Source organism: Arctopsyche grandis, chromosome 11 (genome assembly GCF_051622035.1).
Source record: "Arctopsyche grandis isolate Sample6627 chromosome 11, ASM5162203v2, whole genome shotgun sequence".
NCBI classification, from domain to species: domain Eukaryota; kingdom Metazoa; phylum Arthropoda; class Insecta; order Trichoptera; family Hydropsychidae; genus Arctopsyche; species Arctopsyche grandis.
The window spans coordinates 11,511,481-11,749,249 of record NC_135365.1 but is presented as its reverse complement, the minus strand read 5'-3'; the positions used below and the strand labels follow the sequence as shown (position 1 = coordinate 11,749,249).

Genomic DNA, 237,769 nt, shown 5'->3' with positions numbered 1-237,769 from the left:
TATCGCCGCCATAAAGCAAGCGCACCTAACATACACCAGCCAACTTTCGGTACAGGAGAGAGAGGTGGTGAAGAAAATAACTGCTACGTTTACAGATATAGATCCTCGATAAATATTCCGCATGAAATGAAAAGAAATTTCACAAACTGTTCCCGGAAAAAATATTCGACGATTTTTTTCCCCGCCCCCTCCTTCTATCATACTGCCGCCATTTTAACCCCTACCCTGCTCGTTTGCGTTTCGGCTGCACACGCTGAAAAGTTTGACGAGATCATCCCTTACTTACACAGCTAAAGTTTCAGCATGAGGTATAATATAATGTGGTTTAATACAAAAAAAAATAATTTTTCGATTTACTACTGAAGAATGTCTCAGTTTTTACCAGTTGATGGTTTATGATAACTTTTTAATCAAGAATCAAATATTTCCATCATATTTTACCATTAAAAGACCCTTCCGAATGTTTTTTTATTATCAAAGAAAGACTTTGATCATATTTTAACACGGAAGAGATATTACTTAATGAAGATGATTGCAGATCAAAAACGACCTCACATTAAACTTTTATTGGTTAAATTTCAGCGAAATAAGTTTTTATAACTACGAACATGCACACATATTATAATGAGACCATAATAAATAATGGAATGAAAAAAAATGAGTTGTAATTTATTTTATATCAAAATGTATGCTTAAATATAGGAGATGCAAATTTTGTTATTCTTTCCTGCATAAATTTCGATATATGTACATATGAACATAATCACTTACCGATTCAATTGGAATATCATTACACAAGATTAAGATCAGAGCTCCAAATGTTATCATTGTCGTTTTCGTTGTTTTTTGATGGTGTTTCCTCCAAAAAAAGTCGCAATATATAATCCAATATCGTTTCTAATATATGTAACACTTCGCAACACATTTTGTAGTGTCAAATATGGTTCGACTGAACTAAAATTGTAAATATCGAATTCTTATGTACAGAATCAAACAATATTGTCACAAATATTTAACAAATCATAACACAATGCATTAACGGCTGTACACTTATGAGTGTATTTATTTAAAAAAAAAATGGGATTAAATATGTATCTGTCTGTTTTGTTCTAGGTTGTCTGTCATTAGAGCGGTTCCCAAATTTTTAATGCAAAAAATTGTACGTGCACCACATACGAAATTGACTTACTGAATATTCAGCGAAAATTATCAGGTATGTAAAATTATATATGATTTGCAAAAAAAATTTAAAGCGGATTAGTTTTAATTGCACACATTGTACCTAATTGACCATGAGGGTAATCTAACATCTATTTAATTGTACCTACATATATAATACTTTTATAATAGCTAGACTTTTTTGCTACATATATAGGTATGTTTATATGCAAGTGAATAAGGACATGAAAGTAGATGTAATTTATTTAGTATGTACATATGTATCCATTTATTTCTATTTCATTTAAAATGTATTAATTTATATGTATTGCATTAGTTCATGCTCGATTTTCATACATTTATTGGCGCGATTTGGCGTAAAGATTTATTGGCGCTAAACGGGCACGAACTTATGCAGTAATCCTATAATATATATGATTATTTTTAAAAATATATTTTAAATTATACTTTTGATAGATTTTTTTACCGTTCCAAAAACAATTAAGTTCTCCATATACTTATAACGAAATGCTAAAATTCGACATATACATACTCTGGGCGTATCTTATTCAAATTAGCCAGCAGCATGGCTCGGTGGTTGGGCTTTTGCCTAGTACCGAGAGATGCCTGGTTTGATCCCGTGAGTTGATCTCGATTGAAAACAATTTATTCTGAGTATATTTGTAATGCTGCTGGTCAGACTTGGATATTTGTGACTCCTTATTTAGACTTATGTCTCGTTAATTATAATAGACTTATGTCTCGTTAATTTCGTGTTTTCGATGTCTCGTAATTCAGTGACTTCAGTGGTAAAAATGCTGCATTGTTTGTAATTAATTGGCCAGGAAGGCACATTGGGGTTTACCTGTTAGGCCTTTCTGGTATATATATAATATATAATAATAATAATAATAATATTATATTAAGAATCATTTTTATGTTTAATTTTATGTAGCTTGCTTATCTTTTAAATTCCCATAATCTTATTTGGAATGTTCACATGGTCATACGTGGGAATATCAAAAACCATACAAATTGGGATGAGAGAAGCATTGACAACATCGTATCGACTATATAAACCGTATCCGCAGTACGACGTTCGGTTATTATAAGAATTCATACAGTCAGAATATCAGATCAAGTCAGTCAGTACTCTGTCCACCACTGAATTTAAATACTTCGCGTCTCTCAAGTTCATCGTTCCAATATCCAATTTCAAGATCAAAGTATCGTTTGAATATATGTACATGCAAATACTATAGTGAAAGTTAAAATGTGTATAATTAAAAAGTGTAATACGTATATGTAGGTATAAGGATTCAATATTACGTCGATGTCTTTTATTTATAATAACTTCTGTTCTTAATAAAATTTAATTTAATAAATATTGATTGGGATGTTGACTGAATCTTAAACATCCCAATCGACTTTAAAAAAAAAGGTAAACTACTGGAATGTGACAATATTTATTTATTTAAAGAGATTATTTACCATGATGTATTAAGATGATTTTCAACTTACAATTTATATATATTTTTCCATGAATTTATTACCTTCTTATACGTCATCATGGAATTTGAATATTCAACGATTTTTGTTTTTGGATTGTTTAATAATTATTAACTACAAGTATTATTCATGTACATATATAATGTATAATCAAAACAGTTAGGTGATTTCCGACTAAGTCAAGAGTCCCGATCTTTCCGTTTTAACCCTTTAACGCTTTCTTTACGACATCCTGCTTCCATTTTATGGGACACACCGACATCGCCGAACGGATACGCAAATTTGGTGCGATGCGCTGCGCTGGTCAAACAAAAGCCCACCGTTTTAAATTACATCAACAATTAATCGGCGAACAATTAAAGGTGAAGTAGGAGGCGACCGATCACCTGCCGGCCTTAAATTAAAACGCGATTTTAACACATGCAACTGTTGCCGGCTACCTTCCTCCACCCATCTCGAAACTGGTTCCTCTTTGTTGCCGTCCTCCTCCAATTTGCATATAAAGCTGTTGATTCGGCCGTAAACTCGCCGATGACTCCGATGAGGGATAGTTTCCTCGGTGCCGATCGTAAATTGTTTGGGCAGTCGGTGGGTGCGCGCCTCGAAGGTTTACAACCACTGCCGCAAACGATTGGATGACTGTCGTTAGGATAATTTGCGTGAATATCAATGGACTTTGTATAATATAGAACACTGATAGACCGATACATAAGGTAACAACGCACTCAAATATTTGGCACGGGACGTGCTCGTGGTTTCAAGCTGTGATGGGCGTATCTTTATGTAGGTGTTAATTCGCACAGTCTTATTATTTTGAGAAGTTTATTCTACATGTGTTAAAATATGGGAATTATCATTATCGATCAGTCAAACCTATGTCAATACAATTATAAAATATCACCAAAAACACTACTGGGGATGAGTTTTGCAAAGGATTGCGACGGTGTGGATCAGGCGTGCTAGATTTTTTATGTGCAAAAATTGAAAAAAAGCACTGTGTCTGTAAGTGGATTCGACTTGTGTTGTAAAAAGTATTTGATTTTGAAAAAGTCTTTCGTTTTTTTTCCTTTTTTAATTTTCTTAAATATTTCATGGAAAATTGGAACCATATGTCGCCTACAGAAATCGTTTAAATCAAAATATTAGTCAAAATATAAAAAGCATTGTGGAGATCAAAATATTTTTGACTTTTTTATATAATTTTGCATTCAATATGCAATGTCTACCAATCTGAAAATCGTTCAGATTTGCAACTTAACCTAACTTAATCTACCTCAATTTTTCAAATGTTTAAGATCATACATAAAGTTGTTGATTTTGCTCAAGTATGTACAATATACATATGTGCTTATATGTTAAAAATATTTATGATTAATTTCTCACTCATAATGAAATTTATAAATGAATTATTTTTGTATAAAATTTTCTTAGATAGACTTTGTTAAAAAACAAAAATTAGATGAATTAATTATCCTTATATACATATATACGTACATACATTACCAGTATGATTGTATTATACATACATACATATACATGTATAAAAATATGAGATTTAAACATACACGATATTTTATTATGATAGTTGAAAAATTACTAGTTTTTCCCAATGGAACTAATTTTTTGAATATTTTTCGACATCATAGTGTGACTAATTAGTTATTATCAGGTATGTTAGGTCAAATGATACATATGTCTGTATTTTTAGTTCAGCATCTTGTTCCTTTACTGCAGCTGATGACCGATACGTCATCGAAATTGAGGGGACGGTCATAATGTAATAAATTTCAACATAATCAATTGTGACACTGTAAATGCATCAAAGGGCACTTTCTACGACACGATGCATGAGTCCGTGTATACATGCATACACTTATGTATACAATAATAAATTAAATTGTACATACGCTATCTTCCGGTCAATTTATCCACTCAATTCCAATTTTGCACGTGATAAATTACGATATAATATCAAACAATATGTAGGTATGTATGATATAATATAAATTGCGCTTACACACGGGAAATAAAAATGCGTGCGGCTCGTCAGAGCCAATTGGCCAATTACGGCGACATTTATAGAGTCATTAAGGTGCAAAAAAAAAGTATATTTATTTTTTGTACGAGAATAATCCTCCGGTCGGGAAGAGGGCGAGGTTCGAGTCCGCAGCTGGCTTACCCTCTCTGGCCATAGCCAGGGCTGAAATTTTTGGTCACTCATAATTTATCACATTTTTTTGATAGCTTTTGAGCAGTAGAATGCCGTCTTTTTTTTGGGCCAATTCCTCTTTTGCTTCTTAGATGTCGAATTTAACCTAAAATTGACACTGTTTTTATCGTAAGAAGATATTACTAGTAAAAGTTTTTGTATCGTGACGGAGTATTTTATGTTTTGATTCGCAGAAATAATATTTTGCAAAAAATAATTCAAAAGAAATATATGTATAATTTTTTTACAAAAAAAAACGCATTGGTGAAATAAAAATACTGTCTTCAAAAATCTGTTGAAGTCAGTATTTTTATTTCACATTTTATTTTTATTGCGATTCCAAATTAAACAATCCCACAACCAGATCAGTATATTTTAGATTAAACAAATCCAAACCAATAGAAATCCGATTGAAGAGCTTGATGCCCCTGGCAACAGGCGATGAAACCATAAAATTGGTACGTACCCCAGTTGAGGAGAATAAATTGCAGTATCTAAGCTGGGAACATTGAAACTCAATTCAGCAAGAATTTGAGGATTGCTCACCAAACCAATCAGTAATTTATAAAAATGTACCATATATAAATGTATAATATAATCATAAATTTGAAATTAAATTCAAATAATGGTGAAAAATTTGGTAGGAACCGTTTCAACAATGAATTCAGATAAAATAGTACTCTCTGATAGGAAACTATTGACCTTCAGTCACATATATCCAAGGTCTGGCCAACAGCACTGGGTCAGGGCTCGAACCAGTAACTCCTCAGTTGTTTGCATTATATGCTAACCACTATGTATGTATGTTGCTCATTATATTTGAAATATAATAGTTACGAATATAATGAAGACGTTTTTTTAAATGCATATAATAAATGATTATAAATTTACAGATCGAATATAATACGGTCTTTTGTCATTAAAATGTACATAATAACGATGATGAATTTTTGACTGATAATTAAAATTAAATTATTACTTCAATGACTTGTGAAATATCTCCGCAATGATTGAGCAAAATGAAGGGACTCAATTTTATACTGGATATTTGAGCCCAGCTCTGACTGCGACATATGTATGTACTTTGTAATGAAGACGAAATTTTTCAGATGTCTTGTCGGTGAATGTCGATAGTGTCGATCGTCGCGAGATAAACTACCTACCAGTTCGCGTACAGCGTAATTTTTCCCCGACTCGATTAACGTTTTTGCACGGTGCCGGTGGGTGTTCCCCGACACGCACTCTTCAAATAATATTAACGTCGTTATTAATCATCGCCGGCAGCGAGGGGTTCGGTGGGGGCGAAGGGGTTGAGGACGCGTCTTAATTAAAGTCATATAACGATACGATTTTAAATGTTAAATTGAGTGTACGAGGCTGGCATTTGCATGAAGGGCGCAATGCAATATTAATACCTGCATAAGCACGTGTGTGTATGAAGCAATTTTTTTCGCATTAGATTCGTGCGAAAGTTCCTTTTGAATAATGACTTATTTATAACGGATTTGATCGTATTGCTGCATATAAACAAGGTCTCTGTTGTGGTCAAACTACCGGATAACAAAAATATGTACATATTAAATACGTATAAAAGTGCTTAATTTATTTACTTAAAAATACTTAAGATGAGCCCAAGTGGTTTTTAAATCTTTACAAACACAAAAAAGACAATAAAATAACAGTGACAAAAAAAATAATAGGAAAAAAATAAATATAAATACAAAAATATTTTGGGAATATGTGATCTTCATATATTTAGATGAAATTTGATAGAATCATTTAATAACAGTAGCAACACAGCTCAGTGTTAAGCGTATAGTGCTAACAATTGAAGGGTCACGGGTTCGAGCCTCGATCCAGTGTTGCTGGCCAGACCTTGGATATATGTGACTGCAGTTCAATCGTTTTCTATGAGAGTTTGCCAATTAATCCAATTTCATTGTTGAAATGATTCCTAACAAATTGGCCAATTAATCTGATTTCATTGTTGAAATGGTTCCTACCAAATTGGCCACCTAAATTGGCCACCAATTAAATTTCAAAATTTATAATAGTATTATAAATTTATATTTATATATTATGGTTGAACCTCCTCCTCACACAGTTCTTTATCGAATGGCTCCTATTCCAAGAGCTATCAGACTTCTTAATGAAATCGTTACTGCTGAGCCTGATGTGATATTTTGCACCTCAATGAACGTAGATTATCGGAGACTATTTTAACCAATTTGTTTGGTAGCCTTCGCTCATCATTATTTTCATAATTGAATGTGATGTATGAGTGGATTTTGATCTTCGCTCTTCCATTTGCTAACTGTAGATGCAAGACATTCCCTACTATGTTTTTTTATTATTTGATATTTTTACTTTATCTGATACTATTATAATGCTATTGTATATGTATACATGTATTTTTGTTTGTGTATATTTATTTTTCTCATCTATCTGTATTTTTTCGACTATTGTGGCACATTAGGGACTGTGCCACAATAGTCGAAATGGTGGTCACATTGTAATGTCACAATGGTCTAAACTTAAACTTAAATAAATATAGTACATATGTACATATATAAAAAGTTTGCTGTAGTTGTCACCTTAGGACAATCCCGTAAGGACATCTTGATAAAAATAAATAATAGTATGTCGACGACAGTATTTTTAAGATGTAAAATATCCCCAAAATACACATACAAATATGCTTACACACAAACACAAATTTTTTCTAGATCATAAAATCGTAATCAGTGATCGATTCTGAGTTCGAATCAGTCAAAATCTTGAGTTCAAATTTTCCCATGATCATAAAACTTAATCTATTGTTACTGCGTAAATAGATGAAGTAAAAACATACAATGACACGACACAACAACTAGCATTTTATTGCAAGCGCGAATAAAGAATTGCAGATGAACGGTTTGAATAAAAAATAATAATTTATTATAATATTCAGTACAAGAGCTGATTACGGAGTAACTTAAATTCTAACAGTGGTGAGATGATATACTCTTATTTAAAACAATGAATGTGTTGAAGACACGTGTTGTACAATTTCGGTTAGTCAGTGCTTGGGTATGCCACAAATCAATGGTACTACTTATTAAATTAGGTGTGTCTTATCTCTACTGGTTAGTCGTTTTATTGTTAATATTAATTACTCATCACGTGACAATGAAGGATGGTGTCATACAAGTGACGAATTTTTTGATATTTGAATATAATGGTGGAGGGTTGTCCCCAGCCCTTAACTCGCGCAACGACCATGGAACCAGTGTATACACTGTCCATTTGATTTGGCCGATACTGTATAAAAATCCATACGATGAATATGCTTCTGATAAGGTTAGCTTTGCTTCTAACTTGAAAGCTGTAGAAAATTTTGAAGGTAGCGTGTATGGTAGGGTCATAATATGCAAACGCAAACTAATCATAGTAAGTGGTGACGTAAAAATATGTATTATTTTCATATGAGTAATGGAAAATTTTCCATGAAGAGGGTTTTATTTGGCCGTATGTATGGATATATGTAGTATATAATGATGGGGATATTTTTGCCCGTTTTTCCCATAAATATCGCGTTGCAATCGCGTTAACCGCAACGATCGAGGCGGGCTCTATGGGGTTATTGATGGCGTTTCGGCGAAACGCGTCGAACATTGACAGTTTTATTGGCGCGCAAGTGCGGTGGCACTCGTACCCCCCGGGACGCCGTTGCATTTATTTCAATAATCCGTCAATGGTTATTCAATTTGGGCGAAAACGATGAGAATTTCGCAGGTCGATTGTTATGGACCGTCGGGTACTTGCGGGGCAACGGTGGCACTCTGCGAGATTCGATTTACGAATTCCTACACTGCGCTCGTGTTGAGTAATTTATTTTATTTTTCTATGTAATCAAACTTCTAATTTTAAATGTAGGATGTATCCAGCGAAGGATTCAGAATATTTTTTTAAGGAGGGAGGGGCGATATTTTGAAAAAATAAATTAATAAATACAATACAAACTTTTCACATGATGGGCCAAATGTTGTGGTATGTACATACATAGATGTTGAGGGGTCAATAACTTTTTTTTACACGGCTTTTATATTTTTCACTTCGCTAATAGTTCAGGCAATATTCCTAGGTTTGAAACCTGAGGTAGTGGTAGTGGATTGTTACGGTATGGTCCGCCACGTCGTTCGCTTGAACGGACTCGCCGTCTCAATTCTGTTTGCTTTGCGATTCTGACGAATTTTTATGTATAGGCGTTCCTACGAAGACAAAACATTTTTTTATAAGGCTATTTTTAGTTTCACTTCGCCTATGGGTCTGACACTATTCCTACATTCTTCCGATAAGCTTGAAACTTTGCCATTTTGGGCTTTTTGGTCACCGATAGAAAAAAAAATCACTTCCGATAGTTCGATGGTGAAAAATAATCGTAATAAACACGTTTTAGAAAGTAAAAAATTTTGAGATATTGACATTTAGTAGTCAGTAACATATTTGACTTTCCGCCACCTACTTGTTTTGTCAGATTATAATTGTTTAAACGCCTACAACTTTATCTTATAAAATTTGCATTATAGGCTCTCATTATTTCTCATACATATTCATTTATATTTATATATATTTACTTCACTCATAGGTATAAATTAGCTTATTCACTCATGAATAAACTAATTACATACAAATAATATCGAACGTATGGAGATTAGGGATCGTAATATTTTGCAAACTTTTCCGAATCGCTAAACGGTAAATGGTTTTTCTTACTACTGGTGTACCGGTATTTACCGGTAAATGAAAATAGTTTTTTTTCTGTATTAGATAACTGTATGTGGTTACTTTTTCTAAAAACGTTAACCTAGATTGAATCGTAAACAATTAAAAATAGATCTCGGGTGAATAATGTCATATAAATATGCATTAAAGTAAATTCATAATAATAAATAAATTGTATTTTTTTATAACCAATGATATTTATTTATTTAAAGTTTGGACCATTTGAAAGTTTTGATTAAAAGGTTTTTTAATTAGTTTTTTCTGACTTATAAAGCATATTGAATGTACTTGAAGTATCATAGTGAAGACACTAAGATAATTACTTCAATATGTTGTGAGGGGAAGAGAGAATAGCAATAATAATACACATAAATAGGTGGTAGACATAAAATCATTAAATTCTGATAATCATAGTCAGTTAAAATCTCATTAACAGTTATGAACCTGAATGTTGTGGAAATGACTTAATTGATCATCCGAAAATTAAGAGTATATATAAGAATATATATATATATATATATATATATATATATATATATATATATATATATATATATATATATATATATATATATATATATATATATATGTGTGTACATATATATCTACATACATATATATTTTATTACTATTTATTTCTTTACTAATTCAGCTGTGCTGAAACTTCCTGTCAAATCAGCAGAGGCAAGATAATCCAAACAATCAAATAGAAAAAGCCACATCGTTTCTATTATTCCATAGCTATTACGTGTAGTATCCACTCTCACTATCAATATCGAGCTCAGAATCAATTGCACAAATCAAATTATGCCGACGCATCCCAGTGCATCGAAGCAGAGAAAGCCTTGGGTTGGGGTGGTCCCTTAAATTAAATATTTATCGGTGAAACATGTCGAAACGATGGTAATAACATGATTATTGGAGGTCGTTTGTAGCCGACAGTGAGATGGCAAATCGTAAATCGCAACCGAGTGGGGTGACCCCCCCAACGATGGGGTGACCGCTGGACCGCACATAATGATGGAACCATCTGTTTGATTGGACAACTCGACGCGACAGTTCGCAAAAGTGACAATCGATACCTACCGGTTTAGCGGGATTGTCACTGTGCCAGTGTATTTTGCTGTTTATGTACATTTAATAATAAAAGTTAATCCTATGTCTATCAGTCATAGATGTTAATCGTCAACTTGTGCCATTTAGGGAGTCGTTTGATGTGATTTAAATATGCCAAGACCACCGTGTTGTGTGAGTTTTGAGATTAACATTGGACATAACTAGGATTGAATCACGTCTGGCTACTTGAATTAATTGATGTGAAGTTGTCAATATTGCCAACAAGACAATTTGAATATGTCATTAGAATTGGTTACCTTTGCTTATATATGTAGTTATATTCGAATTATTAAATATTCATCTCCTTTCACAAAAATGGATAGCAGAAGAATAAAATAACCTGAAAAAGAGGTTGCAGGATACTGCATACATGCAAAACGAGTAAAATGTATGTCCCTTAATCATCATCATCATCATTTACAGCCACTCACCATCCACAGCCTGATGAAGGCTTCTTCAATACACTCCTATCCGTCTCCGTTTTGGGCAACTTTCATCCATCTCATCCAACACATTTTTAAAATTTCATCCACCCATCTCCCCCTGTGGCCTTCCTTGCATTCTCTGTGGCCTTCCTTGCACTAATATAAATAAATAGATACATTTCTAACCATTATCATCTGTGGACTATTTTCTCGGCTGCCATTTAAGAACTTCTTTCGTCCATCTATCGTTCGTTCTTCTAGCTACCTGACCACAATATAAACATACATATATGGTTATATTCAATACATGAACATATGATACTTTAAATAAAATAAAATAAAATGATATAAAAGTAGCCGAGCACTAAATGCTAGATTGAAACTGATGATTAATGATAAACAAATATTGTAAGAAACTATGTAGCTTTACTTAGAAATGGAATTACAAGTAATTGGTCCTGTTTGACAACAAAAATAAAATAAAATGGATACTGATATTGAACGATGACTAAATTGTGAACAATTGGACATGTAAAATACTAAATTTTCATGTCGTTAATAATACAATAAATTGAAGCTACCTGATACTGAAGCTACATATGTTCATACAAACATTCAATAATAATAAATAGGGTAAGCCAGAATTTCTTACTCTCACTATAGTAAAAAAAAAATGTAGCCTGACAATGCAAACTGAAACCTGTTAAAAATTGCGTCAAAATTTCATCAATTTCATCAACTGATTTGAATATTATTTGTATGCATTTTTTTTCTTACGTGACTAAACCAAATTATTATCTTAATTTGGGTCACGGTTCGAAAAGGTTAAATTTAAAGATTAAACTTAATCTTCCAAAAGCATATATTTCGGCATTGTCTCATCTAAAACACATCGATTTTACACCAGCAGTGTTCTAATTACTATACGTCGCGTAGTAAAAAAAACTAAATACAGTATAAAATATATGGGTATTGTAAGAAGTGTCGTTTATCCATGGTCTATCGTCCGGGAGCCTAATTGCCACCGGTCCACTCTATCATTCGATGACGATAAATCAGCATAGCTCGCGAACGGTATAATCGCGATTTTGCGCAAGGTCTTTAATTACGGCTAATTATGTGAAACGCTGCCGACGCCGATTTATTGCCGAGCGAGACTCGGTTGCACCGCAATGTTCGTTGTGGGTTCTAAAACACAAATACATCTATCTCTACATGTGTATATACTGTACAGGTATTACCCACCAAATTATACAACTGTGCTAATAGCCGCTCGAAATCATAGTGTTAAACTAGATCCGGCGTATTTTAGTTCTCATTTAGGAGTCGGTAAATCGTAAATGAGAATTGGGTCCTAGCAAAACAATAAATGTGTTTTTATTTCATCTCACTTTACTTCAGCTCAGTCTGCTCATCCAGAAATTTTTCTGCAGACTTATGTATTATGTATCTCTAGGATGTACTTAATTTGTCTGTCGTCGCGTTCTCCCAAATAACAGCAACTTATCTGCCAAAATATTAGGACTTTGTTTAAACAAATAGAAAAGCAATGTCTGATATTTGTTCGTCAATATGATTCTATGTAAAATCACAATTGACAACATTTTTATTGTTCAATACAATCTTATAAACGATGTCTATTGATATGCCTCTTCGTTGACAGATTCGAGTCTCTCACAAGGCCCAATTCTTTAAAATACCATGTATGTGGAAGAGAAATATTGCTTTGATCTCAAATTCAGGACGATGCCAATCAAAACACCACAAAAAAAGGCGAACTCAGTAATGACCAGTTTGTCGAAGATATGGAGGAACAGTTCTATAATGATGAAAATCCATCTGGTACGATCTCTTGTGATCCCCATTGCATTGTTCCTACATATTTAAATATGTATGTATATATAGTCAAGATATGGACGCCGAAGAAGAGAGAATGGGAGATGTTAGATGCCTTTAAAGTGTGGTGCTAGAATTGGATTGGACCCCAAGACGCATGAACTTCTACATCCTCAAAGAGCTGGCAGTTGCAGAGAGAATTTCCACAACATAAAAAGGATTCTTTCCAACTTTGGCGATATTGTCAGGAAGAATGTGAAGAATCTTGAAAAGCTGATAGTCACTGGAACACTAAAGGGAAAGCGAAAGAGAGGAAGGTCTCCAATGAGATGGTCAAATCAAAGAACTGGCGGGATTTAACTTGGCACAGGACTGGGATAAGTAGAGGCAGATCGTCCACCAGATGACAAGAAATGACCACGACGCTCAGCATTGAGCAAAACGAGAAAGAATATGCCTCTTCTATGTAGAACATATCCTGGTCTAGCTATAGACATTACTAGAGAAGTCTCCCTAAAAATTGCAACATTTCAATCAAAATCCCTGCATACAAGTCCAAAAATTTACACCCGTCTTCTTCAGGAGATTATCCTATTTGTAATATCCTCATTTTTTTAACTTTCCGAGTTCTTCTGGATTTGTTTGACTCACTATTTTTACATTCTGCTTAGAAGTCTTCTTTCATTCATTCATACATCGTACCCGGTTTTAATTGAGACTTCACAATAACAAAAAGGGTGCTGTAAGGTCTAAAACCTTACGGCACCCTCCAGCTACTTACGGATCTCCAACCTTTCATCACTGGTCTATTCTAACCTAGTTGAGATATATAAATTTTTTCCTATCTCCACGTTTCTGTGTCATTTTACCAATCATCGAAAGTTCCACCACTTCTCTAAGAAATAGCATTAAGGCTTCTTGCACTCTTGATTTGATGTATCTATTTGTTTAATAGCTTTGGGTCATTGTTAGCATATTCAAACCATTGGATTATTTCAAGACTCTCTTAACACGTAAGTATACAATTTTATACATAGGTCACAAGATCCGATCTTGTAGTTTATTTGAACGAATTCTATGCAATAACTTTCAATATTTCAAAAGAATTCCCCGTACATAAAAAAATGAGTCGTACATATTTTTTCAGTACATTCTTCTACATGGCAATAAAGAAAAAGGGGAAAATTATAAGCTTTGAACCGTTTACTTTGCACACGTTGCTTTCCGAAGTGCTAATTTACATCGCGAGCGCACATTGGCTAGCATGTGTCTCAATTTACACCTAACTTTCATTAAATTGTAACGTTTCTGTGGTGGTCTCCACTGTTATGAATGATGCTTTGACATGCAAAGACAAACACACATGCGAGAGACCTTTATTGCCGTAAAAATTACACCGCTAGAATAATAATTTTCGTCGTATATAAAAGCTCATGCACACGCTGCATTAGAATTAGATGTAATATTTTAAATTTTAAATTTACGCGATGATGATAAAAGGCAATTTATTGGCGCGAATGAGGGACGACCTTGTGACGGGATTTCGCATCGTGCTCTTTAAAGACAGGGTACGGTGATGAGATACGACGTCGTAAATATCACCGGTTTATATTTTTAAATTAATTGTGCGCGTAAAGTGTGGATAAAGCGTATAAATTAATCAAAATAATTAATTTTTCGCATCAATAACTCGCGCTGGGGTGCGTTAGTACCTACGGCTCGATGTAATTTTATTCTAATAATATAATGCAGTGTGGAACGCATGCAACGTGTTTGTACATTTGTGAATCCTCAATTTCTTCTAATAAAAAAGTACATAAAAAATATATTTTTCTTTTAAAAACTCTTATACAGACAGATAGAGTGGTACCTGCACGGCACGTGTTTTTAATAACCTCTTATTTTTAGATAGTTATACACATTAAAAAAAAAACAGCAGCACAACTAATCTATGCAATCGCGATCCTTGGCAAAACTTACCCCTTCTTGTGTTTTCAGTGATATTTTATCCTTGTATTGATTGAAGTTTGACAGTGATCTATCTTTCCACGGTGGTCAAATCGTCATTCTTGGCTCTAAATTGTAAGGGATCCAGAATTGGCTCTATTGCTTCTCTTGAATTTTCGGAAGGCGAAACCATACAAAGTCGTAAATCGATATAGATATCGAACACTAGGGTTGCCACCTGAGACCTAAGAATCAATTACTATTGTCCCACAAAGCAAGAGACAAAAAAAGAGGTTGACAATAGTGAAACATTTTTTGTGGGCAAAGGAAACTTGTCCGCCGGTCTCTGCATATGAGTCATTATATTTGAAAGTGGCGGAAGTCCAATTTTCAGTTCCAAAAATAGTATTTCTGTTTGATTCACAAATTGTTATCACTTCTTTTAATTCCATATGTTCAGAATCTCGGAAAAGCAGAATAAACGAATTGCAGGCCACCAGTATTTTTAAATGTTGCTAAACGCAAAACATTATATTTGATATATAATTTCGAAACAGACTTTGTATGTAAATATATGTTTATAAGTAACTTTGGTTGGGAGTCGTAAACAAGTCAAAAATTTCTAAGACGACGGTCGATTTTTTTTTTCGATTCAAATAAATTTAATAAAAAAACAAATGAATATTTACTATTAGATTCGCCATGTTTAAGCTGTTTATATTACAAATACTGAGTGAAGCCGGGTTAAACAACTAGTAATTAATATTTTGCGAAATATTTCTCAAAAAGAAGAAAAGTGGACTTATGCCACTTTCTGGTATTATAATGGCTCCGGTGGTATTATAATTAGAGGTAGGATAGGCAAGGTGCCGCTCATTGTTCCATTGTTGTAAATCCTTTGTAAAAAAGGTTCGGCAAACCTTTAACAATGCATTTGCAACATTTGAACAATACGCGGCACCCTGTGGATCCGGGCTTTAATTATAATGGTATTATAGCCGGCGGACAAGTTTCCTTTGCCCACAAAAAATGTTTCACTATTGTCAACCTTTTTTTGGTCCCTTGCTTTGTAGGACAATAGTAATTGCCAATATAGAACCATTTTTTGTGGGCAAAGGAAACTTGTCCGCCGTCTCTGTTCATATGTTCCCTCACTTTAGTCACACTTCTCACCAATTTGTTTCATTTTTTTCTTTTCGTTACATGAAATATATGTTGTACATAATATATGTATTTTAAATCAATGGATCTTATACAAATTAAAAGATTGTTCAGGAACAGAGGATGTTTTAGTTCAATTCACCATTTATCCCTCCGAAAAAGTTTGCGAATGTCGATACATATGTACATATGCTTGAAATAAATATTGTATTATTATATTTATATTTTTGGTAAAGCCACGTAGACTGAAGGAGATTCAGGTCAGATGCCAATCGTGGCTGGCGAAAAAAGTACAACATAATTAAATTCGAATCGATATCAAATAAGGGTCTCCACTCAAGCGATCAACGTCGACGACAAAGGTGAAACTAGCGCGATACAAAATCAAATTTCGAGATATAAAAGAACGGCCATTACTGACACAAATAAAAACCGTGTGATCGATCATAGCTTCACACACACGCCATTAAAAGAAGAAAAAAAAAATCGAAATCACATAGTTTTTTCCACTCGCCATTGCCACACGGCGAGTCTTAGAAGATGGATCACCGCGAGAGGAGTCTTTGTGGTCCGAAGTGGTTCCAACGAAAAGATGAAGAGAGGAAGAAAAAAAAGAAAGACGTGATCTCGCACACAAACACACACACTGCGGCCACCGACGAACCACCGAATTAATAAATCATGATAGGTTCAGATTAAATAAAAACATCACGGGCGATTTGTATGGCGGTTAAATGGGGGTAAAGGCGGCTTCAAATAAAACGCACGAGATTGAACGTTTGACAGATTGTGTTATATCTATCTACGGTTACTCTTTTGCACGATTGGACATATGTACCTATCTAACGTGTTACAGCCATCATCTGGCAGATTTTGCGAATGTTATTATTTATTGCAGATACTTTTGATGTGTCAAGTTTTGTCATTTTCTGATTTACTGTTCAATGTCCTTTCTTTTTACCAAATCATCATCATCATTTACAGCCATTCACTAACCACTGTTAGATGCAGGCCTCTACAACAAGCTTCCATTCGTATCTGTTTAGCGAAATTTTCACCCGTCTTACCCCATACCTTTTTCTAATTTCATTTACCTATCATCCTTCCGCCATTTTTTTCGTCCATTCTCTAGTTAAATGAGCATTCATTAGCTATTCATTGTCATTTAAATGCAATTTCATAGCTATTCATTGCCATTTCAATATCTTTCTACTTAATATAACCACTTCCAAGATGATTTGTTACGATTAAAGTAATTTTTTTGAAGTAAAACTTAGTATAGTGAACTGTTTTGATGTGACGTCACGCATCACACGAATTTGCAACTTTCTGTAACAATGCATGAAACTAAAGTGGGACGATTGGAAAGAAACTTCCACTAACTCTTCCCCTTGAGAATCATCTCATAAGTCATAAGCTTGTGTCTTGACTTATGGGATGATTCTTACCTCAGTTGTATGTATGTAGTTTTCGTAAAGAAGATTTTCTTCTGAATTGTGTACTAAATACTATTTTAAAACATACAATCAACTTTTTCGTCGACAAAGATGACACTACAGAGCTATCTAATCAATCAGATTGCTCCAGAAGGAGAAAATTTTCATATAAGGTTATCATATGACCATTTTCTTTCCAAACAACGATAGGATTTCATTGCAAAATTGCGATTCATTGTGTAAGTTTATGGCAAAAAAAAGACCCAATGAGTAGCGTCGCATTTTCACGATAAACATTTGCATTCAATGTTTAAATGTGGTTTCTATAGAGAAAGGTCTATTTTTATACATTTTCAGTTTAAAACCAGTGATCGAACGAGACGAAGTCCGTGTAAATTTTTAAAATGTCAGAGAAAAGAGTGAATGTATCAAGACAGAACGAGGCCATTGAAAGACATAATTGAAGCTGAAATTTCTTCTGCATCAATCTTATACATACGTACAAATGATGTGATACTAAAATATTATACAAACTAAGAAGTAAAGAAAATCAAGTACGCCACTTTGAGATTCTCGTGCCTACGCTCAAATGTGGCAAACATCCCCAACCCCCATTCCAAGCCATACACGGGATCTGATTGCGAATTCGCCAGACGGTCTTTTTGCTGTCGGTTAAATTTTCTTATTTTTCGGGCATTGGCGTTTAGGACGTTTCGTTAATTGAGCGATATCGTGCTGTAGCCGCGGGTTTGGACACGCGGCTCAGATGCGTATCTCGCGACCGCCAACATTCGCCACTTTCGGTCACAACTCGACCGCACATACACACCACATACGCAACTGACATTCCAGATCGTCCGGCTCGATACCGAGGGTCCAAGTCCAGTGCCCGTGGGTACCTCAAAGTCCATTAAAGCCGCTGCTTGACGTTTCGCTGTAAGCCGAAACCCCCTCCCGTTGCGAGATCTCGGCGAGATTTGCTCGCCTTTGTGGGATATCTGCTCGAGAAGTTACGCTATGGGTTTTATCGGGTTTGCGTGTGTGGGTGGGTCGTTTGTAATAATTTCTGTAATAATGGGTTGTTGCGATATGAATCCGGTAAGTACTCTGCTAAGGTTTGCCTGCCTTTCGTTAGTGTCGATTTTGCTCTTTCGGTTCGTCTAATGACAATGCTCACCCTTGTTTTATAATGGTCGTGTAATTATTTTTACTGTCAGTACGATGTTAATTTGATGTGTTTGGGTTTTGGTCGTATTTTAAGTTTATTGAGGTTGTTCGGTTAATAATCTACTTCCGGAAACACAGAAGAAGAGACTAAATTATATTATTTATACTAAACATTTATACATCTTGATAAAAAATTGTGCTTCCGTATCTGTCCAGAAATCAACTAAATTACGGAGAGTTTTGATAAATTTGAATATCATTCGTTATTATAATATTCGGTGGGTCAAAAAATCATCAGTGATATGTTTTTTGTTGCTGATATTTTTAGAATCGACTGGCTAGAAAAGTTTTAGTAATATCGCAGTTATACCATCATTTTGATATTGGTTTGATTTACTGTTTATAGCCAATAGTTATATGAGCCGTTATGGCTGAAAGTGGCGGAAGTCCATGTTCCGTTCCGAAAACACTATTTCTGTTTAACTCAATTCATAAATTGCTATCACTTCTTTTAATTTGATATGTCCAGAAACTTGGAAAAGCAGAATAAACATATTGCAGGCCACCAGTATTTTTAAATATTGTTAAACGCAAAACATCATATTTAATGTTTTGCGAAATATTTCTCGAAATGAAGAAATGTGGACTTATGTTTCAAATATAACGGCTGATATGTACATACGTATATGTAGATAGGGTTGATCTAAAATTAGTTGTGTGAAAACAGTAGGCATTTAGTTAGCACCTAAGGTAAAAACACACTCAAAAGTGTGGCACGGAACACGTAGATGGACTCCAGCTGTGATCTTATTATATGTATTTTAAGAAATTATTACATTTCTTCAAATATGGGAATTGTCATTATCTTGAATTGCCATTATTACTGTCAAACCTATGTCAATATAAGGATGAAACATCACCGACAACACTCTGGGAGAGTTTCTTAAGAATCGCGAAGGTATAGATAAGGCATGCTAGCGTTTAATTTTTGCATGTGAAAAACTACTTCTCAAAAAAACACGTGACGTGTACCACTGTATTATTAAAAAAAAACAATTGAGCATCTTGAATCTTAGGAATTTCAGAATCTAGAATTTGTTCCAATCCTAATTTGGTATAAATGGGTCTTTGATATAATATATAGGATTTCACTTCATCCCCAGTGATTATACTCTGCCTTTTGACAACATTGAAAGGTCAACTTTTTACAAGGCTTTTATTTAACAGTATGTTATACATTTGAAATTGTGTTTGGAACCATTTCTAGCAGCTATTGTAGTACTGGAAATTATGGAGAAATCGAATAAATCTTTCATCGTTATCGAAGGATCGAACGTGTGTGCATTTCGCTCGTTTTTAGTGATTAATATACATATGAAGTTAAGGTTAATCTGAAATAGTCAATTTTCCTTCACAGTTTAGTTAGTCAGAACAATTTATCGTTGCAGATAACAAATTTGATCGGGTATTTATTAACGACATTCTAAGCTGTCAACTGTTTTAATATATTTTTTTAATTCTGTGTTTTCACAGCTGTGAATTCTCGACAAATTTTGTGTAAAGTGATTAACTGAAATTCAAATTTAGGTCAACAAAACTGGGTGGGGGGGGGGGGGTGATCGTCATGTAATATGGCAGAACATTCACAAAGTCGAATGTTTGTATTTCAACACGACATTTGGAAACCATCGACTGGACAAATAAATGGCCGGTAGTCCGTTGGCATTCTTTGGAGGTCTCGACATCCGTCTTGACACATTGCTGACCACTGGTCCACGATCGGGCACCGGATAAAAGAGTACCTCTCTCGTTCGTACGGTTGTGTATTTTTCTGTTCTTTTTATTCCCCCGAGCTCGTCTCCTTTGACCGCTCCGTTTTCTTCTCTTGTCCGCGTGTTAATATTATTGTAATCGGTTCAGCATTATCGATCCGGAGACGGTAAGTGGTCCGGATTTAAATCCTCTGGATCGTAATCCGACAAGCAACAACCACACGGACAAAACGAACCACACAAACGGACCCAGAAGACGCACAATAGCCGTTTGACGTTTCGAACGCAACCGCAAGCAACTCACTAAAGACGATCCAAAAGTTGTGGCCTACTTGTCAGTACGCGTACGTACCAATTAAGGCCGAATCGCATTTATTATCCTTATAGAAAAATCGACATATACGTACTTATATGCAGGAATTGTTTCCCTCATTTCATTTATAAGATCTTCAATTTATCTATATATGAAATTCAATATAGATAATATGACAACTTTAAGCATTCCAACATATAAATGTGTGTAAAGATTAAAGGAAATGACGTGCGGACTAAAGTTCAGTTTGCCACCCCTTGAAATATGCCTACGGGATGTCACAGCTTTCAACTTAGGATCATCAAATTAAATACACTCATGGTACCCTAACTTAAACTGCAAACGGTTTTTGGATGGGCTCAGAGCCAGTACTAACACGAAAACACCCAAGTAACGCTGGGCAAGTGTGTTCGCTTTGCAATTCAACAGTTTTTGATGTACAAGAACCACCAAATATACATATGTACATAGTACAACCTAACTTAGATCGTATACGGGTTTTGTAATGGGTCAGAGCCTTTAGTATGTTTATTTTTAAAAGCTTTCATTAAGTCTGGCATATATCTGCTATTCGTCTCTTTTTCGGATGAGTCACTACTCATTTTCGATCGTCAAATCTATCTGAAATTATTATATTTCGTTTATATTTTAGCTCAGAATTAGTGCCAATTCAAAACAAATGTCGTCAGACGAAAAAATCGAAAGCGAGCTAATAATAGGCTAGTAAAAAGTGTTGAAACATATTCAAAAAGTGTTCTCGATCTTACAAGTCAGCCTTGATGTCATAAAAGTTTCCTGCGAAGTTTGGTTTTTACAAGCTTTTTATTAGTTTCACTAGCTGAGTGTCCGTGGTGTAATATTTGTGAGCTGATTTTGAACCACTTTAAATCTTCCAACCGCTTTGATATTCTACCGACATACGGAGATGTGCTTTAATTAAAGCAATCAAATTTCAAAAAAGTAATCATAAAATAAAATCAACAGAATCAAATGTCAGATCGACATGATGACAGCTGGAGATCAGATGCACCTGCTTGCTGCCTCCACTTTACTTCACAAGTTACATAATTGAACAGTTATAATCAATTATCGACGTTGGGATGTCTATTGTTATTTTAAACTTTGCTCATATCATTCAGAACATTTTGAGCCATAGATTTTTTAATTTCATTTTTAAATTTTCTTAGTAAAAACTGCCCAACTTAAAAGTGGTATATTAATTAATTTTTTTTTTGTTTTTCTAATGTTTATTCAATGAAATAAAAACAAATACAATCATCTCTGCCAACAGAAAAAAATATTAGAGGTACAATAAATTTTCAAGTAGGAAAAAACTGATATTTAAAATCAAAACTAAATTTAACTTAAGCAGGTCAAACCTTTTTAAAAACATGCCTGCTTATTGCTGTATATTTTAAGGTATCACTCATGCAGATGTATTGCCAATTATCAGAATTAGGGTGTAAAAACCAAATTGAGGGACCGCGCCGAACAAAGGTGGCCACTCCAATTTTAAACAAAAATTTTGTTAAAATTACTTATTGTTTATGTTCAAATGCAAAATTTTTAATATATGCTTGAGTCCTCTGTCTCATTTCTGTAGTAGTAATTTTTAGTTTCATCTCTTCCTTCATGGTTTGAAAAGATTTTTATATTTATCTAATTAGTTGTTATTTTGTAATTTTTTTTCGTGTAAATGAGCTCCTTAGCCCGTACTCGGATGGAAAATTGTAATGGGTTCAAATCAGGTGACCACGCAAGCCATAATCAACGTTTGCCGATCAAACTATCCGGAAAACAATTATTGTAGTATTATTCCACTAAACTTCAGTGCTTCAAACTATGATTTTGCGCATTAGGGATTCCTGTAATGCCACAATGCTCCAAACTTAATATATAAATATAAATTGTATGTGTATGGTAGAAAATCATATCACAAATTTATCTTTGAACATCGATTATATATAATATATGTACATATATGATTTTGTTCACAATCAGACGAACATTCGTTCCGACCAAACAAGTCCGAATACAATCATACATATCATAAGTACGCCCTCGAGAAACATTTATGCACACAGTCATTATTTAACAATAATAAATAAGCGACTGACACGTCGTTTACACCGGTCGATTCGGTTACATACAACGAAAGAGCGAATTCCAGTAGCGTCGCGCTGTCCAACAGGGGAATTAGCGTAAAAGCGGTCGCGATTAAAGTAAAGTGCGCTCCGTGCGAAAACGGGCAAAAAAGGCACGCGTAAAAAATATTATAATGCGTATGTAAAATGAAAAGGGGAAAAAATAAATAACCGCGACGACGAAACGAAACCGCGCCGGCAGCTGTCCGACCGCCTTCGAAGCCTGCGGTGATGGATCGGCCTTCCTCCCGCTTGCCACTTGCCACTTTGCCACTACTTTGCCACTTGCCGATTGCCGCTTGCCACCGAAGGCGGTCTACGTCTACTGTGATTTGCGGCAAATCTAAAGACCAGTTTCTACAATATACACAGGAAGGCTTGAAGTGTCATTTTTGAATCATTGCAATAGTAGTTGACGCAAACGTACATATGTATGAAGGCAACAACTCTTTGATGAGAAAAATGTTGCTTTAAGCAATGAATGGTATAGATTTTTGATAGTATGTATATTATTTTCATAAAATTGTAACATACGTACATACAATTCGTAACATCTCCCATTTCATAATAACGTCAAAACAAATTAAATAAAATCTTAATCTTAAAAATGGTAATTTCATTTGAACGGTACAAGCCTGTTGGTTTGATCATGAACTGGTCAACGTATAATATTTTTATAAAAATCATTACAATCATTTTAAGCCTTAGGGCCGGGCCGCACCGTGCAACTTTGTCGGCCGACTAGTTGCGCGACACGAAAAAATGTATGGAAATGTGTGGAACATACAAGTTGACGGGTGTGGCATGTCTCATCTACCTGCATGCATTGGTCTGGTCGCCCTCAACCAAGTCGCTCGCAAGTCGCACGGTGCGACCCGGCCCTTACAGGTAGACCTCAATGCGCCTTCCTGGCTAGTTACAAACAATGCAGCATTTTTACAAACCTCTTCTTGCTTCAGAAACGATATGGTCGTGTGACAAAGTTTGGGTTCTTATCCGATCGTTTTCAAACTTTGCCATTGTGCTCGGTTTGGTCATCAATATAAGAGAAAATGACGTCCGCCATTACGATGGTGTGAAATAATCGTAATAGACACGTTTGAAAATACTCTGTCATATTTCTTCTTGGCGTCTATCAAGTTCGTTTTAGCCTCCTCTTACTTTATATCCCTTTTCGCCGCCATCTCGCTATGTCAGATTTTAATTGTTTAAACGCCTATAACATTTTCTTTTTTCACTCTATATTTTATAATTATTAGATTAAGTCGCTGAATTACGAGACACTGACACCTCGAAATTAACAAGACATCTATGACTTTTAACTTGTACATAAATTATACTCAAATAGTGGTGACATAGTAGGTAGGGTAGGTATTTAGCCAATTTAATCGAGGAACCGTTTCAACAATAAAATGAGAAAAAATGGCAAACGCTGATAGGAAACGATCGACCTGTAGTCACAAATATCCAAGTCTGACCAGCAGCATTACAGATATACTCAGAATAAATTCCTTTCAATCGGGGTCAACTCGCGGGGTTGAACCCAGCGCCTCTCGGTGTCAGGCAAAAACCCAACCACCAAGCCATGCTGCTGGCTAATTTGAATGGTATAGAATGGTTTATTGTTTAAATTTAACTTAAAATGCTCGTTTAATGTGCAATAATGAAGTTTTTTTGGCAAGTTTGATTTTTTAATGCTATTTTATTGTTCATACTTCTTACATACATACATAGGTCTATTTATTCTGATGTGCGCTAGTTGTAATGTAATATATTTGAAAGTTGAGTTATGACAGTTCTGATGGTTTTACGAATGCTTTAGAATTCAATAATGCATTAATATTTGATAACTATTACGAATTATGGTAATGAGCAAAGGTCGGCGGCCAGGATGCTTTTTGCAGAACCATTTTTTGTGCGTAATCTCTGTATATGAGTATCGTATTAGAATAATTTTAAGAATGTATTCAAATTAAAAAAATCTAAGTTTCCTTTACCTGGTACTAACTAGTCAAAATATTATATATTACAACTGAAAATACACTTCAACTATAACGGCAGTTGGTACCAGGTTAGATGGAATATTTTCCAACTAGTATATATATATTACAACTGGAAGATACACTTCAACCGTAACATAAGTATATACATACATACATACTAAATGATAATCATTCCAATCCTCTTATAAAGCCAAAGATAATTATACATATATAGGTACACATATACGTGTATATATTTATGTATGTAGACAATATAATTCATGGATAATTTTTGACTTCATCTTCAACTTCAAACTAAAACTACATATGTTGAATTAATTTATGTACATATTATATTGAAACATATATGTATTATATATACATCATAATACATTATATGCAACGTTCACAATATATTTCATGCAACTTAAGTTTAATTTTTATTAATTATAAAATATGTTCACTTACATCTTAAGTCTGTTATAATAGTTACTGATCTACTGATCATTTTTTATTTTACAATTTATTTATTTTTTGTCATTATTTATAATATAATCTTATTTCAAGGTAAATGTACAGTATAATAGAAAAAAAATCTCAAAAACTATATGTAAAATCTCCAAATAATAATTTTCCGATTACTTATGATCGTTCACGTTTATATTGAAAATCGATTAAAACACAATTTGACATTCAAACCGATTAACGTGCGTTGAAGTCTAACTATCGTACTGCGATCCAATGCAATTACAATTTACTCATGCAATTACTTTCCTCGGAAAATCGATCATAATCGTCATAATCCTTTAGTTTTGTGCGTGTGTGTCCTTGCGGTCGTCGAATTTGTGGTTTCCTTCCGATGAAAATTGTCTACACATGTCGCCTTCGTCGTTTTAAAACATGCAATTATTGAATTGCATAATCACGCAAGTGCACTTACGCCACAACATATGTGTGACGTACGACTCGAGTGTGTGTTCAATTTTGTTTTACTTTTACTTTATCTCAAAGTGGCTCATTTGATTTAAAGAGTTGCCTCTTCAAATTGAGACCAACGATTCACCATCTGTCAGTTAAGTATATTGCAAGAATAATTGCAATAGTCACTCATTATCGTTTACAAATGAAAATAGTTGATTCGTATGGAATCGTCTGAAAAAGTTGTATTGCGGTTACATGTTGAAAAAATTGAATAAATCTTTCGACCGTGTCTCTAATCAAAATTATAAATCTTTCAGCTCGCATATTCAGTATTCAGCCGACAAATAAACTTGACGACTTTTTTACAACTGCAATTCAATTAAAGAACAGTTTGTGAAAATAATAATTTTAATAATAGGATGGGATATTAAGTTACGCTGAGTGAACAAATTGCTATACGAGAGATGCATTATAACATACTAGCCGTTCTAGTGTGATAAAATATCGAAAGTGGTACATGCTGTGTCGTAGTTTTATTGGATTATTTGTAGCGATAGTATGCACATTTGGAATTGTCTTTAAATATGCATACGCTACCGTAACATCATCAATCATCGCACTGGGGAAATGAGTTTTATGAGGGCATACAATGCAACCGAACGTCTTCATTTCAACAATATAAGACCGCAAAAATGAAAAAAAAATCTTCATCAGTCGATTGAATTTCGATCGGTGTTCTATATGTGTGTATAATGTATTGATCTACGACTAGATTACTGTTTAATGTTTGTAATCTTTGAAAAGTTAGTCTTTCAATGCTAAAATTCACATATTCAAAGTATCTGATGATTTTCTAATGACTGCGTGAACTGTTTCAGTGCGTTGATATATTTTTGAACTACGCTTTCGTCAATCATTTGTGGCCGATGATACAATTTCAAATTGGCAAAATATATTCGCGCAGTCGTGAATCATAATGTATCAGCGGCCAGTACGCGTTGTGCACCCAAAATGATACAAATATGAGTCACCGGCCGCATAGTGTTAAGTTGATGCCATATAAAAAATGGCATGTTTACTAGACAGATATGTAGTTTTGCAACTCGTGGTTAGTTCAAACTAAGCAGCTTTCACAATTATAATTTAATAGACCAGTAAATAATATGAGTAATTTGTAGGAAACTCGATCTGTATTATAAATATTGTTTATATGTATCCGTGTCTATCGGCGTGAAAGGATCATTTAGGGTCAGTAGATTGATGTGTGGTTACAAGTCGAAAAAAAAGCCACATTAATGAACGAGCAGGTGTAAATAGTTAGCAAGAGTGATTGCTGATTTACCACTGCCATATGCGAATTAATGATTAAGCTTTTAAGTAATTCTACTCATTAGTGCTGAATCGTTTATTTATACAAGGACTTACTTATAAAAACCTCATTGAGCTTATGCAGGTTCGTTTAATTTATGCTTTGATTTTTTAATGGAAAATTCTAGTGGTTTTATTTGTCGATATTAAATAGCCTATGGACATACATACATCTACAAAGTGGTGTGCCGTCATTGGACTAAAGGGACTAGGCAAGTGCCCTAAAATTTAAACATTTCAACAATTCAATTACTATTCTTAGTTTGACACTATTCCTACCTTTTTAATTATCAACACTTTTGTCATGATGATTTGACCCATCAAAATTTAAACGTTTTGTTTTAAAAATTCAACACTTTTTACTTATGGGGCCAACAGATGAACCAATTTGTCTTGTCATTTTACGATCATTTTACTGCGCCAAACGTTAATCTCAGTATGATTATTCTTTTCGGAGAACTTTCGGAGTCTTTTGAAGTATGATACCTTTCAATAAACAACATGTTTACAACTGACTTATTAAATCTTAAGCATCTGGTCCAATATTTTAATGACAATTTGAATCTTTATAGCACTTACTGCTTACTAATTTTTATTATATATACATCATACCCGTTATCATTTCATTCCTTCCAAATACCATTTATTATTGTATATTGCGTACTGTAATGTTCGTCAAAAACAGATGAGAAAAAGCAATACATGAATGTACCAATTTAAAACGATAACATAGGCTAAGATTATACCCAATTAACGTTTGCGATCAAAAACTCGTTTCATTCACTCGGTCATTTTCGCACAAAAAACTACATATCCTCCGATCGACAGATGCCGATGCACTTTTCGGCCGTCAAATTTAATGCAACTGCACTCGCCTCACAAAATTCACCCGAAAAACACGTTAAAGATAAACGATAAATAAAAACAACAGACACTCACACCGGTCATTACATATTTGTACGGGTGTAATGTTACGATAGTTGAAAAATTTTATTTCACTATAATTGCCTTGCATATGTATAGACGCGCGCATATTTCGACCATTAGACACAGATAATTAAATGTTTTAATTGATGCGCAACACCTTGAGTAGTTAGCGGGGCAAAACTAGATGTCCTGACCGTCGAAAAGGCGCACTTTTCCTATAAAAACCCTATTATTATTTATTATACGAGCCGGCTCGTAATAAATTCTAGAAACGCCTAAATGGCGTGCGCTATAAAAGGCCAACATGACTTTTACATTGAACGCCTAATAAATATATAACGCACACATTTTCCTTCGTTTGTGTACGTATAATACATACACACACATTTATAAAATATACCGTAAGTGTATATAATAATAATATAATATTAACGTTGACTAAATGGCCGGCCAATGAATAGCAGTTTTTTACGATTGAGTTAACACAAGTCGGGCAGGTCGCACACACACATGGTGCCGTCAAAACATCTCAATTCTCATTCACGTAAATATAAGCATGTTTATATACCTATGTGTAGTAAATATAGAGTATACTTATGCGATATAGATAGATAGATAGATAATATTAAGTATATCTGTAACATCGCACGTATCCATTTAAATTTTTCAGTGCGTGCGATGACGAATCACTAATTCGAGACTTTGATGGCTCTTTAGCCAAGTCGGTTCTTTTTTTATATATATATTATTATTAATAATTTAGTGTGTTTCGACGAAAAAGCGCACGTCACGTCAATTAAGAGAATATTTATTAATTACGATTCTTTTTTGATACACTAAAAGCTCGTTAACTGAACCCTACTTTATATTGAAGCAATCGTCTGCGTATTTGTTGCCGGATGGTTATGCCAATATTTCTTTTGTTAAATGGGGAGTTAGGTTTCTGCCTGATTTTTAGGAAACATATTAAACTTTCTAACTGATGATTTTTAAAAACAAATCGAATACATTTGTACAAATATTAGCCAGCAGCCAGCAGCGTGGCTCGGTCGTTAAGCTTCTGCTTAACACTGAGAGGCGCCGAGTTCGATCCCTTGAGCTGACCTCGATTGAAAAGAATTTTTCTGAGTATATCTGTAATGCTGCTGGTCAGACCAGGATTTGTGACTCCTGGTTGATCGTTTCCTATCAGAGTTTGCCAATTTTCTCTGATTTCATTGTTGAAACGATTCCCGATTAAAAATTGGCTAAAAATCCTTCCTACCCACTATGTCACCACTATTTGAGTATGATTAATGTAAATATTACAATAAAAATGTATGTACAATTCATAGATGTCTCGTTAATTGTCGAGTGTAAGTCAGTGTCTCGTAATTTAGCGACTTATATAATAAAAAAATGCTGTATTGTTTGTAATTTGGCCAGGAAGGCGCATTGGGGTTTACCTGTAATGCCTTCCTGGTATGAAATAAAAAATAAAAAAAAATAAAAAAAATCATATATGATATAGATTATTTTTAATAAATTACCGGGTCTGTGGAGTCAAGCAGAGTCGGAGTTGGAGTCGAAGTTGTAAATAAAAAATCAACCGACTTTTTCTATTTTTTTTAATTAATAGTATTACGGTATGTGTCAACTAGAATCTCCAATTTTATTGAAGTAAATCCACTAATAAATTAAAATTTAGTAATTTCTATAGAAAAAAATCATGAATTTAAATTACCTTATAAATAAAATCGTTGAATTGCACGTATTTTTAAGTGCTGTGACCAAAACTGACTGCTTTTTTTTACTCTAATTTTTCTCATTGATTTATTTGTGTGTAAAACTCATACACATATACTATTAATGTTTTTTTTTATACCTAATAATAATTTAATAAATTGGGTTACATGTCGAATTTTAGTGATTTTTTAAATTCTTTAATTTTTTATGTTTTATTACTAATAATTTTATTTGTCGGCAAAAAAGTTGGTCTTACTAAAATAGTTCAAATTAGAGTCCGAGTTTGGAGTCAGAGTTGGTGTTGAATGTCGGTGAATTTTGAACCGACTCCATAGCCTTGTAAATTACTTACATAATTAAATATTTTAATGATTTTGCACTCATTGTCATACTAATAGTATGTTCATACACAAATATGTATGTATATTTTTTATTATATATTTGCAAATTAATTAAACTGATTACAAAAAAAAGCTTACATTGACGCCTCAAAACTCAAAACTATTGCTCAATTTTTATAATTAAATGTTCCTTGGGTGCAGCCAGGTGTTTTGTTTTAGTTTGATATATTTGCATGTACCTACCATTATATTTATCTATACATAAAGATAGGTTCTTACAAAAATATATTATTTATCATGAACGTATTACATATTATGTAATTTTCTATATCGTTTCTTATAAGGATGTATTAATTACACATTTGTACAATATTTTCGAATTCTTTGTATTTGTATGATTAGAATGATTGTTTTCCACATTATTGATTTAGCATATTGATAACTGGCTATTCTACCATAATAAATATGAAAAAAATAGCGTAAAAAGAAGTTATAAAACATTGTCATTTAAAAATGAAAACCAACCTTTACGGGTGGTTTATGTCGTTGGGTCGTTTTCGGCTCGCGCGTCCGGTGGCATTTTCCCACTTCAAAAATACAATATATATTAAAATTTGATCTGGAAAGGGTGACCCAGTAGTTCAAATCTCAATTCGAATTAGTAACAACAAACCGTGAAATTTAAGCTGCCCATAAATCAATGGCACCCTTGTTTTTTCGAACGACCCTCCTTCGATCGTAAAAAAGCACACCGCCACTTCTCCAACTTGTATTTGCCGACTGAACTCCCACACAGATCGACAAAATATTTTATTTATATACAAGTTTTCATATTAATATTCGCAACTATAAATCAATACTCATATTACAAATTATAAATCGATATACAGCAATAATAAAATTTGATCAATAAAAATATAAATTATATAAATAGTATCTATTTATAATTGAATGCATGACATAATATTTTTTTAAATATATATTTATATACATATTTTTTTTAATACAAATCGACAGTTTGAGATGTGACGATTCGAGGGCAGTGTCCCTCAATTGCCGATCGCGCATATACATACATAAATCCGCATGGAGAGAGAGAGAGCTGGGGGGTCCACAGAAATCTCAATTTAGATATTTAGATGAGTGAGCTACCGGTGTGGCCGATACTCTGTGAATTTATTGCCATGGGATATCAATTTTCCGCTAAATATTCCAGCCATAACAGCCCCAGAGAGGGTGGACTCAAGGGGTGGGTGAGGAGGGTAGGACAATACAAAATGGGGGACCGTTTGTTGGCCCCTAACTAGGACGCACCCCAGTATCGTTTAGAAACGATCCTTAAACACATCAAAGGAAGATAGATACGGTGAAACTACTGTTATTAGTACCATGCGAGTCCGGATCAGATGATAGTTTTAGATTATGATAAATTAGTGGGTATAAAAAATGCCTACGGGCGCTTTTCCGATAGTGTATTTTTAATGGTTTTATTTACACAGTGAGTAAGTCATGAGTACATATATATGGGAAGGATAGGTCGCAGTGAATTAAATTGAAGAATCTTAAATTTTGCATCATCATCATCATTTACAGCCATTCACCATTCATTGGTGTATGAAGAATTCTCCAACACGCTTCCATTCGTTTGTTTTGTGCAACTCTCATCCATCCCACTCCACATTTTTTTTCTAATTTCATCCACCTAACTTCCTTGCGGCCTTCCTTTCACTCTTTTACATTCTCTCGTGTATCATTTCAGCACTTATTTCGTCCATTCTTCTACGTAGCTGTCCATTGCCATTTCAATCTCTTCACTCTCTCCACTGCATCAACTACCCTTGTCATGTTTCTCACCCACATATTGCATTTCTTATCTCTACTCGTTATGACGAGCATTCACCATTACATACTTCTTTGAGTGCATGTCCAAGTTTCACATCCATACGTCATCACTGGCAAAATACATTGATCAATGATATTTTTCTTCGGGCAAAGTGGCATTTTTTTTATTTAAAACCAGCGTTCATTCGCCAAAATCAACTCCATCCTAATTTCACATGTCTCTTCATTTCCTTTTCTATATTTTTCATATGATAATTTAAATGTTTTTTTTTTCTGATATATGTATTTAGAATATAATGAAATTTTGGTAGAGTAATAAATTTATGAAAAAAGTCCACAATGATTAAATTAACTAAATCTTCGATCATGTAAAATATCGTAATACAAAACAAATTTTTGAAGTGTTTTTGTAGAACATTGCTAGAATTGAGGAAGCATAAAAAGTTTTGAACTTCGAATGCAACTATGACTCCTTCGTCGCTTTAAATGATTTTTAATGACAGAAAACTATATTTTTTCATAAAAGTTTGTACTTTAAGGCCACAAAGGTAGCCAAATTATGATACGATTCCCATATTTGAAGAAAGTAAACGTTTTACATTTCTTCAAATATGGGAATCACCGATATCGATCACTGTCAAACCTATGTCAATACAAGGATAAAACATCACCGAAAACACTCCAGGAGGTGAGTTTTGGATAGGATCGCGATGTTATAGATTAGGCGTGCTAGTGGTTTTTTGCATATGTAAAACTATCTAAAAAAAATACGTGCCGTGTATTTTCTACTCCGTGTGTCTGCACCTTAACAAATAAAATTTGAAACTTCTATTGATGTTGACAAAACTGATACAAGATAATGATCAAAAATGGAAATTTGTAAAACAGCCACTCTTATCCTTTACCCGCAAAAAAATTAAAGCTAGGACATACGTACGTAGTTCTAAATTTAATTCCTAGGCAATTTCTACTTGTAATAACAACCATATGAGCCATTTTAATTGAACGTGGCATAAGTCCACTTTTCTACATTTGGAGAAATATCTCGCAAAACATGTTTGTATATAATATATACATATGAGCCGTTGTATGTGGCGTAAGTCCAATTTTCTTCATTTCAAGAAATATCTCGCAAAATATTTATTATTTTAAAATACTGGTGACCTGTAATACGTTCATTCTGCTTTTCCAAAATTCAGACATATCGCATTAAAAGAAGTGATAACAAATTGTGAATTAATTAAAACAGAAATAGTATTTTTGGAACTGAAAATTGGACTTCCGCCTCTTTCGGATATTACGGCTCATATGTATGTACGTATATCTACATATTTTATCCCATCACAATGCCCTTGTTCGCTTTTGGCATTGAAATTAGCACAGAAAAAACCCCCACACAAGGCAACATAAACTACACTTACATAAATATATTTGTGATTAATTTTATCCGATCCTTACTTAACCAACTCATCCTGCCGTTCCCTCGAAAAGACGTTATATCGAGGATTCGCCGCGTAATATTCATACAATACGGCTTCCTCAATAAATAATTGATATGATCAAGGAGTACTCGAGCCCACGATTCCCTCGCATTTATACATCATATTATTTTATATAATATATACGTACATACATATATCTCAAGAGTATGAAGAGCTCGCGTTTTATTGCACGATCATTATTCATTTCCGCTAAATATTTTCAAAAGTTTATTGAGTCATAAAATTGAATTGCCATTTAATGACTTATTACAACCGGTAAGTGGTGAGCCAAAGGAATCTCCTTGTAAGGGTGATACTATAAGCACCTGTCATCGTCACTGCAAAAATTGAATTTGTTCATCATCATCATCATCATTAACATCGTCGTCCTCGCGAAATTATAACGATATATGGCGATATGATATGAGTGCCATTTTTATTTTTATTTTTATTGTTATCATGATATCATATACAAGTATTCATGCATATGTACATACGTGTAGTTTGTCGAGACGCCTCGTCTCGACTTTACCTTTTACGACCGACTATAAAAATCAATCAATGCGATCACACCTGCCCCCGCTGTACGATAATAATAGTAAAATGGGTATATTAGCATATGCAAATTGGTAGAAGTGCGAAAATGGTCGTAGATATTACTGTTAGATCTTACGCTCGATCGCTTGTAAATATTGTTTTAAATTAGCATTATAAATTAAAGCGTGTTAGCTAGATAAAGCGTAGACTATTTTTTTTGTATTTTATTGCCGTACGCTTCAGTTGATTTTTAAGTGTGAAATATTTAAGGCTTACATATGTTTGGATAGTCGTAAACGAAAATCTAACACTTTCTTCGGAATAATTCATGGGTGCGGCAGAGAAATCGGACATTTTCAAATTCAAGTAATTATAATTAATTTTCTTAATGTATGTACTTTTATTAATATATTAGTAACTAGTAAAAATATTCCATATTATATTTCTTCTGGTAACATACATAGGTATATATATATGTAAACCATAAAGAGGTAATTTAACTCATATGTACATACATTCATATATGTATGTATAACGCTACTTTCGATTATTTTACAGCTGTATACATTTTACATATGTATATAACATAGAAGTTAATAGTTAATCTATTTAAGCAGAGTATTTAAATTCACCAGGAAGAGCCTTCTAGTCTTGTAAAAATTGTATGAATCATCAAGGTTCATTTGTAAAGAATTTGTATTAAAAAACTCCAAATATCAGTTACATTTCAAAATTCATTAAAAAAATGCATTCAATTCATTTTTTTATAATAAATTAAATAATATGCTAATAACTACTATCCAATGATATTAATTTTAAAATAAAAGTAGCATTTTTACTGTATTATTTTAATTTGAAAAAATATTCGGCTTTTACTGCCTCACCTGCACATGTCTTCAACTATTTTAATTTCTTTCATATTTAGAATTGTAATATTATAAAAAAAAGATAATTAACATATGTTAATTTAATGTTAAATATATGTAATACAGTATCTTTAATTATTGTTTTACTACTTTTCAATGTTTTAAGTATCACATATTACAGCATAAAACCGCATACATACACGTGTAACCTTTAGCGTCCATTTAAAATTGCACTATATTCTTTGAATAACATTGTCGCTTTTACATCAATCGCGAGAAAATTTGACTTGATTCTTGATTACGGTTTTTAGAAAATGTGTGTATTTTAGATTAAATCGAACACCGATTATCCTATCACGCAAGAGCTTCAAATCGGTTAATAAAATTACAATATTATATTTTTATTTCAAAAAATTTAACCGACCGGAAGTGATACCCTCCCTTTTACAAATATGATATAACCTCTTTTTAATTTTTCATTTGATTTTTTCGTTTCAAATCATTGGATGGATTGAGCTAAAACTTTGTACGTACATATGTATAATGGTTTGTACTATCCAGCACTGCATGTCAACAGCTCGGTACAACACTGCACGTAAAAGACTACTTCTATTCATAATATACAGCACCACCCGTTTTCAGCACGTTCATACTTGTTTTGGACAAGTTCAACGTAAATTCGGCTTACATATACATATGTACATTACAGAGCGCGCCGATACGTCGCAATATTGCATGCATCGTATCGTCGAGTCAAAATTTCTACAAAATGATGTTTCCGAAAATATTCAAATGCACATGGCAACACTTTCTTTGGTACTGGTGCATTTGCCACTATGCCGTCATGTGTGAATATTTCCACAGTGGCCGGACAATACCGATTTTGCTTTATATGTACATACGTTTCAGTGACATGTACTGCTGAATAGTATGAATATATCGTGTCAGCTACTGCTACTTCGAATACGTCACATGTACATTATAGAACATATAACATGAATGTGTCCATATATTATACATAGAATGTACTAAGGAATATTTTACTTGCTGATTTATAGTTGAAATTGCCGGCTTGAGTTGTACTGGTATAAACGAACCTTACCACATATTTATTGATTTATTTAATTACATACACATTGATATTACAGAATACTCTAATCTAATGCGTCAGTGTGACCAGATATATAAACATAATATAAATACTATATATATATATAAGAAAATTAGCGAGACATCTATGTTATTTCTTTATTTATTTTTATTACATTTTATACCAGGAAGGCCTTACAGGTAAAACCCAATGCACCTTCCTGGCCAATTACAAACAATACAGCATTTTTAATTTACAAGTCGCTGAATTACGAGACACTGTAAACTCGCAAATTAACGAGACATCTATGAATTGTACATAAATTTTATTGTACATTAATCATGTTTAAATAGTGGTGACTTAGTAGGTAGGAAGTATTTTTAGCCAATTTTTAATCGGGAACCGTTTCAACAATGAAATCAGAGAAAATTGGAAAACTCTGATAGGAATTGATCGACCTGGAGTCACAAATATCCAGGTCTGACCAGCAGCACTACAGATATACTCATAAAAATTATTTTCAATCGAGGTCAGCTCATGGGGTCGAACCCGGCGCCTCTCGACGCTAAGCAAAAGCTTAACGACTGAGCTATGTTGCTGGTTAATATAGATAGCAAAATTTTGAAATCATATTCAAAAAGGTGACATAATGGGTAGGATGTTTTTGCCAATTTGGTGGAGGAACTGCTTCACAATTAAATCAGATAAATTGGCAAACTCTACTATTGGAAAGGAAACAATCGACTTGGAGTCATAAATATCCAAGTCTGACCAGCAGCATTATAGATTATACTCTTTTCAAATAAATTCTTTTCAATCGCAGTCAGCTCATGGGATTCGAACCTGGCAACCTCTCGGTACTTAGTATCAACACAACCACCGAGCCATATTGCTGGCTAACGTATAATGAATAAGAAAATTGTCTTACAATATATGTATGTTAATATTATATTATATGTATAACACACCGTCTGGAATTCTCGTAGGCATAAAATCCGTATCATAATCGAGGGTTAAACGCGATTAATTACGTCTCGTATCGGTCGATCGATCGTCGAGCGTCAAGCGTTTTATTGGTTGGCATAAACGCGAAAAACGCTTTTACACCTGGACTCGGCGATATCTTCAATATTATCTCAGGGACGGACTTTATTGCCCGATTGTTCTCGAAATGATCGTATCGACGATCCTCAAACGTATTTACTCAAGAAGCCGACGCGGGCTAAATATGAAATAAAAACAATTAAAAGAAGAAGAAAAAAAAACATAGCGGGAAGGGGATCTGCATCACCTGCTTCGACGAACCTGACACAATGTTAGAAGTTTGCCGGACAGCGCGAAAAATATCCACAATTGCACTTTGCTCGTGCACTCAGATGCACGTGTGATAGTATTGTAGGCAATTTTCTTGTAAATACGTTTCGTTTTAGTGTTAAAAAAGAGTTCACAGCGCAACGCATTATCTTAATGGGTGATTTCCTGTGGCCGGTCGTGTAATTCGCGCGTCGCATAAATCATCGACACATACTCACTCATTATCACATTATAACAACTAAATAAGAATGCGGCATTTTCGATCGGTTTTGTGCCATGTTTTGCCGTAATTTATTGAGTTTTTATAATTTAAAGCCTTGACGCCGCACCGCTGACGGATGTGATCGATTTTGACTGAATTTGCATGTGTGTGTGTGAATAATATGAATTTAACTTTTTTAACGCGCTTTTCCTGCCGCTAAATGCTAATTTTGAATTTTTGATAATATACAACTAATCGTTGTGATTTCCAATTGTACGTATATACGGCCGAAAATTACTGAACGTGTCTCAAATTTAAATTAAGCACTCAAAATTTTAATGTATTTGTATCAGTTGTCAATACGTCAAATGAATTTCCAATATAGGGCGCTTTGGTTGCTTATATTTATGTATGTATGTACATATGTAGGTATTAAAAATGTAGGCACATGTAAATTACGTCAAAATATAATAGATTTCATATGTATACACATCTATGATCTTATAAAGATTAAAAAAAAATGGTGATGAATATTTTTACATACATTAAGACATCGTTAAATATTAAAAGGAATATGAAATCGAAAAATTAGAAAAGAAATATGACATTTATGGATATTTAATATTCAAAGTCATTAGTCAAAATGTTTAATTATCACATTATATTGTATGTATGTATGTAATGACAGATCATTTTTGTAAATTTTTCCATTTATTATATATGTACCTATATACATAGGTATAAAGAGACAAGATAATTAAGCTTCAAAATATGACCCTTTAGAATGTTCCGTAATACAAAGAATTCTTCTTAGCATCACGTCAATATAATCAAAACAATTTGAGACTTGAGTATACAATAGATATTCGTATCTCTAATGTTCTAACTTTCCATCTTCATTAATCTCTTAGTGAAGCTGTATTGGTCATTTTCTATTATATGACCTAGAATCTTGACCTTAAGGAATACTTTCTAAGAAAATTGTATCAACTCGAAGGAATTTACATGATGAATTGGGATTGTCTGTATAGTTGAAGGGATTGACTGAAATTTTCATGGTTTTATTACCCAAAAATAGACTTTCATAAAAGATGCAGCTAGAGACGGCATCCTGACATAAACGCGCCAACATCAGCGCGCAGTGAGGTACCCCGACAAAGGCGCGCCGAAATAAGCGCGCAAAACAAAACTACAAAATAATTTAATAATAATTTATTAGATTTCGCAGGACTGCTTATCGACAAAAATATACTAGGACTGTCGGTTTTAGTTTTAGTAAGAGGGATTTAGACGCCGGAATTAGTATGTAAACATTGCAAACTCGTAGGTAAAGATACCATTATACATACATACATCTACGAGTACTATAGAATAAAATAAAATACTTACGAATCGATTTTAATGTTGACTAAATTTTTATAATCTTGGTTTTTTCTCTTCGAACGACCGTTTGTATTTGGTTTTTTTTTCACATAATTAGTATATTTTACTTTCAAAATATATTTTTAAATAAAATACTTGGGAATAAATGCTCATTTACTTCATTAAATATTGCGCGTTTATGTTGAGACACCGGCGGAGACATTTATGTATGTATATGTACATTAGTATATGTTACAGTTCAAGTATACATTTTATTCCTTCATGAACATACTAGTTTGTTCATACACGAACCAAACTGTCCAGTTATATTGTACACAATAGAACAAATTGACAAACAAACTACGTAATTTGTTTATGCACAAACTATTATACATATGTACATACATACATAATTAAGGATTCCCAATCGTTTGTCCCATTTAATATATAATTTCGAAAGAGACTTTGTATGTATATATATAGGTTTTGGTTCGTAGAATCCGTGACGTTCAATTTAATAAAAAAACAAATGAATATCCAAATAAATTTAAATAAAATAAAACTATTCAAATAAATTTAATAAAATGTTTACTATTAGACTAGCCATTTTTAAGCGATTCATATTACAAATACCACTAGTCCTCTATTTATTATATGTATTCTTACCCTGAGTTGCAATAATTTTAAAATGAGCGGAAACGGGAATTATATCAACGTTGCAATGTGGTTTCCATAAGATTTCCCTTAAAACATCTCAAAGGTTTTGACAGCTAAAAGTTTCATGCGACACCTGGTGAGTCTATTTGAAAACAGCTTTTGACATTTCGCACTTAAATTAAAACCAAAATATTTCCTAACAAACTAATATGTTCACGAACGAACCGGAGTGAACTGTAATAGAGTTAAATAGAGCACGAATAAGAATCGGTGACAAATTTAAATAAGAGTTAGATCGTTACGACAGTAAGCTGTCTAATAAATTATTATATAATTACATATACATGTTTATAAACACACTCGAAAGTGACGTAATATCATGCACTTTGCTATGCATATTTACATTATTTCTATTTCGTTGATACGAGTCATGTATCTTATATCGGTACGGGTGTGTTTAACCGCTAATGCTCTTCGATAAGTGCTGTTATTATCCGGCGTGGCTTTTTCACACGTTTTCTTTTTAATTTTGTATTTAATTTTATTTTTCGTGCGAGTCGGGTCTCTCTCGGCCTCTTAGCAGATCAGCAATCAGCGGCACAAAATGACCGAAACGATACAAAGATGAAACGGTGCCGGCGGACTAATAGCCAATAAATAAGCGGAGCGCCCGCGCCCCCGGGGGCTCCGGCCCACGACGACACTCCCAATACACGCGCGTACAACGAGCTCGTTGTATCGAAACCTACCGAAATGAGGCTCGGGACGTTGCCAATGCACGACTTTCTCCACGTATCAAGCTATATCTGCGTGTGCAGATAAACGATAAGGATGGATGTGGAAAATTTGGTGATTAGACGTCGGAATATGTAATGCCAATCTTGATTTGACAGGTGTGAATAATGTGGTTAGACAAATGCAATGTTGCTTTATCGAATGCCATTTGTGTTACCACTCTTTAGGTAGGATGATTCATAATTCACATTATTTTTTTGAGCATACACGATGCAACAGGTTTCAAATGATGCACGTGGCTTAGATCAAACGGCTTTTATTATACGTCTAACCATCAGGCCTGCCAAAGGGCAAGTGTCTCATCTACAGTTAGACAAAAGCACTGTGCACCATGCACCCTCGCTAAACACGCAGTCATCACCAGACATCGGCGTTGGCTTGATGGTCGTTAAATAGCAACAAACCTCTCCATTGTCGTACAAATTAAAAGAAATTAGCCAGGCCTGCCAAAGGGCAAGTGCCTCATACACAGTGAGCCAAAAACTCTGTCCAAACACACTATGCACCATGCACGCTCGCTAACCACATACTCATCACCAGACTTTGGCGTTGGTTTGGTGCTTTAAATAATAATAGACCTCTCCATTGCCGTACAAAGCAAGATAGCAAAAAATATGGTTGACAACAGTAATTGGTAAACAGCGAACCATTTTTTTAAATAAAGCATCGTCCGAGCGCCGATCTTTACTCATCACTAAAGATCGTCGTTGGGAGGATACTTTTGATAAAAACTGGTTCACTCTTGGGAATCAATAGACCATTTCTGATGGAGTGGTCTATTATTAGTTAACGAGCAACAAGCCAACGCCTAAGTCTACTCTTCACATTCAAAAATATTTCTAATATACATGTACAAAAACTTCATTATAATTCTCTTAATTGTAACTTATGTACATATGTATGCACATACGTAGTAACAATAGATGAAGTTCTATGATCATGCGAAAATTACGACCTCAAGATTTTGACCGCTTCAAACTCTGAATCGATCCTCTGATCATTTTTAATTTTATAATTAACTATATTATTATTTAAAAAATTTCATTTATATGTATACTCTATTCCTGTTATGTGTTAATTTATTCAAAAAACTAATTTATCTTTCAGAATGTCTTGATGTAAAGAGATCATTTGAATTAGCTTAAAAGTTTTGAATTATGCTAACATTGTTCTCCAGTAAAAAACTCATTCCAATAAATTACGATTCATAGTATTTTTTAACCCTCAGACTTTCATTGATAAACATTAATGTGTGATAGTAAGTAAGACAGTCACGATATATGGTAATTACCAAATTGGGAATGAAAGTTGTGAATTTATTTTCAACGAGTCAAATTCATCCAAAGGATTGAACTTCACCTGCACTTTTCTTGTGTTTATAAACGGATATACATATGTATATACTTACATATGATACATGTATGTAAGTAAATAGCTAGCTCAGTGGTTAGCTTGAAATGTTTTCAATTGTGTCGTCACGGGTTCAATCCCTGGCTTTGTGTTGCTGACCAAAGCTTGGATAAGAGATTCCAAGGTCGATCGTTTCCTATCAGAGTTTTCCAATTTATCTGATTTCATTGAAATGGTTTCAATAAATTGGCAATTCGAGTTTACAGCATCTTAAATTTGCCGATTTATAAAATGCTGAAAATTTGTACATAGATTTTTCTATGATTGTTATTCAATGTTTGTAATTTGCCTTGAATCATACTTACTAATTTTTTTTTAAGTAAAATTTTTGACAATGGATTTCGTGTAAAAAAATAAATAAATAGGTGTATACTTGTATAAATAAATAAAAATATCAAATTAAAATCAAAATTTTAATCTAGAAAATAGTTTGGTGACACCAAGGGCTAATAATACTGGGTTGACATAATGCGAATAGCTTTAACAAAGTAACTTGTTAAAAAACGACTGGATCACCTGTTGCCACGTTGCGAGTAAAATCCAAGTTATTTGTCCATGCTACATACTTGGTCCAAGCTACTCAAATCGGGTCAACCCGGTAAAATATTAAAAAGTAAGTAAATAGCCTAAAACTCAAATGAATATTCCAGACATTCTGACTTATTTTTAGTTCCACATATAAACACTGTCCTTATATGTTCTGGCTTGAATCATCCTGTGTGTATGTAGGCACATATTTTTTTAAATTCACAAGAAAACAGTTAATGACTACGCGTTGGCCAACCTTACCGGTAAATTATTTATTATATTGTTATTCATTATGACGTTTTATTTTAGCACCGAAAGTTCATTAGCGAACGCGCGAACCAAATCGATTCGATCCGGTCCGTGCGAACCGGTTATTGAATAAGTTAATTGTTCTCTGCGTAATCAATTCCATTCAAGTCCGAAGAAGATACAGAAATTGAAAAATTCCAATCTGTCGATACTACTCTTACTCAAATGTACATTTGAAAATATTTACAAACATATTTGGATTAAGTCAGATTATGTCTACATATTTATATCGTATGTATGGGGGTTGCGACTAATGAGCCGCTTACGAGATGATTACGCGATCTCTTTACGAGCGGTCCGATCGATCACAGGCCTTGTCAAACCGAGGTCCGCGAGCACCCCTGGGCGGAGGCAGAGTGGGCGGGGTCGATTGTATCGTCTGCCATTAGGCGCCCATACAAATGTCTCTGCTTATCTGAGCTTGAACATCTTCTCGGCTCGAGAAACTCGCTTATTGCCTATATGGAAAAGTACATAGATATGGTGTGTACAAATCTAGTGCGAAAATTCTACAAGAAAATTTAGTCGATGTATAAGAAATTTTTTACTAAATCATTTATTTATATTCCAAGACTCTTAGAATACAATTTTGATCTAAATACATTTGCATAGTGTGCAGAGGTTTTACTATTTGTTAGCATTTGTGTGCCGATTGATATTTAAATTACATCTGAATGTCTTTATTTTCATCTCAAATGGAAATACATTTAAGAATGTAACGAATTCGTTCCAAAACAAAGTCATCACGATGACAGTTTGATTTTAGGGTTGTAATTTCACAATCATATTATAAATTTAAGCCACCGATCCTTAAATGGTCACTGAAGGTATTCAAAAACGTCCAAATCTATTTTGATCGTTTTCATATATCATTTATTGAATAATTGATAGCATCTTAATTTAAAATATTTATATCTGATTGTAAATAAATTTGTATTATATTCCAATGGATATTTTCATATTTTGTGTCAAGTCATATGTACATATAATGGCAAATTTTGAGCATTAGAAAGGGTGACTAAATATCTACACAGACCGATTCATAATTGCCTTAAATTATTTCAAATTGCCCATAGATTCATAGATTAGTTTATTGATTCAATTTAATGTGTATAATAGTGTAAATTATTTTGACCTTCAAACCAAATATTGATACAATTTAATAAGTATAAACACAGATGTTCAAATAAAGCGAAAGGGTTTGCATAGCCTTCGAAGACTACCATATGTCGTACAGATATTGATTACATAATATGGGGGTAGCTTTTAAGCCTTTTAAGGACATAAAAAACTTGGCACAACTATTCATAATACAATGACGTATTCTAGTATACTTCTTATTCAAAGTACGACGACTTTACATATATTTTAGGAAACAATAGTGAGCTAGAACGGTGACAGGTGGGTTTGCGTAACGGTTCGTCCTCGTTAGCCGTTGTTAATCAGCCCGGTCGCTTTACGAACAATTAACCCTTACACGATTCGGCTTTCAAGTACGCGCAATTACTGAATAGTGTTTGTTTGCTCTCAATTAGTTGTACCAGCTAACCTGCATAGCTACCAGCTGACGGAATTTTGTCACGGATGTGAAAAAATTGAGGATTGGCGAACAGAAGCTAAGAATGCTTTAAAAATGTATGGGTTGAGTGGATGGAATGTCCATTTGTCTCGAACCAATACAGAATTTAAATCATTAAATTAAACTACCATTAGGTTTGACACGCACATTTGAATCTAGCCGGAAAGTAGTGGCCCAACATTGACTTTTTTTGCAATGTCAAGACTGATGCATCTTTTTAATTGATAAAGTTGAAGTAAGTCTTATTTGTTGATCTCACATTGATTACGTAAAAATTATTTGAAAAGTGGTTGCCTCCAACTATGTTTATTTGAAGGATATGCTTAGTAAAATAATGAAAATTAAACTATTTTACAGACTAAAGATGAAAGAAATATAAAGTACTCACAGAAGTGAAGTATCTACATATGTAGTACATATATAGAAGTCGAAGTTCTCGGTTAAATTATTTTATTTTATTTTATTTTTATTTTACATATATACCAGGAAGGCCTTACAGGTAAATCCCAATGCGCCTTCCTGGCCAATTACAAATACAAATGCAGCATTTTTTTTTTATTATAAGTCGTTGAATTGCGAGACACTGAAATACTCGCAAATTAACGAGACATCTATGAATTGTACATAAATTTTTATTGTACATCCATCAAATTTCAAATAGTGGTGACACAGTAGGTAGGAAGGATTTTTAGCCAATTTTTTTTTCCGGGAACCGTTTCAACAATGAAATCAGAGAAAATTGGCAAACTCTGATAGGAAACGATCAACCTGGAGTCACAAATCCAGGTCTGACCAACAGCATACTCTGAAAAATTCATTTTCATTCAGGGATAGAACCCGGTACCTTCTTGACGGTAAGCAGAAGCTTAACGTCCGAGCTATGCTGCTGGCTAAAAATTAAAAATTACAATCAAAGAGTAGCTCAAAGAATCACGTAAAAATAATATCAAATTAAAATTAGAGCTCAGAAAAAAAAAAATTTGACTGAATTAATCATCACTTTCACCAAAACGTCGATTATTTTGATTGACGTCGGTATTATTTTGCGGAGACTTGAACGCGCGTCTAAGAAATTGTAAGCACGAAACCCGCCATCGGATACCCTCAACAACGATTACCATCATTTTTCTCTAACGAATGAGAAATGGCCGACTGTTGTTAATTGGCCTCGGCTTTCTATTAATCGAACCGACCGATAATGAACGGTGTTTTAATGGTACAAAGATTCGATCGGAGTGAGAGAAGGGCGCGTCTCGCGTCACGACCCGTCGTCTTTCACGCGCTAGATTTATTCGCGCCACGCCGAAAGGGTTGGACTCGGATGGGGTATTTGTATGTATTATATATGGGTATGTGCGGAAGAGGTCCTCGATATCTGATGGCGATGGTAAGATTGTGAGGGTCGGTTGTGGCTCGTCGTGAGGTCAGTCTTTTTGTATTTGTGGGGTCAGGCTGCCCACCCCTCCTCCTAACGAATTCGACGAGATCGATTGGCGAATTTCGCGGTAGATCTAAATGATCCATATAAATCCTCAGATTAACGATCTTAGATCTCGCATCTATCGTAGGCGTGTTTCGTTCGGCGTCGATTAACGATCGAAAAGTTCAAATTCGCTTTCTAAAGTTCATTTCTCGCTAATTGTATGTGACTGTTGAGTGTGTTGTGCCGACTATACATATAAATGTCCGACTCCGCCCAGGTGGCAGTTTTAATTAGATTTTTGAAAAACTGAGCTATGCTGTCAAATAGTCAAGAGTAGAATGAAATCTTCAATACTCTTAAAATTAATTTATACTGATATAAAAAATAAAGAAAATAATGAAAGATTATATCCATCAAGACATGAATATTGCGTAAAAATTATGCAAAAATATATGAAACTTCATTGAAAGTCTTAAATACTGTAATAGTAAGAACACACTCAAAAGTGCGGCACGGCATACCTAGATAGACTCCAGCTGTGAATGGGCGTGTCTTCATGTCATTATTAATTTATACGATCTTATTATTTCGACAAGTTTCTCCTACATTTCTTCAAATATGAGAATCATCGTTTTCGATTACTGTCAAACCCATGTCAATAGAAAGATAACATATCGCAACGATACAGATTTTGCGTTCCGGAGTAGGTCAAGCGTTTTATTTATGCATTTGAAAAACTATATATGACCGCATTTGAAATGTATTTAAATTATGCATTTGAAAAACTATTTAAAATATATGACAGTGAAAAAAGTAACTGTGTAACTGGTTAGCCTGTGAGGTGTGAAGGGGCGGTAGAAAGCCATTTTTGTATAGCTAGCTGGCATTGCTTTAATCTGACTCAAGATTTCGATTTAATTTTGAATGACTTCGTTAATGATTTTACTCTATCTTCCTGACTTCAATGGCAGCTAACCCCTATATATCGGTAAAATATCAAAGCGACCTGAAGAGTGGAAGAGGTTCAATAAGAGATGACAATTTTTTGACGGACTGGAATGTCAATGTACTAGCAGAGTGAAGCTAATAAAAAAATTGCAAAAACACGCACCTCTTATCTCTCTGTGTGTAACTTTTTAGACCATGGACGACTTTTGAAAAATGATTGGAGTCCGGGATTAAAATTTTTTGGAAAAAAGTTTCTATCTTTTTTTTCTACTTCCATCTACTCGTGCAATGCCAGGCAATTCAAATAGTACCTTTTCGATGAAGATTTTAAGATTAACCATCCCAATTTTGCAAAATTGAAAGCTCCTTTGGTACTAAAATATTCTGTAATAGTGTTGAAAGAGAAGTGAAGGGAAATAATGTGATCAGGAGAAAAGTTGATCTCATAGATCTTCGAATGTGGTTGATATTGAAATATCAGTATTTGGAAAAAAAGTAGTTTAATAATACACATTATCCACAGAATTGCATCTACACTAAGTATATACCGTTGCACTCGTTATTGACTAGTGACACGTTTAGTGCACTTTAAAGCACACGTACTACTGTTATTAGCGGGCGCACTGAAAGCTAATGGATTTTTTCGTCTCCCTCGCATGCGTGGTGTTACCGTAGATTGAGACGTCATCTCCGTTGAAGGATCTGTCCGGTCAGTCGTCCTGTCTCCAGTCCAGGATGTTGTCCGTTCCGCACTAGTGGCAATTTGCGTGTCGATATTTTTTACCGCGACTCGAGTACCGAGTAAGTGAAGCAAGTGAAGCACGAACATGAAGCGGGGTGTTATTAGCGTGTATCTTCGCTGACCTGCCCCAAACGCACCTGACGTGATGCTGACGAGGATGGACGGACGGACAGACGGACAGGACGAAAGCAATTGGCTAGGGATCACAGACGTACCGATTTCTAAACGGGACAGTCTCAATTCAAAATATTTTGGACTGAGAATGACTAATGATGGAATAAGTTAACGGTTCAGAAATAGTCTCATGTACCAAAAAAAGTGTCAGGGATTTGCCAGGATGATGTATGGATGCAAAGCTTAGACATTGAACATTGAAAATTTATGTCTGAAGCAGCAAATGAACTATGGTAAGAAATGTGACAAGGATAGTCGAAGAGAGTGAAGTAATTGAAATGGCAATGGGTGGGTCACGTGGCTATAATAACGGACGCAAGATTGACGAAAGAAGTGCACGAATAGTACTCGAAATAATGCAAAAGGTTGCAAGGAATGCTACACGACAAATGAGTATATGAATTAAGAAAAATATGTGGGACGAGATGGATGAAGGTGCAGATACAAAAAGTGGTACACAGCACGTGTTTTTTTAGATAGTTTTATAAAATGCTAGCACGCCTAATCTATTCCGTCACAATCCTTGGCAAAACTCACTCCTGGGGTGTTTTCAGTGATGTTTAATCTTTGTATTGACAAAGGTTTGATAGTGATTGATGATTCCCATATTTGAAAAAAATTAGGACAAACTTGTTGAAATAGTAAAATTATATGAAGAAACACCTATCACATCTGGAGTCTACCTGGCGTGCCGTGCCATTATTTTAAATGTGTTCTTACCACGAAAGTTGCTCAAAAAAAAAAAAAAAATGGAACCGATTAGAGAGAACTATATCTATTATTATACTATTTATTATTATTGAGTTAATCTTGAGAATGTGAAATTTTGAAAACGAAATTCCTGTTATATAGTTATAAAATACCTGAAATATTATTATAAAATAAATCATTTACGTATGAATAGCTAAATAATATTATTATATATAATTAAATAGCATTTCATTACATAGAATAACTAGAATAGTACCCAATAGAATACAATAGGGTATAAGGAAGACAGCAGGAAAGATGAGTAGACGAAATTAGGAAAATGTGTGGGTGAGATGGATGTGAGTTGCGCAAAACAGAGACGGGTGGAAGCGTGTTGAAGAAGCCTTCATCCAGCAGAGGATGGTGAATGGCTGTAAATACTGATAATAATGATGATATAAATAAAAAAGATTCCGATTAATTGAACTAAGAGGGGGCCACTCAAATAAATCAATTTTTTTATACAATTCTTGAAGTACATACTTTGAATAATTGAAACAGTTCCTTAAGTGTTTTTATTTTCAATCAACAATAAATAAGTAATGCTTTTAGATTTGGTTGAAGAATTTGCTTAGTTAAAAGTTTTTTGTGCCTATCATATACATTATTATAGTGAGTGTCTTATACAATAGTAATAGCCAATTCCTAAGCTTCAAAAGTGTCTGTTTGATATTTATTTATTTAATTTATTATTTATAATAATAATAACAACAAAATGACCAGTGTGACCTGACAGGTTGCCCCAAAGCGTCACACTAGTTTTACAAAACAAAATAAAGAAAATAACAAAATAAAAACAATAAAAATTCCAATCATTCATCTCATTCAAATAGTCTCGTGTTGAATCTCAAGAACCTAACCAGCTCATCAACATGACAATTGAACAGGTCCAAATGCTCATCAATCACATTAATTAAGGAACCGGATAGCCTTTACAAGAGACGAGTTATTGAAAGCAGACGTTTTCGCAGGAATAGGTTGGAAAAGTAAATGATGACTCAAAACTCTACCGCATTCAGGCGCCGAAAATTATGTACGCTCATAGTATTTGTACTGTTTTTGTAATGGCAGGCGCTCGAATGTCTTTTTCTATTACACGAATATTTGCAGAATCATATTCATCAGCAGAATGTGTTCCCATAGTAGGTTTTCCATACCCTTATAAAATGCTGTGTCCCGTTATTTTAAATTTCAATAATGGAACCCCTACTATTAACGTGCCCGGCTCGTTTTATCTCGTCGTATCGCAAAGAGCGTTGTGCGGGTCGCGATCTCCTCTTCCCAAAGTTTAAACTCAACCGTACATACATATACTAAGGTGGTGTTTATCGATCGATCGGCGGAAAGTTTTAGAAGCCCTGGGTCCTATTGAAGTGTCACGGGGTCTCTCACGCGACTATCGGGATGCGACCTCGCCCCGAGGGTCAAGTGCCAGGACCTGCCCCAACGAGGACCCGCCGAGACCGTTCACATCCGTTTCCTGTGACGTCACTTCCGTGACAGCCTGGAGAGCGTAGACAAGTTAAACGGCCCGATTTAGATAATGGTTTCCGCCGAGTGTGCATCTACGATCTACCAACAATGAAATTGCGCTCGTCGTCTCGCCAATTTGATCGAATCGCGCAAAACGGTCGATTTGCCCGGTCGAGACACTTATCGAATCGGACAGGTTAAAATTTCCCGTGCCAGCGTAGTACTATAGACTTGAGTGAATAAAATTAAATAAATGATTAAGTGTTGTTAGACCAATTTTGTAATAGAATGGCGATAGCATAACTATGTACTGTAAAACAAATAGATATATAAACTGGGTATTGAAATGGAAAGTTGTATTTACATAAATACAATCGCCTTTCAAAAGTAATTGAATGTAGATTGTTTAGCTTAAGTTGTCTGGAATTATATGTACCAATCATAGTTGCAATTCACTTGTACATAAGTGCTTGATATTTATAAGTAGTGGTCACAAAAACTTGGATTGATGAAAAAGGTTGCGGAAAATCAAACTGAATCAACATATAACTTCGATATACAATTAACAAAGTATTCAAGCGATTCAATCTGTAAGACGATTGAATATAGCTTTTTTTACTCAATATTTGGTGGAAACTTAATATAAATGTTCAAGGTTATAGAAAATATAGCTATTATTTTGTGCAATCTTAAAAAGGAAAGGAATTAGATTACCTAATGATGAAGCTCTACTATAAAGATATACATACGTATTTACTTTTCTAGGTGCCTTTTTCCTTCAGAAGCTGGCAGAAATCTGTTTGATATCAGTTTAGTGAAATCTGCCTGAAGTGTTGTTCAAATACTGGAGATATTAATAAACAAAATTCATAAGACATCGATTTTTTATTTATTTATTTACTGACTTGGGGGAGACAGCAAACCCAACATACTCAAGGGGTTCGACTTATACATTTGTATGTATATAAATTAAATGAAAAGAAAACATTCGAGATAACAATAATAAAATAAAATAATAATAAGAGAGATAAAAGTAAACAAGTAAAAGAAATAACGAAATAAAATTTAATGCAAAGAGATAAAAAAATAGAACAGTAAAATGATAACTAAAAAAACGAAAATATAGAAAGAAATGAAGATGTAGGAAAAGAAGAAATATAGAATTTTTTATAAATCGAAATTTTTTTCAAATATCAAACTTGATCCCATTGGTTAAAAAAATCATGTTTATATATTCATGATCATAAATTTATATAATAACTATTACAAAATCTTTTTCATCCCATTCTATAATTTATTATTTTAAATTTTATTATTATTTTTATCTCTATTGTACCACTTCATGGAACTTTTAATGAGCTATATATGTATTTATGTACATGTGTATGTACGTACATATATAAGTACATTTTTTGAAACTATTAAGCAATTAATATTTTTTATGGTACGCCAATATGAAAAACTGTTTTTCTATCATTGACATAACCACAACCTGCGACTAATACGTTGATATGTTTGTATTAGATTTCACAAAATACCTACCCCTGAATAAAGCCGTGTCAGTGAAGTGAATTACTAGCATTTTGCCGCCAACAAAAGGAAAATGACACGGGGACGTTCGTTGGCGTTTTCAATTAGCGGTCACGTCAACTGGGGCTCACAGCGCTCGTCACGGGGACTCAGAACCACCCCTTTCTACCCCCTGTTAATGGACGGCTCTCCACCCCTGACTGGGTGGAGGATAAGAGGAGGTGGGGTTGGATATCGCTAACGGGATGGCATCGGAACCAACGATTGACAGGCCTTGCTTGTCACATCGCCTTCGAACAATTATGTCGAATATGAGATACAAGAACCACATGCGGCCTATAATAAGCTTATGATTGCTTATAACAAACAATAAAAATATTTTGTGAATTTTTTAAATATAGAAATATTTAGCTTGGAAATAGATACAAAACCTGATTTCGAATTCCTCGTGGAAATAAAAATATCGTTATCGTTATATAAAGATACTTTTATGTCAACGTTATCACTATGCTTATGTATTTTTACTTTATCTATGTTTTTTTTTTTGTAAACTTGAATTAAGAAAGTTTTCGTTTATTAGTCATTTATACTCCTCGCATAACTTTGACTTACTAAACTTTAAATTTTGGTGATATAGAACTATCTGTCTTTCAGCTCGTGATAATTTTCAATGATATTTACATTTGTTAAATCAAAGTTTACATATGTATATAGTATATCATACTTTCATATCATAACTTTGACGCAATAATGTGGACTGGTTGTAAGTCTTCTGCTTAGCTAATTTTCATTAGAATAAAGCACAGATTCTCAACTCGACCCCAAATGCAAAAAAAAGTCTGGAGCCCAAATGCACAAAGGCTTTTTTATTTTTAACTGAATAAATAAACTAAAAAAACTTGACTAATTTAATTTTCATTTTAAATCCGTGTATCATAATAATCTTCTTATAACATCTATTCATCTGTATTAATTTTTATATAATACTTCATATATGAGCCATTATATTTGAAATTCCCTTCGTATTTGAAAATGGCGGAAGTCCAATTTTCAGTTCCAAAAACAATATTTCAGCTTAACTTAATTTACAAATTGTTATCACTACATTTTATTCGATATATCCAGAATCTAGAAGAAGCAGAATAAACTTATTACCAGCCACCAGTATTTTAAAATATTGTAAAACGCAGACCATTATATTTAATTTTTTGCGAAATATTTCTTGAAATGAAGAAAAGTGGACTTACGCCACCTATGTACAAATACAACCGCTCATATGTACATCTATGTAATATATAATTTTGAAAGAGACTTTGTAATTATGTATGTAATATTGGTTGGTAGCATCGAAAACAAATAAAAGTTTCTATGACGACGATTCCATTTTTTTCCGTTTCAAATCAATTTAATTAAAAGACAAATGAATATTTAATATTAAATTCACCATGTTTAAGCTGTTTATATTACAAATATTGAGAGAAGCCGGGTAAAACAACTAGTATATTATATACAAACATCAAAAATATATTTTTCAAATGTATTGAAGTCGTGATGTCACCTGACTCATATTAAAAGGGACTACCCGAAATAGCTGGGAGCCTGTGGTGTAAAGTGTCATTCTAGCGCTATTCATCGATACATCGATACTTGACCATCTAATGTTATATATGTACATTCGTGAGTGATATTTAAATTACAAAGAACCAACAGGGCAATATCGATTATATGATAGATATGCACGTAGTAAAGGTAGGTACATCTTGTCTGCACTGTCCGGTGCATATGCACATATTATGCATCGAGCAAGGTGGGTTTGGGTGAGGGGTGGTGAGTTGGCCGCACATGCGCCCCTCGGGGTCACCATTCAATTAGCTGGGATGGGCGGCCAACACGGGGGCGTTTATCTAATCAATAATTGGCCCCGCACGGCCCTGGAGACAACGACGGCGACTTGTCATTGCGTCGGGTATCAGCGGTGCACAATCGGCGGTTTGCGTGTACAAATGGTAAACATATGTATGTACATGTGTGCATTGTTGTGTATGCATTCTGTTTTTACTGGAATATGAGCAGTTGAAGATATATTCCGCTAGACCCAGGACCGTGACGAGTTTGTCAAGGTGGATACCATTGGAGAGATTGAGCATAGGACTGAGATAAAAAAAGAAGATAGTCAGTGTACAAATAGTATTGGATATACATTGTATAATATATACAAGTATGTACGTGGTAGACATAATTAAATTGCCGTAACTCCTGCCCGCAAAATTATTTATCGGATGGCTCCTATTTCAAAAGCTATCTGATTTATTGATGAAATCGTGGCTGCCGTTACCTGAATGTGATGCCCACCTTAGTGAGCATAGGTTATTAGGAAATTATTTTAACGTCTGGTAACCTGCGCTCATAATTATTTTCATAATTGATGTGATGTATAAGTGGAATTTTAAGCGTTTCTCTTCCATTTCGGCCTGACATAATATATTTGTCTGTGCCTGCGCTCATCATTATTTTCATAATTGGTTGTGATGTATGAGTGGAATTTTGATCTTCTGTCTTCGATTTCGGTCTCGGGGGGATGTTTTGTATTTACGGCTGGTTCTTATATGTACATATTTATGCTGACCGGATAGACATTTCCTACTATGTATTGTGTTTATTTGATTTTTTTATTGTGTATTTTATTTTTAATTATTTTTTCCTTATATTAATTTTTATGTATTATTTTTTATCATGTTTTCCTGCTTTTGCTTTTTGTTTTTTTTTTTTTTACATATTTAGGCTATTGTGGCGCATTAAATTCGAACTGTGGGTCAAATGGTTCAAATCTTTAAATAAAAAATAATACAAAATAAGTGTTCCATCAAAATTTGACAAATTTAGTCAAACTTTATATTGTTATTGACAAATTTAGTCAAACATCAGATATTGCAAATTGTGCAATTTTCAAACATAAATAAAATACAATAGAGACATATGTGGATAATTAACAATTTTCTTGATACATACATTACGAGAAATACATTATGTAGATATTTAGGTATCCATCACAACAATTAAACCAGAAAAATCGAACAATTCAACCAGGAGTCGATCGTTTCCTACTAGAGTTTGCCAATTTATCTGATTTAATTGTTGAAATGGTTCCACCAAATTGGCAACCTATCCTATTTCTCGTAATTCGAGTTTATAGCATCTTGAATTTTTTAATAGAAGTTTAAATTCAACCTTGATAATTTTTTTTTATTTTTTGTATCAGATTTGGAATATAGAAACGGAAAGAAGGAAAGTAACATGAATAAGAAAATATGTATGTATGTACATAGGTACGCGTTTTGAGATCTTTGAGATCTTGTTTTGAGAAGCATGTGCAATTATTGAGATCTCTTTAATTCAGTTTGATGATCTATAAACCTGTTTAAAGACTTCATATACTCAAGAATAACTTTTTGCTATGATATTAAGAGATTTCCAATTACAAACTAGATATATTAAACCATTGATGCTCTTTAATGATCTTTATTAACCTACTAGAAGGCTGTGGCACGTTTTAGAGATGAGTAAAAGAAGTTTTAGATGATGTTCAAAATATCTTCAAAATACCTAGAATGTTTTATAAAAGCCAAATATTAAAATATATTTAGAATCTAAATGTGAAATCAGGGAGATATATAATTCAATAGAAAGTTTTCTTAGGGAAATTTTACAAGAACATACACTCTAAAATTATTTACAGTCGAATGGCTTACGTTGTATACAAACAAAGCATTTTCAATAAGCTTGTTCGCTTTAATATAATATAACTATTCAATAATATAAAATTTCTATAGATGCAATGATATAAAACGACGATTACTGTTCTGCATTGTAAAACATGAATAAAAACACTCGTTCGTTTGACGGCCATATTGGATTCTATTCAAAACACTCGTATGACATTTATCGCACCTATAATAAAACGTTCAGTGTCCGTTTCTCATTCATTTGAGAGAGAATCGATCGGTTTTAACACAAAACACGAAATCGTCTACAAAACTTGCACCTCGCACCATTTTGAATAGACCTCATCAAGTTAAGAGTATGTACGACCATAACGCGTTGAATGACAAAACGCGCAGCCTTTTGTCCACGGAGGGAGAAAGGATTTAGCACAATTCAGCAATGTTATTCGTCGAAGTCGGATGCTGAGGTGTTGTGAGCGAGCCGTCACTAACGGGTTGCATTGCCGACGATGCACAATGCAAGTCGTTGCTAATTGACAGGTTTACTAGAGTCGGGTGAAGGGTCAATGTGACCCTTTGCGCATCTTATCGCACATGGGGGAGTATTGTGTAGAGTAGGTGACGCAGCCGGTGGCTCGCGTTCGTATGTACTATGTATAGGTACATATGTACATATGTATGTCTCGCTGGCTGAAGATCTCCTTCGCTATTGCGGTTATTTATTTATATTTCGGTGCGTTTTAAATTTATTCATTGTTAACAAACGAGTCAAACACGACGAAACCACATGTTGCATATATGAATGCATCGAGCCTGCGGCTTACCGTACAAAAAAGCCATTATCAATTTACGCTCATTATATGTATTTATTTACGTTTAAATTATTTTGTCACTATTGTTAGTGCACTTCCGTTTACATCTACATTATTATTTTTAATTATTTTGTATGCTCAAGCTTACGTTTATAATTTGAATGTTTTGTAAAATACTTCTTAATTAAATGATAAGCAAAACGAAGGAATGTATGTATGTATGTATGTGTATTGTTTATGTTTTTTGCATCGAAAAGTATGGAGCTTTTAAAAAATCTTCTGTGACGTCATAAATGGACAGTATGACGTCACCAGTAATTATAAATGTATTTATCTATTAATTCCTTTCCAATACATACGTCATAGCTATAGGCAGGATTTTGTTAGGGGGGAATGTTGTTAGGCGCTGAAACACAGAAGCATCCCCCCCCCCCAAGCTTTTTTTTAAAAGAAAAATTTTATAAGCTATTTTGGTTAATAAATTCGCGGAAAATCAGGATCAGTGTACATATGTATGTATGTATATGCAACAGTCGAAGTAAGGTTTCAGTTGTAATATATTCCAACTGGCATTTTAGGTCATTCATATTCGAACACAATTCAATACAAACAACCACCAGCGCGGACTAATTGTTAGCATATATGCTTTCGAACATAGTGGTCACGGGTTCGATTCCCACTGGTTGCCGCTGACCAGACCTTGATTTGTACCTCCAGGTCGATCGTTTCTTATCAAATTTATTTCATTTTCATAGAAATGGTTCCAAGAAATTGGCAACCTTTACCTATTTCTCGCAATTTTTGAGTTTTCAGTATCTCAAAATTTGACGTAAATTAATGTAAAAAATGCTCCGAAAATGTAAGTTTATCAAAAATTTGTCAAAAAATGTATCTATAGATGCTTTATTAAAATTATTCTAAAAATTGTATATCGATGTTTGTAATTGTCTAGAAACGCGCATTGAGGTTTACCTCTTAGGCCTTCTGTGATATATATATATGTATGAAAAAATGCAAAAAAAAATACAAAACTAGCAAATTAACACTCTACAAGTGCAAATACACTGTCAACAATGTGCACCAGTTGTAATATAATAGTTGAGTTTTGACAGCTGTGATGTTTTACGAATGCTTTATAAATCAATAGTGCGTTAATATTTACTAGGTATTACGAATAAAGGTAATAAGTACAGTATTGCGATAAATCTAAGAATGTGTTCAAAACAAAAATGTGACTTTCCAACTCAATTTATTAGTCGAGTGACGTTTTCACGAAAACCTAATCTCTCCATCTTACCTGGTATCAACTTATAGTTGAACTGTATTTTCAGTTGTAGTATATTTTGACCAGTTGGAATGTAATTCGCCATATGAATCAACTTACGTAACTTAGACGAAATATGTATATTCCGACTAGTCAAAATATATTACAACTGAAAATAAACTTCAACTATAACACTAGTTGGTACCAGGTTAGATGGAATATATTCCAACTAGTCAAAATATATTACAACTGGAAGGGGTCTACGTGACGAGACAGAATGTTAAATTACAGAAAACACAAATATCGGAAGGCAAAGATCGAAAATCGAAAGATCTTAAGTCGAAAGATCAAAAAAAAAAACAACAGGAACAAGAGGAACAGGCTTTTTCTCCCGTATTCTGCGCGCGGACATTAATACGGGAGGAAAAGCCTGTTCTTCTTGTTCCTGTTGTATCCTGCTCGCGCAAATTAAGTGAGTATGTACCGTTTACCATGCACCATTTTTTTTGATCTTTCGACTTAAGATCTTTCGATTTTCGATCTTTGCCTTCCGATATTTGCGTTTTCTGCAATTTAACATTCTGTCTCGTCACGGAGACCGACCAAAAATATGTACATAATTATACATATGTATGCATGTACATATGTAGTATGTAGACAATATAACTCATGGATATTTTTTTGTAATCTTCTACTTCAAACTACAACTACATTGAATTAATGTATGTATTATATATTAATAATAAATACCGTTCAGATTACACACAATGCCGATAGCATGCCCACGCTAAATACATCAAAACCGAAAATAAATAAATGAAACGCGTAATATGCAAGAACATGTTTATCACCTACGTACAATGAAAGTGAATACCCACACCATTCACCCGACTGCACGTATTTGCATAAGAGCTCGTTCGTGCGATCTTAAATTGCAAGCAAACAAGAGCTCTAAATAGCCCGTATACATCTTTCGGAAGGGGGTTCGAGGGGTTGTGCCCAGGTTGGGTGGGTCGGTGGAATTGAAAAATCAATATGCCCTTACGTGGAGCAGGCACTGAAAGTAAAACAAATTGCATGAAATCAATTTGAAACGGAAACACTACACACCTGCCGCGGAAAACAAGGCCGTACCTTACCCACTTACGCTCTCGTGTAAGGGGTGATTTATTTTTAACAGATGTACCGTGGAAAACTTCTCAGGTGGTTTTCCGGGAGTTTCAAATGTTTCCTATACTGTTGACATCGAATGTGTGAAATGTATGAATATTCCTCATACTAAATTATTTGCAGAAGTTTGCTATCCAATCATGGCGATCACCTTTTCACTTCCATGCAAATCTGTTCTAAACCCTTTTTCCTATTTCGTCCACTCATCTCAGCTTTGCACCCTTTTACACTATTTTGGGTAGGTACCATTCGAAGACTTTTCTTTGTTCCATTCTTCTAGTTGCATCATCTGATTGTTATCATTTCAAGCTCTTCACTCGTTCCACTACAATTTTCTTTTAACTTTATGACATAGTGCCATGACAGGTCACCCTAAAATCAACCCTTTAGCTAGATGTGTACATATGCAAACACATTATACAATGTATCAATTACAAGCCACAAGCGTATGTATGCCTGCATCAATCAACAAATTTTGGCATAGCCGAATTTGCGAGACTTAATATGAATGGATGTCCTTATTATAAATTCCAAAAATACTGACATTTGTCACTAGCAGTATTACCGAAATTGGTTTATTTAAGCAATTGGTGCAATCAAATTTTATTAATTACATTATTTGATTATGTGCAGACTAATCTTCGATTAATCGTTATTTTAAACAGTTACTTTCTTGATTCTTCTCATTGTTAACAATCACTTAAAAATAATTATATTATTTATATTCGGAAATAGTAGTCTATTTTGTAATACCGGTAGTACCGAAGGTCTAATTATGACTAAAAACCAGTAGTACCAGTATTGTTAACATTATAGCACGTGTCCTATTATACTTTTCACGCGCGAGGTTTATTTCAGCTTGTCATAAGAATTAGAGTCTTAATACTTTTTTAAGTGTATAAGATAGAAGTAGTGTGGTATTATATTTTATTAATAAAATAATTATATGTATTACTAGTGCGAATCGTAACATATTTGTCGTCGCCATATCAGTCGACTTCAATAGATCCAGTTGTTGTATAGTAATGTTTTTTTGTAAAATCAATTATTTTAATTATGAAAATTTTATTAATTGGTTTATCTTTTTCGTACTCCTCAACACCATCTTTTGTATTTGAAAACCATAAAAAAATGATCTTCATGATACAATTACAATGTACTTGCTCAATATATATTTATTTTTTGTAAATTTGTAGAACAATAAGACATGATATAGTTAATCTTTTAAAAAAGTAGAAGTATTTAATACTGTATTCTTCAATGAAAGTTTCATATATTTTATAAACCACTAGCTGAACCCGGCATGCGTTGCAATGCCACAATAAGGCATGCAATTTCCGTTCCCGTTACCGTCCCCGTTGCTTTCCCGTCCTCGTTCCCGTTCCCGTTCTCGTTCTCGTTCCCATTCCCGTTGCGTTCCCGTTCCCGTTTCAAGTGATGGTTTGAGCGTGTCGTCATAAACCAACTAGTAACGTGGTTACCAAAGAACACCTTTCCTTGACTACACAATGGCGCTTCATACTTTCGCGTCGGTAAAATCATTATTACAAATATTATTGTTAAGAGGTTTTTTCCCGTTTTTTTATTCACAGTAATCTTCTCGGAAATTCATACAACAAATCCTGAAAAATCCATCGTAATCGGTTGAGTGGCTTAGGAGCCTATACGAGACTGACAGACAGACAAATTATATGCATATATATGTATATATATATATATATATATATATATATATATATATATATATATATATATATATATATATATATATATATAGATACTATAGGTATATTTACTGTCGCAATAATGTTTTAAATTAAAACCCCACCGTGTCTGTTAAATTCATTTTTTTTATTATTTTACAAACAAATAACCTTCCGAAATGTTTATTGCTTTTCAATCCAATGCAATCTCGTACAGCAATAAAGATCGTCCTGATTTATCGCACTGCGTAGGTTGATTATATTTCGCAATTTCATTAAAAACTTCAGGGCTTAAAATTTTCTTTTCATTATAATAAAATATATAATTTTAATGTAAATAAAACACTTTGTAGAATGTTCGACATCTATTTCCATTTATTTATTTTGCACATGTTAATAATATAAACCATTACAATACAAATACTTCTTTTTTTGTCAATATCTATTATACATCGCTAATTTATGATTTACTTTTAAATATTATATTTAGGTATATTTACACGCTACATACATACATCCATACTCGTTCAAGTTGTGTTTTGTTTTTTTTTTTTAATTCATCGATCAATTTTTTACAATCTATTACACTTAACATGTATACAGATAATGAATAAATATTATGCATACATATCATAGGTACATTCTAATATTATTATCGTTTGACACGTTTATACATCTAGGACACTTTTGCACACACCACAACATTATCGTCGTACTTTCGTGCAATCTATTCATATTTATATTCATTACATAAAACAAAATCAATTGTTCGTTCAGCTATAATTTGATTTTCATTCTGATAATACTGAAAATAAATTTCACATCTAAGTTTTGTTCGTCAATAATATAATTTGAAACCAAACAAATGAATGGCTTAAACAAATCGTGAACTTTTTGTTTTATAATTAAAACAATACATATATTATTATAGATCATAAATCTATAATACCTCTACAATTTTCTGTATACATACTATTATATAAAATAATTTATTCTTGAAATTATATATTTTATATGAAAGTGCGACAGCTAAAACTATTTGTTTTTCTAATATAATAACATATACAATTTAATATTGTACAATTTAGTTCTTCTTAAAATCAAATAGGAAGTTGCATTTAAAAACAATATTAAGTACGTTGATTTACAAAATCGACACATTCATGCATAATATAACCACCGGAAAATAACAAAAATTTGATTAAGTCCATTGTAATAAAATAATATAATCACAGACACAAAATATTTCGAGTTCATTATTTTTTAAACATTGTCTTTTAGATACATTACAAAATGTACCTACTAATCACTTCGAACATGTCCATGCGAACTTTTTTCGCATTTTAATCTTTGGCTTTTTCAATTTGTATTAAAATTTTAGTTTATTTACACACTTTTTTAATGAAGGGATCCACTCGGAGGTGAACGTCTTGGTGGCGGTGGGTATGGAGTGTAACGGGGCATCGGAAATGGGGGTAGTTTATGAAACCACATATCAGCTGATGTAGGCGGGGGCGGAGGCGCTGGGGGCGCCAGAGCGGGCGAAGGGGGCCTCAGCCATGGAGGCCACGCAGCCGCAGGGGGCATAGGCCCATAAAGACCCAAAGGTCTCCACAAACGCGCTTTCTCTGCAAGAGCCGCTGCCACCAGGTTGTTATTCTCAGCGTCCTGAAGACACTCAGGATACAGTCTGAGAGGTGCCCTTAAAAGCTGTTGTTCCATCAGCATCAATTCCATAGGATCCCTGCAAATAAAAAAAAATCAATCAAAAATCTGTCTTGAGGGTGTGAGGGGCTGAGCCCTCGGGGGCGCGGCTTTGTCTTCAGTTCGGGGACCGCAAATGAGCGCTCGGGGGGCCCCAGATCTCGATATTTCATCTGTTCGTCCGGTAATGGAATACGCCGCTAGGGTCGGTTCGGTAATTACGTGTTAATACCGGATAATAATACAATAAAGGACCGCCCGTGCCCGAATTAAAGCCCCGCACTCTAATTTATGTTTGTCTAGGTGGCCTCGTGAAGATGAACCGTATAATGACTTGTCGCGTTACATTTATATCAATCAATAAAGCTGAAAGTTGATGTGATTGTAGGTATCGTTGTGTATAATAAATTAACTTTTCGAGCAAAAACGGACACGTTCGTTAACATTCCTCAGCGTCAATCATCTTCGCAGAATATAATGAATGTACATTGAAAAAGACGACTTAAATTTTGCATTAATTATTGCTGAAATCTAAGGCGGCTCTTCTCATGTCCGTTGAGTAAAAAAAAATCATGTATTTTTTCACATGTAAATTAAGTATAAAATATGGATATTTGAAAGCAACGTACACACACATATGAGCAGTTATAGTTGAAGTGGCATAAGTCCACTTTATTTCAAGAAATATTTCGAAAAACATGAAATATAATGTTTTGCGTTTAACAATATTTAAAAATACTGGTGGCCTGTAATACGTTTAGTCTGCTTTTTCGAGATTCTGGACATATCGAATTAAAAGAAGTGTTAACAATTTGTGAATTAAGTCAAAGCAGAAATAGGGCGAAAACACACTGAGTGGGACGTGTTTTTTTTAAATACTTTGAAATATGCGAATAAAACGCAGCACCCCTAGCCCATATACATATATGGTACAAGTCCCAAAAATCACCCCCTGGAGTATTTTCGGTATTTTATAATACTTTCTTGACAGTGGTCGATAACGGTGAATCCCATTATTGAAGAAATGTAGGAGAAACTTGTCGGTTGCATATGGATTAGCATACACGTGCGACCTCCCAAACATATACTTTCTGCACGTGCAAGTACACCCGAATTCGGTTTGGGGAATACCCATTGTTTACGGTCACAGCGGGAAGCTGAAGCAAAAAAAGAAGGACGTGAGGTCCCATACAACTCAGTGTGTTTTAGGAACTGAAAATTGGACTTCCGCCACTTGGTTGGTTTTTAAAAACCAACATATACCAGTAAATTTTATCGATGTGCAGTCCTATAAAACCAAAAAGAGCTTTTATTTTATTTTATTTTGTAGTTTTATTCTGCGCGCCTTTGACGGAATTGTTCTGCGCGGCATTATTATACGCAGTTTTTATCGGCGCGGAAATGTCAACATGGATTTGTCTGGTCACCGATATAACTATGTATATGGGATAAATGGAACATATTTAGACTACTTCGTCAAAATAGTATATATTGCAATTGATATATGTATTTTTGACTGTAACATATAACACTTTGACTGTAACATATATATATGTACATACATGATAGCATAATTTATTCAATGCAATTTATATAATATACATAGTTCCTTTACGAGTATTAAAACATGAAATAAAAAAAAATTCTGTGATCCAAAATAAATCCAATATGTATGTAGCTCATAATATTATATATGACTCAAAACATTTAATAGATACCAGTGTAATTAATCTATATTACGAAATATACATACATATATGAACAATTCTATCAATAATCTGTACCTAATACCCTATCAAGAAATATCAAGACTATTATCTTACACTAAAATATTGTAAACACTATTAAGCCTAACAGCTTCCTTTGGATCATAGTCATAACGCTTGACCCGAAACTTTGATATTTGAGCCACGTTATGGCAGTCTAATTAATCTCAATTACGGCAAAGATTTGAGCAATTTCATCGATAACGGACTTCAAATAGGCTTTTTTACAATATTTTTTTTTGTTTCGATCGCCATTTAATATGCGATTACGGCAATTTGCAATGGCTTCAAACGATCGCGCCACGAAAAATTCAATTTATCGAATTGCCCGTTTAATTGAGAGAGACACGTCTCGGCATCAATCAAAATTACGAAACGGTCTCTCCTTGCCATAGATTTTCGCGTCGATTTAATATAATAGCCTCGCGTAATGGCCGCGTATCGATAACGGGAGCGGATTTAATAATAATGAGAGGACAAAAAAATTTTTTTTCGATTATTATTATATTTCTCAGAATCGATTCGGCAAAATGGCCGATTAATAGACGCACCGGCGGATTACAAGGCGGCCAGTGCTAAGTATCGATCGGGGGGCGGCCACCGCGCGAGATTAAGCGACAATAATGTATGGATGATAAAATCGGGCCTTCGAGCCGGGTCTGCGAGGCGTCGGCAACCGCTGGTGATGATGCCGGGGAGCCGATTTGGAAAAAATTGTATAAGTGTATAAATAAAAAATAATAAAAAAAAAAAACAAACGCGCGCCGCCCTGTAATTTGCCGCTAGAAGGTGTTGCTGTTGATGGTGTGATGACCGTAATGCGGGCCTGCGTTCACCGTGGACAGGGGACGTCAACCTTTCACATAATGTGCTCAATTATATTTTTTCCCGATGGAATCATACCGGCAATCACGTGTGGCAATCGTTGAAATAGTCAATTTTCGATATGTGTATCTAAATAAGAACAAATCTCACGCAGAATGTTTTGATTTGAAAAAATAACAATTTCCGTTTGATATAATGGTATATTATTTTATTTTTTTGAAAAATTGGGAATGTATGTATGTATGTATATAATTCAATACAAAAAAAAACATGAAAACAGTAATTTAATTTATGGTAAATTTTAGTATCTGGCAATCCGATAAAAGCTCTCATATAGTAATATTTCAACTTTATTATACATATGTATATCACGACAGAAATTGGCATTCGTTTAGAATTACTTTACTAATACGCAATCTTTAATATATTTTCATAAGAATATTGATACAAGATATCTTTATGAGAGAAAAATACTTAATAATATCAAATGAATTGCGTTGTGTACAAAGGACATGGTTCAAGAAATATTGAAAATAACATATATTATATTTTTAATTACTATTACACATATAACTATTGTTTATTTAATTTTTGTATTATTTATATGAACGATAGGGATCGCAGTGTCCTTCCTACCTTTTATCGGAATAAAATTTATTATTATTATTATTAATAATAATTAGAGAAAAATCATTCTTTTAATGTCTAGAAATGTTTTTGTTCTTATAATCAATACGTGTACTTGTCATTTATTTTTATTTAATACAAATTTTAGCACACGTTGAAATACATATGTAAATATTTCCAATGAATTTAGTTCGAAATTGATCGGATTGCCAGAGTGAAAAATTTACTATCCACAATGGACCTAGTAGAAAGCTTTTGCCATAGCAATTGAACGTTAAATACAAAATTTCATTGGTTTTAAAGAATGTCATTTATATGTAAAGTTTGATAATATGTAGTAAAATAAAAGTATATTGTTGCTGCTTTTGTTTATTGTTACCAAATTTAATATTTTTGATTTTATACTGTAAAAAACAGTGAAAAAAAAATGCATCAAAATATAGGAAATATAATTTTAGGATGCAAATAATACGTAAGATACGTACGTTGATGAAATTTTTTATAATATAAAATGCATTGACTACAATTCAATTATAATTTAAACAAATGTGCAATTATGAGCTATGGACGTGCACATTCGCTCTATTGTCACGGATATTCCATTAGATCCGTCTTGTTGAAGCGTGTGGAATCTATTGTCGTTTTGGGTATCACTTTTGATCCTCAGCTCACCTTTCACAACCATATCAAAAAAGTCGCTGACGTTTCTTTTCGTCGACTTGGATTTGTTTTGAGATATGCAAGATTATTCTCCAATCCTTTGTCTTCTCGCTTGCTTTTCAATTCGCTTGTGAGAAGTAAGCTAGAGTATAATGCGATTGTGTGGAATCCGCATGAAGCAAATTACTCTCTGATGATTGAGAAAGTGCAAAAAGCATTTCTTCGTTTCCTATATAGGAAAGAATATGGGTATTACCCATATCTCTACCCCACTCCTTTCCTTTTGGGCATGCTTGGGTATAATTCCCTTAAACTTCGGAGAAACTTCTCATTAATTCGTTTCGTTCTCCTGCTCTTACGTGGTAATACGTCATGCCCGTTGTTGCTGGAGCAGTTGGGACTTTATGTCCCTAATCACTATGTGCGTGGTAGACATCATCATTTGCTGGCTGTACCTCCTGCCCGCACAGTCCTTTTTCGAATGGCTCCTATTCCAAGAGCTATCCGACTTCTTAATGAAATCGTTGCTGCCGAGATATTTTCCACCTTAGTGAGCGTAAATTGTCGGAAATTACTCTAACCCATTTATCTGGTAGTCTGCACTCATCATTGTTTTCATGATTGATTGTGATTTATGAGTGAAATTTTGATTAACTCTCTTCCATTTGGGCCTTACAGGGATGTTTTGTATTTGTAGTTGTTTCTTACATATTTATTGAAACTGGCTGTAGGTGCAAGGCATTCCTTATGCTATATTTTATTTGATATTTTTACTTTATCTGTTATTATTTAATGCTATTTTTTATGTTTATGTATGGATGTATTTATGTTTAATTGTTATTTTGTTTTTTTTCTTTTTTGTGTTATATTTTTTGACCATTGTGGCGCTTTAGGAATTCCTGTTATGCCACAATGGTCTGTTTAAAATAAATAAATAAGTATTATAGATACATAATCAAGTTATAAATCGTATAAGAAAAAAAATATAATCAAGCGTTTCCTTTTGAATAAAAATATAATAATTCATTTATGCATATCAATTAAAAATCAGTTCGATGCACTTTCACCGCACGTTAATTATTGTATGAGCACACGTTGAAACGTTTACGTTTATCTAAATCGTTTCGAGTTCGTGGTAAATAAATATTATCGGGCACATCTCGGAGACCCGAAATCAAAATGAAATTAATATGAAATGATAATACAAAGAGAGAAAAAAATGATTCTTAATTGAGTGCTGCGAGCTCGGGTTCCGGGGTCGGCCACTCCTGATGGGCGTGCTCAGCGGCATCATCACACAAAACACGTCTCGCATATTTTCTCACAGGTGAAGCCAGCCCTGTGCTGGACGACAGGGCCATACTAGACCCACAGCGAAGCTTACTAATATTCCCAATACGATATAACGCATATCGGATGAACAAATGCTACTTGTAGCACTATTTATGTACATATGCAGTTCACATATGTACATATTATACAAAATAATAGTGCAAGACTTTATTGAATAAGTGTAGTAGGTACCTACTTAAGACATATCTGGACTTTATAAACATACTCAAAATAAATAATGTATCAAATAAGGGGCTCCATATGTAACATTTTATTACACTGTAACGTCATTGAAATCAACAGGACAAATTCGATTTAAATGTAATAAACAGTAGGGTATTTTAAAACAATTTAACAGACTGGAATATTGTTTCATATTGTTGAACAACAAATTTTCAACTACATACATATAAATTTGGTAAAGTGAAATATTAGAGAAATAAGCTCATAGTATAATATTACGGAAAAAAAATATTTTTGACTTTTAAAATTCGCTAAATAATTAATTATACGTATTTAAAACCAATAAAAAATCACAATCAATAGACAAAACATCCGACTATTGGTGACAATACTCATTTTTGACATAGCAATACTAGATTCTGAATTAAAGACTGCAAAAGCAAAAATCTCCCATTTTTAAAATCGCTCACATCTCTCAAACGAGAGCAAGCCAAAAAAATAATTTTCATATTCTAATTCAATGGAACAAAATAAGTAAAGATTGAAGTTTTCGTTACTTTTTTTGTTGTTGTACATACATATTTATATCCTATACATTTAAATCATATTTTAATATACGCGATAATACATAGACAAGTTACATATGTAGTCGAAGACACTAGGAACTGCTTGAACCGGATTAATTTTTCCGATTTCACTTAACGAGCGCTCGTTATAAGAAGGATTACGTCTTAACAAAAAATAAATAAATAAAGAAAAAAACTGCGCGTGCGCAACGAGCGCGATAGATGTTGCAAATTAAAATCGGATTAAGGCGCAATCGAAGAAAGTCGCGTTAATTAGCCGCGTTACGGTCGTCCTTTAATTAAAAACTCCGAGCGTTGATTGCCCACGGCAGGTAACTTATTAGGGGCACAGGTGTTAATTTAGTAAACGCGTAATTAGCCCTAAATTAGCTCGGCCAAATGACTTTGGTTGAGCATTGTCTGTGTGTGTCGGCCGTAAATCATCGACGATGCGAAACTCAATACGCCCAGTGCGGACCCCGCTATCGATGATTGTCGACAGGGTCCATGTTTATAATTTTCCCTGTTGATTATTACCTGGAGATTAATCTCGACACTGTGTGAAACGATTTTCCGGAGGGTATAAGGCATATAATTTTCATATTTGATACTATTTCGCAATAACTTCATGAAAAACTGTGCGAATGCTTCGAAAAGCAAGATTTTTACTTTATGGAAATACTATAATGTAGATTTTGTATAGATTGTGCAAAAAATCAACCTCGAGATTTTGACTCAGAATTGGTCGTTGATGGTTTTTTTTGTGTGTGTTTTGGAGATAATTCTAACACCATTAATAATATAAAACTGAAACTGTAACTGGAATGTTCGTTGTTTAGATGCTATTTTTTTTTCAAAATTTACGGTTCATCGAATGTAGTACCTTTCCATAGAGCCCTATTTTTTTTTTTAATTTAGTGAATTTCATTTTTTTCCGTGTTGTTTTTGATCCTTTTTAAATCTTCGAATACATCACATCCGAATTTTAACATATTTTACATATTAATTTCTTCTTAAAATGTCTGATGTCTTTTCTAATAATGATTTTAGAATATATTTCTTAAAACAAAACTCAAAAATGCAACCAAGACAATCAAATGATTTCTCAAAACAGCGATTAAAGAAAAATCGAATATTCTTTATGAATATTTGTACATATTATTTTTAAATTACATGTTTTCTTTCTTATTCTTTGTATAAGAAAGAAAACATGTAATGAAACAAATAAGTATGGCTCTCTATAATATGTCCGATAGGAATTCTCCACTTCTTTGCAAACATTGGTACAGAATGTACGTACATAATATAGGTATAGTCTGAAAAGTCGTGGTTTCAAGTCTTAAATAAAACGAGATGGTCAAATATCCGGTATGCGTTTGAAATTGTAAATGATGACGAATATTATAAATAATAATAGAATTCCCTTATAATCAGGTCAAATTTATGACAAATTTAACGATTTGCCGTAATTTCGAAGAGCAAATCTCCACTGGATTTTCATCGCCTTTATCGAGAGTACATAATATAAAACAGGAAGAATTCAATAAAACTTAAGTGGATATTAAATTACATTCTCAAATTACTATAGTCAAAGAGTGCATAGATTTACATTTTAATATGCACCATGATAATATGTATATAAACCATAGAAATATTTTAACCGGAAATATGATGAATTTCAAATACGGGTATTCGATCCTTTTACCCCTTTACATTCTCTCGGTTACCATTCTAGCACTTTTTTGTCCATTCTTCTAGCTATGAGACTCGCCCATTGCCATTTCAATCTCTTCACTCCTTCCAGTATATCCACTATCCTCGTTATGCCGAGCATACAGCGTTTCATACTTATTTGAGTGCATTGGACTTTATGTACCATCTTAGTGTTCAATGTCCAAGTTTCACATCCATAAATAAATAAATATAAATTAAATTTGCAAATTAAACTAAACCAATCAATTTAAGAGCCTCGCGGTACACGGTACATGTTTTTATTGTTTAGATAATTTTGCAAAAAAAGCAAAAAAAAAAACGATAGCACGCCTAATCTATGCCATCTTGATCCTTGGTAAAGTCACCACTGGAGTGTTTTTGGTGATATTATTAATATAGATTTGTCAGTGATCTATAACGGTGATTTCTATATTTAAAAGGAATGTAGGAAAAACTTATCGAAGAAATAAAATCTTACGAATTAACATGACATAAAGATACGCCCATCACAGCTGGAAACCAAGAGTACGTCCCACGCCACACTTTTCAGTATGTTCTTACCATTATAATTCAATAATTGTGTACGCTACATATACATATATGACAAATGAACGTATTAGATTTGGACCAATTTTCATGTATTCAATTTTAAAATCTAAAAATCGTCATATATACATAAGTATGTATGTATCTATATATGAAGAGCATATCACATGTCAATGATGGTGGACTTCATCATTCCACGCCGTTGCCGACCATATATCAGTCAAGAGGTGAAAAAACGGAAAAGGGCATTTAAGGAGCCGTAAATAAGCCTGAGGGCGGGGGCGCCGCCCTGTCATTAGCGCGCCGCCACCCGGGCCCCCGTCGCCCCCAACCTGTACCCCATCGCGAACCACAGCTTTCCAAACGTTCTCACGGCGAGGCAATTTATCGACCGTTTTGCGATCATTCTCTCGTTTCGCCAAAAACGAAGCCGACGAAACGCTCGCATAATGACTCGTTAGCCCCTCTGGACTGTGATATTTTTTTATTCCGGCAAAATGTTTTTAATCGTCGAAATATTATTACACCATTAATGCGACGTAATTGTGTACAATTTTTTTTACCCACATTACAATTACAATAATGTAATGGTAATATTATAGATTGACTACTTGAGCATTTCAATAGCGCTCGACATGTGTTCGCCTCTAGGCGTGTACGATTAGTGTTTATTGTGATTGAAAAAGCGTGTTTTTTCTTCTTCTTTTTGCATATAATTATATGAATTTCTTCGACGCACTCAACATCTGAAAATTTACTATTATACATTTTCGTGCTTGTTGCGTTTGTTGGACTGTTGGGCTCAAATTATAGTTATAATGCTAACTAAATTATGTAAGCATTCCTAAACGATATAATCGTTGCTTTACTTTACATACTGAATCAAATAAAAACCCTTAAATATTAAAATTAGCAATGGGGAATCGTTACATAATCATTGCTCGAATTCAATACACCTTGAAAAGAGCATAATTTGCGTTTGGAACTATTAGTGTATTATCATATTTTTTATCTATTTTATATTGAAAATTTAATCTAACATGTACATATATATTTTATATAACAGTAGAATATATTTTCAACAATAATAATTTATTGATAAGACAAATACTTATATCCAATTATTTTCAACAACTGTTGCGCAAAAGTACATGTATATCTTATTTCACGGATGTTTCTGATAAAGAGAAAAATAATAATTTGAATTGATCATATAAGATTCTGACCAACAGAAATCACTTATATCAAAGGTTCATAACTAGAATAAAGCTAGGGATCGGGGCAATTGTAAATAACAATAGACCCTTCCATCAGTGTTCAAAGCAAAAAAAAGAATTTTTTAAAAAATTAAAATGAATCTTAAGTCTATTTATTAGTATTACGCACTGCAGCAAATTTCTGTATAATTTGACTACATGTGATAAGTAGACATAGGATAGGAATTGGGGCAGAGGGTTTTGTTATTGTTGAATTCATAAAAAAACCATTTTTACAAGCTATTGGAACTTTAAAACCATTTTTACAAGTTATTTGCAGTTACCCCAAAAAACATCCGATGTCTATTCATAGCTAAGGATCTGATGGTAATTAGGGCATGAATGAAGAAATGGTTACTTCAGAGGCCGAATTGTGCAATTATTTTATATTTTTCAAGGAATTCTTATAATTTACAATATTTTAGCTACTTTTTATGACAATTTTGAATTTAATTATTATTATCAAATCAATGGATATCAAATATTAACGTTAAATAGTTTCTATGAACGGAGAGGACCGAAATTCTCCCTTTGAATAATAAAAAAAAAATAATGCCTGTGCCGAGGACATGTTTAGGTTAATAGTGGAAGAAGAGACCGTTGTTTGTTATATTCCCGCTAACTTTTAGATATATTTAATTTAGGAATGTAACCAAATAACCAATACGTCTATAAAAAAATCTAAATCTGAGGTCTATTAATAACAAAGCCTTTCGACTGTCATTTTGAGTTTGCCCACGTGAAGACTATTGAAATTTAATATATATTCAATAAACCACTTCAATTCAATTCGAGCTTTGTATCTACATTTTTCAAACTTGCCTTTATAAATATTGATCATAAAATGTAATATTACTATGTGTTTATTACAACACTTTAAGTCATCGATCAAATCTTATATATGCATTTCATATATGTATTATGTATGTACATACATATATAAAATCCATAAATGACGGTCGCTGTAAATAAACGTTTCATCTTAAATTTTATGTTTGTGTGGAACAGGGTTGTGTGAATCGTTTGCGTAAAATTGTACCCAGTTATATCATTAAATTTAATAATAATAATTGATACATTTGCGCAAAACAGAAGTCGTCCACGCAATTTGAATAAGTTGACATATGTACGTACATACGACATTTACAATGTTGGGTAAGTAGCATAAAACGCGTATCCCTTTGAACGGTTCTGACTTTTTGAAAAATATGTAAGTAAGCATAAAAAAATGTCCATCCACCTCGACAAAGGAGTTGAATTCACCTGTTTTGTGCGAAACGAACCAATAAACGACGATAATGAATACGAAATGGCAATATTAATAAGCAGTTATCGGTTCGGCGAAGGAAAAAGCGCTCGTAATGGGTGGCTCGAGGGCAGTTTCTGCGCGAAAGAAAAATGAAATAAAATTGCAAAAGGGAGGTACAAGAGGGTTCGTCTTCGACAGACGGACGTCGTAGGACCTCAGGGCTTGGGACCTTCAGGCTGCAATTTAATTCTTTCGGATCATTTCATGAAACGAAACTGTCACCGCTCAAGCAACAACCCGTGATGGTTCATGTTTGATAATTATTTATGGCAATTATATAATTGCCTTCAAGCAATAATGACAGATCTGATGTATAAAGCGTATCATACGCTTGCGAATTCATTAATATGTTTAATTGAACAAACTACAAAAACTTGACATTCATATGAATCAATTCGTGAACGACGTTGCTTAATTGGAATTAAATTTTTCAATCACTTCCGGCCAAATGTTGTTTGCTAATAGTATAATATTCAGAAAAAATTGCTTCTTAAAGGTGGCCTAGAGATTAATTTGCAGACAAATCTCTCGTAGAGTCTCTGGCAATGACATTTTCCGTAGTTAGAAAGAAACGCGACGACAGACAAATCTTTTGACTTCCTTTCTGATTTTCTTTCGTAAAATATGGATATAAACAAATACTACATATGTACATATATCGTTACATGTTATACCAACAATATAAGAAAAATCATAAAACTCGTTAAATAATTGTAATAATGTCCGGTCCATTATTTAATACGCATTTGAGCCATTGAAAAATGGTGACAAACACAACTAGGATCATCCAGATTTTATTGAACAAAAGCTTTATCTGTTGGTTGATTAATTATCTATGAGAAATCACTACAGATTATACAAAGACATACAGATTATTAGAGAAAAATCTGCCGATTTTTATATAGTAAAATCTATCCTTTAATAAACAGGGCTTTTAAGTGTATGGTAAAAATGTACCCGTTTTGAATCAAAATTAATCTTTCTTCTTTTACCGACGACTTACTTATGAAGGAATAATTTAATATAAAAGAATTACACACACATATATCTCAAGATTCAGATTGATCGGTTAGCAAAGCACCGATTTAATAGTCGATCATTATATTATCAGGTTTCATCGACACCGATACAAGGTGAATCGCTTTTCTCGGCCGAACATTTATACTCGACTTTTTTTTTTTACATGCTGAAGGCGATTTTACGACCGATGCATAACTATTGCCAAAGAACGTATATATATATATATAATAATATAAAACACTAAAAATAATAAAAACATAAATTAAAAATCAACAGTCATCTTGGGTGCGCTATGTGCATGATGCATTTTAACAATCTACATGTGTATACATAAATACATACATACATACAACCTAAATAGGAAAAACCTCGTATGGACCGCGAACCGTTCAATCGAAATTCCTGCCCCTTCGCAATTATCTCACAAACCCTTGGGCAACTTGGATGGGTCGATCGAAATAGCGCTTAAATTTGACTAAACGCCTCAAATTTGACGTCTAATATGTTATTATCGATTCAAGGCGGCCGTGTTTGCAGTGCTGTAACATTTTCTAATGTGTAATATTTATATATTATTACTTTTTTCATTAATCCATTATTTTATGCTAATCATATTCAACACGTACTAATTTAGAACGTTTAATACAACTCACATTACAACCAGTTTTTAGGCGCAGGTAATCACAGCTCACATTAGTACATTAGCATTACAAGCATCATACATACACACAAATACACATTTTGATCAATGATCTACGACAAACATACATATATATGTACAATATAATTTTAGACTTAATTCATCGAATAAAATCTATATAATATTTTAATATAAATTTTAAGATGATATTGTACTTTGAATTGACTTCAAGTGTGCATGTTATACAGTAGTGTCGTTCATTTCAACCAAATCACATACATACATTTAAATACAAACACATACTGATTTAAATACAAACACATATGATGACGCTTGATGGTTTTTTCATCGGTTTTAATCTAAATCTACGACCGGGCTATTTTTAGGGGTGATAAATGAACAAGTTAACATTCAAGCTGTTAATCCGCTTTTAATACTCAACAACACACTATTAAGCTTGAAATTATCATTTTTCTGAAATATTTTAACACCAAATTAATTCTAAAGCACATTACTGAAATGCGAAAACTAATTCATAAAGGCATTTAACATTAAAAACCTCAAACAAAAGGTTTACAGAAGCCTAATAGATGACAACACTGTGTGTCAACTGTTACTATACAAAAATTGTACAATTTGAATACTGAATATAATTCCAATCAATATGTTTAGTACCGAAAATTATAGCACAAACTCCCTTCATTATGTGGGATGCATTTCGGCAAAAATATTATGTATAATTTACGCAAAGATCTCAAATTACCGATGGGCTCCAAATTGAGCAAAATTCGCTTCGGATGTACGTGAGCGTGAAAATTACCGATTATTCGGCCGCATTCCAATGCATTGATTTAAATGCAACCGACCAATCCATGAATAGCACCTGGAAACAGGTGAAATGATAATTTTCCGACGGGTTAACCGGTAGCGGGTACAAAAGTCGCCCCCGGGGACGTTGGAATTGTACCCCACCGAGTGAAGGTACTAAGTACTAATGAAATAACACACTATAAACGAAACACTACAGTAAATTTACCGAACGCTCGAAATATTGTATTGTTAGCTTTTTTATTCAATTTTGTGAGGTTGAAATGTTTAGAATCGTTGATGTTGCGTCGTGTCGACGCGCAACAAGTTGACGCGTCCAATGCATAGTTCAAGGTCTTCGAATTGATTGATTGTTTGAAAATCTGTTTTATTTGTGTAGATTACCTTCACCTTTTCCTTTTGAAGCGTGTTTTGGCGATATTGTATAATTTACATACTTCTGCAATCTAGAGAATAATGCATATACAACGCAATGTAATATTTATATGAGAAAAACTCGTTTGAAATATTATCATCGTATGATATACATATGTATGAAATTTGAACATACTCGTATTACAAAACGTATTTGCTTATATTATGTAAAATATTAAATAAATAAATAAGACTTTATTGAGTGATATGGGTTCTGAAGTATCCATGATTTTGCCGAATCTTCAAAGGGTTGAGTATTTGTAGAATATATTTCATGATTATTCTATTATTCTATTTTCATACTTTTATATCTCTCAAGATTGTAAAAAGTTATTATCGAATATTTATTATATCATCTAAAGTCCTCTTTTACTAAATCAACCGTGACTTAAGCAAATAGTTTTCCTTTAAGAGCAAATATTACCATATTAAATGAAACACTCATGGTAAGAACACACAAAAATGTGGTATAAATGACGCGTCGCTGGTATAGGCGTGTCTTCATGTCAACGTTATTCGTACGAACTTATTACTTCGACAAGCGAAATTTCTTCAAATATAAGAATTACCGTTATCAATACAAGGATAAAATGTCACCTAAAACACTCCAGGGGGTGGGTTTTGTCAAGGATCGCGACGATATAAATTATGCGATCTAATCTTTTTTTTTATGTGCAAAACAAATCTTTCAAAAACGGCACGTTTATAAGATTTGTAAATAGATTTTTAAGCTTTTCTATCATGCTGTATACATCAATATTAAAATAAGATAATACTATAAATATTTACTAGAAAAGTAATGTATAAAATAGAAAATGATCGCTGTATTATAATCTATTAATATATAACTAAGATGTATTGTAATTTTTATACAGAGGAAACCATATTTAATATGATTAAAATAATCCACCGTAATTCATCAATACATACATGTATTAAATCCATTCATACAAAAATGGAAGATTTTCTTCGCACCCACCTTTTTCCAAGCAGATAAATCAAGATTATGTCATTGAAGCAATTATGAATTAAATAAACAAATTAACTACAAATAAATCAGAATCAAATGCATTCAAAACGAATAAATTATTTTAAAAAATCATTATGTAGAAATAAAAAAACCTATACAAATAAAACTAAAATAATCAACTCAAAACATAATACATATGTATTTACATACATTAAAGTACACAAATATACATACTATCAATTAAATAATTCTCAACCGAGAGGTGTTTCAAAGACTCGTCAACGACGCATAGTAGTGAAAATTCAGACCCAAAAGTGATTTAAAGCCGAACCTGGTGGGGCTTTAGCCCTAAGGCCCGGACCCTTCTGAAGTCGCCCTAATGCGTCAAGATTACAGGGCCAGCGGGCCGACACAACAACGCCCGATAATCGTTTTCACACATTTTACTCTCGACGAAATCTTCACACAGGGACGTAGGTGGAGGATATAAACCGACCCGCAATTAAGCCCCGCAGACAAATTGAAACTAAAAAAAAACCACACACACACACACACACCTACCCGTAAATAGGTATGCGAGATATCGAACCATTTACAGTCTACAAGAGACACGTGGAAATGGCTCGTAAAACAAAATGAGAAAAAAAAGATATTCGTACGCGTGGATTAATTACAAATGTGCTCGATCGCGATAAGATCTGATCCGTAAGTGAAAAATTGGTTCACGTTGCGTCATTTCAATCAATCCGTTGCACCTTGCGTACATATAGAGTATATATAGAGTACTCGATTATAATTTAACTGTTTTAAATTGTTGAGGTAGACCGTGTCCACTTATGAAAAATTGATATTGTACCGATTTGTAAGTAGTGGCCGTTCAATTTTGATTGATTACGTTTTTACGCAGAGGTGCGCAATTCAAAACATTAATCAGTTGATATTATCTTACGATACAATTAGACGAATCGATTATAAACGATGTATTAGTTGTGGTCATTATTTATTAGGACGGTCTTTTGTAATATGATATTTAAGACACGAATTCGGGGATTTTTAGTGTGAGAGTAAATATATGGATACTATTCAAGGGCAATCATTAACCATCTACTGCTGGATGAAGGCCTCTCCAACACGCTTCCATTCGTCTCTGTTTTACGCAACTATTATCCATCTCACCAAGCACATTTTTCTAACTACATCTCACCGTCTTCCTTGCGGTCTGGCTTTCACCCTTTTACATTCTCTCGAGTACTATTCCGGCACTTCTTTTGTCCACCGTTCTTCTAGCTACGTGACCTGTTCATTTCACTCTCTCCACTATATCTTTATCTTTACAATTTGGAGACGAGAAAAACGAGAGGTGATCTAATTGAAGTCTATAAAATTATAAATTCAGACTACTACTTTTGTCATACTTCTCACCCGCGCACTCCGTTTTAGATCTCTCTTCGTTATTCCGAGCATACGAAAAGATTCAATTAATTTATTTTCATACAGTAGAATATACAAATTCATTTATGTACATATTTTCTCATATCAAAGCTTTTAGATATTTATTTACATACAAAATTTCTTATAATAAACAACGAGTTTAAACTTCAATCAACGATCAAAAATAATCATCAGCATCCAAGTAGCGCGAAAGTGCGTCAAAAGAGAAATTCTCCATCGTCTTTTCATAAAAAAGAGAACACCACTACTCTACATAAACGCACTTATGCAAATCGGGTCAATTCGAACGGTCGTAATGAGGGGTTTTCAACGTGAAATACCACCATGAGTCAATTAACACTGAGAGCGCGTGTAGTGTAAATAAATAAATACCTACGACTTGTTTAAATTCCGCGAATAATAATATCGTACAAAACTGTGTAATGTGCAAATTATGTGGGGAATTTCCTTTTTTTTTTTAAATAAAATCCTCACCTGTCAAAGTCTGTGAGTCTCGACGAGTCCCTGAAGCCCTTGGCGAAGGGATTGCTGTCGATCTTCAATTTGGTAATTAGTTGGTTCTGGTATGCTGTGACGGCCGTGAAAACCGTCTCTGGAAAAATGTAAGTTCTGTATTGTTCCGCTTCCAGGTCGTGGATTGGTCCAGGGGCGTGCTCCCGCCATTTGACCAAGTGTATCCGAGGTTGGTATCGATGCATCGAATTCAGTACGATCTGGAAATTAAAATAATAATAGAATAAAAAAAATATCATAAAAAACAGCGACATACATAAAACGTTAAACATAAAAGCATTTCCGAAATATTACATATATATTAGTACGTCATATCCGGAATAGGAATGGGTTGATATAAAATAGCAATTAATTGTAAGCATATGCTGAAGTAACCCTTCTTAGATCATAATGGTTTTATTCTAGTCGTACTTGTATAATTGTATTTTGCTATACCTAATGATATACCTTCGAATGATTTCAACGATAACGAGATATAATTTGAATACTTGAAGATCAGTATCGTGTAATGTGTTTGAAAAACTTTTAAGTAACATGTATAATAATTTGTAATATACAGACTGTTGTTTTTTTACCATTTTGATAATGCCGAACGATAAAGTTATATTATATCATTTGTATCAAAATATTATAATACTAACCGTCGCGTCTTATTTATAAATTGATATGATATAATAAATAAAAAGGGTGTGAATGCTTTTAGGTTATTGAATAAAAATGAACCTATACAAGTACTTACGCAAATATTAAATAAAGAGAAGAGACAAAATGGAATACGTGGATGAAAAGTGTGACAAGACTAGTTAATATAGTGGAGAGAGTTAAGAGATTAAAATTGCAATGGTTGGGTCATTTTAATCTTATAAACTAGAACTAAAATAGTTTGAAATTTGTTTGATTAAGGTGTTAATAATAAAGTACGGCGATGAAGTGGATACGAAGAGATTTTTTAATTTGTAATAGATGTAAAATGTAAATCGATGAAAAAACTTAAACTAAACTTTAAATAATTATATGGATCAATAATATGACAAGTATGTATTATATTTAACGTGTGAAGCTGCGAGTGGGTGGCAAAAAAAGTCTTCACGATAAGCCAGCTGTCATCACGTTGATCTGACAGATGATTCTGATGAAATGTTAACGATTTCATTAATTTACTTACTTACTTTAATTTTTTTATTTCAATCGAACATGTACACTCGCCTTTAAAGATCGCTCCAAAGCGACGAATGTACTAATACAGATACAATACAAGCATTTTATACAATGCAAATTCATACAAACATTACCACAGTGACATCTATGGAGAAATTTTGCAGCATCTCATTGTATAGAAATTAGCGAACCTCGAGACGCTGAAAAACTTGAGATTGGAAAGAAAATGCCAATTTACAGGAAAATTTCAATGAAAATCAGAAAAAGTGGCAAACTCTGATAGGAAACGATCAAACCAAGGTCTGGCCAACAGCTACTAGTGGGAATCAAACCGTGACCACTCTGCTTGAAAGCATAATATTCTAACCATTAGTCCACGCTGCTGGTTATACAATCAACAACCACAGAGACATCTATGGTGAAATTTGCAGCACTTATCAGTGAAAAATAGCTCGAATTTTTACAAGATTGGACAGGAGATATCAATGTATAGGAACCGTTTCAATTAAAATCAGAAAAAGTGGCAAACTCTGATAGGAAACGATCAATCTGGAGTCACAAACCAAGGTCTGGCCAACAGATACTAATGGGAATCGAACCGTGGCCACTCTGTTCGAAAGCATAATATGCTAACCACTAGTTCACGCTGCGGGTTAATGACAACTAATGCAAGTGTATCGGTAAAAAATCAAAGGGATCGGAAAAGTGGAAGTGGTTCAAATTTTGCGTGAAACTAAGAAAAACCATACTGAAATTTGTAACTATACTATGCAGGACGATATATACATAACCAATGAATATGATCAACCAATAATGAATTTTCCACGAATTAAAGCAAGTATTGTATATCAATCAAACAAACAATAATTTACATCTCAATCAATATTACTTAGAACTCATATAAAATTCAATTCAAAGCCATCACCACACAATTGCCTACAAACGAACTCGTAACATTCAACAAAATTGACACCTATCATAGACACAATACAATAGAACATACACACACCCATCAAACATAAATAAAAACAGTAAGCTACGAAACGACCATACATCGTTAGTCCGTCGGGTGCGATTACGATTATGATGATGGAGTTAAACTTTACACGTACGTCATCGCGCGTGAAATACGACGAAGCTGTCCCATTTTCGAGTCGCGGCCATTTAATGGCTGGTACAAAACGTTCACTAATTTGGTTAAAACATGACTGGGGGAAAACTCGAGGGGTGGGATTTTCATCCCCGTTCACCCCCCGCCCCCGCGGCCACGACCCCACCTTTCATGCTAATTACGTGCTGCATTCTTTACGCACAATCACACTCTTTTTTGTTTTCGTGGAAAATTTAGTGAGAGCGTATTTTTAACAAGCCCGATTTTCCCGACACGCGATCCGCGCACCAGCTAAAGCGTCCAATTTTCACGATTTTCCAGCAACGTCGAGACGCACGTAACTCATATAACTACACACATATAAACTACTATTTTGAAACTTTAAAATGACGTGTGTAATTTAAACTTTTGACATAGGGAAATGTGTGATAAAGGACTAATTTCTAAATCAATAGGTCCATCTTGGGTATATAAACACTAACATACATATACATACATATATTGCTACGAATTTTGTTTCTTAGATTTTCACAGTTAGATTATAATGTCATCGTCATTTTCATTTGCAGTCATTCATCATCCAATGCTGGATGAAAGCCTTTCCAACAGGCTTTTTTTCATCGCTGTTTTGCGCAAATTTCATCCATCTCATCCACAGATTTTTCTCATTTCGTCCACTCACCTTCCTCGAGGCCTTCCTTTCACCATTTTACAATATCTCGGGTACCATTACAGCACTTCCTTTGTTCATCATTTTTCCATTCTACTAGCTACATGGCCGTCTAAATCTCTTCAACCTCTCATCCACATCCATTGTCATACTTCTCACCCACATATTCCGTTTCTCATCTCTCTTCATTATACCAAACGATATAAATATATACAAAACATATACATAATATTCAGTTCATTTTCAACTACATACTATCATCTTTAAGTCTAGCTACCAAATAAATTGCTATATGTTGGCCTTTTCTAATCCATTGAAAGGTATAGGATTGGTTCTTGGCAGATGTTGATTAATATTAATTTTACTATCATTGAAACTCTTTTCATTATTTTACTATCATTGAAATTAAATTGTTTTTTCTTTAGCACTTGCCGCATTGTGATGGATAGCGAGTGACCAGGACATTATTTTATTTTATTTCTCCAAATATACTGAATGTATATTTGTATGTATTTCTCAAAACCTCTATGATTCGAATGTCATTATGAAAAAAAACATGAACAGAAATAATTATTTTCATTATTATTATATGTTTACTTTCATAATTATTATATGCCTCACAAGAATTGATATTTCGAAGTGAAATATAAATAAATATCAGAGCATAAAATTCAAAAGGTATGTATTTCGTATAAGTCCATTGTATATCTTCTACCCATATTATTTATAGTCTTAAATTTACGAGATCTGCAAATTTATGAAAAATTTTCATTAGAGTTTGCATGATTGTTTAGTATGAATTGTGACGTAGTACGAGCGGCATTGTCGTAAAAAATAGCGTCAAAGCAAAGTTTTATGTGTGACATATGGCGGCTAATTAGTTCACTTCAAAAGGCCGAGAACAAAGTATTCGAATTACGCAGGAAAAATTAGGGTATGCGTTAATTAAGGAAATCCCTCGTGGGTTATAATGCACATGAGACACGCACAAACCCAGCATTCGTGCATGCATATGTATGTATTATATAAAACATACATAGTTGCTGACATACGTTGGATAATCTAATTGAAGAATGTATTCATAGGATATTTGCATGTACATACATGTGTAAGCGCATTCCACTGTCACGCAGATAAAATTGACACAAATGTAATATACATATATATGTATGTACGATAAAATATTACACTGAAAGCGTAAATATAAAAAAAAATACTGTGAAAGATAGATTTTGATTTAAAGAGGAACATTCAAGTAAATTAAAATAAAAAAAAACTCTTCTTATTTTGATGCATCTTCTAATGAAGATTTCTAACCATCATTGTCTTAATCAATTGATCTGAAAATCTCAGGAGGTGATATTCCAGAATTAATGCAACATATATTCTTCTGGAGGACAAAGATACAGAGACATTGTTGCCCGAATTCAATTGATTTAGAAGTTAAAGAATTAGCTGCTTCTGTGTGATATCCATAAATTTTACCCGCAATTACCATATTGATTTATTTATTTATCAGAATATATCGACTTGTTTCAAACCAAATCGATTTTGATCAATTATATATAATTGTGAAACTTGTTGTTTATTTTTTGTTTGTGTTACATTTTCATTATATTTTCTTTATAATCAATTTCCTATGTAATTTTTTGCATTATTTAATTATCATACAAATGTACAAACATTTCACCATCAAGATGAATTGGAAAAATTTATCACGACTCAAATGTTTAAAATACTTAACACTAAACAAATAGATACATATAAAGAAAATCATGGAATAACTTATTATATATTAACTCTCTATATCCTGCAGGTATAAACACAATTTAATTTATAATAGATAATTGTCATTAAAAAGCTTTTAATTTTAATAGTATATATTTTGAAATGTACATATTATGAACATTCATAAGAATTTTAAAAAGGTTTTTGAGTTTTTTTTCCTATTATATGAAAATAAGATAATACTATGAATAGTAAGAAGAAAAATGGTGTGTAAAATAGACAATATTCACTGGATCCGTAGCTATCTATCAGAATAGATCTAAAATGTATTGTGAACATATATGAACAGTAAAAAAAACAATATGTATATATTATTATTGTATATGAAAAATTACACATAGAAAATCATAAATACGAAGCACAGCGCTCGAGCACGTTTACGAGCAGTCACGCATTTTCACCAATCCTACGCACATTTTCCCGATACAACAACCCCCTTACAGCTACACACCATAAATTGTAGAGTCTGTTTTCGGATAGACGCGGGTCCGTTTATAAATTTGAAAAGCTTTTTATGTGACACGCGGTAAGCGTGCCCTCAGGATTTATCAACACATCGCCGCGGCGCGCACACTGATTGCGTGCGGAAGTCCCCCATCGGCCAGGGGGAGGCCTCAACCCGCCCCCGTGGACCCCTCGAAAGGGTGATTTTCGGAGTAGGGTTGTTGGGCGGACGCATGCGCGTGTCTACGGCGTCGAAATGTTGAAATCACGTGATAAATCGTCAAGATTTCCGGCCGTTTGCGGAAGGTTTCCACGGTTCGGTTGCGGCCCGCTCGCTCGCCACAAACGATCATTTTTCACTATAACCCACACTCTCCTCCACTACCCACATAGGTAAGTAATATTGTAGCATTTCAGAGTCGTATGAAATGTTTGCGTATCAGAAATAGCGTTTTTTGACCCCGAGACTGGGACAAATCGACTTATGAATACGTCCTTTGACATCATCATCTCATTGCTGGTGACGTATGTTTGCATTGTTAAAATGTGAATTTTTCTATATACACACATACATACATACATTGCGTATTTTCAATATAAGGTAGCTGAATGTCAGTGATCTAGTCACTTTTTACAAGTTTTACTCTTTTAATTCAGTGACATTCCTGCCCGTCAAAAATTTGTGATCTTTTGAATCAATTCCACTCTTCAGGTCGCTTTGATATCTTACCGACATACAGGGGTTATTTAACATTGAAGTATGTCAATGAATCCGACATGAAGCTTGAGGAATCTTGTGTCAGATTGAAGCGATGACAGCTACCTATCCAAACACGTCTTTCTACAACCACTTCGCAATTCACAGACTAAACAGTTAAACTGTTCAATCTTTTTTCAATATCATTTACTCTCATCTCATATAAACTTAATATTACAATCTTTTTTTACTATCTCACATACCTTTTCAATTCACTAATAGATTAAATAAAGTAGTAATATATGATATTCGTTGCCTAACTATTGAAGTGTTTTGGAATCATAACCGTAGCTTGGCACTGATAGTGTTGGAGAGAGATGTTCTGGAGCGTCCACACTCATTGGAAAACCAATGAAGATCACGATCCTTAGGAATGAGGATATCGACAAGAATATATTTAAGAACAAGTTTTTTTTTTCTGCCAGGCAACCCTACAGTGAGATAAGCAGAGTGAGATTACTAAATGTACTGCGCATTGAAGAATTAGACTGCTCTAAATTAAGTGACAAAACACAAAATTCCAGAACTCTAAAAAGCATAAAATAAAATAAATATAATTATAATAATTAAAAACAAGCTTTTTAAAAAAGGTTGTACAAATTGTAAATGTGAATTTTGAAGCTATTAGCTATCAGCTTTTATATAAGATTGATTCAAATATCATATTTGTAGGCAAACTTACGATGCAGTAAGTAAAATTACGATGCATTAAGTAATTTATAGTGAAATATAGAATTTTATATATGTATGTATTTGAAAAATATGTACTAAAAAGAATTAGACACTTCCATCCGTTCTAAATTAAAGCACACTTCCATTCAAAATGTACATAATTTTCTCGTAATGCTAATCTTTGTGTATCATCTCAAAATCTTATTTTATATTACACATATTAAGTATATGATGGAAAGATTGTAAACCGCTGAATTGCATTCAGAGTGAACCTGTCAGTCATTTTTTTTTACCTGTTTAAATTTTATGTGTTAACGGTTTGCTATCGACAAATTTGATCTTAATTTATCTCGTGTTATAACCGCTATAAAGTAAACAAAAACGTATATATATATATATATATATATATATATATATATATATATATATATATATATATATATATATATATATATATATATATATATATATATATATATATATATATATATATATATAATATATTATTTTCAATAATAAGTCTTCGACTTCAAATATTTAATCAGCATAACAAAATCTAAATAGCGATGTTAAATTATTATTATATTATAAATTGTTTATTTAAACGAAACACAATAAAATATAATTTAATATTACAGTTTCAAAAATTCGATAATACCTCTAGGTACGTATTATAAACAAGCGTAATATATTTTTATTATTATATACTTCTTGCTAAATATACGACCTATGAATGTTTAATTTAATATTGAGAAATGTTAACGCGTGATAAATAACATTAAAACGCCAGCGCACAATGGCAATATAAATTTGAATATATAATATTTAATGAAATTTTTAACGCTTAAAATTCATCAACCGATATTATTTAGTGTCATTTTAACGGCACAAATACGGTTTTGCGACGATTTTGCGAAAAAGCTACCTAAAAAATCGGCCGAAGCGAAAGATTATGCTAATGAAGACGCAAATGTGTGCATAATGTATTCGGTACGAAAAGTTGCGTGCGACTGACTGGAGAATGACGATTAATCATTGACGGGTTAATAAACGACCCGAATGATCCTCGCATTTGCACCGGGGTCGTTTCAGACCGGGCACGCCTCTCGGCGAATGAATATTTGATGTCGGCGCGCAAAGGGTCAAGACGCTTGTTTGTGCGCCGAGAAAATCAACCCTTGAGAGACCCCTATGGCTTTCCACACCCCTCAATATAATATTCCATGCATAAAATTAAATTTTCATTTCATTAATAGTACGGAACATTTATTTGATTAATTATTAACAGTTTCAGATCGAAATCAAATGGTGGGTTTGTTTCAATAGAAAGAAACGGTGTTGTATTTAGTAATTATTTATGTACACACATATACATACATATGTACGTATATGTATATATCCGAGTTGACTATTTATTTAATATTTTATGATTTGCGATATACATATGTACTTATTTTATTTGCGATATATGTAGTAAGGCAGGGATGGTTAAATTCATGTCACTATAAATATACTTATTATCGTACCAGAGCATAATAATCAAATACTGCAATTAAAGTATCTTTACAATGTGTATATGTATATATTTGTATGCAATGTATAAATATCGATATTTATATATTTGTCAGCGTTGAAAAAACTTGATATTAAGTATAAAATATTTGGTGGTTACCAATTAAAACTGTAGATTTGCACAATAGAAAATTTGTACAAACTTTTTCATATAGTAAGAAAATAATTTCAAATTAAGGTTGTAAAATTTAATTAAATCAAAACTATAATCAATGGACAATAAATTGTAATAAAACCTATCATACTTTGAATAAAATAATAACCATAAAATAAACGAAAAAAATGACCTTGAGTGATATAAATAAAAAATCGATTAAATTTTCCATATTTTATGACGAAATCTCCAATAAAATACCACAAAACACTTTATTAAATGAATTAATACTCATGGCATATGCATTACATTCAACAAACACTCCTTAACGCGTTTCATCTGCTCAACAAAACGCCAAAAAAACTAACTAAACCCGGCATGCGTTACAATGCCACAATAACGCATACTATTCCCGTTCCCGTTCCCATTTTGATAAGTAAATATTTCAGTTTTAAATTAATACCTAATAATCAAATAAAATTACAGTAATGCTAATTTGGCGGAAAAACGCAGGCGGCGAGGCAAACACATTTGAAATGAATCAATTGTTTGTTTATTTTTACCCTAACAACTTGAAATTATTGCGTTGCAATGCTACTCATTCCTGTTTTCTCGTTCCCGTTCCCGTTTTTAGGCGATTTTTTACATAAACCATCGCGGGCATACTCATGTAAGTTTCATCGCAATCGCTTGAATGGTATAGGAACGCATACGTGACAGACAGACAAACGTTGATTTTTATATTTACATATATAGATAATGGAAATGTAAGAAGCCGTCATATTTTCTTACAATTTTACTATTTTTCTTTTTCCTTTTTAATTTTTTTTTCAATTTATTAAAAAATTAAATTAATAAAAATTTAAACTGTACATATTATATATAAAAAATTACATAAGTTTAAATAAAAAAGTACATAAATAAACTGTACATATATTATATAAATTCATTCCTCACGATAAATACGTATGTACTCAACTATTATAATTTAAAAAGCATGTCTAAATCAAACACAAAAAAACGATACACCGTAATCGACACTCCCGAGCTCTCACACCCCGATCAAAGTCCACAATATGCCTCGGCTCTTAACAATCGACGGCAATCAGAGGGTTAAAGGCCGTGTTTTATTAACGACGTCGCGTCTGGGGAGAGCACGATCGGCGCCGGCGTCGATTTGTCACCAAACAAACGGCGCGGCGCCTCCGCCGCAAACAAGACGACAACGAGGGCTCACAAGGAGGGCAGGCAGGCACCCCTCAAATTACACGACGGGAATTAAATCCAGAGACGACGGGGTGGGTGGGGTGGTAGGTGGATAGCTCACCACCCCGTCTCCCTGCAACAAAAAACGCGGACCGTCATTGGGCCGCCCTGCCGCCACCCTCTATCCCCCTTAATACCCACTTCAACCCCCTGGTCGTCCCCCGGTTAGCTGGGGCGTTGCCAGGCAACGGTCGGGCCGCGAGCAAGATGGCCGCCGACGACGACAAGCGTCGCGACGCCTCGCACACCGACAGATTCGCCGGCTCCGCAACCTCCGATAACAGCGTCTTCCACACCCCACTAACCTATCTGCAAGTATATAATATGTCTCGTGTGATATATGTATGTACATACTATATAGCGCATCTGGCAAAAGTGGATTCATTCTATACAAAGGGTTGCTGAATTGTTTTCTAGTACGCTGTTAATTACATTAACTAACTTTGGGAAATTGTATTCTACAAATGTGATGGCTTTTACTAGAATTTAAATTCAAAAAGGAAATGTGAAAACGTTACCTATAGTATAATATAATACATTTTAATTGAACTATTTATTTGAATCCATTATTTACGTACATATGTATATATGTAGACTAAGTTTATGTACTGTATGAAATTTAATAATCATCATCATTATTTACACTTTACAAACACTCGCCATCCACTGCTGGGTGACGACCTATCCAACATGTTTCTGTTCATCTCTGTTTTGGGCAACTCTCATCCCGGTGCGGTGCAAGCGCTTGACAGTCACCAAACAGACTGAACGACAGATAAACTGGATGGCAGCTTTAAACGCAATTCTCGTCTTCTCGAATGATAGATTGCACATCAGATGACGAGTAACCTTTCGATGTGCACAGATGCAATTACTGAAATTGAGTTGGATCTTTCTGGCGAGTTTAATAGGGCAAGATTCGATAAGTTCCGAATCTTGCCTTATTAAACTCGCCAGAAAGATCCAACTCAATTTTAATAATTACCATTTTAATAATTGCATCTGTGCACATTGAAAGGTTACTCGTCATCTGATGTGCAATCAATCATTCGAGAAGACGAGAATTGCGTTTAAAGCTGCCATCCAGTTTATCTGTCGTTCAGTCTGTCTGGTGATTGTCGAGCGCTTATTCTAGCACTTCTTTAGCCCATCTTTCGTCTATTCTTCTAGCTACGTGACTCACTCATTGCCATTTCAATATCTTCCCTCTACTATTCTTTTCATACCGGTACGCAACAACTGGGTGACAAATCCTACTGGGTGACAAGGCCTTCCCATTGTGTGTTTTAATTTTTAGTCCTACTAGGTGTCATATGTCAAATCTTCATTTTAACTTTCAAAAATATATATATACAAATAATAATTTGTTTGTGGCCCGGAGTTTTTAGCAACATATATTTTTTATGTATATTTTCAATTTGAATGTCCCCCCTTATGACCATATCCTGGATTCGTTTGTGAGTTCTACTGGACGAGGTGACAGCTGGACTTCTTCTCACATATACATATATTCCATTTCCTGTATCTCTGCATTAGGCTGAGCATACTTCTTTGAATTCATTTAATATTTTGTATCCATACATCATGATTAACAAAATACAATGATTAAAAATCTTTTCCTTTAGACAAAGTGGCATTTTGAATTTCAAAACAGTATTCATTAACACAAATGCACTCTTCCTTAATTTCGTTTCGGTGACAATTTCTCAATCATTACCACGAAAATCGCAAACACGAAATATTGGGCAGTGGAAAATCCCACCCACCAAGAGCTACGTACGCTAACTATTCCGCTAACGTGAATTCACAAGCCGTTTTTCTGATTTTCATGGCAACCATTGTTATATGAGAGATGGTCATATGTGAAATTGTCTGTTTAGTCTCTTTGTTTCCTCTTTTTTGCTACCGAACATGTCACTGATTTGGCTTATTATAAATATAGTAAGTTTGGCTTATTATAAATTTAGTTATAAATATTATATAACTACAAACTACTTCTACTATCTTAAAAAAACAATTATGAACAATATTAAACAACTGAATGAGTAATATTGATTACACGACGGTGAATCTAATTTTTACTCATATTTGCATCATAAACGCTTAAATCCAAGAAGGAAGTTTGAAATTAATAAAAATATCATCTTACAAACTTTAATAAAATTTTTGAATGGTGCATCTTCAAACCAAAATATCGATTTTATACAAAATTTCCTGTCAAAAGTCTTTAATTGGAACTGAATAAAGAGTATACATTTCTGCAAACATATACATATATTGTATATGTTTTTATATATAAATGTATATAAAAACAGCTATCTATGTCTCGTTAAGACACACAAGAGTAATTTAAGAGTTGTTGCACACATAATGTGTTTTGATTGAATCACAAAAATTACTCTCGAGAGCGTATTACAAATGAGTAATTAGACTGCATGCTAAACAGTTAACTTGTGACGTTAATTGGTGTTTTTTTTCCCTCTGCGTATTATATTTCTCCATTTGTAATCATCAACGAGAATCGAGCCACCGTTTTTAAATTATTTAGAATTTACAAATTACAGTCATTACTCACGATACAAAACAGCCGAAATTAATTTACACTCGCATATCTATCTATGATTCACAACAGATTCAACCATTGTACAAATAAGCCATATACATATGTATGTAATATACAGGAGTGTAATAATTAAACAATATTAATCAAAATCGTATCGATTTCTCTGATGTGTATTATTGAAAATGTATGAAACGGAGTTTCGACACAGAGTTAACACGTTAGCGTCGGGTGCGCTAATTACGGCATTACGATTAACAACCCAGATTGTGAACATCGAAAGGCAAGCTCGTATCATCACGCAATTATACAATTACGGACGCTTGCTCGCAAATTAACGTCTCGGCTTGAGAAGCGCTGGAGTGGTGGAGAGAGCTGACGAAATAAAAGCCGCGATGTGCCGGCGAGATTATCATGTTGCACAACCTGGGCCAGGGGCTCTAAACTTTTTGCAATTATGTATATCTATCTATACATTAAATATTTAACACGAAAACATATCCATTGATATTCATTTGAAAATTTATTTTATTTTGTGGTCATCTTCTGTGCATTTTTAACATTCTTTGATGCGTTACTGTATTATGTATGTATGTATGTACGTTCACGTTACGTCAACTTAACGATATGAAGATTGAATGACGGCACGTTAAATTATTACCGCAATAAATATTCATAAAAAGATAATCGTATGCATACGTCTGTAATAAACCAGTGGTTTTCAAAAAAAAAAATGCCGCGATTAAAATTTAACATTGATAATATCTAATTAAGAAGTAAGATACCGTCATAAATAAATTCGTCATATTTTTCTTGAAAATTTAATAGGTCGTCGGAAAAATCATGATTTTTTCAATGTCTCATTTATTTATATAAAGATCAAAGATTAATCAATGATACATTGCCCGTTTTGTTCTATAGCCTTTTTACATAATTCAGTGAGCTTATTTGTGCGTATCTTTATCGCCGAATAACTGAACGAGGTGCTGATTTACAGCTTCATCTGAATCGAACGATATACCACGCATGTTTTTATTATATTATTATATAGCATAGTCATCATAAACTTAACGCAAAATTTCATAAGCTTGGCACGCGTTCTTGCCTTTCCGAGGAAATAAAAATGAAAATTACGGCAAAAATATAGGTCTTCTTTTTTCAACTCGTAAAATCTCCAAAACTGACCCAAATCAATGAATTTTTGTCCAGAATGAATCTAGAATAGTCAGCTGTCAAATTAAATAACAAAAATATTGATGTGAATGACAAAAGTCCTTACAATAATGAACTTGCGCAATCTATTGTAAAAATCCTTCATGACTAGTCAACCCAAAAGTCGTATTTTTCACTGTCTACGTACATATATTTTATATTTAAAACTATTGAATGAGTAAATTGGGAAGGTTAATTAAAAATAAAAAAATATTAAAGAAATATAATACATATGTATGTTGTTTTATATAAACTAAAAATTTGCAACTCACTCCGAGTTGATGTAAAAAAAAACAGTTAATTCATTTCAATGAAGTTTCAGAAATTTATTTACATGAGGTTCGAAACAACTTTTTTATAAATAAAAAACAACGTTCAAAATACTCGAAATCCGAGAATCATCAAAATTTTCAACATTTCAGAGCCACTGTTTTATATGGGGTCAAATAGGATGCACGCGCGCGCGTATTATTTACATTCGTCAAGATTCATGTTTATTGCTCGCATATAAAACACATACGGGAAAAATGCGGACATCGCAATGCCTACCTATATATGTATATAAAATAGACATGACAAAAGGATGAGCCCGCAATAAAAATACGTAATAGCCAAGACAGAGACGTATTCATGGATCGATCAATCGTACATATGTCGGCTGTCAACCAGGTATGTATGTATGTATGTACATATACATATATGAAGATAGGGATAGATGCCCAGATCTTGATTTTGATTTGAAATGGAATGTCCCTTCTGAAGATCCTTCAAGGGCACTAGATCATCTGACTTCAGAGAACTTTTTTCTAGTGCAGAATTATGTATAGAACTAGGAATGGCCTTGACCTTTGAGATATGTACATACAATCAATCATATACCTTCATGATGTAAATTGGGATACAATGAAATCATCTTTGAACCACATTTATAATTTTGTCACAAGTGAAAATTTCTTACTGATAGCCTATCATTATGTTGCTTTTGTGATTCAGTAATTATATCATCATAAACATCATCTACAGCCATTCGCCATTCACTGCTGGATAAAAGCCTCTTAAACATGCTTCTATTCGTCTCTGTTTTGAACCACTCTCATCCATCTCATTCCACACATTTTTCTAATTTCATCTATCCACCTTCCTTTTACCCTTTTACAATCTCTCGGGTACCATTCGAGCACTTCTTTCATCCAACTTTCGTCTATTATAATGGACCCACCTCACCTATTTCAATCTCCTCACTCTCTCCACTATATAAACTATCATTGTCATACTTCTCACACACGTATTCGGTTACTTATCTCTCTTCACTATAACGAGCATACGGCGGCCCACACTCCTTTGAGTTTGGGCCAAAATCCAAATTATTACAGCATTGGTTATTTAATTGAAAAAAATATTTACAATTATAAGTTTATGCTTTTCTATCTCAACATATTTATAATGATTGTATCGATGTAGATTTCGTGCAAAAATTTCCATTCAAATGCATGTCAATTTAAATTGCGCAACCATTCGTGATATATTTTTTCATTCATATATTATGTATATACATATGTGTACATCCCTGTTTTATTCAATGTATCGATTACAAAAATCTTTATTAACGTCGCGTCGTAAATTGAGCGTGAATTATCCCCTTAAAAGAGAACACGATATATTTTTCTACCGGAGAATTGATGCCGTTGACGCGCGACCGTTAACACGCTGACGGCCGATCGATCGAGCGTGCGCGCAGCTTGATGGACCTACCGATGAGAAAAAAAATCGCTCCTGACGCACGGCTAATCAGCGGGGATTGGTTTGGGTGGTCTCGAGACGAACAGGTGGGGCCAAGAGCGGGCTTGTCAGTGAAAATACTGACGTCTACCTTGAACGTAGATTGTTAACGCTATTGTGTTTCGAGTTTGTGTTGAAAAAATGAGAATAAAATAAATCTGGCATGGACACGATTTTTATGTCTGTTATAGCTGCCTGCAGAATTGCGAAAACGGTTTATGTAAATAAAAAATAATATCAATGTTGCTACAGGATGATTCGAAGCTGCATTATAACGTAATGTGAACATCCAATTGTATATACGTAGGTATAAAAAAACGTCAACGTCTTCAAAAAATTTACGTCTATTACGATTATTTTTCACTATCGTAATGGCGGAGTTGATTTAAATATCTATCGTTAACCAAACCGCGCAAAATGGCAAAGTTTTGAAAGCGATCGAAATAATGTAGGAATTTCAAATGGATCATTAGCGAAGTGAAATATAAAAGAGCCTTGTAAAAGGAACCAACTTTCATATGTATATATATTTTGACATTTTTTTTATTATAAATTTGATTTAACTGTACCTACTTACTAATGTGGTGTTGGTTACCGATACGAAATTTTTCAAAAACTTATAAGAAAAAGTTAATATGATAACTAGTTTCTTATCAGTTAAGGTCATCTTATAGATAAATTGTTAAATTTGGATCATAATATATCATTTTTTCGCGAAACATAAGCTTAATTCCACACATTCGAAACACCCTACGTAATATCACTCAGAATCAAGTATCGTAAGATCAGATGATCAAGTATACATATTTATAGATTACATTTTTTACGTATTTATACATCGCCAACTTATTTCAATCTACATCCACACATGACGTACAAGACATGGCAAATCATTCGGCATCGTTCGTTACACATGCGACGGCACGCGGGAGCCTTTGAGAAAAAGATGATGATTTAAATCGAGCACGCACTTTCGTACCCACACACACACACACACACACACACACACACACACACATACATAGATATGTACATACATACACACAGGCACGCACGTTGTTAAGCGAGGTAAATGTCGACATTAATCTGGCGTGGCGGGACACCGGTGTGCCGGGGTGAGAGGTGGCACAGAACAGAACCTGTTGACAAATTTCTTGTCGCCGCCGGAGTTATGGCCGCGGCCATTAATCGCGCCTTTTCCCGAAAACCCGGCAGCCGAACGCATTTATTAAACAAAACGCATTTTTAAGCCTAATTTACGCGCTCCGTTCCAGATAAGAAAGTTTGCGTGCGCGGAGAAAAGCTACCCGCTACCCCCGAATGTGCGCGCGCGCGTCCGGAGTGTGACGTGTTAACTGGCAAACTCTTCATTCTAAAAATACACTACAATCACATTTACTATTATAATTAAAGATGGTGTTTTCACAATTTACTATAGATAATGCATATACTAACGTATACATGCATATTATGTACATATATGTACTATTATATATGTAATATATACTTCTATATCAACTTCTTATATTACATATGTATGAACTTACAAATTTCACATCCTAATCATATTTATAGAATCATTAGTTATTAATTTCTAACTTTGCCAAACAATTTTGCTATTTAAGTCCATACAAAAGTCACGAAAATCCGTCTATATGCAGCCGAGACGTGGACATTGAAGGCAGCAGATTTGACGCTTTTTAGATGTGGTGCTAAAGGTGGATGTTAAGAATTCCATGTGTCCATGAAATCAAGATTAAAGACAGAGACTGTCCATGTTCTGTTTGAGACGCATTTTCCCGTTCTTCAGTCACATAGCACGAAGAGAAGAAGATAGTCTGGAAAATCTGGTTGTGGTTGATGATGTGGAGGGAAAAAGAAAAAGAGATAGATCGAATATGACGAACATAAATACGATGAACACTTATCTAGACTGACATTGACGTTTTAACATTCCGTAAAACAACCAGAGCCAGATTCAAATGAAGTATAAAAACTTAAATTAGTCTCATCTGAAACGATGACATTTTATATGAAGCAATATCTTATTCAAAATACAATTAAAATAAAAACCGCTACAGTGCATATACATAATGTCAAAATATAGATATCGAGTTATTAAATATATACATGTTTATTCACGATATATGGATAATAAGGATTTTAACACCTTCTCTATGGTCTGAAATATTTTTTACGATTATTAATAAGAAAGTTAAACCTCATTCTTTATCGAGTTCAATACATTGTTGGCATTTTATTTATTCCGCTTCGATTCGAGTTTTCAATGTATGTACGTACAAGAGGACTTTAGAAATAAAACATGACAAACACTTTACGTCTGGAACATCATCGATGCATGATTTTAATTAACCCAGCATTTCTTGCATAGCTACGCGAAACACACACAGCCTCTAATGGACCGATAACCACCAAGTGCCACACGGAGAACGTTATTCACCACTATCGATCGATCAATCTAGACGAGCAAAATGTTGCAGGATACCATTTCCATTGTAGAGAAGCGAAACGGGATTCCTCCTTGGTTTCGACACGTTTGTAATACCAGTCAACAGTTGGGACAGGCGAACAACTAACGAGATGTAGAAATCACGCGCTTAGGAGCCTTTTGTTTTCCAGCCAGTCATTCGATCGGTTGACGAAGACAACACGACCGATGATCAAGCTCTTTGTACCCGAGACACTTTACACGTAGAGATGTAACACGGCTAAATGTGCACATAAGCGAGTTGTGAGGAATTCGCCGTTATGGGGGAATGACATGGGTGAACGTCGCGTCGCGTGCGTGTATCGATTAGCTCAAAACACAGGTAAGTATAGTGCGTTCAGTGTTACCTGGATAAATCTAAGCATCCGAATGTTGCACTTGTACTTAGAAGACTCTTATCAATAATCATGTTTTGTATTATATAATAATACAAATTTTAAAAGTATAACGTTTAAGTATGTATATTGAATTTCAGTAGTCTTTGCAGTATACAGAGTACATATATACCTATTGGTCGGAAAGCTTCACTGTGAACGCAAACTTCCAAGTCATAACATCTCAGCTGACCTATTTAATTCTGACAAAACATCTCAGCTAACCTTGTGTTTATCTCAGCTAACATATGTACATATGTACATTGCGCATATGTACATATATAGATATCTTTGTGTTTCAGATTTCGAATGATTCAACCTATTCCTGTTTCTTTGAGGATCTACGAGTATGTATGCATGTATGTAAAATGCCAACATTAATTATTTATCATTCTTATCTGTAGCCTTCAATGACTACTTATGTACTTACAAAATTTTATCTAATTAGGTTTTCAATACGATTTCAATCAAAATTGATACCAAATGATTTAACTCGATTTTTTCATTGTTTATATACATACATATATATTTTCTAATTTCTTTCATTTTTTTCACCACAGAAAACTATGACAAATAAAAAATTATATTTTCCAATTAATTTACTATGAAATACATTCTAATATTTATAATAAAGTAAAGCGATCGTGTCAAGTTTTTTATTAACTTGATCTCAAATTGGTTATTTTGGTTATATGTACATCAAATCTAATTTGTTTTTTCGCATATTATAAAAGATTAAATTTATATTTTATATGTACATACTACATACGTATATATACATATATAATCTTAGACAAAAAGAACATATTGTAATATAATTGTTTTAAAGATGAAAGTGCATGCTGTTCCAATGATAAGACATAATGATAAGACAATCAATCATTAATTTAATAGTATTATATCATAGATATAACTAAGGAAATAAGCTTATAAAATTATATGTACATTTACATATATCGTTTATATCCTTTAAATCTGAATAAATTCTAATAATTGTTAACTTATTAAAGACAATAATAAATTATAACATTAAGTAAAGTACATTATACATACGGTTTTAACACCTTTTCAAAAGGAACATTCACACTTTCATTGAACTACTCTTGTATTACAATTAATTATCAACAATACAAATATAATTAAATATTATTTATGTAAATGAAATACTACTCTTATCTTATCTTACTTAAATATCACTCTTGCAAAATATCACAACACAAGTTCAATTAAAAATTGAGGACAGTTATGCAGGTCTTTCTCGTATAAACTTCGTCTGAATTGAGGAGCAAAGACAAACGACGACGACGTATCTAACGAATCTCAAATCGACAAAATTTATGCGTTCGTGTTCTTTTGGCCGTTTTTACTCCGAGTGATAAAAAACGAGGTAATTAAAAAGGCAGCGCACGTACACATATCGAACACGGGTCAAAAGAAAATAAATACAAAAAATCACAACGAACTCGGCGACGACAGAATGCCACCGCGTCGTTTAAGGGTCAAACGGCCGCTACGATAAATTATGTTAATGTTTTTAGATGCTGGGCATCATTAGTCACCTTGTAATACGGCAAGATCGATATTACGAGACGCGCGTCTCGCTTAACGTAATTAATTTCCCCGGGAAAATTTGTCACTTTACATTTATAGTTCGGATAAATCTTGCATATTGACAGGTGTAGCACTTTTATCTACACATTGGGGTTTAAAATTGTAGATAAAACAGTCACTTGACTGGTTTTAAATGCACCTTATCGTCGAGATCGAATCAAATGCATTGCATTGAGTGTTCGCTCGTTCGATTGCATGTCCGAAGTGTTAATGTTTAAATCGACTTTACTCTCTCTGTGTGTATGTATGTAGGTACTTGCGCGGATGTGAGATAATTGCGATGAGCACGGAAAATTTTTAATGCCTACATTGTGTGTTCAATATCATCATCGACGTCATTGCGGTAAGCGCTTCCTGTATTAAGCGAGACTTTCGCGATTGTTGTGTGGATTTGTAGAATTGAATTCGCCGAAGACAATGTGAAGCGGGTGGGAGAAATCGAGATTAGATGATGTGATTTTAATTAATTTGATAAAATATTATTGCGTCGTTTATACTTCTCATCCTTATTTCTTAATGATGTTTAATTCAGATTTTTGCCGTGTGGAATTAAAATGATATAGCGGTTTAATCAGCGTCATCTTTATGAACATATCTAAGTACATACATACATATGTACATATATAGGATAGGCAAATTATATTAAATCAAATTTATATATTTAAATATAAATATAGAAGTAATTAAATGGATATGCTAATGTTTGATTACACTGAGCTACAAAAATCACGTATTTTACTTGCGTAATCAATCTTTACTAAGTTTTATCCACTAAATTCGAATATGACAATGATTTTTGCTGGTGTTTTCGGGTTTTTGAGATATGAGCTTTTGCAGTCTTTAACTTAAAATTTCTGTGCAAAAATGAGTACATATTAAAATCAATAGTCAGATTTTTTTTTATATCGATTATATTTTTTTATTGCTTTAAAATACGTATACTTAATGATCTAACGAATTTTGAAAGTCAAATGTTTAAATAAAGTATATTTTTGACTTTTAAAATTTTCTAGATGATTAATTATAAATATTTTGAAGCGATAAAAAATCATAATGAATTAAAAAAACAGCTGACTATTGATTTCAATATTTATTTTTAGCACAGTAATAGTAGGTTTTGAGTTAAAGATTGCAAAAGCCAAAAATCTGTAAAAATTGCGCATTTTCTAAACGCTCAAACCAACAAAAACCATTGTCATATTCCAATTCAGTGGATCAAATGTAGTTAAGATTAATGTCTCCGCTCTGGTATTTGTTTTTTGTTGCTTAGTGTTATTTATTATTTGATTGTGTTTCGTACTCAAATTCAATTCCACAAATAGTAGGTATATGTCTTTATAAAAAAGTCTTCATACACACGAGTCTTCTCTATATAATAACACTTTAAAATAAAATATATCAAAATATAATATGAATATATTATACAAATTAAGCTGATATTTCATAGTTAGAAAATATATTATATACAACTGTTTTTAAATTTTATTTATTCCAAATTTTTTTATTTGAAAACTATAATTTGATACTATTGCTATTGGTAAATTTTCAACAATTTTGTTTTGAATTTTATATTCTTATTAAATTAAAATTAAAATATAATAAATTAATTTAAGCTTTATTATATCTTAAGAATTTTTAATGAAATATATTACTTTTAATAAAAAGGTACGAATTGTAATGGGCCTGTCTGTAGAAACTCAAAAAGCTCCAATAAAACTATAGCATACTATATTATTCAATAAATAAATAAAAATAAGCAGAAAATTCATCTTTAAATTTCATATAGTATATAATATAATTTATAGTGAAAAATAAATATATTTACTGCACCGAACATCCTCAATAATTTCAAGCCATCGCCGATCAAACTCCATCAAGACGGCCTAAATAAGACCTCAAACCCATCTCGTTAAGCCATAATACACGCATACAAACACGAAAAAATGAATCAAAAGTGCATCCACAAAACGGCATCCCTTTTTTTACGATACATCCTCAGCCTCACAACAACAATGGACGAATAAAGCTGTCTTCTTGATAGCGGCACGCGGCGTATTTAACAATGCCAATATCGAATCTCGAGGGAGTGCCACTGGACCGCGTGATATATTGCGAATCTCTTCATTGTTAAGTGGCGATTTGCACCTTGGCCTACGTATGTATGTATGTATATATTGTGTATTATTATACGTACGTAAGAGCGAGCCACTTATTTACAAGCAGTGGAATGTACCTTAGGTGTGGTCAAAGAGTTGCCACCGAAGCAACGGTAGGTACATATGTATAATAGGTATCTTAAAAGTATCGAATAACCCGCGTTATGTGCACAATGGCAATTACAGGTGAAATTTATAAATGCCGAGATGCTGGACACTCATCATATTTCCCCACAGATGTGATGCCACCCGTGCACTCTATCTCACTCTCGGGACATTCGAGATACGTCTTAATATAATGTGTATTAAGTTTTGAAAAATGTGCATGCAAATTTTCATTGCATAAATGCACGCATCGTGCATGAAGGGGTATTAAATTGTCGCTAGCTTCAAAGGAAACCCAAGCCTCTTGTGTGAATATTAAATTTTGAAACACTCGTATTTTAAATATAATGGTGTTTTGTTTATGTGATATATGTATATATGTAATTGTATTTAAAAGTAGGTATTAAAATTGCCAAAAAATTTTCATGCAAATTTGATTTTAAATTTACTAAAAATGACACCGTTTTATCGGGTCTTATATCTACATATCTACATATGTATGTACTTTGAATTGCAATGAAAACGAAAGGAAATAGTATATGAGCCGTTATATTTGAAAATGGTCTTAGTCCACTTTTCTTCATTTCGAGAAATATTTTGCAAAACATTAAATATAATGTTTTAGAGTTTAACAATTTTTTTGGTTTGTCAAAGGGTATGGAATTATTTTTCCCGGGCCCGGGATTCCTCTCGGCGGCCCTGTATGTACATATTTAAGTACTAATTTTTTAAGCAAAAGCTACATATATTATAATCGTATAATACTTTCATACATGAGTTTTAACAAATGAGATCGAAATTTATATACATGGGTACGTATGACTGTAATCAAAATTTATTGCACTTGTGTATTTAACAGATTTTTTTTGTATTTATAATGTACATTTCATTAGTTTCAAAATATATTCATTTCATTAGACAAAATGATAAAACCAAAACATGTCTTATAATCAGGGTTGGCAAAAGGGAAAATTCTAATGGCCTGTGCTACTTGAAGAGCTCTAATTCTGGAGAACATAATCAAAAAAAATTCTCGACAGTAAAAAATCACGGTAACGTCTAATATTAAAAATATAATAGTATTAAATATTAAAAATATGACACAATTTTAAACGAAAAATGTCGCTATCGCGAAAAACTTATATGGAAAAATAAAAAATCTACAAGCAATGTTTTTTGTCGTGAAGCCCGGAATTGTTATTTTCTGAGACCCAGTTTCATTCTCGACATGCTTTTAAAACTTCAGATACTATAATTTAATAATTTAATCTTCGATGGTGACTACTTCCGAGTTTTTACACAATTATGAAACCCATTAAAATTTCAATATTTAACACGACATACAAATTAAGCACATTCAAAACTGCATTTTAAAACGGCAATTAAAAAATAATATGATATAAGAAAACATATCGTCACATATTTGTAAATACGCTATTTCAATTTATACCTACGTTAAAATAAAATATAAAAAATATTATAATAAAAAAAATGCAAATGAATATTCATGAAGCGAATTTTAGACTTTCATCTAAAACTATTAAATTATAACACTTCCTCTAGAAACAAACTCGACGAAATCATAGCGTGCACAGTACTATGTCAACAGTTAAAATCGCGTGGTGAACTTCTTTTTAAATTTTTCATTTGCCACCTCACCTAAAAACAAACACCTACATCTAAATATATAAAATTGAATGTCTGTGTGTGTGTATGTCTCGAATAGGCTCCTAAACCACTGAACCGATTACGATGGAACTTTCCGGATTTGTTGTATGCATGTCCGGGAAGATTACTGTGAAAAAAAAACCTCTTAATAATAATATTCGTAATTACGATTTTACTGACGCGAAAGTAAAGCTATCCCGCCTTCAACGCATCACGCCGCTAGTTTGACAATAATCGCGCCACGCCTACCTCGCACTCGAATGTACTGACCATTCAGGGCTGCACCACTAACACAAATATATATAATTGAATGTCTGTGGAACGGGAACGGGAATTACACGCGTTATTGTGGCATTGCAACGCATGCCGGATTCAGCTAGTACCTCATAAAATTTGTATTAAATCTAATATTTAATACATGTATTATTAGAATTGCTCATAAATAGCTTACATTTAATAACGACACCCCTGACCGGCCCCTTGACGGCCGCTAGCGTCGATGCTTTTTTTCGTCATTGTAAACGAGCGTTAACACTTCACAAGACACACTCCATTTTTTGGCGAAAAGGAACCCGACCCCGTGTGCGAGCATGTGTTTATAACACATCAAGACGAAAAATATGAAAAATGGTGGTTGGGCACGCGAGACCGCCGACCGAACGAACGGCTTTACACACATACGAGCGTATGTATATTATAGATGGCCACGTTCAAACAGACCCTCGGGCTCGTTTCCAAACTAATTATTATAAACAATTTGTAGAAGTGTTAAAATGCTATAATGAGAGATATAAATGCCGTGCGAGGTATCGGAGGTGAATTTTAAACTGCATATGGGTGTAGTAAAAAAATGCTACCCTGCGGTTTCGGTTTAGAAGTCATTGAATATGCTTGGATCGGTCGTTTTTCGGAACCCTGAAGGGTTAACGAATTATGCTCGCAAGATTTGCAAAATTGGAATCACATAATTGAACAATGTTATTAAGCACTTAAACTCATCAATTCTAATAGCTCGAAATTGCACATTTTGCTCAAAACCTTCTCGAAATGTGTAAGAAATTATTCTGTTTTCTTAAACACTGTAATGTACAGCTGTTTCATCAAATATTTAAATGGATTATGAATAGAAATATTCATCAAATTAAAAAAAAAGTTTTTTATAAAGAAAAACCTCATGATATATGTATGTATAACCAATTTTAAAGAATAACCATTAGATATGTATGTACATTATTTCACAGTTCAAAAATATTGAAGGATTAAATGAATTAATGTATTTTATATAAATCTTTTTACTAATTGTAAAAAAAGGTTTAGGGCTTTTTTGATAATTATGCTGTATAATAATATCATTAAAATAAGAAAATTCTATATATGTATGTATGTATGTACATATGTACAAGAAAAATAAGGTGTAAAATAGATAATGATCTCTGGATCAGTTGCTATTGAAATATTGAAAAAAACTTCATAAGATATACGCCAACATAATCTATGAACAAAAATCATTTGAAAATAAAATAAATATGATTATTTTATAATATATATTAAGATACCAACATATTACTAAATTATCACGAGCAATCGATAGTACGTATTTAGATAATTTCAATTCTATAAATCTCACTAGGCAGATATTTCAATTCGTTTCTTATCGTAAACGTTTTATACTAAAAATCTACTTATTACTAGACTTAGGCATTGGCGTGGTGCTTTTTAAATAACAAGAGACCTCCATTAATGTACATAGCAAGATATTAAAAAACATGTTTGACAATAGTAATTGACTAGTTAACCATTTTTTTGCAAAAAGCATCGTCCAAAAGCCAATCTTTTCTCATAAAAGCATATTATCCAAGAGTTACACATAGTTGCGCCAAACTTTCAAACCTCAATATACTCGTACATTTATGGGATAAGGAAAGCAATTAGACTCATGTTTACAAGATTTTTATTAGTTTCACTCGATTAGTTAGGTGAAATTTTATCGATATACGAGGATAAACAACGCTAGAGGAATTTAATCACTAGTGAAATCATTAAAAATTACATCGGAATCATCTGTCAGATCGGTGTGATGACAGCTAGCTAACTATACGCGCCTTTACTACGCAACTCACACATTTAAAAATTGACATGTAACATGAACTTATCATGAAAAATAGCATTGTTATAGTATTTAGAATATGGTTGACACATACCTGTCCATTTTTATCCATTTCATTGTTGGTCAACTTGACTTTTTCAAACGAGACGACTTGTTTCCTGAGCTGGTCTCCGGTGAACGGCGAATCAGGATGAGGGTATAGTCTGGCTGGAGCCGGTGGATCAGCCTTTCCAGCCACCAGCCACGAAGACCGATGATACGCGTACCGGTACCGTTTTCCATCAACCGGTACGATGTCCAAAAGTACGGCATATCTTCCCGAACCGGTCACGCCCGTAAAGGACACCCTCAGCGTCGGGAACATGCGTCTGCAACAATAAAAATCAAATTTTTAAACAAAAACTGCATCTGTTTCTCACATTTAGAGGCTCCTTTTCGAGACCAACCACCTGTTCGATTTCGGGGGGGTTCGCAATAAAAATGACTCGAAGGGATGGACGGGAAGAGAAGGCGTTAACCTCCGAGCACGTGATCAATCATTATCATGGCAGCGGCAACGGTAGAATAGAGCAAGAACAACAAAATTATATAGCAAATCAAACAGAATTTGATGCATCGGGTTTTAATGCACCCCCTGAAGGGCTCCTCGACCCGAGCGATAAGGATCTGTGTTAATAATATATTTAAAAAAAAAAGAAAAGGAACCAAGTAGGCAGCCGTTCGGTTATTTATTTTGCTTTGTTAATACATCTATCATAAAGCGAACTGCAGGTGGTTGTTGCTGAGACACAAATTGGAAAATATTGGACGATCCGGACCACCAAATTTCCCCTTCAGAAATGACACAATTAAGACTGTCAGGAAAGCCGTATTATTCGTATTTTATATGCAAGTGTTTCCGACCGTGTAATGATGCGTGCATACGCACATATCATAAGAAACGAAAACAATGTGTGAGTATTTAAACAATAAATTGCAGTAATGTCTAATAAATTCAAGACATAAAATGAATTTAAGCGACGCGCAAAATTATGTATTTCCGGTTTGAAAAATTTACGAGACAATACTGTAATCGTAAATCATACACAAAACAAAGAAAAACAAAAAAAAATCAGCCATCAGATAAAATTACGCATTTTGCGTTGCAAAATTATAATATTTCGACTTGACAAATTGATATAAGGTGTGTGCATATCTAGCAAAGGGGTTATTAAAAAATAACCGTTGAAATTTATTAGACGAAAATCTTTGGTTACTTTAATATGATGGATATTTCTGAAATTAGGCTTTTAAACATTTAGATAAGTGCTTGCAATTTTTTTATTATATGCATTTCTTTGTTGTTAATTTCAAAATACAGATATCTACAAGCATGTATGTACGCATACAGTATACATATTTGTAATAATAAATCCTGAAATACATTAAAAAAATATATATACATACATACGTAATTAAAATACACATCTACTCACAGACAAATATATCATAATATTATAATTATAGGTTTGTACCTCTCCAAATCAACTTTTTAAGCGGTCAAAAAGTTGCATATTTATTTAAAACAGTAAAGTAGAAACTTCCCATGGTATACCAAAGAACAACCGAAGTAATCATCAATCATCATAGACTGCAAATTTTAACCAAAATATTATATAGACACGGATCTTCTTTCAATGATTTGTCCATTTTAGTGTTCGAATTCACAAATTCGGTCAGTAAATTGATGATCGATAAGTTATATTATCGATCAGGGACATCAATTCAGCTTTTTCCAGGGGGAGGCCAGTGGGTATGTGGTTGTTTTTTTTCATACATATAGAAATAAATCTAATTGGCTTCTTGCATTTTCTAGTGGCTAAACTTTAAGTAGCGAAAAATCGATTTGATTAAGATTCATAATATTTCATCAAATGTCATATGTACATATTTCATCAAATGTACACGTTCCTGGCTTGGCGAAATCTAGAGGGGCGAATGCCCTCAATGCCTCCCCCCCCAAATGACTCCTGTTATCAACGACTGATTGTTTGACTACTTCTTATCGAAAATTACTAAAAGCAAACAGTTTCCTGGCCGTTTACTATATAATTTATATTGTAATTACCGAATATTTGTAAAAGTAACTGACCGTTAAATTTTTAAACTTAAAAATCATATCAAATATTCTAAAGTACCACCCGTATATTATATAATAATGTGACAGGATTCAGGCAGGTAGATTTTGTTGTATTATGTATAGCATTTATATTTAAAAATTTTCCTAGAATTCACCTATTTTAAAAGAATAATCTAAAAATGTATGCAAATTTTTACTTATCATAATTCCAAGTTAAATTCAATTATAGATACAATCATAGTTCTAAATTTACATTGCGAGAGCGTGTCCAAATATTTTGCAATGATTTTTTTTATGGTTAACAATTAACACACGCAATTCCAACGACAAAGGGTTAGGCGTGTTCGGGCGTACTTTCGCAAAGATCAAAAGACTCTATTAAATTCATACCAAACGAGTAAAAACCATGAACATACCGTAAAGTCCTACATACAATCTAATAACAAATTAAATAATCAACAATGAACAAAAATAAAAGTAACAATTAAATAAAATAAACGTCACTTTTATTGGGTACGTTTGAACGCCCACTCTGACCCACACCACGTATGTATGATATGTCGTCATTTTTTAATTAATTTTTGACACATGCGAACAACATAAATGAGGTAGCACAATGGCTCCAGTATCGTGTTTAGCATAATTGTGTCATAAATTTTGAGTTTGAATAAAAAAGTGACACTATCGGTTGCCGTTGACCTTCCGAACGGGACACACCTAGATTTCGTTCGATAGAAATTTCGTCTTTTGAATTATGCCCCATCCGCGATACGTATAATATGATATTCGAATATGAAACGTAACGTTCCAAGTGTTAGTTAACCTTTCACCGACCATCTTCACTTGTCGTTTTGCCAACATTATGCAAATATATTTCGCGCAATAAACGCGCATAATAACGAGTCGACGTTGCGTTGTTAAATATTTCAAGTCCGACTGACACCAGTTTACAAGCAAAATATTATTATTCACATATCTTATTACGCATGTAAATTCAAAATACACCTAATGCAAAATATTCCGCGTTCATATGTCGAGGTGTAACAATAGATACCGGTTTTATTTTTTTTCAATGTGAAATATTATGACGTTGGCCGATATTTGATATGATCAAATACATTCGAAGATAGCTATCAGTGGGTATTTATCATAAGTTATACGAATTTACTGCACGATGCTAATTCAATATATGATATTTAAACTATGTATGTATGTATACCTACTTCTATAGAGCTTACATGCTTAGAATTATAGTGATTTTGTTATGCCGGTGTGTTTGTGTAAACAATATTTGTATCAGAGTTCTAAAAAATAGCGTAGATAAATGATATACCATTCAAAAGGGTCAAAACCAAATAAGTTTTTGAAAATATTTAATAACAAAAAAATAAATTTAGCACCGTTTCCTATTGTGTTATTAACGTATAATTACAAGATTTCAACAACCCGGATTATCTTGAGAACCGTAAAACTTGGTACAAAGGCAAGTGTGGCTAGATTGTAACTATTTTTACAGTTGAAGTGTATCTTCCAATTTTAATACAACCCGGTACCAATTACCGTTATAGTTAAAGTGTATTTTCAGTTGTAATATATTTTGATTAATTGGAATATATTCCATCTAACCCATGTATGTTGATCATATGGAAAATTAGATTTCAACTAGTCAAAACATGTTTCAAATGAAAATACAGTTCTACTATACAGGTATGTCGTAGAGGTTTAGGCTTTCGTGAAAACGTCACTCGACTAGTAAATTGAGTTGGAAAGTCACAATTTGTTTTGAATAGATTCCTAGAGTTATCGTAATACGATACTCATTACCTTTATTCGTAATATTAATACCTAACAAATATTAACTCATTATTGAATTCTAAAACATTCGTAAAAAAAATATCAGAGCTGTCAAAACTCAACTGTTATATTACAACTGGCGGACATTGTTGAAAGTGTATTTGCGCTTGTAGAGTTAAAATTTACTAGTTGAATTGCATTGAATATGAATGACCTAAAACAGTTAGTTGGAATGTAAACCTAAAACAGTTAGCGTCGACACTGAATAGAAAAAGTGATTTTTCTTATTCGCGGCACATATTCATATGTATATTGCAACTATTAAGCAGCTTGTAAAAACAGTCAATTTTATATTATACACATATTGATATATCAAAGTTAAATTTTACAAAAACATTCCCTATGATCCTGTGCACTATCCTATATACTTTGAACATATGTAGAATGACTTGAACATTTAAAGGACTTTATGCAAATGCGTATTATGTGCTTCAACGCCTCGGAACACATTGTAAATTCAACCACACTACACACATACGCGGTCGTACATGTAAACGAGTGCAAAATCGATTTGCGCAAATTACAATAATTAACCGTTTGCATATGGACCATAATTTTTTTTTACCGACTAACATTGTCGCTGAGGTCGCCGCTTAATTGGCTTCGACATCTCAATTAAACAGTATTTAAGCGAACAACCTTACATACAGGCGGGGCCAATAAAAGCGACGGTCTTCGAAAAGACATATGTAGGCACATACACTCACACACACACATCCTATCCGAGTATCGGGGTTTCGAATTGCTTAATAAAATCGTTTAACGGATATCGGGCCATAAACCAGTTAGTTGGTCGGGGAGCGTGCGCTCAAACAACCGTGAAAAAAGTTTACATACTACATACATACATATTACATAAGCCGGTGGTTGGTAGTAAAAGTGGTTGTTGTTTAGGTGTTCGCTCTACCTGCCAGCGTAATTAAGTATCGATTAGTCCGTGGGGCAACCGGCTAACTGACTGACTACTTACAAATGTAGGAAAGGCGGCCGCCTTTTTAGATTTGGACCCTCAGATAACGGTGTCGGACCTAGGTCGGGGTGAGCTTTATAACTAGGATAAAAAAATTCGGTAACCCGACACAAAAAACCCAGATGAAGATATGCGGTGGTTGCGTAAATAGGGAATCAAACGTCAGCTCTGTTGTTATTATTGAGCTATAAATTGTACAAATAGTATTTAAAACCATCCTACATACATACATATGTATGGTCATTTGTAACGGAAATCTATTAAATAGTATTATAATTTATGCATGTAAGTTCACTGGGTGCAAATACGACAATTAAATTTGCAAGTTGTTGTTGAAATGGATTCCGCAAACAATGCAACTTGTCAGACGGTTGTATCGTAGCTCAACTCTGATGCGTTTAATTGGGATTTCATATGAGAACTAGATCATGAAAACGTGATCAGTAATCGATTCTGAGTTCGAATCAGTCAAAATCTCGAGTTTGAATTTTCGCATGATCACAAAACTTCATCTATTGTTACTACGTACATAGAGATAATGTTAAAACTACGTACCATTTACAAATTGAGCATAATAAATTATGTTTAAAATCCCAAAAAGACCCACTATTTAGTTTGTCATTACGATTAACCAATGCGATTGTAGCTACGACAAACTGCCCAACTGATTAGACGACAGATCATTGTATGTATCTATCGACCTTTTAATGTATTCCAAAAACATCCAAATTTGATTTGATTAGATATGAAATACAACGTACATTGTATAAGATTTCCAATCTGATATGTGTGGGTCGTAAAAGCCATGAAATGTGTTAAAGTATAAATTAATATATTAAATTGATGTTGAAACTTTGCCTTCGGTTGTTTTATTTTTATTCAAAAGTTTGCAGATAAAAAGTACATAAATATGTAAGGTCGAATTAAAATAATTTTGCTCCTATAAATAAATAATTAAGAACATCTGATTAAAAATTTGCATCGTAATTGAACCATCTGCTTTTTAATACACTACAATCAAATTCAAGCACTCTAACTTTGACCAGCACATGTAAGTTAACACATCGTTCTTTTTTATTACCCATGATACTTGTACTTTCCAAATGGATCGAAGAAATATTATTATGATTCTACTAACGACCGCGATCATCAACCACCAAGTAGCTATGTATTTATTATTATTATAGTTTATTTATTGTGCCGTCATCATTCGTCGAACTCGTTATTGGCATCGTCTTCCCATTGAGCAGCCAGCTCATTCAGCTCACTAACCAGCCACTCAACCCGGGCGCAGTCTTTCATCATTCAAGAAGAGCAAGTTACAACAATGACGGAGGCCAAAATAAAATAAAAAAGGCATATAGAGAAGTCCGATCATGACGAACGGGAAAAAATTAGAGATACACGAGATACGGTAGTCGGGTAGTGCTTATGCGGTAAGTCGAGCGAACGCGATCAGACTAATCTTGAGACGAATCTGTTAAAATGTTGTAAGGCTGCTTTTCGATTTTGGATGTGCACTTGATGTAATAATGACGGGACCGTGTGCAGCAGAGCGATCATGTGAAATCCAGAGACGTGCGAGTGCTAAGGGGCTGCCGAATCAGGGCGGACAGATATGTACGTACAAAAGTCAAGGTTTGGTTCAACTTTATTCCAAGCATCAAAAAAATAAGGTCAACATCTCGACTGAAAGCTTAAACATTGATCAGTTTTATCTCTTAAAGACTAAACGAACATTCACGTGGAGATTTATCTGCAAACAATTCTCTCGAAGAAAAAATCTATTTTCAAATCCAATTTTGGGATCATGTGTGACAAATACTTTCAACTTCCTCGTTTTATACGTATACTATTAACATATATAATGAGTGCTCGAATATTATCCGAGAGAATGTAAAAGGGTGAAAGGAAGGCTGCAAGGAAAATAGATGAATGAAATTTGAAAAATGTGTGGGATGAGATGGATGAGAGTTGCCCAAAACAGAGACGAGTGGAAGCGTTTTGAAGAGGCTTTTATTTAGCAATAAATGACGAATGGTTGTAATGATGATGATGATATATGTAAAAAAGTGAAATCCATTGATAAAAAAGTATCGATCCGATTCATTGTTTAATACGGCGACGAATGTAACTAGAATGACCCCAACGATTATATAATGTTGTGAATTAAAATCCAACATGTTGTTAGGCAAGTTGTTGGTCACTGATAAACCACTTGAGCAAATTGCTTAAGACTTATCTGTCGCTGGATTTCCATGTGAATGTTCATCTTTAGTATCATTGCATTTTCTACAGATTCAAGTGAAGATTGGGCCTAATTGGCAATGAGTTTTATATATGAAATAGGAACAATTGTATGTAGTCTCGATCTTAATCAGGGCTCGAATCATCGTGTTTTGAAGATATAGACACCGATATTAAATCACGGTCGATCGAAGTCAACGATGCACTTCATGCATTATGCATGAGCATTCGCTTCAATTAAATAAATTAATATCGGCGACTGTTATTGCGTTATAATGGTTGATGATTGCGCGCTACTCGAGTGGAGCCGACACGAGCGGCGAAACCTGTTCTTTTGCTGATGTTGGGTACTGATGTTGCTGCTGTTGAAGCAGCGACTTGTCTACATATTACCAATTAAGAGGCGATGATAGCCTCTCGGTGATTTCGAATTTAATTTCACGAATTATTCAATTTGAATACATCGGTGCAACACAAAGTCGGCGCCGCTGGCTGTTCGTTCTGTCGTGAAACTGATTATAGTGCATTTGAAAAACGATTTTTCAATATTTCACTAATGTAAAACGCGCTTGTATATTTGTATAGTAATTGAATATATTTATTTACAGTTAAATAGATAATAAAAACAAATAAAAAGGAAAGCCAAAAGGTTCATTTATACTATGACAGCACAGACTGCCAATTGACTGTAAACAGCAGTAAGAAAAATATTCTTTAATACATTCTATATGAATATATTCATATGTACGTGGCGTATCGTGGCGAAACAGCAGTAACCGACACGATCTATTCACACTATACAGCAGTACATGTCACCGAAACGTATCAAGCCAGTTTTCTTAGGAAATATTCACACATGTGACGTCATAGTGGCGAACGCGCCTAAACTAACGAAATTCCTGCATGCGCATATTAATATTTTCTGAAATGTCATATTGCGACAGCATAGAGTCGAAAATACGATGCAAGTAATATTGTCGCGCTCTGTAATGTATATGTAGGCCGATTTTACCTTGTAGTCTCGTGCTGAAAACGGTCGGTGCTGTATAGTATGAATATTAGTGGTCTTTTCCGTGACGTGCAGTGCTGAATTATATAAACGGACTATATTTAAAAGGCAGTTTTCTTTGGTTTTCAGTATACAAGTGATCATCATAAATAATAAAAGGTGAGTATTTATATTAAATGGTCAATATTAATGATAAATGGTAAGTTTTATTTTGACAAATGGCCAGTATTACTTTTTGGTTGGTATCAACACAAGTTTGGTACGATCTTGATAGACAATTCCATCCAACAGGTATTGCTATTTGATCCGGTAAATGTACGTCAGATTTTTATACTGTCCATTTGTTATTTATACTGACATTTGATGATATAATACTGACCATTTTGTTAATAAAAAACTGATTTATATACTTATCGAAATTTATTAAAATACTGGCCATTTAATTTGTTGCCGTTTTTTTATGTTCTTCAAATCAAGTTTCTAGTCGCAAAGTGAGAATAAACTCTATAATTTGAAAGGTTTTCTCGAGTAATAATGAAATTATATATATATATAAAATAAGCATTCTATCATTCATTGCCTATTGTTTACCGTAATAGAGATATAAAACATACAACTTTAACAATGTCAAATTTCATAAATTACAAAATCCATCAATTTCAAACATAAAAATAAAACCATTCATTCGCATACATTACATTGTTTATTTTATATGCAAAGTGATATCCTTTTACGATGATTAGTTCTCGACTTATCCCGGATACACCCGACACAAACATTCCAAAAGTATCCAAGCACAATACATACATATGTACATATATGAAGTAAACTAATGTATTTTCCAGGAGCACAATGCGAATTCTTCGCCGACTAAACGCGACGCGTGGAATTCGAAAGATTCTCAGAATCGCCATTCGAGAGGCACTCAATCATCATCTGGCAAGCGAATTTCAATTATGAAAGTCTTTACCGAAATTCTGCGTGTCGAAAACGTGTTCATACGATTCTAGTTAGCACGAAACGCATAAATCTGCTGCTCCCCTCGCGTCATTTGCGCTCTTTCACGCCAAAAGTTAAACACACGTGTGCACACGTATAATATAATACACTTAAGGTTTGCCACACACGTCGTCGGACACGCCCAAATTAGTGGCAAATTAGCCCACGGACCCAAACTCGCATAATTGTCGAAGTCGCACTCTTCGGGGTCGCAAGTGTGTATGTATGTAAATAAGTGCACGTGGCGAAACGCGACGTGTGTATTTTCAGGCGGTCGTAAAACGTGTACTGAAACCGTGGCGAAAGAATTAATTCAGTAACTGAAAGTGCATATGTTGAACGTACACTCATCCTTCTAGAGGAAAAGTGAATTAAGCCCAAACAAAAAACTAAATTTTATTCACTTTCATATTGTCAATTTTCGAATTTGAATTCAACTTGCTAATACTGTGGGAATTACATGAACTTAAAAACACACTATATAAATACCTTAATCATAATCTACATACACACAAGGTAAGAAACTGATTATATATACCAGGTAATTTTCAATGAAAAGGAAGGCAGGGAGTTTTCAAGGGCGCAGACACACTGAATCGTACGGCACAATTCCAGTCATTGTCATTGTTAATTCGCACTCATGTCATTGTTAATTCATACGATCTTATTATTTCGACAAGTTTCTCCCACATTTCTTCAAATATGAAATCACCGTTATCGATCACAATCAAACCTAAGTCGGTATGTGTCAATACAAGAATAAAATATCACCGAAAACACTCCAAGTGGTAAAGTTTGCGAAGGGACGCGACGATACAGATTTGAAGTACCGGAGTAGGCCTGGCCCTTTAATTTAACATGTGAAAAACTATCTAAAAACTTAATTCAATTTATTGGTGAATTGAAAACGTGTGTGAAAAAGTATAAAAGCTTGTAATATTAAGTATACATGCGAGCAAATGAGAGTGAAAAAAGTAACTGTTACAACTTATAACTGTTTAACTGTTTAGCCTATGAGCTGTGAAGGGGCGGTAGAAAGCCATGCTTGGATAACTAGTTGTCATCGCTTCAATCTGACGCAAGATTCCTTCAGAAAACACTCCAGAGGGCGAGTTTTGGCCTGGATTGCCATATCATATATCAGAAGTGCTAGCATTTTTTTTACATGTACAAAACTATCTAAAAAAACGTACCACGCGCCTCTCAGTGTGTTTTCGCCCTTATGTGTATCTACACCCTTATTTTCGTGGAAAGTTTTGGTGTTGTAAAAAGAGAAGAGAAAAGATGCAATGGGAGCATCCTACTTTAGTTTTGTACAATATTTCAGTCGCATGAAGCAATCGTGAGTAAAAAAAATTCAATTTTAAAAATAAGTCAATGAATTTCAGAATCATTAAGTTTAAGACGGTTAAAAAGCAGGCTTGATATAATCACATGATCGTTGCCTAGAGAAGAATTTGAGCCCTGAAACTACTAACCCAGCTGGGTCATCTCGACGACCTTAATTAGTAATATAAGTTCTGAAAAAATCGAATTATGTAAGTGACTTAGGGAATTACATAACTATGTAAAATAAAAACTACTCATATGTCTATCTTTCACCAAATTAACTTAAGATGTAATAAATAAAATTCAATTGATTCCGTTAAATTGGCATACAAATAAAATATGATGTTGTCAATCTGACCTCTACGATCGTATGTATTATCGTAGTGGGAAATTTTACAGACTCACTTGGGTTCATTTATAGCTATTTGATCAGTGAGTGTAACACTTGAAAATCAAACATGAAATTCGTCGAAGTCATTATACTATAAATTAATATTACAAATCGTCTAAGCTCGCATCGATTCGGTGAGAGAAGAGACCCCACTTGAACGTTCTCGCAAAATAATAAACAGACTGACAGCTTTCGATAAGAGCAATTATACACGTGCTCGAACATCTTGGCAAACGTCACAATGTAATTTCCAGACTCCAGGCCCACGAGTCAAGTCCCATTTTCCGATCGAATTAAAATCGAATATGCGTGAATCACGCACGATAAGATAAAGAATGTTACACGTGAAAAAAATCCGACTATTTAATCCTTTGAGTGCCGCTTGCATAACTTTCTAAATTTAACGAGCTGATTTCATACTACATACAATAGATGGGACCCCCTCGATCGTGTGCGCGATAAATGACAGATGACAGGAACTTTCAAAAACGCAACCCGCTTATTATGGTCAGGTTTTTTTTCCAGCGGCATCGTCGCCTAATTACAACCCTGATTTTATCGTCAAATTTAAAATGGCGACAGTCAGGTGAATATGTGGCAAAACCGCACAGCCCATCGTTTATTGTTATCCCGGACGATAAAAGGACATGAAAATTGGAATACATACATCTATGTATGTATATATGATAATATTATATTAAATTTGGGAAAGGAAGCCTTTTGTATTCCTGTTATTACCGACACCTTTTATTCGTACCTTTGTTCAAGTCTTTTGTATTGAACTCGGCTATGACATTTTTTACATATTTTATGTATACAATGAATGTAAGTCTTTATAAATTGAGTTTTTATATTACAAATAATAAGAAAATTGCTCGAAACCTCACTTAGCATATCATTCTGTGCCCCACTTACGGTCGTACGTATCTCAAATTAAAATATAAGTACATATACACTGCAATATGTCTTATGTACATGTAATATAAAGACATTCTTGTCTTGATAAAATTGCACAGAAAAATTTGCAAATTATTAGTTATTAACAGTAGAATAATGAAAATAATTACGTTCTTAATTGCTAAGAATTTAATACTGGTGTTTGAGATTCAATCATACAAGTATGACTCTTCAAAAATATTCCATACTAATCAGTCCTTAAGTTCGTATATACATGTCCAAGTTCGGAGTCAAAATTCTCCACGATAGCAACTCGGAATCTTCTTTCAACGTTCCGACCCATTATAAAGAACAGACCCAAAAATATAATAAAAAATATTACACACACCTAACAGCTTCCGTTATTCATTGAGGTCCATCGCGGCGGTCGATCATAATAACTCGGCCATTATCGCCTGTCCACACGCTCCATTAGCCGCTCAGCCACGATATTAAATTGCAACGCAAGATAGTCAGTTTCTAGGAACGATCGCTTTGCTGCACTGCATTCAAAGCGTTTCCGCATGCAAAAAAATGCACGTGCATATCGGAAAATTCTCACCAGAAGTCATAAGTAATATAACTCGACGACGGTGATTAAAATCCGAAACGGTCTCAATTTCCTGGAACGTGCATATTTCGCGCGACACGTGTTGAATAACTGTCTATGTTTATCATTAAAAATTTTATTATTTGTTTTTCGCTCTGGATGGTTTCGAGAGCGGTTAGCGTTTCGATTATGCCATATTTTGCGATTTTGCGGAAGCTGTGCATTGAATAGGACGTTCGTATCCGATTCGTATAATGGCGAATAGTTGATATGATTGCGATGTTGTTATACATACATGCGATGTTAATCTATTATGTACTCGCGTTTAATCCAATAAGAATTTTAAATAAAAGTATATTTATTCCTATTAGAATCTATCAAAATTCTATTGAGTCATTCAGGGCCGATATTATGGCAGTTTGATATTAACCAACCAATCACACGCCGTTGCGAATTTAAACGAAAAAAAATTTTGGTAACAAATTAAATTTCGACGGTAGGATACTGTCAATTACGGGAATATAGCTTTGAAATTAATTGAAATCAATAAAAAGTGTATAATTTTATATTCAAAATGAAAAAACACGAGAAGCGCAATAATTGAGCTCCTTCGTTATAAATTGCCTATTAATTTTGCTTGCTACTTTTTAATACAATATTTATTGCTTTAGATTTAAAAAAATAAATAATTAGTATTATGTGCCTACTATAATCAAGTCAATTTTTATATCAGAAGTAGGTAACCTTTTCTTAATGGATCTACATAATAATTTGTTTTAAACATTAATGTACGTTGCGGGTATTAAAATTGGAAATTAAATGTATGTTTCTCGAGAGCAAAATTGGTCATAATAAAAAAAGTGCAAATTTGTTACCTAGTGTAATTAAATTAGTAAAGAATATATATTCAAACCAGACAGTATGAAATTTATTATCAATTAGTTATTTATAAAACACCTTCGATCAATCTGTTTTGTCAGTGAACTTGGAAATAGCACGCTAAAATTTTACACAAAGTCCAATTCATTCAAAGGAGTATGGAATCCTGCATGCTCGTCATAAAGAGGAGATATAGGAAACGGAGTACGTAAGTGAGAAGTTTGACAAGAGTGGTAGATATAGTGGAGAGTGAAGATGTTGAAATGTCAATAAGTGAGACAGATAGTTAGTAGAATAGACGAAAGGTGGACAAAATAAGTGCTGGAATGATAGCCAAAATATTGTAAAATGTTGAAAGGTAGGACTATGCCTGGGAAGAAATCAGAAAATGTATGCAGTGATATGAACGAACAAAACAGAGACGTATGGAAGCGAGTCAAAGAGGCTTTTATCCAGCAGTGGATGGTGAATGGCTGTAAATGATGATGTTTTGATTCTATATCTTACATGCATATGTATATGTAAATATAAAAATAAATATATTTTTTTAACTAAAATTTAACTTCATTATAGAACATCTATGTGTATACATTTAAATATACATAATTACGTGAAATATTTTTAACGACAAATTAAAAAAAACATTGACTTAACTTAAAGTTCATCATTTGAATATTCCAACTCAAATAATAATAACAAAACTAATTTCACACAAATTACAACTTACAGTTGGACCTTCGGGCACACCAGATGCACATAACACTTAATCCACGCATAAATAAAATGCATTCTACAAAAATACACACGTACATAGAAAATACACCCCGCTGAGTACATATAGATGCTTATCGCACAATTTATACAAATAGACGGTCCGACAAAATTAACAATTTCATAATGAGAAAATACACACACTGTCGTCTATTGATTATTTTAACCCATTGCGATACACTACTAATCGCGCCAATAATAATATTAAATAGGTTCATACACAGACATACACACACATACACACATAGTAATAACTCGATGATTCGAATCGGTCGCAGCGGGTCGGAGAATTTGCATATAAATGCCCCCGGCCAGAGGTCGCCATAATCGCGCGTTTTAATGTCGATCGGTAAATATTTTTAAAGGTAGTTGTCGACACATAGCCGGACGCAGTTATGTCCCTCTCGGTGAGGATTAGAGGTCCTCCTGCTGGGCAGCTGCCAAATGAGAGGCACCTGGCAACTCGCTGTATTAATCATACCGATTTTAATTGCCCTAAGGCCCTAAGCTGACAATGCATGATGATGACCTTCGCGAATTTCAAGCCATACGATCGAAAAACATCGTGGATTCGTACAATTCAACCAAATTCAATCAATGATCACTTTCAAGTGTGTACCTAATTTATACATAATCAATAAAATATGGTGACTATATATGTAGTAGAGACTTCACAGTTCAAGTTCAGCTATAGGTTATAATTATAAATGTACATTAATCATATTCAATATGAATTAAATCATAAAGATCATAACTAGTGCTGTAAATAGGCAGGTGCAACAAATTCAGTACATACATACATATATGTAAGTACAGGCACAAGGCCCAGGACGATGAGGGGTCAAAATTAACCACTTCTACTCTTCCTCTTCCGAGTGCGTTGATATTTTACCGACATTCGGAGGTTAGCTCTCATTGGAGTAAGCAAATGTCTCCGATATAACACTTAAATTTAATCATTAACGAAATCATCAAAATTTCACCATAATAGACTGTCAGATCAATGTGATGACAGTTGGTAATAGTGAAAACATTCATGCCACCCATTCGCAACTTGGAATTTTAGGCAGTTGAACAGCTATAACTAGAAAGTGATTGGAGCAATCCGCTTTTGGAGCGTTATGGCTATTATTTAATTAAGTAGAAATAATCATGGCTTTTCTAAAAAAAATGACAATAGTAAACCACATTTTATGCGAAAAGCAAGCATCAAACGCCGATTTTAGACATAATAATTAGTTTCTCATTCACATACATATGAGCCGATATATTTGAATTTTCTTCATTTCGAGAAATATCTCATAAAACATTAAATATAATGTTTTGCGTTTAGCAATATTTAAAAATACTGTAATAAGTTTATTTTGTTTTCCTGAGATTCTGGACATATCGAATTAAAATAAGTGTTGACAATTTGTGAACTAAGTCAAACTGAAATAGTGTTTTTAGAACTGAAAATTAGACTTCCGTCACTTTTTTAATTTAAATTTAACGGCTCATACATATATTCATATACATTTTTAGATGATATACATACATGGATGATAATGCTAAATACGGGTAAGATTTTCATATCAAATTTGTATGAAAACATATTGTATGAAGACTCGAACCGATTGGGCTTCTATCACGACTTATCAGCAGAATTCCCGAAGCCATCGACGCTTCCGGCTTTATATGTTTGCACCATTGATTCAATAATTTAAACGGCTATATCTACACAAGTATTTCTGTATGTAGATTCAATATATAAGCTCAATTTAGAACTCCCTAATTTGTTATAACGACTGAACGACGAACGTACAATTCAAATCACCCCAAATTCAGCACGGATAGATTCGATGCGAAAACACTTGCATTTGCATATTTGAAATTCACTCTTTCACCTTGCACGAGTAATTGTCGTACACTCGACGGAGCCCCATGCCATGGCGTGTTATTCGCCAGTATTCCAGAGTCGTTTTATTGCAATGTTAACACCTTCGCGTCCTCGTCGCCTTCGTCGTCGATGCAAATTTAACGGCGCACACGCCACGCGAAATCATCGAGCGGATATTGCATGATTGTCCGCGTTTTTAAAATAACAAAATATATATATGTACACCTCGCCGCTCAATTACGAGATATAAAATCGAGCTCGGGCGGGCTTTCTGTCCTGTTATTTGAGACCAATAAAGACGCGGCTAATGAGCGGCCAATAATAATGTGGCAGCCTCTCTTTCTCTAAGCGTCTCTTCGCCTCAGATGGCCCAACCAGAGTTGGCGAAAGTGTTTGCGTGAGCTTTCCGAGAACGATTAAGCTTTTACTGCACCGCGACAAATCGCTGGAAAGCTCTGAATGTGTGTGCGTTGTTGGTGCAGTCGATAATATGGACCGAAATAAACCCATCTCGAATATGATGCATCGGAAAACTTGGTAAGTCGGCCGACTTGAGCCACTAATTGCTGGCGAGAGATCTTCTGGAAAAATTGATTAGATTCGCTTGAAATGCGCTTATAAACGCTTATTAGCTGTACACTTACAAAGTAAGAGCTGTGCTCTGAGCTATGTTAGTCATTATACAAAACGAAGTTCAATATATGTATGATATTATATGAGCCGTTATATTTGAAAGTGGCGGAAATCCATTTTTCAATTTCAAAACCAATATTTCTGTTTGACTTTATTTACACATTGTTCTCGCTTATTTTACTTCGATATGTGCAGAATCTCGGAAAAGCAGTCAACGTATTACAACAGGCCACCAGTATTTTTAAACGCAAAACCTTATATTTCTCGAAATGAAGAAAAGTTGACTTATGCCACTTACAAATACATATAACGGTTCATATGGACATAGAAGAAAAATCTTATGTAAAAGAGTCATTCATTCACATTGATAATAACTTAGTTAATTGCAGTCTAAATACACGTTAAAAATATGTGATAAGTATCAAAATCTCGCAGTAGAAATTTCTCACAGAAATTCGACAATATATAGATGTATTGTTCAATTAAAAATAAACCGAAAATTGATCTATTATGGTTTGGCCAAAATACTTCTATAGTTGGGCTACAAATTTCACCAATATATTACTATATTTATTCTATCAGTGAATTAAAAGCGCAGCATAGCAGCATAGTTCAGTGGTTAGCGTGTAATGCTTTCACTGAGTGGTCACGGGTTCAATCCCTGTCCGGAGCTGCTTTCCAGACCTTGAATATGTGCTTCCAAGTCGATCATTTCCTACCAGAGTTTGCCAATTTATTTATATAATTTCATTGAAACGGTTCCAAAAAATTGGCAACCTTGTCTCATTTCTCGCAAACATCTCAAATTTGCTGCTTTATAAAATGGCACAAAATGTTTATTAAATTTATCCATAGACGTCTCTGTGATGCTCCGTAAAATTGCTCATGTTTATAATCGAAACATTAGCTTACTTTAATGTTATCGTAAAATATCAAAGCAACCGTGGAAGTGTTTCAAAATTCGATCACAAACTTTTGACTGGCAGTAATTTTATGGAACTTACAGAGTGAAGCTTGTAAAAATAGCAAGATTTATGTAAACAGCTCAAATTATATGCCTCAAGCGAACAATAAGCCAATTACTATGCGTTTGTCTATTATTGAATTATCTTCGCCTTTGGAAAACTGCATCAGATAACGAATGAGGGAATTTCCCAAACGTCATCATGAACAAAACCCACAATACTTCAATCAATCACAACACAACTCTTTTACAAAAAAATAACATACATAAACACAGTAATTACAGTTCGAAAGTGAATTGCATCCGTTACGAATCACCAGAACGCGATTGTGTGCACGACACGAATGAAATACCGATAGAAGAAAAAACAATAATCTGAATTGTTATAAACAAACCAAATTTTCGCTCGCATGCACCGAGAATTATATTATAAATAACACACTATGTAATTATAAAACAATCAGCGAATTTTCACTGATTTTCGCCAACAGCACGACCTCGATTTTCCCGTTGCTGAGAAAATCTCACCAAAAGGAGACACAGAGAGGGGGAGATGGTGAGAGAGAGGAGAGCCAGCGCGACAACCGGTTGACAACAATTATAAACATGACAAATGGCTCGGATCGACAACGACAACACAATGGCTAATCTGGCCCATTTCCCATTGTCGTGAAAATGATGATTACGAATAGTTTACACCTCGGCCGTTACACAAAACAGTGCCGCCGAAATTCGTTACGCAATTTCGTCGAATACGTACGGAATGACAAATTGTCGGAAAATCGTGTGAAAATTCGATCGATTGAGCCCGACGCAAACTCCTATACGATTTCAATAATTTTATATAACCAACACAAAACAAGCCGTGCGTTGATTTTATAACATATCTACACATCTGTTGACAGTAAAATCGATTACGCAACATATAACATTTTTTTAGATACAGTATCGGACAGCTGATGAAATTCATTCAACGTTCACATCTTGAGAATGATCGTTGGAAATTTTAAAGCATTAAATCGCACATAGTCGTACGGCACGGCATGCCTAGGTAGACTCCTGCTGTAAATGGACGTGTCTTATGTCATTGCTAATTCGTACAATCTTATTATTAAGTTTCTGCTACATTTCTTCAAATATGGGAATCGTTGTCATCAATCACACAGAAAATATCACCGAAAACACTCTAGGGGGCGAGTTTTGGCCTGGCATAGATAAGGCGTGCTAGCATTTTTAATCAATCCACATTACATTTAGTGGCGCATATTTGGAGCTAAAGTTACATGCTTTTCAAATTATTCTGCTTATGCTTCAAAACGACAAAACAAATGATCGTGTCTTTTAAAAGAAATCAAATCCAATATCAATGTTATGTACATATGTATATCACATTACATTGTATTATATGTATGTATATATATATATATATATATATATATATATATATATATATATATATATATATATATATATATATATATATATGTATATATATATTTGTTTTACCAATCGTTGTATATTTCCGCCTAATCCGAATCGTGAGCTATCAATCATCGCACGGAGCGCGTAAATGAGTCAATTTGTCAGGGGCGGGGTGGCCGCCCCCGCCTTTCCGCCGCCCTGGGCAATCTCCCTACCCCCCTTCCATCCTGTCGGCGATAATCCGCCGATAATGACGGACGTCCGGTGACAGATCCCCCACCTCATCCCCGTCCGTTCCCGCCTTTTCGCTAACCCGTTCACGTCCGTTAATTACGTCTGGGATAAAGCTTTTTACGTGTCCGACTTAGAGGATCGATCTGCACAGGGCCGCACATCCATCATCCGACCGGGGCGAACGTAGATGCCAATTTGCACGATTAACAATCGTACAAAGCGACAATTAGCGCAATTTTACATCGGAATAGAATAATTACCACATACATACATACAATGTAGGTACGTTATGCAATTTTGAATTGTGGCCGTGTTTTATTATTGAAAATACGGTTATTTAATTGGGCGAACGATCGTTTTCTTTTCCGAACGGTCCAATTAAATCTTTGCAAACGCTTATCAGACCGAATAATTGCGCGCGCTGCTGCAATTTCGCTCAATTTTGCACTCATTTAACGTAAACGCTTGTATAATATTTACAATAAACAAATATTGTGCAATGTTTTGATTGATTGCCGTGATTTTGTTAAATCATTACAAGCCAATTAATTACGTTAAAGCTCTAAATTACACTCGTTCTTTACATTCATTCCCGGTTTGAATTATATACATTTTATATACCTACGTATGCATTTATGAGCGACTTGTATATATTTATTATATAAAAAAAGGAAACTCTGCATTAGTATTAATTTAAAAACTACAACAGGAATTCTTAACCTATTCTCAATCGAAAAATCAGTCGATTGGCTTTTATGAGTCACGAAATATTTTCAGCTAAATCTTTTTTGTTTGAGATAATTATAAAAGATATATCTGATACAAAGTTTTTTCATACAGCTTATCTTTCAGATGTTAAGTCGAAAAACCCAAGTCGAAAAGAAAAGTAAAACGAGTAGATTTCTTCGTAGAAAAAAAAAATACTTCATCTCTTTATACTTAATGCTATACATATATGTTACAGTCCTAATGTTCACTCTGATTCGTTCATGAACATAATAGTTTGTTCATACGAACTATTGGTTTTAAGTTTAAGTGCTAACAGTCAAAAGCTATCTTCAAACAAACTTACCGTGTGTCACATGACACTCTTAGCTGTCAAAACTTTTGAGCTTTCAAATCCTTTGAGATGTCAAAATACCAAGTATCTAATTTAAAGAAAAATCCTTTGGAAACCATATTATGTACACCGTTGCTATAATTACTACTTATTCTAATTTTTAAAATCCTATGGAAGTCACATTACAACGTTGCTATAATGTCCGTTTCTGCTAATTTAAAAAATATTGCAACCCAGGGTAAGCGTACATACATAGAGTATGAGACAAATGATTGAGAATAGTTAAATTTATTGCAAATAACTTGTGCTTGAACAAAACTAGTTCGTTTGTCAAATTTTTCATTTGTGTAGGTACACTATAACTGGCCAGATTGATACGTGTATAAACAAACTAGTATGTTCATGAACGAAGGAATGTGTATGTTTGTATAATAAATAGATAAAACCTACCATTCAATTGTTTTACATTTAAATAAAATTATATAATAAACCAAATTTATTATCATATCATGACAATCGATCAAAATATTATATTAAAATGGTATAAAACATTTACATCTTTTCAAATACCATTCTTGAATATCATCAATAATATACGTAATACAATATAAGAAGTAAGCAATTTATTTTAAAGCCATTTACATACAAAATGCACACTTGTAATTAACAATATTTTCAATAAGGCGACAATCCAACACACAGTTAAATTATTATTAATTATTGTGTACACTTATAGATAACTGAGTTTTAATTGGAGATTCGCACAGCAATCAAGTACATATACATTTTAACCGAGATATGTAAATAAAATGACTGCGCAGCGATTACCATTCGTGTCGCAAACGAGTACTACTAGCATGCAATTAATTCCGCATTTAAACGACAAATGACCGCGAATCTACTCCACTCATATTCGCCTCGTCTCATTTATAATCACTGTGGCGTGTGCAACGTTTCAAAAGAACAAAAAAAAAGTCCTTTAAAGTGCGACAATACATAATTCAGACGAGGTGATCGATTGTGTGTTTTGGGTGTCCCATTTACGAATTTTAGTGCCGTGAAATCGTAAAAGTCCCAACAAGGACGAAGCTCGATGAATTTATGGACAATTTGACATAACTGGGACTAGGAGATTCGCGACGGGTTTGGTTCATTCCCAAATTTTGGTCAAACAAAACTGGGTGGGCGATTCGAAACGAGCGTCTTCACCTCGGCGGGGTGTCGGACTCATCTTTTTGTACCACCCTACAAAGGACAAACAGGTAAATGTGGCCAACAAAGGTTAAAATTTTACGGTCTCGTAAGGGGGGGTTCACAGCCTGCAAAAGCTTGCAAAATGACGTACGAATGTCACAAAAAGTACCTTTAAATATCACCTGGAATTATTAAGGTATGCATAAAAGGCTTAATGTCCATCCTTCTAAGTGTGGGAATAGTTAAAATCTAAATAAAATTAATGGATGGTACATTTTTGACGTAGAACTGCACATAGAGAGATTGCCAAGACGAAAAAATTTCGCTTTTGAATACAACAACGCTTTGCAAAACAAAAATTATTCGGCACGATTTTTTATTCAAAAGCCTAAAAGTTCAAGTCTATCATTCACCAATGGGTAAGTAATATATGAATATGAATGTAGACTCGAATGTGTTGATTTGTCATTGTCAGCGTTCGATTAATCAAACATACGAACGAAAACAATATTTCATCAATCCGTAGGTGTGTGTATACATAATATATGTATGTATAAACGATGTGAATAAATTTCGACTAATATTTATATTATTATATATTAAAATCGTTAAGGGTTGTGTCAGAAGTGGCGAGTGTTCGCAGGTGGATCCTTAATCTCCCGTTGAGGTCTAAATGGCCCGTCTCTTCCTATACACACACACACAATATTACTCCATAACCATTTGAATATAATGACCGATTTAATATAAACAGGGACGTACGTAGATATATGTAGGTATATAAAAAACTTGACTTGCTATACATAATAATATGAAAATGTATCCAAAACATACATATATATGTATGTATTTTATTAACATTATCAATTATCGTATTCAAAATGTATTCCAATAAGATTGATTGATTGAGTTCAACACATTTATTTATATTTAGGCATTTATACAATACAATTGTTTATATGTGTATATATATTTCAAACTATTACATTGCATAAATGTAAATACAAATTGAAGAAATAAAATATTCATGTGTACGACTTTTCGACTGCGAACTTCTTAAATTCTTTGACGACTTTTTGCATACAAATTCGAATCCAACGAAAGTGAATCTAACAAAATTTATGATTCGATGATTATTATGATCATTGTACAATTCGATTTTATACAAGCCGGCTACGATTTCGGCGTATGAAGCATTCCATCCCTGCCACAATGCATTCACATTCCTATTATGGAAAATACGAATAGTCCGGTTATCTGATCGTATTTCGTTGCTTCTATTTCTTTATTTTTCGAACCTGTCATATTCATTCATTTTATTCACACGAAGCGACTCACACAACTCATAAAATATCCCATACATGAGTATTATTAAACAAAAAATGGTCTTTGAGGGAAGTGGAATAAAAAAAAACACTTAACGTTCGTCGAAAACGCCAGCTGAAAAAAACAATAAAGAAATGTAAAAATTTCTTATGAAGCAATTATGATAATTTTTAAATTTGTATACATATCTAGTAGGAATGTATTTAAAAAAATACGATTTAGCATCTCGTCGATAAAGTGTTGAAAGATTGAACTTCCAGTCGCGTTTTTCACAATGTATTTATTAATAATACACATGTCTTTCAACACACTTGCCAAAAACTACTCACGTTACACGCATGCGTTCCGAAATAACGTTTAGTAAAAAAAAATTACAGATCGAGCTATCGAAAAGGAATGCCGTTTGACAAAAAACAAGGTGTGCAGAATGCGATCTGATCCCGTAGTAAATATACGACCATAAACTAAATTTTACGTGTGGGTTTAACAAACTGAAGACAAGTGTGTCTGCGGTGAGAGGAGAATAGCGTTTCGGAAAAATGGAGTCTGGGTGGCAAGAGGATACAGACTTGACATTTAATGTACGCTTTTAGCGAATTTCCTGGAACTGGAAAACGATATATGTAAAACCGACGCAAAATCGATCGCATGTTGCTGCGATGCAAAAATCGGCACATCGAACTCACTCAAATATATGTATGTATGTCTGCGGCAGATGAAGAACATTCATTCAAACTCATCCAGGACATATACATAGTTACAATGAATAAAAAAATATTTCATTACAAAAAAAAACGATATCAAGCACGTCATACCACATCGTGATTCTCAGACAAAACGAAACTCGTGTTTCGCGTGTTGTCGTGTGTTTAATTTCAGAAGCCAATTTAAACCTATTGAATCTAACTATCCTCTTGATAATTTATATAAAATTAAACTATATAATACATAGTTAAACAATATAAATAATTTATCTCTAGTGAAGATTCCGCAGTATTAATAGAGCCCGTTTCTCTGCCGCATTACTTGCAGGTGCGCATACTACATACATACATACTATACTATTCATTGTATTTTTTCAAATCAAAAGAATGTGAATATAGTTCGAGTGAGAATTTCACCGATACCACCATGGTTTCGTAAGACAATGGTATGACCATCTCAGACGAGGCTCATTTGAAGAGACAACAAAAGGACGTTGACGTTTCCAAAAGCATGGGAACCAAATGGTCAATCCCATTGTTTGGAGCCAGTGAATTGTTCTGCAATGCATTTGTCACATACTTTTCATATTTTTTTCTATTTTGTTATGTCGTCAAACAACACAACAAATAAATAGCTTGAGGGCGTCAAAATATGAATAAATATTAACTAAAAAAATACGCATTGGAACAAGCATCAATCTTCAACACTATTGACATCCTTCAAAAAAATAAACAAATCAATTGTATATACATATGTATGTACAGCTTTAGTATATTGCACAATAAATATATTCATATGAACGATGCTTTGAATGTATTAAAATAAATATTTATTTAACTTGTATAGTATAAATATATATGTTAATATGGTCATACCAATCTTTTCGATATTGTTTTGACGATATTTTGAAAGAAAATTTGCAAATAAACCACAATGTATTATTTTGGAACAATGATGCTTAGAGAATGAATTATGAAATCCGCTTTATAGCCGGGTCGGTTTAAGAGAAATTCAATACAAACTTGACAAGTGAAAACGCAAGCGCATTATCAACGGTTCTTACATCAAATATTATAATAAAAAAGGGGACTTTTGTCAAACGGCCAAAAGGTGTGTTTGACAACTGCGGCATTGTTACGATTGGTCACGACCCAAAATTTAAGAACAACATAACAACAAACACAAATGCTAAAAGTTCGTTTCAAATATACACACATATAGGGATGAAATATACGACAGTGTGCCCGCTGCGTGACGCATTTACATGTCCAAATATTTTTATTGTTTTATTGCCCACAGTTTGAGCTTCATTCGCCGTTTTATTCGCCCTCGGGGTGAAATGAATTTCGTCGGAGGTTTCCCGCAGGACGATTATCAAAAAAAGTAAAAACCTACACAAAATGGACGATAAATTTACAACTACAATATAAAAAGCGCCCATTTCCATATAATATTTAAATTTTATTTTATTTAGAAGTCTTTATATTCTAACTAGCAAAAAATTGAAACTCCTCATTCACTTCTGACACATTCAGAAATCAGTGGTTAAATAAACCCAATAACAGGAGAAGATTCCGTCACGACGACCAACAGTCATACACTATCTAAAAATGTATAGATACTTGTCAAATTGGTGATTATATGATTTTAGAAGACTATAAGATCACTCAAACCATATTTAGTTCACACTTTATTGACTTGTGAGAACTGATAAATTTGGGTGGACTTCCAAAATGATATAATTCAAATTGAATGTTGAAAATCAACTATGTATGTACATATGTACATATTTTTTACTTGATTTTTATTATTTTTTTATGATGTTTTTTTTTATTTATGATTTTTATTATTTTCTTATGTTTTTTTTTTTATTTATGATTTTTATTATTTTTTTTATGATGTTTTTTTTGTAATTTTTATGATTTTTATTATTTGTATTAAAATCACATTGACGCTTTGGGGCAACCTGTCAAGTCTCTGTGGTATTGATTTTTTAAAATAAAATAAAATAAAATAAAATATATAAGATTAGAACCAGGATTTGAAAAGATTTTCAAAGAGAGTTGGCCAAAATGTTCAAAATGCAAAATAAACAAGCAGGTATCGAAAACAGTTATCCAAGTATTTTAAGCCAGTAAGTACTTGTGTACGTAAAAAATACATAAATATTTTGAAACGTGCAATCAATGTCGACAGCAACGTTCTGACAATGATAATAATAACTCTCAGACAATTTTTAATTGCACATTGCTCAAACCGAGGCCGAATTTTACATACGCATAAATATTGTTTATGCTCTTATAATTCGGATAATACACTTTGCATCACACGAAGAAATTAGAGAACCATAAATTTAACGATGATCTAATGGCATTCCGCATTTCGTTTACGTAATTATCGACTTTTTTTGCGGCGAACGGCCGCATTTATAATATAATATATGTGTGCCTATTTGAATTTCAATCGCACTATCGTTCCAACAACGCATTCATAAATAAATCATAACGAGAGTGTCTTTTGATGTGCTATTACACAACACTGGAAATGGGGGGGAGATCTGGTCAATAAGCACCTTATCGCTTGTCGTTAGACATAATCTTCATCGCCCACGTTTCAACGTTCACATGGACAATTTACGATCATCGCGTAATATTTCTTCAGCTTATTAACCATCATTGAAGTCAACAAGAGAGCTATCAAAAAATTCTAGAACTGAGTTTTTTTTTAATGAAACAAAAACTACCAAAAATATTCGCTCGACGTATCTAAACGTAGAATGGAAAATATTCAGGTATAATACAAGAGTCATACAAAAATTCATTCACCAAATAATTATTGCCTCCTTTGTCATCATTGAAATTAACAATACTAACATATGTAATTAGTCATGTATAAGACTTTCATACAAGTTGTCTGCAATGGGCGATATAATCGGTTTCAAAGGAGCTTCTACATCGATTTATCTCAACGTGTTCTGGATCTTTCAGCTTCCAATTTGTTCTTATGAGGACATCTGAAAGAGCAGGTATATGCATGTTCTCATTGAGGAGTTCAAATAGAAAATTTGTACAGAAATTCAAACGTTACGCGCTCAAAAATTAACTAATATTGTGAAAAATCCAGTCGAAATAGTTTCGCTTTGGGAGGTTTCATCAAGAAATGAGTCTTAATTAAAAAATATCATTTTTTATGCATAATGAAACAAAATAAAAAATACGTTCTATATGTATCGCATGTAATGTCATTGAAATTAGTTTATTAATAAAAATTTTATTGCCTCCCCAGCATCTACTATAAAATTTAGCCCGTTCTGTAGATATACTTACTATGTACATAAAAAGTTTGTATTGCATGAATTCATCTTTTTTTCAAAATTATGTTCCTTTTGAAAAATCAGAATCCGTCACTGGCTTGTCTGTACTTCAAAAGACCATTTTTGCTATATTCTATTATATAAATACGTCAAATGTTTAAATACATAAATATTTTTTTAGCCGTAAGTAATAACGGCAGACCACTTACAATAACAGCAACGACGAAATGAATACAGCCATAATTACATAAGGTTTTATCAGATAGGAAATAATTGTCGTATTGCTATTTGCACCAATAAAATTTTATTTGCGTAATTTGGAAGTCGTTCGTTTTACTGTTAGTAATTTAATTATTATTACAGACCTCAGACGGGCGCCATTTTATCCCAACTGTTGTGTAGAATATCTAATAATATAAAATAAATTTGCACAGTTAAAAATAATAGCACCTAAGTCGTCATCTACTTAATTTTCTTAGCGTCCCTGCTTTAAATATTATAATAATAACAATCAAACTGTCAACACGATACGTGTTTCATACAAAACTTCATTCACAAAATCGGTATATGCTGTTGAATAAAATTCCACTTTACATACATATCGTAAACTTGCGAGAAATGTTTTTAACAAAATCAAAGACATATGCATATAATATTTATTGAAAATTAAATAAAATACGTATAATTAATATGTAAGCAAAAATTACATGACTGCTTTTTGTGTGCACTTTTTTTTACTCACAACCAAAGTACGCTGTATGAAATATGATACTTTTTACAAGGCTTTTGCATTATGACTAAATTATCTGGTCGTTCTGACATGTATTTGATTGATCTATCATATTAAAAATTACAAAAAATTTAATAAAAAAAATATCAAGAGTGGGTATTGATATCCGTCAACAAAAAATATTATTATAAATTTTATTATTGAAATTTTAACCGACATTCGAAATCTACTCCTTTTGCATCATGAATACACCAATATTTAACTAAACTGTAAAAGTCATAATTTACAGCCATTCGCCATTCACTGCTGGATGAAGGTCCATTCCAACACTCTCCCATACGTCTCTGTTTTGGACAACTCTCATCCATCTCATCTCACATTTTTTCTAATTTCATCCACCCGTGATCTTCCTTTCACCCTTTCAAATCTCTCTGATACCATTCTAGCACTTCTTTGATCCATGTATCGTCCGTTCTTCTATGCCATTTCAATCTCTTTATGGTAAGAACACACTCAAAAGTGCAGCACGGGATGCGTAGGTGGACTTCAGCTGTGAGGTGCGTATCTTCATGTCATTATTAATTTGTACGATCTTATTATTCGACAATTTTCTCCTATATTTCTTTAAATATGAGAATCAAACGTTATCTTTATCTTTGAGTGCACTGAGATTTATGCGGCATTCTGGTGTTCGATGCCCAAGTTATGTATAATGTAAGTACATTATACATAACTTGTAAACAATTCTAATAAAATCATCAACCAAACTAACAGGAACATAATTCTAATAAAATCATCAAAAATATATTTGAAAAATATATTACACAGTTCAAGAAAACCCAAGACATATTACACAGTTCAAGAGTAACCGTTTCGTAGACCGTATTGAAGCGAGTTTATTTAATACAAGCTTTACTAAATTTAAATTTGTGTATATTTTATACAGAATTGAGGGTGAAAGAAGAGTGCAAAAGTATTAAAACGCACTAGAGAAAATGAGAGAGAAACTTGTATGTAATTGCTTGTGTTATGTATCGCTTGTGGATATATACGAGTACCTACAATAGATACTCCCAGACAAAATGTAGGAAAATTCGGTAGCAATTTCACGCTGAGACTGATAGCCCCTCTCTCTCTAACCCAATATCACACGATACGAGAGTGACAGAGATGGATATGGAGAGGGAAAGGGGCACGCGCGCACTCGACCACATCAAAGCCCTTCTTCCTAAATAGCTATTGAATGAATGGACTTGTCTGTGTCAAGTCAAGAGAGGCCGGGGATAGAGTAATTGAAATATGATCACTTTCTAATGGGGTACAATGTGCAGACTGTCGGAGAGGCGATTAAGATAACGACGATAATGATTATGATGATCGCGGCATCAACTCGTCGCATCTCTCGCGTGGGAGTCAAATTGCGACGAATAATTTCGGAACATCAACATTGACGACTCAAATTATAATATTTAAACTTTGATTTACTACGAGATGGGGTGAGGCGGAGCTAGCTGACGATGTTCACATTTAAATGACACATTGTCAACTGAACTTGTTAATTTATTTGAATATAATCATCAACACTTGCTGAATAGCAACAATTTTATTTGCAAAAAGAGGAAGTATGACGTACATATTGTGATTTTATTGTAAAAATATTACATACAAGTTTAAAGCGTCTCACATTTAATGCTTCCTTATTTCAAGCACACAAGATAAGACTAAAATGAATACGAAATGTATTGTAAAATTCTTCGGAAAATAAGAAAAATCTTCCAGTACTGCAAATAAAAGTACTGAAAATTACTTACAAAATGGATTTAAATCTATAATCATTTTTGTGAAAAAAATCTATTTAAGGGTACTTAATACATGAAACTTTAGTATGGTATGCTTTAAAACAGCGCTTTTAAACATTTTTGAACCTATACCTATTTCCAGCAGCATAGCTCAGTGGTTAGCTTGTAATGCTTTCAACTGAGTGGTCACGGGTTCATTCCCTGTTCCGGTGCTGCTGGCCAGACCTTGGATATATGCTCCAAGTCGATTGTTTCCTATCAGAGTTTTCCAATTTATCTGAGTACATTGATACGGTTCCAATAAATTAGCAACCTGCCCTATGTGTCGCAAAAATTCGAATTTAAAGTATCCCGAATTTGCTGATATCTTTATTATGCTCTATAATTTTTATCATATTATTATTCTTATTATTTTGATATTTTTATTATACTGTTATTTCTATTTTTTAATTTTTTTTTTTTTCTTTAACTATCTTACTCTATTATCATTTTTGTTTCTTATTTTAAATGTTTGAGCTTTTCTTTTTTTTACCTATATGTGAAAATTATTAATGGTTTACTTAACATAATTATATTTTTTTTACTATCAATCTATGTAACTTAATAAACTGTAAATTTTCCAAATAAATAAATAAACTGTTTATTGATGTTTATAATTGGCCAGAAAGGTGCATTGGGATTTACCTGTTAGGCCTTCCTGTTACAGATATAATGTATAAAAAATAAATTAATAAATTTGCAAGCTAGCAAGTTTATTAATATCTGGTGTCAATATTGTCAGTCAAACGAAGATCGCCTTTATTTACAATATCTAGACAGCTACGAGCTTTTGAGAGCCCAACCAGAGAAACACAGATTAAACGAGATAATATACGGGAAATGCAATGGAATATAAACTTAACTTCTTCCAGAGTTGTGGAAATGAACTAGCCATTTCAGTGCTTATTGAGATATTAAACTTATTTAATTTAAATCTATTTATTATTTTCTTCTACATAATTGTGTATCTCCTAGTGTTTGCAATTCCTCCTCAAAATTTGATTTTTGAAATGTTCTAGGCTCAACGGATACTACGTTGAAAATCTATTGAAATCATTTCCTTTAAAAAAAAACGAAGAATTTAATTACACCGTTTCATTTTGAAAGTCGTCCTCGTCTAATGTCAAAACAGGCATATTTTATGAGACAGCAAATACGATTTATATCGTGAATTGCACAAAGCGGAAGTACCTATGTATAGTTTGAATACGGAGCGAAGACTTGACTGAAAGTAGGTGTACCTATATTTGAAAGTCCATACGATATATTTATGTATGATACTGCTTTGAATCATAATTTCATCTAGCAATAGACTTTAATGTCAATCAAAATTCACCATACAAGTTTTTATGTATGTACATATTTCAATATTGAAACTCGCGTGACACTGCAGTAAAATCGCAACTTTTTGTGTGGATACAATGTCGAACAAAGTCTGTAGTTGGATCTACAATATGCATACAAGCATTCGAAAAGGTTGGTGCGTGTGAATGTGCATTCAATTGCATCGACACATTCGTGCGCATATGAATTGTTTGCTTAATAAAGAAGGCGTTTCATCCACCACGGTAATGATACATTAGGTCTGTGGTTTCCTGCCCCGCACACGATATACGTTTTTACAACCAGAGAATGCCAAATGGTGGGACGACCACCCTATAATAAAATAGACTCGTACAATATGTACATCATCAAAATGAATATTGAACATTCAAATCGATAGTTTCACATATACAATGTGTAAAGACGAAAAAAAAGGAATAAAATGTAAGTAATATACATAGATACGCACTGTGAACGTTTATTAGAATCGTTTAGAAAGTGCACATGATAATAGCGGAAACGGTAGTTATAAATCACGAAACGATTAAGTGCAACGTCCGGTTGTAAGTACGATTCGTATTGATTATTAGTACAGTAAATAGTCCAAAAAAATAAACCGAGCAAAAATAACACGAATCATAAAATGCGGTTGTTGATTATTTTCAATCTGCGTTGCAGTAAATTTAATCGTTAATGAGTTTTCGCATAAATACATGTCGAGAATTACAATAATACATTGTTTCGTTATTCTCGTTGCTAATTATTGTTAATCAAATGTGATCCTCGGACATATTTCTTTGAATATGAACAACAATAAAATATAAATGTACAAGTATATTTTTAATCAGATTTTAAAGAAAAAAACATAAAAAAGCAAAGTTTAAAAGTGTGATATCATGTTTTTAATTAAGTCACGCCATCATTCAACATAAATTTTTATATAATAATAATTTTCAATCTAAAATTACTGAAAATTTTTTAAATTTATTTCTTATTATCACTCTTATTACTTATTTCTACCAATTACTGTTAAGTATATCATCATTATCATCATTTAAAGCCATTTTCCATCTACTGCTGGATAAAGGCATCTTCAACACGCTTCCATTCATCTCTATTTTGGGCGACTTTCATCCATCACACCCACACATTTTTCTAATTGCATCCACCTATCTTCCCAGTGACCTTCCTTTCAATTCTTTACATTCTCAAGGGTACCATTCCAAAACATCCTTTGTCCAACTTTCGTCCATTCTTCTAGATACGTAACCCGCCCATTTCAATTCCAACTCACTCTTCCAATTCCACTCTTTCCACTACATGAAATTATTATAACAAACTCCCAACAAATACAGTCAACTATCAGACTGTATTCGTTGGGGGTAGGGTTAACCTCATGTTGAGGGCTTTATTGGTCGACTTCATTGACCTTTAAATTGGGCTTATACTATATTGACTACCTTTATCATACCCAAATATTATATTTTCTATCTCTTCTCGTTAAGCGGAGCATACAGCATTCTTTTAGAGTGCATTGGAATTTGTATAGCAATATCCAGGTTTCACATACATAAATCATCACTAGCAAAACATATCGATCGAAGATCAAGTACAGACATTGATCATTTGCTAATATAATAGATTACAATTTATTTAATAAATCAGCATATTGGTTATTTGCGCCAAAAATGTTTCCGACCACTGCTCTAACACATTGCATAGTTAATTACATAATATAATTAACATAACAATCAAAATATATAGCATCAGAAACAAAAGTTCACAATCCAAACATCCACTAAAATGCTAAAGAAAAATTGCACAAAAAAGTAAAGTTTTTCAACGTGAATCTAAAAGGACACGTGTTCGAAATCGTTTCTCCATTTTCGTTTTCAGGTGCTAACAGGTAAATGCGAGATTGGTCGTATATCCTCGACGTCCCCGTAATAGGATCGTGCAAAACGCGACCGACCAGCTCCGCTATGAATAATGCAAGAGAGAGTGAGAAAGGGTAAGGGATAAAGCGAGAGAAAGAGCTTATTGGCATGCTGGACGAGCGTGCCGATCCGTCGCCAAAATGTCAATCGATTCAATTGCAAGGATTAACCCGCCATATTGTCGATATGTCCAGGTGTGTAACGATAACGTGCCGTGAAATATTCGACGGGACGCTCGCTACCATATAAATAAATAAACGCATCCATTTTTTAACGTCGCACCTGCACCGGCACACCGATGATGATATCAATCAATCGACGTATGTAAATAAATAATGAAAAGTGCAGTCGAAGAGCTTGGTGGAATGAGAGCGTAAATGTATGGTATTTATTAAACTTATCGATAACAATTCTGTGTGATAAGTAGAGAAGTAAAATTTTTAGATTTTCTTTCTATATACATACATACAATCCAAAGAAAGCCGTGGATTTGTTGTTTAGAAACAAATTCCCATAATCACAACTACGAGTTCAAATAGCATGCAGATAGCAGATAGGTTATGTTAGAGGAATTTAACTTACATTGGAACTTCGACCCAATCTTGGATAAGGAAAAAAGGAATTTTTTTAGTATTTAATTCTTTAAATGATTCTCACAACTTCAAATTCCGACTATTTTCTTTATTCAAAAATTAAATCTAGAAGTTATACCTTTAATATTTGAAAATGTTGTATTCGCATTATAATGAATTAAGTCCCAAATACAGAGTAGTACCAATCTTAAAGTACTCAAATGAAGTAAAAATTATTTTTTTTACCGTATATAAAAATTCAATCTACATGATTAAATATCAACTATTACATTTTAAATGAATTGGATCTTATTTGCAATAAATATTCTTTAAAAGCTTTGTTTATAGTTTGACATTCGATACAATGCCGATATTCATAGTGTGCCGATAAACAAATATATCTGCATTTCACTCTAGCCAACACATTACATACCTCTGTCTCTTTTCACGCATATATATTGGTTTAACAATGATAATTGGCGCTAATGTTTTCATCGATAGAACTCCTAATTGAATCCGCGCAACGTTCGACATATTGCCGTCTCCCTCTAGCGCGCGCTCTACTCGTATATCATTGATAGCGCTATCTCGCTCAGAGGGCACGGCTCGATTGTGACCTCTGAGGAAATTGATTGGTGCGTTTATTTGAATAACAAATGTGTACTGTGCGTTTACGCAACCGATTCCCAAAGTGTGCGCGCGCTGAATTTTAACAGACAAATTATTAACATTTAATTATTTCTTTGAAAAAACACATATAATGCACCGGTTGTATACACATGCACACAGAAGGCTCGAGATATTTCAACGTCCGGTTAATTGGTATTTTCATAGCGGCTGCAGGGGGCCTCGTATCCAATTCACTTAACTCACACTTCGGTGGGTCGTTTTTTATCCGTCGGATTCCAGCGAACATAAAACCCGACAACGACCCATCCGATGCGATGCTGGGGGGACCTGCTCGTGACCGCCTATCAAAAACGGTTCGAACTGGACGTGTCCAAAACGATCCGACCGACTGACCGGACAAATTAGACCGCGAAAAAAATACAATAAAATAATATCACGAACAAAACATCGAACTTTTTTATACTTGTACAAAAAAAAAAAAAAACATACATATGTATGCATATTCTTAGATCTACAATCTACTTTATAACCCCACTGTATAAAAAGTATTCTGATTTGAGTGCTTTATTAAAATTAATGATTAACATTAGCAAAAATATGTTCCGAAGAATATGTATATTTATGCAATTTATACCAACTTTATATGAATTTTCTATAATTGACGAAAATATGCAATATTATGATCAGAAACCGACTATAATAAACCGAGCAACCTTTTCGCTCATAAAATCTACCTCTGCGAATTGATTTACACCATTTTAACAAGTAGCTCGCCAAAAATTGTAAGAGCCTCTCATTCACGGTCAAATTTATACGACACTAATCCGACAAATCACCTTCACAAAACTTCAGGAAAACAAATTTAGGAATGCATAATCGCTTTCAATAATGGCTTTCGATTCAATTTCGATAGAATTAAAATAAAAAAATAAAATAATCAAAAGATCGCCATCAAATATGTGTGAGAACATTATCGTGCGTTATTTATTCCCCAACAAACACACGCATTATAATAATTATCGAAAAAAAATATAATACCTACTTAAAGAATTTTTATATTAGGTACAAATTTCCTAGACAGAGACTTCTTCTCGTTATTATTATTAATATTTGAACACGAAAATATATTCCTTCATTATCTGCCATTAGAATCTGTGAACTTCTCGCGAGGTCGGCGTCTCTCTCCTATGTATCGTAGATAGATATGGTACCTATAATATGTATAATATTATAAAATCGTGCGTCGCCCCGCGGCGTCTTGTCCACATGGACACAAGGGACACACCACGTAAAAATCATCAGTTCCACATAACATAACTCAGTGATATATGTCCGAAGAGTTCTTCGGACGTATAAAATGATCCGGGTGATGACAGCGTGCAAGGTACGTATCTACCCACCGGCCGAGCATCTCGAGGTACTCGCTGAAGAGGCGAGCATCCCGCTGCGGTTATTAACGTGACGGCCTGTATACAGGCGAACGATATCCATAAAACGAACCTTCCCAAATATTTCGAAGGGGCCAGTCGGACAGAAAGAGCGTCCAAATCAACATATCAATGCCGAATCGAAGCGTGAAAATCGATAAAGTACCTGCGGGTACTGGACTGAGGTTTGATTTACGCCCGGTCCCGTCAACGACACCTATTATCTTCTTTGAACTTGAAAAAAACATCCATAAACAGGCCATATGTATAGTGAAAATATTAAATTCAAACCTGCTTATTATGGTTTTGAATCATATTTAATTTCGTATTGAAATTTGTTTAGGTACATACGAGTATAATAGAAAATTTAAATCAACTGAAATTGTTAGGTACCTACACCACCTTAGCTAATCTATTTCATTGAAAATAAGATTGCGTTATAAATATTATAACTGTTAATAAATCATATACATATTTACATATTGCACCTTATGATAAATATGCATATGATAAAAGATCTATTACGTATTTATATGTATATACAAAATATATACATATTGTACCTATAGATATATTAGATTATATAAATGCTTACAAGTAAACACAAATGAACAAATAGATAGTTAACCTTAAAAGATCTTTAGTTTAAAATAATATACATATGTATACGGGAATTATAGCAACGTTGTAGTGTGATTTCATTTTTAAATATTTGTCGTTTCGACATTTCAAAGTTTATGACAGCTAAAGGTTTCATGCGACTGATGAGTAGTCACCGGACCCAGAAGGTGCCGCGTATTGTTCAAGGTTGTAAATGCATTGTTAAAGGTTTGTCGAACCTTTTTTACAAAGGATTTACAACAATGGAACAATGGATAGCACTGTGACTATCCTACCTCTATTTGAAGATAGCTTTTGAAAATTAGCACCTAAACAAAAACCGTTCGTAGATATATGAACAAAATAGTACATATGGTCATGAACCTATTTGCTTTAAAAGACATCGGATAAGCAAGCTTTAAGTATGCAAGAATAGAAACACTTCATCTCGTTTTGTAGTAAGTAATCTAATATTTCAATTAACGAAAATTGAATCGATATATGTATACATAGATATAACAAATCAGATACCGTATTTGAAATTTGTATCGTATTTATTATGAAGGACGAGATCGCATTTCATTAAAGTTCAACATCAGATTATAAATGCATCACATTTCAACCACGCTCGTGTAATATATGGGTGCAGCAAACGCATTTCTATCGAACGTGTACGTGCTACATTATCGATGCACGTTGTTAATTTATTTTCATTTTTAACATGCTGCCTGCTTACGGGCGCGATAAACGAAACGGAAGCTTTAAATTATTGAATATCATATTTCATCTTATCTTCGACAACAGATAAATGCGCGTACGTGTACTTTTACGGCCGCACAAAGCCACAAGACGAAACTTCTGCAATAAAATAAAATACTATACATACTAAAAATAAATAAATTTAATAAATAATTAGGTACGTACATAGGTAAATTCAGGAATAGCACTGTAAAATGTGTGCCTTTAAATATTGACATATAAAATTAATTATTCAAAAGCAACCGCTCATTTTCCACACGCCCGACACCTCACCAGGTAAATGTAAAGTGAATAAATAAATAAAAAGAAGAATAACATCGAGCAAACGAAAACATTTGAAATGATCATGATGAAGTGTACACGTAGAAGAAGGATAGGTATTAATAGCTTGTTGGGCGCCTGAACGACCGGCGAGAGATACGACGGGGTGCTGCGCCCCCCCGGGGGCACCTCATGTCACCCCGTGTGACGTCATGACAGATATCTTTGAGAAATCATGGCGTTTCCACGGAAAAAAACACACCGGATTAAAAGGCCTCGAGAGTGACGCGAGTCACTCATTGAAAAAAACCTCCACAATTCTAAACATTTTTTCATACTAAAAATTCGACAAAATATACCACGCAGGTATAGTAGGTATACAGGTGTTTATTTTATACACGTAAATAGTTAAACGTGTATAATAAACGGGGCTAATGATCATTTATAGAATGTCAACGCATTGTCACGATAAAATGACTTATTCACCGGCGAACCGACGCCGTGGCCTATTGTGTGTACAAACTGTATTATTCCATGTAAATAATACATATTGTATCGCATTTTTCTATTTCGTGTGACTAATGGAACGAACTCGAATCCATAACGGGCTCGCTGTACTAATGCGAATCAGTGGAGGTCAACATTTCGTCGTAATTGGACGAGGCGGAAAACTTAAAATTTTCAGGAAGCCAAGCGAAATTTACAATTCAATCTACGACAACTCAAGTTCAATTATTTATATACTTACATATTATGCAGATACATTTAATTTAATTGTATTAATAAAAATGTTAATTTTAAATACCTATCTATGTACTATCATTTAAAATATTACTATCACTATACGGACACATACAGAGTGCTATAAACTTATCCGGAAATGTACAATATACTACAAATTACCTACGTAATTTAAAGAACTACAAGATTACACATCTATCAATCTATTATATAATAGTAACGTAGTTAGTAAGTGCATACTAATTTTATTTATTTCCACCTGAACGAAGCTTTAAATTATCATAAAATTAATGGTTCGTTTATACCAGTACAGCAGCTCAAGTCAGCAAGTGCACATAAACATTACAATCAATATTCTTTGGTACATTCTATATGGATACAAATTGAAATAGCAATGAGTCGGTCACGTAGCTAGAAGAACGGACGATAGATCGATGAAAGTGCTCCAATGATACGTGATAGAATGAAAAAGAGTGCAAGGAAGGCCACAAGGGAGTTAGGTGGATGAAATCAGATAAATGTTTGCGATGAGATGGATGAGAGTTGCTCAAAACAGAAACGAATGACTGACACATACACATACATATACATACATACATTCATAATGTGAATGTGACGTATCAAAACAGTAGCGACCGACACGATCTATTCATATTATACAGCAGTACATGTCACCGAAACGTATCAAGCAGAATCGGTTTTCTTTGGAAATATTCACGCACGACGTGATGTCATAGTGGCGAGTGCACCCAAACTAAAGAAAAATTTATATAGCATACAATAATTTCACACCTACAAACATACAATTAATACACAATAGGATATTACCCAAATTCGATACATAACTAATTAACGATCCCAAATATATTCAATTCCCGAGTGCCGAAACTCGACACCGCGATCGCATTAACGGGGTCCTTCTCACCCTTCGTCGAGACGGTTAGTTAGTTGGTTAGTTAGTTAGTTACATAGTTAAAGTCCATATATACTCGCAACACTACGTTGCGGGTTTCGTAACACAATGATTTCGTTATTTATCGCTCGCCCACTACCCTGCCTACCCAACGCTGATGATAATGTCGACAATGTCGGGGGGGGGGGGTGGGTTTTTGGGACCCCGTCGGCCTTATTTATGCGTTATAATGCCCGTCGACTTCCGTCAGTTCTGCTACTAATTTCACCGCTCGAATCGCGGTGAAAAGGCACACGGCTATTTTATTTTATTATATGTAAGTAGGCATAGCCCGAGTCACGTGAAAGCACAATTTGCGTCCGCGGCCCCGACATTTAAAACTTCTGCTGACGATAAATACATTTCCACACACCTACGAGTATGTATATAATATATAAAACAATTTAATTGCTCTATCGAAACTATTGTTTACCTGTTTGTGATATCCGCGTTCTCAATGCGCGAATACAAAATGGCCGCACTAACATATGTATGTATGACTATTAAAGATAAGCATTTTTTATTTCGCTTCAAGCCAAATTATTTCAATATACATATGTACATATATTGTTACGTAAAACACTAAAATGCATCTTCGATTTATCAATCAAGAATAATTTTGTAATTTCGAACGCTAAATACTTCACTTTTCAAGAAAACTACTAACTTTCCTTCAAACACAATAACAATAGTCAGGAGTATATATAGTTCGATAGTTACGTTAATGTTACCGACCGAGAAGCCCTGGGTTGATCTCGATTTAAAAATAATTTATTCGGAAGTATTTCTATAGTACTGCTGGATAGACTTGGATACTTGTGACTCCAATTCGATCGTTATCAGATTTTATTGTTGAAACGGTTCATTATTAAATTGGAAAAACCATCCAACCCACTATGTCACTACTATTTGAATATGATTTCAAATTTATAATCTATAAATTTATATATGTACAAGTATCATATGTGTCGCTCGGGGACATCCCAATTGGCATCATTTGGGAAAAAATATATTTTTATAATAAATAATTGAAAAAAAAGGCAAATCTCATATAAATTTTTAATTAAGCGTAAATTTAAACTAAGAGAAGTATGTATTTTATGGAGATCTTCGCATGAGGATATTAGTTAAAAAGATTCCAAATTACTGTACGGAGCAATCTCGTTTAAAAAATGCTTGATCTACATCATTCAAATCATAGTAAAGTCTATATGTATATAGCAACGCTAAAGATAATAATGATATATATGTAATCAATAATCTTTTCGACATTTAGGATTTGAAACATATCTATGAATCTTTCAGTCTAAAGACTGACGCTGTATGTACATACATAGGTACCGATTGATATACGGCTGTGGATTTTTATAATTAAAATATGCAAATTCATAACGTTACTTCCTGCTACTTAACGCTCGAACATAAAATCTCTTAAGTGAAGTGTATTAATGAAAGCTTCGATCGCAACTGAAGACCGTATTACGCGGCCGTAACGCTCGAACTATTGTCGTGGCCGTTCGATTATTAATCATAATGACACGTGTTGATTGTAGTCATTAATCTTGAGTTGTGCGCTGGTTGGGTTTTTTCGAAATCGATATTTCATAGTGTATTTTCAATGTGCCTACCGGTTTTCGGTTCTACCAAGTCGGCTACATCGCCACCTTCAAGTCTCAATCAATAATACCTATGTACATACATACATATACTATATATTCCCAGCAAAATAGCTATTAAATTCATACACCAAGAAAATGTAAGCTTTCTCAGATTAAGTAATGTGTTGCATTGTATACAAGTCTCTCCTATTATAGATGACAGTCAATCAATACCTTTATGGAGTTCTTATGATTGTAATGCCAGGAATAATATGAATTCGTTATGAATATGTAAACATTGTGCCAATTTCGAATAACTTAGAAGGTACATAAATAATAAGTATATTATAATAAAGTAAATAATGAAATTTTAGGTGTAGGTGCATATTTATGTATGTATTGTGATCTTGATACTATGTATTTTGCTTTAATTTTATCCTTTCGTTAAAATCCATTTGAATTATCATGAAAGAAGGTTAATTCTGAACAAGAATATAAAATCGTATTGATATTTTTGAAAGTTTTGAACGAGCAAATAATAAAAAGAATTTATAGAAACAGTTTACGAGCAAACAGTTACTTCACAGATAAATGAAACAGAATCGTACAGTAAAACATAGAAATATGTAAAAATGATCATTACACTATTTTATACACATATTACAGATAAATATAAATTTCATCATTTAAAAGAACCAAACGATTCAGCTAAAATTAATCTTAAAAACACTACATAGATATGAATACTATATATACCACGGTATACATGTGTATATTTTGAATCATCATGTAAAATGTGGGTATTAGATATATAATAACTAGATAAACTTTCAACTATACATAAATTATGATGTAATGAAGAGAGAGAGAGAGATTGAAATGGGAATGGATGGATCACGTAGCCAGAAAAACGTACGATATGGGCGAAATAAGTGCTCGAATGGTACCCGAGAGAATGTAAAAACGATACAAGTAAAGCCATATGAGAGATTAATGGATGAAATTAGAAACATATGTGGGGTGAGACGGATAAGAGTTTCCAAAAACGTTTGAGAGGCCTTCATCCAGCAGTGGATGGCGAATGGCTGTAAATGATGATGATGGTGAAGTACGTATAGCAAAAAATGCATGAAAGTTCTATTAAATAATTATTTTTAGTTATTCAATAACCAACCGATAAATAATTATTCGGTAGCTTCTCACACATGAGAAAACAACAACATAATAACATTGAGAATTACCTAACAACTCAACCGATGTTTATTATTATTAACACATCATCGATCATAAATCATTACAACGCTCATCTCGCGTAAAATACGACCAATTAATATATAGGCGGAATAATTCATACAAAATGCAAAGCAACATTCAACACTTATCACTCGCAGTATGAGGCGCGCGCGCACCCATTTCCATCGAAGAATTCGACTCCACGGGCGTAAGATACGCGAACCTGGCGTATGTTACGCCGTAGTCGACGGGTACCACGAATCACGTTTCGTACGAGAGCCGAGCATACGAGACGATTCGGAGCGAGGAAAGCGTGCCAGAGGCGAAATTGATAATGACGCGGCGAAACGGCCGGTGCTCGATTATTCCACATACACGTAAGTGCGACACCATACACAATAATGATAATAGCGACACAATATGTCGGTCGTGCGACACCCAACCGATCATTATTTTCGAATCCACAACGGATAATTAGGTGTTAGGCGACAGCCGCCAGGTGAGGAGCCTCGAGGGGCCAAATCGCACCTCGCAACACTACCGCATATACCGGACGAGAGACAGCTTTCGTTCCCGTTTCGGTTGCGTATTACTGTAGGACCGCTAAATTTGAACGATTTTGGTCCGAATCCAACGTCGACAGTGGCTAGAATTTTAACATTAAAACTGGAAAAAATCCAAAGGAGAAAACACAAAACATTTTCAATGTTTTGGAACAGTATAAATATTGCGATCGTCATACATATTTGCTAAGAAAATCAACTACCAACCCGTGAAAACTACCAACCAGTGACTACCAACCAGTAAAATCGTTAATACTACTATATAGCCAGCAGCATAGCTCGGTCGTTAAGCTTCTGCTTGGCGTCGAGAGGCGCTGGGTTTGATCCCATGAGCTGACCGATTGAAAGACCGATCGTAGTGCTGCTGGTCAGACCTGGATATTTGTGACTCCAGGTCGATCGTTTCCAATCAGAGTTTGCCAATTTCCTCTGATTTCATTGTTGAAACGGTTCACGATTAAAAATCCTTCCTACCTACTATGTCCCCACTATTTGAGTATGATTTATGTACAATAAAATGTATGTATAATTCATAGATGTCCCGTTAATTTGCGAGTTTTCAGTGTCTCGTAATTCAGCGACTTGTAAATTAAAAATGCTGTATTGTTTGTAATAATTGGCCAGGAAGGTGCATTGGGGTTTACCTGTAAGGCCTTCCTAGTATAAAATGTAATAAAAATAAAATAAAACTGTGATACTATTTGAGCTTGACGCTATTGATATTTTTCTCCTTTTTAACCAAACACATTTGTACATATGTACGTATTGCATCTGCTATAACTATGCAGAGGCGCAAGCAACTAGTTAAAAGATGGTCCAAAATGTAACTAATAAAAGATTGCCTTTTTTAACCAATGGTTTTTGATAAAAAAAATAAAAGTATGGAACGCTGTATGATCGGCATAATGAGGAGAGATAGGAAACAGAATACTTGGATGAGACACATGACAAGAGAGTGTAAAAGGATGCAACGTAGATCGCAAAGGAGATGGTTAGATGGAATTAGAAAAATATGTGGCATGAGATACGGTTCCCGGAAAAATGCACTAAATTGCACTAAATAGTGGCGCAGTTTCGAGAAGTCCTAATTTTCAAAGGCATTCAAAAATAACTTACGCAATAGAACTCCACAAAAAAAGGTTAGCGCCCTCGGATAACATACAAATACCCCTTAACGCTTTTTTGTGGAATTCTATTGCGTTAGTTCTCCTTGGGCATCTTTTAAAACGTAAAAAAACGTGATCAGTGATCGATTCCAAGTTCGAATCAGTCAAAATCTCGAGTTCGAATTTTCGCATGATCACAAAACTTCATCTATTGTTACTTCGTACATACATACATATAGATAAAGTAAAAATACCCAGGGTTAAAAAGCTAGAAAGTTTGTAATTATGAGTCACTCTAATGTAACTCTTCGACCGTCAACCTACTAAGCAATCTGAATTGATATATACAATCCAACAACAACATAGTTAACTCAACAAACTATGAACAGTATGTTTTCGACGACAAATTGGCTTCAAAATATTGAAAGGGTTAATAAATTGCTTGCATTTTTTACGAGGCAGATTACCCAAATTCGACGCATCAGAGACCAAATTACAGGAAACCTAACGTGTCCCGTCACCCTTCTCGCCACCGCGTTCACGTCGAACAACTGTTGACCGCAACGATACGACAAAAAAAAAGTAAAAATTGTCCAAAATTGTATCGACGACGAAAAAAAAATGTAAAAAAACACGCCCACCAACCCACATAATTCCATACGATCAAAAACGAATTAGCACGTAGTAATTAAAAGTGTCGTTAGCGTCGCAATTTTTTCACAAGTAATAATTATTATTTTCATTATACGTACTCACTCTTGTATCAGGGTGAAAAGTCGACGAAGCTCGTCAACGTCAAAAAGTCAAGCAAAAGATACTCTTGGTACATAAGGCCGTCGTGTACACACCGGTCGTTAATTAGTCTTTTCAATTACGGTTTAATTATTTTAACTGTTAAAAGTCGAGCGGAGGAGCAATCAGTCAGCGTCGTCACTCGAGCGAAATATAGGACATTATTTAATGATGGCGAATCATTATTGTTATTATTTATCACTAAGTACTAATTTGTCAAGATGAATGTACCTATGTATACATGAGAATCATCGGGCTACCACCTCAACTATTACTTTTTTACGTAGAACTGCATGATCACATAAATATAATTATTGACCCAGTGACTAACAGTCAGCCTGCAATATTGTGTCAAAATCAAGCCAAAAATTATTTATAATTAATTCTATCAAAAATATAGTCCCGTATTTGAGTACTCTCCATATTGGAGATGAGAAAAATGATAGGTGATATAATCTAAATTTATTAAATTTATTATAAATATAATTGTTACAATACAATTATTCTATGATTAACTTTTTAACGTTTAACAAAAGCACTCATCTGAGAGGTCATACTCTCAGACTCCAAAAAGATATCCTCCTTTTCAAGTGGAGTAGTTAAAATTAGTCTACCAAAATAATTAGTACCTTTTAGTAAGCTAATAAGCCTCTTCAAAAATAAACTTGATGATTTCCTATATAATAATGCATTTTTGTAGTTTTTTTATGGTTTATTCTTATTGTATTTTTTATTCTTTTGATTGTATTCCTCTAAATACGTATAGATACCATAAATATGGAATGTATGACAAATCCCATCAATTGCTAATCTGCTGATTCTGGGTTATCTATCTTATATTCAAGTTTTCATCTCTTTAATCTACTCAAGTTGGGATTCTTATTTATTATATAAGTTAGATAATAACACTAGGAAAGGAAATAGAGACGATTTTCCAGATGAAATTTGGGCAAATCTGTGGAAATTACTATAAAATTTCATTAAAATATGTACATATACATACGTACATATGATGTTTTTACAATTTTTACATTAAGTTTCAGTTTCAATAGTATATTTATATTTGTTTATTTAACTTTAAATTTGACATATCTAAAACAAGAAAAAAATATATGACAAATTTTGTTTAATTTTTTATGCACATTAGACATTCTAAATCTTTGCAAAAGAGCAACTCTGGTATTTTCATTTCCGCAATTAATCCTAAGCTAGACTTCTCTTAGTTTTAAATATGTATTGTATTTAACCTACGTTAAAAACAGTTTGCATTATCAACATTTTAAAAACTACAATTGAGACAAATAAAAGCGTTTACATTTTTCTCAAAGGTACAACTGATGAGGTACCTAACCCTAGTCACTAGTGGTACCTAATCACAGAACGTGCATGTGGTGAACATTGTCGTGTTTGGGACACCGCGAGCGCTAAGTGTTAATGTGACAAGAACATGGAAACGAATTCCACTTATATGTAGGTACTTTGTAGAAGTGCGACACGAGCGTATAGTGAATGTTATTATTTATTCGACAGGTACAAATGTATGCATGTAGTAGGTACATGCTAGTATAGCAGTTGGAAAAACATTATAATGATAAATATATATTTTGCATAATTTAAAGACGCTAAAACTGTTAATGGAAGGAAGGTGTGCTCACACGTGTGTTGTATGTACGTAGGACTTGAACATTACAAAGCGATGAACAGGTAACACCTCATTAGCGTGAAACTGGTCTCACAACACTGCTTGGCTAGTCAGTCGGCTAGTGGCTCACAAACTTTGAAACTACGATGCTTACAGATTCAAGAAACACAAATGAGGATGCAGTTTAATTAATGTTGCAATACGGTGACCATATTTTCCAGAACTGAAAACGATAAGACTTTGAGTCACTCTGCTCAAAGTAATGTTCTGCATTTATTTGCACTTCATCTAACAATTTTACTAGTTTTTTTTTTAAATAGCTTTAATACCAAAAATATCTACATACATGTGTATGTATGTACATAAAATACGTACACAATTTATATCCAAAATATCACGGCCAAATTTTTTCATGACAGCATCACTTCGCTTAAGCCAATTAAAGAAGGCATTGAAAACACGCAAATCAGTATCGAAATCGATGTCGACCCATTTAATTCAATATTCCAAATCGCCCACACCGCGATATTTCGTCGAGATTAATTATTTTCGAACACTTTAAGCGCACTAATTGATTAATTACGCAACTCAAGAATAGCCAGAGGTGAAAACCACCAACAGAAGAAAAAAAACACCACAACCGTAACGTACAACACTACCCATCAACCGTATATAATTTTGCACAGTGAAGAGTGATGATACGACACTCAGATTCGGCCGCGAGCCACCATTATGTTTTTTTTGTTTTTTCATAAATTATACACCTATAGGTGCACATAATAATTCTTGCTTTTAAGAGCGTTAATTGTGAAATTTAGGAACGCTTCTCGTTTTCGGGAATTCTCGAGTCCCCACGAGGCACCCCTGGGCCCTGATGACCGGATCGCGTGACCACGTCTTCTGGGGACCAGTCGTCGCCAACCATCGAGAGGCGTTTTCGCGCGACGATTATCGCCCAATTTCATTCTCGGCCTCGGGGAAATGTGCGGGTGAAACGCGGTTTTACATGTTAAATTTCATACCGAAACTGTCACACGTGGGCTAGTGTAAAATTTTCGAAGCGGGTACACTTCAATTGCGAGACAGATTTCGATCTGGTTGGTTTACCTGGTTTATATACCTAAAAATATACATACACAGGTATAAATAATATGGATCGTTATGGCGTGAGTCGCTCATTTATGTCGGCATTAGGAGCCTGCTCTGTGGTCATTAACGCCAAATTATAAGGTTTATTCTTTTAACACCCACCGGTGCATGGACTACCTCAATTTGTCTCGAGCTCTTCAGAATTTATGTGTTACTGCTGTGTACGCCGTAATGCGAGGGTAGTGTGTGCCACTTTCGTTTTAAAAAATATAAAAATAATAATAATGTGGATATCTGTATACAAAACTCACTTTCTGGTGGGATTTCTCATGATTATACGTTGAAATTGATATTTTGAACGTATTATACATATATATATTTGTACATAGTAATAGAATAACTACTTGTTAAAAATGTATAACAATTTTCAACATATTGAAAAACAGACAAATAAATAAGACAATAAGAACAAATTGACAAACTGTTTTATGAAGATAAAAAAACTAAAATAATATATGTATGTAATGTTTTTAGATATCTCTTGATATGTTGAAATATTTATATTTCTATAAATACATATGTATAATATATTGACACGTAATTTATATAGCTCTGTATTTATTTGGTCAATAAACAGATATTAGCGCCGTTTTAAAAGTCAACATATAAATCCCTCAACATGAGGCCACGACTCCTCCCAACGAATATGGCCAGAAAGACCCTTTCTGGTCGTATATATTTTATATATATACACATATGTTTGAGGACAAGGCTTTGAATATCTACAATTGTCTTATGATAAGATAAAAATAAAACATTGCTTTTACAATGTGAAAAATTATTTCCTCTTTTTTGGTAGTGAAATTGATTTTGCAATGGAAAAAAATTACTTATAATTTTTTATTATTATTTCTAAGGATTTATTGATTTTTCACAATAAAAATTAAAAATTATTAGTGCGACGCTTATTATATGTCATTTGAAAAAAATCATTATATCACAAAATGCTTCCACAAAATTTTAAGTAGGAAATTTATCTTCGAAATTGATTAGAAAACATAAATAATCTCGACATACGCCCTTTTAACCGTCCGTCGAAGATATCTATTACCAAAAATATTTTTAGCTTGTTGACTACTTCTAATTTGTCCACTCGACGAGAAATTCGATAACGATCCATTCATATCATTTTCCCGACGACACAAAAAAAAAACAACATCGAAAATTTTACATCACTATACAAATATTTCATTCACGAAAATTTCCTCATTTGTTCGAATCGAAGACGACGAAGAAGCAAACGTTCATGAATAATTCAAAAATCCAACATACGCATGTAATAATAATCCACGAACGGCAAGCGATAATTATTTATTGTCAATATTTAAAAATTTGTGTTCAAACACGACTCCATAATGAACTGTAATAATTCATACGGGCGCGAGTCGCTACCGCCGATCTTGGACATTCAATTTAGAAGAGAAGAAGTGAAGAAAAAAATATCATACACACAAAGAAACAAAATAAATATAAACAACTTCTAATATATTCACGTCAGATTAGTATAAATACGATTTATGTGGTTTAGATACGTATGTAAAAAGTACACACACGAAAACGATGTGTCGTCGTTGACTTCTTAACAGGTTCGCTCTCGAAATAAAAATACCGTATATTTAATACATACATATATAATATATTTTTATTATTATTCATCCGACGAAAGACCACCAATGCAGTGGACATTTTTCCATACAATTTTCATGAGTTTCTTCGATTGAATGATATTATAAATTAATTTCGTCGGTCGACGTGGCGAATACGCACGCCATGGTCTTTTCCTATTTTGGTGTTCCATTGTGTCATTGAATATCAACGATGTGACACTCGCCGAGTACGCCACTGACAATGTAAACCGAGAGAATCATTTTATTCCGACGAAGTCTATTGTTGCGTCTGTGTGAAAGGAGCGTGATGATAAAATATGCGTACAGAGACGTTGAAATAAATTCAATTTTTTTTCTCCAAAAAATATATTTAATGCGATATTTTCAACAAACATACTTTTTCTCAATACACTTAACTATTGCTTCAATATCTACTAAAAATAAAAATATCAACTAGAAATCGTCATTTGTACGATTGCACTAGAGAAAATTTGTAAAACGGAAAGAAACATTTACAATAATTAGATGAATAGACCAAATTTAGCAACTAGTTTCCTAAAATTTAATTACGTTCATTCTCCTTATTGAGAAATTTCGATGGAAAAAATCTTTCATGGTATTTTTCGATACTATTCTTACTGTCAAATCGAGGAAACAATAATTACCAGTGACATCCCTAGTCTGTGTGCTGCACTTATGTAGATGAAGTTCAAAATGTCACCCTTTCTAAAGCTGTGATACAAACGAAAAAAAATCATAATTACACTGCATATAAAGAAATGAAAAGCATTTCTTTAAATACTTTGAGAATGGCGGTCCAAAGTAGAATGCCAAATTATTTGTAACGGAAAATAATAATTTCAATTTACAATTATTTTTTCCTTCTTTAGTTTGCCACCCTTCAAAATATGCCGCCCCTAGGCACTGACTTACTTGCCTAACGGAACGTCCCTGCTTTTTAAAAATATTTTTTGGAAGAAATGAATTAATTCCAGTGGCGGATCATATACCACATACACACTAGGCTAATATATGGAAAAATGGCATTATTTAAATCAAATTGCGCCGCCACTGCTTATTTCACTTTCATAACACAAAGTTAATAGCTGCTTCAATTACATATAAATATATCTACTATACGTTTTTAAGACCGTTTAAATCTATCAAATATTCATTTAACAAGCTGAAAATTTCCCGATTATTCCAGTATTGTCTCGACGTGACAGGAAACTACACAATTTCAAATACCTATGTAGATATTTCACGAATACATATAATAATCAAAAAATGTCATCATATCAAACAACGTTTGACATGACCCAATGCATCACACCTCTTCACATCAACATACATACATTTTATATATGTATATGAGAGAAGAACGTGAGAAAACGCGCTGTAGGTACTTATTTGAACTTTTGACATTTCGCATAGAGAGGAAGCTGACACCGATCCGGAGCCCAACGAGGGGGAAGGGGGACGTTTCGAAAATATTGATGTCCGTAGACGGACCCGTCGGCAAATGGAACCTGTCAAGATTCGAACCCGGAGAATAATATAATACATAATACACACCAAAGTGTGTGTGGTGGAAACCCACTTCATTATGTGGCCATTGTGCCACCGTGCTGACAAGCCAACTGAATGGCCAGCACTTAGCATCGGCCACGGGGCGCAGTCCGAATTTATTACACATTTACATAATCCACGGACAACCGTTATAAATATGCACATTTTCCGCGAAAGGAGCGGCGAAAGTGCACATCCGCCAAAAAATGTCGCACACTGTCCAAATTCGCACCAACGCCACTCAACGCAGGTGCGTTCATAAAGTCCTTTGACAGTTGTGTTTGCATTATAATATGACATCGTAAAAAGCTTTTGAGAACGATTGAAATTCTGATAAAAATAAGAAGAGTGTAGAAGTTGAAGTTGGATAAAGGTCTCTCCAACACGCTTCCACTCGTCTCTGTTTGGGCAACTCTCATCCATCTCACCCCACACAATTTCATAATTTCGTCTACCCATCTTCATTGCGGTCTTCCTTTTACCCTTTTACATTCTCTCGGGTACCATTCTAGCACTTATTTTATCCACCTTTTGTCCATTCTTATAGCTACGTGGCCCGCCCATTGCCAATTCAATCTCTTCACTCCTTCCATATGTCCACTACCCTAGTCATACTTCTCACCCACGTATTCCGTTTCCTGTCTTTCCTCGTTATGCCAAACATACAACGTTCCATATTTTTTTTAGTGCATTGGACTTTGTGTTGCCAACTTGGCGTTCAATGTCCAAGTTTCACATCCATACGTCATCACTGGCAAAACACATTGATCGACGATCTTTTTCTTCAGGCAGAGTGGCATTTTTGATTTAAAAATCACATTCATTCGTCCAAAGGCAATAAATACATCATAATTTCATACTTCTCTTTATTTTTCCTTCATTACTACCGGACATGTCAATTATTTGTCCATTGCGTCAAAATTATGCGAAAAACGTATGAACTATGTATGCACGAACACACTATACATATAGTATACGATCATAAAAACAGAAAACAAAAATACCGAAATAAATTTTTCTAATTTCAATCAGCAGAGCGTGCTTTTAGAATCATTACCATAACAATACACGCCGACATCTCACACTGTATAGAATCAAGGCCGATCAAAAGGCGATAAATCACTTTTATATAATGAAAAAAAAATGTGTTAAAATTCGAATTAGCGCGTATTTATAATTATATGTACAACCTTTTCGCAATACACCCGTTCGAGTATACTTACACGTTGCATGCGAACGTTTGTATGTATGTATGTACGTTTCAAAATATAAATAGGCATTGATTAATGTTTTATTTTGCTTACGCCCCTCGCATAAATTCGACACCAATATCAATACAATACAACAACGGTGATTCGCTTTAGCAGACTCGTACTATTATTTTTCCCGAATCGTCACACGTTCAAAATATCGGAAATCGTATATGCATACTTACAATAGAAAGTCAATCCCTGAATTTTTACAAAACCAGTGGCATAACTGGTATCACAGATTCTGTGGAATTCCCTAAAAAATATGTATAATATAATAAGGCGATAAAACCATAGATTGACAACACAATAAGACCAATAAACAAGTTTTTGAATACTATCTATACATGGCAAGATATATTATATATTATAATGAAATATCGACATTAAAAAACTATACCCCGAATTCAGAATTAATAATTCAGTTTAATAATACATAACAGAAACAGAAGAATATTAATTTTTTTATGCAGAAATAATAATTCAACAAGTGTTCATTTAAAATTAAAAAATTAACCGAAATACGAATGTAATCAAATTGTAAAAATATATTCGCAAGGAGAGGTTAGAATTTTTTTTACATTTGAATCCTATGTAGGTATGTAATGTAAGTACTACAATTTAACAAAAGAGTTTGCAACGCTTGTTTTTCAACGGCGATAAAAAGTCATAAAAGCTGTAATTAAATTGTACACTAGTAACGCGTTTAAAATTACGTATAATATAACGAAAAAAAAAATAAAACAAAAAAAAGCGGCAAAAGTTTGTTGCACCGCGCACTAATTAACAAGTCAAACTCGCGCGCTATATAAACTGTCGTTAAAATTTATCTAACTAAATGCTTTTCCTGAATTATATGCAAACGGTTTTTTTTATTACGTCACAACCGAAAAATTATATGGAACACAACGAATTTCATTACCTGTAATTGTACATGAGAAAAGTTGAAATTCATGCTACAAAAACACCGATCTTACAAATGAATTATCTTTGAAGCAAAAACAAACTTTCGACATTCGCGTGCTTTGACATACATTCATATACATATAATATTCATACGAAAATAAAAAATTATATGACAGTCTATGTATAGTGCAAATTTTATATGATTGTGAAAAAGATAAATTTAGGATAGGCGTTTAAGCAATTAAAATCTGACAAAACGAATTGGGTGGTGGAAAGTCAAACATATAAGGCTTATAGGCTAGTAGCTTAAAGGGTTAGCTGTCGCCGTCTCCAAAATTTTTGGATTCTTAAACGTGTTTATTACGATTACATTTCACCATCGAACTAGCGGAAGCAATTTAAATCTCTATTGGCGGCCAAGCCTCGCAAAGTTTCAAAGCGATCGGAAGAATGAAGGAATTTTTTCAGACCGATTGTCGAAGTGAAGCTAGTAAAAATCAGTGGAGTGCGGTAAAAATCCTGCTGTTTTCGTCGCACAACCTTACTTTCGTGTGCGCGAGCAGGGTTCAAGGGGACTCGGTATGATGTCACATAGTCCCCTTGTATCCTAATCGCACTCACGTAAGTAAAGCTGTGCGACAAAAACAGGGAGAATTTCACCGCACGCCACTGGTAAAAATAGCACTGCTGAAATACAATACTAGTAAGCACTTTACGATAAGAAAAAATCCACATAAAACAAAAACAACATTTAAAAAAAATGTTTATTTAACGTCGAATAATTCGCAAGAATCGGTGAACTATTCAAAAAAATTGACAGATCTTATTAGAGATGCTACTTATTCAAAGATTTAATGATTTCATATTTGTCAGCATTGCCTTGTACATTTGCTGAATAAACATCAATTGAACTAACAATGTTTCGTTTATTACGGCCATTGACAAGACATCATACATTTTAAACAAAGCTTAGACGCAATACTGACCGCTAATCAAATAATTATTACTGTTATTTGTAAATCGTCATTCATACGAGTACAATTGCCATAAGAGAGAACTTTTTAGATTTAAATATGGATGGGGACTTCAAAGATCGCATCTTTGTACATGCACAGTTCTACAATGCATACAATCTAGACCCGAGAGCACTCCGATTTTGGCAGATATTAATTTGTAAGCGATATTTACACACATAGCAAGCCTTAAATCAGAGTCTACGAGCGTGTCCGATGTAAAATTTAACGACCCGTCATTCTAACCCCGGTCCACGTCCGACCAGAGATAATTCCAGAGAGAGGCGACAATGTGGCACAAAGTTGCCGTTGTTGGTTCGTTCACCAACGTGTTTTGTGCGAACAATGCCATCCAAAATTATGATGTCCGCGGGCCGTTTCCAGCCGTAAAAGGATCCTCGAAGGATGTGCAGCGGGATGAATGACATCGATATGGAGAAATCGCGCAGAAGGTGCCGGCAGTAAAAATAACGACACCACCTCGAGTCGTAAACATCGCAAGTTTCGAACATAAAAGGGTTTAACGCCAAATAATAGGTGTACTCGAATTATACAAATTGCACAGACGAATGCTACCGAAAACCCTGCTACTTAAAGAGTGCCTTTTAGTGTTAAAAAATACATATGCTCAGTGCCTTTTATCTTACAATACTTATAACTTATAAGTTATAACTATTGTAAGATACAAGGCACTGAGCACGGTTCCCAGAAAGATGCACTAAATTGCACTGAATAGTATGTAAGTAGCGCAATTTCGAGAAGTCATATTTTTCAAAGGCACTCAAAAATAACTGACGCAATAAAATTAGTTAGCACCCTCATATAACGTACAAATACCCCTTGGCGTTGTTTTTTTTTTTTGCGGAATTCTATTGCGTTAGTTCTCCGCGAGCATCTTTGAAAGTTTGGATGTCTCGAGAGTGCAACTATCTCGAGTGCATTTTTCCGGTCACTGTTTTGCGCAACTCTTATCCATCTCACCCTACGAATTTTTTTGATTTCATTTAGACATCTTTTTTTTACATTCTCTCAGGTACCATTTCAGCACTTCTTTTGACAACCTTTCGTCCATTCTTCTAGCTACATGACACGCTGATTGCTATTTCAATCGCCTCATTCTCTCCAATACATCGACTAACCCTGCTATAATTTTCATCCACCTATTTTGATTACTATCTATTCTCGTTTTGTCGAGCATACAGCTTTGCATACTACTTTGGATAATTACGTAATTTTCTATTAAAAGTCACTGTATCTCTTTGTTATTTGCATCAATTATCTGGTAAAAATGTATAAAGCCCCGCAAATGACTACAATAATGAAACAATTATCAATTTTAAATATGTTCACAAAACAAATGAAATAACTTAATATTTGTAAAGCAGCAGCTAGGATATTTCCTTTCCAGAAAGAAATCGTTGACATACAGCGGTTGAATCCAATTGTTTTGCTTAAAATAAGCAATATATCATATCATATTATAATGTAAACGCCAGATTGTAAGTGGAGCATAAATATACTCTTTAAAATGAGGATTTACCAAAAAAAAAATATATATATATATATATATATTCAGATTTTATCACCTATTTGTTATAAGTGCATGCGTACGGAAAATTGTGTTTCCAACACTGTATTTATGTAGTTAAGAAGTAGATAGTACATGGATAAAACGACGAATCTAAGCACAACAAATGTCAATATTTTAATTCAAAATTAAGCTTCTGTAAATTGCGGCATAAATAAAAGATTCATATGTGCATACATACATATGTATGTAGATTCGACCGATCCGCCTAATGATAGTCTACGAAATAAAGTTATAAATCGCCATGCAATTGATATCACGAAAACGATTAACAAAAAAAAAAAAAAACACAGTTGTATCATATTATTACATTCATTTTTTAAGAGTTTACCATACGGAAGGCGAAAAAAATCTATCATTTCAAAAGTGTTTCGCAATGATTAAATCACGTCAGAAATACGTACAAATAAAACGTCGAGAAACTTGATACGTACGGATTACAAGATCTGAATAAATTAATCGCATTATACACGCTTTGCTATATGTATGCTTAATTCACAAGGTGAACGCTTGCGTATATACATATATGTATAAAACCCACCCGTACACACTGTTTTGAGAATATATTTAATAATTCAACTTTGTTGTAAGGTCGAAACGAACGTGACCATACCTACTCGACAATGAGTCGGCGTCCGTTGCGTACGGGTTACATATGTATTTTCACCTTTACAGAAATCGTAAATTCAATACAAACATAATACCGAGCGAGAGCCGAACGCATAAAGACCGCATCCCATATTTTATTCCGTGCATTAAAATTTCACTTTATGCGAAAAACATACGTGTATTGTTCGCGTCTAGGAATCGCGTAAGTGCGTGCACCTATGTACATACATACATACTTACCCCGACAGAAATCTTGAATTTTCTTGGAAATGATTCAGGAGCGTCCGGGTGTGGAAATCGACTCGTAATATGACAATAAATGATGATCGAGCTCTACGCATATTTATTTTAATGGCCGCTCGCCGGCAAAGCCTGTATCCGGTAGGCAATGGTGGTTCTCTCGGTAGCATTGTTGTTCTATTATATATATGTTGTAGTATGTAATATCGAGAAGACTCAGAACGGCCATTAGCGAAGGCTGTTCTTATATTATTATATCTACATATGTACATACATGCCATCTCGTATATTATTTAGTTTTTTATTCAACCATTTCTCTTCCGAGTGCATGAATGAATATAATCATGAGCTATTCCGATTTCGCTTAGTCATTATGTTACATATCCATCGTACATATGTATGTAGACTTTTGCCTTCACTAAAAATAAACAGACCATACTTTCAGCATATTAGCAAACTATTCATATAAGATTATGTCATTAAAAAAACAGTTAATAAGACGTATTGTAAATTCATTTATAACATAATATATTTACATATGTAAATACTTTTGACTTTTTTTAATTTATATTTACCATGGTGTCATTACGAGCTTTTGCCCCATGGCGACACCTACGGTAAAATTTCTACATTTGTACGATAATATATGTAAATTTATAACGTTATTATTATAAGTTTGAAATTATATAAACCAGTTGCATAGATCAATGGCTAACGTGTAATACTTTCAATTGTATGGTCACGGATTCATTCTCTAGCCCGGTGCTGCTGGCCAGATCTTGGATATTTGACTCCAAGGTCGATCGTTTCCTATCATAGTTTACCAATTTATCTTATTTCATTGAAACGGTTCCAACAAATTGGCAACCCTGCCCTATTTCTCACAAAATTCGAGTTGACAGCATCTCGGATTTATAAAAAAAAATGCAAATTTTATCAAATTTCTCAAAAATGTATCCATATGTTGCTGGTTTATATACTACCATCAAAGAATATATCTTCAAATATCATACATACTCGAGCAAAACAGCGAGAGGTGAGCGAGAAGCGATAAGTTACACTCTCAAACAATTATTTACAGGCAATTAGCAAATCAACAATAGAGACGTAACACTCCAAGAGCGTATAAAGAACTAGTAAAATTAGCGATTCCACACGTTCGAAAATAACACAAAAAAATACCGATACTAAAAAAAAAATAGTAATAATAAAAACGTTCACGAACCGAACCAAAATTAACGTTAACTTGAGGGTAAAATATGGAAGCGATTAAAGAGGCACCCTACAGTCGTATTTATTTATTTATTATTATTAATATACACCGTATAATAAATTCGAAGCGAGCACAATGAGCGCGAACCGAAAATATTTATATGTACGCCCCATAATGGATGCGATATAAAATAATATAAATATATATATATATATATATATATATATATATATATATATATATATATATATATATATATATATATATATAAAAAAGAAACGGTGCGAGATGTGCGACCATTCGACACAAAAAAAATGTGACAACACCATACTTTCGAGCGTGTGTGTGTGTGTGTGTGTGTGTAGTTTTTACGAGGAACAGGTGTTCCGTAAAGCCTAAAGAACAATATAAATATGGTCACCCTAAATCAAGACGTGTGACAACTTTATAACCAAAGGGTTTCGATCTATTGTCATATCGAAACGGGCGATGATGATCGTTTACAATCGTCGTCGGTGAAAACTTTATCATTAATTTTGAGGAACGCTGTATTAATATAGCACCAGTCATTTGATCTATGCTTATCTTGAAACTGGCATATTTTAAGCTTTAATATTATAAACTCAAATTAAAACATTAGATACAATGAACACCTCAAATACGAACTAAGATACATTGGAGAATTTAACATAAGATTAGGCACCCACAGGAAAGTATAAGTTTTTCCAGCACCCCCTTCCATCTTCAATCCCCCACTTTTCATCCCTTTCGTCCACTTCACTCACCCCGTCTAGTTTTTAGTGTGTCGACGCGTTTTTACGGCCGTTGTCCGTTTTTATTATTGCCCCGTACGTTTCCGCGTTTGACGTTTTTACTAGTTCGCTCAACACCTGAGAACCGTTCAAATAAATTCAACGTTAAATTTTATGGGAAAAGTTGATAGTAAAATATACGGTCGCCCGGATTCCAAATTAATAAATCATGCCGCACAGGTATCATTCAACGCACACACACCCATAATAATAAATAAATAATTCCATCCAGCATCAGTTAACTGAAATTAACCCAACGTCTAAATGTCTATCCATATACCTACTACTTGTACTAATTTCAATATTTATAATTCGATCAAGTTTATTAAATACATATGTATATGTACATATATATAATACATAGGGGGGGAACATATGGGTTGTTTGATTTTTTGACCCCTTGGCGAATATTCATTAAGTGGATGCTGTGTAAGTGTATCTAGTCGTACAATAAGGGGGATGGAGTCAGGTGGAAGCAGATTTTCTCAATGACCAATTTTACGGGGCAGTGGTTTAGCATTGAGAGGAGCAAAAATAGATGGGGGAGAGAGAGCATTGAAATGTGCCGCAAATAAACTACCATAATCCGTTTTATATTGGTTACCTACACCACAGATTCTCAACGAGGGAAAAGTGCACGCGCGCACAAAATTCAATAAAAACGTTACACACTCGCACTAACCGACAAATGTTAAAGCTCGCGGAAAATTAAATTTACGATTCTTTTTAAAAAAAAATCACATTATTTTTGGCGAACAGAAACATTGGAACTGAAATTTAGAATCATTTAAGGCCGTTCTCTTTTCATAATATACAAGTCAATAGGATAGAATCCATTATAATTCATAATTTATTGGAGCTATTCTATAATCACAATGTAAAATTTTTAAATAAATTAATAAGAACAATATAACGTGGTATACCTTTGCAGCATATGTACATACATATATTGGATGATAGCATAAGTTCGTGTCCAATTTTCATAGAAAGCATACACCCATGAAAATCGAGTGTGAATCTAATAAATACATATGTACTATAAGAATTTTTATCTTTAAGGTGGATACTTGCGTAAAAAATAGTTATCAAATATGACTCTCGTAAAGTTTCTGATTACATTACGACAGACAAATATGTCACATTCATTTCGTAGAACCATTGATTTAACTAATGATTATTACTTACACACATATGTACATCTAATATATAATTCCAAAGAGACTTTATATTTACATATGTTTGTTTGTTTGGTTCGTAGAATCCGTGACGTTCAATTTAATGAGAAAACAAATTGAATATTCAAATAAATTTAAATAAAATAAAACTATTCAAATAAATTTAATAAAATGTTTACTATTAGATTGGCCATGTTTAAGCGGTTTATATTACAAACACCGAGCGAAGCCGGGTAAAAACACTATATGTAATAAAACATAATTTGTATTGTTAAAAAAGTGTGTTAATTATAATGTCCAGTCCATTATTTAATAATATTTTGAATCATTTTGAAAAGTTTTATGTGCATGTTGGCAGACCAGTTGCTTGTCTTCTAGTAAACGACTATTTTATATACAAATAAAAACGTAAAATAAAAATATAGTCACAAAAAAGTGACAAATATAACTCATAGTTTAGCATAAATATAATATAATAGTAACTATTCGATAGACCTACAAAATAAATTTAAAAAGTTCTGTTCATATTTGTAAACTTAAAAGTTTCAAAATTGATTATAGGCTAAGTAGCATTCACCTATCTATCTATATATAGGTACATCCATACATACACATGTATGTGCGATGCAGTATACATATATCATAAACGCAAAAAAACTCAACAAAACAAATTGAAAGGGATTTCGCAAAGCGTGAAGAAGATCTTACCCCATTGAAAGGGTCACACAATGAGTCATTTAGTGATTTAGATTGATGCGATATCGCGAGCCATTAGACACGGAGATTGTGTCGCGCGGGCAAATAGGGTGTGTGACCCGGGGGCTCTCGGCTCCCTGGGGGACACCAACGAACAGATTACCAAAGTCCCTCTCGCAGACACCAAAGGGAGAACAAAAGGGGGTGTCTGTGTCATCTAATTGATACACAGATTTCGCGACCGAGAGCGAGGAAGCTCGCGGCAATTTCAAATGCTGTTGTTCGAAGCGTACATATGTACAGACATAAGTGGTTGAAATATTCTCAGCGACTCACCTTCCAGTCTTCGTGATGATCATTTCGGTGCCTAAGTCGTGGAATTTGTCCCATAGATCTTTGGTTTCTAATCGGCACTCGGCTTGTAACAGTTCTTCGCAGTTGCATCTCTGTTGAGGTGCAGATCTGGGATTGGGAGGCGATGGTGTCTCTCGCTCTCCACTCTCTGGATCGAAAACATCAATTACAAATTCATCTGATAAATTGCACAAAACTGTACCGCTACATATTCACGAAAGATGTCCTACTTGGACCACTAAACGCTTTAGAAGAAGTTCTTTAAAAAAAGAAAATCACTAGAATAATGATATCAAGCAGTCACAGCCTGTATTCAAATTCATTATTTGATTTATTTCAACTTAAAAAACATAAACTATTAATCAATTTTATCGTTCATATTATATGTAAAAAAATATCTAGATTCATTGCGGTAATTTTAAGCGAAGAAAATGAATTATGTACGATGATTTAAAACCAATGTCATTACAGCAATAATTCATACGACAACAGCTTCGAGCGAAAAAACAAGATTGAGAGCCATAAAAAATAGAATAATAATAGGGTCAAGGTACAGAAAGATATGTACTTCACTCAAGGTTATTGTCATTTAAAAATACATCCAGGATATGTAATTTCAGATTCCCCAAGACCGCGTGTATTCAAAATTAAAAACACTGACCCAAATAAAATTTTTACAAGTGTGAATTTTCCCAGTAATATTTCTAATATAACACCATATCAAATGAATAATTAAATATTTTTTAAATGAAAGCATCTTCAGACCAATTAGATCTGAATTAATTCAAAAAAGTTTGTCTATACTTAATTCTAACAAGAAATATTTCAGAATGTCAAAAAGGGAATACGTTCAAAAAGTTCAAACCAAAAAACCAATTCAAATCCACATATCCTTGGAACATCTTAAAACAATACCAGACCAATTTGAAACAGTACATACCTGAACAAGGTGTGGGGGACCTCGCCGACAGTGGAGTGCGTGGAGAGTTGGGCGCCGGTCCTTCACCATCCGAACAACGCTCCACATCCACTTCAGCATCCTCTTCAGCAACACCACTGGAAGCCGGAGAGCTGACCCTCGACGTCATGCCTGAAAACGAATCGAACAAGAACCGTAAGCTCATTAACGTTTGGGCAGGTGGCGAAACGGTGCAAAGTCGCCTCTCCAAAACACTCCAATCGATACGACACGGGGGGAGGGTCGAGATACGCAGGTGAAAGGACGGGAGGACGGTCGGGTGGGTGTGGGTGGGTGGCGTCCCGGTCCCGACTTTGGCAAATTTGCAAATTAGTAATCCCGTAACGAAATCTCGCTCTATCAGGGCCGTAATCCCCGGCTGTCTAACCCCGTTCTGTCGTCGGGGCCGGATCGGCGCACGTCACTGGCGGATTACCTACGCGTGATGCTACATTTAAAACGATTATTATTATCATGTAATATAAAATATTAAGTTAATTTTTTAAAACAACGTACGTTGCAGTTTGCATGATTATATATTCAAAGCCAAAAGTTAAAGTAAAATTTTTTAAATTGAGTAGTAGCAACTTATTATTTAATAACTATTAAATTATAAAAATAAGTAATAAAATAAAATAATAATAACTTCACAAAGGGCAAAATCTCGATTTCGATCCCCAAACCTTTAATATACGCGATTCCTTTTAGTCAGATCATCTTAATTTACCAAAAAGAAAGCACGTATTTTTCTCCCTACTGCAAACAAAATGAAATATTGAAAGGCCATTTTTTACTGTCATTAGGAAATATTTCTGCATAAATATATGCATTTTCCAAGGTTGGCCCTGTTTATTAAATATTTAACGGTACCTACATACATACAATTTAAACCTAAGATTTATATTTATTATCAGGATTTTTATGTTCTAATTAATTCTCGAAAACATTATAAATCTTTCGATTACATATGCACCTACATACATACATATGTATATGAAGGCTTAAAATTATAACGCATGAAAAATTACTATCGATCAAACTTAGTGTACCTAGTGTTTAAGTACATGGTGTTTTTAAATAAAATTTAGCTAAAATATTTAAAAAAAAATTATAATGATTAAACATAACGCTAGAAATATTTTTAAAAATTATATAAGACATAAATAATATAATTTTTAGACAAACCTACCAATTAATTACCGAAACATGTAATACTTCCGTATTTAATTATTCTATTAAAATTGGTAATGAGTTGAAAATTTGATCCAGCTTAATTTTCCAGACGATTAATTTTGCGCAAAAGTAAATTCATTTATATTGTAAATGTGCTTAAACACCTACCCATTAGCATTGATTACATTTTACTTACATACATGTTTGAAGCATTATTTAACCTATCTGGAAACATACATAAATAACGCATCAAACGGAAAAGAGGGCATTAGTTACACCACCGCACTGCACATTTATAATTCGAATGAATTTACTTTTGTGCAAAATTAATCGTCTGGAAAATTAAATCGGATCAAATTATTAACTCTTTGCCGACTTTAACACAACAATTAAAACACAAAAGTTTTTCGTGTTTTGTTAATTAATTCACTCTATAAATTTTAGATACCTATGTAGGTACATATACATATAATGCATCTGTAGTAAATTCATCCTTGTATGCAAACATTCAGAAAGGTCTGATAATTAACTATTTATAAAGAAAGTTTTAATGTCGATGGAAATAAAATACGTAGCAGTGAACCCGTTAAGAAAATTTCCATATCAACTTCCCCTTCCGTTTGTTTTCCTCAATTTTCCCCCGAAACAACAACAACAACAAAACAACAATAATAAATGAGTGGGCGTTGCTCGGATGAAAAGTAATTTTCCATTTAACGAGAGGCAAAATTCGACACTGGCATCGCTTTCAAGCCCTTCGGAGAGGAGAGAGACGGGAGGATGGGAGAACCGGTGGGAGGGGGGTGGCATCTCACCCACTTTGCGCCACTGAAGGGTGGAGAGGACCCGAACGTGAACGGCTTTGGGAAACGGCGCGTAGCTGTCTTCGAAGTTAACAAAGTCCGGGTACTTCAGCGTGAAATATGAAACGGGATGAGAAAAATTAACCTACATATTTCACGTTTCAACCTCCCACTCCTCACTCCCATTTTACGGGGATGAAATTCTAAATATTAATACAGCAGGTCTCGATAACTTTCTTGATAGGTACATACAGTATTTTTGTTTCAAAACACTACATCACCACATAATTAATTTTTACTTTATCTATGTACGTAGTAACAATAGATGAAGTTTTTTTAATATGTAATTATATTTTTTAATCCGTTATATTTTTTTCTATCCTGAATGGTGAATATTATATTTTGATATTATATTATATTAAATATAATAATAATATATATAATATATATAATAGTGAATATTATATTTTTTTATCCGTTATATATGTATGTAGATATTTTTTTATCCAGTTCACAACCAACCGACAAAAGTGTATAAATTTACTATAGATAATTGATGCAACTCTATTATTTTAATCCAAGCAATCAAATACGTATTGCAATACCAACGACTATAGAATTTCCCCTACATATGTACATACGTTTGACTTATTTCGGCGTTAATTTAATGTTACAATACATATATAGAAGAAAAACGACATTATATGTAAATTGAAAATGTTGAAAAACTGTTAAATTTTTTTTCTTTGTGTAAATTATTACAATAAAATCGTACACTTAATGACGCTCCACAAATTTTCAAAATCTTCATTTTTAAGATTATAATTAAAAGAGAATCTTCATTTTAAGAGTATACGTATATGTATGTATCAGTACTTTCCATTTAATAAGGTACTTAACTAATTATTGAAAATCTAGAATAATTTGTACAGAAATGCTACAAATGACCCAGCTGATCTGATAAAAGCTGTATGTATGTATGTATGTATAAGAATTTATTTTTGATCAATATGTTAATTTGATTAATATATTGTATATTAAAAATATATGTGCATATTCATAATAAGGTGATGTATGAGTGGAATTTAGATCTTCTCTCTTCCATTCGGCCCTCGCAGGGATGTTTTGTATTTGTGGCTGGTTCTTATACATATGTATGTATAAGAACTAAATAAATAAATATGCCTATTACCATCTACATATTTTACATTTTATTATTCAGATGATGTAATACAAGTTGAAAGCGATCCTTATTTTTTCAGAATTATTTATCAGAACTAAAACAGACAATGTAAGCTAGTAGATTAAATAAAAATAGTACCTAATGGGTATAAATTTGTTCGATTCTGATCACTTGAAAGTGTCGCTCTCTAATCAATAACGACGCGACGGTAACGGAAGAGCTCATTCGTAACAAAAATTAATCATTAGCAACGAGCCCGTAGCGAATGCGAAGCGATTTCCTTTTTAATTTAATACCGTTCGAAAAGTCGTGTGAAAAACGAAAATTTATTACACTCGAAACGGTGAAATATCGCACGATCCGATCCGCAAAGCTTTGGCTACATTGAAATCAGTCTTTCGCAACACACAATAAATAAATTCGTCAATGACGTAAATTATTTTTACACGTGAATTTACTGCGCGTAAGCTTGGAAGTTAACACTAGCGACGTAACAAGCTCAATTTGCATCCGAAACGAATATATTATTTATCCGATTCGTCGTTTTCGATACGAAACAGGAAAATAAATCACCACTTACATACTTACCTGCCGCCTGCCTACAACAATTGATTTTTTCGTTACGAAAAATTGGCAAAATTAATATCTATCGACAAAAAAATACAAACACGCCTCATCATACCTATTATATATTTATATTTCACATATTATAGGCACAATCATAATGCCACGTACATATGTAGATAGCATCGAAGCGTTTATTTGTTAAATATTGATACGCTATCGAACAATACACATGTCTGCGTATTTTTCAACATTATTGCTGTCAAAAAATTATTAAAAATTAAATCAAACAAAGATTAATTGTAGGTATATATGAACATATCTAAAATTTTTATCCGACTGTAAAAAATAAGAATAGCTCCTTTAATTTAATATAAAAATATTTCTTCATTTGAGATAACACAATAACATGACAGAATCAATTGAAGATTTACGTAAACATTAAAAGAATGTAATCGAAGATTATTCAAACCAACGTATGTAAGCGCATCATATAAACGGGAAAAAAATCTAACCATTTATTTCAAACCGAATATCTATCCATGGAAAAAAATTCATTTATAGTTTTACATAGGCAAGAGCGGCTCGAGATCGTGTCAACATAATTTATGCCTGTTCGTCACATTACGTATGTCGTGTCGTATAAGCAAGAATGCGACCATAATATACATACATACATACATAATCTCCGAGACACAGAGGCGAACTAGAATATATTCGGTCGGGGTGGTGAGCGCCGTAAATTCCCCATCGCATACCTGTGTCAACGTATTTATTTACGCGACAGGTAAGTTGCGAGAGGAGACCCCCTGGGAGGGTGAGATGCGGAGGGGGAGGGGGTGGGGACGAGATGAAGAGGCCCCAGATCCGGTAATTTGAGAGAGGCCTTATCTCGGATTAGCAGCACAAATTCAACACTGACACGTTGAATAATTAACGTGGGCCGGCTCCCGAGGATCGATTGGCGGGTTCGCCGCGGCTCGAGCACATTTGTTCGGCCAGGGGAGCCCAACTGCGGCTTGCTATCCTGTGGATTGCGTTTGTCCTTAAATTGCAAACGATTCGTACATCGCTTGTGTATCTACATATATACATACGTAGGCACACAAGCGATGTATGTTTTCTTTAAGCATAAGAACATTTAAATAGAAAATAGTGGGTAATACATTTTTTTCCTACTTGTTCATTGAATATGTAAACATTATATGAAATGTCACTGAGTTTTTTTTTAAATCTCTTTTCCATTAAAAACAATAGAATCCAATTAAATTTTAGCGATTGATGGATTATATTAAATACTGTATTATAATGAAATAATATTTAATATTATTTGCAGAATTTTATCATACGCATCTATGTACATATGTATGTATATATGTATAATTTGTAAAAAATAACTACTGAAAAATGAGGCGTAAATATGTATATATTTATTATTTGAATTCAAAGCTCATGAAATACTTGTATTCCTTTAGATATTTTAGTTATATTTATTTGCAACCAAAGCGCGGTTGAAGTTATTTAAATACGAATAAATAATATTTTGAAAGCCGATGAAAAAGTATTGACAGCTATAAATAAGGATTAAGCGATGATGAATTTCAGAACGCGTTTTTGTCCATCCTTACTAATAGACACGTCGTTTTTGTCTTAGCCATAGTCGTTTAATTACATTCAAAACAATCAACATAAAATTTAATATTGATGAATAATAATAACAACCACCGCATCGATATTCCATTCCGTTAATAACAACAATAAAACAAGCCATAAATATTACATCCGCAATACAAAACAATACAATCAGCACATTTTAAAAATTTATCAACGCAACTTAATTCGAGGAAAAACAGGCATTTAAATTAAACCACTTAAAACCAAACAAATTAAAAACTTAAAGGCGACAAAACGACAAGCCGAAACGAAAGCTAATAGAATATTTACATTGAAAATGAAAATTAAAAAGCCGTTTCATATTTACTTGAATTTGAGACGACGGATGATGACACACCCCAACGCCGATAAAATATTCACAGAAGACGCGACAACGATTAAATAAAAGGCACTCAAAAAACAATTTTAACACATTACAGTATAGTCTATATACATACATATATACATATAAATACATACATAGGGCAAATTTAATTTAAACCTACGATATTTTCAGCACGTCAACATACATACATACATACACAACAGTGCGCCAAGAATTGACGAAAAAAAAAAAATCAATATATCTACCGTTTCAGCGTCGGAAAGTGTACGCACCTGAATTATCGAGGAAGGGCGAATCCAGGGGCGTCCTGCAGGGTGCGGCAGCGGCGCCCCTCGCCATTATGGCCGCTATGGAAAAGTCGGTGGCCCGACCCTTGGCAAGAGCCGCCTCCTCCTGCATCGTCCCCAGCAACATCCTCGATCCAAATAATCAATCTACAGGTTCCGGTTACCTCTCCACTTTACTGCACGCGCACATTACCCGCGACTCCGCACCCTCAAGTCAAACGAAGACACAACTCCGCGACTCGGAAGACACAAACAATCGTCGGCGAGAGTCGGCAGGCAGGCACACTGCGTACGGAAAATTCACACCTGCATATAATACCGTATACACATATGCGGGGATACTATACTATAATTTCAAATATGGGGAGGGGTGGGGGGTGGGTGTGGGTGCGATTTCAACTCGACGGATTATCAGCCGAGCGTCGGAATTTCGGCGCGAATGACGCCCGAGCGGACAGGGGAGGATTGTGCGAATATTCGGCGGGTGAAAATCGTTCAAACAAATTGGTATTTGTTGATGATAAACGGGCGCGAAAACGCACGGTTGTCACGTCGCGACGGTCGACGCGGAACTGAAGAGAGCGCGCGCCGATACGGGGCGGGGCAACGCACCCACACACGCTCGAAATACGGCACACGCACACGGAAAAGGCGTTCTCCGGCGGGCAATACCGCGCGCCGATTGGTCGACGACTTGCAGCACGAACACAGCCAAACATCACACACTCGCACACTTCCGTCTCGCTTCGACGCACGGCGGAACGACTATACCCGTCTCGGCCGACGCCCGCGGAAAACTTCATTCAAAAACAAAATGCAATTTTTAATTTGTGCAATTTCGATCGACCGGGGCGCTATTACTATCGTCTAGCGATGTGTTGTTATTGTTCTTCGTCGTCGTCGATATGGTGTTTCAAGATTATTCATCAGGTGGGGGGGGGGGGGGAGAGTGTAATGTGTAATGCTAGTAAAGAGGAGAGAGGGGGAGGGTTAGGAGACCACGCCTCCCCCTCTAGGTGCATTTTGCACGCGAGGAAAAGAGACGGAGTGCGCATTAGTATTCTTGTCGTGCGTGTCGTACTTTGGATGCGTCCGTGTGGAATATTCAAGCTCTGTGAGTGCATATGCAGTTAAACTATCCCACGTGATGTATTACGATGGCAAATAAACTTTATGATCGCCTGTTTTTTTTTTAGTTACACTATTTTCGCAAAACTGAAAACAATTTTATTGCGATCAGTTTTGAGTTTTAAATCATTATTTATGAATTGATAATAAGGCTGTGCATATTTTAGTACAATCATTGTACTCATCAAATTAAAATCAATATTACATATTATATTATTATTGTAATATATTTTGATATATATAATACGTCCTATTGTACGATGACCAAGATGACCAAAATCTATTTTTCAATTTCCCTATAAAATGTATAGAAGATTGAACTTTTTAAATACCTTTGTATTGATTACTAGTTGTTTTACCCGACTTCGCTCAGTATTTGTAATATAAACAGCGTAAACATGGCGAATCTAATAGTAAATATTGATTTGTTTTTTTATTAAATTTATTTTAATCGAAAAAAAAATAATATTCAAACCAATGGTATCGTCGTCATAGAAACTTTGACTTGTTTTCGACGTTCCCAACCAAAAATACTTACATACATATATACATATACATATTTTAGATATTAAAAAGTATGTGTTAGTAACTATGGCATGAATGAAAAAATGAAAACTGGGCAATTGTTTATGGCAAACTGGGCAATTGTTTATGGCAAACTGGGCAATTGTACACACATATGTGTGTATATATATATATGTGTGTGTGTGTGTGTGTGTGTGTTCATGTATATACTAGTGTTGTACCCGATGACATATCATCGCATGGGTGTTGGCATATTAAGTTATTAAATAAAAAATAAATAAAAGAAATGTGTCAGTTCGATCCGGACGCAGTCGAATTTTTTTAAATACCTTTTAAATATATTTAATTTAATATTTATATTTAATTGTTTATAATAAAAAAGGTAAAAACTACCTACATGTAAACAATAAAAACCACCAATAGAAAAATTTATTAATAATTAATTAATAAATTTTCAATGAATGGCGGTAAATTCTTTGCCAAGAGGAAACATCGGTAGCAAATAGTATATATAGAAGCTTTTTTCTTTTGTTGTTGTATTTGTATATATGTAGGTTTTGGCATTGGTTTGGCTGTGACGTACATACATATGTATGTATGTCCAATCGAAACAACTATTATAGTACGGTTTGCGTTATCTCAGACATACAGACAGACAGACACACAAATAGGCAGAATATCAATATTATATTATTGTAATATATTTTCATAAAAATATAATACATACCTGGGTACTATTGAATATGAAGACCAAAATCCATTTTTGAATTTGCCAAATGTTTTTAGGTATAGAAGATTGAACTTTTTTAATACTTTTGTATTGATTTTATTAAAAGTATGTTTTAGTAACTATAGCATGAATGAAAAAATATATACCTACCTACATAATTTTTTTTAAGCAAAAAGTAGTAAATGTTTTGTTGATTGTAATTATTAGTACAAATTGAATAGTTATCTAATATTATTGTCGAATATTTTTGATGAACCACGTGAACCAAAATTATGTCATTTATACAATGTGCTACCAATTTCCAACTTATCCTGCCCCAAAACGATATTGCCCTGGTCAAAATCCGAGGTCTAGTCATGATATGATTTACTCCCATCCGAATGACGCTAATTGCTAAAAATTTTATATATACTTTTTAAACTTTTTCCAACTTCCATCTTTTTATTTAAATTTTCAAATCCCGCTCTTTATGAAGTTTTATGCATCATTGTGCTTCAAAATAGCTGTTACACATTTTTATATAGAAAGAAAATTTTCAAGCAGGTATATTAAAAAAGTTTACTATACATATATACCTTCATATAATTTTATGTTAGCTAAAACAGAATTATATTTTATGATAGGTGGAATTCAACCCACAAGTATTCAATACGGTAAGTTTATTTATTGGATGAATTAAAATGAATATTTTGACATCGTTCATCATCACAGACTACATACATATCTACATACCTATGTATATAATAGATATATTTACGTATTTACATATTTACTTATGTATATAAATACCAATTAATTGAAAATATGTTCATATATACATACATACACTTCGGAAATACCTTAAAATTCGAATTATAAATGTAAAGGTGGCAATACAATATAAAAAAAAATGCAACGTAGTGCGATAACATTCAACCAATTAATCAAATTTTAACAAAAAAGCGATAAGTCCCAATGCAAAAACAGCTTTTTTTTACCACCACCATAACCGATGAACGATAATGCAAATAAATTTATTAGTTTTTTGTACACGACAATAAAAAGAAAAAACAATAAAAAATACAATAGGCAGCTAAGCATGTGGGAAGACGCAATTTCGTAAGTCATCGTTCACACATATGACATCACTTTTTTATATCATTATATACAACCAAATAAACTTTTATTGCAGTAGTTCATATATTTTTTTCGAAAATTACCAAAGACCGCGAGGATAAATATTTCAAATATAATGGTTGACATGTGAAAGATGTTTTTTCGGATGACTTTGTAAGGAGTTTTTTTTTCTATATGAGGGATATGAGTTATTATTTCAGTAACATCATCACCTGCAAAACATTCAAGTGTCAAAATCCGTAGGTTCAAATTTCACCAGACCTCCTAGGAGACGATGGCGATGATCCCTTAACACGCACACATCATTTTTAACGCATTCCAGAAGGCACAAAAAAAACCTATCACACCTATGTGCATATGTAAATGTACGTAGATAAGATGATTAAGCACGGGATTGTAAAAACGATTGTTTTTACGATTGCTAAAGGAAAATTGAATTATGTTCCTAAGGAATAAAATAAAAAAAAAGTTACAACACACCGATCTGAATAAGTTATAGGACCGTTTCGTGAATATTTTTATATCCCAATGTTGATTTATCGTTACAAGGCTCTGCGCACATAATTCTTGTAACGTAGGGTGGCTAATATATGAAATTACCGGTGCGTTCGAAAGTAGAGGGATGAAAGCACACCCCTACGATTCGCTATCTGAATAAAGTGCGTGATAAAAATATACACAACCATTCGGAAATATTTTCTCACATTATTATTATAATAAGCGAATCATTGAATAACATGATCGCCACCTTTTTCTTCGCACACTAAAATGTGATTTCAATATTCATAGATACGTGAGTATTATACTAGAACTTCAGACAGCAAAATCAGACCCGTACTTTGATTTAAAAAATCAAAAATAATAAAGTTGAATGATGAATATATATATATATATATATATATATATATATATATATATATATATATATATATATATATATATATATATATATATATATATATATATATATATATATATATATATTTCAAATCATTATTTTTTATATTGTATATTTCAATATGTTTGATAATGAAAATTAAAACCTGTAATGATTTTTTTTTATTCGAAAAATAAATAAATAAATTAGAACTTGGGCATAAGATCCAGTGCACTCAAATAAGTATGGAGCGCTGTATGCTTGGCATAACGAGGAGAGATAGAAAATGCAATACGTGGGTCAGAAGAAAGATATATTTATGTTCATAGGTGGTTGATGTAATGGTGAGGAAAAAGATATTGAAACGGAAATTAGCGGGTCATATAGCTGGACAACGGACGAGTCATATAACTGGGCATAAGAACGGGCGATAGATGGACGAAAGCAGTGCTCGAATGGTACCCGAGAGAATATAAAAGGGTCCAAAGAAAGCTGGATGGATGGACGAAATCAGAAAAAAAATGTATGTAATAAGATGGAAGAGTGTTGTCCAAAAATGAGACAGATTAGTGGATGGAAAATGGTTGTGAATTATGATGATGATGATGACTAGCAACTACCTGTAGTTCTACATATACATAGAGATATTTGCAATCTATCAATAAAAATACTAATATAAATTAAATGAAAGGAACAAATTAGACTCTTTTATATGTACATTTACATTTAATATATATACATTTAAACCAAATTCATAAAATTCAGACAAGTTTTTCATATCGAACTCTTAGACTTCTTTCGAGAACCCTTCCATATACTTAAAAAAATACAAACGGATTCGTCCATCTACGAAAACATAATAAGAAATTTTCACTTATATGCAGACAAGCAACCTCTAAAGTGGTATTCACCGAGCGAGAAGGGAGGGGTGGGGGGAAGGAGGAGGAAGCACAGAAAGAGAGAGGTTCCGTTTATGATATTGTCGTAACGCGGCCCCTGCATTAAGCATCACCGTTACGATATGATATAGGTCCCAGTGTGGATATTTTTCAATTTGGCGGAATGGCCTCGGGAACAGAAATGTGAATTTTATTGCTGACATTTCTCGCCCAGGCGCCTCGCGAGGTGTTACGCCCCCGCCATGGGGACAGGGGGCGCATCCACTCACCCCGAGACCCACCACCCCTTAACATAAATACAATTTGTATGCCGAACTCGAGGGTGTAGGTGTGTATACATATGTACTTACTACGTGTGATAAAAAAATACGAGGAATACTCAATGCAAAACTAATGATTTACATAGTGCATAATATGTACCTACAGATCTACTCACTATCATTTATAATTATTCTGAAAATTTTCATCACATATCAAGACCATGTAAGACTAAAGAAAAAAATTCCACGAATTGATAGAACAGGACTAACAATTGACTCAGGAAAACTGCTAGAGAAATGAAGGAAAACTGTCTGAAACAGTAATCTCAAATTATACTGAGAAAATAAAAATGTCCACAACTTCATGTCAAAATGTCGAAGAAAGTGTTTATGAATATTAAAAATAAAAGTAACGATTTGTATGTAATAAATATCATCTGTTACAATTATAATTTGTACATGATATTACTCAATCTTGATTGGGTAATTTATTTCGGAAAACTAAAAACTGGTTCATTGTTTAATTTATTTTTTAAAAACTTGACTAAACTAAACATTAAACACTAAACATTGACACCAAAAAAGTTTCTAGTTTATGTATTCATTATATATTAATCACAACCATGGGTGCCACTACAGGTTGCCCAAAGCGACACCTATGTTCAAACTTTTGTACCAAATACCATCATTACACATAATGATTGAACACAAACCCTGAGTTAAAAGCACTGTGTGACAACCCCTGCCATTCAACTCATCCACTACGGAAGCCGCTATAGTAGCTCCGTCATATTATGTAGATGTTCCTCTTACATTTGGAATTAGTTAATTAATTAATTAACACTCTTTAATTTTGGTCGATGAATTTTCATCGAGCAAAATTAAAGCGTTGATTGCAGTGCGCCTCAATATTACTTAGTACTATTGCTTCACTCAATTCATCCATGAAGGTCGACTGTCAAACATTACATCATCATAGCCCAATCTTGTAAATATTCCAACTGTCAAACTTCTTGCAAAAATGACGAGATTATTAATGCGAATTAACAATTGCGAAACATTAAAAACTTTATTCAATCTGTTAAATAAGCCTTTCACAATTACTTTTTTTAATGAGCTAGGTACTATTCAATTATTTAAAAATGAAAATCTTTCAAATTAATTTTTATACAAAATGAAAACCTTGTAAACAAATGATATAAAAAAATACTATTAATAAAAAAACCTACTACCTACTATTTACTAACTCATCGCTACGATAAATAGCCCTACAGTTCACCAAACTAATTGACCCATAATCAATTCAATTACTTTTATCAAACTTCAATATCGATTCTTGTCGACTTCGTATGTAAAGCAGGCTTTAAATAATACTTACTTATACTAAAAATTAAAATCTCAAAAACATTACAAATCAAAATTTTCACCGACTGTGAAAACAGCCAACACTCTATGTAAGCTAATAATATCACTGTAGACTGGCACTCATCATACTCATTTAATTAATCTGCCATAACACATATCAAATTTATTTCGTAATAAACACACACCCACAATATACATTCACCTAATTTTTTGATCACACCTCGTACATATCTATGTATATATGTATATATCGCACAATTTTCTAATAAACTGTACTGTAAGTAGAAATACGCGTGGGGAGCTCGCACCTAAAAATCCATTCGTTGGATGAAAGCATTATAAATATTATCATACATGCCTAATATAGTTATGCATGCGTACATACATACATACTATGTATGTACATACCCCTCATGAATGGACTCGGTCGGAATTCACGTCATTAGCGCAATAAACGAAATTAATTATTTCATGAGTTATGACCGGACACGCTCGATGTTCTAGTCGAATTACATACGTCGTAAAACACGCGAGCGCTCATAAATAAATTAATAAAATATCATACGTACGTATTGTATTATATACGTATGTATATGACTTATAAATACATTTGAATGGTCCAGGATAGGTTTTGAGGAGCACTGATAAATCGATACATCGAAAAAACGAAATTCGAAATATGCATATTGAATCATCACGTGTGCACATCTCGCATGAGAAACGTTTGATTGATTTCGCTGTCTGGAAACAAATATTGAACAGAATAGGTTTGATGTATTCAATATATATAAAGAGCACACACACATCTACCTCAATACATATCGAATGAAAAAAACAATAATTGTTTTATTTATGTATATATAATATTTAGACAAACAAAAATTGATTATGAACGTAATGGGAATGTCTTATAAATATATTCTTCTATACGTACAACTTTATAACATTTTCGATGTTGTAAAATTCTACACATCATATAATTTTTACATTTTGAATTGTAATACACTAATGGACACATACTTACTTCTATTTCTTTGATCAACAATTCAAATCAACTATTATGAGATTGCCTTATTGCCATATTAATTCAAGAATGATAAAGCATATTTTCAGCGCTTAGCAGACCATTTCAGTGCCATTTTAGTGATTCAAAAACCCGTTATTACTTAAAAAAAAACACCACTAATAATGCGGTAGAACATTTCAATATTGAAATATGTACTGAATAAAGTCCAAATTGGATCTATGATAAGATCAAAATACGTATTCGAATTTCTATAGTTTCTAGTTGTACAATTAAGTAGATATAATATAATATGGAATTCATAACTTGAAAATCATAATCGAGAAAGAATATTACGAAATACAAAAACCTTGTAAACATAGAATGAATTCAAGACGATAAACGATATATAATAATAATAATTATTATTTTTAGTTTGTGTACATATATATATGTTTTGTTTTTGTTATGTCTAATTTATTATTTTGTTTCTTGTCTTTTCTGTTATATTTTTGACCATTGTGGCGCATTAGGAATTCCTGTAATGCTACAACGGTCCAAACTTTAAATAAATAAATAAATAAATAATATGTAAAAAAAAATATTAACCACAATAAAGTAGATATAATATAATATTTTGATATTCTTCGAATTGTAAGCCATCAGAACTTTATGGTTTTATTATACCTTGAAAGTTATCGAAATGGTTTCATTCAAAAATTAATTTCATATAAATTTTATTAGCTCTACAGCTGATTTATATGTGGATAAATTATATCATACAAATATATAAAACGAAAAATATTCCTATTACATAACATGTAATTTAAATACTTTTGATGAAATAACATAGACCTACATACATAACTCACACCTACATATATATGTATGTATCTACTGTGTAATTTAAGTATGTACCATATTCAACTCAACCGAATAAACACACGTTCATCAAACGGTAGCGCTTTTAGGAACAATTTCAAATCAAAACAAACACACAATCGACCCAAAACGGACATAAATCCGATACATACATGCACACAGTCAAGAGCAGTACTTTCGAGTTGTATTAGTTGCATTCAAAAAGACAGGGCGCCCGTTGGAAGGTGAAACGCGAACCGAAACGCGAGTCGGAGTGAGTGCTTTTCCTTGTACGGATGTCGTGACTTGCCACTCATTGTCTGCGCATCTTTTCTCTGCGAGTGCATCGTTTCGCGAAAAAAGATGCACAATCGTGATTGGCGATCGTAAAACAGTTTTGCCGTATCTGCCGGGATCAAAGATCGCCCGTGCAATTGTGCTCCGCGTGCCAATTAAACCGGCTCATTTGTACGCGAACCAACTTCATGCCTCAATCTACGAAACGTCGAAACTCCCAAATTTTACAAGATCGCGGCGAAACGATCTGTCGCCACATGTGTGTATACACACGAGAGAAAAACTCCATGACAGGTACTCAATAAAAACCCTTTTATTAAATGAAAAAAAAAAGCGAACGTTCCTCATTGTGTACGACTGATCCCCAGTTTCTACGAATGCGCGCATCCGAATCGTATCTCATCCCATTGAATTTTTATCTCCGTATCGTCATAAATATTATGTATGTATGTATACAGACACTAACTTTTCTCACGGAAAGTGCGAAATCACTATGATTTTGTTGGCCCTCTTTAACCTTGTGTACGATCACGTTTAGAAGAATCGTCACGATAAATCATACGATTCGCCACGTTCGTAAATACGTTCACGTTGTATTTAAGACGCAGATGTGTAATTTGTTTCATTTTACTGAACCCCTAGGTGTGCGTATGAAATTTTTATTTAACGTTAAGACCGATTTTCTCCACATTTTTTTTTCTCCTCGACGGAGCTCGCGTCTAAAAGTGTTTTCAGCGTCGTCGAGTTGAAATTTGCATTCTACGTTTTCGCTATTCTTTGTTTCATACATAATATTGCTTACATTTCACATATTACGGACGGGCGGTGGGTGAGGCGGAGATGGGTAGGCGAGGATGCCACCCTCTCGAATGTAAGTATTGTGCATTTCAGTGGAAATTTCAGGTGTAGCTTTTCAGAGTTTATGGCGCTCTCAAAAGCGTAGAAATTGCGGCGCGGCTGCGAGACTACAACGAATTTCCAAAGCGCGCTAAAATATTTCAATTTTTTATTATCTTCAAACATTTGCATGTTCCAATCAAGTTGATAACATGTACCTAATATCACAGGATAGAATATTCACCAATCGATATCAGGACTACTACAAATTATTTTTGAAAACCTTTATATTTTATGACAATAGTTTGTGTTTTGAATGAAATATTTCATTCAAATAATTATTAAAATCGATTATATTTTAACAAAAAATATGAGAACAACATTTCATAGGTACATGTATAAATGTAAACATAAAAAATGAGTCGCATGCATATTTTTTTCCAGATTTTTCGTTTGACCAGTTATATTGGGGAATCATCCGATTTGTATTAATAAATTATGATTTTTTACAAGGCTGTGGAGTCGGTTCAAAATTTATCGACTCCGACTCCAACTTATGAGTCGTCTCCACCTCCGATTCCGATTCTTAACTCGATTCCAACTTGAACGATTGTAGTATTTGAACTTGATTTATTTATTTGAATTCGATTTAGTACTCGAACAATCTTTTGTAATAAAAGATCTTACTAAATAAAAGTTAGTAAGAAAAATAATAGCGATTTAAAACATAAAAAGTAGAAAGAACTAGAAAAATCACTAAAAATTTACATTTTACTCAATTTATTGAATTATTGGAAATAAAATAGGTATAAATAATAAGTAAGTACATCAATTCTGTCAAAAAATCAATTAAATAATAAATGAGAGTAAAAAAATGTATTAAGACGGAGAAAACAATCGGGTTTGGCTACAACACATCAAAATACGTGCAATTCAAAGATTTTTTTGCAATATATTTGTACTCTTATTTGCAATATGTCTTATAAAGTTTGACAAAAAAAATGAATTTATATTATTTATTCGTTGATATTTTGAGTACTTTCTAACACCTCTTATGCCTGCCTATTAATATTTTTGTTTATAATTGTTATTGAAATGAATTTTCACAGGCGTTGCACAATCGAAACTAAACGAAAATCATTGGTATGATAATATACGATCCAATTTTCGAAGTGTCAACGCTAGATAGGTAGCATTGTTTATTTAAAAATATACACAACAGCACCCAAGTTTGGGAATCGCTCGATTGTTTTACATATAAAGTAGGCGATCGTGCACGCGCGCGCGCTCGCGCTCGCACACGTATGTACGATAACACTTTCGGCTACAGTGTGTTCACTTCGGAGAAAATTTCCAATTTTTCAGGAATTTTACGATAAGATGCGGACGTCGGAAATTGGCGAGATAAAATGGAAGCACTCAACAAACCTAAATAAAATTTATAATAACAAACGGAATAAAGTTTCTTCGCCTGTTTTCCTTTTTTGAGAACAAACCTTATATACTTTGTTTTTACACACGTATATGAATAGGTATACATATGTATATTAAATTTAAATTTTTGCGATTTATTATACGGACGATAAAATATACATTATTCATTACACATACATACATATGTAGTTTTATGTACAAAATTACTAATATACACAACGAGCAAAAACAAGATTTACAGTTGTTTTTTTTTTATTAAAAAGAAGCCCGTTGTCTAATTTTATAAATCTTCATTATTCCATTATATTTTTATTGTTAAATTCATATATGAAAGAAACTACATTTGTACACGTAGGTATAGAAATTTTGATTGAATCCTCTTAAGTAAGCGACAAATTGTCAAATTGATGATTTATTTATTGGCTAGCTTCAATTGTGGAGTTTTAAATGTTAACACCCATATATGTATATTGATTGACAAGGTGTATGTGGTTTTATGTGATAAAACTACCCTTATTTACTATTAATTTATATATCTTTAAATCTCATATGGAGAAAAGGTTGTATAAAAATTTAATTTTATTTTGATTTCAATTTGAATAACACTTGTCGCCTATCTGTTGTAATTATCATCAAAAAATATAATTCCGTATGTTTTACTGCTAAAATTTCATAATATAATACTCATACGTTATACCATAAAAACCTCATTTCCCCTTTTAAAACACCAATCGAAAAATGTCGCGCGCGAAAGCCAACCATCTCGTATCGTTTTTCAAATAATAATCGAGGTGCGACTTACACTTTTTTATTTATGTATTTATTACTTTTTTTACTTGTCCGCTCGTATTTCTCGTTTTCGGTTGCATTTTTGCGAGTCAGTTTATTCGCTTTTGTGCGAAACACGTATGGCGGGTTTACGACGACGTTCAGCATCGCCGTCTATAGAGAAAGAGAAGGGAGCAAAGTATGAATACAACCGTACATATTACTTGTACATACCAACGTACAACCTATGCTAAAAAGGCGGGTGGGGGGATGGGAGGAAGGGGTCTGGGCCACCCCAGGACCCCGCTTTCACCTCGCCGACCGACCAACCAAGCAGCCACTTTCAAATTTGTAAATGGGTTTTGCGGAAAAGCGAACCGCGGCGGTAGCTTACGACTGAAACGACCCGACTGAGCCGTTTGGGGCGACTCGCGAAACCGTCGCAAATGCCCTGCGAATATGCTCGACGAGATTATTGAGAGATCAACCCAACCTCCCCCCCTGTTGCCGAACCGGAAACGGGCGAAACTGTTGAATTTTCAACTTCTAATTGACGCCAAAAGATATTCCTACATTTGACAGAATTGGCGCCATTCATTTCAATACACTGAGAAAATTGAGTAAAATTACATAACTAATTTCAGAAAATATATTATACTTATACATATGTAGCATCTCAACCATTAAGATTTATCTATTGTTTGAATTCCGATCTAAATTACATATTCTTGAATCAGTGAATATATGATATCCATATTTTTCGCTTGAAAGTATAACCTCACCTTCTAGTCAAAAGTCAGATCAGAAATTCATTCAATACATACATGTATTGCATTTATATAGAAAAAATATACAACAAACGATCAGTTAGACATTGATTAGATATTCCATATGTTGTATAAAATGTTCTAAATGTGCTTTTGTGATCTACATATAATAATTTGTAGAATGTACGCGTCTTTCCGTACACATCCCCCATCAGTTTGACTTTTCTTTATTTAATAAAACATTTCAAATAATATTTCATCATTATCTTCATCATAATTTACAACCATTCACTATCCACTGATGGATGAAAACCTCTCCAACGTGCTTCAATTCGTCTCTGTTTTGCGCAACTCTCATCCATCTCACCCCACACATATTTCTAATTTTGTCTACCCTTTTTCTTTGCAGCTTTCCTTTCACCCTTTCAAATCCAGTCCAGCACTTTTCGTCCATTCTTCTATCTATGTACATAACTAGCTCATTGCCATTTCAATGTCTTATTTTTAGAATTATTCTATATCTATAATATCTTCACTATCTCACCTACATAGATATATCCACTACCCTTGTCACACTTCTCAACAACGTATTCCGTTTCTCATCTCTCCTCATTATATCTAACATATAGTTATAGCTTTCCATACTTTTTTTGAGTGCATTGACTTCAATAATTAAGAACCTTGCAATAAAATTAACAGTCAAAATGCAACCAACGCTTTAACATTCCTCCAATAAAAATTCAACGACTTCCTTTCGACGAGCATTGTAAGATATCAATTCCAATTGTATTTATCTATATATCTATTTACATTCACCACTAGCAATAATAGTTGATAAATAGATTTTTCAAGCGTCACAACACAATACAAAACCTTAAAACTTAAAGTCACCCACCTGCTATCAATACTGGACGCCATTCAAAAATTTCCAACGAATTTCAAACGTGCCAACGTTTGAGTGATGATTCCGCAAAAGTTCGTCAAATGGGTACCTAGAGCATTTCCTGCGTTTCCTTTGTAGCGACGACCGAGATAAAAAGCTCGTGTGCCCCGGATATTTCCTAGAAATTCATCAATCGTCATACATAAACATGTAATACATATAATAGTTGAGCGAGAAAATAATAAAGAAAAAACCTGATAACAATAGTAAATAGAACGAAACAATCTATTGAAAACGATACGTCGACAATGGCGTGTTTGGTTTTGCGTTGAAAAGCCAAAATGGCGATCCCGTCGCGACGGCCATATATCACGCGTACTACATATATTGGCGCGAAAAGGGCCCACCCCGGTCATTCAAGTGAGGCTTGTAAATAGGTGTACACGCAATCGAGGGCACAAAGGGCCCACGGGGGACACCCACGGCGATTTTGGGGCCCCACACGGCGTCTATGGGGCCTCGGCCGGGGGCGCTATGGGCCCCACAACGAAACCACACTTCTCACCGGCCCGTGAAATGAACGGCTATGATTTATAAGCACACCAACACTAACACCACCGTCGACATATGTAACTCCTACAGGATGATTCCTGGTAGTAGTCTACTCTGCGACGAGGGATGTTAGAGCAGGTCATTGGACGGAAAAAATCGAATAAAAATAAAAACGGAAATTTACTTAAAAAGCTATGTACCTACATATGTAGTTTAAGACATCACAATATATGTATTTGATTTTTAAATGCTTTTTATCATTACGAAATTATGTTCACAATACATCTTATATATATTTTAATAGCTACTGATCTACTGATCATTTTCTATTTTACAATTTTATTTTATTTGGTTAGTAATCATAGTATTATATTATTCTAATGTTAATGTACAGCATAATAGGAAAAAGAGCTCAAAAACCTATTTACAATTCTACAATATATGTAAATACTTCCTATAATACTAATAATGGTTTGCCCATTTAGCCTATTGATTTTCCGTATGCATGTGATCTTAATTTTTATGATAATTACTCTACTGCTGGATGAATACCTCTCCAATACATTTCCATTCATCCATCTCACTCTACATATTTTTAAAGGCTTTCTATTAGTTTCACTTCGTTCGTAAATAATTCTAATTTCAGCTACCCATCTAGTCTATGGCCTTTCTTTCATTATCTCGGAAACAATTCAGGCATTTCTTTATAAAACAGCAACTACGTTTCCATAAGAAATACTTAGCGTGAACAATGTTAGAACATTCAATATCTGCGTTCTTTTAAAATCGACTCCACATAATAATTTTACCTGCAGAACAAATAATCACTCCATATAGAAACTTTTCAATGATGAAATTCGAGTCATTCGACCGGCGAATGTTTGCGGTAATTGGATTTGGTCAACTTGACCGAAGACTTCAATCTCCTATGAGAGTAAAGTTTGAAGAGCGCTGGTCGATCGAACGTTTCGTACGACTTTCTCAAGCTTTTTAACATGCGAATGCTAAAATGCAATCGTATTATGCGAGCATTCATACATACATACATACATGATTGACGGCTTCCTTCTTACCGATCGACTCCTGTATATATGTATACATATATATATATATATATATATATATATATATATATATATATATATATATATATATATATATATTAAATAAATAAAAATAAATTGTACATCAAACCATGAGAAAACATACTAACTTTAATTGTATTTCTATACGCCACATAAAACAATTCGCACTGAGGATTAAATATTCATCCTAAGATCAGACCGCTCGCTAGCTTCAGACGCTGGGAATTGTGAGAAAATAATAAAAACCTCAATCGTGGGGGGATTAAGTTTTACACTCAACGCGGAAGGATCAAACGTATCCAAAATGTCAACAACAATAAAATATCAGACCGTCTCGAATTCCAAAGTACACAACAGTCAAACTAAACTTTGAAGTCGAACCGTGTATAATCAATTCGAAAGCGTCAATTCTGTATTTCAACTTCACATATGTATGTACTTAAAACGATTTCACACCAATTGAATCTGTGAAATGAACAAACTATTTTACGCCGACAAACACATAGCCCAAAGCTTTCACTGATAAAATAATAACACCATATGTTCACACGTACAAAAATATATTAAAATAATTAGACAAATGAGTCAAGTAGGCATAAAATTACTTTGACATTATTATTTGAAACCATGTTACTACGTATACATATTATTTGACTATCCACGTTAAAATATGCATAGTTTCAAATATACATACATACATACATTTAAAATATACATAAATACATAGTTTCTAATTATGTATGTCTATTAAACGTTTCATTTCCGCCCCATAAGAAATCCCATATATGTATGTATGTATTAGCCTTAACTCTAGACCTGACTCAAGTCTTATAGTAAGAACCAGGCCTGGCCTGAGGATATTTGGCGCCTTCTGGCAGATTGGTTTTATTTAATCTCTCTTTATTTTTTTTTAACAATAAATTTTATAAAAGTTGTTGAAATTTTATATTGAAGAAAAATATAATAATAAAAAAACATAAAATAAAGTTTACAAATTTTTATTAAGCATAGGCACGTTCTATGTTCAGTATATAATATTTATCCATCCCCGATATACATATATGAATGTACATACATATGTATGTATATGTTTCAGCAATATTTTATTAAAATACAATTCCATGTTACCTTTTGTACCGACGATATTTTATTATTTGGCATATTTTATTCGTGAGTCGTTGATATTTCATACACATATATCCTGCGTTCCTCGTAAATTATAATATTTTAGTCAGTATTGTTACTTATAGTAAAAAAATTTAGTTTAATTTAAAATAAGTTTATAGTACCTATGTATAGCAAAAATCCTATTATTTTAATTTTTTTTTTCAATTTAACAAAAAAAAAATTAAGGCGCTCCATGGCAATGGCGCCCTAGGCATTTGCCTAGTCTGCCGGCCCTGGTAAGAACACACTGAATCGTACCGAATTAACGTGCTCGTGATTTCCAGCTGCTATGGGCTTATCTTCACGTCATTGTTAATTTGTGCGATCTTATTATTTCGAAATATTTTTACTACCAATATGGAAATCACCGCTAACGCTCGCGCTGCCTGCACCAAATGTTTGTACTTTTATCTGATTATGACTCAACATTGAAGTTCTGTCATACATAGGAATTGTGCAGTTTTGAAGTTTACATCAAATGTAAACTGTTAAAATTGTGATTTATGGAACTACAACACTCAATAAGATTAAGATCAGAAGGGTAAATGTTTGGGCAGTTACTAATGCGAAACGATGATATGTACATTCATAGCAGCGTATCGATATATTTTTGGAATCTATTACATAAGTACATACATATATGCCTATAAAAGCGATCAATAATCTCTATAATTTTCACACGACACATGTATACAGTGGGTATAAAGTGGATGCAAATTGGACGGCTCATTTTCGCACGATGTGTGCCGTTGCAATTTGATCCCCGGCTCCCCAATTTCGGTGATTTGTAACCGCGGTAATTTCACGACATTTCCAACAGCTGAACGATATTCGAAAAGGGCAATATTTCACCATGGAAAATGAGCGTTTTGATGTAGATGAGGCGAAACGTTGGTGGCAGAGAGGGTGTCCGATTACAGGAGCCCGGGCCCACCCACGTTTCGAAAGTTAAGCTGCTTATCCAACAACCACCCTTCGCACAGAGATTGTGCAACATTTTTGCCAACAATTTTAAATGCAAACCGGTACAGTGAATCCACACCTGTAATCTGATTAAAAACTTGTATTAGAAATGACAAAAATTTCATGTGATTTCAGCCGGCTTTGAAAAAATGTATGTATGTACTATCGACACTTGTCAATCGACACACTCAACTTCAATACGAAATTATTTATATTCAACTGCAATATTCTCAAATTAATTTTATTCAAGATGATGCTAATATCTCGCGTATTTTGTATATTAAAATAGTTGAAAAAGATTTTGCATACTGGCAGTTGGAAAACTCTGATTCGAATGAGAGATGCGTCTCTCGACCTCTTATCTTGTTCCGTTGAAAAGGCTCTTATTGGATTAAATCTGTGTGACAATATCGCAAGTGTTTTTCAACACCTGCTCTTTCTACAACATCCAAAAGTGGTTAAACCTAAACGACTATTTATAAGTATTACATTGCGTAAAAAATATTAAACTTAAAACTGCATGACAGATTTCAGACATATAAATGAGTCTATCTATGTAAGTATGTACCTACATATACCTTACCTTAAACGAAGCTTTCGATTGATTTTATACAAAATTGAAACAATTATTGATTAAATCTAACATACACATACATACATATATATTATTTAATTATTTAAAGTTTGAACCATTGTGGCATTACAGAAATTTATAATGCGCCACAATGGTCAAAAATATATCAGAAAAGAACCAAATGAAGTTCACGCTTTAATAAATAAATAATAAATGTATGAATCCTATAATGCTACAATATATACCATACCATGCAACAAAGCGAATTTTAAATATTGAGCTTAACACGTCAACTATGACAAATTGTGCTTTTTGTTAACACCCCTCCCCCCCCCTTACACCTCCCTCTTTCCCTTCATCGTACCGCTGTTGAACCAAAAATATATATATAATGTATTTATTTATTTAACTGCAAAGAATTGCCATGCCGCTGAGTAAATAACAGCCAGTTTTCGAGCGGGCAGCTCCCGTACAACGAGCGACTCGTTTCGACCGACATTTTAACAATAATAAATCGTAATTACAAACCCATTTGACAAGTCATCCCCTTGTCACAATGGCGGCCACCGTGAGATATTATGTATATCTGCAGCATAATAATGACCGTGAATAAACTCGCTAAAGACGCCACATTTCCACGGCTGTTGCGCGTGCCTTGTATGTATTGTGCAACGGACAGTCGTATGTTACAATCTGAAATTAAATAATCAATATTTTTATAATATAATATGTGTTAATGATAATTTTGAATCAAAGTACTACAGCAAAATCCTTTTTTCAATATCTAAATATGAACTTACTTAGCGCTCATACTTCACCAAGAGCCTCATCAATATGACTGAAGATCGTTATCTGAAATCATCAGAATTTGATCAATGAGAATGTGCACACATTTTGGCAGTGTTAAATCATTGCAATATCTATAAAATATGTATTAATTCTTACGATAAATACACACCGAAAACATGGCTTACTTATTTTCCGATGAAATTGTGCAAATAAATTCTCATTTGTTTTGTTTTTTATTTAAAATAAGAATAGACTTTTATTTCAAATAAAATTACGATAGCAACTAAATGGTGAACTAACAATGGAATTCGATTTAAATTTTAATATCTATTTTTTTTTTTGATCTTCGTGCCTAAATGTAGGTAGCTAAAACACGTTCATATTCAAGTACACAATCAAACAATGATTTTGTATTATCAATAATATTTTATTTATGTATTGGTTGGTTATAATGTTTAATGATTATATTACGTGTATATTTATTTATACTTGAAATGTAAAGCTTATTTATAAAATTAGTTGTGGCTAAAAATTTAAGCTCAATTGGTCTGTTTATAAAAGTCGAAACGTAGTGGTACATTTTATTATATGAGAATTGAATGGGTAGGATTCAGGTGAGATGAGAGGGGTGGAGCTGATGATTTACAGGCTCAACCCCTCCAGAGGCCAATAGGGGGTCCTTCGGGGAGAACTTAGAAACGAACACATATTTTTAGAGTACGTGAAATAACACCGACAAAGGAAACGCGAGTATTTTTTGTTTTTATATCACACGAAAGGAGAGCACGTTGGGAAAATACGGCGCTAACAACACCCGACTTTCTCTCTAAAGTTAGATATATTAAATATTTAAGTGACAAAAACCGCAGATTTTTTCCGGTTCATTTTCTGTTCATTGTTGCACGCGAGTTTCTAGCCTATAGGTATGTGCCAAAAAAAAAAAAAAACAGTAAAACTTTATATATCTCGAAATGTGAAAGCCTAAATGGCGGGGGCTTATTATGTGCGTTAGATTTATGGGTAGTTGCGATATTTACCCCCCTGAACACAAGGGATGATGCTCTTAAACGGTTTTGAATGGCCTTTTTCACAAAAGCATGTGTAAACAACAACAGATAACACGGAACACCTTTACGATCAGTCGACCAAATGCGAACTGCGCGAATGCGCAATGCCGTTTTCGTTTATTTTTTTTTAATATTCACAAATCACTTCCACAAAATTTGAATTTGAATTTGAAACTTAAACTGTTAAACATTAATTAGAATATGAAAACGAATATTAATTTCATCTATATATTTAAAATTAATACATTGATTCAAACCTATTGATAGCTTTTCATTTTTCATACTATTTTATTTATTATAAGTTTTTGTATTAAAATAAATATAAAAAGTATATCATTCACTACGTTTGGATACTACCTAGTTGTAAAAAATATAATTGTAAAAATTTGCAGTCTCTAGCATACGTTGTGAAGGAGTGTACGTCGGTTACGAGATGTCACCGAAAAGATTTATACTTGACAAGTCTCATGCGTGTTTTGACTATTGGCATTCTTCAGGGGCGGACATGAGAGGCAGGGAGAAAGGGGGTTAAATGGCAAGGGAAGTGGCCGTGTAACCGATACAAAGATTATGATAGAAGAGGGTGCACGCGCGCCACAGTTCGGAAAGCACTCGTGCGGAATGTTGCCAGATTTTAACCCTCTCACGGGAGACTAATCACTCGTATGCAAAAATACATATCTCGATGACTCTTTTGCTTGAAGTGGGCGGTCGACAGCCTTTTTTTTCGACGTTCAGTTATTGTCATAATCTGATGATATTTGTATTGGGTCTGTGCCGTGGGGTCTTTAAATAATGTTAGGACTTAGTGTCTGCGCTGCGGTAATGACCGCTACTGCATTCCTGTTTTGGAATTGGTGAATGTGTATGAGTGTGTGTGTGTACACACATTCTTATTATGGTTAAGCCACATTGGTCTAAAATGGACTGACATTAATTCGGAATGTCGGACAGGGACGATTTGTAAGCATCTCGTTTTATAATCGAGCGCGTATCATATCAACCACGAAATCGGGATGAATAAAAAATGTTTATTCAGAAATCAGACACGTATTACACAGGGGCGGATTCGAGCTAGATATTTTAAAAGAAAATTCAATTAATTGATTGAAATTGGTTCCCATAACGATACAGTCGAATTAGGATAAAATAGTTCCTCTAAGTCTTGACAGCATTGTACATTATGTATTGATTAAATTATCACATTATTATTATATATTTATAATTTATTAAACAGGCCATAGAACTTCCCCCACTTGGGTGATATGTTTTCATTGCCTTACATAACATTTATCGAAAAGGTAATGGTACAAGACAAAAATCAATCTTATACATACATTTTTGACGGCTCAAATGATAAAAAAGTCAAGAATTAAATCAATTTATAAGGTAAAGACACACAGAGAGATACTCGGTACGTTTTTATTATCAAACAAATTACAAACGTTGAACGACCTTTGGAAGTCACAATTCTTAATTCAATTAATGATAACATAAAGATCCGCTCTTACATTTGCAGTCCACCTGCACCTCCCGTGCTGCACTTTTGTATTTGTTCTCAACAGTAGGACCACTCACGCTGCTGTGTGCAACTTTTTCGAATGTCATATGTCTGATGAAAACCCTATTTACTAGATACGAATATTTTCATTGTAAAGTAGCCGTAACTAATAGTGGCAGTGTATATGTAACTAAGTAAGTGATGAGACAATAGAGAAACCGGAGGGCATATTGAAGATCCAGAAACGGGACCATATATATTGAAATCCGAAGTGGAACATGCTATAAAACTAGCAAAGAGTCGGAAAGCTACTGGACCGGATCTGATTCCTGCCGAATTCCTAAAGTTTTTAGACGACGATAACATAGAAGATCTTACAAAACTCTTCAATAAACTATATTTATCAGGCGAACTACCTAGCGATTGGTTACAATCCATATTTATCCCATTGCCCAAAAAGAGTAACGCGAGGACGTGTAGCGACTTCAGAATAATTAGCCTAATGAGTCACACATTGAAGATCCTACTAAAGATAATACAGGGCAGAATTTACTCACGGTGTGAAGAGGCGATTAGCAGAGAGCAGTTTGGGTTCAGACAAGGCTTGGGTACCCGAGAGGCCCTTTTCTGTATGAAAACACTACTCCAAAGATGCAGAGAAGTCCGTAAACCTGTGTACATCTGCTTTATAGACTTTGAAAAGGCCTTTGACCGTGTCCAACACGCTCGCCTGATGGAAACATTAAAAAATATTGGCCTGGATGACAGAGATGTCAGATTGCTACGAAATATTCATTGGAATCAGACTGCAGTAGTACGTGTCGATGATCAATTCACTGATGAGATTCCTATAGAACGGGGCGTCAGGCAAGGATGCATCCTATCACCTACTCTTTTTAACACCTACACCGAATCCATCTTCCACGATGCTCTCCAAGAGGCGGAGGGCATCAAGGTGGGCGGCGAGACGATCACCAATATAAGATATGCTGATGACACGGCACTAGTCGCTGAAAATTTAGCAGACCTACAAAGATCTCTAGACCGTGTACATCAAGAAAGCAATCGAAGAGGTCTGCGCATAAATCTAAAGAAGACAAAATTTATGATAGTAGATAGAATGCAAACAGACACCGGGAATCTAACCTTGGATGGAGAGGTGATAGAAAGAGTAAAAAGATTCAAATACCTGGGTACCTGGCTGAATGAAGAGATGGACCCAGATGAAGATTTAAGAATCCGCATCGAGATGGCTAGAACAGCATTTGTAAAAATGAAGGCGGCGCTTACAAACAAGCATCTCAATCTTCATACGCGGTTGAGATTCGCGAAGAGCTACGTCTGGACAGTATTACTACACGGATGTGAGACGTGGACTCTGAAAACCAAGATGATCAGCCGCATTGAAGCTTTTGAGATGTGGGTCTATAGGCGTATGCTGAAGATTCCGTGGACCAAAAAGATATCAAACGAAGCTGTCCTCGGCATGATGGGGAGAGGCAGGGAACTTGTTTCTGTCATCAAGCGGAGAAAGATGGAGTACCTCGGACACATGATACGGGGTCCAAAATACGAATTTCTCCGTTTGATAACAATGGGGAAAATAGAAGGAAAAAAATGGATTGGCAGGAAAAAGTTATCTTGGCTTCGAAACATGCGCATGTGGACCGATATGAGCGCCGAAGAGCTGTTCCGAGCCGCTGAAGACCGATGCGGATATATTCAAATAATCGACGAGGTGGTCGCCAACGTCCGGATGCGGACAAGGCATTAACAAGAAGAAGAAGGAGAAGTGATGAGGAGGGATAGGCGTTGGCTCGATGCTTTCCGCACAAAAAAGGTTTACTATTGTCCACTTAGAAAAACCATGCTTTTTTGTTCTCATGATTTGAACACTATTTGAGAGGTTTATTGTTTTTTGAAAAAGCATCGAGCTAACGCCTACCTCTGGTGATGAGGAAATATGAAATAGGCAGTCGTACGGCCTCCTAAAATGTATCTGAAGTGTACTTATCAATGACGTACATATGTCATCGCTACTGTATGAATATAATACAAAACTATGTATGTAATTGCATAGTTATTAAAACGAATTAGATCAAATTTTGGAAAATAGTTATGATAAAGTGGAATTTAAAAAATTCTTATAAGAATTCTGTTATTTTTACAAGCTCTTTTATATAATATAAATACCTATATATAAAATAAAATATGTATAATAAGGCTATAGATATACATAAACCGGTCAAGTTCGATTGCTATATCATCACTATCCATTGTGAGCATTTAACTCGAGAACATTGAATATTTCGTATATGGTAGTGGTGAGATTTTTCCGATGATGAATAGGCGACCGTTTGTACCCAGAAGGGGTTAACAATCGTGGGTCCGCGACCCGATATCAAAAAGTACAAGTCCTACGATCACGATCGCCTCTCTCCACGCTACCTACCTCCATTTCGGTCCATTGTATTGCGGACAATTTTTATCTGACACTTCCATCCGTTTGGTGGCGAGAGCTGATGATGCTGCCGCTTCTTCAGACGGCTTTTTATCGATGTCATTTGTTCCAGGACACCCGCGGGTTTTGACTATTCATCATCGGACATTCATTCGCACGATACGTATTCGTAGTCAATCACGTATACATACATACCTATACTTTTTTTTTCATTATTTATTACATGACAATGTGGTCAAATTAGCGGTGATTCCGCAAGTCAATTGTCGAGCAGACTTGTATGTGTGGTCAGTTGAATGTATATCGACAAATCTGTAATGAATAGCATTCGGTGTAACATTCGCTACATTGACAGGTGTGACAGAAACATTCTTCTTTACTACAGTAGCGTTTGTAAAATCAACATTGATGACACTGCAGGAATACGCTTTGCTATTTTTAAATTCGATGTAAATTTTTAACGGTGTAAAGATATGTTTTGAAAAATTTGCATATCTTAACGATAGCAATCGTAAACCAGTAGCTTGATATCAATCAGTCTGATTGTAAGCGGATATATCAATAATAATAAGGCTAGTTTGCATCCGGTTTGTCAAATATAACTGTACCTACTGCTATTTGTATGTAGTAATAAAAAAAAAAAATTGTATTGTTGCTGTCAATCACCGATGGTATTATCTGTCAAATGTCAATCTTATATGCTTCTAATTCTTGTATTTCGGAAGCTTTAGATGGTTTTAATGGTGTTGGTGATGATGTATGTTGATAAACGCGATGCTGATTGTTTGTATATTAATATACATGAATTTATAAGGATGATCGGTTGTTTGATATGGATATTGTAATGGATATGCATATGTTTATAAGTATGGGAATTTTAAGGTCGTTATCTTTTGGAATGTTTATTATTTTTATGGTTTGGAATGATAGATTCATAGGCGATGAATAAATGGATAGGTAAATTGTTGTTGATGTTTGATAATTTTTATTGAAAAATTCTAAAAAAAATACCAAAAGAATATACATAATTGAATGTACATATGTTAAAGATCAGCATATTGGTTATATGTATGTATGTATTTAAATTTAAAAACCTTAAAGGATATCAATGTATTATTAAACACAGATTACCTTAACACAATCTGCTTTAGATCGTAAACCTTAAAGAGTCTTTAATATAATTATTATGTGTGAAATGTATAATGAACATTTATAAGAATTGTTTTTGAGCATTTTTCCTTTTATGCTGGACACTAATAATTGGATTTATTAGAACTTTAAACAATTACAAATAAAAATTATAACAAATGATCAGTAGATAATTAACTATTATAATACACCTATTGTTTATTGTGAGTATAATTTATAAGCATTAAAGAAGAATTTCAAAATCAAATGTAGTATTATACATAAGTTTCAAATTGTCCTCTTGAGAATTTATGACAAGTTTTTTCAAGAAACTTGAATTGCAAAAAACTTATAAGTTGTGAGTTTAAAGACTTCAAGCTATAATTACAAAGCACTTTAGTTACCAAATGCTGAAATTTCAAACTTTTAAAGCTGAAATTTGCAAACGATACAAGATTTGGAAGAATTCAATAATACGACATACGTATGTACTAATTCATGTACCTGAAATTTTTAAAATAATAATCAAAAAGTTGAACAATTTGAGCACTGAAATCATATAGTTTTGAGGATGCATCATAAGAAATGCGTTTAGATAATAAGAGTTACATTTAGATAAAAGTTACATCACCGAAGTCCCAAGCCACTTTGCTTGGACATACTTTAAGTTGTCTGACAACAAAAATGCAATATGTGTAATTTTTCTAGCACTAAGCTAATACTGGATTTCCAGAATACAACCATTGTAAGTTTGCAAATATATGTAGGAGTATTAATCCTCCTAAAATCATCCATATTGTAATATTACTATTCAATGGACGTGGTTGAAAGTTTCATTCGAATCTACCATTTTATAAATCTTACAAGGCTTGCATACATACATACATATCACGAACATTAAATCATCCCATACACAAATTGGAACATTTAAAACATCTTAGACTTAGAAAATCGTTATGTTAATGAGCGTGACGCAATTTTTCGTCGGTACAATAGGGATCAGTCACACGCCACTTACGATCGAATCGACTTACACCGAATCAACGTCAGATTTGTTTTACACCCATTTTATTCATTTTTTTCTTCAAAATTTGATCCAGGGTCTCCTACACGCACAATCCAGAGGCTTCACTGAAAAATTCCACGGAGAATTCGGTATGAGGACTGACGGACAGACACCTGCGTCCCGCCGATATCATCTCATTACCGGGGACAGGACAGGGGGGTAAGAGCGTCTCACCGGGATCGCATTCTTGAGCTCACACTGCGATATTATTTATGCTCGGAGCTTTTTTGAAAAATGGACAAATTAGTGCACGTCAAAATAACGCGCGTCAGATTTTACCGAGCTTTTAACGGACAGGTGAAAAATGCGAGTCACTTTGGCTCGCCGCACCGTAGACTATTGTCCCCGTTTTTATTATATGACGTATTCGAAACGCGTTCCATATTTATTATAGTTCGATTCTCACACAAAATAATAACACACCAAGGATCGTAAAAGTATTGAATTATAGTTTGTTCAACGAAATTTGGACCCTTTGATAATATAATGTGACCATAAAAGTTAATGAATAGATAGAAAAACAGTCAAGTATTCAAAACTTTGTTTGAATATTATAGTGGTATATTAAAATCGATATAAATCCGATATTATACCTTGGATTGGAATCATATTTATATTGTTGAATACAGCAGGAATGACGCGTTCTAAAAATAATAAATAGTTAAACTTTTGACTTACAACCAGTTCGCGATACTGCGCCAAAGTTATGCTAAAAATTTATGAAAATTAACAGATGAATCCACATGCAACGGTATTTCTTCTCAAAAATTAGTTTTTTTTATCGTAATTATACACTCATATATGTAAGTTAAAAAGTTGGAAAAATACTTTATAAAATGCTTAATTAATGCTTTTGAATCGTTAATGATTCAAATCTCTACCAGATTTTGAATTTATTACAAATACTCGCAACACGTCAACTATTGACACAATTGATTTTTTTTTTTAAATTAATTAAACTACTTCAAATCCAATTAAAGTAATTGTTTCTCTAACATGAAATTCTTTTCTTTACAACACATAAATTAGCTTTGTATTATATGTAGTTTATTTTTGTTATGAATTTTGTGAAAAAACGTGAAAATTTTCGTATGATTTTGTCACATTCACTTCAAATGATATATTTGGAAGTATTAATTGTCTATACAATCATTTTTTTAAATTTTTTAATGTTTCATTACATGCATTAGGATTCAGTTGAATTAAAAATTCAGACTTTGCCCTGATGATTCGGTATAAAAGAGCGACAAGTGATAAATCGATACGAAATCCTCGAGGGATTCGCTCGCTCGTTCGTATCTGCGATCGGAATTTCGAAATTCGCCTAATCATACATTCCGACAGGACATTATTTAATATTTGCTATCGTCCTCGTACACCTACCTATCTATAGACTACACCTTCGGGACGAACCGGTTCGACCGATTCGTCATGTCGACGTTATTGATGTCGCGCACGTCACTACGACGACAACTCATACCCTACAATTTCCAGCGAACATCAAACATTTACCGCAACCGTATCCCCTCGGGGGCGACCCGTCGACTGTGAAACCCAAAAACTTCCTGCATAATATAATATGCGAGAAAATAATTTTTTCCCATAGGCTGACATGTCGATTTTGACTTGAGGCCATTGTTCACACGTTGTATTCCCTCGATGATTTTACACTTATGTACTTGTTTGACATTTTGTTGTTTGTAATGTATTGTGTGAGTTTTCAACCACGAAATATGCATCACTTCAAATCTACATAGTACAAATATATGTAAACATACAAAGATTTCCTTCTTTGTTTGTTTCTTTAATAGCAAATTGCACAATTTTATGTTCCTCGATGCACTTAGAAGCAAACACCAATAGGTTTTCATAGAATTTTCCTCATATGTTTCATATATGTATTATAATGTTTTACACTGTTGACAGATGTGATTTATAGATAAAATAAGAAATAAAGGGTATTAATTTGAGAAAATGTGTTTTTAGAATATTTTTATTAGTTTCATTGGCTGTGTGTTCGTGACGCAATATTTGTGAGCTCATTTTGAACCACTTCAACTCTTTCGCTGTGATATTTTATCAACATACCGTTGTTAGCTCTTATTTAAATCAGCAAATATATCCAACACGTAGCTAAAGGAATTTAATTGTTAAAAATTACATCGGAAACATCTGTCAGATCGACGTGATGACAGTTAGCTACCCGAACGCACCTTTCTACTCACATCAGTTGACCAGTTCTAACAGTTACCTTTTTCACTCATATAAACTTAATATAACAAGCTTTCACACTCTCTCATTTACATTTTAATTCACTAATTACATACTCGTGTCAGTATAATACCTTTTTCAATATGTTGAAGCACTTTTTGATACAGACAAGTCCAAATTGGAAGTCCTAATAATATTTGATTTCAAGTATTTTTGCATTACGTATTACATACGCAATTACTATTGGTTAAATGAAGTGTTCTAGTGTATTTTGAGTAGGAATTGTGATTTAGAGTTTGCTTACTGCCAAGACTATTGAAATGAAATATAGTTTTAGAGTAGTTACATATTTTTATCAGCTCCATAGTCCCGATGTGTCGATTAAGATCGACATATGTATATATGTACAAAAATGTCACTGCATGTTGCACTTGTGTGGTCCAAGCTTAAGATCTGTCAATACTAATTTCGACGTTGTCTAAGCATTGTGTCGATTTTCCGACGAGTGTTTCAGATGTTGCGATCCGGTTTTTCGGCATTCGAATTTGGATCAACGACCCGCGAACTACCGGTCGTCTTGCTTGACGAGATGGAAGTTTGATTGACGTGAGAAACTGTCATCTGCCATTGTTGACGTGTATGCAGACAATGCGCCATCAGCGACCTTCGGTGATTGACACTTTGTTAGCTTCTTCTCTCCGCGGGGAAAATAACCAAGGTAACGGTATTGTGTATTTATTATACGGAGATATTATACCGGTTGAAAAATCTTTGAAGCATTATGCGAAAATGCAAACGTTGTATTTGAATCGATATCAAATGACGCAATTCAAAATATCTATTTGGGGGGTGCAGTTTTGTTTAAACTGGTTGTGGAAGTTAAATAATATTCATAAGATATAATGGCTGTCAATTTTCAGTACCAAGATACTATTGAAATTGTCTTTGTAATGTTATAGTATTGAAAATGAATTGAATACAAATCAAGAGTCTGAAAATATCTACAAACTCTCTTGTTCAATCAAAAGGGCGAAAGAAAATCAAGCTATACAAGATTATAGGTATGATGAGAAATTATTACTACATCATGAAAGAAGGATAGTCAATGATTTTTTCTATATAATTGTCAACTCAGGTAGATTGTTCTTCTATATTTTAATCTGGTTTTTAGCTAAGTTTCTCTTCGTTTTACTCGATCTCTACCATTATTTGTAAATGATATCACTACAAAAAAAAAACTAAGGGAGCAGAGTTTAAACAATCTTTACTAAATTTGTCTCAATGCAATGGTTCATTGCTCAGTGTAATAATTCTTATCTTCATTCTCTCGTCCCTAGATTGATTAGATATGGCAATGAGTATAGATTCAGTTAGATACTGACTTATGTATGTATGTTATCTATATTTTATTTCTTTATGTATGTGAGCGATTTTTGTTTTTATAAAAAGTATCTTATTTCTTAAAATAAAAAAAAATTTAAATGGTCAAAATTTCATCTCTGTGTATGTACTTACCTATTTGATAGGTAAATAACAAAAATCTCATGGAACTATCACATTTTGTTACGTCATATTTTTTAATATACATATGTAATTCAAGGTTTAACTAGCGAAGATTTTTTAAAATTTACTATAAAGATTAATATGCCTGATTTCATTAAAAAATAGTTAATATGCATGGTATTTAGTATGAAAATTTGGATTCATAGATTAATTGCTCCACAAAAAATACTTCTTTAGTAAAGCCAATTTATATGCAAAGCTTGATAGTTAATTTACTATTAGTATAATAGCATAAATTTTTCATAAAGACTTGCTCTATAAGACTAATAAACTCCAATAATAATTAAATTGTATGCAGATAAAATAAGCACCTTTACAAATTGTAGCAAAATTTATTTAGTATTTTTTAATTATGCATAGATATTGTTGTCTACCTGGATATTCACCTAACACTAATAATGATTTTTGCATACTGGATAATATCGGCAAAATAAAAGGAGAACCAACATATAAGCCTTTCAAAATAAAACTCTCTTAATCTTAATCTCTTTAATTACACCATATTCAAATTCAAATTTCCTTCAGAATTTTAAACAGTGGTTCAATTTGCAAAATTCACATACACACTTCAATAACATGACGATGCATTTCTTTACATAATATACTTAATAATATTCCATCCCTCGAATTGCAGAACCGCAAGGGAAATTAAAGCGAACGAACTCTCCCCACATTGTCGTTCCGCTTTTATACTTATGGCAATTTTTTTGCGAGTACACTCGCGTTCCCGCATTATTTTATTTAAATGTACTTTAGGTCACATTTGTAGATAAAGCCGTTCGTCACGGGGAGGGGCGCCGCCCCACAAATTTAGGGGGCGTAATCCCTCTCATACACCCATCAGTCTCCCCCTTCGTGGACCCCAGGTCGACTTCCAAGATACTGAGCCCAATCTAACCGTGAAATCCGTGTTTTGTTGCCCCAGCTACAATTGGGCACACTTGCCGCTCTCCCTGTGGCGTGCATTTATAATTTCATTATTTTTATTTATTGCCCACCTATGACGTTAGTATTAAATGAACTGTCTATTTTTAGTGTGCATGCTTTCAATGTCAGTTTGAAAACATCACGGTTTATCAATCACCACAAGGATTTTAAGGAATGGTGCAAGAGAGATGAACGCATATATTCATACTATAATATAATATACATATACAGTATTCAAAGATTTATATAGTTTTATGAAGTTTTTGCAGTTATTCAATAAAATATTCTTTAATGTATGCATGATTATATTAATTTCTAAATGATAGCTTTTAACTTCATAATGAATAAATAGTCACAGTGCTAAAATCTACTTTTCTAGACAAGCTTTCAACATTCCACTCCACAGTCGCATTGATCAAAATCATACTTTTAGATGTATTTTAGAAGATTTATTATTAAATTTTACCCATTTCGTATATGATTTTGAAAAATATAAAAATATTATACATTTCTTATATACCTGAAATTTGATTTACGAAATACATGTTTTGATAAATTTCAATATCTACATTTCGTCATGAAGATCTAATATCTTATATATGTATACGTATACATACATATTTGCGTTTCAAATCTTTAAATATTCAATGAAGTTTCATGGTTAGTAAATATATGTAGGTATATATGGAAGTCAACAGATATATGTACATAAATACACCATAGTATGTGTATTAATTTACCGCTGGAATTAGTACGTTGAGATAAAAAAAATTAATTAGAAAACCAATCTTTATAAACGTGATGATAAATTAACAATATAAACACAAAAAAATATATTTTTGACTTTAAAAATTGGCTAGATAATTAATTATAATTATTTAAAAAAAAAAAAATATTAAAAGCAATAGAATAAACATCTGACTATTAATTCCAATTGTCACATTGAGCATAAAAATTCCAGGGTTTGAGCTAAAGACCACAAAAGGCAAAAAATTGTAAAACTTTAAACGCTCATCTTTCATAAACAAAAGCGAAACAGGATATATAATTACATATGAGCCGTTATATTTGAAAGTGGCAGAAGTCCAATTTTCAATCCCAAAAACACTATTTCTGTTGACTTTATTCACACTTATTTTAATTTGATTTGTCCAGCATCTCGGAAAAACAGAATAAACGTATTACAGGCCACCAGTATTTTTTAAATATTGTAAAACGCAAGACACAAAATATAATATTTTACGAGATATTCTCGAAGGAAAATAGACTTACACTAATTTCAAATATAACGGCTCATATATAATATGATACATATTAATATGAATTCTTATACTATATGTACGTATAAACTTAATCTTAGAATAACAATAAAATTGTAATCATGTCATTGCGAACCACCACTGTAATTTAACTAGCCATCAAAGCATGGGGGATAAACTCCCCCAAAACGATTTGTACAATACGACTAGTTGATATTGTAACAACTTCCTATCTAACAGTCGACTTCCCTTGATTGACGTTTTAATACATCGTACGCTCAACGTCTTTGTGCATATAACATTTATTTCTTATAGACAAATCATAAACAATTGGCATAAATTTTGGCACCGCATACGATATAGTGCCGCTGCTGTACGAAAGGTAATAAATAAATACCCTAGGAAAAAACACCATATATTATATAAGCAAATCGAGTCGTGATTCAACCCCTCCGGTATGGTACATGGAAGAGGATGTGATATAAGTGCAAGACGCCGTGTGTATGTAATAAGATGTGATACGATTGGTCCAACTGGCCGATATTAATATGAACAAACGTGAGCCGTTTGCTAAAAGGGGATCGCGGGCCGAGGGTGAGCACCCCTGCCCTACCCTCTCAGATAATATTGTAAGCAAATTTTGAAATATAAACCCTCTCGGTTGACCAACAGATGACGCCGAAGCTACTGTTTTGCGGCACGGCTTTAAACTATTTGTTCGTGATTTTATCGGGTGTTTTAGTTAATTAAATTTTGAGATGAAAGTTAACTTTAGATGTTGATGTTAATGAAAAATATTCTAAATCAATTTTTTCGTAATTTTTATAGAGCAAATTAAAAAAAAAAACAACGCTTAACTAATTAAGATGTGATAGCGAATTGGTTGGGTTGAAAATGGGTTGAAAAATCATTAATTAATTGAATATAAAACTGTGTATTCGTGAAAGTGAATTGTTTAAATTATTTTATTTTATTTAAGTTTAAAGTTTATTAAAATTATATATGTCACAGTCCAAGTGAACATACATACATTAAGCACGTTCATGAACATACTAGTTTGTTCATACTCGAACCAATCTGGCCAGTTATAGTGTACACAAAATAACAAATTGACAAACGAACTAGTTTGTTCATATACACACTTTTAGGCACAAGTTAAAGTATTCTCAATCGTTTATCTCATCCTCTGTGTATAATATGTATGTATGTATGCTTACCCTGGGTTGCAATATTAAAAAAAAGGTGTAACAGGAATTATAGCAACGATTTAATATGATTTCCATAAGATTACCATTTTAAATACCTGACGTTTCGACATCTCAAAGGTTTTGACAGCTAAAATTTCCATGCGACATCTGTTGAGTTTATTTGAAGGTAGCTTTTGACTGCTAGCATTTAAACTAAAACCAATAGCTTATGTATGAAGAAAATAATATGTTCATGAACGAACCTTATATATCTTATAGGTTCGTATAGAGAGTATATATTAATAATATCAACATTGAATAGAGTAGGTATGAGTTTAAAAACAATTAAATTATTTTTGAAGCGTGTCTGAAATGATCGTAATAATCGAAACTATTATTAAATTCTAATTATATTCACATCAAACGTACAATCTTTGTAAACGGCAATTCAGTATTTTAATTACCGCAAGAAATCATTTAAAGTTTTCTTTTTGAATTTTTGACTATTTGGATTATTGAATATTTGATAGCGGTCTCCGTGACGAGACAGAAAACGCAAATATCGGAAGTCAAAGATCGAAAATCGAAAGATCTTAAGTCGAATGACCAAAAAAAGGGTGCATGGTAAACGGTACATACTCACGTACATACTCACTTAATTTGCGCGAGCAGGATGCAACAGGAACAAGAGGAACAAGCTTTTCCTCCCGTATTCTGCGCGCGCACATTAATACGGGAGGAAAAGACTGTTCCTCTTGTTCCTGTTGTATCCTGCTCGCGCAAATTAAATGAGTATGTACGTGAGTATGTACCGTTTACCATGCACCCTTTTTTTTGATCTTTCGACTTAAGATCTTTCGATTTTCGATATTTGCGTTTTCTGTAATTTCACATTCTGTCTCGTCACGTAGACCCATTTGATAGTTATATTGTATCTACATTTTAAATTTGTGAACTAGCATCTTCATGATTTTAAAATAATTTAAATCAGCTTATAACCATCCCTGGGGAAGGTTTCTTGAGCAAGTTTCCGGTATACGAAGCATCGCGTATGTATCTATTTATATATAGATATATATATGTATATGTTTTTCTTAAATTGGCCAGCGTTCGCCTTATTTATAGGAGCATTAACATCAGCAAAAACTTGCCATTGTGGACTTAATCACGCCGGGACGTTATGGTTTTCCGATACGGCTTTTTGCTGATCGCAAGATTTTCCCCAACTGTGTTTTCCGACCTCCGCTCCTTGCAATATGGCGAAATTGCATCGAAAAATCTAACACAAAAGATGATCACATAAAGAACATCGACGCTTTGGACTTTCAAACTCTAAACTCGATACGTCTTATATGCATTTTCCATGTACCTTGTTTACTTGTATGTACTATGTATTACACTGATACTAAAATGAACGTAATAAACCTCTCTCTCCCCTGCAAGATAACTATCGCGAAATGGCATCTCGAAAGCGGTACCGAGGAGGGCAGGTCGTATCTATCGTCAGATAAAGCATGGTCACATCCTGAAGACGTCGGTATGACCCGTGGTCAGATATGGTAATGTGTAAGCGTTTTCCAAGTTTCCTGACCGCACTTTGTCATACCAAATCCCCAGTCGAGACAAAAAACCTTCTCGCATGAATAAATATGAAGACACACATACCAAATTCGCAGAATTGAATGTTTAGGAATTTTCGATTATTGCCTACATATGACAACTATGAATATTTATTTAGTTGAAAAATGGACTAAATAAGCATAGGCAAATTAGGTTATATCATTTATTTAAAATATAATATATACATAGGTTCATATGTATAAAATACAGATATAGTCAACAATGGGAGTATTTTATTTTATTTTATACCTTTTTTTATAGCATTGAACGTTTTTCATCTCAAAATATCAACAATAATAAATCCTTTTTCGAATTATTTTTCATTTTCATCCAAAAATACTACTTTAGTTTCATTCCAATCGTAACAATTCATACTGCATTTTCCGCTTAACAGAATCATACAATAATTGATGTGAGAAAAAGAGCACTCGTTTACTTTCCAACTCCGCTGATTTGCCATTTCTAACAACATAATGATCCAACCTGAATTTTCCACAAACATTCGAGTAAATTATCTACCGAATAGGGGTGGAAAATCGTCGTCGAACAAACGGAATGTCGAATAAGTCGACGGAGAAAATTGCATATTTGCATTGCGGTCTACTTAGTAAACGTAATGGCTTTATTCAAATTGACATGGACGCGATGTTACAAGGATAAAGGGGCGTCTGCAGAGCCCCCGGGGGGCGTAGCGCCCTCGTTGAAAAAGAGGGGTGGCTTACTTTGACACCCCATCCTTTAGTTTTTGTATAAAAATGAATTGCACAACAAAGTACTGACTATTACCGACATTGTTAGCTTGTAGTTTCAGGTGATGGTTTATTTTTTTAAATATGTATTTAGATTGCTTGGAGGCTTTGTTTTCGCCTTATCATATATACATACATATACGGATTATTCTCAATCGGTTTTATTAGCATGCGCGATTTGAAACGTTGTTGGTTCACTTTTACGCTCAATGCTAGGTAGGAAATATCGTGTATGATTTACAATAAGAACACCATTCGAGAATGCAAATCCAGGGCCGTCGCAGATATTAAACGGACCAAGCAGGGGGGTACCTAAAGTATATGTATTGTATATAATGTCCGAGCAAAGCTGACGTCGCCCAATATGCTAAAGTCATAAACCACAAACTCGAACAATATTAAGTTTGGCTTACGAATGGACAACTTCTACCATAAGAGGGTGGAGTCTGCCGGACAAAATAGAACCCTTCGAATGTCGAAATTTACATAATTTGAAATTGGTATGTGTACGACGAATATATCACGATACAATTCTGAACGTTATTGCTTCGTCGAGAAAAATATGTGAAATCTCTTGAATCGTTCGATTCCAAAAATTGATAACAGAACTTGGCAGCATGTTGTGGAAAATGTAATTTTTCTTTTAAATACAATACGTTTTTAAATGATTTTACTAGCTTTTATCATAATAGATATCACCAATTTAAATATAATATAGAAAAACAATTCAAACAATTAAAGCATACTGAAAAAAAAATTCTACGACTTATGAAAAGTGTACGATTTTCATTATTAGACGTTATAAGGTTTGTTTATACCAGTACAGCTCAAGCCAGAAACTGCACTTAAACAACAGTACGAAAAATATCATTTAATACATTATATATTGTAATGTGTATGTGAGGTATCCTTAACAGCAGCCACCGACACGATCTATTTATATTATACAGCAGTACATGCCACCGAAACGAACGAAATAGAATCGGTTTTCTTCGGAAATATTTACGCATGACGTGGCGGGTGCACCCGCAATAAGGAAAGTGCTGCCATGTGCATATGAATATTTTCGGAAACGTCATATTGTGTCAATATTACTTCGACGTACGACGCAAGCAATATTGCACCGTATCGTTGCGCTCTGTAATTCATATGAAAGCCGATTTTGCCTTACATTCATCCGAAACAATCATGAACGTGCCGAAAACGGGTGGTGCTGTATAGTATAAATATAAATAGTCTTTTCCGTGCAGTTTTATGTCAAGCTGTTGTCATGCAGTACTGGATAATATAACGTAAACGGACCTATGATGGTTTGTTTGGAGTGTGATGAATGTTTATTTATTCTAATATTTGAATGTTAAAATCTCAACAATCATAAAATAATGATAACTTGATAATGGATGATTCAACATTATTTAAAATGCAATAATTTATTAAAAATTAATTTAAATCCTGATTATTTTTTGTCTAAAAATCGCAAGTCTCTGAAATATAAAAATTAATATTTATTCTAATATTTGAATGGAAACATTTCAACAATCAGAAAATAAAGATAATTTTTCATGGATGATTCAAGTTTGCTTATAATGCAATGATTTATCAAAATTGCTTTATATCCAGCTTCTTCTTTTGTCTAAAATAGTCTTTGGAATCAAATTATGTATAATATATATACAATATATACAAATATACATACATAATATTGGATATTCAGAATCTTCTTCCACAATGAAAAAAACTTAGAAAATAAAAATTACAATAGAAAATTTGCATCCCTAATCGGTCCATCGAGCTGAAGCAGCTTCCCTTTATGTCCCTACACATTTCATTCAACATAATCCAAACCAAGTTGATATATGCTCTGCATTCGAAGAAAACCAAGAAAAACATTAAGAGTTTGTAATCAAATCCTTGAAAATGCAAAAATCTCAAAACGGTCTATTATTTTTATTTTATACGGTCCATAAAGATAAAAATTAATATATAAAATGCATAATAGTAATGCTTCTTATTTTCAATACTAGTTGCAGAAGCATTCAAAAGCCATTAAGATTAAAAAAATTGCATCCCTAATCGGTCCATCGAGCTGGAGCATACATATGTATTGGAATATTTCACTTTTGCCAGGTTTTGAGCTTTGGACCTTTAAAACCATCCATCGGATGTGGCTCAGGATGTGTGCAGATATTATAAATATATGTATAAATACAGGTATGTTTGAGATGATGTCGATAAGTGTCGGATTCGCGCAAGTCGGAAACAATGAGGCGGTGCACATCGTCCCGCGGCGATTATCTGGTTAATCTGGGGGCGCGAGGGGGCCGAGCGGGCGCTGCGCCCCCGGGGCCCCGCTCCTCGACACAATGGCGAATATATCACAAACGAATCGCGAGGGGGGCGGAGCGCCTCCAATTTGCCGGTGAGATATGACCGCAGCTCGAGACATTGACATTGCGAACACGCAAAACGCTGGCACAGGTGTGATAATTATGAAGGTATGTATGCTGGTAACAATGTAGGTATTGTAAATTATTTTAAATTAATAAATAATACCAGCGGTAAATAAAAAAGTAGCATGTATTGTTGATTAGGTCGCTAGGTGACAGAATAAATTATTTAACTGTTTCATAGGCTATTAATTTACGCACATAATAATTTAATACATTAAAAAAAAAAATATACATACATATAATTAAGAGGGCTGGACAGCGGCGCCTTGTCCATACAAACGTACTATACTTCTCCCTTCCTCAATTATGGCACTAGAGAAATTATTTTTTAATATGCTATGGATGTCCACCATTGGGGTGCATCTATCGTTTTATTTTTTTGATTAATTATTTTTTATAAGAGCTAGGAGCCGCCAAACATCTATAAAATCGCCTCTTTTTTACACCCACGAAACGAGTCCAGCGTGCTTATTTAACGGTCGATTTAAAAAAAAATACGCCAATAGATGCACAGAAAGTACATATCTTTCTCATACCGATGATGAAATTTTTTAAAAATTCGTCCAGTTTTTGAGGAGAAAATAGGAGAATACGAAACCTCGATTTTGTCAATTTAAAATACGTTTTATCTGGTCGAAGCGCAACTGTCGCATTCACTCAATATATATATTGTCGCATTCACTCAATATATATATCGAAGAAAGGAACGGTAACAAAATTAAGGTTTCGGGTGTACAGCCCTCTTAAGAGGGCTGGACAGCGGCGCCTTGTCCATACAAACGTACTATACTTCTCCCTTCCTCAATTATGGCACTAGAGAAATTATTTTTTAATATGCTATGGATGTCCACCATTGGGGTGCATCTATCGTTTTATTTTTTTGATTAATTATTTTTTATAGGAGCTAGGAGCCGCCAAACATCTATAAAATCGCCTCTTTTTTACACCCACGAAAAGATTCTAGCGTGGTTATTTAACGGTCAATTTTTAAAAAAATACGCCAATAGATGCACAGAAAATATCTTTCTCATACCGATGATGAAATTTTTTTAAAAATTGGTCCAGTTTTGGAGGAGAAAATAGTAGAATATGAACCCTCGATTTTGTCAATTTAAAACACGTTTTATCTGGTCAAAGCGCAACTGTCGCATTCACTCAATATAAATATTGATATATATTGTCGCATTCACTCAATATATACATACACTCAATATATATATCGAAGAAAGGAACGGTAACAAAATTAAGGTTTCGGGTGTACAGCCCTCTTAAGGATCATTCTTAATGAAAAATAATGAGTTAAATATAAAATAATTAAAAATAGTATTCTTTTCATTTCTTTTACATACTACATACATATTGTAATTCATCAAGATTTACTTGCAGTGTGTATGAAAAGAATACTATTTTTAATTGTTTTATATTTAAGTAATTCTTTTTGATTTGTAAAATGTTCAATTTGTAGTGTAAAACCTGTAGCAAACAGTAGCTTAACCTGTATACGTTGTAGCTGTATATGTAGTAATCCGGATTATCGCATAGTTCGCGCCCGATTTTCATACATTCTAGGAATTGTTTTTAACGGAAAAAAGGCGCGAACAATATACAATCACTAATACTTGTATATTTGGAAATCAAAAATGAAATATTTCGGTGAATTTCACTGTAATATTACATTATTAGAAAGTCCTTCACAGTCTGAAGGTCTAGTTTTACACATGCATACATATAAAATATAGAATATCTTCTCGGCCGGAGATCACATCAATCACCACCTCTCGTCGAAAGCTCGCATTTAATTAAAAGCTCTCTAGCAAAGCTCATAAAAGTGATAATTGAGGTGGCGCCCGGGGGCCAATCTCTACACCCGTCTTCTTCAACCCTCGTCCCGAGTGGATGTTCCGTGTGAAAAAAATGATATATGGTGTTCTAAGTTTTGGTGTACCTACATGGGAGTGATACCGGTATTGTGCCGCAGGCGCCAAAATACCCGGTAAAAGAAGTGTCCGGAGACTGTTGAAATTCGAGATAATTGTTTGCGACGAATGATTTATAGTTGAGATTTAATTTAACACGCTCGACTTGTGAAGCTTTAAAGTCGTTAAGAAACCGATATAATACATATGTACATGTAGGCAAGGCCCAAAGTACAAATACATATATACAATAGAATTTTAGTCAAATTAAAATTGAATAAAATGTCTAATGATTCCTTTGATGAAGCTGATTTTATATAATTTAAACATTTGAGCCACTTTTCTTCATTTTAGAAATATCTCACAAAACATTAAATATAATGTTTTGCGCATTACAATACTTTAAAATACTGGTGTCACTATAGGTTTATTTTGCTTTCCCGAGATTCTGCACATATCGAATTAAAAGTAGTGATAACAATTTGTGAATTAAGTCAAACTGAAATACAGTTTTTGGAACTGAAAATTGGACTTCCATCACTTTCAAATATAATGACTCACATATACGTTTATATCCTGATACTTATTATATATTATAATATTACTGCTTTTACTCATATTTTTCTTGATTTTATAACATGTCAAATTTGTCAATTACACTGATCAACAAAAAATCGCGTTTTTTAGTTACCAGGGTGGAAATTAATCAATATTTACTGAATTTAATCTGATCATATAAATATATCGGCTTATTTGTCCATGTATAGGTATATGTAAATAACTAATGTTCAATATTTATGGCATGTCTGCTAGCATTTCATTTAGTAGTTCTTATATATCATCATCATCTACAGCCATTCACCATCTACTGCTGAATGAAAGCTTTTTCAACACGCTTCCACTAGTATCTGTTTTGCGCAACTATCATCCATCTCACCCCACACAATTTACTAATTTCGTCTACCCATCCTTCCTGTGGTCTTCCTTTTACCTGTTTTCATTCTCTCGGGTATCATTCTAGCGCTTCTTTTGTCAACCTTTCATCCATTCCTATAGCTACGTGGTCCGCCCATTGCCATTTTAATCTCTTCACTCTATCCACTATATCCACTACCCTTGTCATATTTCTAATTCACGCATTCCTTTTCCTGTATTTCGTAGTTATGTCATACAATGTTCCATACATATTTGAGTGCATTGTATTTGGGGAGGAACTTTTCGTTCAATGTCCTAGTTTCACATCCATACGTCATCACTAAAGCCCAGACCCAGAGGGTGCCGCGTATTGTTCAAATGTTGAAAATGCATTGTTAAAGGTTTGCCGAACCTTTTTTACAAAGGATTTACAACAATGGAACAATGAGCGGCACCTTGGCTATCCTACCTCTAGTCATCACTGATAAAACACATTGATCGAAAATCTTTTTCTTCAGAAAAAGTGGCGTTTTTGATTTGAAAACTGCATTCATTCGTCCAAATGCACTCCATCCTAATTCCATGTTCATTTTTTTACTTTATCTATGTTTTTTATTGTTTTCTTATGTAGACCATTGTAGTGCATTAGGTTCTTTCTGTGATGCCACAATGGTCGAAATCTATAATTAAATAAATGAATAAAGTAAAAAGTGAAAAGTGGGTAGATGAAATTAGAAAAATGCGTGGGATTTTCAACAAAAAACATTTCTATAAAATACTTATTGCGTATAAGAAAAATGCCTGCAAAAAATAAATGATATGAAAATGATCGCAAATATTTGGAATTGCACTACGCTTCACACTTAAAATATTTAAGCAATTTAAAAGGGCATACAATCAAGCAATTACTTGTGTAAATTAATATGTAAAATATGAAAAATTCAAACACATTATCTCAATACAAAATTCATCTGTCGGAAAAGGCCCGTCGAATAGAGCGCGTTTGACCATCGTTCAATTCCATTAAACCGAGCAATTTTTATCAGAAATTATACACAGAGATCCGGCGAGATTCGACATAGAATTCCCATAGGACTGCAGGTACATTTCTCCGTCTTTGGTTTCATTCGATAGTTGAGATAGTGGCAAACGTGAACCGATTACGATCTGAAAAATGTTTGTGGCCAAGTATCTGTTGCGGGCCGACAAAGCGAGGCGTGCCAGGCCGACAATAACACCAGACAGCATTAATATTTACAATAATTGAACGGCGCTCATTTATTTAGATAAAATAACTATTTTCCCCTCCCCGCGCATACACACATAATACCTATGTGTGCATATACATAATATAATCATATAATATGGTAGTGTTTAACCGGCGGTAGATTTATTCGTGCGGTAGTCGTGACCGGCTCGGCCCCGGCTATCTCTGGCCCATTCACTCCGTTTCTCACCTCGGCTCTCTCAGGTGCCCTCTCAAATAAAGCAATAATCAGAAAATTGTAATATTTTCATCGGCACTTTGTGTTGTGGTCCGAAAGAATCCGTCGGACGCACGGGATCATAACTCCCGCTCGGATAATGTAATCAATAGGAAGTGAGGTGCCGAGTATGAGTTCGTTGTTAATATGCGTATCAATCTTATATCTTTTTGGGTATCAATTCATTGATACATTGTTAATATTTGGATGAGAGTCAAATTCAATTCGGTTGTCTCGTAACAGAACTATTCTTACTTGAAGTCCGGTTCCAATTTTAGCAACAGTGGCCTACAAATCTTCTCGCGTTACCGAATCATTTTTATTTCATTATAGACATTCAATTCAATGTGTTATATACTGACCTGAAATGTCACAATTGCAGTAAAAAATCCAATCAAAAATATGTTTCCTTCTTTTAAAGAGAAATTACTAGGTAGCATTCTATAGACTGAAATTCTTAATAGTCACAATGTTGTAAAGTGTAAAGCAATACTTAGTAACATTATTAGATTAGGTTAAATGTTGGTCAAGATTATATTAAATCCTTCAGGGCTTTAAGTCTAACAATTTTACTTCTACTAGTATTGCAATGATCAATATCGTTATTGCCGTGTTATATAAATATGAAATGAACCTAATCATAACGTTGTAAGTGCCACATACATACATAGGCTCAAATGCATTTTATTCGTTATTCACGGTGTATGTCCCATTACTTTCACCTTAATTTTAAAATGCCGCCTCCTAGGGGTAGAAACTAGTCCTAATGTTGTATGTATTAGTTGTACTGTTAGTATCGTAAAGGAGGTATATCAGTATATTTAGTGAGTCCTACAACATTCTTTAACTGGATGAATCATCTGTCTAAAGATATAATTAACACCAAAAAGCTGATGATATCTCAGCCACCATTATCTGATAGTTGAGAAAGACAAAGCCATAGAAGTTCTCCATTTATTATTATGAAAGATATTTACTACAACGTTACTATGGCACTTAATGATGACACAAATAATGGCACTTAAAAACGTTTTGTTCTCTTTTTTAATTTATGTTTCTTTTATCTAAGATTTATTGTTTGCTAAATACATATAATACTTCGCAGAATAATTATGTTTATTAATAAATGCAAGAATTAATTTATGCATTATTTATTTATTTAACAGTTTTAAGTCTCTCATGAAAACTTAAATTTCTGGCATTTGAAACGTTATTGATTGACTCACAATATTTAATATAACTTTTACTTTATTTTTTTCATCATTACAAATATAATTTTTTATAAACATTATATTATATTTGCAAAACAGATGCAAGCTTCCACCATCAAATGTAAATATTGGACAAATCGTTTAACCCTTTATTTGCACGTGTCAATCAAGCGGTTGCGTTGTATTCAAATACAACAAAAGTACGTACAAAGGATACTAAAATTCATATTGAAATTAATTGTATCTAAATTGAATAGAGATGTGCATTAATTCGATGAAAAATTATTTCATAAAAAATTAAGAATCTTCTCACACGGTCGAAGTGAGTTATTTAGTGGTAAATTTGAACGACTTTCTAACTAATTTTTGTTTTGCATATATAAAATAAGACGTGAAACACAACCCTATGTTTAATTTTATTTTTTTGGGATAAAAGTGGGAGGCAAGGGTTGTTTTTCCAGTGCGCTTTTAGACAAACGCGCCATGTGATGTCAAGCAAGGCCTTGTTTGTTTAGCGGCAAATTTGAATAAACGATTGCATATTCATGAAGGAGAGGTGCAACGAGAGCAGGGGTAGCTAACTTGCGGTTCGCACGAGACAATACCCGTCGACTTTTTATAAATATAAAAAAAAATTAAAACTGGGGTTGGTATATGTACAATTATACAATGCACCACATTGAATTGCATTATATGTTTATTTGAACGGATAATTCCAATCCTATCACAAGTCAAATCCTTCTATACATACATATTTGATTTGAATTTCCGCTGAATAAATTACAGAATTTTCAAACCAATTCTAGTCGAACTTTTTGAATGAAATGTATAAATATTTCGTCACACGAATTTTATCAACATGTAGACATATCGATAAGGCATAAATCCTATCCGTTTGTCATCGACTAAATATTCCGAAAACGTCATAAATCAAACCACGGCCAGACACGCAAGGATAACCTCGTATTTGACACCCGTCATGATTATTCTAATTTGACTTCATAAATATTAAAAACGTCGCCAGATGACTGGTATTTTTTTTTACCACTGTTTTGTTTCGTTCCACCAAACATTTGTCGTATGCTCAGTGTCATGTCAAAATTTAACCAGCACACAACAATGGGAATAATCTAGTTACGCTCGATATCGTCTAGCTCGGTCACACCTAGACTTTTCTGGCCCGTTTTAGAGGTTAGGGTAGGTTAGGTTAGGTTAGCGCAATAACGTCTCAATAGTCGGGGCAAAATTTTCGATCAAAATGTGTTTGCCAAAGTCGCAAGTCACGCACCCTCGTTTATCAATCAATCCGATCGACGGCCACTAAGTCGCTTTTGAAGCTTTTACGCAACAAAGGGCCATAAAAAGTTTGAGGGCTGTTCGATTATAATAAACAATGACAATAGGGATAAAGCCACAGTTCAATGAAATCATAAGATGGACGTTCAAAGTGTGATTTAGTATTTATTCGATTTTATTGACGGAGCTGAGTTGGCATCGGTATGGCTGCCAAGTCTCCTGTCATATAGTTTGCCAATTATGTTTGACCTATTTGATGATATCAGAAGAAATAAAGAGACATATGAAATTAAGATGGAGTGCAGTTGGAGGAATGAATGTTGTTTTTAAATCAAAAATGCCACTCTGCCTAAAGAAAAAGATATTCGATCGATTCGATATTTGCCAGTGACGATGTATGGATGTGAAACTTGGACAATGAACGCCAAGATGCTACACAAAGTTCAACGCACTCAAAGAAGTATGGAATGCTGTATGCTCTGTATAACGAGGAAAGACAGGAAGCAGAACACGTGGGTGAGAAGTAGGACAAGGTGGATAGAGTAAAGAGATTGAAATGGCAAGAGCAGGCTACGTGGCTAGAAGAACGGACAATAGGTGGACAAAATAAGTGCTAGAATGGTACTGAGAGAATGCAAAAGGGTAAAAGGAAAACCGCGGGAAAATGGGTAGACGAAATTAGGAAAATGTGTGATGGATGAGAGTTGTGCAAGAGACGAATGGAAGCGTGTTGTAGATGCCTTCATCCAGCAGTGGATGACGAGCGGCTATATATGATGATGATTTGGTGATATCAATGAGTACCGGAACACAGTTTGAGAATTTTTCTTCGGAGGATTTTGGGTCCTGAGTCTTTGATGACTATTTTTGGCAGCCCTGACATCCCAGCTAGTACCTACCTGTTGTAAAATCGATCATCGCTTAACATAAATGATTCGTTTGTGGGAGCATAATAGGGCAGATGCCCGAACAGGTGTGAAAACACACTCAAGAATGCCACGGACCACTTTTTTATAGGACCTACTTAGCAAACAAAAAGCACCATATACATATTGATACGCCTTTTGAACAAATAATATCACTACGATTGAGAGGCAAAAGACGTATAAAAAATATTTCCATATTGTATTTTAATTTCGATGGACAAATTAGGCAGTGCTTATTATGCAGACGTTCAACGACATAAAGCAATAATGTGCGGCTCGTAATAGTGTTCGCATAATATATTACGCGCATCTATCTGCACGTTCAGGCATTGCAGTTAATGAAGTCGATTTTCGCGTCTGAGAAGAGAAAATAATAATAAAATACGAAAAAACGATAATTTGTTACTAATAAACCAGTTAGTTTCGGTACATTACGGTCGCGCAGCGCGGTTATTATCTCAAAATCACCGTCTTTCGCGTATTAAAATGTGCTCTGTCTCGGTCTGGCGCGTCGACAAATGCACTAGTGCGAGCGAGACGGAATGAGAGTCGGTCGAACTTGCCAATAACGCGCTGGGCGTTCCTTGCACAATTCATCATAGCGGGTTACATCGTTGCTTCTCAAAGTTTCAAGTCGATAAGGACTCTTTCATCGCATCATGATTTTCTGATAGTGAATGATCAATCGTTGCATGTACTCCTCCATTATCATACTGAAACGGTGAAAAAGCATATCATATGAATATACGATCTTCACCATTTTAAGGTTCAAAAACAAAATAAAAAAGTGAGACTTTAATCTCAATAAATAAAAAGTGAATTTTTCGTCTGTAACTCTAGCCTTCTGTGTGTGCACCCAAGATTAAAATCCGTTTCATCGGCCCATAAATATTCCGTCGATAATGGAACATCTTTACTCTACGACCATGTCAATACACCATACAATGTCATAATATTAAAAGCCACTGAAAATCAACTTTAGTTTGCATATACATATGTATTTAAAGAAGAATTTCAAAAAAGACTTCCGAACTTGAATCACTTTCATACGATATGAGATTGAATAGAATTAATCTCTCCATATTAGAGACAAGAAAAATGAGAGGTGATCTAATCTAAGTTTACAAAATTATGAACAACCACTACAATAATTGTCCTATAATTACGTTAAATATGTTAGCAGGCTTATTAATATTGCCAATAGCGCTCATCTGAGAGGTCATACTCTGGCTCCAAAATAATATTTCTTACAAAAAAGAATTTAAAAAGAGTGACTAAAATTTTAAATAGTATTTAAAACTATCCAATTTTGTATACTATTTCAAAAATTAGCCACTGCTAAAAAGAAGGACTCTCTTATACTTTGGTAGAAATATTTTTGGAGTGTGAGAGTATACCTCTTAGATGAGCGTTATTAAATTATTTAAAAAAAAACCCAATCTTGTTCTATCTTGCATGATCTTCATAAATCGTATTTCACACATACGTATACATATTTAATTTTTACCACAGGTGCCAAAACACGTTGCTCCAAAGCGACACTTATGGCCAAACTTGTATATAAATATAACACACTACAATGTATTTAACAATCAACAAATTCGAATATGCGATGAATTCGCAAGAAACAGAGGGTGGGGGGAAATCTCAATTTTATTAGATAAAATAACTCTGACAGAAGACAATCGATCTAGATATAATAACATTAATAACCATACAGATCTTACCAGCAGCAGATGTAAATCAAAATATAATACATTCTGAACCTTCTTTACTTTTTTATGTACTTTAACATCCATTATATATTTACATATTTTTATTCTACTGTTGTAGATAAAGTTGTGTTAAGGTTTGTAAAGCTGATGTAAAGTTTTGTGCTGTTGTAGACGACAACAGCTGCTATTCTATAGTACTGCGGTAGACTAGCAACACAAACCTTTGCATCAGCTACCGTTTCTCACCCACGTGTCTGTCTTTCAATTCCTTCTCGATATTAGTACGTAATTAAAAGTAACACAATTGTGTACAGTAATAGTTATACATGCAACTTATTTGTCATTTATTATGTCATTCATCAAAAAACAGTTAATACATTTTATACATTCGCCAAAAGTTATGAAACGCCACTTACTTTCATAACTTTCATAAAAACAGATAAAATCAATACATACATAGTATGCTATACTGGAAATCAAAATTGCAGATATGTACATATTTTAATAATAAGTACACACATATGTATGTGCAACCAGGAACATATATCAGTGGTTAGTATGTAATGCTTTCGATTTTGTGGTCACGGATTCTATTCCTGGCTTTGTTGCTGGCCAGACCTTATATACCAGAGACCGGCGGACAAGTTTTTTTACCCACAAAAAATGGTTCACTTTTGTCATATAAAGTAAGAGAGCAAAAAAAAAGGTTGGCAATAGTGAACCAATAGTTTCCTTTCAGGGTTTGCTAATTTATCTGATTTTATTGAAAACGGTTCCAAAAAATTGGCAATCCTGTTCTATTTTTTGCAAAATTTGAGCTTCAGCATCTCATAATTTGTTTATATTTAAAAATGCTGCAAAAATTTGGCCATAGATGCCTCTATGATGATTGTAATGTTTGTAATTGGCCTTGAATAATACCTAAATACGTATAGCAATAATAAAAATGGCCGCAGCCTGTATAAATAAATAAATAAACTTGCAAATGGGTACATATGTATCGTAAGTAATCGTGCGTGCAACGTTTGACATTCGCTGAGATGCATTCGTGGTGGAAGGTGCGCGCGCGTGAAAAAATGGCCGGGTTTTTATGATTCTCGCGCTTAAAACGGACATTAAAATTTATGAATTAACCCGGGTAATATCGAGCCGCCAAAAAGGAGGATATTTCTTTCTGCAGATTTTTGGCGGACCCTGTAATTACTGCCGCCGACCCTGACCACCGACGTACCCTTCGATATGTGCCCGCTTTGTCGTGAAAATATTTACGACGATAGCTAGTTAGTTCGTTGGCCTAAAATTATTGCCAGATAAATCAGTAGCGAGATCCATAATCACTGACTCAGAGACTTATGTCAGTATCTATCTGAATTTGCATCCCAAAAAAGTGACGGTAAAAATTCGTATGAAAAACTACATATGCTTTAATGGAATAGTGCTCAGTCGAGAATTTAGTTGACAACTCATCTTCGACCTTTTAGTGGTATGTCAATTCCAGACAAGTGTAGCTGATGCACCCTTGCATAGTCTGTTACACGTGAGTGAGTCAACACGTGACCAAACCATTGAACTTCCTCAATAACTCGAGTGCGTGTAAATAATTATGTATGTATGTATGTATGTATGTACATAGATAGGTACAACTTCACCAACTTTTAATAAACTAACTTTACTTGCACCTTGGTTGGAAAAATTATTCAAATATATTAAATACTAGTAGTTTTACACGACTTCGCTTGGTATTTGTAATATAAACCGCTTTAACATGGCTAATCTATTTATTTGAATATTTGATTAAATTTATTTGAATATTTGTTCGTTCTTTTATTAAATTGAACGTCACGGATCCTATGAAACAAACAAACAAACATACATATGTACATACAAAGTCCCTTTCGAAATTATATATTAGATATTAAAAATATTAAAAAATGCTTCTTCTTCTTCTTCCTATCTCATATCCAACAATCAGCGTTCCATGGAAGCTTTTCGCTCCAAAATGGTTGACTATTGTCAACTTCTTACAAAAACCATGTTCATTTTGCGCTCTTGCTTTGAAAACTAAGGGCGAAATCAGACTGCGGTGAATGTGGCACGTGGTTTTTTTTAGATAGTTTTAAGCATATAGAAAAAAATGTGGTGTTCATGGGACGCGTGCATGGGATAGTCCTTTCAAAATGACACATCCGATCTATGTCGTCGAAATTGTATGGAAGTATGTATTTATGCTTGCTTAACAGTGATCTATACCAAAACGACCCTTTGGACCATTTTCGGTAAAATTGTATCCTTGCTTGACAGTGATCGATAACGGTATATCCCATATTCGTTATCGATCACTGTCAAGGATACAATTATACCGAAAATGGTCCAAAGGGTCGTTTTGGTATAGATCACTGTTAAGCAAGGATTAACACTACCATACAATTTCAACAACATAGATCGAATGTGTCGTTTTGAAAGGACTACCCCATGCACGCGTCCCATGAACGCCACATTTTTTCTATAGATATGCTTAAAACGATTTAAAAAAAAACCACGTGCCATATTCACCGCTGTCTGATTTCGCCTTAATAGAGAGGTCACTTGTTATCTGAAAAGTATCCATCCAACGTCGATCTCTGCCCATATTACTATTCTAAGGGCCCAGACACACGAAGTGGTACGAGGCACATGGTTTTTTTTAATATTTTTGCAGATGTAAAAAAAACGCGTGCCAAAACACGTGAAAATAAATTAAAAAAAAAAACTGGCATCACACCGATTGTTTGTACTGACGTCACAGCGACAATGCTCACTTTATATCAAGTGCAATATAATATACAAAAGAACGTATATTATATTGCACTTGATATAAAGTGATATATAATACAATAATAATGCTTTTATATTATAGTGAATCTTGCAATTGCAATATATATTGACTGGTTGGAATATATTTCGTCTGGCCCACGTAATATTCATATTTCAAATTACATTCCAACTGGTCAAAATATATTACACCTTAAAAAACAGTTCAACTATAAGTTAGATGGAGAGGTTAGGTTCACGTGAAAATGTCACTCGACTAGTACCTAAATTGATTTAGAAAGTCACATTTTTGTTTTGAACACATTCTTAGTTATCGTAATACGTAATACCTAACAAACATTAACGCATTATTGAATTTTAAGACATTCGTAAAAACATCAGAGCTGTCAAAACTCAGCTGTTATATTAAAACTGGCGCACATTGTTAAAAGTGTATTTGCCATTGTAGAGATATAATTCACAACTTGAATTGTATTCGAATATTAATGACTTAAAACGCCATTTGGAATATATTACAACTCAACTAATACACTCAACTGTAACACATATACTAATATAATGTAGGCATATCTGCAATTGACATAGAAAACCACAATTATTCAATGTATTTTACGTTTCTCTCAAGTGAACTAGCATTGAAGTCGACCATTTCGTTCAATTCACAATAAAAACCTAAATCTGAAGATTATTTATATGTAAGGCCAGTTCAAATTACGGCACACGGAGACGCATCCGCGCGCACGGAGACACACACAGTGTCTCTCTGTGCGCACGGCTATGTCCTAATTTGGACTCAGCTTTACGTAGGTACATGTCAAAATTCATCGGAAAAACGAATCAAACTATCATGGGTTACACATTGCAGACAAACACCCACACGCACAACTCATTTAATCATACCGTTTTGCAAGCTTTACGCCCTCGTAAAAGATCGAAGTGTTAAATCGTGCACTTAGAGCGCAGCGTGCATAATTGCGACGATATAATTGCTATGGGTAAGGACTCAACAATCGGTCACGAATCTCGAATACAACGGCAAGTAACTACGCTAAATATTGCACTTATATGTTTTCGGCCCGGTTAAGATCGCATAGTAATTGACGTCGCGTTTCAACACCTAAACCGACGACTGCTACCATGTATTACGTATTATATATGTATGTACATACATATGTATGTAATAACTATCGCGAACGACTAACGGTCTACGAGCATGCAAGTTCAAGTTAACTACACTTTTGATTGTTAAACGCCGACTACTGAATGAAAAGTATGTAAAAGTCTCGATATTGTCGACTTGTCTATGTCTGAAACATGCACCTCATGTCCTCATACAAAACACGGAAACTCTACATATTTCAATGTTTATATTAACTTATTACATATTTCACTACAGTAGCAACGAAGAGGAAATAAAGAGATGTATGATGTTTTAACCAGCAACATAGATTAGTGGCTAGCATATAATGCTTTCGAACAAACTGGTCACGGATTCGATTCCCACTGGTTGCAGCTGGCCATACCATGGATATGTGTGAATCCAGGTCGATTGTTTCCTATCCGATTTGGCCTAGATGTCCTTCATCCTAATTTCATTGCATTTTTTTTTATTCAATCAATGATGCACACTCGTCTTACAGATCTCTATATGTACTCTACAGATCAAGAAATATCAATTTTAAATACATAATTATTATACACGACATCCACGGTCAAACATTGTACGATAGTGTATTAATGCTAACAACCTAGAGGCTCACGGGTTCAAGCCCCGAGTTGACCTCGAGTGAGAAGAATTTATTCGAAAGTATTTCTGTAATAGTGCTGGTCAGACTTGGATATTTGTGATCTAAGTCAATCATTTCCTATTCGAGTTTGCTCATTTATATGATTTCACTGTTGAAAATGTTCCTCATCAAAATTGGCCAAACAATCCCAACCACTATGTCACCACTATTTCAATATGATTTCAAATGTATAATCTGAACATTTATATACAAATGCACAACTTTAATATCATATGTTTCGCTCAGGGGCAATCCGTAATGGCATTGTTGGAAAATATATATGTACATGCATATAAATATATGTATAGGTACATATAAACAATAAAAAGCTTTTAAAAATAAAATGTTAAGGTGGTAATAGGTGGTTCTTGTAGCTAGACCCATTAATAGCAGATGGATAATATAAGTACTAGAATTAAACTAAACGAGAAGATGGAATGGTCGAGTAAGATATTGGTAGGAATAATTAAAACAAATAAGGTAAGGTGACCATTTGTACTGACTTTGACAGGACGGTACTGGTTTTATGGGTATCTGTCCTGGTAAGTCGTGAAATAAAACCAATACACTCTTTTATGTAATAGATTTTTTTATCTAATAGATGGATAAATATAATATACAAAGTCTTGGGCGAAAATGAGTATACACGCATTCGTTTTTGGTTCAATACAAATTCATCTAAATATGAATCAAAACGGGCACGCGTTGTGCCAAATTGACGCTTCATCTTTTTTTTCACACGCATCCACATATTTTCCAGATTTTGCGTATGTATTTCACTACCATTTGGATCCACGAAATTATCCTGGTGAAACACTTTTACCGGAATTCGGAATATTTCCGTACGCTGCCCAACCGTCCAAAACTATATGCGAACCGGGCATTATATTTCGGAGTATTTCATCAGGTAAAAGTCGAGTTAATTCAGGGCACGGCAATACTATTGGCATCGCAAAGAGTAGCCATTCACAGAAAGGAGCGGGGCAACCGAGCCTAGATGGTCCACCCTGTCGAGAATTCCGACTTTTGCCAAAAGGTTACCTTAAATTTTTTTTTTTTTGGTGCCATCTTATCGATTCCCGATAAAGTATCACCAGTGATATCGCTGCTCTTCAGATCATGTACGGGCACTACGGAATCATCACTCCGTCCCCAAAATTGTGAATTGGGCTTCTGAATATCTCACATTCAGAACACCAATTCGTGAGGCTTTTTTCGCTTTAAACGCCTCTGCTGGTGAGTTGTGTCCAATAGCTGCAACGCTTCTATGTTAGGGTGACGGTGCAGTCTCAACTCGTGCCTCCCGGCGCATTCTCGGATGACTTATTTTACTTTTTGGATATTAAGGTCCTTGTGGATCTCTTCATTTGTGACGAAGCGATATGCATCGGTGATAATCCTCAGAAACTCAGAAACTCTTTAAAATAAGGTAAGTAACTGGGTTTGCCAGACAGACTGAACAACAGATTAACTGGATGGCTGCTTTAAACGCAATTCTCGACTTCACGAATGATAGATTGCACATCAGATAACGAGTAACCTTTAGTTACTCGTCATCTAGTAATCAAGATGCTGTACGACCCAGCCGGTAACACTTTCACTACTGTCGTCTCGAACCCAAAAACACAACGTCTTGTAGCGTTGTGTTTTCCCCCACTGCTCCACCCATCACCACCCACTGGTTGATTGTCGTTTTCAAAACCATACAAGCACCATCGGGATCCGTGGTGTGGGTCACGAGTGAGCAGTTGTGGGTCACGTCGATGACGCACCTCGGATACGAGGGGACTTCCTATCCGGAATTTTTGTGAAAAACCGTCAATTTGAGGAAATACTTAAATCGTTGGAATTGGGAGTTGTCCTTGTTTTATTCCATATGAATGTCGTGCGTAATTGTACAATATGTATGAGCACACAACTTTCTTTTTGATTTGTTTTGTATTTCTAATGGGTTTGGTGCAAACGATCGACAAGCGCCAGACAGACTGAACCACAGATTAACTGGATGGCTGCTTTAAACGCAATTCTCGACTTCACGAATGATAGATTGCACATCAGATGACGAGTAACCTTTCGATGTGCACAGATGCAATTATTAAAATGATAATTATTAAAATTGAGTTGGATCTTTCTGGCGAGTGTAATAAGGAAAAATTCGGAACTAAAGTATCAGGAGCACAAAACGTATACAGGGTAGGTATGTCGGGACTTCGGGTAGATTTCGCTTAGTGTAAGTGCGAGCAGTGCGCACGCATAAGGTACACGTGTCGTTAATCTGTGGTTCAGTCTGTCTGGCGCTTGTCGATCGTTTGCACCGCATCGAAGTAACTATGTATGTGAGATAATTGTAGAGGCTTTCATCTAATTGTGGATAGCGAAGAGATTAGAAGAATGATGGACCATCATTGATAGACTCAATGTCGTATTAAAATAATAGACGAAAACCAAAAACGGAGGGCAGACTACAACCCAGAACAGAGCTCGGAGCACGACATCAATTCCAGAGCAGACTCGCAATGGAGCAGTTTAAAAATTCCAACGGCCGATCTCGGAGCGAAGTTTGGTCGATCGATTTTTTTAATGGGTCAAATTTTCTCGACTATCGCGAGCCGCCATGGGTTCCCAGTTGCGAGGTGTGAAACTGAGAGGCGCCGCCATGTTATTATGTCGGCTAATGGCGGTCATCTCGAGAGATCCCTCGGCGCGCGGTGGTCCTTTGTTGTTGCCGTACCGTGACGGCAGCACTTAACACTTAACACCGGCGAAGAAAAATGTTAACCGGTTCGATGGCGAGGGACGATCGACGCTCGTTACCCGCTTGCCAATTAATCCGCGACGCGCTCTATCCGCCCGATTGCCAGGGGGTCGTAAACTGACTCTACATCGCGCCTTTATTATCGTGACCTCGTTGATCCCCTCGTTGCGCACCCTTTAATGACCGCGCTTAATTGACGAACCTTGGGTATTAGCGTATTAAGTGCACTTTTTCATAATATAATATTGCTGCAAATTTACCGTGACACTTCGATTGGTGTGTGACGAATTTTACTCAAGACATCAGTATAAACACAGTAGATACGTATGTATGTACATACTTATGTATGTATGTTACAAGTCTATGTGACGAGACAGAATGTTAAATTACAGAAAACACAAATATCGGAAGGCAAAGATCGAAAATCGAAAGATCTTAAGTCGAAAGATCAAAAAAAAAAATGGTGCATGGTAAACGGTACATACTCACTTAATTTGCGCGAGCAGGATACAACAGGAACAAGAGGAACATGCTTTTTCTCCCGTATTCTGCGCGCGCACATTAATATGGGAGGAAAAGCCTGTTCCTCTTGTTCCTGTTGTATCCTGCTCGCGCAAATTAATTGAGTATGTACGTGAGTATGTACCGTTTACCATGAATAATTTTTTTTTTGATCTTTCGACTTAAGATCTTTCGATTTTCAATCTTTGCCTTCCGATATTTGCGTTTTCTGTAATTTAACATTCTGTCTCGTCACGGAGACCGATATGTTACTGGCAGTGGTGTAGTGTCAAATAAAAAAACATAGATAAAGTTAAAAGAACCAGGTCGGTGTTTAATTTATACGACCCCCCCCCCCCGCGCTTTTTTCCTTACTAAAAAAAGGTTGTATCCTAATATTGGTAGTCCAAATATTTATTAAAAAAAAAACAAATAATAATTAACAAATATTCTTACTTGTTGAAATTATGATGTATTTTTTTATATTTTATAAAAACTTCCATAATGCATCCTCTTCAACATCTTTGATTTTGCAAAGCCCGTATTTGTGTGTCAACAGCAACATTTGCTTTTAGCAATGCTAAAACCATTTACATATGTCAAATTTTAACATGTGAACTATTCAATTAAGCTGAGTTCCCTCATTTTATCTATCCTAAAGTGCGTATGGTCAATAGTTCAAATAATATTTTCTTTCGATGTTTTATGTGGCTTTAGATAATAAAGCCAATAAATACATTTCATCAAACGTCCTTTAAGTTTTGAATGTGCTCAGATTACTATTCGATTGTGGTCATCGAGTGTTAGAACGAGAGTCTGCTCACAATATTTGAAATACAAAATTTGATGTGAAATTTTAGTCAAAATATGTTTTAATTGTACTCGAAAAACAATTTTTTATCAATCAAAGTGCCAGGGCGGTGACCTGGCCCGACTACACCACTGGTTACTGGTGACTGACAGGTCGCCGGTTCAAAATCAGGTTAGACCTCGATTGAAAAAATCAGACATTGCATGATTTGAAGTATGTATGTATATGCATTTCCTTAGATGATAACATAGTAGAAGTAGTAAATAAGTATAACATGTAGACATAACCAGTAGTAAAGAAAAAGAAATAAAGAGACGTATGAAATTAGGATGGAGTGCATTTGGGCGAATGAATGTTGTTTTTAAATCAAAAATGCCACTCTGCCTGAAGAAAAATCGATCAGTGCGTTTTGCCAGTGATGATGTATGGATGTAAAACTTGGACATTGAATGCCAAGATGCTACATAAAGTCGAATGCACTCAAGGAAGTACGGAACGCTGTATGCTTGGAATGACGAGGGAAGACAAGAAGCGGAATACGTGAGTGAGAAGTATGACAAGGGTAGTGGATATAGTGGATAGAGTGAAGACATTGAAATGTCAATGGGCAGATCACGTAGCTAGAAGACTTGACGACAGATGGACAAAAGAAGTGCTAGAATGGTATCCGAGAGAATGTAAAGAGGGTAAAGGGAAGACCGAGAGGAAGATGGGTAGATGAAATTAGGAAAATTTGTGGGGTGAGATAGATGAGAGTTGCGAAAAATAGATATAAGTGGAAGTGTGTTGGAGAGGTCTTCATCGCGCAGTGAATGGTGAATGAGGATAATAATTATGGTAAGAACACACTCAAATGTGTGGCACGGAACGCGTCCGCGGACTCCAGTAGTGAGAGGCGTATCTTCATCTTATCATTATTTCGTACGATCTTATTGTTTCGACAAGTTTGTCCTACATTTCTTCAAGTGTATAAATCACCGTTATCGATCACTGCGAAGCCTATGTCTATACAAGATAAAATATCACCGAAAGAACTCCAGAGGGTGTGGCTCACGAAGTTGATAGCGGATAGAGTAAAAAGATTGAAATCGCCATGGACGGGCCACGTGGCTAGAATAATGGATGAAAGGTGGACAAAAAAAGTGCTACAATGGTATCCGAGAGAATGCAAACGTGTAAAAGGAAGACGCAGGGAAGTTGGGTAGACGAAATTAGGAAGATATGTGGAGTGAGATTAAAGGGAGTTGCGCGAGGCAGAGACGAGTGGAAGCGTGTTGGAAAGACCGTCATCCAGCAGTGGATGATGAGCGGCTGTAGATGATGATGATTATGTGACAATGCCCAGATTTAGGGCACAGCTTTGGATATGTAAAAAATGCTTGCACACATAATCTATGCTATGGAACCCATGCTTAAATCCTTGTATTGACATACATAAGTTTGGCAGTGATCGATAACGGTGATTCCCATAATTGAAGAAATGTAGGAGAAATTAGTTAAAAAAAAATAACTCATGCGCATTTTTCATAGCGGGAGTCCATGAACGTGCTCGTGCCGTTCGATTCAGCGTGTTTTAGCCCTTGGGTATTTGTGTCTCAAGTCGATCGTGGGTGATGGGTGTATGATATCCAAAAAAATGAATGGGATAAGACAGATGATACTATTATGTAGAGTTGACGAAAAGAGACGAATGGAATCATGTTAGAAAGGCCTTCGTCCAGCAGTGGATGGCAAATGGTGGTGAATGATGATGATGATGATATGACAAGTTTGGCCATTAGGGTTGATTTGAGACTATCCGTCGATTCTAAAAAAAGGTTCGTGATTGGTTTTGTTCTCAAGATTTTTTCATCTGGTGTTAAATATATAACTTATTGAGTTCGAGTTGCTGCTAATATGCTATAATGTGACTCGGAGGTTAATTCATTGACCTACGGTTGAAAGGTTGTAAGTTCAAACGTCAAAAGAAATCGAAAAATTTTAGATGATTTCAAGTCTATGATTATTGGTATATGATTATCGGTTTTATCTCACTGTCTTCAGATCAATCAAAATCATGGTTATCTATATTATAAGAATTGTATATAGGTTTTTAAGCTGGTTTTCCTATTATGCCATAATCACTTAAATTAAAATAAGATAATATTATGGATACAAACAAGATAAGTAATGATAAAATAGATAATGATCACTGGATCAGTAACTATTTTGAACCTACATACATACCTTTTTCATTTGTTTTATATTTGTAAATTTCAATTTTTTCTTATATTCTATTTTATAACCTTTTTCCAATATTTTAATACTATAGTTTAATTATGCAATGTTCTACATATTTTGTCATGTTATAGCCTTTATTCTTTTCTTTTTCATTTGTTTTCCTTATATTTATCTTTTTCATTTTTTTTTATAATCTTTGTAAAAATCCGTTATTGGACTCGGATGTTACATATATTATATATTTACTATTTGTTTTTTATACATATCTATGTACATCCTGTTGTCTGTTGATTTTTCAATAAATAAAATAATGTGAACCTACTATACATAATATATGAACAATGAAAAGTTTTAAAAAAATGTTCTCCATATAAAATTCCATATGATTATTTCGCCTCTAACTCATTCTCCTTTCTCCTATTTCATATCCCAGAAGTATATTTCTAATGAAGAAAGACTTCGTATAAATTAGCTAAATCTCCAAAAGGCAATCAGATATCACTGGAGGAAAACTTTACAAGAGAAAACTACTATATACAAATAGTAAAAATGTTTGTCATTGTGAAATCGACAAATAGCTATACTTGAAATCAAGTGAATAATTGAGAAGAAAAAAAATCTGCCAAAAATGTCTATTTTATTGCTTGTGCTGTTTGTATGTAGTAAAAATAAAACAGATAGATATTAGAATCTACGTAAATATTTATTTATTATATATGTACATATGTTACGGTTGAAATGTACATATATTCCAGTTGTAATATATTCCATCTAACCCACGTAAGTTGATTCATACGGCGAATTACATTCCAACTAGTCAAAATATATTACAACTGTAAATACACTTAAAATTTGCTACCAGGTTAAATGGAGAGGCTGGGTTTTCGTGAAAATGTCATTCGACTAGTAAATTGAGTTGGAATATCACATTTTTTGTTTTGAACACATTCTTAAAGTTATCGTAATCTGGTACTCATTACCTTTATTCGTAATACCTAACAAATACTAACGCATTATTGAATTCTAAAGCATTCGTAAAAACATCGGAGCTGTCAAAACTGTTATATTACAACTGGCGCACATTGTTGAAAGTGTATTTGTAGAGATATTACTAGTCACCGGAGCTTGAGGGGGCCGTGTATTGTTCAAAGGTTGTAAATGCATTGTTAAAGGTTTACCGAACAATGGATAGCACTGTGACTATCCTACCTCTAGATATTACATATATAATTTACTAGTTCGCTTGTATTAGGATATGAATGACCTAAAACGCCAGTTGGAATATATTAAAACAGAAAATACACTTCGACTGTAACAAATACATAAATATGTATATTGAGACTACCTTTCATGACCTTTAACTGTTCTAAAGCAGTACTTAAACTGTACCAACTTGAAGACCTCTTCCCTAATTTCGTTAATATATAAGGCGGTTTCTTTGAGCATGATCATTAGCAATCTTTGTAACGGCCTTACATTCATAGAACCTAAAGATCGCCTTACCAATTTGAAACTTATGACTTTGATTTATAAAAAACAATAGATTATTGCAATGCAATAATTATTTTACAACACTGATAGTGGGGAATGATTTCTGTATTTTATTACCTCCAGACAAATTCTGAATAGTTTTCCAATTAATTGACATATAAATCAAATATGTATGTGGATGTCGTAAAACACAAAACCAGCCTTGAATATCAACATATTATTTTCAACCGCAATATTTACGTTCTTTATGAATATTCTCAATGAAAATAGAATAATCCGCCGCCCCGGGGAGGAGACCACCCGACAAATCATCTCGAGACGCAATACAAATTTCAATTAAATAAAAACGAGACGTTAACAAATTTCGTGAAACCAATAACACTCGTCGAATTCGCTCTAGGGCAAAATTCACGTGTCACATGTGTCACTAAGCATTCGAAATCACGTGAGCAAGTAACGTTGGCCGAGCGACGTAAATTGATTACCCGTATACGTTACGACCGTCGGCGATCAACTGTTTCAGTAATTTATCTCTTTACGGGAGCTTAGTTTTAATTAGTTTCCACTTTGAAAAGCGAAATAAAAAAAGACACACCTATAGGCCAGGTACGAGAGTATCGGGATAAAAAAAAATGGAAGATGCGAGAGAGCGGTGGCGTTACGAGCCGCCCCAGGGCCGCGCGCTGCGGTTAATTAGTCTCAACGTGTAATTATCGGCGGCTCGCTCGTAAATATAATAAATCCAGGGCCGTATCGGGCTTAGGTGGACCTGGGGGCGCCCTTGTATCTTGAGAAGTTGTGGCTAATGTTCTATCATCACGCCGCGCGAACTAGAAGTCCGCGAAATTAATCGGATTCGGTTTAAAACGCTAGCCTGTATTCCAATAAGCATTAGAAAAATATACCAAAAGTCGACTGAGATAGTTACTATCGTCCATTTTCGAGACGTGGATGCAGAGCCGTGCAAAGCTGGTGGCAAAAAGGACAGCGGCGCCGGGCGACAAAATGTACACAAATTTTTAATAAATGCGACATATTTCCGAAATTAAAGATGTTGTTTCAGATTAAAGATGAAAATGTAAAGATGTTGTTTCCTTACGCCTTTGTATTAAAAAAAATTAAGAAATGGATCATTTAAAAGTCCTTCAATTTAATAATTGAAGACATTTCAGTACGTAGTCATGTCTATTTACATCGCATTAAAAACGGATAAATTCTAATTCTATTTTTTTTTAAGTGTACAGACTACATACATACATTCACATATTATCTATATTAAATATTTTTTTGTATTAACATTTGTCAAAACCGAGTAAAAAAATAATATTCCTACATTATGTTTTTTTTCTTAACAATATAATATGTATATTGATATCTACACAATTAATGAAAATTTGATGTTTTTAAATGTATTGTATGTACTACATATACATATGCATATGAGAAGAAAAGTTAAAATATGATTTAGAAGGAAGAGTGGGGAGGGGCGCCAAATTCAACCTTATAATTTAGAAGCTCAAAATAAAATAATGAAATATTATTTAAAAAAAAAAATACTACTTCCGGTTTACGAATTCTGATCAAAACAGTTAGTACATAGGAATACAAAAAATAAAAATAAAATTCAGCTTGATACGTTCAGGGGTGTGGACGGAATAGTGGCCACAACATTTTTGACCTTTTTAAGAGGATAAAATCCCATTTCCGGTTTATTAAATGTAATGATTTTTTTATTTTCATCGCATTGATACAAAAATTATATTTGATTTTTTTCGTGAAGAGCACACATGTTAAAGGGGTCGAAAAAAATAATGGAAGAAAAATCGAACAGGAGTAAACGGCCACTACTTCCGGTTGACAGATGCTTGGTATTAAGCTTAAACTTGTAGATATGAAATTTCAGTTCAATAAACCAAAAGGTTTCTGAGGAAAATATAAAATAAATGAAAGAGGGGGGAGGGGGGCCAAATTCAAGCTTGCGTGATTTAAAATTTTTCTTCGCACGGCTCTGCGTGGATGCCTAAAATAATCAATTCAATTTTTAAATATGGGGATTTGAAATACTAACAAATTTCTGACTAACGCCTAAATAGCAAAAAAAAATTAATAAAACCAAATAAAATGCTAAAAAAGAGGTTTGTAAAGAAGTGAAATTGCAAGACGGCGTTATATTCTGTATCAAATTTTATTTATTTTTCAACTTTCATATATACTGACTGTAAAAGAAACAACTCCATTATAAAAATCTAACATTATTTCATAATTTCGAGGTTAATTAATCGATGGATTTTCATTATAACTATAATATTATAATATAACCATCAATTTCAAGTATTTGACAAATATCATGTGATATCAGTTAGATTTTACATATGTTTATATGTTAATCTATTAATTGATTCAATATCTTACATAGCCGATTTTTCAATCGTCATAATTAATAGTATACACTTTACCAACACACTTCAAAACTTTCAACATCACCCTATTTGCATTCTTATTACCAGCGATCAATAGTACGAAAATTAAAACGCAAAATCGCCAACGGCAACGTCATAATTTCGATTACAGCTGCGTTAAAAGCGATAAAAATTAAGCGCGCCTAATAAACGTGCAATAAATATCAAATAAAAAAAAATTCGCAACTCTACAAACCGTACAGGTGAGTTCTACGAAATTGGAAGAGGGGTGGGCGTGAGCTAATAACGATTAAGCATCTCCTCCGGGGTGTAAATTAACACCTTCGCCGATTGTATTTCACGAAATCGCGATTCCGATGCGTACGCAACGCCGATTGTGATATTTAAAATGCGAAGAATTCGCTCGTAGGGACGTTCGAACGGAATCAATCTTAATTTCTCGAGCATTGATCGCATTAAAAGCTGTGTAATTGAATGCGCGGTCCCGGCTAAGTAATGTTTAAATCAGGTGGAATCAATCACTTTTTTTGTGAAGTTAATGACAGGGCCCCGCGGAGGAGGGGTATTGAGGATTTCGGGGAGCCTCGGGGCTGGGCGGGGCAGCCGCCCTTTGTCGGCCATCTATCTTCCGTTCGTGAAAATTGCTCACCTTTAACAACAACACCGGCATCACTTTAAAATTCACCTTGAAAACGAGATTTATAGAGATGACGTACACTGAGCTGTGGCTAAGCAGACTGGGCCATGGGGAACGACAGAATTTCCCAGAAGCGTCGTCAAACCATGGAAAGTTTGCTTCAAATTGACAGTATGGATAAACATATACAGTGCCGGCCTTACACCCGATGGCGCCCTCGGGCAATTTTTTCTAAACACCCTTAGAAAGAACTTTCGCCTTTGGCGCTCTAATCTAAAATTTTGAATGACTTTTGGCGCTCTAATTTAAAACTTTAAAGCGCCTTTGGCGCATCGTTCAGCGCCCTAACTTAGTTGGCGCCCTCGGGCACCGCCCGACCGAGCCCCCCCCCCTAAAACCGGCACTGAACATATATATACATATCTTGAACCAGCAACATAGCTAAGTCATTAGCGAATAATGCTAGCAACTGAGGGTTCGATGCCTGATCCAGTGTTGCAGGCCAGACCTCGGATACATACATGTGACTCTAGGATGATCGTTTCCTATTTGATAAAAGTGTGCCGACTTTACTGATTTAATTGTTGAAACGGTTCCTACAGAATTGGCCATCTACCCTAATTTGTCACTATAAATTTATATATGTACATATTTTATTTCATAATTGTATTATTATTTAAAGTGGGTCAAATTGAAACTATTATACTAGAGAAGTATTATATTTAAATTATAGTGTGGTAAAACATTTACGTCTGAAACCAAAAAATAATTGATTTCAAAAACTTAAAAAAAAAGACGACACCTATAAGTGGAGGTACCATTTCCGGACAACTTAAAATTTTGAAAAAAAAATAACGTCATATCGATTAGAATTTCAGTAACCGATAGTAAGTTTCAGTTCGATAGTCTCCAAATCTCCAAAATACACAGGCACACACACATTTTTTCTAGATCATGAAAACGTGATCAGTGATCGATTCTGAGTTCCGCTCAGTCAAAATCTGGAGTTCAAATTTTTGCATGATCACAAAACTTCAATTATTGTTACTACGTATATAGATAAAGTAATAAATAAAGCAACCTAAAATGAATGAAATGCGCATTAACGCTGAGCATTTATGATCTCACATATAGAATCGGCAATGTATCAACCGGCAACCGTTCAAGTTGATCCACTCTGTATAATAATAGGTGGTTAATCTAAATAGCTCGCGAAATTAGCAAATTAGCAAATTTTTAGTTACAATCATGTGAGTTTTTCCATTCTACTTTTAACTTCACTTTTAATCATTGTTAAATGATCGAAGCATTTTTTTTAATTTCATACTACAAATAAAATATTGCTATATTTAACATTTTTTTATTTGACAGAAATATATTTATTCAATGCGCAATTTATTTTATTCTAATGCGCAAATGATTTGTACTGAGGAGCAAAGCTATTTTTTTAATGCACTGTTAAATCATACTCGTAAATAATTATTTGTTAGCAAACGTTCTCTTCTTTTTAAACCTGCTGGCAAACGATCAACTATACTATAGAGCGGAGCGCAATTTTATACAGGTTTTTCATTCCTAATTGACCCTTTTTCATTTCATATTAAACCTTTTTCATTTAAAATTAACCACTTTTCAATGTAAATTTGAAGTAATAGTAATCGTAAGTGAAAGTAAGAATAGGTAAGTAATGAAAAAAGGATCAATTTGGAATGAAAAACCTATATAGATATGTATAGTTAAGAAAGTTTTTATCAAAGTTTTGACTCAAATCAGAATATACATAATAAATAATAATACGTATTTATAAAAATATAATTTCAAACAATAGATAAAAATAAATAAAACAAAAGAAAAATCCATTCAAGTAAATTTCAACGTCGTGCCTTTGCTCGTTCGATTTGATAAGTTATTGGTTTCTTTCCACAGCATCCACTAATATCCTCTAATAGGAGACGCGCCTGAAACACAGGGCCGGCTCGCCCCACCAAAAACGAAAAAAAGAATAATACCAAAACAACACCATCCGATTTAATCTCGCGGCCTAATGAACGCTCGCTTCGATCGCGTCCGAAAACGAGCCTTATTCTCCCGATCGTTAGGGGCGAGATTTGCGAATCGTGGGGTTCGTGCGGGATTAAACGCGCGCGGGTCATGGGAATTACTATTGTCGGCAAATTCCCTTTCAACATCGACAACAACACATCTCGATCGAAATCGTTTTCGAAGGTGTGAAACGTTAATTTGATACGTGTTTATATGTACGTGTATAAATCTCGACGATGCTTGAAACTCGAACGACATGTAAAATTGTAAAAATAAAAATAAAAATACACCTATATAATATATTTATCAGATTTTGAATACGTCCATAGTGTTATATAACTTTACATAAGTACATACTTACATACATATACTACATCATTTTTTTGATTTTTAACTTTAACTTGCATCAACGTTGCACATATGTACATATTTCTCAACTGGAATACCGTTAGAGTTTCCTCAAAATTTTCAGCCAAAAGCTTAACTTGTAGACAGTAATTAATTAATTATAAATAAGACAATATGTATTGACTTCTTAATTGCATTTATTATTCAATGACTTTTAATTAAAAAAAATGTTTATTTTTATACAATACATGTCATATATGTACATATTATATATATAAAAAAATTCGGGTGTAACCAACCCACGACTTTATCTATGTATTTGAGGAATATAAGAACTAAAAAAACAAAATTCGATGATGAAACATACGAAACTCACACAAGACTTCCAGTTATGGGATTTTTTATATTACTTAATATCACCATACATACATATTATGAACATAAAATATAAAGAAGATAAAGATAATTTAAAAGGTCAAAATAAAATAATAAAATTAAAAAAAAAATACTACCTCCGGTTTACGAATTCCAACCGAAACTTTATTAACTCTAAGTTAGTACATAAAGAATACAAATATAAATTTTCAGCTTGATATGCCTAGTGGTGTGAAAAAAATCGTGTGGTCACAACATTTTTGACTTTTCTAAGAGGAAAAATCCCACTTTTTTTATTTTAATCACATCGATAACAGGATTATACGCACATTAAAGGGTCGAAAAAAATAGTGGAAGAAAAATCGAACAAGAGTAAACTGTAATTTCCGATGGACGCCTGGTCTTAAGTAAATTTTGCTGTGGCAAGCCACAGCAAAATACCACAAGCTTAATACCATGGTATTAAGCTTAAACTTATAGATATGAAATTTTCCACAAAATAAACAGTAACACATACTAACACAAACACAGATAGGCTTAAGTCTCCATCGATTGTCCTATCCTCTATGTAGATACATATATAAGCATACTCTGCGTTGCAATTTTTTTAATATTTGCGGAAACGGAAATTATGGTAAAGTTGTACTGTGGTTTCTATAGGATTTCTCTTTTAAATACTAAGTGCTTTGACATCTCAAAGGTTTTGAAAGCTCAAAAGTTTTGACAGCCAAAAATTTTGAGCATTTGGACTATAATATGTATTTGGATGAATATATTTTGATCAGTATTTATTTACTAAAAGATCAATATTTTTTAAATACCAAAATCATTATTCTATAAATAAGATCTGGTTAGTAAAAAATGTCAGTAGAAAATTTAGCGTCTGTAAGTATAATTAGAAAAAAGTTGTCAATATTAATCAAAAAATTAATCAATATTATATTTCATATGTGGTTTATAAAAAAACTGAATTATCAATATGACTATTTTTTGGTTGAGAATTGATTTTGTTATAATTTTATATTTAGTTTATATAAGTTTTATTTATTTAAGGTTGGGTTAAGTTAGGTTAATAAATAGTTAATAAACACCCACGCGAGTAGATAGGGTTGAGGGTATCAAGTATACAATCTGACATTTTTCATCGAAATACAGATTGTTTATATTTCAAGCTGACGCTTTGGTATTATAATACCGACTATTTATATTCAATGCCAATTTTTAGTTATTATACTGATTATATATATTTTATACTGATATTTTAGTTACTATACTGATTAAATCGACCACTTGCATACTTCTTATTTATAACAACATACTCACAATTTCGTATAAAATACTGATAATTCATTAAATATGTATAACTAGTTGTTTTACCCAGCCTCGCTCAGAATTTTTAATATAAACATCTAAAACATGGCGAATCTAATAGTAAATATTCATACAAAGTCTCTTATATATAAGATACTGATCACTTTACAGCCTATCGTTTAAATACAAGCCTATGTATATGTTTTATTTAAAATATTTCGATCACTTTACAGCCAGCAGCATAGCTCGG

General features: G+C 33.8%; 1 protein-coding gene across 1 annotated transcript; it reads right to left on the bottom strand.

Annotated features, from left to right (window-relative positions):
• Positions 1-61,302: 61,302 nt before the first annotated feature.
• LOC143918567 (T-box transcription factor TBX20-like) lies at positions 61,303-164,598 on the bottom strand. Its single transcript, XM_077440507.1, has 5 exons — positions 164,451-164,598; positions 163,493-163,658; positions 103,936-104,209; positions 78,190-78,428; positions 61,303-61,648 (listed from the first exon to the last, which is right to left on the bottom strand). The coding sequence occupies exons 1-5, from the start codon at positions 164,596-164,598 to the stop codon at positions 61,303-61,305; spliced, it is 1,173 nt and encodes a 390-aa protein (XP_077296633.1).
• Positions 164,599-237,769: the final 73,171 nt, after the last annotated feature.

Coding starts and splice junctions, on each gene's coding strand:
- LOC143918567 (XM_077440507.1), bottom strand. CDS start 164,598: ATGACGTCGAGGGTCAGCTCTCCGGCTTCCAGTGGTGTTGCTGAAGAG. Junction 163,659..164,450: donor GTCCCCCACACCTTGTTCAG/GTATGTACTGTT, acceptor TTTTCGATCCAG/AGAGTGGAGAGCGAGAGACA. Junction 61,649..78,189: donor AGACTCACAGACTTTGACAG/GTGAGGATTTTA, acceptor TTTTATTTGCAG/GGATCCTATGGAATTGATGC.